At 36.5% G+C, this 250,833-nt stretch overlaps 3 protein-coding genes and 1 pseudogene across 4 annotated transcripts; 1 reads left to right on the forward strand and 3 right to left on the reverse strand.

Moving 5' to 3' along the window:
• The first annotated feature begins 6,636 nt into the window (after positions 1-6,636).
• LOC121312710 (serine/threonine-protein kinase H1-like) lies at positions 6,637-24,514 on the forward strand. Its single transcript, XM_041244410.1, has 3 exons — positions 6,637-6,998; positions 8,295-8,961; positions 22,848-24,514. The coding sequence occupies exons 1-3, from the start codon at positions 6,721-6,723 to the stop codon at positions 23,148-23,150; spliced, it is 1,248 nt and encodes a 415-aa protein (XP_041100344.1). The 5' UTR covers positions 6,637-6,720; the 3' UTR covers positions 23,151-24,514.
• A 15,274-nt stretch (positions 24,515-39,788) lies between these two features.
• Positions 39,789-46,138, reverse strand: LOC121312711 (transcription factor E2F5-like). The gene is made up of 9 exons (XM_041244411.1): positions 45,805-46,138; positions 43,777-43,886; positions 43,458-43,619; positions 43,067-43,110; positions 42,690-42,754; positions 42,054-42,315; positions 40,898-41,098; positions 40,682-40,726; positions 39,789-40,181 (listed from the first exon to the last, which is right to left on the reverse strand). Exons 1-9 carry the CDS (start codon positions 45,943-45,945, stop codon positions 40,072-40,074), a joined length of 1,140 nt encoding a protein of 379 aa, XP_041100345.1. The 5' UTR covers positions 45,946-46,138; the 3' UTR covers positions 39,789-40,071.
• A 2,946-nt stretch (positions 46,139-49,084) lies between these two features.
• Positions 49,085-67,220, reverse strand: LOC121307755 (annotated as a pseudogene).
• An 18,364-nt stretch (positions 67,221-85,584) lies between these two features.
• Positions 85,585-233,608, reverse strand: LOC121312712 (RNA-binding Raly-like protein). Of its 2 annotated transcripts, XM_041244412.1 has the most exons (10): positions 233,405-233,608; positions 171,916-172,189; positions 159,996-160,061; positions 104,726-104,801; positions 100,528-100,575; positions 97,114-97,274; positions 91,886-91,999; positions 90,732-90,901; positions 89,946-89,998; positions 85,585-86,707 (listed from the first exon to the last, which is right to left on the reverse strand). In XM_041244412.1, exons 2-9 carry the CDS (start codon positions 172,169-172,171, stop codon positions 89,957-89,959), a joined length of 933 nt encoding a protein of 310 aa, XP_041100346.1. In that variant the 5' UTR covers positions 172,172-172,189; positions 233,405-233,608; the 3' UTR covers positions 85,585-86,707; positions 89,946-89,956. The 2 variants fall into 2 exon arrangements, with proteins under 2 accessions (XP_041100346.1, XP_041100347.1); XM_041244413.1 differs by lacking the exons at positions 159,996-160,061; positions 171,916-172,189; positions 233,405-233,608 and adding an exon at positions 121,343-121,449.
• Positions 233,609-250,833: the final 17,225 nt, after the last annotated feature.

The raw sequence follows: 250,833 nt of genomic DNA on the forward strand, positions 1-250,833 counted from the left end.
GTAACAGTGTATGTTTTATAATCCCTCCTTTGTAGATCTCATCTAAAAAAGCAATCGCTGAGAATAAGTACATTTTTAAGACATCAAGGGGTTGATGTAAGGATACGTGAAAAGTGATTTTCGGCTGCAAAACACTCATATTGAGGCCAAAATCGACATTTTGCATGTGCCACTAAAATGGCCACTGCAAATGCGGGGTATGTAAAGAATGTTTTTCACCTGGTGTTCTGCACCTTTTTTTTTTTTTTTTTTTTAATATTTATTTGTTTTTTTGCTTCCTCTATGACAAAAATACAATGATTTTAAATCCAAGTGTCAGAAAAAAATCTGGTCTAGGTAATTAAACTTCAGCAGTCTTCAGGTTTGTTAGGAGTGCCATCTTGTGGAATCTTTAAACTTTCTTTAACCTCATAACACAATGCTGTATGAAAGTTATATATTTATTTAATTTTTATAAATATATGTCATTGGGATATTGCTGTCTAGAATATGTGTTATACACATCGATATATATATATATATATATATATATATATATATATATATATATATATATATATAGTACTGTTATTTTTTTAATTCAAAATTGAAAACATAGCAACAATGTTAACAGTTAAAAATGATGACCACAGACTATGAATTGAATTCCCTAGTTAAAACCTCTTTATTGGCATAGTATTGGATCACTTGGTATATGTATCTATCTTTTGTCAATTTGTTTTTTATGGTGCATGCTGTTTTAAATGTACTGGTATTTCTAGTTTAAACTTTACAGTTTAATTTTCTTTAAATGAGTAATAGCCAAGGCTTTAAAATACAAATCTTATCTCTTTAAGATCACAGGCAATGCTATCCTTTTAATGACAGTACTGTATTGGCAAATTGACAGATATTTTAAATGTAAAGCATTATCGCCTCCAGATGTCGCTAGTGACTCAATTCAGAAATGCAACGGTGTTTTGCACACAAAAAAAAACTTACTGTCTTTTTTTTTTTTGTATTTTGAAAATATCTTTTTTTTGTTTATTTGTTTTTTTGTAGTGTAATGATTTCCTGTCTCCACTTTTTGCTAGAATAAAGACATGACATTTAAAGCTGTTGTTGGACCTAATTATATATATTATATATATATATATATATATATATATATATATATATATATTATATACAGCTCTGGAAAAAATTAAGAGACCACTGCAAATTTTTCTTAAATCAGCATCTCTACATGTATGGCAGCCATTCCATTCCAGTGTCTGTTGAATTCCAACACAGGCACACCTCATTCTACTGAATGAGGTACTGATTAGGGGATCACCTGAACCAAATCTTATTTAACGAGGAAAAGTATAAAAACCACTCCTGTGGTCATCACTATACTCTTGCAATAGGACCAGCTGGATGGCAAAACAGTGCTAGTAGTACCTCAAAAGTAATTGGAATCAAAAAATAACTATTGACCATGCCCAAAGAGTTGAAAAGGAAAGTTTTGAGTGAGGAAAAGGGTTCAATTCTGGCTTTACTGGCAGAGGGATACAGTGAGCGTCAGGTTGCTTCCATCCTTAAAATTTCAAAGACTGCGGTTCATAAGAACAAGGTCAAGCAGCACACATTGGGGACAACAAAGCTACAGACAGGCAGAGGGCGAAAACGACTCTCCACTGACCGGGATGACCGCCAACTCATTCGAATGTCACTCAGCAACCGTAGGATGACATCAAGTGACCTACAAAAAGAATGGCAAACGGCAGCTGGGGTGAAGTGCACGGCGAGGACGGTTCAAAACAGGCTCCTAGGGGCAGGGCTGAAGTCGTGCAAAGCTAGAAAAAAGCCCTTCATCAATGAGAAGCAAAGAAGAGCCAGGCTGAGGTTTGCAAAAGACCATAAGGATTGGACCGTAGAGGACTGGAGTAAGGTCATCTTCTCCGATGAGTCCAATTTTCAGCTTTGCCCAGCACCTGGTCGTCTAATGGTTAGACTGAGACCTGGAGAGGCCTACAAGCCACAATGTCTCGCACCCACTGTGAAATGTGGTGGAGGATCGGTGATGATCTGGGGGTGCTTCAGCAAGGCTGGAATCGGGCAGATTTGTCTTTGTGAAGGACGCATGAATCAAGCCAAGTACAGTGTTGTCCTGGAAGAAAACTTGCTTCCTTCTGCTCTGACAATGTTCCCCAACTCTGAGGATTGGTTTTTCCAGCAGGAAAATGCTTCATGCAACACAGCCAGGTCAATCAAGGTGTGGATGGAGGACTACCAGATCAAGATCCTGTCATGGCCAGCCCAATCTCCAGACCTGAACCCCACTAAAAACCTCTGGAATGTGATCAAGAGGAAGATGGATGGTCACAAGCCATCAAACAAAGCCGAGCTGCTTGAATTTTTGCGCCAGGAGTGGCATAAAGTCACCCAACATCAATGTGAAAGACTGGTGGAAAGCATGCCAAGACACATGAAAGCTGTGATTGAAAATCAGGGTTATTCCACCAAATATTGATTTCTGAATTTTTCCTAAGTTAAAACATTAGTATTGTGTTGTTTAAAAATGAATATGAACTTATTTTCTTTGCATTATTCGAGGTCTGACAACACTGCATCTTTTTTGTTGTTTTGACCAGTTGTCATTTTCTGCAAATAAATGCTCTAAATGACAATATTTTTATTTGGAATTTGGGAGAAATGTTGTCAGTAGTTTATAGAATAAAACGAAAATGTTCATTTTACCCAAACACATACCTATAAATAGTAAAACCAGAGAAACTGATAATTTTGCAGTGGTCTCTTAATTTTTTCCAGAGTTGCATGTATACAGTACCAGTCAAAAGTTTTGTCTTTCATGATTATCTATGCTTTTAACTGTATATATTTGTCTATAAACACTTAATATTTCATTATATGGTGCGTGTACTTACATAAGCTGATAATCATAAGCGAATTGCATTCCAAATTTTAATTTTTAAATGAAAATGTAAATCTTGTCAATTTCAATGAAATGGTCACCCAAAGCAAGGGGATTTCAGTCTGAAGCCCAAGTCAGTTAAAAGTCTGAAATGTATATAACACGGTGTTAGAACACTGGCCTAAGTATAAAAGTGTCTTTTTTAGATGTTCTCTGAGTTAACTAGCATGTTACCTAATTAACCTTTTGTCACCAATTCTTGTTAACAGGTGAGGGTCCATATTTCCTATAAATATAGGTAGAATAGGCACAAGTTTGTCATTCCTGAATGTAAGGGAGCAGAAAATGGCAAAATACGCTCAGTTAAGCAAAGAAAAAAGAATGCAATTATTTTCAGAAATGAAGGTCAATCTTTAAGACAAATCGGAAAAACTTTGCAAGTGTCTGTAACTGCTGTGGCCAAGACCACCAAATGATTTGAAGAAACTGGCACTCATGAGGACCGAACAGGTCAGGCATGCCAAGGGTGACCTCAGAATCAGAGAACAAGTTCATTCATTCAAGTCACAAAAAACCTAATTTCCAGCAAGTGTACTCAAACTTTTGACTGGTACTATATATATATATATATATATATATATATATATATATATATATATATATATATATATATATATATACACACACACACACACACACACACACACACACACAGTTTATTTTGTCTAATAATAAGTAATCATAAATAACCTCATATGAAGTTAGTTGAGATGCTCAAAAAACATTTTTCCTGTATGAGCCATTTTGCGTTGGCTAAAAGGTATGTAAAACACTCTTCAGCTAGAATGAGGTCTTCAGAAACACTCTTGTTATAAATAACCATCGTAATAGTTTGTGGTTTTGGATAAGAGGAGTGGAGTGACCCTAGCTGCTTGTTGACTGGCTTGTGTCAGTGGTTGGCTGGCCCGTCCTGTGTCCCATATTCAGTATGTCATGTGAAGGCAATGATGCATTTTGTCACTGTCATGTTTGTAATCTCAACGTTTAAATCAGAATTTTTATTACAATTAATATAATGATAGTATTTATAAAGTTCATTTTGTTTGGGGATTGATCACAGACTTTTTTTAGGCTTCCAATCCAAAGCAAACTTCAGATGATGTATAGCTAAGTGACTTGAATGGCACGGGGGGAGCTTTTGCACACTGAATAAGATTAGGTTCACATCTCGGGTGGGGATGTAGTCTAAAACTGCTCAATTATTCAATGAAAGATGTATCTAAATGTATAATTAATAACCAGAGTTGGGGTAACTCGCTACTTAAGTAACACATTACTGTAATACTATTACTTTTGTCTATAACGACAAGTTCAGTTTTTAATGGAAGTAATAATATTACAGTTACTTTCCGCAAAAAAGAAGCGAGTTAGTCTCATTACCTTTTCTCTACTGTACACTTATATTAGTAGTCTTTTCTTTTGTAAACCCCGACAAGCCAATATTGATGCCTTGCTATTTGTGGTTTTATTGACGTTTAACATTTGTATCATTTTCTCTTCATACTGCAAAATGATTGAAAGTCAGGAAATATACAGTACATTATGTTTATATGCCGGAAATTAAATGTATACATTTTAAAAACCTGTTTGACACAGTTAATAAGTGAATTACCAGATGGATGTATGCAATATTGTTTTTGGTTTAGTTTTTATGATTTAAGAATGATTTTAATTCTATTGGAAAGGCTCCTTTGCACTAGCTTCAATGTCCCCAAAAAGAACAATCGCAATAAACACAAAATAGGCCTGTTCGCAAGGAAAGTTCATAAACTTGGATGGCATTTCTGTTATATATTGATGCATGTGTCAGGCAGGATAGGACAACTGGGCAGGTAATTGCTAATCCACCAACACTATTTCTTTCCACTTTCCATGGTTTTTTATTATGTGGATAGCACCTGTCACATTACTCATTATACATTGCAGTGTTGCAGAACCAAAATGCGATCATAACTTTCTCAGTAAAGCTTTGCACTAAATCGCTGGCATAAACATACAGATTACATATGTACAAAAAGTGAAAAGTATAGGGAGAGAAAAAAAGGAAGGTTGGTTTAATGTGCAGGTAATAATGGTTTTACTGGTTTGTGCAATGATGGTAATCCATGGCTGTATAACTAGTTTCTTCAATTCTCCATGTTACTGTCGGTGGTTTTTAGCACACACAACACCTTTTTATTTTGTCAGAGAAGTGTGATTTCAGATAGTATTTGCTTGTTGTGTAGAAAGCGTATTCACGGAGTGTTGTTTATATTTGGCAGAAGGTAGATAGTTCCCACCAACATCCACTGAACTGCTTGACAAAGTGAAAGTGATACTATCACTTCACACTGAATTACAATGAGGCAGGGTCAACTTTGTATATGACTCAAAGGAAACAGTAACTAGGTGTTCAATGGCCAAACCATGGCAATGACAACATTTCAAATGAAGTGAAAAGGTGTAAAAAAGAAACCGTCCGTAATCCCCAGCAGCAGAAGGGTACCTGTTTGGCTTCAAGGGGGGAGCTTGTGATTCTGCAAGTGCAACTTCCTTTGCAAAATGCAAACAGGAAAGTCAATAACATCTCAGAATGAAGCAGAGTTCACAGAAGGCAAAAATGTGGAAGACTGCAGTGTGTGGGCACAGTGTGTGTGAGTTCTGCTATTCCTTTTTAAAGCTTGCCTTGTATTTTATTGTACTTTGTATTTGGCTCGTCATTACCTGAATATGAGGTGTCATTATGACGTACTACACTTTTAAAAGTGCACACAGTACATCATAGTATTATTATTATTAATTAGTCATTTAGCAGACTTACAGAGACTAGGGGGTGAACTACGCATCACAACTGCTGCTGCAGAGTCACTTACAATAGGACTTTGGTTTTACATCTCATCTGAAGGATGGAGCACAAGGAGGTTAAGTGATTCTCTCAGTCACACACAGTGAGTCGGTGGCTGGGATTGAATTGGCAATCTCCTGGTAACAAGCCCCTTTCTTTAACAGTGTTTTGATCAGTGTAGTAAAGCATAGATTAAAGCATAATGAAAATAACCACAGTAAAACACAGTAATTGAATAACAAAAAAAAAAAACCAAAAAACATGATGAATCACTTGCTGTCAACATACACTATTAGTTCAAACATGTTTTCAAAAAATTAATAAACCCAATAGTTGGTCCACCAGATTAATCGTTAAATCTGTGACCTTCCTATCATGCTCATTCCTCTAGGGAAGTTGCACACAGCTGCTTTAATAAAAGTCCCAAAATCATCCTGATCCCACAGAGGTCTGAGAGGGTGAAGGTTGGGGGAGTGCGGGGCCAATGCTTTACGGTAGGGAGCACTGTACCTTTTCATTCAAGATGGATGTGCTGACTGTTACTGTATCGATGACCTTTCACTGATTTCAGCGGATCACCTTTCTCGTGTATGGAACTGTCATCTCCGTACTTAGAACACAACATCATCTGTGGAGCAGAAGTTACAGCATAGGGCTGCCATTGTCAGCTTGTGCACCATGCAGTCTTTATGGCTTGTTTGTGGAGGGCAAGTCAGTCATTATCCAGTCAGTGGAAGTTCCTTTCACACTAGTGGTACATATTCTCAGTTAAAGAAATATCTGCAGTATCTATATACTGCAGGTTCAGTGCGCGGCTGATAAATTCATGCGCCAGCAGAACAGCAGAGTGCTTAGGTCTGAGTCTCTGTGGTTACACGTAAACGCAGCGGATCTTGCATTCTGATGGCGCTGCAAATTCGCATTTCGATGCGTTTGTGACATGGGCTGCGGGACAAGTAAAGTGCTGCCGGAGCCTCCCAAGAACTGCTACGTGGATTTTGTGAAATCGGTGGTGAAATGTAACAAGAAGCAGAAACTATGCGATGAAGAGCCCCTTAAAACATCTGGGAATAAAACCGATTTCTGGGGCATTTATAACCCTGGGGACTATCAGCAGCAGCAGCAGCAGAAAAACCAGCATTTGCTATGGCAGGAAGGAGTGAAACAGAACAAAGTCACAAAATACAGAGCGAAGTTTGATTCAAGAGTGACATCCAGGTAAAAATAAATTATTTAATTTGTATTCATTGTTTTAATTTTAGGAAAACGTACATTGTAAAACGTTACAAATAACAGACATTAAAGGTGGGTTCAATATAAACATGTTAACATAAGCATTATAATGATTAAAAATAAATAAATAAAAAAACAAAACAACAAAAAAACACACAACACTGATAGCAATACATTTGTTTAGTTATATAGCCTTGTTGGTAGCTTTATTCATTTGTTGTTATATTTTATGACACGTAATTGTTCCTGACATACACCAGGCGTTACAAGGGTCACCTTAAGAAAATGTTGTTAATCACACTTAATTTTTAACATAATCTATCTATCTATCTATCTATCACATAATATGAATAATAGCACATATTCTATGGTCATATACTCAGTTAATATACCTGCTGTTGTATGCATATTAAGGCATGTGTAATAACATATTCAATTGTTGTTTAGGGTATAAAATACAGAAATAAGTTTCTTTTAGCAGATTTATAGAAATAAAATGCATAACATAATTTTCTTTAGAATAATGATATATAATAGTTGTATGTTGGAGTGATTTCCATGCACATTACAATTTCTTTATTTTCAGTTTTTTCTTTGTAATAAGCAAGGATGGTAGCAATACCATGGCTCAAATCACCTCTGTTTCAACAATGGGTATTTGCACTGTGCAGAGTCACCCTGACTAATATAAATGAGGATATTAAAGTAACAAATCCATTCTGTGGGTTTGCATTTTTTTCCAAACTGTGTTTTTGTTATATTAATAACATTTGATATGTATGAAAATCGACAATTTCATGGGTAAACAATCTGTTTAAATGTAATATACTGTATATGGCCAAGTGTTGCATCACCCTGTAGAATTAACAAATTTTGCTTTGTAAAGTCAAATGAACTGCTGAATAATGCTAACATATTGAATTGCATACCACTTTGTAGTTTTCCATATAAATTGAAAAAATGTGAGGTAGAGTTTTCCAATATCATTTTGTAGTTTCTTCGATTACAGATATTAAATGAAAGATCTAAATTATATTCATATCTTTAAAAAAAAAAAAAATATGCCTAAATCTTAAAATTCTAAAAATATTGACCATCGCTGTACAATTTAGTTGAATCATTTTAAGTGATTTTTTTTTAATCCCCCCAGATTTCCAATATCAGAATCAAACCTCAATGTTGTAAAATTACATTTTTGAAAATGAAAATGAACCAGTCGTCCTTGAACACAGCCCTTTCCCCGTTAATATAAACAGCTCCTGTTCTTTCTTTTACTCTAAGGTATGACATCAAGGCTCTCATAGGGAGGGGCAGCTTCAGCAGGGTGGTTAGAGTAGAGCACAGGGCCACCAAGCAACCGTTTGCCATCAAGATGATAGAAACCAAAGCCAAGGAGGGTCGGGAGGTGTGCGAATCCGAACTGAGCGTGCTCAGGAGAGTCAGCCACTGCAATATCATCCAGCTCATCGAGGTGCTGGAGTCCCAGGAGCGCGTCTACATGGTGATGGAGCTGGCCACCGGAGGGGAGCTTTTTGACAGAATCATCGCTAAAGGCTCATTCACTGAACGGGATGCGACGCAGGTCCTGCAGATGGTTTTAGATGGAGTGAAGTACTTGCACAGCTTGGGGATTTCCCATAGGGATTTGAAACCAGAGAACCTGTTGTACTATCATCCAGGTACAGACTCAAAGATCTTGGTAACTGATTTTGGATTGGCTAACTCAGGCAATAAAGACGGAGACTGGTCAATGAGGACGACCTGCGGGACACCAGAGTATATTGCACCAGAGATCCTGTTGAGGAAGCCCTACACCAGTGCAGTGGACATGTGGGCTCTCGGTGTGATCACGTACATTTTGCTGAGTGGATCTATGCCATTTGAAGATGAGAACCGCACAAAGCTTTACAGAATGATCCTGAAGGGAAAGTACAGCTTTGTTGGTGATGTAAGTGTAGACACACACAAACTACTTGCTTTAAAATATGTGCTCTTGTGTTGCAGAATGTTTTGTTTTTAAAACATAGCAAGGATAGTTTACAGATGTATGTTGTAAACACCTTATCCTCGCAGCAAGAATGACGAATTCCCAGCAATAAGCTCTCAAAGCCGCAGAATTATCACTCTTTCTTCCCTGTTTAAAGGTTGGCGTTTAGATCAGCATATTGTCCGGATCCCTTCCACCTTTTTTGTGGGGACATGGTCACCTGGGTCCCATTTGTTTTTAATGGGGAACACATTTGCAGTCATGATTAAAAACGGCTATGTAAAGAATAACAACATATATTGCTCTTTTGAACAGAAGAATAGCACATATGTGAAACAATGTAAAGGCACTATGTTTTGCAGAAAGCTGAATAACTATCTTTAATTGTTTAGTGTTTTCTATTAATATAACAGTTAGATTGGATGCATACAACAATGATATTGAGATTTGACAGTATGTATGTCGGTTTTTCAGTTTTGGCTTACAATAGTTTACTTAGTTAAGACATAATGTAGTAGCCATGCCTCAAGGCTATAATTGATCTATCGTGTCCATAAAGCAGTAATTTATATCCTGTAGTAGTACAGAAAATTGCTATAGCATTTCCTGTCAGCAAACTTCTGGCTTGGTGCCTTGAGGTACAAGCAATCGTGGCAACAAGGTAGAAACTAAATTAAGCAGTGAGGTGAAGACCCGAGGAAGCAGCCTTAGTGGACACTCATTTCTGTTGGAAAATTCAGATAGAATCTTTTGTTTTAAAGCTTGTGCATGTGCAGGTTTATTTCAGTCTTCCAGAGCTCCGCATTTTCTAACATTATCCTCAAAAATCAGTGAAATTCCATGTTGGATGTATTTTCTTTTTGTGTTTTTGTTCAGCAGAGATGGAAAACAATGTGGATTATTTAGGTGTGTATGCCGAGGTTCTGTGTGACCAGACCTGGTTTACTGTAGTACAACAAACTCATCCCTTTGGTTGCTAAGCATTGCTGTATCAAGGTTTGCTATATAAACCGCTCTGTCCAATGCTTTTGAAAGAAAGAATGGTAGACTGTAAGTCTTTATTTGCTTACCTCTCAAGCAACATTCCTGTATCCATCATATAGTTTAGTATTTGCAAAATAAAACAGTCTGCACAAAATGAATCAGCACAGGATTTTGCTGCAACTCTTCCAGTATTTTTTTTTTTATGATTTTCTGTAAATTACATTTCTAGCAAAGATTGGATAAACGCTTTACATTGTTGTAATACATAACATTATACTTACAGCATTGACTTGATTTAAATAAGATTCCCCAGAAGAGGGATCATAAAGCAGCATAACATTATGACATTCATAGTATGATTGCCTTTTATTTCATAATTAAAAAAAAAAAAAAAAAAAAAAAAACTTTTTTTTTTTTACTTTTTATCTGTCATCCTCTTCCATTCACTAGGTCTCACTGAAGCAGTTTTGAAAGAATCACAGCTTGTAAAAATGATACTGGTACCAATGTAGGTCAAAAAAGAACTTAGTTTGCATGCTTAACGGGCAGGTGTAACAAACTACCTGAAAGTAAGACATGCAATCTGAGCAAGGAAATACTTATTTACTGCTGCATTGAAACAGAGTGAAAAGCATTAGACACACAGAGGCATTCGCTGGGAAACATCACTGTGGCATTGTAGCTTCTCATGATTCACCATTGGAGGCCTGGTTTGTTTTCACTATAGGACACAAATGAAGGTCAGGATTAAGCTGCTCTTGCAGAGGTTAATCTCACTATAGCCAATTCAGTTGTATACATTTATATGAGCACTAAATTCAGTTTAAAAACAGAAAAATAATTACTACTTGCCTTAAAGATAACCAGGGGTGTTTTTTAGTGTAGGTTAGTGGAATCAAAATGCTTTTGAATTTGCAATGCAAAGCGTTATTAATATATTTCACAAAATCTCTAAGAAAAGTTAATAATATTAATACATTACTTAAATTAGACATTGTGGCAGGGTGGCAGTGTACCATTTGGAGTTTGATGTTGGTAAAACATGGTAACATGTCAATCATAAAAATGTGTTGCATGTAAAGCATGAGTCACACGGGACTAAAAATCTGGAGTCCTCAGAGTTGGTCAGAAGCAAAGGATGTCTACTAACCTCCCAGACGCGGACTAGTTTTCATCAAGGAAAGTCAGTAAATTCAAAATGAAATGCAACGTTGTGTACAGAGAAGATGGTTTTATGCAGTGAACCAGGTGCAAATAACATGTGCAAGACAGAGGAAGAACGAAGCGTAACAACTGAACATTTTTTTTCATTTCATTATAGCCTATATCGACCTTGACCATGTCGAAAAACAGCTTTGTCCCTGAGGGATATGCAATTCCATACATATCTCCAAATGCTTTGTTCAAGTCATCCACTTTTTAAAGAGTTGCCAGTTATGTTTTGTATTTTCTCCTTTCCCCAGTTTGGTTACACCCAATCCCACCATATTACTGAACTGTAACAGGACAGAATGTACCAGTTTTAATATTCCATTGTGGTTTATTGTAAAGGTTGGTTCACTGGACGCGGGCGAGGGCTGCGGGAAGAAAGAAACCTCAGGATATGATAATAAGAGAGATGTGCTTTGTGACTTAGAGATGAGTAAATAAATCCCCCTTGGCTCGCAGAGAGACGCCCTCGCGGAAGTGAGACCAAACTGATCAGTCTCGAAACCTGGGAAGCAACCACTACCTCCCCCAAGGGGAACCCAGAGGGGAAACAGTTAGATTTGGCCAGGGGTCCCCCTTGTCTCGCTGAAAACAAAACAAAAAAAAAACACAAGACAGAGAGCAAGCGCATGGCTTGGGATTTAAATAGGAGTTTACCAGATGTTATTGGCAGGAAAGAAATGGGTGGGGGACGGACGGACGGACCCTCACTCATGTCCCCTGAACAGCATCACAAGGTTAGAATATTGCTTTGAGGTGAATACCCTGGAAATGCCTATATCAATTCAAACATAATGCTGATATGGTTGCTTCACACAGGGCTAAAAAGACACAGGATTCTTGAGTTTTAAATTTAACAGGAGGTACCGATGTCCTGTAAAGATTCAGAAGTCACCTATTTATATGGTGATTTTTAGTCCTGTGCAAATCAGGCTTAAGGATAACATACTTTGTTTGCTGGGAAGGACACTTGAGGTCTGGTAATTGCTTGGTGAAAGCATGTAGGAACGTGCAAAGCTTGAGCTCCAGTTGAAATGTATTAACTGTTCTCTTCCACTCCACTTGCTCAGGGGAATCTTGATGAAGAGCATGAAGTCTGCTTCAGGCATTGTCAGTCCTTATTGGACAAGCCTGACCTTAGAACAAGCATGTGTCATGAAGAATAAATTACTGACAGACTGTGATTATTTGTAGTTTACTGTTTAACTTGGTTTGTAAAACTTTGTTTGCAAAATGAACTTTCTTGCATGTTTTTATTTGGGAAACATATGCCAGGGGAAAGTGCTGAAGGAAACTGAACGGCCAGGGGAAAGTGCTGAAAGTAATCAAACGCAAAATTTGTATTTTATAACTACAGCATTCAAGAGTAAAATAGGCACCTGACAAATCCTCATCCTGTTTTTATTATTCAGAGGTTGACTAATGTGGAATCCAGGTTTAATTTGCTCAAAAGGCGGCAAGAGTGAAATGCATTACTTTAGTTCTGCCAACCTCTGCCACAAAGGATTGTGGGTTATCTGTCCCGATTGAAATTTCAGTTTTGAAATGTGCACATTGTTTGATGTCTTGCTATCCTCCTATCACAAAACCCTGACAATCTACTGTGAGAGAGTTTCGGCAGAGTCTTGATTGACAGATGTATGTCAAACCAGGGGAATACTTTGCTCGTCCTGCAGGCTGTTTGCAGTAATGCAATACAGTCAAATTGATTCTCTTGATTAAACGTTTCAGGAGTCTATATACCATGAGCATTTTTTAATGTTTATTTTAAAAGCAGGTCAAATTGAATGCAGTTCATTAATTACTCAAAAACACTCAATCAAGATTCTGCAAAAGCCACAGATGGATTTATTTTTAAATTTCCCTGCGTCAAGGAGACAATGATTGTTATGTGATGAGAGAGAGAGAGTGATGTAGAATACTAGAACCAATATCATTGACTGTAGGTGGGAGCATATGACATGTGTGCATCAGAAAATGTATGGTCTTCTGTGGTCACAAAAATTGAGGCCAAACGTCTCTAATCCAATTTAAAAAAAAAAACCTTAGCTTGTTGATGAACATTTAAGGCAAACTGCTGCACCTATAGTGCTAAAATACCACCTACTGTACATAAGTGTTTCAGGATTTTTTTTAGAGCATGTAGATGGTGTAAAAGTCTCCAACGTTGTCATAAAACTGCATTTTATATTTAAAAAAATGAGATACAACAATGTAGCACTTTTAAACAAATATGTCAGTAATATACATGCCCAGCCAGGACCGTGAGTTATAAATTAGAGCTATCAGTATAATAATGTTGATGACCACGACATATATCAACAGTACTACAGAATAGTGTAGAATAAAAACTAGCAGTGAGCTAAAATCACATTGTGAAAAGCAGCTCTCCATGTTAATGCAAAAAAGTGTGACATTCAGACAGATGGATGAATGGACATACAGGTACCCCCTGTATCTACATAATCTCTTACTTTTAATAGCTTAAACTAATAATATTAATACCAAGTTTCAAGACAAACGGATAAGCGGTTCTCCCCTTGTGGGGGTCATAAAAGAGCTTACCGTTCTACGTTTTATTTCATGAAAGAGCTTGTTGGTTTTCTGCTGATAAGAATCAGTACAGCTGTCGTTGGCAGAACAGATATTAATCAAACTTCAACGCATGCTGGGCCTCGGTGAGCCGCTCGCAGATCAGTGAAGCTCAGCTGCCTGTGGAAAATCCAAATCCAAACCGTGTAGCATTGTTGCTGAGACAACCAGTAAGGGTTAAATATAGCCTATTTTGCCCTTTGTGAAAATGTTTGCAGTGGTGGAATTTGTGCGATTTTGTAGTGGGGTGAAAAAAAACCACAAAAAGCCTTTACTATGTAGTGCCTTCGTATTCACAATGTGAAAAAAACATATTTTCAAGTGGTCTATAAAATCCAAGTTAGGCAGGTTCCTTAATCGATTCAATTATTGAAAATCCTGTAGTGAAATCAAGACACACTGCCTCTGCAGCCCAGTTATAAATAGTTTTTATGGTGTTTTAATGGTTACATTTGGGAAAGGGCAATTTATCAATGACTGTAATTGTGTTGTTTGGCAGAGTTGTGCATCCAAAAGAATTGAATCCAGATCTGTATATCTATATGATGTGATAGGTGTTACTGAAACTTGGTTGTCTGAGAGTGATGGGGACGAATATAATATTTGTGGGTATACACTGTATAGGAAAGACAGGCAGGACAGAAGAGGAGGAGGGGTAGCATAAGAAACAGTCTTGAAGCCCAGGGGTTAAACCTGGACAAAGAAAATAAAGCCGAATCAATATGGGTTAGAATAACGGACAAAAATTCAAAGGGCATAATAATAGGAGCATGCTATAGACCTCCAGATTCAGACAGTGAGCAAAATAATCTGTTATACAATGACATTAGAAATGTGTGTAGCAAAGGAGAAGCCATACTAATGGGGGATTTCAACTTCCCCCATATAAAATGGGAAAACCCGGTGGGTAGCACGAAGGATGAAATTGAAATGGTGGAAATGACAAATGACTACTTCCTAACACAATTTGTCAAGGCACCGACTAGATTGGAGGCATGCCTTGATTTAGTATTTTCAAATAACGAAGACAGAATAACTAGAACAGAGGTCAGAGAACCACTGGCAAACTCAGACCACAACATGGTCTCATTTGAAGTGTTTTTTAAAACCCCAAAAGTAAAGACTAAAGCTAAGGTTTACAATTTTAGAAAAGCAAACTATGAAGGTATGAAACAGAGAGTAACAGAAGTAGATTGGATTAAAATAGAGAAAACACCCACAGAAGAAGGATGGTTGTTCTTCAAAAATGTAGTACTAGAGGCGCAAAACAATTACATCCCTAAAGTAGACAAATCTAAATGTAAAACTAAATTGCCAAAATGGTTTAATAGATCAATTAAAAAAAATATTCAGTGAAAAAAGACACTTTACAGAGCATTAAAAAAGGACCAAAAAGAAAGTACAGAGAAAGAGTACACGGAACTGCAAACGCAAGCCAAAAAGGAAGTTAGAAAGGCCAAGAGAGAAATAGAAATGAACATTGCTAAGGGAGGTAAAACCAATTACAAAATGTTTTTCCAATATTACAACAGCAAGAGAACATTCAAAGAGGAGATTAGATGTTTAAGAGATACAAATGGCAAAATCATAGATGAAGAAAAAAAAAAATAGCAAATATATTAAATGATTACTTTTCACAAGTTTTTACAAAGGAAGATACGGACAACATGCCCCACATGTCATCCAGTTCCTATCCAGTTTTAAATAACTTTAGCATAACCGAGGCAGAAGTGTTAAAGGGACTAGGAGCTCTTAAAATAAACAAATCCCCTGGGCCAGGTGAGATCCTCCCAATAGTACTCAAAGAAGTGAAAGAAGTAATTTACAAACCGCTAACCAAGATCATGCAGCAGTCTCTTGATACAGGGGTTGTACCGACAGACTGGAAAATTGCAAACGTAATACCGATCCACAAAAAGGGAAACAAAACTGAACCAGGTAACTACAGACCAGTAAGCCTGACTTCTATTATATGCAAACTTATGGAAACTATAATAAGATCCAAAATGGAAAATTACCTATATGGTAACAGGGTCCTGGGAGACAGTCAACATGGTTTTAGGAAAGGGAGATCGTGTCTAACTAACTTGCTTGATTTTTTTGAGGATGCAACATCGATAATGGATAACTGCAAAGCATATGACATGGTTTATTTAGATTTCCAGAAAGCTTTTGACAAAGTCCCGCACAAAAGATTAATTCTCAAACTGAACGCAGTTGGGATTCAAGGAAACACATGTACATGGATTAGGGAGTGGTTAACATGTAGAAAACAGAAAGTACTGATTAGAGGAAAAACCTCAGAATGGAGTGTGGTAACCAGTGGTTTACCACAGGGATCAGTATTAGGTCCTCTGCTATTCCTAATCTACATTAATGATTTAGATTCTGGTATAGTAAGCAAACTTGTTAAATTTGCAGATGAAACAAAAATAGGAGGAGAGGCAAACACTGTTGCAGCAGCAAAGGTCATTCAAAATGATCTAGACAAGATTCAGAACTGGGCAGACACATGGCAAATGAGAATTTCTCTCAACCATGTCGATCCAAGGGACTTTTTCGACCTGAAAAAAGAACCAAGGACCACAGGTTACAAATGGAGATTAAACAAAGGGGCATTCAGAACAGAAAATAGGAGGCACTTTTTTACACAGAGAATTGTGAGGGTCTGGAATCAACTCCCCAGTAATGTTGTTGAAGCTGACACCCTGGGATCCTTGATGAGATTCTGGGATCAATAAGCTACTAACAACCAAACGAGCAAGATGGGCCGAATGGCCTCCTCTCGTTTGTAAACTTTCTTATGTTCTTATATGATTTTAAACTAAGTGAGTTGCCGTGCTGAAAACCTCATGAAAACATTGAAGGGCTGGGGATTGATACCGTGTCATACAGCATTAAAGGCAGCAATGCCAAGTTGTGTTTTCAAGATAGTTGTGTACAGTGGGCGTAAGACTAAAACTTCAATGATTAACTTGTAGCTTGCTATGAAAGCTTAAAAAAAAAAAAAAAAAAAAACTCCCCCTGTTGTTAAATATGTTATTAATGAGATTAAAACATGTTCAGGCCTGTGCTGAACCATTTGACTTTTGAATCACCAGATTACATAAAATTGTGCTTTAAATGATATACTGTACACTGTTAAAAATAGTTACCATTGCATTAGAGCTGAACACAATAAAATCAACAAAGCATTTTCTGAAAAAGAACCCACGATTTACCAGTAGAACCTGTGTAACAATACTGCAAGCCAGTGGCACTGGAGCGATTTTTATAGTGGGGGTACTGAAAGTCATTGAGCAAAACTGTAACCCCTGTATATGATGGAAACAGGTGCACAGCACTTCAATCCAGGGGGTGCTCCCACACCCACAGCACCCCTAGTTCCAGGCGTACTCTATATTGTAATACTGTATAACAAAACCTTTAATTCTATAATTTACAAAACACTGGCAACAAGTTACACTGATGATGTGTAATATATGTATTAAGAGCTTAAGATATACAGTATCTAGATAACCATTTATCTGTTTTGATAGTATCATTATGTGGGTTATATGTAGGGGCTATTTGCCTGTTTGTCTGTCACATCTTTAGCAGTGAATGCATGCACAAAGCAACCCTTAGAGAAAAGATCAATCTCATTGGGATGTCGTAAATCAGCACTGCACAGTGGCCCTGTGACATTAACAACATAAGTTTACCTGAAATGTATAAAAGAATTATACAATTTTTTTTTTTTTTCTGATTATGTTTCACAGTGCACTGTGGGGCAGGATGTAAGGTGAGTGAGAGCACTCTTTTTGGGATTGACTCGCCCTGCTGGAGTGCAGGTTATAGATGTACATACAGGAGCCCCATGTGATGCTATCTGCAATGGTAACCCCCATGGGACATGCGGTCCGGTGTACAAAAGGCAAAATAAACACTGTACAAAAACTACAAATAAAAGGTGCCGTGATGACAACTCGCGCTGCTCCGCTAACAAATGGAGGATCCGCTTCCACACCTCCCTGCTATATTGGGTGGGATCTACTATCCCGCAACTAACTCCCTGTCCCTCAGGCAGTTAACCCAACTGCAACCTCATATACACACGCTTGTTGGCGCGTTGCAGCTTCTGTTTCCCGGAACAAATCCCCAACCACCTCCCGAACTCGAAGTCCATATATTTTAATATTGTTATTCTTGGCTGATCTTTCAGCAAATCAGAAAGTAGTAAAAATTACAAAATAGCAATACATAATAATAATAATAATAATAATAATAATAATAATAATAATAATAATAATAATAATAATTCATGCTGAACATCTGGGGGATTTGGGAATCAATTCCTCAAACAGGGAGCTTCAATCCGATTAGATTGTGTATAAAGTCCAATTCAAATGTAAGCTCTAAGTAGGCAGTGTGCAGAGGAGATAATGTGGGTGGATGATATAATGTGTATAATACAGTCACCTTAACTGTTTTGTTCTACATTTCTAATAAAGGTTTGTCTACTTAGTTTTACCTTGTTCAGCGTTTCCCATTACCACAAGACCTACAGTCATGTGCCTCATGTTGAATGATCTGTTTTTCTGCATGTGCTGATGTTTTCTGATGCTCACTTTACCTGTAGTAAACAATATTTTTAGCATACCTAAGATTGGTTTTATGTGCAAGTCCAGATATCCCAGCTGTTCATTCTAATCCACTAGACTACACTGTTGAAATGCTTTACAACTACTGTATAATAATAAATCTGTTGATTCTCATACGTGAATGCGTTTCAGCCTGACACTTATTACATTATTAATAATGTACACCAAAGAGTGTGCTGGTAACAGCTGCTGACTTATCTTGCCTCAGCTGTATAAGCAAACACTAGCACCTCCTTGTGAAGCCCACAGACTTAATCTCCCTGTCACTGAAGCCTGTCTCCCTGTCCCGAAGCTGCATACCTTGTCATGTATAAGCTGACAAACAGGCAGGAGCTCTTTTCACTGAAACAGTTTGCTGCACAAAAGGGGCAACACTTGTCACACTCACCTCGGGCATTACATTCCTTTTCCAAAGTGGGTATTATGTGAACTTTTCAAGCCATTTACATTGCGTTATTTCATTAACTTGATTTATTTTAAGTACCCATTGGTTAACTAAATATTGGCATAGCAATAAAAAAAAAGGTAGTTCAGAATTCATTATTCATTAGACTACATGCTGTAATAGGTAATAGACTACTTTTATATTGCCATTTTTAACTATATGCTATTTATGTACATGCAATGTTTGGACTGCCCCTCTTGTGACTGTGGGAGCTGTTGGTTCTGGTTAAATTTGCCATGTGTTGTTGCTGTTGCTTGATTTTGGAAAGACGCAGTGTCAGATGATTGGCGGTTTAGGGGTTGAACAATATATTTTTTGTATAGGTTCAATTCTATCTTTAAGTCATGAATGTCAGCCGATTGCGTGCAGTGTCAGATTGTACAGTGTATATTTCATGCACTCCCAGGCTACTGTAATTGTGGCCTCCAGCGATTCCTTTGCTCTTCATAATTATTGCTTGTCAGATTAAGTGGTGAAGAATGACCTGGTACAAAAGAAAACAGTGAGTATTCATTGTAAATGCAGGGTTTCTCTCATAATAAGGAGCAGGGCTCATAATGAATATCCTTTTTTTTAAATTCCTTTTAATTATATTAATATGATTTACTCAGCACAAAGAGTATAATAAACTTTTGTACAGTGTGTGTGCTGTTTGGTCTTTCTTTGTATTAACCTTTGGAACATTCCTTGCAGGAATGGTCAATAAAATCCATTGGTCAATACTTGAGTCCCTCTCAAATGTATTTTAAGAAGAAACCATTTGAACAACCGCTCAATTCCTTGTGTACCTTAATGGGTTAAAACAAAAATCTGCTTGGCAAGAAGCATACATGGTTTTGTCATTAAAAGCCTTGCAAAGTGGACTGATTAATTGTGTTACATGAACCATTAACTGCAATTCAGAAATCACTATTAGATTCTTAAAGCCTTTTACTGGAATTCGTTGTTGGCATGATTATTTTTATGAAAGGAAAAAAAAAAAAAAACGGCAATTATAATTCTAAAACTAGCACAAAATAATTTAGCATTCAATACAAACCTTTAAATTTCCCCAGGGTTGTTTTTTATCTCTGTTTTTTTTTAACTTGTGCTAATGACCATTAGGTGCAAAAGCTTTAAAAATCTTGCTCCATATGATTTAATCATGATTAGGGCTGTATTTATTTCACGGTAGAAAAATGGCTTATTTCCCAGCATTTTGAGTCCTAAAAATAGATATTTCAAGATATTCCACAATTAAACATAATATTTACTAAAGCAGAAAAAAATTGATAATTTTCTCATGTTATTATACAGTAAATGTTCCTAAATATTTAAATGCTTGCCTGAAAATTAGTAAATGCTCAATTGTAGAATATTTAATTTGTTATGTCCACCTTTTAAACACCTTCTATTTTCATCATCAGGGAATTTATTGAACTAACTAAAAACATACATGTAAAAATACCTATAAAGACAGGTGGAGTTTCGTGCGCTTAGTGATCTTTAGCAGAAATATTTCTGATCTTTGATGCAACTGGTGAGTTTTTCGTTTCAGACATTTTTAAGTAATTGTGCAGCTCTATGCTGTGTGTTTAATTATTAACCAGATGCAAACTAAACCGGTTGGTAGGTTACCAATACAGTGTAACAGGTAGTGTGCCAATAAGGCAAACATTTGCTATATTTATTTTTGCGATACAAATATGTATGTTGATGTTATTCTTTCAGAAACTGGTACATTTCATGGAAATTGTGAAATCCACGATAACTGTGAAAGTAGTTTTGTGGCTTTCCATATCAAAAAAAGTTGAATTCCAAAACTTTTTGTTAAGCATTTAGACTACATTTAGTTAAGCATCCCTTCTGTAAATCTGCCACATTTAAAACAAAGCATATCTCACAGAATTGATATTTGTATGGCAATATGCATATTATTTTGTGACTTGACTTCTAACTGTAATAAGGCTAATATGGCTCTATTTTGGCAATGCAGCTGCCAGGGGTGACCAAAGCTCCAGCCCAGGTTTTTATTCCAAACTATACTGAACAATTCAAAGAGATTTAATTTAAAGAAAGCTCTGCCCACCATTGCCATTACTGCCTATATGGTATGTGACATCTTCCAGGTTTTATTTGGTCTCATCAGTAATCATTACTTTTTGCACCTTTTTTTTACTTGTTTCATAGACAGGAACATATACTGATTGCGTGATCTGTTCCACAAAAGGATAGCAATACAAATCACAGTATTCCGTGTCTTTCCCCATTAACTTGGTATAATATGGCCATGCCATTCCTAAGGGTTCAGAGCCTTCTTTTGAATGGTCTGTTTACACTGTAATGTATGGTCTGTGGTATTATTATATATATACATCAGGTGCAGCTATTTAGTTATAGTTGATATAGTCATACTTTTTTCTTGTTAATTGTTATTTTTATGGGATTCCAGTTTTTCAAACTTCTTTTAAACTGGTACTGGGATGACATTGGCATTTGATTTATGTAGTCATGTTTATCTTTTGCCTTTCTAAAACACATCATCATCAGGACAGAATGTTGGCTCTACTCCAGCATAAAGGACCATGAGTCATTTCCACTCTGGAAGCTTGCATGCATCTTTGTAATTGCATGTGGAATCAGTGTTGCATGAAACATTCAAGTGTTTCACACAAACAATCAGAAAACATAACTGCAGCACACCTGTTTGTGAAGTTGGGCACTAGAAGTCACTAAGAGTCAGCAATTCAATTGGGTTTGTACGTTCTACGTTTCTATAAGTTACCACCATCATTCATTGCTTGATGGCATTGATCCAGCAGACCCGTAAGTTATCATTAACGTCGTTGGACAATTTTAATATAATCCTCAATGTAAAGACCTGAGCGTTCATTTTTACATTTCAATCAGTTGAAACTCTGCACCAGAAAAGTACAGTGATCGTTTAGGAGCAGCTACATTTACCAGGGTTACATAACCACAGCTTTAGTCACGTCACTGTACACCCAATCAGGATTTCTCTCTTTACGATTAAATACTTCATACGTGGTATTAATTTTACCATTATTTCAAAGTGAGTCATATTTGAGACTCTTTCCTTTTTGTCATTAGGGGCTTGGGTTAAAACATATATATTTCTTAACATTTTAAAACATATATAAAATGATAGTTATTTGCTGCACTCATTACACTCAGTTTGTAAAACCCCAGCAAGACTGTATCCTTATTTGCCGTGGAGAGATGTTAAGGTTATGATAAGAAAGGTATTGTCTTGTTCACCCTCTTGTCTATCATATCTCTCTCTCTCTCTGTCTCTCTCTCTCTCTGCTTCATATCCTTTTTTCTGTTTGCGTGCAGAGAGAGTGGCACCTGCACTTACTTCTCACTTCAGGAAATATTCTTGCAATTGTAAATTTCATGCCTGATGGGTTTTAATTGTTAGGTGAGAAACATGATCTTAAAGTAAATAGAAGGCTGCAGCCTATAGAGGTGGGATTAGTTTATACAAGTGAGGAATAAGGAACAGGAAGACCACAAAGGCTGAATTCTGAAAGAGTTTCTGTAAGCCTTTGTTTAGATAATTAGTTTTTTATTTAAACATGACCCAGCAGAATTCAATCCCATAATTCAAATGAATTGTTAACAGGTTATTCAGTGCCACACAGAGAATATGAATGAGAAGAATTGAACTAAACCTGGGAGTTTTTCCAAAGACAGAGACAGCATCCAAGGCTCATATCAAAATCCTAAAAATGAAATAATCACAGATTAAGCCAGAAGGATATCTGGTAATTTAATTTATCATATTGTTTGTTTAGCCATCTAGAGTGAAAAGAAAAACTCTTATGGCTTAGGCTTGAGGAATTAGCTGTTAGAGACGAACAGGTTTGATACTTTTACACATTAATATAATTTGTTTTCACATATATAGGAGTATTGCTGTATTTGTGCACCTTTTCACTTGTTTTTTTTTTATTTTTGTTTTTGCTTTATAGCCATGGCCCAACGTTTCCAACCTGGCTAAGGACTACATCAACAGGCTGTTGACAGTTGACCCAAGCGAACGCATGACTGCGACCCAGGCACTGAAGCACCCGTGGATCGTTACCATGGCAGCCTCATCCTCCATGAAGAACCTCCACCGCTCTATCTCCCAGAACCTGATGCGCCGGGCGTCCTCCCACTGCCAGAGCTCCAAGTCGGGACAGTCCAGTCGCTCTAGCCGGTCTCGACGCATTTGGGAGAAGGAAATCCTGGAGCGCAACTTGAAATACCAGCCCCACTATGAGCAACAATGATTCCACGAGGGGGGCTGTTTAAAGACATGACTTTCAAAGTCAAACAGTGTGTTTAGACTTACAACTCGGACCTGAACTGGCTCAGAGTCAGTTCAGATCCGAGTTCTACTCAGATTAGAAGATTCTTATAATTTGACCCACTCATTTACACATGAGCATAGTATGTGAGCGCACAGCCTGTGAACTGTAGCGCGTACCCGAGGGCGTCATATTAACCACCTTGTTAAGCATGAAGCCAGTTCCCATCCCCAAAGCACAGAGGAAGTGTTTAAATGAGCAAGCCTATCATGTGTGTCACTTGTGTGTTTCTACTTCAAGGTGGTCATTCCAGATTAAATTTTACCATTAGAAATGGACCGATGCATTGAGAACTTGCATATCAGACATTAAAAGAAAGCGGTGTTATTACACATCAGTCTGACATCTCTTCTTATATGGGAATGTAAACAATAACTCCTGTTTATTCTCTTACCCATGAAAAATATGAATTTTTGCTATTCAACAAAATCAAAACTCATTCATTTAATAGCTAAAAAGAAACATCTGCAACTATCAATTGTTTTCTCTTCTCCACCCAGAACTCAAGTTTATATACCAGATACTAACAACGCATCACGGTAATATCATAAAAGCCTTACATAAAATAAAAATAGCTCTTTCTAGGGGGCAAATGCAGGCCTTTGATTAAAAGTAATGTGTTTTTAACATTACTCTACCAGTATAAATAACAGAATCGGAATTTTGAATTGTGTGTATTTACTGCAGATCTAACAACTTGCTGTCTTCTTTCTATTGTCATCTAATCAAAACATATTACATGTACATAATCATATTAGAAAACATAGATCCACTATTCCCATTTAAACACGTGACACACATAATCAGAATTATTACATTCATAATGTATAAGATTGTTTATTTTATTTTAAATGACGCTAACACATGCAAAAAATGAAAGCTGAAAATTGGGACTGTCTGGTAACCCTATTCACATCACGGCACTTCGATGATACCCTTTGATAAAGCCTATAAATTTACGTTGATTAAACTTCTTCACACATGCAGCTTTATTTTTAAAATTGTATATTTGCTAGTGTGGTGATGCATATAATTAAACAAGTGCTGTGAAGGTCTAAAAGCATGTTACTTTTATATAAATGACTGTATTCGCTCCGTGAAGGAAACTTCTTTTTCATAGCGACTTCACTGTAATGGTTTGTTTAATTCTCGATAGAGGTACCGACAAATCTAAACGTTTCCTAATATTGATATGTATCAAAATACGATCACAGGTTACGTTTGTAGATATGTGTGAAAAATAATATTTTTGCCAATAAAGTTTCATGACAACTAGGCTGGTTTTACATTTATCCCACATGAATTATTAAAGGTCTTTCCACATTATAGCACAAATATGAAAGTATGTTTGTATTTTGGAATCCTCTGCCATTCTCAGAGTTCTGTCAAATTTATTTTTTGGTTCTGCTGTCATAGTAACAATCACAACTTCCTATTGCTATTGTCTGTGCCTGTTTGATGCTGACAGTGGGGCCATTACCCAGCAAAAAACAGACCAAAGCAAGCCACTTTTAGGACGGCTGGACCGAGGACGGCTGGGTTTACACACAAAAAAAAGACCTAAGAAGTCTCAGAGAATTCACTGTAGATACAGAAAGTAAATTAACATTGTTTTTGTTTTTCTTGGACCAGAAGCTCTTGAATCAGTGACACACCAACATGGATAACTGACAAATTTTACTTTTCCAAAAAAGACTTAAGGACTTTCCATTCTATTCAAGCTATCCTCAGCACTGTTTGTAGAGTTTAAACTGTTACTGTGATTTGTTTTAAAATGGTGGATATTTATATGGTACTTTCCTGTAGTAATTTACAGCGCAGTCCGACACATTTATTCTTCTTTGTGTGGTTGTTCAGAGACGGCATGCAGCACACCTTCATGTCAGTCCACTCAAATCAAGCTTACTGCTTTCACACAATACCTTTTAACTCCCAAACTCGTAATTCGGTAATCTCTTCTGGAATGTGAAGTCACTTACTCTCAACAAAACATGTGCAGAGGTGGTGTGAAGACAAACAGAAGCAAGTTTATTCCACGAATAATAAATGAAAATATGAGGCTTTAAGCCAGAATGGGAGGAAGAGTTTGCGTTCACAGAAAACAGTGGCAAGCCTGTTTCTCATCTGCAACAAATCGCTTACACACTGTAGTTTATGCAAGACGAGCAACCTCAAACATCATTATGAAACAAATCACAACACATTTTCATCAGAATATCCTCCTGGATCAGATTTCAGGACAAACAAGATAAGCTCTTTAAAAGCACATCTCCTCAGTCAGCAGATGCTCTTTTGGGTTTCAGTAAAGAAGCTGATGTAACGACTCAAGCCAGTTTTGTATGGCATGGATAGGGCTCTTCGTTTTCGGTTTTTAGTTTTTGTCATGTAATGTCCTTGTGGGAGGGTAGTGGGTGGAGCTTTTGGGAAGGACCAGAAATGACAGCACACAGGAGCCGGAAATGGAGTTTAGTCCTTAGAGCCCTGTACCATCAATGGTATCAGGGCAGGGTTTTATTTTACAAAAATAATAAAAATAGAACAGTCCAGTACTGCAAGAAATAAACAAGAAAACCACCTGGAATACCAGCAATGGTAAACTCAGGTTTGAAATAAAAAGAGTAAACAAAAAATGTCACGGTTATAAAATAAATAACAACAAAGGAAGCACTGGGTTTCTTTGTGGTACTGCGGTGGGTTTCCTCTCACCGCTTCTTAGCTCCCTTCCACAGATTAATGTCCAGTCCTAGGTTCCTCACTCCGGTAATCCAACACATCCAGCAATCCTGTTGAAGGATCATTGATAAGGTTGTGAATCTGAAGGAAAATGAAGACCAAAGAGCATTCTACAGAAGTTAGAGATAAAGTAATACAAATGCATAGATTAGGGAAAGGGTACAAAATAATATCCAAGTGTTTAGCTATCCCAGTGAGCACAGTTGAATCAATAATCAGGAAGTGGAAGCTGCATCACACCACCCAGGCACTGCCAAGAAAAGGCCGTCCCTCAAAACTCAGCGCTCAAACAAGAAGGAAACTTGTGAGAGAAGCCACAGAGAGACCAACTATCACTTTGAAGGAGCTACAGAGTTCAGTGGCTGGGAGTGGAGTAATGGTGTACCAGTCAACCATATCAAGAGCTCTGCATAACACTGGCCTGTATGGGAGGGTGGCAAGAAAGAAGCAGTTACTCAAAAAGTACCATCTGAAAGCACGTCTGGAGTTTGCCAGAAAGCATAAGAGTGACCCAGCTGCGATGTGGGAAAAGGTTTTCTGGTCAAATGAGACCAAGATAGAGCTTTTTGGCCAAAACTCAAAGCGCTATCTGTGGCGCAAACCTAACACTGCCCATGCCTCAAGACACACCATCCCTACAGTGAAGTATGGTGGTGGCAGCATCATGCTGTGGGGATGCTTCTCATCAGCAGGGACTGGGCATCTTGTTGCAATTGAAGGAAGAATGGATGGAGCAAAATACAGGAAAATACTGCAAGAGAATCTGCTTCAGTCCACTAAAAAACTGAAGCTTGGGAGGAAATTCACCTTTCAGCAGGACAATGATCCCAAGCACAAGGCCAAAGCAACATTGGAGTGGCTCAAGAACAAAAAGGTGAATGTCCTACAGTGGCCCAGTCAAAGTCCTGATCTCAATCCCATTGAGAATCTGTGGCACTATTTGAAAACTGCGGTCCACAAGAGTCGTCCAACCAACCTGAACAACCTGGAGCAAATCTGCCAAGAAGAATGGGCCAAAATCACTCCGACACTGTGTGCAAAGCTGGTACATACTTACCACAAAATACTTAAAGCTGTTATTGCAGCGAAAGGTGGCTCTACCAAATATTAATGTGTGGGGGTTGAATACTTATGCAAGCAAGATATTTCAGTTTTATATTTTTCTTAAAAATATTTCCCAACATAAAACCAATGTCACCTTACAACAATTGATTTTGAGTTTCAGCGTTTTAAACTAAAATATCGAACAGAACGAAAAGAGATCCATGAAGTTCGCTATCCCAAGAATTTGGCGGGAACCCACTGACCACTCTACTGCTACTTCTGCATGGTGCACCCTTCCAAACGTCAGACTGGCAAGAATGCACCTGCTATCACGTATCCGGACCTTCCTTCATCCATCGCCCCAGTGCCACACTGCCATGAGCTCCCCGTACCCACTCCTCCGGAGCGAGAGCAGCCATCTTTAGAAGACAGCAGCAAGCCAGAGAGCGAGGAAGACGTTGTAGATCCAGATGACAATTTCAGAGGTGGAGCTGAGGAGAGAAACCCATACTACCCCAACCAAAAAGACCTCAACGACTTGATTAGAGATCTTGGTCTCACCAAGTCCAATGCCGAGCTTTTGACGTCTAGGCTCAAGCAGTGGAACTTGTTGGATGAAAGTGTGCAAGTCGCAGATCAGAGGAAGCGTCTCCAACCTTTTTCCAGCTTCTTCACCTGTTGAGATGGGCTCTGCTTCTGCCACAATGTGACCAGTCTGTTCGAGGCAATCGAAATCGCCTGTAACCAGAATGTGTTGCGCCTCTTCATTGACAGCTCATCCAGGAGCCTCAAAGTCATGCTGCTCCATAATGGTAATTATGTAATTATGTAAATTGTGTTACATAGTGTTATGCAATGAATAAAGCTAGTTCCCAGTTTCTCTTGAGTTTTAATAGTGACTATTTTGAAGGCAAGCTAATCTGGTTAAACAATTGCTGAGCAGTAGTCAATGTGACACAGTATGAACAGACTATGGTTTCTGTTCCTTAGGCAAAACTGTTACAGACATGTGAAAAGCATCTGTAACGTTTCGTTTAAACTATTTGACCCTTCAAAAAGCAATAAAACATATCTCCTGTGGGAAATGTCAGTAGGCCAACATATTAGTGCCATTTTGACTACATTAATGTATGGAATTTAATGTGTAATTTATTTATTTATAATTTTTTTAAAATATTTTTATGTGGATATAATATTGTTTAGATTGTGACAATATCGTTCACGGGGGTGGGTATAAACATATTGTTTTGGCTGTACTGTTCACTACTCTCAGACATTAAGAAAACAGCAGGTACCTTACGTTTTGTTGATGCAGCCAACACTTTCCCACAATAAAGCATGTTTACTTTAATAACTAAGATTAACAGGGGTTCTTTTTAACAATGTATTATTTAATGGAATCAATACATTTGATGCTGATATTCATTGGGATATATTACAAAATACACAGATATATAGCACAATATAATGCAATGTGTTTTAGATAAAAATGAAAAATATAATGTGTGTGTTTGTGTGCAGCAAAACAATTAAATCAATTTCATTTTACTGTGCCTGGATGAGTGATGAAAAACAAAGTGGGGGAAATAAATTCCTGCCAAGGAATTAAATGTACCCAGATACACTCTTTGAAATAAATTTAGTAATTTATGCAATTGTTTCTTTTTAGTACAACAGCCAGTACTGGTGTGTGTTGTGTGTGTATGACATGACAACATGTGCTGAAAACTAGCTATGAAATAAACAGAATTAGTGCCCTCTTGGCTTGTCCAAATTCTCTGCATTCCAGGTCAATACGTAATTACCACATGGCCATTTGTTTCATTGTTCTACGGTTACCCCTCAGAATAATGTAAACACCCTGGCAAGTTGCTTAAACAGTACTGACACCACACTGACAAGGTTATTGCAGATGTTTGCATATGATTAAGCTATTTTTGCTCCATGACATAGGAACTCTGGATTACTAAGGATTATAGTGTTTAAATTCTGGTAGATTTAAACTGAAATCGCTGTGATTGTGTTAATCTGTTAGCACAGATGTTTTATAGTCAAACACTTCAGTAGTATATTGAGCATACAGCAAAAACGCAACCACTGTGTTTTGAGTGAAAACACAACAGGTAGTAAATCACGTAATAGTATTAGTTTTGTCACAGTGTGGTATTTGCTGTCACCATGTGGGCAAGAATTGTAATAACAGTTAAAATGTTAATTAGAATGCCTGTGAATCAGCTTTGAAGACTGTATTTTAACAACTCAGTAAATATTCAGTACTGGGGAAAAAAAAAAAAAAAAAAACAGTACTTTCTACTGTTTTTTTGGAATATTAAGCACTCCCACAAATGCAGATTATATAAGTGATAGCAGTAGAATTACTTAATTAAAATACAATTGATAGAATAGATATGTGCCAAGATCTTTTCAACCTGAAAGGAGCCATCCTCCTTATGATATGGGCAAGGGCGTAGGTTTGGTCTGAACATTGGTGGGGACACAATATTTTAGTCGCGGTTGCTCGGGGGGTCCAGGGGCGTGCCCCCCTGGGAAGAAATTTTTTAGGAGATAGCTGTTAAATGGTCACTTCTGGTGGCTTGAAATGAATGCTGGACATGAATCGAGGACAATTTTACTGACATGAAGTTGGCTGGTATACACTCAAAACACATACACACTCACTGCCACTCTCACTGTCACTGTCGCTGTCTATATCCTTCCTAGCATGCAACCCTATTGCTCTGCCTACCTGTCCTGTGTTTGTGCTGCTGCTCGTACCTGGTTCATTCACCCAATAAAATAATAAATTGATGCATGCCATATAAACAGAAAATATATGGCTATGCTAACTTTATTTGCTGAGTATTATTATACAGCTTTAGCCTACTATCATATCACAATGTGCCTCAAACATTAACATATCTCAAAACTGAGTCTAAGACTTTCACTGTTATAATCACTAAGCCATTACAGACCTCACCTGCGACCCTGTTGCTCCACCTGCCTCTGTACTGCTTTTACCAGGTTGCACTGCTTCATTCGCCTGATAAAATGATAAACTGATGCATGCTGTTTAGAGAAAGTATGACTGCTAATTTCAATAGTAAATTATTTTTAAATTTGCTATGAGAATCATTATCAATTGTGTTTATTACTTTAACGACATCTTCCATCCTACTTACACTAAAAAACGTCCTTATGTCCATCTTTCTTTTTTTGGCTGCCATTCTGCTTTAGTCACCTAAAGCCAAATTGAAGTGATTAGCTAATCTTGAAAAAAAAAAGGTCGCGCACACGCTTTATGATTTATCTGTGAAACAAGCTAGCAAGCCACCAAAGACGTGGGGTTAGCAGCTATCAATGGGTCATTAACGTAATAAACCTATCGACCTACCCATTAGGTGGGCCGGTAGGTTTATTCACTCAAACTATGCTGCTGACGACCTGACAATATCTTCAGCCCAGACACCTGGCTTTCATTCAGTCAGTGGCTCACACTCATATCAAACTGACCGGCAAGCGGCAACTTCAGATGAGCGTTTTTCCAGAGTCCAGCCTAACGAGCGGTTCTCAACCTTTTTTTACTCACGCCCCACTGAAATTTATTTTTTTATATATATATATATATATATATATATATATATATATTGATATATATATATATATATATATATTATATATATATATATATATTTTTATATAATGATATATATTATATACTAATAAGCATCGGATAAACATATACTTATCTTTAGCCTAATTTTCCCCTGTATATATGTTCAATTTTCCGCTCTTTACAAACTTCAAGCAATAGAAGTTTTAGTTCATAAGGGCGGAATCTGGGGATCGATTGAATACGTGATAACCGCATTACACCAATGTGAAATCCCAGATAAATCTGTTCGTGTTCGCTTTTTACAAACATCAAGCAAGGAGTAAGTTAGTTACAAAGGGAGGAAGGAGGAGGATAGAAATAATATGACAACGCATTAACCAACAAACACAAACTAAATATCGAATTAAACTGATTATATTTAATCATAATTTTTTAAGTAAATGTGAAAATTGTGGCACAATATACACCGTTTAAGAACATAAGAAGAACATAAGAAAAGTTTACAAACGAGAGGAGGCCATTCGGCCCATCTTGCTCGTTCGGTTGTTAGTAGCTTATTGATCCCAAAATCTCATCAAGCAGCTTCTTGAAGGATCCCAGGGTGTCAGCTTCAACAACATTACTGGGGAGTTGATTCCAGACCCTCACAATTCTCTGTGTAAAAAAAGTGTCTCCTATTTTCTGTTCTGAATGCCCCTTTTTCTAAACTCCATTTGTGACCCCTGGTCCTTGTTTCTTTTTTCAGGCTGAAAAAGTCCTTTGCGTCGACACTGTCAATACCTTTTAGAATTTTGAATGCTTGAATTAGGTCGCCACGTAGTCTTCTTTGTTCAAGACTGAACAGATTCAATTCTTTTAGCCTGTCTGCATACGACATGCCTTTTAAGCCCGGAATAATTCTGGTCGCTCTTCTTTGCACTCTTTCTAGAGCAGCAATATCTTTTTTTATAGCGAGGTGACCAGAACTGCACACAATATTCAAGATGAGGTCTTACTAGTGCATTGTACAGTTTTAACATTACTTCCCTTGATTTAAATTCAACACTTTTCACAATGTATCCGAGTATCTTATTAGCCTTTTTTACAGCTTCCCCACATTGCCTAGATGAAGACATTTCTGAGTCAACAAAAACTCCTAGGTCTTTTTCATAGATTCCTTCTCCAATTTCAATATCTCCCATATGATATTTATAATGTACATTTTTATTTCCTGCGTGCAGTACCTTACACTTTTCTCTATTAAATGTCATTTGCCATGTATCTGCCCAGTTCTGAATCTGTCTAGATCATTTTGAATGACCTTTGCTGCTGCAACAGTGTTTGCCACTCCTCCTACTTTTGTGTCGTCTGCAAATTTAACAAGTTTGCTTACTATACCAGAATCTAAATCATTAATGTAGATTAGGAATAGCAGAGGACCTAATACTGATCCCTGTGGTACACCACTGGTTACCACACTCCATTCTGAGGTTTTCCTCTAATCAGTACTTTCTGTTTTCTACATGTTAACCACTCCCTAATCCTTGAATGTACATTTCAGGAAAATTTCCTTGAATCCCAACTGCGTTCAGTTTGACCATGTCTGAACTCACTCCCTAATCCATGAATTGTTTTCCTTGAATCCCTACTTTTGTGCGGGACTTTGTCAAAAGCTTTCTGGAAATCTAAATAAACCATGTCATATGCTTTGCAATTATCCATTATCGATGTTGCATCCTCAAAAAAATCAAGCAAGTTAGTTAGGCACGATCTCCCTTTCCTAAAACCATGTTGACTGTCTCCCAGTACCCTGTTACCATATAGGTAATTTTCCATTTTGGATCTTATTATAGTTTCCATAAGTTTGCATATAATAGAAGTCAGGCTTACTGGTCTGTAGTTACCTGGTTCAGTTTTGTTTCCCTTTTTGTGGATCGGTATTACGTTTGCAATTTTCCATATGACAACGCATTAACCAACAAACACAAACTAAATATCGAATTAAACTGATTATATTTTGAGTACTCTGGGAGGATCTCATTTTTTTAGTAAATGTGAAAATTGTGGCACAATATACACCGTTTAAGAATGACTAGAATTATTTTATTTTAAACCGGGAGAATTACCTTTCATTCCCGAGTCCTTGTGCACTTTCCCGCCTCAATAAAACAACACAGACGCTGCTTGGTCCCTGACGTCAGCCGCGCACTGAGTCCGTGTTACAGTGGTGCATTATGGTATTTGTAGTTTTCTTGTTTGCTGATTGCACCCCCCAAAAACCCCACTAAACACCTATAAATCTAAGGGTGCCATTCTTTTTAAAGCTACAGGTATCTATTTTTCTTTCTTTAATAACTCGCTGTACTCAAAGGACGAAATAGGGAGTATCGTTTGGCACGTCACTGTTATTATTACTAGAACGTTATTATTCAAGCGTTCACCGCTCCCCCAGGAAGGTTTCAAACGCCTCCCCCAATGTGAGAATTTAGGGCTTTTTTTTGGAGACGGAAGGAGCAACGAGTGGATCTTGAGAGAGTTAAACCTTTGTGGAGCGGATAAAATGACTTGACGAAAGACGTTTAAGATTTATCAAAATTGTTGGTAGGGACAATTCAACGGTCCCTTGACATTGGTAGGGTCATGTCGATACCGTCCCTAGCTAAATCTACGCCGGTACTCGAAGTTACAGGACTAAGTAAAAAATCAAACAATACAATTCAGTTTGTGTTTTTCTTGGTAAAAAAGAATAAGGAGCGTGCCATCAATAATATAGACATCATTTTAAAACACACCTTGAGAAAAGAAAAACAAGTAAAAACTTTTCAGCAATTTTCTTTTTGGAGATCCATAATTTCACAAGTGAACAACCATCTCCCTAACCAAAGATTACAACCTATTTTTACTATGACTAACCTATAATGTCATTTTTTGCTTGGATCATATCCACATTGCACAGTAAAAACCAAAATTCTCAGATAAAGAAATCAATAACACAAAAGGGCTTCTGACAGAGGAGCAGAAAAGTTGTATTCAGTTTGATTTTGAGCAGTCGTCAATTGCTATACACCATTGGAAGGCTCACTTGCTGCCTGTAGTCAATCAGGAGTTTGCAAAACAAGTTGTGCTAGAGCAGCTTAACCATTCTGTTCTGTGCCTTGTCCATGTGTTCAACAACTGCAAGCAAGACTGGTTCTACGTTGCCTCTGTTCTAGAGCATGTGCTGTCAAATATCAAGGCTGAGAATCCCTCAATATCTACAACATTCTTACGGTCAGACAATGCTGGCTGTCATCACAGTGCTTCATTACTGTTATCCTTGCCATCTATGGGTGAAAGGACGGGCATATCCATTTAATGTTATGATTTCTCAGACCCTCAAGCTGGAAAGGACATTTGTGACAGAAAGATTGCATCCATGAAAATGCACATTAGACGTATGTGAATGAGAAATGGACATGAAAGAAGCCCTAGAATCGCACAGTGGTATTAAAGGCTGCAGAATAGCTGTTGTGGAGGTGATGGCAGGCAAAGTGCATAGAAAGCAGAGGTTCGAGGGAATCAGGGCATTGAATAGCTTACTGTTTGAAGTAGAAGGTGTGAGGGCATGGAAAGGCTACAACATTGGCAAAGGGGGGTTATTCCTCTACCAGAGATTCCCACGGATGTCACAGGAGGCCACATCGCTAACTGTATGTGAACCGTTTGGTCCTTCCCATTCTTTTCAAGGACAAATGTCATCCAAAAGACTGGGTACAAAAACAATATTTCAGTGTCCTGAAACTGGGTGTGTGTCAGGCTTTGCAATAAGTGAAGAGCAGGAAGAGCACATGGATGTTGGACAACATTGTCGAGAAACAGAGAGGGAGTCCACTTATGATAAAATTTTAAAGAAGTGGGCTCAAGCTATATTCGGAATTTCTCAGTTTGGAGCAGAGAAACTCAGTTTTGTCAATTGGACAATTGTCAGTAGGACAATCCACCGTCCCAAGCAAATCCAAAGAGGAAGACTGGGCTATATGCTTAACTATGAAGGGTCTGAAAATGTCAGAAAATATTAAAAAGTATCTGTTTGACATTTTCAATCATGGGGCCAAAACTGGCCAAAAGGCAGATCCAACACAAGTTTCTAGGGACATGAAACATACCAGAAATGACAAAGGACAACTGCTTTTCAATACAGGAGTGGAGAACAGCCAGCTATTTTTCACAACTAGCTGCTGCACAGAGGCCAGAGGCATTGGGAGAGGACGAGGATTGGCATATGCACAAGGCAGTCTATGACCAAATTGACATTAGTCACCATCTCATGTATGGTCAAACCAATCTCTACCACTTAGCCAAGATAAAAGGTCTAACAACTCTAAAAACAGAAGAGGTTAAAGGTCATTGCAGACCATTATCATCTCCCAATTTCAGGAGCTTAAACAAGAAATACTTACATTCCTTGGGCACTCTTGTTAGCACATGTTCATGTGTGGACTGGATTTGCATACCTCTGTTGTCTGTGGTTGATAAACAGATGGACCACCATTTCTGTTATTTACTAGTTTGTTCAATTTTAAAGATTGATGTTCAAGGGTACAAAGGTTTTATTAATAAAAAATAACAAAACAAACAAAAAAAAAAAAAAACAAGAAGCAAACATTCAACAAATCATGTCATCATAATTCCAGTGACTGTAAATGTTATAGACTCCAGTTTAGTGTGTTGCTACCCATGATGGGTTGAGAATTATTATAATATGAAAAATGTGATGTGGGGTGCCTTTGAGATTATTAAAAAGTCCAGCTTTGGTTATGTTAAGGTGTAATGACATTTGGATACAGAATTACTGTTGTAGCACCCTGGTACGCAGCTATCACAGCATTCTTGAAACCACTATGAAGATTCCAAAGCTGTTAATTTGATATTTCTAAATAAAGGTCGACCACAAGTGATTTTAATTTGAATTGTAAGATATTTACCCACAACACACCCAGTTTTAGCCTTTGAATCAGATATGTGTATTCTTCCCAAAATCAAAGTGACAACAAAGAGCCCCCTGTAAAGCCCTCACTGTATTAACATCTCATGTATGTTAAGGTTTCTATTAAAAGAGGGCACATGCCTTTATTTGAAATTGCCAAGCTTTTTTCTTGGAGTTGTTGTGAGTGAGCACCCAGCCAATACTACCACCATAACGTAATGACCAGGGCTGTAAATGTTCATGGTTGGAGATCTCCTTTGATACTAACATTAAAAGCAGGAGCTGAAGTCATACCACAACAGTAGTATGAAATCAGTCAATTTTAAGACCTGAAAATATATATTTTGGATGGCCACTAGGGGGGCTCCCCGATCTCAGAAACTAGAAACATCTGAAATCTTATGTGCTTAATCATAGCTCCCCATATCAAATATGGAGGGATTTGGCTGACCCCCATGTTCCTGATTTTCCAGATTTTGCCTGGTTCTCTCATGCAATGACACTTAAACACTGTGCTGTTTGTTATTGCGCTTATATGAATGTGTGTATACGTTTATCAAGACTTTGTGTACCAGTTTACACTTAAACATAGTAATATAGAATAATATGAATTTTCATGAAATGTAATATTTATAGTTGTGTATGTAATTGTATATTTATGACTGTACTTTATGTAATAAGACAATATAAACTACATTAATGGCACAGTGCAATAAAAAGCCTACTATTTGGAAGTGACCATTTTGACTTTTCAATATCTTTCTTCAATCAGGTAAAGCTGGCTAAAAACAGATCAAAAGGACAGAAGCAGAAAAATGTCTTTCAAGTAGCCAATAAAAACTCTAAACCAAAAAAAAAATCAAATTGTGCTTTTCAACAATTAAAAAAGTTATTGCAAACTTGGAAGAAATGCATTTAGACATGTCACTATTTTGTGGTAATATTTAAATAAAGCATCTCTTTCACAAAAAGTATTTAATAATAAATCAAAGTATAAGATTACTGGTGTATGTTAATGCTTAAAATATCATGCATACAATCACTGTTGACAGTGTTTCTCCAGTATTGCAAAAATGCAGCAGGCTCTACTTGTTTGTTTCTTTTTTTATTTTGCAACAGGAAAGATCCTCCTTGTTTTAAACAAATCTATTTTGGTGATTTCCCCAAATCTTGCAACTACCTAAATTAATTTATACCATTTTTTCAATGATATCAGCAAAATGTGGTTTAAGACGTCTGGGAATTTAAAGCATGTCACCGTTTTGTCTTTAACCAAATGATCGCTTTTATTCATTTGTTGCATAGTTTTTTTTTTTTTTTTTTTTTGCCAGCAAGTCTTAGGAACTCCTACTGCCATTAACAAAACACACTTTTAATTTAGTTTTACTCTTCACTGGATCACAATTGCAGCTCTAATGTATTTGCCAAATTTGAACAAAAAACAACTGTTTTGGGCTAGTGGACCATTATGAATTCACATGGAGTTCAGCTTGGTCTATTTTCCAAAGCTACAATTTAGGAAGATCTGAAATAGTGTACTTTGAGCCAGACACATACTAAACACACTTTTGAGATTGAAAATAGTGCTGAATAGATTTATTTAATTTTAATTCAAACTTTTATTCAGTCATGAAAGTCTTCTAAAATGTATTTAAGGAACTTTAATTGTGCTATGTTTAAGTATACGGTTGTGTCTGTTGTAGTGGATTGTAATTGTTTGTATGCTCTACTTCTGACTAATGCTACACCTTTAATGTGTCACTCATTAATCATTTTATAATAACTGTTTCAAGGTCCTGTGCAGAGGTGGGAACGCTTAAGGACTAAATCGATGGTTGTCTGAATGATTCTATTGGTGTGTGCTAAAAATCTTCGTGTCCAAGCTATATCGCTGAGCTTTGTAATTATATGAAGCTTGGTTTAATTAGTCGATTTTCATGAAATGAGCATCTGAGATTTTTCGCACATACATAGAAACTTCAGACCCCATCCCACAAAGCTTTTCAGATTGAGGGAAAACATATTAATGAAAAACAGAGGATGTATGAATAAATCAATTGGATTGATTGAATTAGCACACACATGAAGAGGTAACATTTCTTCCTGTGTACTTTTAAACATTCACCATGTACTGTAAACTAATAATTTGTATGCTACTGGTTTGAATACTCTAAATAGACCTCCTGTATAAGGGATTTAAGTAAATGTATCAAATATGTACAAGATCACATATTAGACCACACAAAAAATATACTTGCCATACATTTTATTTTTTATTTTTTTTGTGTTTAAACATGAAAAGCTCCACGAGGAAAATAAACAGAAGTAGCAAATTAGGATTACAGCTTACACTGAATGTTATGATTGCAGCAGTGCTACTTTCTTATTAGATGTTTTGTTTTCTATAATTTTGCTTTGTAAGCTTTCTATAGTGTATTTTGTTGCTTTTTAAAATTAATGTACACCTAATGTAGGCTGGTAACAATAAGTGTTTGTTCTTTATTAAGATAAAAGTTGGCAATAGTGATAAGGTCGGCAACATGAATAAAATATTTACAGAAGTACAAAAGGAAGTCAAAAGCACATCGAAATGCACAGCCCGGGAACCAAGACAGCAACTTCAGGTAAACCCCTACTCCTTTCAGAAAAGAATCCAAAATGTCAAAATAATATGCAACAGAGACATTCCCTTTTTGGCAAAGACCCAGAAAACCACTAACTTTTTTTTTTATTATTATTGAATATAATTTTAAAAAGCAAACTAAATTGAAGCAAAACAAAAAAAAAGTTTTGCTGCTTCAGTATTTAGTCGTCGTTTAAGGGGTCTTCTAAATTTGTCCTGCAGTCTTTTTGAACCCATAGCCTAAAATTGGGTAATTAACTAAATCAAGAGACACATATTTTAGAGCTCAATGAGCCACATGTTTTAACAGCTCTGACCTAGCAGATTATTCTCTCTAGTGGGCAGTAGGACAGAGTGGACGAATTGATAACAGATTTGTTGGTTCAATTACTGTTGATCCTATCTCATTATTTAAGGAGGCCTTTATTTTGACAATCTCAAAAACTGATAAAAACTATTTGTATCACAATGAACATAACCCACATATGCAAGTCTTAAAAACTATTTGTTTGATTCCACATTATAATGAGATTATTCCCCCAGGATTCTGTTTTTGTATCGGGTTATGATTTGGTTAAAGCGCTATTAATAAATAAATTATCAATCACTGAACTCCAATTTATAGAATAGTTTGGTAAAAACACAGATGAAAATGAGAACTGGATCACTGTGATTCCCAAAGATGGTATTGTTAATGTTACTGTACTAAATGGAGAAACGTTCAGAAGTTTTGAAAAATATTTTTCAAACAATAAAGTCGTATTGTGACAGACAGTCAAAGTACTGGACTAGACCCAGTGAATCATAGAATGCCACTAAGTACTGCATTTGAAGTAAATTCTTTAAGATGGTAATCATCCTCAGAAGCCAGAAATACTTCCAGCCAAAACACAAACATAACATTACCAACATCTACAGTGTCTTATAGGGGGCACCAATACATATGCTAGCAGTAACCCCAAGGAGAACTTCCTTCCATGGTATGCCACTTTGTCAGTTTCTTTGATTTGTGACATTTCGTTTTTTCTCTCCCTTCACGGTCAGCACCTGTCGAAATCTTCAACATGGATGCAACTGCCCAGCCCAGCTCAGTTAAAGCAAAACTTAGAGTAATACATTTAGACAAGTGTTGATTCTCAGACACATAGGATGTATTTTACGCACCTTTGTGTCAAACTTTGGTCCAATTAAAAAAAAAAAAAGTGCAAAAAAGAAAGTCAAAGTTGTTTTCAGTATGTACAAAGAAACAAAACAAACTACAAATAAGTCTTTGTAAGCCTTTCCACCAGTCTAGGAAAATTTAAAAAGTGCTGTGACAAAAGTCACCTCACTAAAATGTTATTATATATACACATACACCCACTCACACACACAAAGAAAAAAAAAAACACTCTTTAGGGAATAGCAGTAACAAAAACTACATTCAACAAGAACCTGAAACACTAAAATGTTGTTCCTTGGCAGTAACATTTTTTTTTTGTTCCAATAAAGAACATGCATGCAACTTCATATACAAAATAATTTGAACAAAATATCTATTCATGCTATTCTGGTATAATGCCCATTTAAAAAAAAAAAAAAAAAAAAAAAAAAAAAAAAAAAAAAAAACATTTCTGTACTTTGGAGTGAGCACCACCAAATATGAATATAATGCATCACTGAAAAGTATTTAACTGAAATAATTTCAATATAAATCTGTTAACTAAATGAGATTACTCTTAAATTTCATGTCTGGCAAAAACAAAATACACCATAAACCCATATACATAGCAATTATAACTGAAAAACAAACATCATCCTTACATTAGATTAGTCTAGTATAGTTCAGACTCAAGGTATGATTGCAGGAGGTAGTCATGATCATTCAAACATGTTGCAACATCAACTAATAATTTAGAATTTGTACATCGAAGAGATCACAGACTCCTTCATTGTCATCCAGATTGAAGTTGTAATCAACACCAGGTGTTGGGGACAATCGAAGCAAGGGGAAAACTGTAAAGGAGGAACATGAGGGTTAAACTTCACAGACACAAAATGCATTCATTTTATATAACTACTTTATTTTTTAAGGGGAAAAAAGTTAACTCTTGCTCCCTTTTTAAAAAACAAAACAAAAAAAACAATAACTAAGGTGTTTTTTAAAAAAAAAAAAAAAAAAACAAAAAAAAACCATGAAGCATCAGCACACAAATGTACAGTGAACTTTCTGGTATGCAGACCCTTGAACTACTAGGTCAGTGTGCACATAACATTTACAAACTACTACAAAAAACAGGTATCATCATGATCGTGGCAAGATTAAAGTATCTAACCCATAAAACCCATAAAATGTTTTAGTTAAGGAGTTACTGCAAGTAGACACAAATTTTACAGTAATTTTAGGATAAAAGAAATACTCTACATGAAGATACAGTAGGATAAAACAATCCAATAATATTTTGGATGTTCATATTGTCTTTAAATGTTGGATCCCCCCCTCCCCCAAAACTTACCATCAGAAGACATCAATTCATCCATCAAATCTGCAACAATAGGTCCTAGATTAAGACAAAAGGATACATCAGTGATTTACTTGTCATGCCATGCAACTTTTACAAGCTGAATACACTACACATTTTAAATGAGGAGTTTGAGAATGTTCTGTGTTCACACCCACTCTATTAAAACAACAGACCAACGCTGACAAATTCACCAAATTTTATCCTTACCTTCAGATTCTTCCTTTATCTCATCAGTAGTGTTCAGTTTAAGAATGCTGTTAACATCCAGGGGAAGCAGAGACTGAAAACCGTGGGCATCGTTGATTGAGTGATTATTATTTTCCATTTCAATGCCTGTGCCAGTCAAGAGGTCCGGGTCCTCTGAATATTGAGTAGTTTGAAGAGTACTGGACTGTAATAAGCCGCAGTCTAAAAATAATAATAATAATAATAATAATAATAATAATAATAGGATAAATATTTTATTAAAAAAAAAAAAATGCTAATTTCACACACTTGCGAACTCTAGAAATGTATTATACCTGCTTATTTAAAAATGAACCCCTTAACATTATAAACCACCATGTTCGTGACATTCAAAAATAACCACTGCTTACATCCACAGAATGCACATATAACAATGCAAGTGTGACACACACACACACACAAATACATACAGACTGCATTAGAGATCGTAAGGATATGTACTAGTTCACCCATTTTGTATATAACCTTAGCTACTGAGTGTAGGGTGACTGAAGAAATGCAGGGTAAACCAGAAGGGACCCTCAGTGAATTACATTAGAGGGAGTTACTGCCACATTTAACATTGGTATTTTAACCAAATTGCTAAATACTACATTTAGTAATTAGAACAAATAACAATATTCTTTTTAAAAAAAGCACTGCAGGTGTCATGTAGGCTAGTAACAATGGACATGTGTTTAATCCTCTTCATGCTCATCAGTTGCACTTGACTTAACCACCAAGTCCGCAGCATTTCCTTCCTTCTGAAACTTTCTACAAATCAGATCAGTTACACAACACTGGTGTCCCAAGAGAAAGATAAAACATGCCTAGGAATGCTGTAGCAAGTCTTCACAGCTGCTCTGTTATTCATAACAGAGACAACCACGGCTATCCCTTTAAAAACTTGACAAACATAAGCTGTTGCCTTAGCCTTGAGTACAGTGGTGTGCAAATTTATTAGGATGTCCCTTGCTTCTGTCAATGAAACTGCAATATTGGACAGCTATTTAACAGTTTATAATATTCTTTATTAAAAAAAATGGTAAGGCATCAATGTGGGTGTACATAAGTTTAATTCTGAACTAATGTAAAAGGTGTAAATGTGTGAAATGGATTTGCCTTTAGTAGTACATACCAGACTGCACCTCTGCTACGGATGTCTGTGGTATGTGTGGTTCCAACAAGGAGGCGTGCTCTGGCAGATGCTGAGCTGGAGGTGACTTCTGGGGAGTTGCAGGGGTGGCTGGTGGAGTAGGCATTACCGACAGGTCATCAGGTGGTGGAACTGAGAATACCACCGGCTTCGATGAACTGGACTCTCGGTTCATTAAAAGCACTTGGATAGGTCCAGAGTGGCTTCTTAAATTCACCTGATACTTCTTCTGTCCATTTTGCCCCTTTCAACAGGTAAAAAAAAAAAATCCAGTGAGAGATACCATAAAAATGATAACGTAAGACAAATGTTATTACAGTAAACTACCTGTATACACAACTTTATCCTTTCACTTAACTCTTAAGTCAAAAGATGCTTATACAACACAAGGCCATTTTTGTCAATAGCTAAGTCATGCAGAATGGAAAGTAACATCAGGCATAAATCCTGAAATACAGCATTTGGCTACATACAGGTAAATCCATGCAAATGTCCTCATGGATCCTATAGTGTTACTTCTGAGAATTATTTCTCAGGTCTAAGTTTTGGTGCAAATGCATTCATTAAAAAAAAAAAAAAAAAAAAAAAAAAACCCACAGAAACACAGCCTTTACATACCATTTCGGGTACTGGTACCTCTAACTGTGTACCGGATGGAGCCAGAACTGCCAGGAGAGTATCACCTATGGGAAAACCAATATAGAAAAAGTTCAAACAAAATGCATAAACATTCAAGACAACCTACATCTGTAATTACTTAAACAGCATCAGAGTCTTAGTGGCCATAATTATACAAGGGCAAACCCAAGACCAGGCCTGGTTAACTGGTCAGTTTAATGGAGTATTGATGGGCCCCCTCCCCCACAGACCTCTTAACTTTAACACTGCTGATGTGTAAATAGGATTTTACTACAATCAGTGTATTTTATATTGCAAAATATTTAGAAACCTTCTAACAACTCAAGTTCTTAAAAAGGAAGAAAAAATACACTTACCACTGAAGCAATTGCAAATATCATCATGTGTAACATATGCAAACGTAATAAAAAGTTAAGGAAATATTGTAAAATAAAAAGCAGACATTTTAAATGACATGATGGTGAAATGCAATATTTGGGTTAACCTACTAGAAATAGTTTATTTTAAATGTAGTAATATCAAAATATCTACTATAACTATGGTTGGAGTTGCATCAACAAAATAAATAAAATACATACATGGTTGAATAGTTTGAGCTAATTCATCCTGCAGTAAAGCATTATGAGGGAACAGCTGAATTATGTGGATTCTGGCATTTGGTCTGAGGGGCAACACATTTTTTTGTAGTTTAATCCCCCCATACTGTATATTGCAACAAGACACCTCTTATTTATTTATAAAGGATATCTGCTGTTTGTGGGGTCATCAGACACGTTCTTTATACTTTGTTGAAGCCATATTTTCTGCTGATCCAAATCTTTCTCCTTCATCTCCAACTCTTCAATCTGTGCTTTTAAATGTTCGAGTTGGTCTAAAACTTCTTTGGTATTGCAGCCTACACTCACACCACTGAATAAAAAAAAAAAAAAACATATTTAGAAACTCAGACCTGTTGACATCTTGAAGCAAACACAATATAACAAGAAGCCTGCACACTTTAAAATGAATAAAGGGAGGCAATGGCATACAAGTACCGCTAAACAATCCCTTCAATGCCACTACTTACTTCCATTGAATGCTGTTCTTCGTTTTCTTCTCAATTAAGCCGATTCCCTCAAGCACATTGGTAATGTCATATATTCTTCTTTTCTGTCTGACAGCAAGACTGTCAGCTGCCTGTTAAAAGGATAAGAACTCTCATCACCAGTCTGAATTTAGCAGAGAAAAAAAAAGTGTTGACTTCAATGGTCCTTGAAAATCTGTCTGTTTGCTGTTTGTACATTAAACAATGTTTACAGTATGTGTGGTCTTGAACAACAAATTAGAGCCAACACAAGTGGCAAGCTGAAGTCATTTACAGTTCAGCAGTGAATTACACAGACGACTGTGTACTGTGCAGTGATAATGATGTGTACTTTGCATTAAGAACTCCCAAGATAAAAAGAAGCACCTGTTCAAACATTAATGCATACATGTGGTTAACTGGGCTACAAAACATACCCTACTGTACTGTAATTAACTGAATCAAAACAAAATCTGTTAAGATCATACTATATGAATTTACAGTACAGAGTTTACCTGTTTTTCTTTGGACAATTATTCAGCACCTTTATTTTTTAAAGATTTTGAATAACTACGGTAAAATCTACTAACTGAAGACAAAGATCCCCCCCCCCCCCCAAAAAAAAAAAAAAAAAAATGTTGACCTGCAGCCTTTACTTTGTGGGTGTAAGTTGAAGCCATGAAAAGAAGATAAACAGCAATGCTACAAGCTTGCCAGTAACTGAATAGAACAAATAGCTTCCTCAACACTACTGTGCCAAGAAGCTTTGGCGCGAAAGAGAGGAGGGAGATGGGTCTATGAATAAACACCTTGTGAAAAACTGTTGTTAATAAAAGGTGTTTAGTCTTAGTTTCTGTAAAAAGAAACGCTTACCATTGTTCTTTTTTGTATTGTTATTGGATGGACGTTTCTTTGAGAACAGTTAAAGGGTAAAACAATAACACATTCATAGAGTTGTACATTTTATTACACGTGATGATGGCTTAATGCCAAAAACACAGATTGAAGTCTGGCCATACTGTACTGTATGTTAATTGACTATGCATGCAGTACAAAAAAAAATAATCAACACGTTCAGCAGACACCTGAGGAATGAATGCAAACACCTATGGGCATTTGTGACGCATTAACTTAAATTCAATTAAAATTATAAATTTTAATAACGCAACCATACTTCTAGATATTAATAGATACCTACTAGGCATACATGAATTAGAGAGAAATGTTTTTACACCTTACTAAGTTAGTTAATTACGTGTTTACTCTTCCCTGGGTCATTGAGCTTGGCCAGCAGTAAAAGGCAATGTCAACATAAAAAAAATAAAAATAAAAAATAAATAAAAAAAAAAAAAAAAAAAAAAACGCAGAAATGTGTGTAAACATAGAAGTACATTTAACTATTTATTCAATTTACTGGTCGAAGTTAAAATGCCAGTATCTACGCTGTAGTTGGCTTGTCAAGGAGGTGTGTCCAACATTGCTACAATTGTAATAAGACCAAATTAAACAAAAAGAGAACGGTATTTTATTAGTACAATTTATGTAGGATAACGACATTTAATTATAACTTGAGACATGTAATCACTGACATTTTTAATAATGCAAAAATAAAAGTATTAAGAGAAATGTTGTCATAACCGTACACCTGCCGAGAGATGCTTTGGCCTGCCGTATTGACACGAAGATGAAGGAGTACAGCAGGCCATGGACGACTACGACTGTCCTGGCAGTAGTGTGTGAATGGACTCAGGTGTACCAAAACAATACGCACTAGTTTACTAAGCACGTCCATAAACAGGGCATATTATGATGGTCGGAAAAAAAAAAAAAGTTTAAAACTATCTAGAATCATGTTAAACTACAAATTGTACAGGGAAAAAAAATACTTATGAGAAGTAATTAACTAAACCTTTGAAGTTAAATGTGTTCAGTGAGATGAGAATCACGTTTTCTTTTGTTTGTCTTTGCAATGCAAGACCATACTGACGTTAGCATGGTCTGTTAACTACTGTACAATACATCAAAACTGACCAGTTTAAGATCGAGCACTCCATCCTTTGCCTCTTGCAATAATGTTACAAACTTGGTCGTGAGGAGCCCCAAACTTTTCTCGTGTCGACTCGGGGTACTCGGGGTACAGTTCTGCTGGCTCGAGTTCACCGACTCAGCCATGACCTCCAGGCAGTGTTGTGTCCAAGATCACGCTACACGCGTAAACGCCAAATAAAAACCTGTATCGCAGCGAGACTGTAATCCAAGCGGTTCCAATTTATTTTGTTAGTTGTTTATAACATGCCGATAATATCTCGCACGCTTCACCGTTAAAGAACAGGGTCAGTTTTAAACTGGAGGAACTGACGTCAGCTCAGTGTTCCCCCGGCAACTGGAACAAAAATTACCCGACCCCCCCTTTTTAGTAGGGAAGTGGACAAAATTAAAGATTCGTTTTGCAGCAGAAGTCTGATTTTTCAAGAACATTGTTTTTGGCACACTTCCAGTTTCTAACTTTAATTACATTTTATTAGGACAATGCTTTTATAAGTTTACTCGTGTATTTTGTATTTTTTCGGAGGAGCTGAGGGACTGAATACACAACCCTCGCCATGCGGCTTTGCATTTAGTACCACCACCCTTCGCCACGCCCCCGTTTACGCCCACGCCCCCTATTGTAACTAACTACCCGAGTACAAGGATTTTGCAATGACTGCTCGTGGGGGTGAACATTGAGATTGGTTTTGTGTTTTATTTATTAAAAAAGTTAAGGCTGAGGAACGGGGTGTGTTCTCATGATGTATTAACGATGTTAACTTTTTGATATTGACTTGTCACTGACTTTTTTTATTTGTTTATTGGATAGATTAACGCGCAGTACTGGGATGAAAAACATGTACTTCGACATTTTCTCTGTCCTTTGTTTTTGAAGTAGTTTTAATAAAACCTGCAACGACTTCATATCTGCTAAGACAGAGACGGTTCTGGGAGTCCTGCACTGGTGGTCATTTATTGTGACACCTTGCCAGGGAGGGCTTATTGGAGAACTTGTTGTAAATTCTGCCTTCACGGGAGTGATCTAGTGCATCCTGCAACCAGTTACAATAGATGTAGGTTGTGAACAATGTACATTTAAGACCAGTCTCAGCCCTGCGCCTTGAAGGGCGGATCTAGCCTTGCAGCTTGACTGGTTCACTAAATTCTTGTGATCCCTCCCCACCTCAACACATCTATAACATACTTTGAGGAAATGTTTCTTTCAGTGCAGTATGGAGCACATTTGCAAGTAAACTTAAGTAACATACCAAGAGTAAAACTATAAGAAGTAATACTTGGAGAAATTGTGAAAATAGTTTTTAAAAATGTAGAAGCTTCTGCCGCCCACTTTTCTCTATAAACTGAATCAACTGCTGATGTACAGGTGTTTTAGTTTGTAGCATCACAGACACAAAATCATTGCCAAATATTACAAGAATGAATAATAAACTCTAATTTTTCTTCATATTCTTGTTTCAGTTTTGTAACTACTGAACACCAGATTTTTAAAGGACTTGCGTATAGCCTGTCAACTCTATCTTTTGTAACAATGTAACTTGGTAGAAATTAACAGATGTATATCCATTATAAAAGGTTTATAATGGATATGGTCATACAGAACTAGTGCTGGGACAAATATCCAAATATTGGAACAAATATTTTTTGACATGTATTCGGATACAAAAATCAGATATTCATATTCTCTATAAATGACAAAAATCCTTTCACTTTATTTATGTATCACCTCACCACAAGTTGCGCGATTTTCAAAAATGACAATTGAAAAAGAGCTCCGTGTGATATGTGAGATTAATATATATTTAAAAAACAAACAAAACAAAACAAACAAAAAAAAAAAAAAAAAAACACCCACAGGATCAACACAGCAGCTCCTGAGCTCTATTTAGAAGTTTTAGACAGTAAAATAAATAAACCAGATTATCCTCGCGCACGCATATTGATCTCTGTGAAAGTCCATCGGGGTTCAAAACACTTGCTGCTTTAAAGCAAATCAGAATCTTATGGGACAGAAAAACAGGTAAGCGCATCATTCGAATGCCTCTCTTAAACAGTGCCCAACTTGTTGGAAAGTTGTGTAGTGATTTTAGAGATTTGATTTTTTTTTTTTTTTGTTGCGACATTCTTTTATGTGGAATAAACGAGTGGGTTTTCACAACATAATTTACAAGTTTGTTTTATTTGAAGTGTTTCAAGTTAACTTCAAGTTTTTGTTTGCTGGTTTAGCTACAAAAAGGCTGAAGTAAACCTCATGTTATTACTTTATGGAAACGTGCCTACGTGGTCACTGTTTACTGCGAAGAAATGGCAAGGGCATGTACTATTTATTTTGGGAATAAAATAAACAACATTCAGCTTGAACTATTTGCATGCATTCTTTTGTAGAATTCACTGGGGTAAAATAAGTCCTGCACAAACTCCTGGGATATTTTTATAATTTAACGTGTTACATATTTTAACGTCTTGCTGTAAAGTAAAGGCACACACAGAGTGCACGCCTTGATTTCGGACCAATATAATGGCTTTTATTACTTTTAGAAAATGAAATAATATGTACATTATGAGCGGTTATCCAAACATGAAAATCCCGTGTTCGTCGCAGCACTATACAGTACATACTGGGTGATGTACAGTACTTCAGCCTTTCCTGTAAAACCTATTTTCAACATGGAATCTGCTTCAATTGAAGACGTACTTTCTACCAGGGATTGCTTTTGCTGTTATGGACGTACTCCTGAGGTAACCCAGCCTCCCGATCCCTCTTCATTGCGAATTATATGGTGGTGGTTGTAATAAAGCATTAAATCAAGTGGGGTCTTGACTTTTTCTGTTGTCTAATTGTGCAAGTGACCATTTTACATCTATATTAATCTTGTGTGACCTGCTTATTAACATTTCCGGTTGATAACGAGCTGTGGTGATTAAAATGTCAGGTACCAAAGCAGGATCTACTGCTTATATATTACTGTGGAGCTTGCTTGTACCTCCCCAAAGTCAGTGCACAGGAGCTTCATGAATATACATACCAATACAAATATGATCACTACATGAACCCAGCTTGCTTCTTTAAAACAAAAAAAGTTAACACATTTAACAATTAACACATTTACAAGAGCTGTACATTTTTAAAAATAAATGTATAGTATATTTATATTTCAAAAATGTATTAAAATCTGCAATCTACAACATCTACATTATTAATGTAATAAAGGCAACACTGTTCTGTTACAAATATAGTACATAAGGATACATAATGGAGCTCAGTGATGCATCTGATTTTCCATCAAGTGAAAGAATGCTCAATACCTTCAAAAAACACCTTCTGAATTTATATATCTATAAAAACAAATGAAGAACACATATTACTGGGTCATTAAAGGGTGTGAGGCAGGCATGTATGCACATTTGCAGCTATAAAGTATTTTTTCTCCTTTAAAAAAAGCAACTTAGACAAGTTGAGCCTAAATCAACTAAGGGCAGAATTGTGTAAAAATGCTTCACAATGTCAACTGAAATGTGAACTAAAAAATAATATAACAGTCAATTAAAAAATAACCTGGATAAATGTTGCCACATCACTGGCTGTATGAGGTCACTCACTGCTAGCAATATCACTATGTCTATCTGAATTCTCAGTACAGCATTCAATTTGTTAAAAGAATGCAAACATATATTTAACATAATTGCAATTTGTCCTAAACACAATCAATCATGCATTAGTGTATGAACAGAATACTGAATGGTTTAATGACGGTTAGTTATCAGGTTCTACTTTTGGACCACTTAGACCCATTATGTATCATCAGTACCTCTTCTCACAGCACAGGCACATAAATAATAAGATATTCAGGCAGACAGTACACATACAAAATATCATACAAGGATTACAATGACTAAAGTACACTCTTAAAACACAGTTTATAAGGGGGTGACTAACATGACCCGGTTGTGTGTACATAGTATGTAAACACTGCAGTAATATGGTTCTGCCGCAGTGTGGTGAAGTTACAAGGTTAATCCCATGCATTTATTTAATCTATTTTAAGAACAGATACATGCAGCCTTCTCATCTTCACCCAGTATATTCTTTTTCAGCTAATGAAATTCTTTCAGGACACTAGTGAGTCTTCTAATCTTTTCTTCCATCATCTTTTTACTGCTTGCTGTTTCTTACAGAAGTTGCCTCATTTCTTCTTCAACCTGATACACCTGAAACAAGAATTCAGGACAAAATCCTTGATTTAATTTATGTAAATGTTGTAGGTTTTCAGAATGCACTTAAAACTGAGAAATGCTTTCTAATTCTGATTTGATCATTTTTCCAAATTAATTTTTAAATACACAAGCAAGCAGCTGATATGTGACCCACCCGTACAAAATCAGTTACAAATTAGCATAATAGACATCACTGGAGAGAACTATTTATCTGTGTTAAAACAAAAGATAAAAACTGTAACTGGTTATAATGAAGAAAAAAAAAATAATGTTGTGAAAATAATAATATAAACTGTAACCAGTAGTCTTTCACATATCACTCACTGTCATACAGTAAACTAATGATCTGTCCCACTGTCTAACATCTGATCAGAAAACAATCCTATCGATGCTAGATCAGTTGTTCCCAGGGCTAACATTTTCATCTTAGGACTCTGCAGACTAGTGACAGACAACATCATGATTTTTTAAAACAACATTATAGGAACCTTACTACAGATCAATTATATATATATATATATATATATATATATATATATATATATATATATATATATATATATATATATATATATATATGTAGTGCCTTGCAAAAGTATTCAGACCCCTGACCAATTCTCTCATATTACCGAATTACAAATGGTACATTGAAATTTCGTTCTGTTTGATATTTTATTTTTAAACACTGAAACTCAGAATCAATTATTGTAAGGTGACATTGGTTTTATGTTGGGAAATATTTTTAAGAAAAATAAAAAAACTGAAATATCTTGCTTGCATAAGTATTCAACCCCTGTGCTGTGGAAGCTCCCAGTTTGCACTGATGAAAGAAATTGCCCTAACGAGGACACAATTACCTTACCATTGGCCTCCACCTGTGAACCATTAAAGTTGCTGTCACATTTTCTGGATAAAAACCCCACTGTTGAAGGATCATTGGTAAGGCTGTGAATCTGAAGGAAAATGAAGACCAAAGACCATTCTACAGAAGTTAGAGATAAAGTAATACAAATGCATAGATTAGAGAAAGGGTACAAAATAATATCCAAGTGTTTGGATATCCCAGTGAGCACAGTTGGATCAATAATCAGGAAGTGGAAGCTGCATCACACCACCCAGGCACTGCCAAGAAAAAGCCGTCCCTCAAAACTCAGCTCTCAAACAAGAAGGAGACTTGTGAGAGAAGCCACAGAGAGGCCAACAATCACTTTGAAGGAGCTACAGAGTTCAGTGGCTGGGAGTGGCGTAATGGTGCACCAGTCAACCATATCAAGAGCTCTGCATAACACTGGCCTGTATGGGAGGGTGGATAGAATGAAGCCGTTACTCAAAAAGTACCATCTGAAAGCATGTCTGGAGTTTGCCAGAAAGCATGACAGTGACCCAGCTGCGATGTGGAAAAAGGTTTTGTGGTCAGATGAGACAAAGATAGAGCTTTTTGGCCAAAACTCAAAGCGCTATGTGTGGCGCAAACCTAACACTGCCCATGGCTCAAGACACACCATCCCTACAATGAAGTATGGTGGTGGCAGCATCATGCTGTGGGGATGCTTCTCATCAGCAGGGCATCTTGTTACAATTGAAAGAAGAATGGATGGAGCAAAATACAGTAAAATACTGCAAGAGAATCTGCTTCAGTCCGCTAAAAAACTGAAGCTTAGGAGGAAATTTACCTTTCAGCAGGGCAATGATCCCAAGCACAAGGCCAAAGCAACATTGGAGTGGCTCAAGAACAAAAAGGTGAATGTCCTACAGTGGCCCAGTCAAAGTCCTGATCTCAATCCCATTGAGAATCTGTGGCACTATTTAAAAATTGCAGTCCACAAGCGTCGTCCAACCAACCTGGAGCAAATCTGCCAAGAAGAATGGGCCAAAATCACTCCGACACTGTGTGCAAAGCTGGTACATACTTACCCCAAAAGACTTAAAGCTGTTATTGCAGCAAAAGGTGGCTCTACCAGATATTAATGTGTGGGGGTTGAATACTTATGCAAGCAAGATATAGCTAAGAAGCTAAGAGGTATGAAAGAAATGTTTAACACCATGCTTACCCTTTCATTCGCTGCTTCTATTTGCTTTTGTTTTTCTGTTGCAAGTTGAAGTAGATCAGCTTGATGTGCTGCTTGCACTGAATCAAGCTGCCTCCAAAATGCATCATCAAGCGAGTGAAACTTCTCCACTGCAGCTCTGAAATTGTTAAAAAAAAGAAAAAAGGACTTGTCTGTATTTACTTGCACATCACAACATCAACTACAGCGCTCCTTCAATTCTGCTATTTGACTTACACATCAGGAGATATTAGTGAAACAGTGAATTATAGAAGGGTACTTACACAATACAATTTAGTACACATACAATAACAGTAAAGTAACCAAATTCTAATTGTGAAATATCGAGGGAGCACAGTATAACACAAATGTCCAAATTATTAGTGTCCTGTTTAGATTGCAAAATTACCCAGAGAGTAGTCTCCTATATAGTACACAAGCAAATGCATCATGGAATAAAAGGGACATTTGTTGCATTCCAAAAAGCCAGCTTACAGTTCACATTTTTCTAAAACAAATAAACAAAAGGAAATACTAACTAAATAAGGTATTTACCCAGATTTTATTTAAATTACAACTGGAAACTGTGAAAGCTTTATAATTATTTCAATCTAGTACTTAACCCAGGACCAGAATTAGACAATGCATTACGGATTGACAGATTAGCTGATATTCAGTCATTCTTACTTTTGGCTTTGAAGGGACTTCTCTTTCTCTTCCACAAGATTCTTTTCCTTAGCATCAAAAATGTCTTTCATATGTTTGACCTGGGCTTCCAGTTGTGTCAGGAGTTCTGCTTGGTCTTGCCATTTGTTATTCATAGCACTGCATTTGATTAAAAAATAATGAAATAAAGTAAAACTAATTGATTGATTGATTGATTCAATATACAAGTTAAAATGTTATGCACCTGTAGGCTTTCTTTACACCCTCCAGTTCTGTCTTTCTCTTCCAGCTGCTGTTTTGATTGTTCTTTTCTCTTAGTGAGTCTTTCGACCTTCTCTTTTAGCTCATGCAATGGTGCAGTTTCATATTCAAGCTGCTCTTGAAAGGACTTTTGAGTCTGAAGGTTTTCATCTTGCTGTTTTCTTATTTGTTCATCCCTTTCTTGTAGGCCCTTTAAAAAAAAAAAAAATAAATAAAAAAAAATAATTCAAAGGATGGGGGTAATTATGGCCACTGCAAACATGGTATGTTATATAGCAGCTACTAAAATGAGTCTTCAAGTTATGTATGAATAACAAAAACTAGTTATTTTTAAGTGAAGCAATTATAAATAAAGAGACATGGTTCATCGGTGAAGATTTTTACCAAACACTGCTTCTGTAATACTTAGATGGGATAATTGCAAATTGCAAGGATACATATTGTTAGTATTTCTGCAACAATATCTCAATATGGGCTAAAGATGAAAAGCAGCCAATTTCAACAACCTGAGCCCCACCCTTCTTTCTGACCTTAACATAACATGCTTCTCCATAAATAAAAGGCCTCTCGGACATACATAACAATAATTGACAATGACACATCAAGGATTTGTAAAATATTTAAAACTATTTAGCTATTAAATATAAAATCAGGTTAAAAACTGTACTGTTGTACCATTTATTTGGTAGGCATAACCCTTTTGTGTTTGCTCAGTTGAATGCTAAGCACTCAGGGTGAAGTTATGAGTCAACATGAACTAACATACAATTTGGCGGTTTATTATCTCTTTTAGCAGAGGGTACAATGTCCCGGTCTATTTCAGAATAGAACCACTCCGCACCAGACGCTCGGCTCCATGCTCGGAAAAATACAGCCAGATTTGTCAAAGGTAAAAATTACATCACATTTTATTACAGGCGAGTTGTAGTGCTGGGGATTCAAAAATTGGCCAAATGCTAGCTTGTTGTAGAAAAAAAAAAAATGCTTTTTGGAAAATGGAATGTCAGCTGGCAAATCACTATTGCCAATAAGAGGAATACACTCAACCAACAGTACACATTGTTTTTTCTGGTTATACCAAGTGAAATTCACATCACATGCCAACTCTACAGATTCAGGAGGGACAGTAATAATTGGTAATCTACTCGGTAGGCTACCAATTTTCAGTACTGAAGCTCTATGACCATTCACTTCTCATACTGCCACATACAAATGTTTACACTTATGCAGGCAAAGCAATTGGCATTCCTAGGTTGTTGCCCTTCTGATGTATTTGTGCACTTGGGTAAGAGATAAAAGTACAGTCAGTACAGTGCAACCAAGCACAGGGTTAAGGAAACAAGGCATGCGCTTCAGCATAATAGCAATTGGGAGTGAGATTTTGTGTAACTTGACGAAAAAAAGCCAGATGTTCTGTGGTATCTAAATGTACAAATATGCTTTCTAGGTTGCACCTACTTTCACCTGTCAAATGTTGGAGTGCATGTATCTTGTACTACTTTAGGTTAAAGGAAACCATCCGTTTCTATGTCTTACTCTGGTTATCTGTTTGCACTTGTACTCCATGGGTCATTTCACCTCAGCAGTGTTTTCTGGGTCAAAGCGTGTTACTGGTTAAAAGCATGTCAATCAGTAGGTGAAGTAGCTGATTGGTTGTTAACAGGAAAGAAGCCAGCAAAGGGGTGGGTACAATTTCACTCTCCAGGTGAATGACCCACAAAGAGTCAAAAAGCATGGCTTCCAAACAGTTTCTTGAACCTAGTGTAGTATCATATATCATGTTTTGAAATTAAAATTAATAAAAATACATGTTTGCTATAACATGTTATTTATTTATTTTTAATACCACACATTTGAGACCTATAAAATGTGCATGGTGGATACACGTTACACAACTTTTTCTGTTAGCTACAATTACTTTAAGCAAAACAGGATCTGTATCTAAATTGTAATTGTTAGTTAAAAATAAAGCTAATTGTAATAAAGCTATAGGTAGTCCAACATGCTATAACCCAGAATGCCACAGGGTGGTGCTCAAGTTAAATTTGCATGACAACATAAGTTTTAGTACAAGCGGCTACAAGAAATTAAGAACACAGTTAGAAAGAAAAAAACACATAGCTCAGTTAAAATGTCTTTCTATTCTGTTTTGAGTTCTAAATTAAAATAATGTTTAATGCAATGAAAAAATGGGTTACCATGACCTACATCAACTCAAACTGCATTTCATAACAAACACCCACACAGTTTCACCAATGCAGTCAAATTGTAGAGGGTGTATTAAGGAACTGCTCAAGGTGATGATTTTCAGCAAGCACCTGTTAGAAATCGAGGGCTGTTCTTGCTAATGCATTAGTCATCTTGATTGACGATTGAGTTGCTGTTTGCAGGATGGCAAGAATCTCTCACACGGTCTGGGATGACCCACCTGCAAAGAAATATAATTAACTGCACACGTTTGTTTCACCTGAGAGTGGATGATTCTGGATGATTCTGATTGTACCTGGAATGTAGATCACCAATAGCAGCAGAAAAAATAATAAAGACTGCCAAGGCAGCATTTTAAACCAATAAACTACTTTTCAGTATACTCATTATTAACTTTAAAGGCGCTGTATATTATTTACTTTCATATTGTTATTGTCAAACTACTATATACCCACTTGATTTCTAGCTTCATGTAAATACTGTGCAAGAAATGTACTCAGTTGCCAATGTATTTTTCAACACAACAGAAGAAGACAGAAAAAATAAACACACAAAGCTTTTACCTTTTGGAAAGTTATTGCTTTATGTCTCACAGCACAACTAGACTTATTTGAAAAATAGAAAAACATCAATTGAATGTTTAAATCATAAATTATTTGCAGTAGCCTAACTTCTTCAAAACTCTACCTTTAAAATATGCATACATTATTAATCAAATGATGGCCTTGTGTGGGTGAGCCCCTCACTGTAATATTGAAATGCATGTTACTGTGTTCATGATTGTGATTGTTATTCTACTGATGACAGAGCCATGGTTTATTATGTATTGTGCATGTTGTTGGGAAAATCTATTTGATATATGATAGTGTATTGATGTATTTAGATTAGGGTGCTTCCCTTAATGAAGTTGCCATAGCTATACATGTGGAACAAGGGTTTTGTTGCCATGTGTTGGGTAATCTTCCAAGAGAAGGGGTAATGCTAATGTTCAGGATGCCTGGTAGAATAGAATGGTTGTCCTTTGAGCTTTATGGAATTTTGCTTTTGTGGATTCTACTGTGTGCCTTTTGGATCTTTGTTCTTTTAGACATAAAAAAAAAAAAAAGTTTGTGGCTTTCAGTGTAGGTTTCTTATTGCTATTTTTTTAATGACTAAATTAAAAAAAATGAATGACAGTGTACCAGAACATTAAGATTTTGTACTTCATTGGGGACCCCAACATTCATTTTTTTTTCTGTTGAGTGTCCTGAACCCTCAATGGGAAATCGTTACATCTTCTTACTTTTGTATACATAAATGCGATTTCACTTTATGAAGCATTTGCAGTGAAACAGTTCAAGTGCATTCTGATACTGTAAATGGACAACCCTCTAGACGAGGAAACGGTAGTTTAAATCAGCATAGTACAAATGAAAGGTTCAGGTGTTCTATCCCTCAAAATTCACAACACTGCAACATTTTTAAAGAAACTACATCCACTGTTTACCGTATTACAATTTGTGTAAACTTAACAATTTAAGGTTTCTCATTCCACAATGGTTAAAATTACTCAATAGTTTAGTGCCAGTGTTCAAATATTGAGTTTTATTGGTGACCCCCATTTGTTAACATAAGAAAACTGTTATGTGTTTCTTCAGGCCAGTGTCCAAAGCAAGGACATTTCCACTGCACCCCCTGGCTCCTTCAATTGTACAGCTTTCAGTTATTATAACAATACAATCCAATTAAATAGAATTTTCTACCTTGGTGTGCTAGCTCTTGTCCCCATATCCTTCTTTCTGCTCTGAGACCATCAATTACAGACTCCTGGGCAGTTAGCTGTGAAATAAGCTTTGATTTATCCTGCTTCAGCAACTCAATCTGAACATGTCTTCTTTTGTCCTCTTCCACCACTGCTTCCAGTGATCTGATTCCACTCTGAAAACAAACAAACAAACACATACAATTAATAAGGATAAACCCTGTATTTAATTTGACGACAGTAACTTTGCGTTGCCTGGTGCAAAATCAACGAGCTATTAGGAACAGGATGAGCACAGACAGACCTAATGTCCTCCTCTCCTTCGCAGCTTTTCTTATGTTCTTAAGAACAAACAATACCTAGGGTCCTGGCAGGACAATCTTAATAGACATGAAAAGTAGAGAGCACAACTTAAACATTGCTTTCTGGGTAAACCTGTTGGGTGTTTAACATGTTGTATGAATTTGTAATTTACAAAAACATTTTTAAAAGAAAGTTCCATTTTGGGGATTTCTTTTGAAACACAGGCTGTAAATGTCAAATTTTGAATCACTGGATATTTTTGTATTTGATAATTTAAATCTGAAAACGTGGATCCCTTAGTATACATGCACGTGGAAGAAGACTACTTCTCTCTGCATTAAATACCGTAAAGGAAAATTTATTATGATTACTAATTTTTATTTTATTTATTTATTAAATCGCTAGAGAATGGGTTTTCAATCAGGGGTACTTCAAAGTGTCATATTTGATACGCAGGACAACTAAGAATAAAATGTATTTTATTTTTTTTTAACGGTATTATAAATTCTCTCTAAACCTCTGTGCATAAATGTTACATTTGTGTTTAGCAACTCAAAGGTTTGAACAGTACAGGTTCAAAATGATCATTCACTTGTACGCATGTGTGACTTCGATTGCACGGAGTATTAGGGTGGCTGAGGCACTCCGAGCGTTCTGCGCTGCTCATGAACTTTGCAGTGGTATAATTGAATACTACATCGGTGAAGCAAAGTATAAAAGTTTTAATTATTGTTTGGTATTTTGTCCTAAAGCAGCAGTTTGTCAGTCTCAAACAGTGCCTTCAATTGTATATTAAATAAACAGGGTGTGACAGGAGCGGCGTCCCTCACTGAAACTTCTCTAAGGGATATGGACTTTTAAAACAAACTGTCTAACAAATATAAATGCTGTGCAATTGCACTGTAATAATGAAACCAACTTACCTGTTGTCTGTAAGGGGGATCCATTTCTCAGGGTATAAGCGGTAAACAAAAGTTAATGCTACATAATGTGTTGGTCAGAAGTACTATCATCATAATAAGTATAAAAGAAAATGCTAATTTTATCGTAAGGCTCAAGCTTCAGATAAATTAATAATTACCTGAGCCAGAGCGGCTGTGCTAGGTTGTTTGTTCCTGGGAAGCCATTTTGGGCTCAAGCCCTTAATACCTACCTTAGGATCAGTCATGCCTGGCAGTCTACCAAAATCGCGATTTTGTGGAAATAGAGAAATTGTGGAGTCACCGCGAAAATCACCAGTTTTAGGGGCAAATGCATTCCAGACTAGTATGGGGAGGAAAAAAAAATAAAACCTTGTGTAAATGAACTACTGCACAATGAAAGCGACGCAAACTACGTATCTTACTTCTGTAGATTTTTTTTTATTCCTTCGCTGTCCTGTGTGCATTAAACTTAGGCAAAAAAAAAAACAAACAAACAAAAAAACCCACATCCTTAAACAAATAACATGTAAAAAAAAAATAATACTCCAAAGCAGTTAACTTTCTTGTTTACTGTTCAAATGACAATAATGTTTTAATCAGACTATCAGTGAGTCTGTACTGGCTTTTCTGTGACCTGTACTGTACAGACAGTAGGGGGTGGGACAAAGTCAGTGCTGCATTGTTTTGATTTAGGTTGCTAAAATCTAGTTTTCAGCATTGGAGGTAAAATACCAAAAATGGATGACAAAGCAAAAAAAGCAAAGTATATTTTGGCTGATGATCGTGTCAAGACATTTCCCAAAGAAACTATACATACAGATGGAGGTAATTGTTTTGGACATCTTGTAATGTGACTTTGGAGACAATACAATAGCTTCAGAATCACACATTAAACGGAATACCACTACAGAGGCTGCTAAACAGAATGTAAAACAAACAACAGCTTTCAGAAAACAAACTTTAAAGTCAGCGCAGACCATAAGTATTCCTGTTAGTTGTAGCCAAGTTAAATCAGTACTACAGGTACGATCTAGCACAGCCACCTCAGTTCAAACAACCTGCTGCTTACTTTTTAAAACGCAGTTAGAATTTTAGACCTGGATAGGCACATTTTCTTTGTTTTGACTCGGTACTAATAAAATAAATTCCTGGATGGGACAAATAACATGACAACGAACGTGCTGCCTATATTGCCTTTATTAAAGTATGCCAGATGCCCTTGGGTAACTGAGTTTTGGGACAGTTTCTAATCAATTTCCACATTTGAATAGCTTGGCAAAGCTTTGCCTGATACTTCCAACCAATTCAGTGGATGCAGACCTGCAGTCTCAAAGTATTGGCAAGTCCACACCAGACAGAGAATGTCAGCAGTAACTGCGGGGGATGTGCATGCTTGACCTTACAAATGACAGCACTCTGTTTTAGTAAGAAGCACGTACCACTATTTTTAAGCTTTTCTAGTGCTCTGAAATATTATCTAGGTGTATTTAATGTTTAAACAGGTCCGGGAAATGTCAGCAAAATCCTAATTTTATTCCATAACCTACCAGTGAAAAATATGTAAATTTATTGCAATTTAAGTTGACTCCTAGTCATGCTTATAGGAATGTACCATGGAGTAACAGGGGGATTCTATAAGTTTGACTGATGGTGTTGCTTGCTGTAAGGTAAACAAAAAATGTAAAGAATGTTTATAATGTTTATACATATATAAAAGACTTGGTGATATGAGGAATGTAAATTTATTTATTGAATTATAAGCACAGTGTAAAAATGCTTGGATTTTGAATTCACCCATCCACCTGAGCTAGTCAGGATGTGGGGTTACCTGTTGGGTATAAATAAGGCATTTTCCCGTCAGAGTCTGGGATGTTACTGTGACTTGAATGTGGTGAGAATAGGATGAGGGATAGCATTAATGGCCTGTGTAAGCCTGCTAAAAAGAAACTAACAAGCATAGACCTGTATTTAGGATTTTTGTTATTTTGTTTTATTTGTTTGATTGATTGATTTATTTTTATTTCGTGTACAAAGTTAAACCTGTTCCAGTGTGTGTAGAGTTCTTGTTCGCTTGGTTCTGAAAAATACATTTTTCTGGTTGTAAACCTCAAACCTCCTGCCTTTGCCTGCTTTCCTGCCAGAACAACATTGCAGACCACTTGACCAATCACACACGGGGGGAAAAAAAGAATTTCAAAAGGTTGAAAACCACTGATCTTGCCTAATTAACATTTCATATGTGCTTTAATGTCTAAATTCCACAAACAGTTGAGCATTGACAGAAATATTGAACACATCTGATGATCGATTCATGCAGCACCTGTTTCACTCTAACACATTTAATCTAAAAATGACATGGTGCGACTCAATTTGCCATGCATGATGAAATAATGGGATTTTTCCTGAGGGAGATGGAAATTAGTTTTCCTTACAGCCTCAGTATAATTTATCTACTTTTGCAGAGATGTCTGAAAGCTGTAAAGGCATTAGGGACTTGCAAATGAAGGCAACTACATCCTCTTCAACTGCACAGTTTTTAGGGCATGGGATAACCAATAAGGTCCTCTTAATTTCTAAAGCCAAATGATAGTCAAGCCTTTGGTTACAAACCAGTGATAGTGCTGTAGAATATCTAACCAGAAAAACCAAAGTGAATATTACCAACAGGCCAGATGTATTTTTGGTGAGACCTCATTAGAAATTCCACATTTTCCTGTTGACTTTTAACAACCAAAAGAGGATCACTTTTACAGTAAGAGATCTGGTATTTTACTGGGATCAGGACATGATTTGGTATATAATTTCAGTAACAGTAAACCCATACTTTCAGTTCTTTTGTTGACCCTTGTTTTGACTTTATTAATTCAGCTATTCTTGCCTACTGCTCTTTCACCATGGCTGTAAGCTCCTGAATCAAGCTTGCAGACTGGTTCTCCTTTTGCTGAGATTTAGCCAGAGCTTTCTTATGTTCTGTGAACTCTTGACGTAATCTGTTCAAACCCATCTTTCACCTTGAAAAAAAAAGAAAAAGCTTTTATATTCAAATACAGCGATGATTTTACTCAAAAGATTTTAAACAAAAAAGTAGTCTAGACTAAAAGTATTAGTAAATTAAACACCCACCCACACACATACAAAAGATTAGAGACTGCGTAAATGCAGTTCTGATTTCTACTATTTTTACATTACCTCTTTAAATCGTGTTGCTTCAATGGTCAGAGCCATATGGAATTCATCCTCCAACTCCATATACTGCTGCTTTATAACTCTAATTTTCTCCTGAGATTCCTTTGTTTGTTGTAAACGTCTCTGCTCTGTTGCAGCCATCTCTTTAGTGAAAGCATTTTGAAATTCTGGTCCTGTTATTGTTACTCTGGATTCCAATTCTGTCCTTAAACCAAAACACCCCACACTAATTTCACATGTGCCAAGATGGAAATCACAAATAGACATATATTTAGAAGTTAAAGTGGAAAACAAAAGAAGACACAATGAATACATGTGCATGAATAAAACGATGAGAACAAGACCTGCATGTGTATGTCATTGTATATTAGTGATAATGAAGCCAAGACCCCATTGTTCAATGTAGTGTGTCATTTTTTATTTGAATTTCTCCGCATTCTTAGATTTTTGTTAACATTTCAGTTATTGCCATATACATTTTAGAAACACAGATGCTTTATTAAAATGCTATGAACCAACACTTTTGCCTGCAATTGTGGAACCCTGCAGTTCTTACCCTTTGATCTGGGAATATCAAATATATACAAATGCATCTTGCTCAATTTGAACAGTAAATGATTATAACACAGTAACCAACTACCTCCTTATTGCTATATTTTAGGATAATATGCATTTGCATTTCGCAAAGAATAAATTGCATTATCCAATATGCAAGTATCTTGAACACCAATCCTATTAAGAAATACTGTAAACCCATTGTCCTCCATAAAGCATTTTAAACGCCATTAAAAATAAAGTACCACCATGCTTTTTATTTTAGCTCATGCTTTTTTTTTAGGTTTTACTTTTTTAGTTTGTTCGTCCTTTGCAATTTCACATTCCTTTACAGACACCATGCCATCAGAATTATTTCTCCACCTGCCAGATTAAGTGCCTGGAGACGGGCCCTATAAACTAACACCTGGATCAGCAGTCTTTCCTAAAACACTAGAAATGTCAGTAGTTACCAAGGGTAATACACTGAATATTTAACACTGCCTGTTACAGTCAGTAACCCAACGTTAAAGGAAAATGTAAAATGTTTTTTGTTTTGATAAATTACCTTTTCAAAACAAGTAGGTAAGATACTGTTTTTAAAACACAGAGCACAATCTTTACAAGATTTACTGCACTATTTGTTTTACAAAATAGGAAAATATAAACATGTTGCTACTGTTACCTGTGTACTTGCTCCCTGGAAGCTAGAAGCTCATGCAGCTGTTGCACTTTGTCCTTCTGCTGTAGGACAAACACTCTCAGTATTTCCACTTCCCTTTGGGATGCTGCAACCTTTAGCGCCATTTCTTGTATTCTTTTCATCTGTAAATATTATTATTATTATTATTGTTATTATTATTATTATTATTATTATTATTATTATTATTAATAATAATAATAATAATAATAATAATAATAATAATAATAATAATAATAATAAACAACAATAACAATAATAATAACAATACACATGTTTTATTCAGGAATTGGAAAGTAATCAACAGGTATTTACCAATTCTTTATAACAATAAAAGCAAGGTAGTGGCCCCTACATATTGATACTGTCACCCCTACTGAAATGATGGCACATGTCCATGATCTGTGTTTAAAAAAGCTCAAGTTTTAGGGATGGAGATAACAGTTTATTACAGAAGAGAAAAGTTTATTCAAATCACATTTATTACTGCCATCGATATTCCTTAGAGCAAATGTTTCATAATTCAATTCATGGCAACATACTTTTACATAGATTCTGGATTTCAACTGAATAAATGAAGGTAGACTTTTGTTACAAGAAGTTACTCCAGTTACTTGGAATGTGCATGCTGCTGACACCCAATTGAGTTATTGATGGTTAGATTGCTGGTAGCCTCCCAGGAATTTCAGCTAAACTATGCATGGACCTTTATTATAATATCCTAATTTACATTCTGTGTCTATCACGATGACCTACTCTTTATACAGCACTGACACCTGTTGTGTGTTCTTTAAGGCATTAATCATGTTTACTAAACACTTAATTACAAGTCCTACAAATCCATCACTGTACCTCTGCAGCCTGCTGATGTAATCTTTGGGTTTCTATCTTTGACATGTTTTCTTCCAAGCACTCTAATGCCCTCCGCTGAGGTTCCTCAGCACTCCTTGCATATCTCAACTCATTAGAAAGAGACTCTGTGTTTTCTTTTAACTCATGAACACTGGCCTGGAGCTTACTTTTCTCAGCTTTCTGTTTTAAAAGCAATTCCTTTAACCTGAAGAAACAAATAACATGGATTTAAGGGGTAATGTTTCTGGCCGTGTGAAAGAAACACTACAACTTGGATACAGATCACTGCATAAGCATTTTCAGAAACGCTGTCCCAGTGGAATCCTTCCATTTTTGGCCCTGCAGATCCTTTTTTGGATACACTTCTTGAAACAGGAGAATCTAAGGGGGATTCATAAATCTCTTGCCTCGCACTTTTTTTTTTTTTTAATTCTCCATGATCGCTTTGATGGAATCATACAGAGCAATACACTCCCTGACACTTTCTCTCTATGTAGCATCTAGCATTAAAGTTACTGTAGCTAACAAAATAACAGCATACTTCCATTAGCTACATGCGTCTTAAATGTGCAGTTTTAAAAGAAACACATGTTCTAGAACACAAGCCTTTACATTTTTAAACATAATATAGGGTATTAGTTTAGGTTAAAGGAAATTCTCAGTTTCTATGCCATTTTCTTTGGTATCTGTTTGCACTTGTACTCCCTGGGTTACTTTACCTCAGCAGTGTCTTCTGAGTCAAAGCATGTTACTGACATGTCAGTCAATTGGGGTGGTAGCTGATTGGTTGTTGGCAGGAATGAAGCAAGTGAGTACAAGACCGTCTAAAAACATGACGTTTTCTGTGTCCTAGTGTAGTACCATATATCATGTTTTGCTAGAACTTCTTTCAAAACTGCACATCTGAGACCTATAAAATGAATATGTGCATGGCAGAAATATTTTATGGAACTAATTTTGTTAGTTACAATTACTTTAAGATACTACAGTAAACTTAAGATATATTTTTTAGAAACAATCTAAAGTAATTATTGAAGTCATCAAATCACATAATAGCAAGACTTATCAATAAATGTCTAACTGTGCAGCCGTCATCAGTAATGCTAGCAGAAATTGTTAATATATTTTATTGTCTTATTTTAATATATAAAAGTTATTTTACCAGGCAAGTGTTTTTGTAAAAAACATCTCATTTATAACTTGATTTGGTGCAAGAAGTTCATAAAAAGGTAAAATACCCTGACAAATGTTTAAGATTTTTCTAATAAAAAAAATGTATGTGTTTAGGTAGAGACTTTTTATTCAAGTGCTTCCTCTCCCTGACAATATTTTCATGATTTATTTAGCGAGATAGTCTACAAAAAGCTATGAATAATTCAGCAAGGGTTGAAATCCCAGTATCAAGTTAATTAAGGCGTGTTTACACACTGTCTGTGGTGGCACTGATGCGGTATCACTAAGTGTAAATGGGAAATGCTGGTAAAATGCAGCCACACTTTATTCTGCCACTGAACCACCTCTGAGGTGCAGGTACTGAAGCGCATTACTTTCAATGTAAACTGCAATGCCTTCACAGCCACAGCATTTTGCATTCAAGGTGGATTTATTTTTCCAAGTAAATGCAATTTCCTGTTCCGCCACATGTAGATTGAAGAAATAAATCCAACAAAGTGACCCAGGCAGTAATTGGTCTGAAAAAGAAGGGAGCTTTTGACCATCACAGCAAAGGAAGAGATAAATGCCTAACTTGATGAAACCGTGTGAGATGCTAATGTGTATTCCACAATAATAGAAAAGTTAATGACATGTGTTGTGTGTAATAAATAGCAAATGAGGGCTAAATTCTCTCTGTACGTCTTCCAGTCTTTTCATTAGTCTATTGTGATATTCAGAAAGTAGTAAAAAATATCACGAATACCACGACAGGTACCAAAGGCATCATTGTTTTTATCACCAAATTGGCTATATTGTTGGGTGTAAAAGGTGTATTTATAAAACAAAATGCGTAATCAGTGCAGGCACTGATCCTGCATTTTCTGTGGGAATATGGTTTTAGACTAACTTACCCTTCCTCACTTTTTTTTGTTTTATGTTGATAACTAGTTTCTGTTCTATATCACATATTGCAAGGCAGATCCCTTTATGCTATGTTTGGTCAGATGTTATTAAAGTAAACTGCTTTACTCCATATATAGGTTCTTCATTTGTGTTTGTTTGCTTGGTTCGGGTGGAATCCTTCTTCGTTCTTGGTCCTGCAGATGCTTTTTTGGACAGATTTCTCAGAACATCCAACTCAGTAGACCATGTATTACTGGTGGATTCCTCTCCTTGACTTGGAGAAATCAAATGTTTTTTTGCAGTAGGCATTGCTTGGTCACTCGAAAAATAGAAATGTATTTTAAGTAAACTGACAAACATGAAATAAGAAAATGAAAAACTTTTTAAAAAGAGAACATTTAGGGATATAAAACTTTTTTTTTTTCTGAAAACTTGAAATATTTTTTATAAATTAAACAAGCACTAGATCATTTTTGAGGTTACTTGAATTTGTTTTGTTTTCTACCATGACATAAATTATTCTATGTTGCTATCACTGTTGCCATCACAAAGAGAAAACTGAACAATCTGGATGGCAAGACATATGCAGAACTATATAAAAAAATAAAAAAATAAATACTCTTAGCAGTAAGGCCTTCCCTCACAGGAGAATTCAACTAAGAGAGGCCTGTGCCATTATCTTAAGCTGCTGTGGAGGAAAACAAACAAACAAAAAAAAAAAACAATCCTGTCCCTGAAATCCAGTGGAAATGTGATTTTAAAAGTACACCTAGCCAAGTTCTTCAGAGTCCAACTATCTGATTGGGATCATTGATCAGGTCCTCTGCGACTGTAATAAATGACTTTTTGCACCTGGAAAACAAGAAGCTATTTCAAAGTGCCTGTGGCTAATCTTGAGATCAGAAATGGAATATGGGCTGAAGACAAGAGGGATTATTATCCACCAAATGCAGACTTACCTTCTAGACAAGTTCGTGGGAATCAATAACCAATCGTGCGACAATTCTAAAAGAAGCCAGAGTTATTATTTTTTGTTTTATTGTCAAAAGGAAAATTTGGCTCAGGATTTGTGGATGGGTAGAAAGAACAAAGACACATAAAACATTTTGGACTGCAATAAACCATCTCTTATTTTAGATAAATCATACATTCCATTATCAAAACATGACTTCACTGCAGGCTACTACTGTATTTCGTCCACCAGTATGTTCATCTAAGTTTGGTCACTTTAAAAGACAAATTATACCTTTTGAATAAATGCTAAAATAACTATTTATTATCCAAATACTTCTCATAAACAAAGGGACTATAACTAAAACTACCATGAATTTTACAATGTTTGTAACAGTGTTTACATTTATAAGCCCACTTACTGTACCGATAAACAGGACATTTTTCAGCACACAAGGGTAAACATCATTAGTTGACTCTTATCTGTGCCCCTGTAGTCTGAAATGACATAAAATTTGAACCAGGCTACAAACATAATGAAATGCATGCTAAAAGCAGTATTAGAAACTGCATTTCAACACATTAAGCTATTTATACAGACATACAAACAACACACAAGACATTGTAAAATGAGTGACACAGTGGAATGATTTCAAGGATAGCCTTTATTAGTCCAACTAATCACCAAGACCTACAGTCTCGTACTTTCTGTCTTCTGCAAATGACCGTCCACATTGGTCCATCACAGACGACATAATGTACAAATGCGTCCTCTGTATCACTGTCAGATATGTACGCCTATGGGTGATGTTTAGTTAAAATAAGAGAAATAAATAAACAAAAACTAAAACGTTTGTACTGTTCATTGTTTGTGAAAAACACATGAAAGATGAGCTCTTTTATGATCCAAGTTTTGTTTTGTAAGGGGGCTTTCACCAAACTTATACCTGTCTGTCAGACTATTTTCCTTTCGCTTCTTTGATGGTATGCCGTCTGATGACCGCAGTGGTTCTTCTGTAACTGGGAATTTTGGATCTTCTTGAACCCTTTCTGCGATTCTCTTTGCCACTTTCACAGTCACTTTCAGATGTATGATCTATGTCTCTTTTTGATTTCTGCATGGTTGATGGAGTTGAACTTGAACACGCAGGAGTCTAAATTAATAACAAACAAGCATGTGAGGAATAGACATCCACTGCCATGTCTGTCAATTCCTATGAAAAAATACGTGTGTGACATACAGATGACCAAATTTAGACAGACACCAGAAGCTAATACTCACAATAGCATAGGCTAAATAATGTTAATATCAAGTTTAATTAAAACCGGTTTAATTAATACACAGTTTTCCATATCTTGTAAACCTGTAAAGCGTGTCATATGTATATCCGCATTTAGTATATCCCGGTCACCTTAGATTTTATCCCAAAGTCTGAAGCATGGAGAAAAGAATGGATGGGATGCTTCAAGGATTGGATTAATCAAATTCTGTATGATCTTTAAGAGTGAATGAATAAGTATGGGTGGAGAGTGTTATTATCTGTTAAATAATTTATGCATGTTCCCTAGCATTCTCTATAAACCCTTACCATGCTTACCAAGTATTCCAGGAAAAATACTTAGTAGGCACAGCAAACAATTTACCAAGCAAAATGCACTATAAAGAATATAATACTGAGAACACACATAGGATACTAAACAGGTGAGACATGATATTAACTGCTTTTACAGCAAAGCAGTTATAGCATACTAAACATGCTAACTGTTTCTCACAGAATGTTGATAAACCATTTACTTAATTACCAACAGCTTTTTATGTAGCGATGTGACAAAGTGCCCACCCCTGTGTATATTTTCTGTTATATGTTGCATGTGGTGTGTTAAATGTTGGTGTATAGGCATTGGTACACGGGATATAAACGGGTCTGTGTTTCACGTGTGTTTAGAAATGTATAATTGTATTTAGGCACGGAATTGTACATCACTTCACGTGCATTTAAAGTAGTTAATATGTGAGCACGAGGTTGTGAGCATGAGCGATTATTCCTCAACGCTAAACAATATGTAATATCCAATTTTGTTTTAAATGTCAGAAAGTTTTTTTTTGTATAGAAAACAAAGTAAAGCATCCCTATAAAGCATGTTTAACTAAAAACCTTTCCTAAGCAAGCCCATTTCATATTTGATAAGACTCTACTCTTTAGTGTATAGTTGCAGTTTCTGACAATGTCTTACTATTCTGCAGCCTCCAATTATCAGGTTGTAACAGCAGACTTCACACAATATAAAAGCCATCTATTTAAAAAAAAAAAAAAAAAGGAAAAGGATAAGGATTGAATTAAATTCTTCAGAACGAAGTTGTTACAAACAAAACTTACCTGTTCAAACAGCTGAGTAATTTGATGCTCAAGTTCTTTTATTCTAAGTTCGTTATTCAAATTTTTATTGGTCAAGTTATTTTTCTCCACTTCTGAAGAGCTATCCTGTGTGCCCAAGGCTCCATTGATTTCTGTATCTGTACGTTGTCGACACTTAACATAAGAACATAAGAACATAAGAAAGTTTACAAACGAGAGGAGGCCATTCGGCCCATCTTGCTCGTTTGGTTGTTAGTAGCTTATTGATCCCAAAATCTCATCAAGCAGCTTCTTGAAGGATCCCAGGGTGTCAGCTTCAACAACATTACTAGGGAGTTGATTCCAGACCCTCACAATTCTCTGTGTAAAAAAGTGTCTCCTATTTTCTGTTCTGAATGCCCCTTTTTCTAAACTCCATTTGTGACCCCTGGTCCTTGTTTCTTTTTTCAGGCTGAAAAAGTCCCTTGGGTCGACACTGTCAATACCTTTTAGAATTTTGAATGCTTGAATTAGGTTGCCACGTAGTCTTCTTTGTTCAAGACTGAATAGATTCAATTCTTTTAGCCTGTCTGCATATGACATGCCTTTTAAACCCGGAATAATTCTGGTCGCTCTTCTTTGCACTCTTTCTAGAGCAGCAATATATTTTTTATAGCGAGGTGACCAGAACTGAACACAATATTCAAGATGAGGTCTTACTAATGCATTGTACAGTTTTAACATTACTTCCCTTGATTTAAATTCAACACTTTTCACAATGTATCCGAGCATCTTGTTAGCCTTTTTTATAGCTTCCCCACATTGTCTAGATGAAGACATTTCTGAGTCAACAAAAACTCCTAGGTCTTTTTCATAGATTCCTTCTCCAATTTCAATATCTCCCATATGATATTTATAATGTACATTTTTATTTCCTGCGTGCAGTACCTTACACTTTTCTCTATTAAATGTCATTTGCCATGTGTCTGCCCAGTTCTGAATCTTGTCTAGATCATTTTGAATGACCTTTGCTGCTGCAACAGTGTTTGCCACTCCTCCTACTTTTGTGTCGTCTGCAAATTTAACAAGTTTGCTTACTATACCAGAATCTAAATCATTAATGTAGATTAGGAATAGCAGAGGACCTAATACTGATCCCTGTGGTACACCGCTGGTTACCACACTCCATTCTGAGGTTTTTCCTCTAATCAGTACTTTCTGTTTTCTACATGTTAACCACTCCCTAATCCATGTACATGTGTTTCCTTGAATCCCAACTGCATTCAGTTTGAGAATTAATCTTTTGTGCGGGACTTTGTCAAAAGCTTTCTGGAAATCTAAATAAACCATGTCATATGCTTTGCAATTATCCATTATCGATGTTGCATCCTCAAAAAAATCAAGCAAGTTAGTTAGGCACGATCTCCCTTTCCTAAAACCATGTTGACTGTCTCCCAGTACCCTGTTACCATATAGGTAATTTTCCATTTTGGATCTTATTATAGTTTCCATAAGTTTGCATATAATAGAAGTCAGGCTTACTGGTCTGTAGTTACCTGGTTCAGTTTTGTTTCCCTTTTTGTGGATCGGTATTACGTTTGCAATTTTCCAGTCTGTCGGTACCACCCCTGTGTCAAGAGACTGCTGCATGATCTTGGTTAGCGGTTTGTAAATTACTTCTTTCATTTCTTTGAGTACTACTGGGAGGATCTCATCCGGCCCAGGGGATTTGTTTATTTTAAGAGCTCCTAGTCCCTTTAACACTTCTGCCTCAGTTATGCTAAAGTTATTTAAAACTGGACAGGAACTGGATGACATGTGGGGCATGTTGTCAGTATCTTCCTTTGTAAAAACTTGTGAAAAGTAATCATTTAACATATTTGCTATTTTTTTTCTTCATCTACGATTTTGCCATTTGTATCTCTTAAACATTTAATCTCCTCTTTGAATGTTCTCTTGCTGTTGTAATATTGGAAAAACATTTTGGAATTGGTTTTAGCTCCCTTAGCAATGTTTATTTCTATTTCTCTCTTGGCCTTTCTAACTTCCTTTTTGACTTGACTTTGACTTAGTGAGCACTTCATCAATTCTAGGGGTAACTAATGGCAGCCCAGCATTACCTTAGAAAGCAAAATAAAATGTCAGCCACATCTACCATTTGTACAAAAACAAACCATTTAAACCTGCTTGAACATCATATTTATATTTGTCAAAAGGGTTAATACCAATATGGTCTTAAACAGGATTATATATAATATCAATCAAAGAAAATCTCAAAATTTTACAAAAAGATAACCATGATGGAGCTGACCCCAGAACAGGCTAGTTCCACTCAGGAAACACAGTGTTCCAGGTTCAGCAGCTACATTAACACTCCATTTTATACCATCATGATCATATAATATATTAGTGACTTAATATCCTCATATGGTGTTTTGGACCAATCTGCAAGAGATTTCATTTCCCAAGTTGCCCTTATTGTACCTTGTAAGTCATACATTCAAGTGTTCAATACATTTCCTCCAATGTCAAGCTGAAATATACTTTACAAAATGCAAAAGAGAAATGATTTACAAACACACCAACCTTTTCTACATTTATGCTAGCGTCCAAAGAAACCCAGTATTCCATAAAATCTTCCAAACCAGTTAAATCTACTGGACTCTCTTCTACCGAGTTGACACTTTCACCATAACTATTCATACCATCCAATGCAATCAACTGAGGTATAGACTGCAAGATTATTTCTCTATACCCTTTAAAAGAATTAGAATGAAAGAATATCAATATTTGGTTATGCCATGATTTACGCAATACTGAGAATCATGGCAATTTATTTATTTATTTGTTTGTTAACAGTGGGATTTCTAAAAAGATTGCGCCATATTTGGCGTTATATAGATATATTAACACACTGTGTGTGTGTGTGTATATATATATATATATATATATATATATATATATATATATAGTAAATCCGTTGCTTAAAATCATTACATTTTAAATACCTGGCACCATACAGACTGGGTTGCCTTTGCCATCCTTATCCAAAGTTAGATCAGTCAAGCACTGCAATCCCAATAGGCACTGCAATACATGGCTTACACTGCCAACACAGTTACTATGGAGATAAATGCAGCTCAGTTTGTGGCTGGTTCCATGAAGTTGCAAAAATCCTGCAGATTTCAAACCATAGTATTGGTTAAAAAAGAATACGCCTATTTTACAATAAATTTGTGTTAATCATGACTTTAAAATACCATCAGTGTTGTTACTATACACACACACACAGTATCAGTCAAAAGTTTGAGTACACCTGCTTGAAACCAGGTTTTTCATGATTATCTATGCTTTTAACTGTATAAACTTGTCTAGTAACACTTAATAGTTCATTATATGATACATATACTTATATAAGCTGATAATCTTAAGTGAATTGAATTCAAAATTTAATTTTTAAATGAAAATGTAAATCTTGTCAATTTCAATTTCAATGGTCACCCAAAGCAAGGGGATTTCAGTCTGAAGCCCAAGTCAGTTAAAAGTCTGAAATGTGTATAACACGATGTTAGAACACTGGCCTAAGTATAAAAGTGTTTTTGTTAGATGTTCTCTGAGATAACTAGCATGTTAACTAATTAACCTTTTGTCACCAATTATTGTTAACAGGCAAGGGCCCATGATTACTATAAATATAGGTAGCATAGGCACAAGTTTGTCATTCCTGAATGTAAGGAAGCAGAAAATGGAAAAATATGCTCAGTTAAGCAAAGAAAAAGCAAAGAAAAAAGACATTTCTATAAAAGTCTTTAATTACTTTAAGAAATGAAAGTCAATCTTTAAGATGAATCGCAAGAACTTTGCAAGTGTCTGTAACTGCTGTGGCCAAGACCATCAAACGATTTGAAGAAACTGGCACTCATGGTGACCGAACAAGGTCAGGCAGGCCAAGGGTGACCTCAGAATCACAGAACAAGTTCATTCGAGTCACAAGTCTGCGAAACCAGCGATTAACTGCCCCTGAAATACAAAGCTCAGCTAAATGCTACTAGAAGTACAGATGTTTCAGCATCAACTGTTCAGAGGAGATTGTGTGAAACTGGCCTAACTTGAAGAATTGCTGCAAAGAAACCATTGTTAAGACTGCAGAATAAGAGGAAGAGACTTGCCTGGGCCAAAAAACACAGAAACTGGACGTTTGAGGAGTGGAAGTCGGTCTTATGAACCGATGAGTCAAAACTTGAAATATCTGGGTCCAGCCACCAAGTATTTGTAAGACGCAGAGAGGGTGAGCGCATTTGTGGTTCCCACTGTCAAGCATGGATGAGGCAGTGTCATGGTCTGGGGTTGCTTTGCTGGTGACAGAGTTGGTGATCTTTACCAAGTCCATGGCAAGCTCAACCAGCATGGCTTTCATAGAATACTTCAGAGGCATGCCATTCCATCAGGATTATGGCTAGTTGGGCAGATCTTCATTCTTCAGCAAGATAATGAAATACACCTCAAAATATGTGCAAGAACTATCAGGCAAAGAAGGAAAGTGAAGTAGAACTCAATCCAATGACCTGGCCTGCCCAGTCTCCAGACCTCAATCCCATAGAACTTATATGGGACGAACTGGACAGAAGAGTCACAGCAAAGCTACCCACAAGTGCCTTCATCTCTGGGAATTGCTGCAAAAGACATGTTGGGTGATTTCCAGCTGAAATTTGTTAACCGAATGACTCGTGTTTGTGAGGCTGTTATTAAGGCAAAGGGTGGCTATTTTGAGGAATCCAAGATTTAGAGACAATTTTAAATTTTATTGAACATTGCTTTGATACTCCTTATGTTTTGTATATTGTAACAAGTGTTTTCATTTCCAAGTATTTACAGAAAAGTATACAACGTAATTATGAAAAAAACCTAGTTTCCAGCAAGTGTACTCAAACTTTTGACTGGTACTATATATATATATATATATATTTATCAATTAACTAAATGCAAAGTGAGTGAACAGAAGAAAAACCTAAATCAAATCCATATTTGGTGTGACCACCATTTGCCTTCAAAACAGCATCAATTCTTCTAGGTACACTGCAAAAAGTCAGGGATTTTGTAGGCATATAGTCAGGTGTATGATTAAACAATTATACCAAACAGGTGCTAATGATCATCAATTCAATATTAGGTTGAAACACAATCATTAACTGAAACAGAAACAGCTGTGTAGGAGGAATAAAACTGGGTGAGAAACAGCCAAACTCAGCTAATAAGGTGAGGTTTCTGAAGACAGTTTACTGTCAAAAGTCATACACCATGGCAAGACTGAGCACTGCAACAAGACACAAGGTAGTTATACTGCATCAGTAAGGTCTCTCCCAGGCAGAAATTTCAAGGCAGACAAGGGTTTCCAGATGTGCTGTACAAGCTCTTTTGAAGAAGCACAAAGAAATGGGCAACGTTGAGGACCGTAGATGCAGTGGTTGGCCAAGGAAACTTACTGCAGCAAATGAAAGACACATCTTGCTTACTTCCCTTCATAATCGAAAGATGTCCAGCAATGCCATCAGCTCAGAATTGGCAGAAAACAGACTTGTGGCCAAAAAGCCATACCTCCGACGTGGAAACAAGGCCAAGTGACTCAACTATGCACGAAAACACAGGAACTGGGGTGCAGAAAAATGGCAGCAGGTGCTCTGGACTGATGAGTCAAAATTTGAAATATTTGGCTGTAGCAGAAGGCAGTTTGTTCATCGAAGGGCTGGAGAGCGGTACACAAATGTCTGCAGGCAACAATGAAGCATGGTGGAGGTTCCTTGCAAGTTTGGGGCTGCATTTCTGCAAATGGAGTTGCGGATTTGGTCAAAATTAATGGTCTCCTCAATGCTGAGAAGTACAGGCAGATACTTATCCATCATGTAATACCATCAGGGAGGCATCCGATTGGCCCCAAATTTATTCTGCAGCATGACAACGACCCCAAAAATACAGCGAAAGTCATTAAGAACTATCTTCAGCGTAAAGAAGAACAAGGAGTCCTGGAAGTGAAGGTATGGCCCCCACAGAGCCCTGATCTCAACATCATCGAGTCTGTCTGGAATTACATGAAGAGAGAGAAGCAACTGAGGCTGCCTAAATCCACAGAAGAACTGTGGTTAGTTCTCCAAGATGTTTGGGCCAATCTACCTGCTGAGTTCCTTCAAAAACTGTGTGCAAGTGTACCTAGAAGAATTGATGCTGTTTTGAAGGCAAAGGGTGGTCACACTAAGTATTGATTTGATGTAGATTTTTCTTCTGTTCACTCACTTTGCATTTTGTTAATTGATAAATATAAACTATTAACATGTCATTAGATGAGAGGTCCAAGTGTCGCAAATGCCATGCTCGACCAAGGCCTTCAATCTTGGAGATTCTGTTGCAGTGGAGATTCAGGGACTTAAGCTTTTCATTTAAAGGTATTTCTGAAAAACTGGATAAAGGCAGAAAATTATGAATGAACCATTTTTTACAACCCAATGAAACGGGTCTGTAAAGTGATGCTGTAATGAAAGTATAAATAATTTTAAGATTGGCCAATATACTGATGTTACTTACCTTGTAATGTGTTTATCAGTCAGACAGAGCTCCCTGTAATTGTTTATTTTCTGTCATTGTTTAAACTGTATAATATGTAGAAAAAAACTAAAATTTAAAAAGGCAATGCAATGAATGTCACATTTAATTTTTTGTTTAGACAGTACTTCTGTTCACACCAATCATATCAATAAATATACGTGGCACTTGTAAGAAGTGCATACCTGCTACAATTAGTGGTAACGGGCCTGGCCTTTATTTAACGCAAATTGACTGGAGATTCCAGTGTTATCGTTATAGCCTCTCTTCCACAATATAATTAATCTTATCAGTGATACCAAACCAATAAAGAATCTAAGGGAAAAGGAAGATATACCGATCTCTCCTGAAAGCATGATCTTCTGTAACTTGAAATAAGGTTGTTTTGCTAATGAGAGGTTTTGTTATTATCACAGGTACCACATTTACAATAATAATAATCACGCGCATGTATTATATAAACGTAGATTACATACAGATACACAATTAGTCACGCCACCTTACACCGCTCCAGTGAACTACATTTTATTTGATGCAAACATAAATACAGCCTGTATAATTATAACTCATGGAAACGACAATGAGTGGGAGAAGTACAGGCATGGAAAATACAGAGCAGTTTAGAAGCAGTTGGAAAGCAGGCTGACAGCTGCAGAAGAAACTAAACTTCAAAAAAAAAAAAAAAAAAAACCTCAACATGGTCTTCAAGCCAGTAATCTGTGACACCTGCTTGATGTGGGAAATCCGAGAAAACCCAGCGGAGCTGAACCAAGTGTGCGTAAAGTGCCGCGCGATCCAGGACTTGCATAAACTAGTAAGTATGCTAGAAATGGAGCTGGAAGAAGTGCGGCAGCAACAGGATCTTGAGGAACTGGCACACCCACAATTCATGGAAGTCTGCATCACCCCTAACAGACTGAAAACCACCAGGGAGATAGAAGGTCAGAACAGCTGGGTTCAGGTAGGCAGAAGCATGGAAAAAAAAGAAACTTCATCAAACACAACCGCCAGAAATCAAAACAACCAACAAATTTGAGTCACTTCAGAATTTTGATGAGCAGAACCAACAACAAGAGAACGAAAGGAACAACATCCAGGACCCTATTGACAGTGGTGACCAGACAGCAAAAAGAAGGGAGGTCATGATTGTTGGGGACTCCATATTGAGAAACACAGCAAGTTCAATTTCCAGTTTGGACCCCCTTACTACAACAGTGTGCTGCCTTCCGGGAGCCTCGGTCAAGCACATCACTGAGAACGTGAACAGGCTCCTAGAACGAACAGGAGACAACCCGGTAGTAGTCGTCCACATTGGTACAAACAACATTGGAAGAGACAGACCAAAATCCCTGCAAAACAAATTCAGAGAGCTAGGAAGGAAATTAAAAGAGAAAACCAAAACTGTGGTATTTTCTGGTATACTACCGGCACCTTGCAAAGGACCATATGGACAGCTGGAAATAATTAATCAAAACGCATGGCTGAAGACGTGGTGCACACGGGAAGGCTTCACCTATCTTGATCATTGGACCACATTCTACAACGAGGACTATATGTATAGACGGGACGGACTGCACTTAAATAACAAGGGAACCAGTCTACTTGGAGAAAAGATCCTCAAGCAGGTTCAGAAGCATTTAAACTAGAAAGGAAGGGGGGAGAAATCAACAAAAAAACAGAAGGGAGACCGCATCAAAACAAGGACAACAACTCAGGTAAGACAACCATTAAATGTATTTATCTAAATGCTAGAAGTATCAGAAACAAAATTCTAGAACTTGAAGCTACTGCACTAACAAGTAACTATGATGTGATAGGTGTTACAGAAACGTGGTTGTCTGAGAGTGATGGGGACGAATATAATATTTGTGGGTATACACTGTATAGGAAAGACAGGCAGGACAGAAGAGGAGGAGGGGTAGCGCTATACATAAGAAACAGTCTTGAAGCCCAGGTGTTAAACCTGGACAAAGAAAATAAAACCGAATCAATATGGGTCAGAATAACGGACAAAAATTCAAAGGGCATAATAATAGGAGCATGCTATAGACCGTCAGATTCAGATGGTGAGCAAAATAATCTGTTATACAATGACATTAGAAATGCATGTAGCAAAGGAGAAGCCATACTAATGGGGGATTTCAACTTCCCCCATATAAAATGGGAAAACCCGGTGGGTAGCACGAAGGATGAAATTGAAATGGTGGAAATGACAAATGACTGCTTCCTAACACAATTTGTCAAGGCACCGACTAGAGGGGAGGCATGCCTTGATTTAGTCTTTGCAAATAAGGAAGACAGAATAACTAAAACAGAGGTCAGAGAACCACTGGCAAACTCAGACCACAACATGGTCTCATTTGAAGTGTTTTTTAAAACCCCAAAAGTAATGACTAAAGCTAAGGTTTACAATTTTAGAAAAGCAAACTATGAAGGTATGAAACAGAGAGTAACAGAAGTAGATTGGATTAAAATAGAGAAAACACCCACAGAAGAAGGATGGTTGTTCTTCAAAAATGTAGTACTAGAGGCGCAAAACAATTACATCCCTAAAGTAGACAAATCTAAATGTAAAACTAAATTGCCAAAATAGTTTAATAGATCAATTAAAAAAAATATTCAGTGAAAAAAGACACTTTACAGAGCATTAAAAAAGGACCAAAAAGAAAGTACAGAGAAAGAGTACACGGAACTGCAAACGCAAGTCAAAAAGGAAGTTAGAAAGGCCAAGAGAGAAATAGAAATGAACATTGCTAAGGGAGGTAAAACCAATTACAAAATGTTTTTCCAATATTACAACAGCAAGAAAACATTCAAAGAGGAGATTAAATGTTTAAGAGATACAAATGGCAAAATCGTAGATGAAGAAAAAAAAATAGCAAATATATTAAATGATTACTTTTCACAAGTTTTTACAAAGGAAGATACTGACAACATGCCCCACATGTCATCCAGTTCCTATCCAGTTTTAAATAACTTTAGCATAACTGAGGCAGAAGTGTTAAAGGGACTAGGAGCTCTTAAAATAAACAAATCCCCTGGGCCGGATGAGATCCTCCCAGTAGTACTCAAAGAAATGAAAGAAGTCATTTACAAACCGCTAACCAAGATCATGCAGCAGTCTCTTGATACAGGGGTTGTACCGATAGACTGGAAAATTGCAAACGTAATACCGATCCACAAAAAGGGAAACAAAACTGAACCAGGTAACTACAGCCCAGTAAGCCTGACTTATAATAAAACTATAATAAAATCCAAAATGGAAAATTACCTATATGGTGACAGGGTACTGGGAGACAGTCAACATGGTTTTAGGAAAGGGAGATCGTGTCTAACTAACTTGCTTGATTTTTTTGAGGATGCAACATCGATAATGGATAATTGCAAAGCATATGACATGATTTATTTAGATTTCCAGAAAGCTTTTGACAAAGTTCCGCACAAAAGATTAATTCTCAAACTGAACGCAGTTGGGATTCAAGGAAACACATGTACATGGATTAGGGAGTGGTTAACATGTAGAAAACAGAAAGTACTGATTAGAGGAAAAACCTCAGAATGGAGTGTGGTAACCAGCGGTGTACCACAGGGATCAGTATTAGGTCCTCTGCTATTCCTAATCTACATTAATGATTTAGATTCTGGTATAGTAAGCAAACTTGTTAAATTTGCAGACGACACAAAAGTAGGAGGAGTGGCAAACACTGTTGCAGCAGCAAAGGTCATTCAAAATGATCTAGACAAGATTCAGAACTGGGCAGAGAAAAGTGTAAGGTACTGCACGCAGGAAATAAAAATGTACATTATAAATATCATATGGGAGATACTGAAATTGGAGAAGGAATCTATGAAAAAGACCTAGGAGTTTTTGTTGACTCAGAAATGTCTTCATCTAGACAATGTGGGGAAGCTATAAAAAAGGCTAACAGGATGCTCAGATACATTGTGAAAAGTGTTGAATTTAAATCAAGGGAAGTAATGTTAAAACTGTACAATGCACTAGTAAGACCTCATCTTGAATATTGTGTTCAGTTCTGGTCACCTCGCTATAAAAAAGATATTGCTGCTGTAGAAAGGGTGCAAAGAAGAGCGACCAGAATTATTCCGAGCTTAAAAGGCATGTCATATGCAGACAGGCTAAAAGAATTGAATCTGTTCACTCTTGAACAAAGAAGACTACGTGGCGACCTAATTCAAGCATTCAAAATTCTAAAAGGTATTGACAGTGTCGACCCAAGGGACTTTTTCAGCCTGAAAAAAGAAACAAGGACCAGGGGTCACAAATGAAGATTAGACAAAGGGGCATTCAGAACAGAAAATAGGAGGCACTTTTTTACACAGAGAATTGTGAGGGTCTGGAATCAACTCCCCAGTAATGTTGTTGAAGCTGACACCCTGGGATCCTTCAAGAAGCTGCTTGATGAGATTCTGGGATCAATAAGCTACTAACAACCAAACGAGCAAGATGGGCCGAATGGCCTCCTCTCGTTTGTAAACTTTCTTATGTTCTTATGTTCTTATGTATTGCCGAACTCAAGAAATACAAATGCAATATTGAATGGTTAAGATATTAACTTACCCCTCATTTTACAGTTGCAAAAAAATACAGTTGACATTTCCACACAATTACAAGGTTAGCTGTGTTGTTGCAAAGAAACAACTTTTCTTGTGAAGTCTGAATGGGAAATGAAATAAGAGGCACTACAAAAAAGTATGACCATCATTCTAATTATTGTGAAATTAAAAAAAAAAATACTAAAATAAATGATATATCTATCTCCAGCTTTCTACCTGTTTGTTTGGTGTCTGTGATTACCGTTGAAACCCTTAAACTCGCCGCTCTGAAGGTATACTTCCTGTTTACGTTATATTCGATCTGACTGCTTCCTTTTGACTAAGTTGGGGAGGGATTTGCGCCATGCTGCTGCTTACCAATTGTGAAATGGCACATGGTGGTGGAGAGCTAGTTACTCCTTACTCCTTTTTTAAAGTTAAAAGTAAGTTAGTGATGTAAATGGTGTGCAGGCATTTACACACCAGCGGAGGGGAAGGAAAAAGGTGATGGATTTAGAAAAGAAGCACAAATATTATTAGAAAAAAGGCAAAGTTGCCCAGTTAAATATCAAAGTATGGTCAGTTTATATGTTCTTTTCTTGGCCCAATACATGTACTGTATTTGTACATTGTATATGTTCGTGATACAGGCATCGTTCTTTAGAATATTTTTATTTAATAAAGTTGTCACTTCCTGAGCTGTAGTGAGGCTCAATTGTCTCAAATATCAGTGATGCAATTGTGGTATAAAACCTCAGCTCTTTTACAAATGCACACGGCTTCTATGCTGCTGATGATGGATGTTGTTTTAGTTGCTATTTTGTATGTGTTGTATCAGCAACCAACCTGCCAACATAAATCTTACACAGACAACATCTAAATTAATAGCAATGTCATAACCACGGGGAGACACATCTGTCTCCCAATGGGGAACATTTTTTATAACTTACATTGAGGTGTTAAAAGCAGGTTGGACAGCATTAGTAAAATACAAGTAAGATTATTGGTGTTTCGGGTAATACAATGATTAGAATGTGTGTACAACAAACATACTGATCCAATACAGAGACTGAAATGTGTGCAAAATCAGAATGTTATTGGTATTTAAAAAAAAAAAAAAAAACTGGGGTTGGACATTGTTATGGTAGTTTAGGGGTTAATAACATTTTAACTAGCTGGTTCCAATGGTGTGCTGAACTACTCACAATTATTATCATATAGTGGACAGATAGTGCTGTCTTCTGGTGCACATGCAGTGCTGGGTACCTGATTGCTACCTGAGAACTGTGCTACCCCTCACTCCTGCTAGCATGTGGAGTAGCAATACAATTGCTCCTGAAATTCTTTCACTGTACAGCAACTAGTATTGTCTTTTGCCATCTGAATGTTATTTATTTTGTATTTAAATTTGCATTCTGGGATATGCGCCTTCAGAGCAAAAGCAAGCCATATCTTTTATAATTTGAGCAGCAGTAGCATTTCAATCTGCCACTGTTAAGACACATGGTGTATGCAATGTAATAGAGAAGTGCACAATGTTTTTTTTTTTTTTTTTTTTTTTTTTTTGCATTGGTAACACGAGGAGCCAGGAAAGACATAAAAACATACAGTGACAGTCCCGAGTTGTTTTATGTCTTTACTCAGAAATTTCTAATTTGAGTAGCCCATGAAGAACTTTTTATGTTTTCCTTTTATACCACACATAATTTAACATTTACTTACTATTATAGACTTAACTGAAAGGGGAAAAAGCCACCAGTTACAATTCTATAACAAATACGCACAAATTAAGACTACTTCCGAGTTCCAAAAATTAAAAGCCAGATTTGTTTATTTGTGATTTGTAAAGAGCTTTGGAAATGTAATCTAAAGTTTTTATTTTTATTTTTTTAAAACAAGATTCCAAAGGAAAACATGGAGGGCTTTCAGTATATAACTACAAAATCCAACTCTGCACTGCAGCACTTGTATTTGATAGGTTTTGAACTAAATCATTATATCAGTGGACACCATTAAATAAGATTCCTAAAGTACTGACATGGTTGTTTTCTGTTCACATTTATTTGGATTGATGGATACCTGTCAAAAGAGGTGCCTTTCAAGACCAGACCAGAATACTTTGAGCTTCTACCTACATCCTTGTTTCAGACTCAGTTTAACATTTCTACCCTTGCTATCGAGAAAGAGCTATTTTGATTACCCTTGAGTATCCTGTAAAATTCATCTGTCTCAGACTATAAGGTTGATGTGGAAGCAACGAGTTTCTGCTAGACTAGTTGTTGTGTTAACATGTCTATTTTTAACTGGTTTTATACAGCACACATTTTCACTCAGTCCTCCAGGAGCCTTCTGTCTACTGTATATCTAAATTGATATGGGTTTGAAAGGTACCAGTGACCTAATAGCAAAGGCTTTATATGCCATTGTTATTGCGCTGATGCACCTGGCCTGGAGATTAACATAATTCAGTACCTGCGCACATCATGATATCAGTAAGGCACGTAGAGGATTAAGAACATTTTCTAACCTACTGTATTTGAAGGGCGTTCATACCATCTACATTTTCTCAAAATTGAATTTTGTACCTGATAAATATACTATTTTGAGTATGTTGCCGTTTTACCAGGATTAGTGCTGTATTTAATGCCCCTTTTCAGCTATGAAGGCTACTTCTGAAGACTTAAAAAATCAGCTCTTTATACAAATAACGTAACAAATGAATATTGAGGGGCTGCCATGTAGGTGTCTGTTCATGGTCACAGGTACCAGAGCTGCTGTTTCAATGTGAGGCAAAGCAGTGAATTATCCCTCCACTACCGGCACTTCTTTATCTCCTGTAACCCTGTTTTGAAGTGTTAATAAATGCTTATCGCACAACTTCAGAACAAAGAATGCAAGGGCCAATGAAACTCCAACGAAAGAGCACAGAGCTGCATCAGTGTAATTCTCCACAGTTTCCAACAGTATTTTGCTATGAATTTTTATGAATAATCCCAAAGCAGGTTAAACTATTGCTACTGTACATTTTTCATACGTATAAATTATAAATGCAATATGTAGATTCTTACAGTAGCCATGCGTTTGTTCTTATTGAAAACTTGTAATTTATGTTACAAATCATCGTGTTAGCACTGTGGTTCATGAACTATTATAAATAAAATATAAATACAATAAAACTAGTAAGTCACAGCCTAAGAGTCCTGCAGCCCATATCAACAGTTAATTATGAGTGTTAACACAAGTGATACAACGCTGATTAAATAAGATCAAGCCTCAAACACGTAGCATGTAACCGTGCTCATTAACCTTGTGATATGCAATTTTTTGTTTAGAAAATCCTGCCCAGAATTGATGAATGGAAATGGCATTGAACAACACATGGTTTGAAACCCCTGAACAGTGAAACAAAGGGGTGCTTTAATATTTACAAAAATAACCCTTTACTTGGCCCTAAGCACTACATCAGAGGTGGCCAAAGTTGGCCCTTCCACTCCTGGTCTTTGTTCCAACCCTATTCTAAAAGGTTTAATTGGGCTAATTAAACCTCCATCCACACCCTGAAGTAGTTCATTATTTCATTTTACTTGTTAAACCTGCAGTGGGCTGCAGTTGGCCACCCTTACAATCGAGTGTGTGTTATTTGAATTCATTGGATCGATTTTTCCGCACGTCATATGCAGTATTATTACCTTATATAAGGCTACATTAGGTAGTCCAAGATTGTTGCTACTGAAACTATCCATTAACATTTTCCAAACATTATCCTTACATCAGGAATGTACTTCAGATTTAATTTAAACAGACAGATACTAAATACAAAACAATATAGAAATTAGGTCATCAGATAAAACATTTATTTACATACATGTAAAAATTATGTTACATCATTAAAAATAAATTATAGAACAGACTTGCAAGAACATCAAAACAGATAAGGATGGGAATTAACTGTTCACTACTGTATGCTGTCTGACTGTCACATGTTAATTATAAAGTAAGTCACTTTAGCGTGTTAAAGTAGCTAGCGTATTGATCATGTGAAGGCTCAACTTGCAAGACACAATGAAGACAAAATAAGAAGTGAAATCCCATAGGTGGTTACTGGGGGCACCAAAGTGTTCATGTCAGGATGGAACGGTCCCCATTCTGATGATGGAAGACTGGAATGTAAAGAATGCCACATCATTTTGGCAACATCCCTTGAACTACACTCTCCCATTGATGATTCCTGTTGACTGTGCTGCAGCATGCTATGAATTTCTGCCACCTCTTCCACTGGTGGACTGAAACTTCCACATTAGAAATCCTTCCCATCCTGGTCATGGGGTGTTCTGCTGTGTTGGTGGCACCAGCTATGGGGTTTCACTTCCTGAAAGTCCTACGATCACATGATTCAATATTAGCAGTGACATGTGAAAGTATCCTGCGGCTAACAAAATAGTCCCATGCTTATCCATTCATTATATACTCGGATGTGCAGCTATGAAAGAAATCGGCAGGCAACTTTTAATGGCACATTTGAAAATATGAACTCATATTTGTAATATTCCATGTTTCTATTGAAACTGCACACCGGAGACCCATACAGTGAATAGAAGTGCAGCTCCAACCACTTTAATAAATCAGCCAGGACATTAGGAGGAGTCATGTGTGTTTCACACAAAACACAAAAAATATTTTCCTTTTTTTTTTTTTTTTGTTTAGTTTATGTTACATATACACAGAACAAGTGACTAACAAATAAAATATTTAGGAGCTAAAGTAAGCAGTCACCCCCTAATACCCCTGATATTAAAGTGTGATAGTTCATGCAATGAAGGGCAACAGATATTGAAAGCTCAGGTTATATCTGGTGACACTGTGTTGATTTAAATATGCTCTGTTACTGAGGTAGATCTGAACATTGTATATTTCCTACCTGCTGTTTGTATTCTTCTAACAGGCTCTTTTACTGCCCTACACTAAAAATCAAAAACATTTTAAATTCCCAACCCTGTACACACGCTTAAAGTTGTTTTAACTTCTAAACAACTTCCCTTCTAATTGAGCAGTACAAAGTTGTTGCGTAATGGAATAAACAAACAAGACATTTGGGGTATCTTTTTTTTTTTTTAAGAATCCTTTTGCGTTAAATTATTCACTAGTGCCGGTGAGATAGAATTGGGGTGTCAAGGCTTCCTGCTGCTGACACGTAACGAAGAAGCAGGGCTGCTTTTACACGGTGACAAAGTTCTAACCGCACTTGACTTGAGACTAAATGTGTTATTAAAGGTTTTGACATAAGGATTAACATTTTATTAGAATAGATTTTCAGTGGCACAAAGTAATTAAAAGGTTTCTTTTAATTCCTTATGTACATGTTATTATAGCACTGTATTGTTATAATCTGTTAGTAATAACTGGCTAATTTTATAAAACAACCCTTGCATTATATTATTTGTTTACCACAGATCCTTAAACGTGTTACCAGTTATATTTCAGTATGTGAAGTTATGCTATTGGATTGTTCGTATACTATAAGGATATGTCTGGATAATAACCGTTGCATAACTATATATAATATATATATATATATATATATATATATATATATATATATATATATATATATATATATATATATACAGTACTGTGCAAAAGTTTTATGCAGGTGTGAAAAACCAGGTCTCCAGTGGAAAAAAACGGTCTGGATAATTCTTTTTGTTCAAAGAAATGCTATGAAAACCAACCGATTAGTTAAAACAAAAGGCATTTTCTAGACATCCCAGGGAACAAAATTAATTCAGGTTCTCTAACTCTTTTTTGACAACAAGCCCTATTTGTGGAAGTTTCACTTTTTGATTCAATATACATTACACCACTTTCTACTAAAAATGTATATATTCATGTTTATGCCAGGGAATCGACTGGTACTTTTTGTTGTCAGCGTTCCATGGTTTATATTGGATAGTACTCTTGATAACATGTAACACACTGCACCCAATACACCAGTAACACAAATTCTACTGAATGCAGTATTAAACTGCTTTGTGAATCTGTTGTGTGTTACTCAACAAAAGCCGAAGCCACACAATCATCAACCTGAAATAAAGATCAACAACAAAACATGCCGGTCATAAAAATAGCTTTACAATTATTTTACATTTCTATAAAATGCTGTCAGAATTTCAACATAAATCACCATGTCATTTCATTGGACTTTTACCGGCCCAAGTGTTTTACAAATGTACTATTACATAACAACCTCATAAAACATCACAGGATGGGCAACAGAAGAAAAAAAAACAAGGATTGATAAATGTGGTATTATCTTCCAACTGCATTTTTAATTCTCTGTGCTAATTGTCATATTTCTTACCTTTCTTGTGTACAGTATTATACAGAAACAACTAACAAAACCAATTATAGCTTTCTACTGACTACTGCATGGAAAATGCAGACAAACATTTTGGTTCCAGTAATCCAGGACAAAGAAACAGTAGTGACAATATCAGATGTAGATCACGTCCAAGTGACTGTATTAGTGATAACTACAAATTCTGAATTTTATTATTCACATTTAGTCTGCTATTTGAAGAAGCTCTTTTTAGGCGGATATTATTTGTGTGAAAGAATTACCACATCTTTCAGAATACTGGTATTAGATTTGCAGATTTCCTCATTTCTCGCGTAGGAAGTTGGGTCACTTTCTTCGTGTACATTCACATTGTGTCTCTGAAGCTGATTCTGGGGTGTTCGGCATCTTCTGCTTGTTTTACCTGAACATGAACAAGGAAAAGTTAATTCCACACAATCTACAGTCCATCTCCTTTTTTTTTTTTTTTTAAATATAGAATTTGAAAATGTTATCATCTTTGGTTCAGTTTTATTGGAGAGATCGACATAGCTGTTTAATCTTTGGTGGTAATGCCTCCCGTTTCCTTATTTATTTATTTTTTTTTTCATCGTTGTAAAAGATTATAAGAGACTCTAATTTATAATCTGTTGTAATACAATCAATTGTGTTTTACTCCATACAGCAGGGGGAAATTAAATCCCTTTGACTAATATAGTTTAGAAACTTTAGTACTTTGACATTTTTTAATATAAATAGGGTCCAAAAATGAAAGTGTTTTTATTCTTTACATTTCTTCAATAAGAAAATGTAATGTTTAAAAACTGTACTTTAAGTTCTTTAACTTTGTAAAAAGGCATGGAATAGTTTAAACGTACAGGACTCTATTCACAAAGTCTGTCACCATGAAGCACCATTGCTGTGCATTTGATTCTTAGCAAATAAAGGAAGGTCAGTAAAAATGGCAAAAGAAGTGATGTGAATGATCATTGCAAAGGTCACATTGACTGCACATAACAACATATGAAACAGGTTTAGTTCCTCACTGACAGCCAACCATGATTTCACTATGCTTTATTATACTTTACTATACTTTTTACTATGATAAACCTTTATAAGGGCTGCTACGTTCTCTAAATGTAAAAGCACAAATCTCAAGTTGTATTTGGAGTGCTTCTCTATTTAGCATGTTGAAAATAAATCAGCATTTGGTACAGTAGTTCACCTGCCATTAAATTCACTGTTGCCATAAGGCAGGTATATTTACGTATCTAAATATTTAAAAACACACTGCTACTTTTTTAGATTTGTTTCAGCTGACACATGTGAAAGGTAAGGTACAATAAGCAAGCTTTTAAAACATGTTGTGGTAAAAAAAGTTGTGGTGGGGGCTGCTTTACAAAAACTAAATCCTGTGCGAACACCTATGATCAAACTTGACCCAGGGAATCAAAGAATACACACATCAAGTGTACCAAGTATCAAGTCACATGACCCTAATACAGTACGGTGGCCATCTTAGGTCACAGGTCGAAGTTAAGGATGTCGTTAGATTTTAAACATACTTTATGAATATGCGACTAAAAATAACCACAGGTTTTAAACACAGCAAAACATTTTATACACATCTGAGATGCTTTATGAATACGGCCCAGTATTCTCATGTAAAAATGTGTTCAAACCAAGCTACTGTAATGTACACCCACTTACCAAGATTTGAACCATGCCTATGTTTTATTATTCTGCTTTACTTCTCTGTTTTACAAGAGGTAAGCATTATATAAGAGCCACACGTTACACAAGGAGCGAACGTTATACAAGACATGTTAAATGAAACTGCTCAGTCACATACACAATCCATGGCATTTTCTCAATAAACGGCATGCACATTATATTCTGAAAATTATGGTAGATGTCACTGTTGATAATTTGTTGCATGAACTATTTAAAATATCTGAAGGTTTTAAAACCTGGTGCCTGCTTTGAAAACAATACATTGCATCTCAATAAACACATAGATTTTCTTGCTAAGTAGGTTCCAGTTAGAACAGGTTTCAGCATGGTAGGTGCATTGTTGTTTTAATCAGACTTGATGGGACCTTTAAAGATTCCCTAGGAGTGGTGGCTGTACTAGGATGAAGAAAAGACAAACAACTAATTTTTAAAATGGATGGCCAAGGTGATGGCAGTACAAACAGAATCACAAGCAATCCAAATAAAAACACCTTAATTAGAATCCATCACTCACAGAGTGAAAACTATTATTGCCTGCCTTGTAATGTGTATTTTAATCAAAATCATTTTATGCTCTGAAACATGGTTGTATTTGATTGCTTTTGAACTAAGAGTCCATTAAAGTTTTAACGCTACTATATACATCCATAAGGACCGCTTTTAGAATTTTTACCTTTTGCCTGTTTTGTGCTCTGACAAGCAGGTTATAAATCATTTGCTTTACAAGAATGAAGCATTTCCATGAACACAATACAGGGAGAACTTGGAATAGGACAGTGAGAGCTAAAGCATAGTCGTATATGTTTTTAGCTTTACCAAGTTGTGTAGCCAATCAATAATACAAAGATGATTGCTTTTGCCGGAGAGAAAATAACTCATTTTGAAATGGCCTCTCACAGGCCAAAATAAAAACACACTTGGTCAATTTGTCATGAAATGCATGCTAAAAAAACATAATATTAATCATCCAAGATGCCAACAGATGCCACAAAAATCTGTTTGTACTTGTGTAGATTAAACATCTTATAGGGAGCTGTACAATATAAGCTGTTCAGTCCTCAAAGTCAAAGCGACCTGAGTGGGTGAAAATAAGCAAGATAAACAAATAAATATATAAATAAATAAACAGTCTATAATTGTGTAGATATCTGATACAAGCTATCAGATAAAAATTATATATATTAATGTATGTAATGTATGTACCTCTGGCTGAGCAGGCTCTCGAAAAACATTTCAACGGCCTAGCATTTTTATTTACAATATTTACAAACAGTTAGCAGGTGTTTTGTCACCAACAATTTCCCAAAAAAACCCACAAATAAACACACATTTATAAGGGTCATAGACTCACTTATTAAACACAGTTAATAAACTGAATTCCCTATTTAACAGGTATAGGCTACTCCTGTTTACCCTGACAAGGCAAAAGTCCTTGCTTTCATTAGTGGTGTTTGTTTGTTTTTATTTAGTTTTTTACCTTCATGTTTCTGTGACACTGAGACACACACACACACACACACACACACACACACACACACACACACACACACACACACACACACACACACACACACAACCCTCTTCTATTAGAAGACTGAAGCCATTTTATACCTTGTAGAATCAGGTGCTGCTGATTAATATTCAAAATCAAGGTGAGAAAGGATCATTAATTCACATTAAATCACCTGTTGCCTTACCTTCACTTGGAAAAGCACCCTATGGCTTCACTTGCCCTTACTAAAGATGGAGTGCCTGTTCACTGTTCCCCAGGTCCTGGTGCCTCCAAATAAAAAACATGCACTCCATCACAATATTTATTACAGATATTGCAGATGGCAACAACAGATATTGAAGATGGATACATTGTTTTCACTGGAAATAGTTTAGTAATTGTACAGCAGAAAGTTAATAAAAGAAAAACAACTTACCGTACTTTGTATCAATTGCTGGTGTCTTCTATGTCTGATAAATGGTTCTCTATCTAAATAAACAAAACATATTTAGTAGATTCTAAAATTACTCTAACTGTTTTACTGTGTATTAAAATACTGTTTATCAAAATACATATTGTTGAGATTTTAAATTCTACAATCTAGAACGACAAGTTTCCTACACACTATTCATGTTATATCCCACAATGTTGCTGTGTGCATTTACTGCAAGTGTTATCTAGAGAGATAACGTTCACAGTGTACGTGTTTGTTTGTTTGTTTGTTTGTTTTATATAGAGACATTAAATGAATATGTTTCTGGTTAAAGAACACACCACAATTAAATGCAATGTACAGATTTATTTTTATTTTTTTATTAGCATTTTCAATATTACTGCTTTATTTATAAAAACAAACAAACTAAAAAAACTGAGAACAGCTACTGACTGTTAACCTTTCAAAATATAATTAAACAAATTGCATATGATCCACATAAACTGGCCCATTCTAGAATGTTTTGGAGATACACAACCCATTCTATTATTATGTTTGAACCAGTACATAATGGGAGATGTTGTGTGTGTGTGTGTGTGTGTGTGTGTGTGTGTATATATATATATATATATATATATATATATATATATATATATATATATATATATATATATATTTAGTGATTAAAAAAAAAAAGTCGAGAGCCATGATATCATTTCCTTTCCTTTGTAATTTGTGCATTTAAGAATGTTAATAATTCACATCACAATGTACAGTCTAGCAACCTACCAGATCATTACTGCCTTCTTCATCATAATCCTCCTCTATCCCATCAGTCATTTCGTCCCCGTCAGCATCAGGACCTCCTTCACCTGGCTCCTCTGTAGAGTTGTCTGCATTCTCAGATATGGATTCTTCATGAAGAGACCCTGTGGTAACTTCATATTTTCTTTGAACATCTTTGAGAATAAGATGAAATACTAAACATAAGTGGATTAAGCAGTCCAACTATTAGCATTATAAAAGAGCAAAATGCTTTTGACCAGTCTTGAAAAAAAAAAATAAAAAGATCACTAAGTCATGGAGTGGATATCAGGTTTGTATTATACAACACCCTTATAGGACATTATCTCTCTTTTACTATTAATATTGGTGTTCAACATTTTGGAAACAATAATTGATTTACAGCAGGCTCCCTATCTCCAGTTGTACTACTTTCTTACAAAAACATTTCGGGGTACCATTCTACTTTTTAGAGGTCTTGCTCATTCAGATATTTAGCATATTTTTTAAAGAGGAGAGGATTATTTAGTAAGTAACGGGTCTGAATGAAAATTGACACTATCACTGCCCGTTGTCTTGCTGTAAATCGTGTGTTCTTTCCAAACCTTTGAACACAGAGACAGAGAGAGAGAGAGAGAGAGAGAGAGAGAGAGAGAGAGAGAGAGAGAGAATTTCATATAGGGTTATGTATGACACATGCATGGTATCCGCTCACCTGAATCATACACAGCACATTTTTTATAATATATAGTAAAAATAAAAATAATTAAACTGTAATTTTAATGTAACTTCATTTCTATAAGATACAAGGCATTTTATGACAAAACAGTACATTTAATACTTTGTCATAATGGAGCACGAAAGTGACATCCGAGGTCACAGAAGTGATTATAACGCCTAAAATCGATATGGTAAAAGAGAGACATGCAGTTTTCCTGCTAAACACTATGTATTGAAATACAATTACTTTTTTATGAGTAATGTCTACTGAAGTCTCTATATACCCTCCACATTAGTCTGGATTACCATTAACGTACTCATGTGAGGATGTTATATGATCAAGCATTCCTGTTGCCTATCCTTGTCGGAATGACAGATAACTGCATTGTTTTAATTTACTTCCTGGTGGGTTGTCTCCGATTAAATATAATTTTACCCACCAGTTTCTGCTCTCTGCTGCTTCTCAATCTTATCCAGTCTGCCCAGCAGGGAATCAATTTTTGTTTTAATTTGTGTCAGTTCCTTTTTGATTGTCTGGAGCTCATCCGATTTTACTGTTGAGACAAAGAAAAAGAAAATGATTGCAAGAACAGCAACACCACATCCCTGTCGGTTTTTCTCCTTTCAGAACCCAATCTGTACTATTTGAAATTCATACAATCGTGTGCAGCAGCAGGGTTCAAAAGCACCCAGCAGCATTTCTTTCTCGTTGAAGACATTATAAAGAAATCAGGCAGCTCATTGCAGTGTGTTCAATCATTTACAGGAAGCAAACTAAACTGGCTGCCAGGTTCCTAAATGCAGTGTAACAGGTAGTACATCAATAAGGCAAATGTTTGCTGTATTTATTTTTAAGTGATTAAAAATACATATATTTACAATGGGAATGACATATTACATAGTAATGGGTGCATTTCAAGGAAATCGTGAAATCTGCGATAACCATGAAAATAAAATACAGCCTTAATTATAAGACATGTCAGAGATCCTGGGAGTCTGTCTGCAGCAGTCTCTCAAAGTCCAGTCATGGCTTCACATCCCAAGCTTGTGGGGACACTGTAGGATAAGGGGCCATGTTTACACAGTGGCTTACACACTTACAGCAAATTGATGGTAAGCAAGACAGAGTGCTAGACCAAAGCTTATACCAATCGCGCCCTACAGGAGTCATGGCCCAGCCAGCAATGGCGCTTGGTGCTAAACCCACCTCAGCATCCCATTTGGTAAAAGACAGGTCATATTTTTGAAAATGTTTTGAACCAGTTAACAAGACAAAACATTACACTGACGTGAAATTTTATTTTCATTCAGTTTTGTGATGCCTTTTCTGTGTTTTTTTTATTTTCAATATCTTGTACTTTCCATCAACTTCACATTGCATTTAATCAGTGGTTTTGTTTTTAGGATAGCTTCTGAAATTATGTTTCTATGGTTACTGGGAGACACCCCACTGTTCTGAACTAAGTACCTCCGTTCTTATTCTGGTTGTTAGAACAAAAAAAAAAAAATTAAAAAGAAAAATGATAAAAAACATTAAATTGTCAGGGATTAAAACAAAGGAATGCTTGATGCGACTGTCATGAAAATTACAGCAAGTGTGCTGTAAACGGTTGCATTTTTAAATTAACATATTTAGAAATACATTTTCTTTGTAGAGAGTCTATGTCAAAACATGTACTTTTTTTTTCCATTCAAAGTATTTTTAAAAGTATCGTTTAAGAGCCCTGACTCATACAGATAGTGCCATCTGCATGGACATGGAAATGAGTTGCAAATGTAAATCAAAATAATTTATCTACAAAACAATATCTTCATGTTTACTGTACAGTACATGTGTTTTAAAGGACACCAGCACAGCTGAAGGGTAGCTTATTAGTGCTGTTTTCTGGAATGATAGGAGATTTTATAGGTATTTATAAAATAATTAAATCAACCGAAAAATAGAAAAATGAGTTTAGGCCAGTTAGTGACATTTACATTATGTAAAAATGCAATCATCTTTTTCTATCAATATTTCTAACATGAGTTAAGTTTCTTCCAGTAATATGCATGCGACTGTGAAATTTCTGGCCTTGCAAGAATTAAACAAGTCTATCACTTTAAACAAGTCCATACAGACAACCAAATATATCGTTAAAATGAATCTGATAGGAAAAAATAAAAAATAGAAATATATAATATATTAAGAACAATTGACAAACGTTCATGGAGTACTGTATCCACCTCTGAGGATGTAAATGTAACCAGTTTTCTAGTGCTGAATAACTTTTTATATAGTGTTTGTTTGTTTCAGTCATTTGTGGTTTATTGATGTATGAAGTACTCGTGGCACCCATGCAGTACGTGTCTGTGTGTGTATATATATATATATATATATATCTATATATAATATATATATATATATACATATATATATATATACAAATATATATATATAATATATATATATAGTGGGGCATATATCAGGGTATATATATATATATATATATTCCATATACACATACAGATGTGGCAGGACTAAATAGGGCTGTCTGGCAGGGATGGGATTGAATCTGCCCCTTTCAACTATCACCGTTGTGGCTATTCCCCAATTAGGTAATTGAAGAATGACCACCCGTATAAAAGGGGAGAATGCCTTTGCTTGTACAGAAGGGGTGTGGGTGTGGGTGTGACCTGTGTTTTGACAAACCTCTAGTGAAGGGGAATGTCCAGCGTCAAAGGTTCAATCGTTTGTTCGAATCTTTATTTTGGCTCTCGTGCCCTGTTTGTATGTTGTTTGTGTTTAATAAACATGCGCTTTAAATTGCAGCTTCTGTCTCGGAGTCTCTCCTTCCTGCCGGTAACAGCTTGGGCAATGATGCTATCCTGCCGGTAACAGTATACTACATTCCTGTCAGATATATTAAATACAGTTGTTTGATTTCTGTTTGTGACTACCGTAATGAGGACTACATATTCCAACACACCAGCTTTCATCCTTTTCTATAGATATGATATGAAAATATAATTTAAGTAGGAGGATCATGGCCTCCTCAATAAACTGAAAATAGGCTTTTCCCACTGTATCGAAACAACATCATCCTGCCCTGAGAATATGGGTTGCTAAGGTACATACCAGTATAGCAATTCCAGTGCCACGAATAGCTTTTTGGCCTGGAAAAATATTGTTGAAAAACAGGCTATAGCAAAATGCAAAGATAAGAACTGGTATTAGGTTCTTTAAAGTAGGATACATTAAAATAAAGGTTATGTAGCAAATCAATTATGCTTTTATGTTGTGCCAAGCATCAATTCATTGGATGCAATGCAACTCAAAATGGTTGCATAGTTCTTTTTGAAGGCTAACAATCCATTACAATTGAAGAGCACAACTAATACATAGACGCTTTTCAGTTCATCTCAATATGCAATGGAATATCAGAATAGACTTATTATTTCTTTGTTATATGCTATTTTGCTAATTAACATGCTGCCACTCTCAATTTATAGGAGATAAATGCTGGTTTGCATGTGATGTCTATGTCTACTCAAATACATCTAGATAATGACATTCCAACATTTGGAATAGTTCTGGAAATACTTTCCCAAAAGTTTGGTCTTGTATGGAATCATTATATTTTGTCACCTTGATTCAAGATCTTCTGTGCCTGGATTCAAAATTAAAGTTAAAGAAATAAACTATAAAGATTAGAAACAACCCACACTTCCTGTGTCACATGAAAAGCTGAGAAGTGCAACTGTAACAGACTACCTGAAAGTAAGAAATCATTTTTAAAAAATGAAAATACATATTTGCTACAACTTGGAATGGAAGTGAATGGCGGGTAAGATTTATAAGATCATTTTACAAACATGTTTTTTTTTTTTTTTTTCGGAAACTCTTCAGTTTTGTATAGGAGCAAAAACAAATGTGTTTTTATTCCCCCTGTATTTAAAATGGGTTGAATAAACACTGTGACACTCCTCTCTTTTGACAATGGTGTCAGTCCTCAGGAGGAGCCTCATATATCTGTTCTTCTTTTGACTTTAATCTCATTTCATTTCAACCACAGTCAACAGCAGCTCATATCAGCTGCCATATGATGGGGTTCCACACCAATCCCTCTGCCGAGACCAAAACAAGAAAAGTAATTGCAGGGGGATGTCAAGCATGAAAACGCTTCACCTCAGTGCTTTCACACCTTTATTTTCTCCTTATATTCAATATATAAATAGAGGATTTACTGTTGCAACTCTCTTCTGGCCCGAGGCAAGATGCATATGCTTTATAATATTAATAATAATAAAAAAGTTTGATATTCCTGTTCACTAATGTCCTTTTTTACTAGACTGTTTATGTAAAATAAATAAATAAAATAAATAAATAAATAATATTTTCAATTTTTAGATAGTACTCTTTTTTATAATCATGCTGCAGTTCTAAATATTGCTTTTATAGATACACCTGCCCCAGGGTGAAGTTTTGATTTTATATGAGTGCAGAAGCCAGCATCTGTGTTACAACACTTCACACATGATGTGTCTCTGAACCTGAAATGCATCCTGAACATTTGAGTTAAAATATATGAGTTCTAGTCACTATTGCAGAATGTCTTTTTGGTGGTGAAATGCAGTCATTCTTCTGCATTGGTAGTAACTGAAAAGCATTGCTGTGCCACTGCATTTAAGAAATGTCTTGTTTATTAAAATGTTTTACCTACTTTCGAAGTGGGGATGATCATCTATTCAGGTATACCAAGACCATTATATACATTGTTCAGTTTTACTAGGAGACTGATCAGTCAATACCCACATATGTTAGTTAGTACATTTGAATAGACATCACTATAGTTCTGCAAATCAAGCTGTAACATAAATGTAAAGCCAGATTCGGCCATGCAATTTGTCAACCTTAATGTACTGTATTGCTGTTTGTGATAAACTTTAACAAACTTGGAATAAAAAACACAAATTAATCAATTGGCTTGTTTTAGCACTTTCGCTGTCTAATTTTCCACTACTTCAGATGGTAATCTTTGTAAGCTGACAAGAAAATTATACGCAATGTGGTTTTGAGATAGGAGTCATTCTGCTTTTAATCGTTTTCAATTGGACTTTCTAAATACATTAGAGAACAATGATGTGACTATCGAGCATTGTAAGTGTCTCATTTAAACAGGTCTGCTATTATTTTTAATCAATAATTTATCACATTTGAAACACAAAGAATAAAATAGGTCTCCTCTGTATTGATTAGCTGAAAAGCTGTTTGGGCATTGGTTTCTCATCTCAATAGTGATTACAAAACAACCATAAAGCTGACAATACCATTCATTTAAGTCTTATTGATTCCAATGTCAGTCAGCCCTTAATGCCAATATTCCAGTATACAGGACCCAATCTTAAATTGTTAATCAGTTATAACACACAAGAAGCATGGAGAACGCCTTGGTTTTCCATGACAAGAAAAGCTCACTTCATGTTTGAGTAATGATAAATACCGGTATATAAGCAATGCAACTCAAATTAATCAAATCTACACTAAAGTAAGTCAATTAGATGCCACAGATATAGTGTTCTCGTGAAATTATTTGGAAACAGGTTTGTAAATATTTAATTTCCCCTCCTTTTTTAAAAGGAATTATGTGAACGAAGATATTACATTGGCATTCCTAGTTGTAAAACCTACATTTGGGTCCTGAAGATGAGGAGCCTGTCATTGATCTTGACACTCCTTTTATGGGGAAGGTGCTTTTGCCTCTGCGTGTGGAGGGCACTGTCACCCGAGCCCGCTTCAATGGGATCACCGCTCGGGGAGGAGCCGGCACACGGCCGTGGTAATCAAATAGCCTGAAGGAAAAAAAATGGAAAGAATTTTTAAAAACATTTTTTTTTTATTCTTTTAAACCCTTACTGTGCTACCAAAACTTAGCTGCATTAATTACAGTATAATTAGAAACAAAAACTGTAGTCACATTTAGCAGGTTGTGGCCAGGTACAAAATAGGAACCATGCACTCTCCAAGCAAGAGACTTTAGCTAACAAAATGATTGAATAATGATTTAACAAACACATGTTTTCATTTTAAGACATGACCTCTACTAGTACTAAACTATGTTAGGAAATATGTGTCTACAAGGAAGCTCGTGTTTATTTCCTTGGTCATCTCACTTGGAGAAATAATTTCTCCCCAACCTTTCTCAATGCCTTTCCTGTCATTAACCAACCAGCTGCTTGCCCCATTGACTGACATCCTTTGCAGCCAGTAACAAGCTTTCACCCAGGTGCCATTACCGAGGTGAAACTGAAAACGGTCTTCAACCAAATGTAATGTCATATATCACGTTTTAAAATAAAAAATACAGTACTTCTGCAACTGAACATTTGAGACCAAGGTAGCAAAACGAATGGCACAAGAGTTAAAGTTGATGGAATTGTTTTGTTAGCTTCAACCACTTTAACCTATACATAATAACCCATACTCAAAAAGACAAGGCCAGGAGACAATGTGTACAACAATTAAACACCTGTGTGGAAGCTTTTGGGACAGAAAGACATAGCTCAAAATTGGTAGAACAGTAGTTAAAAATACATAAAAAATCCACGTATTTAGAAATTTAACTACTTCAAACCCAAACAATATTAAACGTGATCAGTTGTATGTATGTTTATCTAATTTATTTTAGTTAATGGAGTTTCATTTCACAGGTTTATACATCTTATGTATCTCATTCATTTATACAAAAAGATTAATACTGCGACAAATGATTGCATTGCAAGAGAAGACATGGATATAGTGTAGTATTCCCCACTATTGAATAGTCAGATATATACAATTGGCTGGACTCAACAATGTTGTCAGCAGTATTTTCCAAATGTCATATGAGATAGATGTAGACAGTGTATTTTAGTGTCAAATATTACAAAATCATCCCTTTTTCATTTACTCAGAATCATACACTACGAAAAGCAAAGCAGGCAATATCATACATTTTGATAAATGTAATTTCAGAAGCAGTAAGCTAAAGGTAGATGCATTCTACTCGACAGCTACAGCTTATCATGTTTTCAAATTATTCTAGAAGTTAGACAGCTATTATAAAGAAATGTTGACAGCTATAATATGCTCTCAATTTTCTTCCAGACGATCGGTCAGATCTGTTGACGTGAGCTGAATGGAGTGAAATGTTTGGCAATTTATTCGAAAAAATAGTCCAGGCAATTGTGGAAGAGTGACCTCTATAGTCATCATTATATCCAATTGAGAGTCTCAACCATCCAGCCTGCCAGGATCACTGACACAAACAACTTCAGGTGGATCCGACCCATGAAAAGGATGCCACTGAATCTGTAGACGGGAGTCCAGGGATACCTGGGTCACATTTTCAGTCACAGTGTGTTCTAGGAGCTGAATTTATAACCTGTTCTAAAGCGCCAGGATTCAGTACTATAGACTAGAGACACCAATTTTCACTGCTATTACTCATGGTTGACCACCTTGAATTATACAGCCAATGTTGAGGGATGCAGAATCTAAAAAAGATTTTCATTTTCCATGCTGCAGAGCGGAATACATTTTTCGCTGGATCTCATTTTATAATTTTTCTTGCACTCATTCTAACTCAATGACAAACTGTCCTTGTGAATTGAATAGTTCCAAATTACACTGTGTCGCGAAGCTCCATCTAAGGAAAGTACGCAAGCTTTTACTATACATTTACACATAACATTGTCCTGGTCTGAAGCAAGTTCTGGACAAGTAAGTACCACAGGAATAGTTGACATGATTATGTATTGCTTGAAAAATATGCATGAATATTCAATTTTATCTACAAACATAAACAACTTTAAATTATTTAGCAATTACTTTATTATTTCTACATATATAACATTTGTGTGTTAGATTAAGCTTTTACACAGAGCACCTATTCCATTGTTTTTTTAAAAAACATGTATATTTTATCTCCAATAACCATAGAACTGCTGATTATAGCACTATTCTATTACTACTGGTTCTTTTAACAGGCACCCCTCTCCCTGCTGTTCCCAGGGACTCATTATAATATCCAGAAAGTAGTCTCAAAGGAATGGTAAAGGCTTACAGTACAAAATCCTTATGTAACAGAGGCCCTTCACAAAAAAATATGATTTGGCGTTTTTTTTAAACAGCTCTTGTCATTTAGTTTGATATGTGCTTGTTATAACCTTAATATCACAGACATGATGCTTCCACAGTCTCAGTGGAAAACTAGGTTATAGAAATATAGATTTGTCATCACTTTCCCTTCTGGCAACCAAGACACGATGTGAAACTAAACAAAGCAAGTGAAGTATTTAATAAGAAACTAGTTTACAGCCTGCAGCATGAGGATTGAACTTCCAAAAAGTACCTAACAAACATACACACACTCAAAAAAACATTTTACATTATGCTGTTTCTGCAATACTAGAACATCTCGTCACTCAAATTAGCTTTCCAGCACTGGATGTGAAATGATGAAAAGTATTTTTTTTAAAGCAGGTGAAATTAATATAAGGCAGTTTCCATTGCCACCTCTTTGTCTCCTGTCTGCTCGTGTTGTTTACAATAAAGTCAGCTCTATTTGTATTGGCTGTAGTCTTCTAAAAGTTTATCATGGGAGGTGTCTGACTACTACCAAATCAGTGTGTGACTTGTAAAGCAATACAAAAACGAACCAGAGCAATTGTTTCACAATTGACCGCTGCTCAATATTAGTTTATAGTTGATCAATTTTAGAACTGTATTACCAATAAACTGAGACCTTTACACATTTTATTTCTACACACAAATTGATATGAAAACCCAGCTAAAACAACGACAATAAACAATACCATAAATATTTTGGTACAATCAGTTCAGTAAATGTAGCAATTTTAACATGCAGTAATTCAGTTTGAGTGATAATTCTTCCAGCTGTTTTAAAAAAAACCAAACAATTGTGTAGATGCAGAGTTACATATTTAGTTTCTGAATGCAGATATATAACACACACACACACACACACACACACACACACACACACACACACACACACACAAAAGCAGTATGTTAAGATAAAAAATTAGTTAAGATAATACATACCGATTGTAGAAATCATCTCTGTAGTAGTCATAATCAAATTCATAACCACTGTAGAAACAAGAGAAAAAAAAAAGACTAAATTAGTTATTTTTATAACTATGACTGAGTTCTATACCAAATCACCTTTGCATTACTTTTTCCTTAAACCCTTTTGGAGGAGATTCCTGGAATCTACTGGAGCGCATATCACTATGTGTCTTTTGGTCATTAATAAGTGAAATAGGTACAGCACTGCTGTCATAGAAACGAGCACTTATTCTAGACATCACAGAAGGGATAGTGTGTCATTACATGCAAGTCGTGTATTCACATAACACAGTCAACATTTTAAGAACTACATAAAAATTATACAGCTGGGTAATTTTCTTCCAAAATGCACCATGCCTATGTTACCCTGCAGGCTAACTAGTGCTTTACCCATAATACACATTGAATAATAATGTGGCAACACAATTTCAGAGCCATTTAGAAAGTCAAAGCCCCAGTTCCAGAGGACTCCTTATAATATTGTGCAGAAACAGTAGTCTCAAAAGGATGGCAACAATTCCATCAATTATTATTTTATATACAATGCCTTGCAAAAGTATTCAGACCCCTGACCAATTCTCTCGTATTACTGAATTACAAATGGTACATTGAAATTTCGTTCTGTTCGATATTTTATTTTAAAGCACTTAAACTCAAAATCAGTTATTGTAAGGTGACATTGGTTTTATGCTGGGAAATATTTTTAAGAAAAATAAAAAACTGAAATATCTAAGTATTCAACCCCCACACATTAATATTTGGTAGAGCCACCTTTTGCTGCAATAACACCTTTAAGTCTTTTGGCATAAGTATGTGCCAGCTTTGCACAGTGTCGGAGTGATTTTGTCCCATTCTTCTTGGCAGATTTGCTCCAGGTTGTTCAGGTTGCTTGGACGACGCTTGTGGACCGCAATTTTCAAATAATGCCACAGTTTCTCAATGGGATTGAGATCAGGACTTTGACTGGGCCACTACAGGAAATTCACCTTTTTGTTCTTGAGCCATTCCAATGTTGCTTTGGCCTTGTGCTTGGGATCATTGTCCTGCTGAAAGGTGAATTTCCTTCCAAGCTTCAGTTTTTTAGCGGATTGAAGCAGATTCTCTTGCAGTATTTTCCTGTATTTTGCTCCATCCATTCTTCCTTCAATTGTAACAAGATGCCCAGTCCCTGCTGATGAGAAGCATCCCCACAGCATGATGCTGCCACCACCATACTTCATTGTAGGGATGGTGTGTCTTGAGGCATGGGCAGTGTTAGGTTTGCTCCACACATAGCACTTTGAGTTTTGGCCAAAAAGCTCTATCTTGGTCTCATCTGATCACAAAACCTTTTCCCACATCGCAGCTGGGTCACTCTCATGCTTTCTGGCAAACTCCAGACGTGCTTTCATATGGTACTTTTTGAGTAACGGCTTCTTTCTTGCCACCCTCCCATACAGGCCAGTGTTATACAGATCTCTTGATATGGTTGACTGGTGCACCATTACTCCACTCCCAGCCACTGAACTCTGTAGCTCCTTCAAAGTGATTGTTGGTCTTTCTGTGGCTTCTCTCATAAGTCTCCTTCTTGTTTGTGCGCTGAGTTTTGAGGGACGGCCTTTTCTTGGCAGTGCCTGGGTGGTGTGATGCAGCTTCCACTTCCTGATTATTGATCCAACTGTGCTCACTGGGATATCCAAACACTTGGATTATTATATTGTACCCTTTCCCTAATCTATGCATTTGTATGCATCTCTAACTTCTGTAGAATGCTCTTTGGTCTTCATTTTCCTTCAGATTCACAGCCTAACCAATGATCCTTCAATAGTGGGGTTTTTATCCAGAAAATGTGACAGGAACTTTAATGATTCACAGGTGGAGGCCAATGGTAAGGTAATCGTTAGAGCAATTTCTTTCATCGGTGCAAACTGGGAGCTTCCACGGCACATAAATCCAATGTCACCTTACAATAATTGATTCCGAGTTGCAGTGTTTAAAAATAAAATATCAAACAGAACAAAATTTCAGTGTACCATTTGTAATTCAGTAATATGAGAGAATTGGTCAGGGGTCTGGATTCTTTTGCAAGGCACTGTGTGTGTGTGTGTGTGTGTGTGTGTGTGTGTGTGTGTGTGTGTGTATATATATATATATATATATATATATATATATATATATATATATATATATATATATATATATATATATATATATATATATATATATATATATATATATATATATATATTACTTTATAGTCAGATACAATACATCCTAATTCTTCTAGTTATGTAGTTAACGGATTTAGTAATTTGAATTTTGTGTTTTTCTTGCTTCGAAAGACTTTATTTCCAGTCGTAAAGCTTCTGACTATAACCTACTCTGTACCTTAGCACTATATAACACTGGCATCATGAGATCTTTATTCTTGTTATGTAAAATAATCTGAATTTAAAATGTCAGTTCCTAAAGAAGATAATGCTTTTCCCTCTTAACATTCCTATTACGTCTTTGGAAAACATACTTTCATTTTGGTGGACTGAAATAATCATAAAAAACACAGTTGCAATAAGCCTTTAAAAAAATGTTAAGTGGAAAGCCCAATCTTAGCAAGCAGAGTCTTTAACGTTCACTGGTGATGGATGATCCTTTTAACAGCCAATGCAACTGGTGGAAATAATCTGCAGATTAAATGGATTTGTCATAAATTCTGATCACTGTGCTGCAATGCACTTTGCAGTAAAAAGCTTTCATGGAGCTACTGACGTTCATTTTGAGAAACGTTGATAATATACAATTGCATTAAGCATTTCTAACTGGAATGCATGCATTCTTCAAACAAATTATAGTACAACAATTGCCTAAAGGCCTTTGTATATATTGTTGATGATGAAAACTCTAGTTAGGTTGGTATAGCCTCATTTATCATAGACTGTCAAGATAATATATAAATTACAGTACTACCTTTTCCCATAGACAGAAACATAGACTTCAAAGTGAAACATAAGGAAGGCCTCCGATGCAGAATCACATTATTAATTATTATTTCCCATACCAGGACCTCAGATTTCAGATTGTAGTTTTAGTTTGCATTTTATTATAAGAAAATCAATTTGAATTGATGTCTGTACGCAATCACTCATGAACACACACAGTAAGTGTACTCTTCTGTCCTGTTCAGGTAGGGTACATGAGGATGACTCATAGACCTGGAACTGGAATATAAGTTCAGCAATGTCATGATCGGTTAACATTTAACATTTAAAGCTTTCTAAACAGGGAACCTTTTGTATATTTTTTACATTGCATAGTAACATATAATACCATTTGAAAGTTTTTATGATTTGTCTTTATATATTTGTGTCTTATTTATTGTGTTATATAAGAGTGGCTTTGAGATGATCTGCATTACTATTGCATAACAGTTTAATAACATTTCATAAAAAGCCATTTATAAAATTGCAAAACCGTTCATTACTAAACAGATAATCAGTATAGGAGTAATGATTTGTATAAAAACAAACAGCTGGGTGTATTTATATTGTGCTGTCTTACACACACACTTGCATATTGAAATGTGTCAATATTTATAGGATAAATTGCCTGTAGTAATGGTTCACCTCAACAGTGAACAAAGAAGAGAACTACTGAATGCACACTAACACTGAATTTCAATTTGATTTGAAATTTCAATTTAAATGTCGCCTCATTGCTGCATGCCACTTACAGAAGCAGAGGACTGGAGATCAATGTGCGATCAATGTGTTCAGCCAATTACTTCATTTCATCCACCAAACAAAAGCATCCAATGTTACCAAACTACAAGGACCCAGCCTGGGAGGTTGTCATTTGAAATGATTGGGCACTTGACCAGTAGTTAACCAGCTCCCTCCAAGCCTGTGCAAGCAGATTACCCAATGCATTGACCCCTGTGCCCTGCCAAGACCGCCAGCTTGGTGCTAGCAGCCAGTCCTTTATGAGGCCATCCACTGGAGGCCCCTGTGCACGTTAACACTTTCAGATTTGAAGCTACACTTTAGATTAGCTGTGATAAGATCATAAACATTCCTCAATCTGACTGGAAAATCATTCAACAGAAACTATCTCATTTGATGTGGCTGCATTTGTCTAAGTTCAGCCAGATGCTTGGCCACATCTGAAACAAGTCTGGTTATGTGTAACTACATCTCACCTATAAAGGGCAGAGAGAGGTCTCTTGGATCCAGCTTTTGGTCTGTAGGGTTTTGGTTCACCAGCCATATTGATATCTGTGGGAGAAAGATACAAATACAATGTAATGATTTACATTACAGTAATGATATTTCTGTTTTCAAGAGATAATCGTTAAGTTAAAATATTATTATTATTATTATTATTATTATTATTATTATTATTATTATTATTATTTTTTACTATTATTATTATTGTTATTATAACACCACAAATAATATCTAGTGGGGAAACTCGGCGAGTAGGGTAGCCTGATTTACTACCAAGATTTTAAAAACTGTACTTAATATTTTGACTGGATGTCTTTTATATAATTAACCTATTTTAGCTCCACTCATAGACTATAAGGATCAGCTTTCCTGAAACTACAGTTCTGAAGGAAAACTTGTATATTATATATGCACATGTGTATATATCCTTCAGATAAGATGTCTGACTGGAGCAGCAGTTGAATAGTTCACCCCTATTCTCTGTCGCTTTGGATAAAAATGTCTGCTAAAAAAAAAAAAAAAAAAATAATAATAATAATAATAATAATAATAATAATAATAATAATAATAACAACTTATGCAATAGGTTTATAATAAATATATATGAAGTCAGAAATGTTTAGCAGATAAAACAAAAATAGTACACAGAGCTTTCTTATGGAATGTTGTTTTTTTTTTTTTTATTATTATTTGTGTATTGCTGTCCGTTTATTTATTTTTGTGTGCTTTTTTATTTAAAGATATGGTGGCCAAATGAGGTTGTCTGCTTGCAGTGCTTTAACAAATCCTAAAAAGTTTGTGGAAATCCAGTTTAAGAAAGCTGCACGATATCAGTCATTGTGCAAGGCCACATTTAAGTCAGACAGAAACATTTAAATATACTCTCCTGTATTTCAATATTAATTAGGTTATTTGCATTTGAAAGGAGAATTTCTCTGGCTAAAAGAAAACTACATGGAAACCTATGCTACCTGAAAGTACTACCAAAATAGAGTGAGAAAAAGGTGAGACCTATTTTTCTTTTTCCATGGAAATAGTTTGGTAATATGCAATCTTGTAGAGGCTTGTTCAGGGGTTATAAACTCCTGAAGTAAAACAGCAGCTGCCGTTGTTAAGACTGATTTGCTGCATTACTGAGTTGTGTAAAAAATGAGTAGAGGTTACAGAGAGGACGCCACTTTCTCAAACTGATTGATAGCTGCTACTTCACTTGTATCTTGAAATCAAAGAAGATTGATTGTATCTGCGCCTGCTTTCCTTTTTACATCCTCTGTGCTAATCTTTAAACAATTTTCAAGGTCAATCTTTTGTCCTCTGTTACTATAGCCAGCATAGAGGCAAAAATTTACTTTATCTACATTCAATAATTTAATTATCTGTTCCATATCTATATGGTCGCAGGACTGCTTTACGTGCACATTAAGTAGCAAGCCTAACATACACCAACAATCTACATTTACACTGAGGAGAACGCTTGGCTTCTGGAAAGCGACTACCACCAATTCGAGCATACATGGATGACATGGCAACAATGACTACAACAGTAACCTGCACTAATCGGTTATTGGGCAAATTAGCCAATAAAATTAAATGGGCACGAATGCAATTCAAGCCCACGAAATCAAGGAGCATCTCTATAATTAAAGGTAAAGTAGTAGATAAAAGGTTCCACATCAATGGTGATGCAATACCAACAGTGTCCGAGAAGCCAGTGAAAAGTCTAGGGAGATGGTATGACAGGGATCTAAAGGACACAGTTCGTGTGGGAGAAGTCAGACAACAAGCAGTGCAAGGGTTGAAGAGCATAGACAGCAGCGCTTTACCAGGCAAAGTGAAACTCTGGTGCTTTCAGTTTGGTATATTGCCAAGACTGCTGTGGCCACTGACTGTGTACGAGGTTTCCTTGACAACAGTTGAGAAGCTGGAAGCTTTAATCAGTTCATACGTCAGGAAATGGTTGGGAGTTCCATACTGCCTCAGCAGAGTGGGACTTTATGATAAAGGAATACTGCAGCTACCAATCTCTGCTCTAACCGAGGAGTTTAAGTGCGCCAAAGTCCGACTGGAAATGACATTAGTAGATTCATGCTACAAATGCGTAAGGGAGGCAGCACCTGTGTTGAAAACTGGAATAAAATGGACGGCAAAGAAAGCTGTGGAAGATGTTAAGGCTGCCCTTCGAATCGGAGATATTATGGGGCAAGTTCAGCATGGAAAAGGAGGTTTTGGTCTCAGTTCAGCTCCTCCTACATGGCACCCCAGCTCAACAGAGGAAGCTCATAGTCAATGAGGTGCAAAAGCAGGAGGAGAGGATGAAGTGTGTAAAGACCATTTCCCAGGCCAAGTCGGGAGAATGGATGAGATGGGAGAGTGTGGAATAATGCATGATCGACTGGCAAGACCTATGGACAATGGAACAGAGCAGGATCAGTTTCATCAGATCAACAAATAAGAACATATAAGAACATAAGAAAGTTTACAAACGAGAGGAAGCCATTCAGCCCATCTTGCTCGTTTGGTTGTTAGTAGCTTATTGATCCCAGAATCTCATCAAGCAGCTTCTTGAAGGATCCCAGGGTGTCAGCTTCAACGACATTACTGGGGAGTTGATTCCAGACCCTCACAATTCTCAGTGTAAAAAAGTGCCTCCTATTTTCTGTTCTGAATGCCCCATTGTCTAATCTCCATTTGTGACCCTTGGTCCTTGTTTCTTTTTTCAGGTCAAAAAAGTCCCTTGGGTCGACATTGTCAATACCTTTTAGAATTTTGAATGCTTGAATTAGGTCGCCGCGTAGTCTTCTTTGTTCAAGACTGAACAGATTCAATTCTTTTAGCCTGTCTGCATATGACATGCCTTTTAAGCCCGGAATAATTCTGGTCGCTCTTCTTTGCACTCTTTCTAGAGCAGCAATATCTTTTTTATAGCGAGGTGACCAGAACTGAACACAATATTCAAGGTGAGGTCTTACTAGTGCATTGTACCGTTTTAACATTACTTCCCTTGATTTAAATTCAACACTTTTCACAATGTATCTGAGCATCTTGTTAGCCTTTTTTATAGCTTCCCCACATTGTCTAGATGAAGACATTTCTGAGTCAACAAAAACTCCTAGGTCTTTTTCATAGATTCCTTCTCCAATTTCAGTATCTCCCATATGATATTTATAATGTACATTTTTATTTCCTGTGTGCAGTACCTTACACTTTTCTCTATTAAATGTCATTTGCCATGTGTCTGCCCAGTTCTGAATCTTGTCTAGATCATTTTGAATGACCTTTGCTGCTGCAACAGTGTTTGCCACTCCTCCTACTTTTGTGTCGTCTGCAAATTTAACAAGTTTGCTTACTATACCAGAATCTAAATCATTAATGTAGATTAGGAATAGCAGAGGACCTAATACTGATCCCTGTGGTACACCGCTGGTTACCACACTCCATTCTGAGGTTTTTCCTCTAATCAGTACTTTCTGTTTTCTACATGTTAACCACTCCCTAATCCATGTACATGCGTTTCCTTGAATCCCAACTGCGTTCAGTTTGAGAATTAATCTTTTGTGCGGGACTTTGTCAAAAGCTTTCTGGAAATCTAAATAAACCATGTCATATGCTTTGCAATTATCCATTATCAATGTTGCATCCTCAAAAAAATCAAGCAAGTTAGTTAGACACGATCTCCCTTTCCTAAAACCATGTTGACTGTCTCCCAGGACCCTGTTACCATATAGGTAATTTTCCATTTTGGATCTTATTATAGTTTCCATAAGTTTGCATATAATAGAAGTCTGTCGGTACCACCCCTGTGTCAAGAGACTGCTGCATGATCTTGGTTAGCGGTTTGTAAATAACTTCTTTCATTTCTTTGAGTACTATTGGGAGGATCTCATCCGGCCCAGGAGATTTGTTTATTTTAAGAGCTCCTAGTCCCTTTAACACTTCTGCCTCGGTTATGCTAAAGTTATTTAAAACTGGATAGGAACTGGATGACATGTGGGGCATGTTGTCCATATCTTCCTTTGTAAAAACTTGTGAAATGTAATCATTTAATATATTTGCTATTTTTTTTTCTTCATCTACGATTTTGCCATTTGTATCTCTTAAACATTTAACTTCCTCTTTGAATGTTCTCTTGCTGTTATAATATTGTAAAAACATTTTGGAATTGGTTTTAGCCGCCTTAGCAATGTTCATTTCTATTTCTCTCTTGGCCTTTCTAACTTCCTTTTTGACTTGCGTTTGCAGGTCTGTGTACTCTTTCTGTGTACTTTCTTTTTGGTCCTTTTTTAATGCTCTGTAAATTGCCTTTTTTCGCTGAATAACTTCTGCAGCTGTCAACCTGCTTTCAAACTGCTTCTAAACTGCTCTGCACTTTTCCACGCCTGTACTTCTTCCACACTGTCTCTTCCACTCGATGTCGCTGGGAAGACTGCCTCATTTAACTGCGTTGTTCTGCTGTGCTGTTGGCTCCTCCCCTCACCCGTGTCTCAGAACGGCGCTGAATTTGAATCAGCTGCTCCGAGTTTCAGCTTGTTTGTTATCAGAAAAACACACGCGGCTGTTTGACTTTGAGCTGCTGTGTTTCCCCAGTGTCCTGTGTTTTCTGATTAAAGCAATTAAAGATGCAATTTCTCCTTACTGCTTCTAAACTGCTCTGCACTTTTCCACGCCTGTACTTCTTCCACTCACTGTCGCTTCCACTCGCTGTCGCTGGGAAGAAAAATGATGTTCTCCCATCACCACAGAACCTAAACCTATGGGTGGGTGGGTGAGGATCCCTCATGTCCTTTGTGTTCATCATCTGCAACATTAAGGCACATTTGGATATAAGGTGGGTCTTATCCAAGGACGGTTTACTTGGAGCCATGACCAGGTGCTGCAATGTTTGGCCTTAGCATTGGAAGACAAGTGTAACCTGACCAATAAGTTGCCACCAGCTCCATCAAAGCATTACACACAAAAGACAATATTCCTCCGTCCAGGAGAGCAACCAAGAAAAGGTGTTGTAATAAAAAAAAAAAGTGTGTTCTAGAAAGTTCTAGAAATGCGTTCGAGTTCATCTTTGCCCTTGCCCTATAATAACCCCATATCTTATATAACTTGTTTTTGTCACGTTTATATAACTTGTTTTGGTTAGAATGTTCTAGGGAAAGGAATGGTTTATTCAGAGGGCCGAGCCTCGAGGGAGTGATCTGGCCAATTACTCTCTCACATGCAAAAGCCTAACTTGGTAAGTTATAAAGGACGGGGGTTCTCCTCTGCTCTGATGAGAGTCAGCCGTGAGGATTAGCGCGCAGTCCTGCTCGGTAATTTCTTGGAGACAGCTGCTTTCTCTTACCAGGGTCGAAGGGCTCTCCCGATCCGCTTGGAAGGGTAAGAATTAGTTCAGTTGCGTCTCATGGATTGTATTGATCTGTGATTAATATAATCTTTGTATGTAACCTTGTTGGGTTGTGTCCCGTTAGGGATATCGTTATTCGCAGTATAGCATCTGTGTATGTAACTGCGTGTGTGTGTGTGTGTGTGTGAAATAATAAAGGACCTTTTAAAATTACTCTGTGAAGTAATTGTCTTATTTACTTCCACATCAACTTCCTTTTAAATTTAAAGTAATTAAATTTCACACAACAGGTGTTAAAACCAAGCCTCGCCCAGGACAACTGGAAGCTGCTAGAGACTGGAAGATGCTGGCAGATGTTGGTCAACGGCTTATTTTTCCTCCTGAGATTGCCACCACTAACCTTCGACCAGGCATTGTCTTGTGGTCTGGATCAGCACGCCTTGTTCATCTGGTAGAGTTAACAGTGCCATGAGAGGAAGAAACTTCGGTATGCTCAACTAGCTGCTGAAGCGGAACAGCGAGGATGGAGAGTACGAGTTATCCCAGTGGAGGTGGGTTGTTGAGGATTTGTGGCACACTCTACAACCTGGTTTCTCAGAGACGTCGGGTTCAGTGGCCAAGAGTTGCATTGCACAGTGAAGAACTTATCTGAAGCAGCAGAGGGAGCAGCAACTGGCTGTGGTTGAGGCGGAAAGATTCTGGATGGGGATCTCAAGCACAATAGAAAGAAAGCAACGCTGATGTACAGGTAAGTAAGTTGGGCTGAGCTGAGTGGGGGATGGATGGGGGTGATGCTGGGACACCAGAATCACTGTTGAGCCCTCTTGAGGTGTCGTGGGCTAGTCAACAAAACACAGAGGATGGAAGGTGCCCACTTGAAGACCCCAGAGATGTACACTACTTGGCTCAATCTGAAAAATGGGAGGGAGCATCACTGAGACAAGGCTGGGGTCTGGTGGGAGAGTGCTTGAATGGTAACAAACACCAGTCAAAGGGAGCTGGAAGGGAGTTGGAACACAGTGTAACCGAGAGGGTGAGGTTACTGGGCCATCTAGGGCAGATGCTACTCCAGCCCCTCTCAATATACTAGACATGTGGTACTCAAGTGAGGACATAGTGTAGGGCCAACATATTGATCCGTCACTAGTGCACACTTGGGGGCATGTCTGGTCTATTGAAGGTAAGGATGTTGATGATGCTGGGGTGCTAGTATATCCACATTTCAGTATCAAGGGGCAATTACTGTATAGGGTAAATGTAACTGCGGGCACAAGACAGCCTGTAACACAATTATCGGTTCCCCCGTCTTGTCGGACTGAGGTCAACGTGTACTCTATGCCTTGGGTCGATAGACAGACTGGGAAAGGCAAAGTTTATCTCGATCCTGGACCTGACAAAGGGATACTGGCAGATCCCCTTAACCAGTAGTCCTAGAGAAAAAACCGCATCTTCAACCACAATGTTGCATTTCAAAACCATGCCGTTTAGGCTACATGGTGCGTCCGCTGTCTTTCAGAGATTGATGGACCAGGTTTTACGTCCACATCATGAATATACAGCAGCGTATATTGATGACACTATGTAACACAATTTTTGTTCCTGGGTAGTAAGTACTCAGTACTCAAAAGTATAGAAAATGGCTATTATTCCCCACAAACTTTGCTTTTGTGACCAGTATTTACAGTATAATTGTAAATCTCGAAAAACTACTCACTTCTAAATCTTTTGTAATCATCTTTGTATTACTTTAGTATAAATACATATTAATTTGGATTCATATGTTGTTTTTTTCTGACTTTATGTGAACGAAAAGACACACATTTGCCCATTTTCCCATTGGAAATAGTGATATTTTGAAATATCACTGTCCTGGTCACAAAATAATAGCCATTTTCTATACTTTTGAGGCATAAACAATTAGGAAATAACACTTACTACCCAGGAAAATTATTATTTTTTTTTTTGTTCAACAGTGTGATGTGGTTATCCACAGCTCCACCTGGCAAGAGCATTTAGCTAGGATTACAACCGTCCTTCAGTCTCTAAGGGCAGCCCGGCTAACAGCCAACTTGAGAAAATGTGCATTTGCCAAAACAGAGACACAATTTGGGATTTTTAATGGGAAATGGAAGGGTGAGACTTTGATCAACGCGGCGATCCCCAAGACCAAGACTCTGGTGAGATCACTACGGGGATTAGCCGGTTAATCCTGCTGCTTTAACCCTGGGTATGCCACAGTGGTTAACCCTTTAGTCAAACTCATCAAAAAGAGTGCTCCAAATTTGATTAAATGGTCATCTGAATGTCAGCGGGCGTTTGATACTATTAAGCATAAACTGTGCCAGGCCCCCACTCTTATCACACTTGATTTCACCAAGAGATTCATCCTCCACACCAATGTATCGATATGAGTTTGGGTGCAGTCTGTCCCAAAAGTTGGGTAGAGTAGAACACCCGATACTGTATCTCAGTAAAAAAACGCAAATCGGGAGCACAATTACTCCATAGTCGAAAATGAGTGTTTGGTCATTAAATGGGCTACTCACTCTTTATCATACCACCTGCTGGGGCATTCATTTGGTCTTGTCAAGGACCACGCCCCACTCAAGTAGTTAAGCACAATGAAGGATAGCAATACCTGGATAATTTGGTGGTATCTGGCATTGCAACCCTTCGTGTACCATATGGCACACCATGCGGGGAAAGACCATCACAATGCAAATTATTTTTCCTGGGAGGGGGGAGTAATGGGAAAGATAGATTCACTCTGAGTGGTGGGATATGTGACAGAAATATAATGAACCTTGGTTGTAAATCTCCCTCCCGACCTGTGAGGGCGTTAAGCCGTGAAAGTAGAGCACTTTGGACGGGCTGGCCTGACAGTTCTTTCCTAGGTTCGGAAAGCCGGTCACTCTGGAAGAAGGTGAGACTCTGTTGCAAGTATGTATTGACCTGGAAGGGAAACAACATAGCAGCTGCAGATTGGAGAGACAGCTGCACTCATTTACCAAGGGGTCGTGCACGACAGCATAAAAGGGGCCAGAGAATCACAGTCTACATCTCTTGGTTCGTACTTGAACTTGAAAGACTGTGAGAGACACAGTAACCACTGTTTAAAGAGAGAATATTCGTGAGTGCTTTGTTTGTTTGTGCTTGTTAGTAACTGTCTGTGCTTGTAAACCACCAGATGGCTAACACATATCTGGAGCTGTCGCCTTGGGCCAGCACAGAGCAGGAAGAACACTACACCATAGTCACAAATAACCTGTTATCACCCACCATGAGCACTACTGCACGCACCTAGGACTGGTGATTGTGTTTTTAGTATTATTGTGGGGTGGATAAAGTGTTTATTGTTTGGGCTGAAACCTGTTGTTATTAATAGCTCCATGCATTACACATTGGTGTGCATTGCTGGGGCTTATTCTTTTGGTCACCAGACCCGGATTAAAAATATAAATAATTGCCCTTTTCCAAAACCAGATTACAGTTGTCTGTCTGTGATTATTCCTGCACTGCTCATGTCTCAAGTGTATCCTTGTGGCAAAGTGGCTGCTCTTCACAATCAGCAGCCACTTTAACACAAGGATACACTTGAGACATGTACTTTAAAACAAAATGTAATTATTTTGAAAATAACTTTGCTAAGTACATGTTGCTAATACATACAGAATTTATTTTGAAGGGTACCCAGAAAATCTATTGGCTGCATGTTCAAAGCTAAAATGGATTATGTTTTATTTTATTTAAATAATTATCAATTCACAATCAATACATGTAAACAACTACTAATTCTAAATTCATACCTTATTTATTTCAAATGAACTAAGCATCCATTAACGTTACACTCAACAGTATCATCATATAATAATGTAATGGTAATGTTTCCACTCTTGCTAAATTGATGCCAGGTAATAACTGAACAAATATCAAGAGTTAATGGCACAAGAAAGCAACTATTTCTGTTGTGAGAGATTAATGGCACAAGAAAGCAACTATTTCTGTTGTGAGAGATATTAATACTTTGCATATGTGTAAACTTGCAATTTAAAATATGAATATGGCAGGGTGGTCTGGGATGTCTGTCTTCCACAGAATTCTCATTTCATGAATGTTTCCTGTGAGTCGACCATCTCCCATCAGTAGTCACCCTGCAGGCTCTCAAGCGTCTTCTTATAAAGGGTGAACATTGACCTGATTTCTCTTCATAATAAAACAATTTGCACTGGAAAATCCATCAGTTCTCCAAATGTCAGAAGCAGCTGAACACAATGGGCTAAGAGCCATTCGGGTCCCAAGACTTTCACGTTAAGAAACACATCTCTGTGGATCCCTGCAGGATTGGGGGGCATTTGTCTTGAGCTCCCCTAGGTATTACGTGAAGCTTGTCACAGTTTTCTATTCCTATGCATGGCATCACATTGAGTATAACCTCTAATTCTATGGAAGGAGGTGGAGCATCACATCAGAATAGAAAAAAGAAAAAAAGAGGTTTTATAATTACATGAATTCATCCAACAGTAAATCTGGATTTGACATTTTTGCTCTGCCCAGGCTCTAGCTCCAGCTTCACTGCACAAGGCAGTTCATTCCTGTTCACTACATGCACTTTTAAATCTCATCTTGTATGTGCTAGCTTGATAAAGACCTATTACATGAAAGAATTAGCTGTGCGAACGGTAAGCTCCAACGCATCATTCAGATGAGCTGACACAAGAAACTAGTGTTATCTGACTACAGAGCCGGTTTCAGCAAGCAACCCATAATTTCAAAAAAGGGACAGTTCCTAAGATTACCTCCATACACAACTGAATATTTTCTTTTACAGACAAGAAAGAGCGAGCATTGTTCCAGTGTTTGAATGCAATTTTTTTGGTATTAATTTGAATAATTAAATGTGTTGACACATGATCTGAGTAAATGTATCTTAACTGTCACTGTCATGGCCTTCCTAATTGATTCAGTGGTGTAGTAATGACTTAAATGTGTAGTAATGATATATTCCTGATAGTTTTTATTTATTTTTTTATTTTATTCAAACACGATAGGTAAATAAACTACATTTTTCCACTTTCACTCCAAAGTGTTTGCCGGGAGAAATAGATTTTTTCTTCTTGACATCGCAGTGCATCCAGTTCATGCTCTCTCCTGGAACAATGCTGGTGCTCAAATTGAAATGAGTAGAGTATTGTGGGATTAGAAAACCAGCAATGCTGCAGGAGGGAGCATGATCAATGGACACTGTGATCCTTAGAAACAATTTATTCCCTGGTGAACTCTCCCTCTTTCTCTCTCTCTCTCTCATAAGTGTTTGAGAAATGTACTCCCTGGTTGATTTATAACCCTTGTTGTGCAATTAAAAATGTAAAAAGAGTTGTCAATAAGTTAAAAAATATAACGCTGCAAAGATGATGTAACGTGCTGCTTGTAAACTTCAGAAGGTGTTCTGTAACACTTTGATAATCGATTTATGATGCTCTTCACTATTGTCTACAGGGTGAATCAGCAAAGTGTCTGTACTCAGTTGAGGTAAGGGTTTCGCTACAGCATGTATCATAATATAACCTAGAGGCTGAACTTGACCCCCTCCCTACCACATTCATTTGACTGATAGCATGAGGATGAACTTCTTGTAAAAAAAAAAAATCAAATCAAGCGTAAATTAGAGACAGGATGGTACAGTAAATGGCAGAAGGCTTGCCATTGTTGTAGGGGTTAGGCTACAGCCCCTTAAGCTTATATTATCATTAGTTTGACATCATTTTTTAGCATGGTGCTTGCCTTTCTCAAAATGTCTTGACATAGTTTTCTTCTCCATCACCCTGCAACTCCCTTGCAACTTTATCTTCCATTGGCTCACTGAACCTTGTTTGATCTTTGACCGCTTTCATTCTCATCATGTTCAAGGGAAGATCCCACTAGAAGAAGAGGAACCTTGCTTGCATTGTTGTAAGATTTGTCTCAAAATACTAGAATGTATAGGTAAAATCCTATATAATATATATATATATATATATATATATATATATATATATATATATATATTTCAAAAGTGAATGTCAAAAATTCATGTCATTTACAAAAATACTAATTATGACTAGCTACTCGCTTTATGTTCGACTTCAAAAAAAAAAAAAAAAGCTGACTTTTTTTTTTTTTTTTTAACATGTAAGTTTGCAACTTTTTAAAATGAAACAGTTGTTATTAATTTACATAGACATACAATGTATTTTTTTAATAAGACACTATTTTAAATAAATAAGGCATAAACAATGGATCATAAATACAAGCTTAATTAATAGTAGGCCTAATCCGCTATCAAAAAAGTTGAAAAACTGAGTTGCTGCCAATCTCGTTCACCCTCGTTTGCTGCCTATCCCATCCCTGACAACCAAGCCAAAGATGAAACCATGCTCCTGTCTTGTTTGCTGATGAATATGAGAGCTGGCAATTTCGGACAGCACTTCAGCGATAAAGAGCTCATCAGGCCAAGTGAATACATTGATGGTAGAAATAATATCATTCATGTGTTAAGGAGGGGTGTCTCTAAACAAATCCAGGTGAATCTTGCTAAAAAAAAATGCAATTGTTTTCAAAAGAGAAAGCTTTGAATAGGAAATGAAGCAGACTTTACATTATAGAGATAGGATAAAAGTCATCACCAGAACTCTTTGGATTCCCGTAATGCACTGCATCGGCACACCGATGCGTCATCGTGGGTTTGGGTGTAGTCTGTCCCAAAAGGTAGGCGGAGAACAACCGATACTGTATCTCAGTAAAAAGATGCTACCTCGGGAGCACAACTACTCCGTAGTTGAAAAGGAGTGTTTGGCAATTAAATGGGCTACTCACTCTTTATCATACCACCTGCTGGGGCATTCATTTGGTCTTGTCAAGGACCACGCCCCACTCAAGTGGTTAAGCACAATGAAGGATACCAATACCCGGATAATTTGGTGGTATCTGGCATTGCAACCATTCATGCACCATATGGTACACTGTGCAGGGAAAGACCATCAAAATGCAGATTATTTTTCCTGGGAGGGGGGAAGTAATGGCAAGATAGATTCAGCCAAGTGTTCCTTCGGTTCCACTCTGAGTGATGGGATATGTGACAGAAATATAATGAACCTTGGTCGTAAATCTCCCTCCTGACCTGTGAGAGCGCTAAGCTGTGAAAGTAGAGAACTTTGGATGGGCTGGCCTGACAGTTCTTTCCCAGGGTCGTGAAGTCGGTCAGTCTGGAAGAAGGCGAGACTACAAGAATATATTGACCTGGAAGGGAAACGACGTAGCAGCTGCAGTTAATTCTCAGCACTGAACTAAGTCGATTCCCCACCTGGGTTGTTAGGGCTGAGCCACCATCTGAAAGCTTTGGTATTATTCTCTAAAAGGCCTCCTGATGAGATAACAGCCCCCCAGCCTATTACATTATATTGATGGCTTCTGGTTTTTGGATTTAACCAATGACCAACGATAAAATACAAATACAAAAGAAAAAATTTAATCAGTATATATTCAATAAGCACTGCAAAAACACTGGACATGGTTACTGTATTCACATTGCTTGACCCCTTTTCCTGTGAAAAAAATTAATAAAATATCCTACAAAAAAAAAACTTTCCCAGTGCAGCCGGGCAATGTCCTTCCTTCATGTCTCTTACATTGATTCATTCTGAATACTTTAAACCCTGCAACTACTGACTGGCAGCAAATTCCAACATTTATTTTGGATTGCAAGATGCTTGCAAGATTGGAAACTAAGAATTCTTCTTGCTCTCGAGATTTAAAGCTATAGTACAGTTCCAGAGAGAGAGAATATTTACATGCTCGTGGAATTTAAAACAGAACTGCAAATTGTGGCGAAATATACAAAAATGCTAAAACCCCTCAAAATCCTGGAACAATATTCTTGTGACCATAAGGATGTTGTTGTGAAAGACAGCAAAGGAAAGAAGGTACAATTGAATTACTGCTGAGTTACTATACATATTGTGATAGAGAAAACCACCCAAGAATTGTTCAAAGTAACCGAAAATAATAATTTCATACAGTACATAAAAAGCGAAAGCCCCCCCCCCCAAAAAGATTTACTTAAAACTCAAAAATAGCTAAAATAAGCAACAAAAAATGAAATTAATAAAAACAGAAGCATTACATTTAAGATGAAATACAGAAGCTGAGTAAGTTTATGCCTTGAAAATGTTAAAACTGAGTAGTTTTGACAACTACTGCCTAAATGTTCATTTTATCTATGCATTGTTTTCCTTTTCACATAAAACAGCCCCTAAAGCCAACCTCTGAGACTTTAAACAGTGTGTAGCTGCGATGATGATGATGATGATGATGATGATGATGATGATGATGATGATGATGATGATGCATTGGTTGAAACACAACTTGGACTGTGAAGGATACTTGAGGGCTACTGATTTAATTAAAATAATTAGACCTATGGATGTTAATAATTGTAGGCTACGACTTTCATCATTTTGGAAAGGCAACACCTGGGCTATTCAATGTGTTTATAATATAATATAATACAATAGAATATAATATAGCATAATATAATACAATATAAAGAAGTATTTTCAAAGTCTAAACCTAGGAAATATCTGCCTGGACAATGGAACTAAGCACAGCCATTTTGTTCCTCACCAACTTGCGGGCTCATCACGAGACTCACCCTGCACTCATGCAGTAGTGCATGTACACAATGGGACACTGAAGACCTGAATGTTTTCTGATAACATTTCAACACTTACAGTAATATGTATAAAATGAATGTTATTCACTATCCCTAGATGTCGTTATTGAATCTGGCTGGCCACTGACAAAGGCGTCAATGAAGCCCGGTGAAACCTACAACCTGGGTTGAGAGAAGCTTGTGTTGGACAAACAAACAGAAAACATTTGGTTATTAGGGCAAGATTAACTTATTCAAGGAAAAAAAAAAGTAATTTAACAACATCAATATGTATTATAAACCTGTAATATACAAACACATTCACTTCCGCTTACTTAATACAGTAAATGTGAGTTTTATCAAATTCAGACAAGCTGCATTGAAGATATTGTCTTCATTATGTAAGCTAATCAGAGGCTAAACAACACATCTCCATGACCTAGATTCTGATACTCAAGAAAAGCTACAGAATGTTTGCAGCAAGTTCCATCGCAGTTAAATAAGCAGCACTTGCATGTAAAAATGTGTGACATACATAAGTACACATGCCAAAGCCAATGCAGGGGGTATGCATTTCTCATGGGGAATAATAGGAATCGGCAGCCTTGTGCATTAGTGCTGTTCATCTATTGAATTCCCTGAAATAAATGGATGCTGTTGAAGTCATTTGGCACAGTTGCACAGTCAGTCATGTAATCGTAGTCTACAGCCTCTAAATCCTCTTAATGAAAGTTTTCCTATTTTATTCAGACGAAAAGAATAATAGAAGCTCCATTCTTAACTCACAATTTCCTCAGTCTTTACAGTAATGTCACATCTGCTGCTACTCCCAGACCGCCCTTAACACAGCCCTGAAGCAAACTTCTCCTCACTTCTCAAATAAAACATAACCCTAACAAAGTCCATTTTTGATGTAAAGGTATTTACAATATAGATATTGTGTGCTAACATGGCAGATTTATTATTATTTCAAGCAGTCCTTGGCATATTTTTCCATAATTTGATGGGAGAAAAAAAAATCCTAAAAGCAAAGTGTATTTTTCATTATTCTTCAGCTGATGGAAAGCTGTAGTGAAGAGCCTCTCTGTTTTACACGTTTTATGTATTTATTTGGTAGACCCATGTACAATATTTGTATTTATAAAATTAAAATAAATCAAATAAACCAAAAACCCTAAAAGTATTTTTAGGCAGAGTATACAAGCTTGTATACAGTTGGTCATGTCTCTCCAGTTTTCTCACTAGGGCTTATGCTGTAGGGTCCTTTGATTTTCAACAAGAGGGCTGGGTGGGGTCATATTTGAAAATCCCTGGGATGGTACAAAAGGGAGAGTGGAAAAATTGTTCCCCAAGTGCATACATTTTATTTTTAATAATTAAACAGCTGCCCCAGTAAAAACACACATTGTATCTGTGTGTGCAATGTAACATATGTTTTCCAATCAATATGAGAAGCCCAAGAGTTGACAGCATAACTCAGGTATCCATTTGAAAATAATAACCAGTGTAAACAAATGAAATAAAAAAAAAACCTATGTAGACAATACACACTCGCTTTTTCTAGCATTAATTCTAAACAAAGCTTATGTGTATTAAACAAGTCCAAAACATACATGCACAGAATACCTTGTTCTCATTGAAAAAAAAAATGTAATTGAAATTGGAGTCCCTAGCTGAGGACATCCAACAAAAGACAAGGTCAGTTATCTTGCGGGAATAGCCTTGCAGGGTATTCTAATTCTAAAGCTCTGTAAGATCATGACTACTACACTGAAAGCCTAATTGGCTGGTCTGGGAGGTTTATAATACATTTGAAATATATCACACTGAATACTGAAGACCAAAGACACACACTCAAAGTTAGAACCACAGAGACAATACATACATACATCATTTACAATTCACTGTTTTGTTTGTACCATCTAAACTATTTCAATATCTAACCTTTACATGCTAAAAGCAACAGTATATGCCAGGCAGAATAGCTCTTGCCAGCAAAACGTTTTTTCACTGACAGCTGTTTATAAACTCTACAGTACTTATTTATTTAAAAAAAAAAAGAAAAAAAAAGACTTTTGATAGAGGCTTGATAAATGATGCATATTAAATAAAGAGCCCATGCATTTCATCACAGTAGGGTTTTCTTTTTTTCTTTCTGGAAGCACTATAATAATTGAGTGCTCCTAATAGCATGTCCCTTTTACAGTAGGTTGATACGACACATTCTATGATTATATTATTGCCGCTAAAGACTGTATATATTATTGCCACTAAAGACTGCAGCCATAACAGTGTGTGCATATTTTTCAGCACACAGATGAGCATATTAACAAGTACAGATAAAACAGCTTACATTAGAATTAATTAGTTTGCTTTCAGTTTTCCAAAGAATGCTACAATGCTTAAAATAAAAGCCTTCTTTACTTGTATACCTACATTTTTAAGGTCTAGTAAAAACTAAAAATAAGTTTACCAAGAGTACTTTTATCAACAACACTGCTTATCATGTCTGAGTAATATGATAAACTAGATTTCTATTGGCTTTTTGCACCTTATAAATCTACTTACACCTTTGGTTTCGACGTTTTCCCTTGTACATGGTCATTGTAGATGTTCCCTGCAAAAATAGATGTCTTCACACAGCAAGAAAAAAAGCAAATGATGTGGTCTCTTGCTTTGCAGAGGCAGATTCTCAGTGACAAAAGGTAAGCAGCAGACTCCCTGAGGTAGATGGGGTTATACCATTCACAACAGAAGGGGGGTTACTATTTGCCCTGACAGTAGCACAGTATTAGGCACAACATTTCTACAGTATCTAGTCTAGACTTAGATAAACCAGCAGCCTGTCCTTGAACCATAACAAAGAGGCCTGTTTTTCAGTAGACTCAAATCAAACATGAAACTAATAGTACTGTGATTGGGGTTTAGAGTTAAGAAGATGACGAACTTTATGTACATTTAAATGTAACTGCTTCACTGTAAATAACACACAGAAGTGTTGCAGTAAACAATGAGGGGCGTCCATGGTCTAACAGTTTTGTAAGCACAAGAACCAAAGGTTTTTAAGGGATGAGGAGAAGGCTTAGATGTAGAAGTGTTAGAATTTTCACCTGTCAGCAAATCAGTACAATAGTAACACTTTACAGTATATTGCTGTGGCATTTTAAAAACAGTTTATTAAATGAAAGTATTCAACAAAACATAATATACAGTAATACAAAAAACATTACTAATACAAGAGCTTCTTGTACAATTAACAAATAACATAATCTATTAAAATATTTAGTGTATACAGCAAATAATTTAGAAACCTGCACATACATACAGTATACTGCATACTCACCTAACAGTATGCACACTACAGTCCTATCTCTACTTTTCTTTTTCTCCCCACACTGTTTTCAATTAGGTTTTACTTTCTTGCACCACAGCTACTGCAGTACAGGGCAGGTGAGAAGAAAAATGCCCAGCAGGCACTGGAAAATGGCAGCAGTGTACAGAATACAAATGAAGCATAACCCTACAGTATACTGTCAAACATGGGCTTCAGGGTCCGTCCTATTACAGTATGTTACTGTGCCCAGTATGCTGGTTTCTGAATCTAATGGTAATTTAACTGCAGAGTAATCTGTGCTTGTTATATTAACTATAAAATAAAACATTAAAACATTGTAATTTGCCAGTCACCTGCAGATACAATGTATGTTTTGATGGCAAGAACCAGATAGCAGCAAAGTGCACAGAACAGTACACACATTCAGAATTCTGTCTCACTCATTTAAAAAAAAAAGGAAACCGAGTCTCTTGCCTGATACTTTCCCGTTGATTGTTCAGTCATTATTTTATTTCAGTTTTACAGTATTAACCTTGCAGGCGTCCACATCTCGGCAGGATCCAGCAATGATGTTTGTGCTGGACACTGTCATTTTGTGAGCTAGTGCAGTATTTCAATCTGTGCCATTCACTTGTCTCCCACTTTCAGTGAAGCAGGATGTCATAACAAATGTGGAGTTCAAACTGAAAAATTCTGTCTGTATAGCATCAGATGCTTGTGGGTGCGATGGAAGAATGGGTGTTTTTTAGTGGTGCTATCGGCAACCTGATTTCTTATCTGATTATCGTACAGGCATTTATCAACTATCACCGTGTAACAAATAATTATTATTTTTTTTGTTCCTGGGTAGTAAGTGTTATTTCCTAATTGCTTATGCCTCAAAAGTATAGAAAATGGCTATTATTCCCCACAAACTTTGCTTTTGTGATCAGGACAGTGATATTTCAAAATATCACTATTTCCAATGGGAAAACGGGCAAATGTGTGTCTTTTCGTTCACATAAAGTCAGAAAAAAACAACATATGAATCCAAATTAACATGTATTTATACTAAAGTAATACAAAAATGACTACAAAAGATTTAGAAGTGAGTAGTTTTTCGAGATTTACGATTATTTACAGTATATTATTTTAATTCCCCCAAATGACAGGTAGCTGTATTATAAGGGGTATAAAGCACTTCGGGGCCTTTGCGGTTCCGATGATATATTCCACTTCTGGAGTGGAATACATCTGGGAACCACACAACCCGTCATGGTTTATACCTTACTGTGACAAAGATCGAATGATTCCATCCAACGAAGTCCTCAAATGTGACCGAGTTGAAGCAGTTCTGTAAGGAGGAATGGGCCAAAATTCCTCAAAACCGATGTGAGAGACAGGAAACGCTTAGTTGAAGTCATTGCTGCTCAAGGGGCATCAATCATGTTTTTGTGGCATTTGTTTAATCAGGTTATCTTTATCTATTATTAGGACTTAGATTAAGATCTAATAGCATTTTAGGTTTGAAATATGTTAAAATCCTAAGTTTACAAACTTTCTCTGCACTGATTATACACACACACACACATATATATATATATATATATATATATATATATATATATATATATATATATATATATATATAGTGTGTGCCAAGTGGCCAAAGATGGTATTGCAGGGAAGCACACAGACAAATCAACGTGTGTCTGTTGCAAAAGTAAACGTTTAGGAACGGGGGGGGTCAAAACAAAATCATAACAAAATAATTAAGAAAATTCACAAAAACTTTTTACAAAACAAACAAACAAAAAATCCTAAGTGTAGAATGATTCAACTTTTTTTGGCAGGGAAACAGTAAAAAGTATATCTATTCTTTGCTATGTCTAGCCAGGACACTCATACAGCACCCATCTCTCCAAACCCTCCTCCTTTTCCTCTCTCACAGCCTCCCTTTTATACCCAGGCTGAAATCAATACTCTCCTTGGGAGAAACCAACAATCAAACAATTAACTTTAAAATCTATTTACATACAGTTGGCAAATATTATATAAATATCAAAGTTACATAAAATCACTAAGTTTTATATTACAATTCTACCTAGAATCATTTTCAATAAATGTGCAAATTTTTTTTTTTTTTTTTTTTTTTTTTACAAATCACAACACTCCTTTACTTTAATAACCGCATGGTCTGCCCTTCAGTTACACACGGGTAACAATTAATTTTGTTTGCGCATTGCAAACAGGCTTTACGGTACAACCGAGGCGATATCTGCCCCTCACAAACATGGCACCGCCCATGCACCACACTGATGCTAACAAACCAGTAAGTATTTGCTTCTAATCTCTATTTTAATTTAGTTTTACTTGTATGGACAGTTAAGGTTACTGAATAACAAACTACGTACTTCCCTGCGAATGTGCCCCTTTACAGGGGAACACGCACTGAGCATTCAGCACCGCTCCAATACTGATTATTCTGTTTGCCTTCCTTTTTTCCTGTCCTGACATCCACCCGCAGCCTCCTCCAACCCCACAGGTAAAATGTAATACTCTGTTATCTATCTACCTTGTGCAATTGTTAAATTAAAAATAATTCATATACATTTAAATAAACACAGTATACAGTGTTATTGTTTTCTTTGCAGTTGTTAATAAGAAACAGTCCCGCCTTATTCCAGGATTCCTTTAAAACACGTCAGCTTGTTAAAAGTTACTGTTATTTTATAAGGGATGGGACGTGAACCAACACACACACACACACACACACACACACACATACATACATATATAATCCAAACAGAACATACTTTGAAACAAACGATGGTAACTGATAGATTTACTATTGGCATTCATTTGAAATGACTGTGCATCAAAAGGTATATATCGTCACTTTTTAGTGCAAAAAAATAAAAAAAGGACTCTCACCAGTAAAGCAACTCAACTTATTTTACACGGGTATATCCAACATGAATGTAGCGGCTTGAAGTGCGTATCCTAGCAATGCGTTGGTTGTTTATCTACCGTAATAGCACTAAAAGCAGCATACTGAAGGTTTTAATGCAAACCGGCAACAGATGACTTCAAACTGGGTTCTATTTTGATGCATCGGTTCACCAATATGTAATCGAAGCTCTGGAAATTTGTCAGATGATCAATAATTGATGCATCGATTAATTGTTGCACCACTAGTGTTTTTATTCTCTTTTCATTGTGGTAATGCACTATATCAGTAGTATGATATGAAAAGTTCAACTGTGCAGTGATAAGGGGGAGCTAACAGGTTTTTTTTAAATCTAGTAATACTTCTTTAATAAAAATCTAGACAGACAGTAAAACAGATTGTAAGCATCATCCCTTGGTTCTCAATTTTATTGTTACAGTATGGAACATGGAAGACGACATGCCAGCGTCTTTATATTGCACCATAATCAAAGGCACAGCTGGAGCCTGCATACAGAATTGATATTTTCAAAGACAGTAATCTATTCTATTTAAAGACAATGATCCGGATCCAAATGCTGTAGGATAGGGTGGCACGTTTTGGCGTCCTGACATTTTTGCCCAAACCTTAAATAAGATTCCTGTTTACAATGGAGGTAGATAACATTCCTTGAGTTAATTACATAAATCAGCAATCATTGTAATGGTTCCAGAATAATATTTATGCCCTTCAATTTACTATGCTAAATTAAATAGATGCAAAATGATAGAAAATAAGGGTTCAAATCGTACCACATATGGTTAGGACTATACTGAGATAAGAAACATTCTTTAAAAATGTATCGTTTGAAAACTTTTAAATTTGTATTTTAAACTGAGGGCCTTTAATTACCTCCACATGGAGTCAAGAAAATCATACTGACAACATAAATGTTGTGACCAAGTCATGCATTATGTAAAAGCAAGGTAATTGCATTTGTATGCATGGGCTCAAGACCAGAGATACAAAGTGTTCACTTTAATTTCCAGCTGGGCTGTTAGATAATTAAGTTGGGTTTATTTCTGTGCAGAACAGTTTAGAAGGTGACGTGCCCAGCATCACTTTGCTTTGTAAGGTTCAGAGGGCTTTTACTGCCAGCAGCATTCTTCTCCTCACTATTATCAATTGGGCCAAGTAGAAAACCTACATAATCTTTCATCTTTTTAAATGTTCCACAGCTTTCACACTTACTGCACACCTAAAAAAGATGACTTTTCTCTTCAAATAAACTTCATGGAACAGTCGTTCACTAGTAATGCGACTAGAGGTGGAGAAAATATTGTGAGAAACGCTGCAAGGTTTGCTCAAACTGTTTGTAAAGTTTAAAGATAGAAATATAGGTTTGCATCACCTGATGCATGTAGATCACAAAAAATAATCTTAGTGCAAGGAATAAAGGAGGGACAACACACTTCTGATTCTTATAATCTTAGTAAATATACATACTGTAGCCAAATTGTAACAAATATGATAATTATGGCATTTGTCAACTTGTGGAGCAAAACTGGGAACTGCATATACAATCGTAATTACATTAATCAGTAGTGCAATTGTTTACTTTAAAGATGTTTTTACAAGGATGTGCTTTAAGCAACAGCAGGGGGCTGGCAACATTTTCCTATATATTACATTCACTACTGCACTCGAAGGATGCACCAGCTTGATGGAAATAATTACATTTTGTGCTTCTTTTTTTGACCTTTGACCTTGTGCTGTCAATACACATACCTCCTTTTGAATTAGATAATCAGATAAGGTATTGACGTCTACAGATTAAGGTAGGATTATGTGTTCACTGTTTTATTTGATTTTATTTTTTTTTTTTGTAAATGACAGCGAGTTGTTATGCTAATTATTTGTCTCTGCTTCACTCTTGGTTACACCTTGTACATAATTATTTCATTGTGATCATTTATAACTTATCCTAAATCTTAAAACACAAGGGATCAAAACTTTTTTGAAAAAAGAATCAAGCAAGATGCCTAATTTCCTTTGCTGCTCACGTATGAATGCAATTATCACATTAATGAGCTGGTACTACATGCTGACACATTCTTCTAACTGTAATTTAACTTCAAACACCCATGGGAAATATCAAGTCTCTCCCTAAATCACTTTTGATAACTGTGTGAAATAACTTACAATTTCATACACAAGATCGTTTTATACTGGACTATCCATATCTAATAATAAATTGTATTATGACAGAAGTTAAAATGATAGATTTATGACATCCATTATTTTTCTGCAAACAGACTTTGTTAAATTATTTCAGAAGACACAGCTCCACAAACAAGGCCCACCAGTAACCATTATCCTGGACTTTCTCTGGGTGACTTCTACAGCAAATATGGTAAATGGTTACACTCTAGCGTAGGGCTTCTCAAACTCGTTCCTGGGGACCCCCTGTGGCTGCTGGTTTTCACTCCAACAGAGCTCTCAATTACTTAACTAGACCCTTAATTGAACTGATAATTTGCTTAATTAGACGTTTGTAATTGTTTTCAGCTCTTGAACAGTTGCATGTTTCAAGTTAGCTATAATATTTTATAAGTAACTTGAACTGCAACGGTTTCAGAGCTGAAAACTAGTAAAATGGTCTAATTAAGCAAATTATTACTTCAATTAAGGGTCTAGTTAAGTAATTGAGAGCTCGGTTGGAATGAAAACCAGCAGACACAAGGGGTCCCCAGGACCGAGTTTGAGAAGCCCTGCTCTAGTGTATCTTAGAGACTTTAGACATGCTTCTGAGAGTTCAATTGAGGGCAGAGGGGTGCTTTAAACGTCCTTGCTTTTAGTTAACTGAGATTCCATACCCATTCCAAACTGCTCTACAAGGTATCCCTAATTGTTCTTTGTATGTTTTAATACCGGCACCAATTTAGCACTTTGCAGTAAAGTTATTTATTAAAGTTATATAAATGTTAAAACATTTAAACCAATTAATAATGTCATTTTAAATTATTATTATTATTATTATTATTATTATTATTATTATTATTATTATTATTTTAAATGACTTGCATTCAGTCAACTATCCTAAAGCAATATTCTTGGGAACACTTCCAGGTACTGTAAGACATGTCTTGTGAAGCTGGCTTGGATCTGGACAAACCTGTAGAGGTGTGATATATAGCTTTCTGTTGTGTACTGTATTTCCCCCTTGCAGTGTGTAGATATGGACTATACAAGCAGCTGCGTCTGCCAACAGAGGGACTATTTGTATGTGGCCAGCATTAGTAAACACAAGGGGAGGCTAAGGGAATTAATATCTGACATTCCCAGGTGATGCTGCTCGATTAGTGCTCTTATGTGAAATGTTCAATATTCAAAGTTTACAGTTCCTTCTATCTGAGCACCTTACATGGTTTGGGGTGGATTTCTGTGCTCCCATTGAGCACTGTATAATTGTGGGATTAACCCACGACTCCTAAATGCACAGATTTACATTTTAAAACAGGATGTTGCTCAGGTTGCTTTGTAAATTCCTGGTTACTAAAGTGTCCAATTAGCAGCAATGGCTACAATCTTTAAGAAACGTAATTCATTTATCACAAGGTCAAACACAAAAATGCTAAATTTGAACAAACAACATACAGTATAATGATGTAAAAAATTATAACAGCAAATATGAGGGCCATAGTGTTTGAATGAAAAGCTGTTGTATGCCAAATATAAAAAGCAAAAACAGAAAAATAAGCAAATCAGAGATTCCATTAAAAGAAGTAACAGAGTTATTGATTTATTGATAAACTGGGCAGGATTGTGGGACATACTGTAGACTTTATATTATTTGCACAATCCTGCAGAAAATAGAGGTATATCAAGTAAAATAAGGTTAGTGAGTCATTCAAATGAACATGAGTGAGATATGTGAATACTGCATTAAAATACAATGTGATTTTCATTATTTTTGGATGAGACTGCTTAGACCAAAGATTAAACCTGACATGTGTAATGATGATCCTTTACTAACTGGATTACAGTGCCTTGATATGTTTTTAGTGCCACGTACTGGATTGCTAAAGATCGTTCAATTGCAAGTAGGGCAGAGAGCTGTATAGGTATGCCTTGGATGTATCTGGAGTAAAGTGGGTTAACTAGTTGGCTATATGATGGTGGTACCTGACTCTGAGACATGTATTTTATAATGTAAAAATGGAACTAGGCTATGTTTGCTCTGAAGCATTTTACTACTAAAATAAATGTACTCTTGCTTGTACCTGCAATCTGTCTCTGAACTTTGCTTTCTGTCCTGGATAAACACAAATATAAATCGCAGATTACTGGTGAACAAAGTAGTCATCTCAATAACCTACATCCACTACAAGTACAATATGCTATCAAAACACATGCTCTGTATGCAGCAGTCTAACCAAAAAGCAGACAAGGGCTTCCCAAAATATACCATTCCATACGAATGCTAACTGAGGAGTTATTGAGATGAGGGCTGTTTTATAATTTTCACCTCAGGAAATTAAAAGCAGTTTCTTAACTTGAAGTGTGAAAGTATTTAACAAAGAAGCAGTTATCAAGAACTAAAGTGTAAGTGACTTGTGTAACTAACGATGTATTTTTTTCAGTTATCATAGATTTCAATGAAATGTCCCAGTTGCCGTGTAATATGTAGTTCCCTTTGGAAATTCTCAATTCTGAAAGAATAATGTCAATATACATATTTGTATTACTTAAAAGTAAATACAACAAACATTTGCTTTATTGCATTTAGAAACCTGCTGTTTAATTTGCTTCCGGTAAATGATTGAACACATTGCATAGAGCTGCAAGAGTTCTTTAAAATGTTTAATTTAAAATCTTCAATGAAAAAAAGACACAAGCTGCATCAAAGATTGGAAATATTTCTGCTTAAGCTCGTTCTGTCCAGTACATGAAGGGGACCTTTCAAGTGTTGTCTGTTATTGTTACATTTATTTATGCTTTATATTTTGTTTGAGAATTCACTGATGGTGAAAATAGAATGTCTTTTAACAGTGGACATAAAAAAGGAAATCTACAATTCGCTGTTTTTCAGGTAAGCATTTAAATATTGAGGAAGTTAGTAGAGTGTATGAAATTGAAAACCATTTTATGAAAAATGTAGCATAAGAGTTTGTATGTGTAGGTATTTTATTTTATAGCTCTTCAAATATCTACAATATAAATACGGGTTGCATAGAAAGGAAACGAGGTTGCTTTGGAGACTGCTCATATAGTGGCGAATTTGTTGTTCGTGTGTTATAGCATGTGTGTGAGATATATATTTAGAAGTAAATAGAACTTTGTGGGAGTATCTTTGAAAACTTCCTGGGGTACTACCATTTGAGATTATACTCATCTGGCTAAATTGAGTTACTTACATGTTATGACATGAAAAGATAGTGACTGGATCTTTTTTTTTGCATTGTGACATACTGCAATGCAAATATATTCCATTACTGAGCATACTGTGTAGCACTTAAAACGATGTATTTTCAAAATGACGATTTCCACAAAATACCAAATATTTTAAGATGGAAGAAAACTTTTATCGTTGTGTTAACTTATAATTAAAATAGCATGCTTATCAGCTGTAACCAAATAGTGCATCCAGCGAGTGGTGCAGAAAGCACACTAATGTTTTGATGACTTATTTGTGTTTTATTTGTGCTTGCTTGCTGAATAACATCTGTGAAGTGCAGTTTTAATTGGCTCTTGTGGACAAAACATTTCTCTCAGGCTTACACATACCTCTACTGTTACTCAATCAGTATCCTGGCGCTACTGGAATTGCAGTTAAACACAGCGTTGAACACTTTCATTATTTTTAAGCAAAATAATATTCAAACCATACAAACAAAATTGCCTAAACATAGGCCTCTTAAAGGCTCTCGGTGGCTGACAAATGTCAAATGTAACAAATGACACCATTAGTTCTCTTAAACTTTGAAGACAGATACCCACTTAAAACATAAGTATAACAGGATGTCTAAACATTCAGATACTTTTTATATAACACATCAGATCTGTTTTTAGCCTTAAAAACAAAACAAGGTCACCACAGTACAAGTTTTATCTTTATTTTTATAAAACCTTATTATATTCATGAAAAAAAGGGAAATAACACTTGATAGTAACATGGTAAAGCAGGTTATACTCGGGCATCTGCAAGCAAACAAAACCCACCACCTGATGGTAAATATATATATATTTTGATCAATTGAAAATTTGATTGTGATTTGTAATGTTTTTTGGGGGGTTTTTCTGCTTTGGTAAACTCTCTTTTTTTTTTTTTTTTCCTTCAGGTGACATTAAGGAGATCTTTAGCTTTTATCCCTGAATATCTGCACACAACTCCTATCACACAGCTTAAAAAGGGTTTTATTTGCATTTATGTCCACTGTGCGTACTGGTATAATCTGTTTAATCCACAAACAAATAGCTATACATTTGTTGGCAGACTTGTTTTCATATAATATGTTACTGTACTTTATTACAAAGTTTTATTTTAAAGCTTACATTCCAAGTTGCAAAACACATCTTGTTTTCCATGAACTAAAAAAAAAAGTAGAACCTACAAATTAATATTTCCTCAGTAAACTCTGTCAGAGAGAATACTGAGATTAGACTGCAGGACACATCATTTACATCATGTTTAGTTCAAATGCAGCTCTTAAACCTTAGGATCCCTGTGACAGAGACAGCATGACTCTTGGTGATAAATCTCTCTCCCGACCTGTGCGGGCGCTGTGTAAAGGGAACAGAGTGCCCTGGACTGGATGGCCAGAGAATTCATTCCCAGGGTTAGAAGGAAGTCAGTCATCTAGAAAGGGGGCGGAGCACTAAATGATCGACCCGGAAGGGAAACGACGTGGCAGCTGCAGATTTGAGGAGCGGTTGCACTAGTTAATCAAGGGGTCCTCATTGACGGTACAAAAGGGGGCATGGCGAAGTGATCTGATCCTTGTTACGGTTAAATGCTAAACCGGAAGGAGACCTGTATTGTAGTCATGAGTGTTTTGTTTGTCATGGCTAAAAACTTTTTGTTATTAGACAGCTAACACAATCCGGAGCTGTCGCTAAAGGCCAGCACCAAACCCAGACAACACTGCACTTTGTTCACGAATAAACTATTTACACCAGGAGCACTATAGCACTCACTGTGGACTTGTGTTTGTGTTTTGTGTTGCGTGTGGGTGTTTAGGAACGTGACTGTTATTATTTCGGGACCAACCCGCTGGATTAAAACAGCAATACACGCCACTGGATTAAAACTGAACAATACATGCCGCTGTATTGCCTGTTCTCGTTGTTATTGTTTGCTGTATTTGCCTCATCAGACCATTGGATTTACAAATAAAATATCATTGCACCTGGATTATCATTGTCTGTCTGTTCATTGATCACTGCTTCATTGGTGCACCTGCACACTGTTAATCACTTTGCTACAACCCCCTATAGATAAGTTAGACTTACTAATTTTACACTAAGATGTTTATAAAAAAATGTCCTACATGCTGGTGACAATTTTAGTGATGGGGAAAACTGACTACACTGAAACATGATGGTTTTCCTTCGAAAGTCATCACTCTATCTCCACAGTCAGTATTTATGTGATGTAGCACGATAGTAAGTGCGAGTCTAAAACATTGTACGTAAATCATCTTCTCACGCTAAAAAGCTATACAATTGACCAAAAAAACGTTTTTTTTTTTTTTTTTTTTTTTTTTGCATTGAAACATGTCCAGAAATCATACTATAGTGAACCGTGCATCTATGTAATTGTGTCTTGTGTACTGAACTGTAATTCCTGTTGTATTGTATTCTGTATTCCCCTGTTGCAGGTCGACTGTCTGTATCTGTATAAATGTAGCCTGCGTGAGCCAGGGACCTCGCACTAAAGCATAGCACCGATTATTCATAGTAGCTGAATAAATGGTGTCACCTAAAAAAACAACAACAAAAAAAAAAACAATGAATGAAGAGGTCTTTAAACTCCTCATTGTATGCTTTTTTCCTCATATTTGGTCAAAGAAGCATGCCAATAAAGGACTGCTTAGCATGGCCTTCAGTTAATGTAGAAATTTGCACTAGGTTGTGTGACAAATGGGATTTGCACTCATGAAGTCTCTTAAGTGTAATGTATGGTAGCGTTTCACAAGCAGATAGAAAGGCAATAGGTGTGACTCAAGTTCAATTGCTTTAATTACTCAGAAGACACTGCTCTGTCTGCTTCACTGTAATCCCAGAAGAGTAACCAGCTTTCACAACACACATAATTGGCAGCACAGTGCCATTTTATAATGTAGCTCCACCCCTTTATTATACTCTTGTACCGGGGCTTACACAAATCCCATTGGTCCTCAGCCGCACACCAAGACCAATGGGCACAAACAACAACCAATTACAGGGGGACACAGAAAGCGCCAGACGCGCACGCCCTCCGTCTGTGTGTGGATTGCCTCACTCTATGTGATGCGACAGCTTATTTTCAGAATATTTTACTCGCAGTGTGTGTGTGTGTGTGTGTGTGTGTGTGTGTGTGTGTGTGTGTGTGTGTGTGTGTGTGTATATATATATATATATATATATATATATATATATATATATATATATATATATATCAGTAGTAAGCGCGCCTGAAATTCAAGCATGAATATCGGTGTACATTATCGGCTAAAATAACAAAAACTGTCGATAAACGATTGTGTTTTTTTCCCGTTATATTGTTGCCATAACGATAGGCTACCGATTATCGGTTCAACCCTACTGGAGACTGACAATAAATTTCTCTAAAAAGAAAAAAAAAAGAAAAATTCACGTCGAACAAGACAAAATGAGAAGTCCACCGCAAGTTAAACGAGTAAAAAAAAAAAAGTATTGTGATTCCCATTAATATGCATTCTTAGACCTTTGTAAAGAGATATCTTGCAATTTATTATTTATCACTTCACATTTTCCTTCTTAAGAAGTTTCTGTTTCAAACTACACAGTGCCTACATTTTTGAAAAAAAAAAGACAATTAACAATTTAATGCTTGATGCAGAAACATTCAACTGACATTTTACAACGATTGATGCATTAAAATTAAACTGTAATTGACATTTGAACTAGACAATGTATTCATGATTTTACTTTCATTAATGGCACATCTATACCCCAATGCATTCCTGAAATCTATTCTCTTTCATTAGTGAGGAAGCAAACAGAGCAGGCCAGGTGTCTGGGAACTGTGTTTGTCAACATTATGGAGAACACAAGCAAACAGGTGCTTGAACACCTGGGCAATTACAGTTGTTAGTAATGATACAATGGAAGCATGATTTACACATTGTAATCATAACTCTGCATATAACTAAGCGTTATTATACTGCAATCTATTTGGAAGAAAATTAAAACAACTGAACTTGCAATTTCAAAAAAAAAAAAAAAAAAAAAAAAAGAAGAAAATAAAAGATGTCTATGTTGCCAGGAGTAGAGGGGGGAGAAAGCATTGCTAAAATCAGCTCACGCACTCCATCTAGTGGCCAGAACACAAGGGTGCACCAAGCACAGCAAGTAACGAAAATGCATTCTATTATGCCTTTTAAATTCTTTCTGCTCTTAGTATATTAATTTACCATTTTTTTGTTTACAATGATTTACATACACTGGTGCCTAAACACATGTATTCCATAGTTTATAAATGGTATGCGGTCACATTGAAAGTGATGCGCTGTCAGATTTTGGTACAGGTGCAATCAATTATGATCTGATGGGTGTTTTCCTACTGTCATACACAGGTACATTTTTAATTCTGCATTTTTTATTTTTGCAAACTTTAACTGATAGTACACAGTGCTTTTATTATTATTATTATTATTATTATTATTATTATTATTATTATTATTATTATTATTATTATTATTTGTGTAACACTATGACTGCTTTTTTTTCCCCTGTGCTTTTTTTTTATTACATTTTGTTGGTGTCCAAATGAGGCAGGCTGTACTTTCAGTGTTTTAACACCTAAAAACATCGTAGAAACCCAATTTAAGAAAACGGTACACTATCAGTAAGTTGTGCATGGCCAAATTGGATCTCAGACACAAACATTTAAATATATCCTCCGGTATTTTAATATTAATAAGGTTTTTTTTTGCATTTTGAACTACAATTTTGCTTGCAAAAAAAAAAAAAAAAAGAAAAATCATGGAAACACACACAATCCGAAAGTACTACTAAAACAAAGTGAGAAAAAGGTGCATCTTATATTTTTTTACTTGGAAATTGCTCCCCTGCAGCATGCCTGTTGCTAGTCACAACACATGGCAATCATTTGCAGACTAGATCAATCATGACCCATCAGAGACAGAGGAATGTTACCCAGTAGTGGTTTTTGAAGACCAGTTTCTAATCAGGTTTATGCCCTTCTGTTTATTTTTAGTATAGCCTATATGAAATGCATGATACAGGTCAAATGCCTGTATAGTTACATTGGTTCTTCATTGCAATAATGTTTTCCCTGGTGTCTGCCATTAACACTTAAATCTGGAAAAATCTATTTCTGTTGCCTTCAGCATACCCTTTATCATCAGGAATCATCTAAAATGTACTGTATATCCTATTAAAACACAAACCTATTGGTACTGTCACGAACCTGTACGAATGTACTTTGCACATCATGCAGATTCTAACATTTATTGTTGTAATATTGTAGTTGAGATCATGAGAAATTAAAATAAAAAGGTATGATGTTATTTAGAAACATATTTTTTTCAACAAATGGTTACTCTGGAATAGTAAATAACTAGTTTTATCTTGTGATACGTTTTCACACAAATGAAGGAACCTGCTCATCTTTATCAGGACAAGCTGCAAACCACGATTGATTCTGAAATAAGTTCTGTGAAATCAAATATGCAGGAATTCTTAAAATGACTGAGATAATTACTGCTTTGATTCACTTGGCCTTCCTGGGCTTTATAGACTAGATTGCTCTCCAAGACTTGTTAAAATATTGATTAAGTTTGAAATTGTGCAATTACCTTCATTTTATATTACCTTGTTACTGAAGACAAAAGCTATTGGATTAAAATGTTAATATAAAACACATCTAATCTGAGAATATCCCCTTGCTTCAGTTACAGGTTCACAGCACCCAACCGTTCTCAACTGTAAATGACCAATCGAAATGCCATCTCAGCACAGTCACCTCTGTTTCCACTGTCTAGCCAATCAACTCATTTTATAGGGAGAGCCTGAGCAGACCACTCCTCCCTGGAGATGAGACTCCAGCCTAGTCTTGTGTGGTACGTTAACAGTGCTGGACCAAACCCAGCCAGGTTTCCTCCCGGCCTGTGCAGCGCTCCCTATGGGTCCCAAAAATCATCAGGATTTGATCCAGCAAGCACCTGATAGTCTGCCTCCCCCAGCACTCCACACAGACATGCCTTTATTAGGTGAGCCATCGAGGACCCCTGTATGAAGCAGTACCTGTACTATATTAGAAACCCTTAAGATTCCCCATTAATATTCACTCTTAGACCTTTGTGAAGAGATTTCTTGCAATTTATTTTTATCACTTCACATTTTTCTTTCACAATTTACAATCTCATGCTTGACGCAGAAACATTCAACTCTCATTTTACAGCGATTGATGCATTAAAATCTAATTAAACTGTAATTAACATTTGAACTAGTCCATGTCTTCATGATTTTACTTTCATTATGGGCACATCTATACCGCAATGCATTCCTGAAATCTATTCTCCTTCATTAGTGAGGAAGCAAACAGAGCAGGCCAGGTGTCTGGGAACTGTGTTTGTCAACATTGTGGAGAACACAAGCAAACAGGTGCTTGAACACCTGGGCAATTACAGTTGTTAGTAATGATACAATGGAAGCATGATTTAGACATTGTAATCATAACTCTGCATATAACTAAACGTTAGTATATGGCAATCTATTTGTAAGGAAATTAAAACAACTGAACTTGCAATTTCAAAAAAAAGAAAAAAAAAGAAAGAATTGATGCTTATGTTGTTTTAACAGTATAACACAGGAGTAGAGAGGGAGCAAGCATTGCTGAAATTAGCTCATGACCTCCATCTGTTGGCCAGAAGATAAGGGTGCACCAATCACACTAAATAACGACAACACATTATTTTAAATTCTTTCTGCTCTTAGTATATTAATTTACCTTGTTCTTTTTGTTTACAATGATTTATACACACTGTGGCCTAAACAAATGTATTCCACAGTTTATATATTTGTAACTGGTCTTCTATTTTAATTCTTTGAATTTGAATAGATTTATTTTAATGACATTTTTATTGTACAACTGCATTTTATGAAACACTTTAATTATAATGTTAATGGATTAAACTTGAGGTTAATTAAACATAGTGCTGTGACAAAATATATTAGAAATTATACTGTCTCATTTTCAAATAAAAATATAAAAAATCTAATACAAAAAAAATCTAACTGTCTATAGTCCAAATAGAATTGTTTTTAACTCTGGTCCTGGTGACCCACGGTGTCTGCTGGTTTTCATTCCAACTAAGCTCTCAATTACTTAACTAGGGCCTTAACTGAAATGATAATTTGCTTAATTAGATCTTTTTAATTGTTTTCAACTCTTAGTTACTTATAATGTTATAGCTAACTTAAAATCTGCAACTGTTTAAGAGCTGACAACAACTAAAAAGGTCTAATTAAGCAAGTTATCATTTCACTGGTTTAAAGGATTTAAATAGAGCTGTCTGGATTGCAATTGAAGAAACTGAAATTAACAAGAATTAAGTAACAGACTCGTCTATCAGACTGGGAAAGGATAGTTCTACAGGAAAAAGCCAGCTCTCCAGCAACTAGGATTCTTTGCATGGAAAAAGCCTGATAAACAGACCACTCCCTCATCCTCAACTGAGTATTCCCAATTAAACTAATGCATAGTGCAGCTGTGACCTCAGAGGGATGATAAAACCTTTGTTTCTGCCTAATAAGCTGTTTTGAGCCTATGTACAAACCATAATCAAACCAATTAAAACTGGTTCTAAAACCATTTACTTTTATTCAATTGATTACTTTAGGTATGTGTCACGGAACGTGTAATAACACACTATACATTGGAACACGTAGGCTTTTTCTGATAAACACGCATCTTGTGTGGGGCAGTGTGCACATTGTTCCAGTTAAATGGCACAAGCTCTTATTGTTTCATCAGCCTTTGTTCCTTTCCATTATGCCACCTGTTGCTTATGTTTAAATGGTAAAGAAATCATTGTAACTGTCTGTAAACATTGTGTGATTTTCCTGTCTTTAATGTAAGCTCTGAATCAATGCAGGGTTAACAAACTCTTAAATTCAAGCTGCACATAGCTGGTGTACATCAGCAGTTTGCAATCACCAGCCTTGTCATTCGATCTTGTGATGCATGGGTATAGCGCTGAGAATTGAGCAAAACTCATAGCATTGTTCTCAAATGTAACTTCTTGTTATCTGGGTTTCTGCTGACATTGGTGAAGTGAAGAAGAAACACAGAACTATTTGTCTCACACCATGCTTCATTCTAGGGAAATAAGACCACATTTGGAAATGACATAAGCTAGCTGTATATCTGTGCTGTACAAAGTAATTGCTAAGCTGGGCTCAGCAGTAAATAAGATTGATACTGATGCCAGATCAGAACACCATCAATTTGTGTGTGAGGTCACTGATGTATTGCATTTGATTTGCTTTGTTCCTGTTTGCATTTTGATTCCTGAATAAACTATTTTTCAAGATTCATTATTTTTGAGAAGTCAAACCTCTTTCATTTGGTGAGCTGAGCCAGGTGCCTGAAGTCTGACCAAGGCACCTTGGAGGAGTTCACATGGGATCCTGAAGTGACTTGTACCAGCTTCTTAAAACCTTGTGAGTATACTGGTTAATTACTAATAACACTATAGACTGGTGGATGGGGTACATGTAAGGAGTTCCTATTTGTTGTGCTACTTCCCTTGCGAAGAGCGAACATTACGGTTCAGAAATCTTTATTGCTGTCAATCGCTCAGGTTATGTACTTGTTTGTGACAATTGATACATGAAATAATACACTGGAGAACTTCCACAGAGCCAGGTTATGTATAGACGTATGACACATGGAATATATCTGTTGAATCTGGGTACATTGCTCAGCTTGTGTATTTGTGCAGCATTTGGCATATGAAATATTACTCTGCAGAATCTCCATAACGGGATTAGGTACTACTGAAACTGTAAATTGTACTTGTCCCACTGGGCATCTTGGCGCCACACATTAGACATTGTTTAACTTGACTTTCTTAAAGCAATTGGAATATAATTAAACATTCATATCAACTTGACTGTATGAGGAGAGATTGAGTGATAAACTCCACTTGTGGCCCTTTAGTGCGTGTACAAATGTTTAAATATTTCATCATTCAAAAAAGACAAAACCACAAAGTATATGCTTTCTGTTGCCTTCAAACCCATCTTGGAAAGATATCCAGGGAAAAAGAAAATCAAGCCAACCAAAGGAAATTAGTTGCTTTTGTATAAAGAATACAAATTGTTGTGAAAGGAAGGGAGTACTTGCCTGAATTAAACAAATAACTTGTTGAATTAAAAAGTTAGGTGCTAATTTCTAATGGAGTTTTGTTCAGGACTATGTTGATAAATATGGGGCACATTGTGTCTTTTTGATATGTTACAGGCTATGGTAAAATACAGAATACAGGGGCTATTTTCTGATAGAAGAACAATGCTTTGCAGAATACTGCTACAGAGATGGGTGGAGGCAGCACGCAACAGGCTGGAGAGACAGAGTGAGAGAGTTTATTTTTCAAGTATGGGTGATGTACTCAGAGATGGCTGTTTGTGGTTAAGAAAAAAGGAGAACTCACCCTTCCTCAACAGCGACCTTGCAAATTAATAGCCTCATATGGGTTACACAGATCACTGAGTTGAGCAGTGAGCCTTCTTTTACTGCTGCAAACCGCAACCTGAGAGCATGCAGTCCCAGTTGAGAAAAGAGAGTCAAGGAGAGAAAGCCTTGATCAGCATAATAGAATTGGTAATGTAACTAACATGGGCATGTTAAAAGGAAATGGGTTAGTGAAGTTTAGTAAACCCTTCACAAGAACAGTATACAAAGATAGTATTTGGAGGAGTGTTATTAGTGAGGAAGGATGGGTGAGAAGGGTGGGAATAAACTTGTGGTATGAATGAGGAGAAGGTTGAAGGAGGGGGGTATACTAACATACAACCTATGGGATATAATACGTTTTGCATTTACCTAGTGAAGAAAAAAAAAAGATTAAATATTTCAGGATGATAATTATGAAATAGAAAATAATTACTTTTAAAATGGTATAGCTAACTTCAAATACTCAACTGTTAAGAGCTGAAAACAACTAAAAAGGTCTAATTAAGCAAATTATCAATACAGTTAAGGATCTTGATAAGTAATTGAGATCTCAGTTGGAATGAAAACCAGCAGACACAGTGGGTCCGGTCTGGGAACCAGTGGTCCAGACTCTAAGCACCTAAAGTGCAATATATTTAAAAGACACTAGGGGGACTCTAACAACAGTAGTGTCACTGCTGAGCGTAGAACCTGTTCCTGGTGTTCACCTGATAGGTCTGTGTCAGTTAATGAACCCATAATACATCGCCAACCTTACCTGACTAAGAAGGGAGTAGCAGGTATATACAAAGGTGAATAGGTTCAAGAGATTAATTTAATATTCAATCACAGCTACTGATTGACTGTGATTGAAGTTTACAGTAAAATGACTTTAAATTGACTGTTTTTGTTCTTGGACTAGCTTAACCAGCTTGTCATCTAGCACTTCATCTCTGCTGAGTGTGATTTAACTGTTCTGTCTTAGGACTGATTTGCTTCTGGACAGTTTATATTGTTGGGATTCCGAAAGTGAGGATTCAGACAACATACCAGGCCACAAAGATTACTCAGTTTTACTGCAGCTCTACACTAATGATGGTGTTGTCTTTCTTCAGTGTTTAGAAAGGGAAACATTAATCATACTAACCCTTAATATATTCTCAAGAGACAACCACAGTCTCATTAATCAGGATGCTAACAATTTTTCTTGTTGTTTCAAAACTTTCATATACAGGTATTGCTCATGCGTCTTTTTGCCATAAAGAACATATTAAAACCTAAATTCTTGCAACTAATGAATTGCATCAGATGTCATTCTTCCATGTCTACTGATCATGTAACACTTCACCTGAAAACACAGATTACAGGAACTTTCACTATACAGAGGACAGTGAGATTTGATTAAATTCGATTTTTTTTGGTTTTTACAGTTCCATCTGGCAAGGCCATTTCCTTTCAAATGTATTATGCTTGGCTAGGGCATTGGAATTAGATTTATGTCTAGTTAGGTCATAAGCATGATAATATGTTTCTAAAGAAAATTGTATTGATTATACTGTATGTAATTGCATGTGCTGGAACATTTAACACATTTGACTAAGCCTTGATTTTTATTTATTACTAATGCTTCTAATACTACTTGTTATTAATTTGTGATAAGACAGGTTTTTGTTTTCGAGTAACCAGACTTACTGCAATTATTATTATTATTATTATTATTATTATTATTATTATTATTATTATTGCATATTAAATGCAATTGAACTGCAATTCCAATGTATTCCACAGTGTGGTGGTAAAAGATTACAAATTCATGTATTGCTCTAGTTAATGTACAGTAGAATAAAATACTCACATTTTTATATTCTTTTTAGTTCTGACATCACAATTCAGCTATTAAAATACGTTCTAATGCTAGTAACATCAAAATATCGCATTCTTTTAGGAGAAAAACCTACATACATTGCCACAACAGATCATAATTATAACTGTACTGCTCTCCGTTCTGAAAATAAAAGCAACTGTTACAATACTATTAAATTGCAGTTCATCTACCCTCTTCTGCAGCTACAGTACAGCCGTGTGACGTTAAAGTTGTTTATTCATTACAGTGCCTGTGTATATGCCTGTCATTCTATCCCTTTCTGTGCAAATTAAAAAAAAAAAAAAAAAATTCAGGTAACTATGTAGGTCGATGGGATATCTTAGTCATGGATAAAGTAAGCTATTTGTTATTATTTATATAATTACAAAAACTGCTCTTAAAAAAATCTGAATGATTATTTTGTCTTGCAGATAAACTGGAGATTTTTTTTTTAAATCCTAGCATTGAATTCAAATGATTGTGGAAGTGATGGAATCTTTTAGCATTACAGGTGATATAGAAAGGCAAAAAATTCAAATATGTTTTAAATTATATACGAGAATGTTGTGAAATCCCCTTAAGTGTACTGTGTGGTAACTGGACAACATGTATCTATAATTTTAAAGTTACTACGTACAATAAATATTCTCAACGATGATGATGACAGGAAATTTGTCAAAACTTGATGATGCAATGTTTCCAATGCGAAAAACCCCCGCCCCCAAAACAAACATAGCCTGGGTGCCAAGGCTAAATGTTTTGCAGGCTGCTGATTCAGAGCATGGCACTGATCATTTAGATTTCTTGTTGTTTCAGACAACAATTTTGGTCTGAGTCATCAGTTAAAGATCATAACTTTATCTCCTTCTCTCTGTCGCTCCTATCCCTTCCTACTCTGCTGACCACCTCTGTCGCCTTCTGTCGAAACCTCTGTTCCCTCTCCCCAACTGTATTCTCCTCTGCTGCTCTCTCGCACCTCCCCTCTATAAACTCCTTCTCCCAACTCTCTGTAGACTCAGCTACCTCCACCATCTTCTCCTGCCTCAACTCCCTATGCCCTCTCACCCCTCGACCTGCCCACCTCTCCCTGCCCCAACCCTGGCTCTCCTCTGTGCTCCACTCGGTTCATACTGAACTGCGCTCTGATGAAAAGAAATGGAAGAAAACTAGTCTCCCTAGGCTCTCTATCACTAGCTCTTCTCTTTCTTCTCTTCTACAGTCTCCTCTGCCAAACTATCTATCATTCAGTCTTCCACTAACAATCCCCGTAAACTTTATTCCACCTTACTTGGCTAATGAGTTTACCTCCATCTTCGAAAATCATAGACATCTAGCTCTCTGCTTTCCTGTCAACAATCTCTGTTCGACCTCCTCCAAACTGATTTTCACCCTGCACACTCCACTGAAACTGCATTTCTCTCTGTCACTAACTTTTTTCTCTCAACCTGTGCCACCTCCCTTTCCTCTGTCCTAATTCTCCTCAACCTCTCTGCAGCTTTGGACCCAGTCAACCACTCTGTTCTCCTGTCCTCCCTAACTGACCTGGGACTCTCCGACAATGCTCTTGCCTGGTTCTCCTCCTACCTTGCTGATCGCACTTGCCGGGTGTCCTGCCATGGTTCACCGTCTGCCTCTTTCTCTCTTTCGACAGGTGTTCCCCAAGGCTCAGTCCTGGGACCCCTCCTCTTTTCTCTCTACACCTGCTCCCTGGGTCCCCTGAATACCAAACTCGGAACTGAAGCTAAGCAGGGTTTACTACAGAAAATCTCACTGTCATTGGTTTTGTTCTGTAAAATGTTTTTTTTTTTTTTTTTTTTTTTTTTTTCTGTAAATATATCTCCAATACAAATTAATAAATATAACAAACTGCATATCTGTTCAATATTGTTTTTTTACAGCACCTTTCACAAACACAAGCTTATTGTGACACACTGAAGCCCTCAGATGATGTTTCTGGCATTTATTTTCTTTCAGTCACATCACTTTGAATTCTTGTATACATTCTCCATTCACTTTTATCCTCACTCGAGTGAACCTTTGCCAGCATTAGGAGCATGAACATTCTAAACTATTGCAAGGCATTGCTGCTTATCACTATCACTGGCAGATTTAAAACCTTTTCATCCTCATTCAGTCTCCATGAACTTGTTACATTCCTTCTTGCAAATCAGGGGTTCTGTACTTGCATCAGTTACCACTATGTCATTCTATTGCATTACCATTATGATTAAAATATTCTTTGTCAATACATTTGCTAACATTTACAGAACGTGTCAACAAATATCGGCTGGCAAGACTTATGGACAATGGAACAGAGCAGGATCAGTTTCCCCATCAGATCAGCATATGATGTTCTCCTATCACCACAGAACCTAAACCTCTGGGTCGGTGAGATCCCTCATGTCCTTTGTGATCATCACCTGCAACATTAAGGCACATTTTGACAGGATGTAAGGTGGGTCTTAGCCAAGGACGGTTTACTTGCACTTTGACCAGGTGCTGTGATGTTTGGCCTTAGCATTGGAAGACAAGTGTAAAATGACAAATAAGTTGCCACCAATTCCATCAAAAAATTACGCACAAAAGACAACATTCCTTTGCCCAGGAGAGCAACTGCTAAGAAAAAGTAATAAAAACAAGTCTCACTCAGGATAACTAGAATCTGCTAAAGACTGAAAAATGCTGGCAGATGTCGGTAAACAGTTCCGACCAGATATTGTCTTGTGGTCTGCATCAGCACGCTATTTCACCTGGTAGAGTTAACAGTGCCATGGGAGAATGCTGTAGATGAGGCGTATGAGAGAAAGAAACTGATGTATGCTCAACTAGCCGCTGAAGTCGAACAGCGAGGATGGAGTATCCAGGTTTACGTTGATTACCGCCATGGGAGGACTGCTTGTCACTCCCACCTCCACCAGCAGATGGAGCATACTTGCTGGTTCCGCCTCCACTGCCGTGGGAGGACTGCTTGTCACTCCCACCTCCACCAGCAGAGGGAGAAAACCTGCTGGTTCCGCCTCCACCGCCGTGGGAGGACTGCTTGTCACTCCCACCTCCACCAGCAGAGGGAGAAAACATGCTGGTTCCGCCTCCACCACCGTGGGAGGACTATGTGCCACTCCCACCTCCACCAGCGGAGGGAGTATGCCTGCTGGTTTCCCCACTGCAGCCAGAAGTGGAGGAGCCCCTGTCGCCTTCGCTATCAGAAGTGGAGGAGCCCCGGGCGCCTTCACTGCCAGAGGGGGAGGAGGCCCTGCCGCCTTCGCCAGGAGCAGGGCAGCAGGAGCTGCCTCTGTCTCTACCACCACCAGGATCAGAGCAGCAGGAGCTGTCTTTGTCTCCAACCCTGCTAGAGGGAGAGAAGCAGGAGCTGCTTCTCCCTTCAGCATGGGAGGGACCAGGGCAGGATGCTGCCGGACCTCCGCAGCCCCTGCATAGGTTGCTGAGGGGATCAGGGGGGAAAAACGCCCGGCCACAGTGGCTGCGAAGAAGGCCAAACCCCGCACCACAGCTAGGCCTGGCTCTCCTCCCGCCGTCGCCTCCCAAGGGTCCACTGCTGCCCTGCCTCGCACCGCCCAAGGATGCCACGTCCGCACCGCCCAAGGATGCTATGTCTGCATCGCCTGGGGCTGCCTGTCGCTCCGCATCGCCCGGGGCTGCCTGTCCCTCCGCTTCGCCTGGGGCTGCTTCTCTCTCTCTTTTATCCCCTAGGGTCGCTGAGGGTCCCGCTTCGCCTGGGGTTGCCTGTCTCTCCTCTGCTTCGCCTGGGGCCGCTGCCGACTCTGCTTCGCCTGGGGCCGGTACTAGTCCTGAAGGACCGCAGGAAGCACCAGGGCCGGAGCCTCAGAAAAGGGGGCCGTCAGCTACATAGAAGGGGGGGAGGTCAGAAGACCAGCTCCCCCAACCGCACTTTCGCAGCATGTATGGTGGCTGGAGCCCCTCAAAGGGGAGTGCTGGCCATGAAGAAGGGGGGGGAGGTCAGAAAACCAGTTGCCCCTGCTACAGTTCGGCTGGAGCCCCGGAAGAGGGAGCTACCAGCCAGGAAGACATGGGGGGAGGAGGACCTCCCACCATGGCCACCCCCATGGATTACTCCAGACCCCTCTTCCAGGACATGGAGACTGAGGGGGGAGGCGGCCGTTGGGGCCATGTGTGCTTTGCACAAGGAGGGGGATATGTAGCAGGGCAGAAGGAAAGCCCTGCTGTTTAATCATATTGTTTGTTTATTTTTAGAACGGGGTCTCCCCCTCCGCCCCTGTGTTATTTTGTATTTGTTTATTGTATTGTGTTTTATTTTGTTTGTAGATGATGGCAAACCACAGTGTGTTTTGTTTGTTTATTATTTATTGTATGATGGCGTAGCTGTGTTTAGTTTTGTTATTGTTTTGCAGCGTGGATGGGAAGCCCCGTCCACATTATAAAACCTGTGCTGAAGGTGTCCATCTCCCGAATTAATTAAGTGATTAATTTGATGCTAATCGGGAGATGGTCACCTGTATAAATACCTGCAGCTCTCTGCACTCCGGGTGGGTGTTTGGAAATGGGGAACGGGATAGTAAGAGGAGAGATTCATTTAAAAACATCAGATATACGAACAGTGAAGGCGATCACCCAGCCTGACCTATATATGTATTTTGTGATCGTGATTTATTTTTGCTTAAACATTTTATTTTTGTGCTCTGTGAGCAGTGTTGTTTTTGTTTAAATATTTTATTTAGTTTTGTGTTGTTATTTAATAAAATGGCGCACACCGCGTCTCTTTTTGAAACTGCAGGTACCTTGGTTGTTGTGCTTCCTTCTTCTGGTCTGAATCACGACAAAGCCATTTTCTTCCACAATCACATTAGTTTACTTTAAAGCTACGTCTTAGTTGGTGCTTATCGTAGTGAGAGCTGAGTTCAAATCAGCATGAAGTTTAACATCTACTATCATGTAATGGAAATCAGTTTCACATACATAGTTTTTACATATTTTTACGAAATAATAAGTCTCTATTTTTTTCATGCTACAATACTACGAAGGTTGTAATTGTAGCATACCTTTTTTCTCCTGTTTTTTATACTGCAAACAAATGATCTAATTATGGTGAAGATGATAAGACTAAATTTCATTTTAATACAGAATTTTCTAAAACCCTAAGTAAAAGCTAGCATGAACTAGGAATAAATGTGCATTTATTTGATTTAGTCTGACTGATGAAAAATTGAAAGCAATTTGGTGCACATTAAGATTGTGCTTTTAACTCATGCAGCCTGCTTTCTGTGATCTGTCTTCTATTTATTTTGAATATAATCCTCTTTAAGATTAAAAGTAGATTTTGCGCATGCCCTCGGAAATAAGGATTTGTATAAATATATCAGGGAATAAAAGTGATTCCAATGTCATAGGATACTGAACAGTATCAAGGCAGGGTTGCCCTGGTGCTATAATTAGGATTGGAAGAGAAACCTTTATAACCATCCACAAGGTGTAGATAACAACCAATCTAATAGCAGAGCTGGAGCCCATGTAACTTTACTTCTTTAGCTGTCGCTGGCATTAAACAAGCATGCCAGTGACATTCATCCCCCGCCATGACTGTAAATATAACATGACCTACATCCACTCTTAAGCAAATAGAGAAATATGCGTGACAGGCAGGCAGGCAGCCAGGCAGAAATACTGATAAACAAAGTAGGGTTTACATCGTTTTTATCCATAAGAGCTCTAATCATTCACTTTACAAAATAAAACTACCGAGCAGGAGTCAGTTATCCAAAGTAAAACTTTGTAAGGATCCATCCAGTAGATGGTAGGGGTGTGTAGGATTTCCAAAAAAAAATGTGATTCATTGCTACTGTAAAGCTGTAGCACATGCCTTTTCACAACTTCCCGTTGTGATCCTGTCCACTTAAGGGTTAGGGCCGGCCATTTCAAATATAACCCATATATATCGTTTTCTATTTTACTTTTATTTTAAGACAGGTCAGTGTTATTTTTCATTGAGACTATATATAAAGAAATCTCAGAACTACACACAGTAGCTAATAAGTCTTAACAGGAGTTATTAACTAAGGTCAGGAATATTGTTTAAATTGTTGGCTAGCTTTCTGGAGTTAATTTGCTAAGCAAATTACTACTCAGCATCTTTGCCCTCTAGACATACAGGTATATAGAATGGATATATATATATATATATATATATATATATATATATATATATATATATATATATATATATATATATATATATATATATATATATATATATATATTAAGCCAAACAGTTAAATGAAACTTAATACAGAAGTCAGTCTAGTTTACTTTGAGTGATGCATTGGTAAGAATGGACTTAATTTAGTTTTAAGGGCAACCTACTTGCATACATAAAGTATTGCAGTAATACATATTATTGTAATCAAGATAATTAGCTATCCAGCTGATATGTTATATGTTACTTCTGAATATGCTTCTGCATTTAATTAATGTAATTCCAACACTTTGGCTTACACGTTAGGTTACTCTGTCATTAATAAAAGGCTTTAGCAGTAATTCATTGACATCCTTGCCCACAGACTTCAAATAAAATATTTCACATCAACGGTAATCCAGTTACACAAACAAAAAGTGTTTAATTTGCAGCCACAGAGGGAAGGATGCAGGGGAGAAAAGGGCACAGACAGGGAGGAGTGTTTGAGCTAGGGTTTTAATAGCAGGCTGATTGAAGAAACTGTTGGACTGGGAGAGTCCTGTGCTCCTTCCCCTTGAACCACACACATAGTTATAATAAAAAAAACATTCATGCAACTATAAACAATGTCAACGCATTCTCAAGACCGTTCTCCCAAATGAAATCAGATGAATTGAAATTCTTTATCATAGGAGTTGGGAAGTTAACTAGTGTGGTGAATTAAGTTATTTTCATATATTTGTATGAGAACATTCCTTCAATAAACAGTGTTGTTTACATTGTAATGTTATTCTGGGTTATTAAGCTACAGAATTGTTACTAAAACTGTAGATCTTCCAGAAACTCTTAGAAGTCTGTAAGCTTTTACTTTATTTGGACACTTTATGATGTATTTTGTAGCACGTGTCAAAACCTGGAAATCCACCGGTAAGGTATATAAAGACAACAGTGTGTCTGAGTATGTAAGAGAGTAAGTAGCATGGTTCCTGAAAAATATAACGTTACACGTCCCCATGTGTTGCTACAACTGTTTAAATAACATACCTGTAATTTTTGTTTTTATTGTTAACATCTTGACAATTTTTACACTTATAACTTTAAAGTCTGTTTCAAACCTTTATTCAAAATGGCTGCTTTAATGCATTGGGGTTTGAGATCTGTCCTCTAAATCATTGCAGGAAGAGCGATTAAAAAAAAAAAAACATAACAAGTGCTCTGGCTTTTCTGTTCCGTACCACATCATGGTTATTGCTGTGTTACCTGTTTGACAGTGTGGGCAATAATCCTTACACTATCAGTGTACTAGAGCGGACATTATGAAAAGAGCTTTGAAACAGACTTTAAAGTTATAAGTGTAAAAGGTTGTCAGGATGTTAACAATGAAAAGATAAATGACAGGTACATTATCTGAACGGCTGTAGAAACACGTGGGGACGTGTAACGCTATATTTTTCGTAACTCGTTACTTACTCTTTAATAAAGGGTAGTCAACGTGAGGACAGGGGCACACCAGAGGGGTTCATTTGAAGCCAGGTAAAAACTAGATGTGATCCAGAGCAAGATGCTTTAAAAGACTAAAAATAAACATCAAACTGGTGACATAAACTACAAGTCTTGCTAGAGGTGTAAACATTATATAAAAGCTGAGGCATGAACAGAGAAAAAACACAAGTACAAAGACACCTTTAAAAATGATAGATCAATTTGATATTTTTTTTAACGTAATTGCTAAAAATTTCAATTTCAAATATTTTAATGAATGTGCCAATAAATAAATAAATAAATAAAACAGAAAACATATCATTTGAGTACAGGCAGTCCTCGCACTTATGACTCAATTGGTTCCTGAAAGTCGCGTTGTAAGTCAAAGCACATTTTCCCATAGGAACAATGTTACAAACTGGGGTTACGTTCCTGACTCTGGCCGGATAATACAGTTTTACAAATATGATCAGTTATATTGTACTCATGCAAATATTTAAATATTTCAGCCTGGTGGTTACACATATATTACACAGACACCTACCTGGCTTGTTTAAAAGTACAAACTAGGGGCTTTCCAATGACGCATTCAGTGTGTGTACGTGGTACTCCTAGCTTAGGTTTAATTTTGAGTCCATTGCTCTTAATATACATCGATAAAGGCAAATACATTCTAAAGACAAAAAAAAATGCGTAAATGCCGTGTCATAAATGCCATATCGATATCATAAAGTCAAAGCAGGGTAATAATGCAAAAGAGTCGTAAGTGCCATGCGCAGTGCAATGCATGCGTCAAAGAAAGCATGATCTGTGAGTGTAAATCCTTTGAAAACTGCCCTATTTAACTGTTAAAAACTAACATAGCTATAAAACAAAAGATACAGTATAGACAATGAGCTATGAATTACTGTGGATTCATTGACACCTTGTATGCTCATGGAAAGTGTTATTATTCAATCAGTGACCTTTGTGACATTAACAGTTAATTAAGATAAACACCACTGCTTCACTCACTTCAGTGAATACATAGACAACCAGAAATAATATATTCATACACATACTTTGCAATAATCAATGTCATTTCATTATATAGAAAGAACTGTCTGATTTTAAACTAAGAAATGTGGCGCCATTAAAACTTTTCGAATGCCTCCATTATATTTTGCTCAGAGGAGATTCAAGTAATGCACTGTACCTGTAAACCTTGTCATGCCTTTAGAGGTCAGACCCACAAGGACAAGGTCAGAAACCTTGAAAGCCGTGTTTATCCTGTTTGTGCAATTCAGTCATTCTTGTATAGGCACTAAACATGTCTATACAATCCAATAAAAAACCTGTCAAGGGCTTCATGAATGAGAAAGAGTTTGCCATAGTATTTTGATGCCTATGGGTTGGGCATGTATTTATTTTATCCTACATAGGCCCCTGACTCACTAAACATATTGGTATCCCTGTATAGCTAATCATCTTTACTTTAAATATTTGAATGATTTTGAATGAAAGCCATCTCACAAGTGCAGTTGTGACATTCGAAAAGGAACTAGACTAACAGCATGGTGTAACGTGGCAAACATGATAACTGTCCTGATAAATGATATATTAGAAGAATGTAGCTCTTTTTTAACCTTTCAGGTACTGTCCGATCATAAGGACCTCCTGAATGTGCCTGCACTGGTTTGGAATAGAGGGCCATACTCTCCACAATGTGCACTGCTTTCCATGTGTCAACTGTAAACTATTTTAGTGAAGTACTGGTACAGTGAATGAAATGCATTAATGCAGCTTTTATGAACCCCTAAATAGAATAAATTATTATTATTATTTTTTTTTTTTTACATAGCTCTCAACCACCGTGGCAACCACTTTAATCCAGCTTTTATGAAATTTCCAAATAAAGGCACAAACATCAAGGGAAGGCATTTGTACAATTTCTAAATCTACCTTTGGCACTTCTATATTTTGTTTTATTATTACATTTTTCTTCTGGACACAGTTGGCTTTACTCAGTCAGGGAGTCCTCTTCTGACTGTGTTCTATCGCTGTCACAGCAGAATCTGTTGCAGCTTTATTTATTTAAAGCAATACTCTCTAACACGTAGACACTGCTGTGTTCTGACACTGCTTTACATGCATTTCTTATCTTTTCCAGAAAGGCATGTTCAATGTTGCAATGTATAATATGCTATTGTGTTTCAGACACTGAAATCCTACAAAGAGTTACTGTACAATGCCACTCCAAGTCACAATAGTATGTACCATTACAATGAAAAATAGAATGACACAGATAAGATTGGAACATCTTGCTTTTACACTATCCGGAGGCACTAGATTTAATGTGTGAAGAAAACAAAGGCATTGCATGAAATTTTCAATTGATGGAATTGCATTTCTATATGTTTCTGTACCGGCCTAATCTATACATCTAAAATCCCTGACAAATCATTAATAAAAGCAGAGTTAAACACAAATATTAAACTATAATATGAATTATTTCTGGAAAATGTAAAAGGTTATATATTTTTTACAAATTAGTACCAGTAATACCGATGTAATATATATATCCCTCAGCGCAGCAGTTCCCTGGGGGAGTGGCAGAACCTGTGTGGGCCTTCACTCCGGACTCTCCTGCACAGCACACGGTCGTGCCTTACCAGGCGGGACCCCGAACAATGGGACCCCAAGAATATTTTTTCTAAGCAAGCATGACTAACATTTTAAAATACCAACTAGTTTAAAAAAAAAAAAACGGAGATGTCTCAGTTGGTTTTATGTAAAATAAATAAATAAATTAACAATACCAGTAAATGCTGCCACAATTTGATTTGCAAATGGGAAGCAGTTTAAAACACCTCAAGCAAAACACGTCAGTGACTTGAATGATCAATAAACAGGAAGGTCAATGGGGCAAGAGATAACTGTGTACTTGATTTCATTAATTTGTTAATCAATAACAACAAAAGAACGAAGAACGCACAGTACAACTGACTGACAGCATAAGTGTATAAAGACTGTGTCTCAGCCACCACACAGCAATGATTAAACATAGGGAATCAGAATACTTTATTTATTTATTTATTTTTTAAATGTCTTAAACATATTAGTAATAACATTGTACTCCCTCCTAATTACAAGGTAATAGCATTATATCACCTCCTAATTACAGGGGTAATAACATTGTATAACCTCCTAATTACAAGGTAATACCATTGTATTACCTCCTAATTACAGAGGTAATAGCATTGTACTATATCCTAATTAGAGGGGCTTCTACAACTACTTTGACTCCACGTCATTCAGTCTTAATTTTTAAATTTTAATTGTACATAATTCTCACACTATATTTCAAATGTTTGTATCAATATATCGTGTTATTAAGGGTGGGGGTGGGGGTAAATCTCATTATAGTGCTTACTGACAATGAAAGAAAAACAACGGAGGGTTCTGACTGGGGGAAATGTTGTTCAGGACAATACACTGAGGGTGTGGCAGGAAATTAAAAGGTACCATGACAGGGTGGGATTTGGTCAACTGTTAACTTCTGTGTAAGCCGGGTCTCCAAGATGATGCTTTTAGGCTTTGCAATAAACATGGTATAAATCAATATGTGATCTATGGGAGAATAATGGCTTGAAATCTTTCGCCCAACTCTGGGAGCAATTTAGTATCCAACAGATTTTTTTTTTTTTTATATTTACAAACCAAACATTTTCTATGTTCCAATCTTATGAGGGAGGCTGAAAATTACATTCTTACATATATAGAAAAAATGTTAGCCACAAACAAGGATGCAAGGTCATTTACATCAAAGTTTTGTGGTGCTCTTTATTCAGTGACCACCTTTGACTGCAGGGTGAGTAGGTTGCAAAATTGCAATCCCCAAAAGTCACAGATGAAAAAAGGCAGTTGGGACATGGGAACATTGCATCTGGTGCTGTTCTCATATAAAATGCTTTCGGCATAGAATTGTAGAGAAATTAAAGCTATATGTGGCTTACAATTTGAACATGACTCCCCTGTGCTTATCTTAGGAGCTCCAATGAATGCACAGTGTGAAATGCATAAACTCATAAGAGGTCTTCTTGCAATGGCTAGAAACAAATTGGATTTTGGACAGAACACCTAAGAATTTTCTGTAATGGTATAAGGCTATTTACAGTGTACTCCCTCTGGAAAGGTTAAGTTATATTGAGGATAAAAAATGAGGACAATTCCATAGGATTTGGGATCCTTAGATATAGGACCTGCTCTCTCAGATTTAATATTGAAGGGATGCACGTCAAGACTGAGGAGAAAGCATTTATTTTATTTTCCATTTCTATCACTGTATTTGTAATGATAATTTATGCAATGTATACCACACCAAAAATAAACAAATAATAATAAAAAAGACTTATTGTATACTCACAAAGCAGCTGCCAGTATTTGAGTTATTTCTTGAAACAAAGATATAAACATATATTTTCTTAAGCATGCTTTGATACACCTTAGTGTCAGAATATGCTCAATATTTTAAGATGAACTGTGCACTAACAACTGGTATCTAATACGAGGGCATGTTTGTTAATTATTACACACCACTTTCACTCATTAATACAATTTCAATGACGTAAGTTTTTAATTTTAGGTCTAAATAACTACATATATTTGTAGCATTTTAAAATAATGGCTGCAAATTCATATAATGTAGACTTCAATATAGTTAGGATTGCAGGGGAGTAACATCTGAATGAAAAATGTTTTTTTTGTGTGTTATTTTGTTTTTACTAGTGAAGAATTGTCTTTATAAAAATGTCCACAAATGAATAATGAATTCAAGGTGAAAAGCACTGGTACAGTACGCAGTGCATGCATTGAAATTCATCGTAATCTGTGTCTTTTTTTTTTTTTTTTTTTACTGTAACTCATAGCACTATCAACATGTTAAGAGAATTATAAATATATTTGATGATATTTGCAGTAATTCTGGATGTTTCTAAATTATTTTAATGACTAAACAAACAGAAATAGGGGTTTCGAAGGGTTTATAAATGTTAGGGCAACTTTATTAGATCTTCACTGATCCGAGTCTCTGGCATAGCCACACAATGCTCGTTATAAATCCAATATTATTATCAGCTTGCATAGTTCTTATCGAGGCTACTCGCTGCTAGATGCTGTAATTATTATTTCCTAATACCTCATTGAATTTTTATGCCACAAACTGCAGTGTCTATTGAGAATAGGTTAGAAATATCAATAAAAATCATATACACATTGTTTTGAAATTAGTAGCCAAGTAGCCTAAAGAGACAGTGTGGTCCAGTGGTTAAAGTCCAGGGGCTTGTAACCAGCAGGTTACTGGTTCAAATCCCACCACTGCCACTGACTGACTCATTGTATGACCCTGAGCAACGCACTTAACCTCCTTTTGCACAGATCACAGCATACCTCTGCAAAGAGCTTGTATATAGTGATACAGATAGTAAACAGCAGTTTCTGTAACATGATCTGTTTTGCATTTTATTGAAACAGTAAGTCCTTAGAATGCTATACTGGAATGCTTGTATTCTGTAAGTTAGTAGTTAGCAAGCATATCAATTCTAATAATGACTGGGTCAGGGTTAGTTATTGATATTCTATACGGATTCCACACGTCACAATTAGACATGTCCGCCAGCATTTGATTTGAACACTGTGTGACCCCTCGCCCCGATAGCATCATTACATAAAGGTTTCTGCTTATTTCTAATGTTAATTATTAATAGAGCAACTTTCCATTATCAGAATCAGTTTAATATGAAGCCCAGTTTACTGCAAAACGTCTCTCTGCTGAGAGTGCACTCTGCATTAGCTAGCTCTCGTAAATAATACAGCAGCATTTACATAAGAGAGTGCTGTTAGGATGATTCAGATCATCTTCTCTGGTGCTACTTTTTATTATTTCATTCATGACTTGATTAAAAAAAAAACTACATTGCTTCCATGATCCATATCATCTTGCTCTGTTTCTCATCAAAAACAATACCCTTTTAATTTCTTTATGTAATTGAGAGAATTAGTTGGATCAAAGGCCACTCATTAAAACAGCAATTATGTAAAACAATTGGCAAATGTCAAACTGATTAGTTCAGAGACGATGGATTATGTTGCGCCAACATGACTAACAAAGACACAGTAGAGGAATGCCTGCATTAAAGTACAGTGCAGAGCTTCAAATGCCATTTACATGGCTTTTAACTAGAACTGGTATCAAAAAAGTCCTCCAAGTTCACATTGGCCAGCGAGATCAATTATAAAAAATACTTAAAAAAATAAATAATAATAATAAATCGGGGCTCATCAGTTACAAATGACTTTCACAACTCAAACACAAAATATGTTATCCAAATGCACTGTTCACACGTATTTGAACAGCATGCTGTGACTCAACTCTTAAACCCTTGTCTTCTGAATGCTTCTATATTATTTTCCTCTAATATTAAGGTGTTGTTTACAATTGTTTTGTATTGCTCATCTTTTTGAAGGTTTATATGGTATGCTATCCTGGTTATGGGAATGCATGTGTTTTTGTGACTATTTTAACTATTTTGAATCAACCTGTTTCATGGTAAAAAATAGAAATTGATTTGTAGACTAAAAATAATTTAAACTGCATAAAGAATTTTATAGAAAATGGACAAGTTGAAAACTCTCACTATTTTTTTTTTTTTAAAAAACACAATTTGCAAAAGCAAGCTATTGAATAATATTAAAATGTTAGAATGTGTGTACTGTAACAGTGTGTCAACAATTTTACAAACAAAATAAGGTAAACTTTTACACTTTTGACTCCTTTACATTCTACCTTCTTAGAAAGACATTAGTAATGAGGCATATTCTGTAGCACTGAAAGCCTTTTCTTGAGATAGGGTTACATTATACTCATCATCACATGAAAATGTCTGAAGCTAATCAGGTTATGAAGGCATTGTCATTTTAAATAAATGTGAAGATGCATCTGCAGTGTCTGATGAAGAAATAATTATCCCTCTGTGCCTTTTTTATACTCAGCAGGAAATCTGTCTGCATTTGGCAATGATAATAACTATGGTATGCCTTTTTCCATTCTATGAATACAGTCTTTCAACCCAGTCTATAATGAATGCATTTCAAATTGTTACTCCAGACAAGTTTCACTCTGTTTAGTTTTCTGTTTTCTGTTAATGCTTTGAATATTGTATATCCATGCAGAACAGATAATAGAAAAGGTACAAAATAACTAACACAAGTATATAACATAAAACACTGCCAAAAAACGAAAGAACATAAATAACATCAGAAAATCCTTCATTTCCAAACCATGTTATCACGTGACAGGTCATGTGATCCACGGCCTAAATAAGCTGTGTGCTAGCCATGTGAAACTATTCAACAAAAATCATGGCAAAGTAGAAGAATCAAGGCTTGATAGTGGGTCCCATGCAGCTGGCTCAACCCTCAACTATTTTCACTCAAACAGTGCTCCGGGGAGTCTGGGACCTACACAATCCTACTATTAAGGACATTGTCTCTGTGTGGTAACAAACAACAATCAACAGATGACATCAATAGTGGAAAGCCACTGCTTATCATGAAAGATGAGCCACTTCTCCTTCTGTAACGCATAAACACTATGGTTCATACTGCACAATTCATTTTCACAACACCAACAAAAGCCAAGTGTATAAAATCAGCACAATTAGCACAATACATGTGAATAGATAAAGATAATCAGCCTAGCCATCTTGGAAGATGTGAAAAAATGATTATGAAAATCTGTTCCCCTTCTACTAGGCAACTTGCCAGAATGTCTGAAAAAAAATCAAGTGCATTTTGGGGGAAATGAAAAGTTGTGATCATTTTTTAATTTTTAAAAAAAATGAAAACAAACATATCTGATTGAGACAATGAACAGGAAAAGACAAGGACCTGGTTGTGATTTTGATTTGCTATTAATGCAATGACGCTTTGCTGTTGACATGTGATGGTAGTCCTAGAATCTTTCTGTCCATTATTTGGCTCCTGTCAAGTTTCTTTGCTCCTGCAGTCATTGTATTTTCCACATCAGCAGCACATATTGGCAACTGACTTCATAATCACCCTGTGTGTCTGTGCAGATAAGTTCCTCATTGTAAACGGTTTTGATCAGTTTTCTAATAACTTTGCCTTGAATCTCTCATGCAGAAATTAATATGATTAAATACTATGAAGAAATTGTCTGCTTCCATTTCATTAATTCAGTAACTTAAATGGAAGGATTATGGTTAATGATCAGTCATACTTAATTTACCAGTTAATTTTGGATAACAAAAGGCTAACTCAAGTGAAGAATGAAAATCATTCTAAGCATTTTGCTATCGCTGATGAAATCAGAACTAAAGTGAAGTGCATTTATGGAAGTATATTGTATGAAATCTTCCATGTAGAAATTTCTGGTCTTAACTGCAAGCAGAAGAAATAAGGCAGCCTCAGAGGAACAAGTAAAGTAAATGATCATCTTATGTGTTAAGATAAATAATCATTTGAAAAATAAAGGGGATAATTTGAACCACAGCCTGCTTGGGCTCTGTAAAAACACTGCTATTGAATTATCATGCCCAGCAGCTCATTCAACTGCAAACACCTCTTCCATTAGATTTGGATTACGAGTGTAGTAATAGAGCAGTTCTGCATGTGTGTTTACCTTGTGTGAGCATTAGCAGTGATCCAATCTCAAATCTAGTTGCTCTCCTCTCAAGACCTGTTTTAGAGCAGTCTTATTAGCATATAACAGGCGTTTGATCGATGGCTTTTCCCTTGACAAAAATCAATCAACTCTATTTTTAAACCAAGGGCCTTGCCTTTTAGCTAGGGCAAACTAAACAGACACAGGCCCTGCCTTATGGATAACTGGTTTATGTGTTTGGAAAACTCAACTTTTAATTCAGAGTAAATCCATCGTGATCGACTCTCAGATCCTGAAACTGCTACAAATTTATTGTGAGCAGGATGTGTAGGGAGTTGTCGGATTTCAGACTGGTCTTGAGCCACCTCAAGAATCTCTGCAGCAGAGCTTGACATCTAAATGAATTCTCCATAACCACCATCTTACCTGATGCCTTATGTTAGCCTGATCTTCTTTGGTGCTCAGAGACTGCATCTAATTTAGACCTGTATGCAGTGAAGTTGTACAAACCACTAATGTAAGAACTGCCCACAAATATAATATCTCCCACAAATGTAATAATCACCTGTTCACATATATAATGTCTCCCACAAATGTTGCATCCATGTTAATGCCCATGAATTACTTAGTACATATTTATTTGTGTAGTTAAATAATAATTTAACTTATAATTAATAATATCCATTAGTGGATATAAAGATTTTTTAAAAAGCCATTCCATACCCCCAATAATGACTGCCCAATGGTTATATACTCTTCTAGTTAATTATGACAAACATGTTTTTTTTTTGGGGGGGGGGGGGGGGGGGGGGGGGGGTTTTGTTTGTTTTTATTAACTGAAAGTTGGTAGATGGGTATAACATTTTTGGGAGAGATTATTACATTTGTGGGTGACATTACATTTGTGGGCAGGACGTTATTACATTTGTGGGAAATATTGCATTTGTGGTTTGTACAAAGTGTGAATGCTTATAAATTAGGGAAAGCACAGGGAACAGTGAAGTTAATTTGGAGACTCATTTTTGGGGTTAGTTAGAAGAAGTGCAGGGAAAACTGCATCAATACATTTCCTAAGGATTATTTATTAATAGTTAGGAGAACATATTTAATATATTGCAACAATTCCCTTAGTTTACTGCATTTTATATTGATTAAAAACAAAAAAAAAGCATAGAAAGGCATCGGCAAGCATGGTAAATAACAAAGTACAGTAAAAAATGGTTAAAAAAAAAAACACGGTAAACACATTAAACTATAGTAAAATTTCAGTATAGGCATTACTAATCTTGTATATTTGATTCTTTATTTTATTTTTAAAAATCCCTCTCAAGTGCTAATAAACCCTGCATTTCATGAATCAATGTTGTCAAATACCTATGATTCAATACTAGGTCAGCTCAGTTGAAAGTTGCATACGTAGTGTGCATAAAATGTACATTCTAATTGAATTACTGACATTTCAAATATCAGGTTCTGACTAAAATGATAAAATTGCTTCTAGTTTTTAATTTGCACCAAAACTATTTGCATATGTCCTGTTGTAAGTGACTCTGCATATAATGTACAGTTCACAGCCTACCTCTGTAAAGCACTTTGTGCTGGTGGTCCACTATGAAAGGCACTATATAAAAACAAAGATATTATTATTATTATTATTATTATTATTATTATTATTATTATTATTATTATTATTAATAATCTATTTTTTGTGGTTTACTAAATATATTTAACAAGGCTTTGTATTGTTTTTGCCTCTAAAGGACATCTTAACACTGTAACAGTATATATTTGTCTTGATGGCTGCTCTTCTAGTTAAATCATATGACAGAAAATCTGTTTTACTTACAGTCTATTATTGTTAATAGGTTAGACTTACCTTTAAAAAAGCATGCATTCCTAGGGGTATCAGAGACTCTCAAAGCGGGGACAGGTAAGGATGTGTCTGAAACAAGCGCACATTAATAAGCAAATTACTAATAATGCGCTACCTTTGCACTTCTGAAAGCACTACAGTAGGGGAGACAAATTAGTGCTGACATCTTCTTACAACATTTACAGTTTTAATATACTGTGAAGAAGATGCATCAACTGCACACAGGTATAGGCTGCTATAAATAAATAAAAAAAAGCAGGTTAAAGTAAAAATTAATCCTTAATGGGAAATAAAAATGCACAATAACATCAATATTGTTTGTTGCCAGTTTGTCAAGAATCAGTTATTTACAATAAATGCATAATGAACACATCTAAAACCTTTTCCCCATGTAGAATGTTCCCATACATTTGCTGTAAAAAAAAAAAAAAAAAAAAAAAAAAAAAAAAAAAAAAAGCAATGCTATAGTTTGTTTAATCTATGGAAAATGTATATTCCCTATTCCCTATTTGAAGCAATTGCAAAGCCAAAGGCAAATTGTCAGCGAAGAATGAAATACTTATAGTGGTACAAGAGGAAACAAGGAATTACAACAAATAATAACTGCCTTTGCTAGTTTTATAATAGTCATTCTGTTCCTCTCAGAAAATGTATCATTGCATTGCCTTAAAATTGGGCCCACTGGTGTGTTAAATCATTTTTTACTTTTAGTAACACTGTATTTGGAAAGTGATGAATACAGCAAAGAACAATGAAATCAACAAATCGCTATTTAACAACTTGTATTATTTAAGTGTCACATTTCTGTAACCCGACCAAATTATTTTCAAAATGCAAAACAAACAACAAGCAATACACATGACAAATATATATATTAGATATGGTTTGCAGAAGTATTCACCCCCTACCAATAATGTCACGTTTTGTTGAATTATAAATAATGTATGCACAGTTTTAACTTCCTCCTCATATAACAATGTTCAGTGGTTAAATTGAAAACTGTTATATGAGGAGGAAGTTAAATGTCAGCAAAACTTGCAATGAAAATGTAAAAAAAATATACATGTTGTATAAGTATTCAGCCCCAGTCAGTACTTGGTAGAAGCACCTTTTGCAGCAATTTCTTTTTGCACAGTAGGATGTGTGGCAAAGTGCCCGCCCCTGTGTGTATTTTGTGTTATCTGTTGTGTGTTAATGTTGGTGTATAGTCATTGGTACACGGGATATAAACGGATCTGTGTAACACAAGTGTTTAAAATGTATATTTGTATTTAGGCACGAGGATTGCACAGCACTTCACGCGCAAGTAAAAAGTAATAATAAGTGAGAACGGGGAATTGCACTTTATTAATTCACGTGCAGTTGTACCGCGACTCCAATTGAATGATTAATTAGCAATCAAGTCTCGGTACAGCTGCATAAAAGCAACATGTTTTCACCCACTCGGGGTTGTGTGTTCGGTGAGTGGAGAACTGGATTGGAGACGGAGATAAAGATAATAAGAATAGTTAAAAAGTATTAGTAGTAAAATATCTGCTCACCGTGTTTTGTTTAGTCTGTTTTGTTTGTCTGGTTATTTTGGCGAATGTGCCGTGTCGTGTTTTTGTATTGTTACAACCGTTTATTTTCTGTCTGTTTGTTTATTTATTAAATGCTGAGCGAAAGCATTCGCTCACCTCCACCAAATTCCACATCTCTGTCATTTATTTGCCGGCTCTGGTCTAACTCCACCCACTCCGTCCGTCTTTGTGACACGTGGGGTCATCGTGGGACTACCAGCACCACCTAGATGCGGACCAGAGCAGGAACCGCAATTTGTTGTTTTTAAAAAAAAAACAACAACAACAAATAAATAAATAAATAAATAAATAAATAAAAAAAAACCTTCCGACCTTGACCTCTCTCGACGACGTCCTAGACCTCCTGGAGGAGCAACCAGATGTACTCGTCCGACCACGGAACGGACACCCCTCAAGCCCCGTGGGCCACCACGCGACCGGGGATGGTTTTCCCTCTCCTCCTTGACCGGTCCTATCCTCTCCTTCCACTCCTCTCCGTTTCCCTCCCCTTTCCTCTTCTCCTTCCGTCTCCTCGCAGGTGGGTGAGAGTAGAGGTACATCTCCATCAGCAGAGGAAGAATGCCTGCTGGTTTTACCTCCAGAGCCAGAGGGAGAGCCGCACCAGTCCCCTGAAACAAGGGTAGACTACTGTATTTACAGTATAATCGTAAATCTCGAAAGACTACTCACTTCTAAATCTTTTGTAGTCACTTTTGTATTACTTTAGTATAAATACATGTTAATTTGGATTCATATGTTGTTTTTTTCTGACTTTATGTGAACGAAAAGACACACATTTGCCTGTTTTCCCATTGGAAATAGTGATATTTTGAAATATCACTATCCTGGTCACAAAAGCAAAGTTTGTGGGGTATAATACCCATTTTCTATACTTTTGAGGCATAAGCAATTAGGAAATAACACTTACTACCCAGGAACAAAAAAAAATAAAATAAATTGTTACACTATGTTATTGCAGGTTATGTCATAAACAAGTTTGATGCCCTCCCACATTTATATTTTATGATTGGAGAGATTTATTTGGTATTGAAAAGGTACATATGTACCTCGCTGATCGCAGCTACTGGGTGTCCTGGCCTGGCTCACCCTCTGTCTCTTGCTCTGTTTCGACAGGTGTCCCCCAAGGTTCAGTCCTGGGACCCATCCTGTTTTCTCTACACCCGCTCCCTGGGTCTCCTCATCTCCTCCCATGGCTTCTCATGTCATTTCTATGCTGATGTTGCCCAGATTTTCCTCTCCTCCCCTCTGACTCCAACATGTCCTCCCGTATCTCGACCTGCCTCTCGGCCATCTCCTCCTGGAGGCACTTGCATCATCTCAAAGTCAGACCTCCTTTCACCCCCCCCCCCCCCCCCCCCCCCCCCCCCCCCCCCCACCGCTGATCTCTCTATCTCTATTCCTTTTGAATCCACAGCCATCTCTCCTTCCTCATCCACCAAGTATCTTGGTGCTACCCTCGACCTTTTCATCCCGTACTCTCAGCACATTTTGACTCTGACATGCTCCTGTTGCTTTTTCCTCAGCAACATACACAGAATTTGCCCCTTCCTCACCAACTACTCCATGCAGCTTCCAGTTCAGGCCCTGTTACTGTCCCACCTTGACTACTACAACTCCCTCCTGTCGGGCCTCCCTGCCTCTGCCATCCGTCTGCTCCAGGTCATCAAAAACTCTGCTGCTCGCCTTGTCTGTTCCCTTCCTCGTTTCTCCCATGCTACACCGCTGCTCCACTCTCCGCACTGGCTCCCTATTGTATCTCGCATCCAATTCAAAACTCCTGTACACACCCATCACTGTCTTAACCTTTCTGCTCCCTCCTATCTCCAGACTATCATAGTTTTCACGTAAGTTAACTGCTCTTAGTCGAACCCGCTCTTACATGCAATTATTACTGTATTCTCTATTTTTTCCATTTTATCTTTTGCTACTGATTGTATTGTACTTTACAACTGCTCTTACCTGTAATGTGATATTATGAAATGCGATACTTTACAGTATGTTATTTTGTAATGTGATACTTTGTACTGTGATATTTTGTAACAATTGTAAGTCACCATGACTAAGGGCATCTGCTAAAAAATAAATAATAATAATAATAATAAATAATAATAATAATAATAATAATAATAATAATAAATAATAATAATAATAATAATAATAATAATAATATATCTCTACTATCTCTACTATTATTTTACCACTTTACAGGTCTAAAGAGTCCAACAAGGGAATGGGTGGAGTTGACCTATTTGATCAGAATCATGGAACGGACCGCATAAATAGTTGTTAATGGTTCTGTTCAATTGTCCACCTCTGCCTGAATGGTGCTGTTGTAAATGCGTTTCGGTTGAATCAACTGGTTGAAACTATACCCTTGCTACAATTTACAAGTCCATTGTTCTTTCAATTGTGGCTGCTCATCAGATTACAAGAGCCAGACCTGTTTGTCCCGACGAGGAAGTCAGGTGCTCAACGAAGTCCATACAGATGGAAAGTAACTCTGGTGGGGTGAAACCAGAACCAGTATTGATGTGCCAACTGTAGCATTTATCTGCCTGACATGCCAAGCTGGTCTTTACACGCTTTGTGGTACCACAAAGTTCACCACTGCTTAACACAATACCAGGTGAAGGTTTAACACAAAATAGATGTTTTACAATCTATTTGACTTTCATATTCTAAACATATTCACCCATTATTATTCATATGTCCCCAGACTAATAATTTACAAAGTGATTTTCCAAATACATGTAACAATGCAAGTGTGACTGTAGCAGAAGAGCCCTGCATGTAGATAGGTGGCAGGGCAGAAGGGCCCTGCTGATAAATGCATTGTTGGGGTTAAAATCACGGGTGAATGTATTATTGTTTAGTTTAAATGTGGTCTGGTAGGGCCGATGTTAGCAGCCCGCCTCTGTCTGAAATCATGTGAGAATGCCTGGTCGGCAGCAAATGATTACTGACAAATCAGCTGTCGAGAACACAGGTTAAAAACTTGTGTAGAATGTGTACTCTTGTGTAGAAGGGAGGTAGCACCTGTGTTGAAAACTGGAAGAAAATGGACAGCAAAGAAAACTGTGGAAGATGCTAAGACTGCCCTTCGAATCTGAGATATTATGGGGCAAGTTCAGCATAGAAAAGGAGGTTTTTCATCACAGCCATTGTGTGTGCTGATGCACTGGGGAGGCAAAATGAGCTGATCCCTGGAGCCAGCATTACACTTCAGCAATCAACACCAGACAGAAGGATATCCACATCATCAGATCGAAAACAACGCAAACGGATGTAGATGCAGATGGATCACATTAGGTTACTGCAAAGCTACGTCTTACTTGGTGCTTATCTTGGCGAGAGCCGAGTTAAAATCAGCATGAATTTCAACATCTACACTCACGTAATGGAAATCATATGGCCATCTCCAGATTGATTCATTTATTACCCATGTGTTGTGTCAGGAAATGTAAATGAAAACCAAATACGAAGGATGAAAAAATTCAACATTTATTTTTTAAAGTCGTATCATCCTCAAAGACTCATACCAAAAGGAAATACATTGTTTCCGAATCTCATTTGCTAGTTTATTTGATACATGTCCATTCTGCAGACATTCCAAATCAGCTAGAGCTATATCTAAGACTTTGGGAACGTATATTGAAGTAATACAGCACTGCTATAATTGTGGGCAGGTCCCTTCATTAGTTGGAAATGAGAACAACTCCGTCTTGGTTTTTCTTTTCCCCGCAGCCACTTACACAGCACAGATGTTTTTGTTTGTTTGTTTTTTGTTTTTTTAATTGAATGCAACATTAATAATAATATTACATCAAAATACAACATGAGAAGGAAACATTACAATGTGAAAGATTACTACACAAAACGAAAGCAGGTACAAGTTTCTTCCTTATGGAAAGTTAGTCAGACCATGTTTGTCACACAGACTAGTGTGTTTCCACGCAGAGGTAATATAGCTTACACAGCGCTTCATTCGGCATTCACCAGTACACCTGACAGTACAAGCGGAAGTCACGTTTTTTGGCTCAGAAGAGATGCTCCAGAAGAATACAGATTATTATATAATGACCAAATACATTCGGAACAGTAAGATGGGATAGCTTATGTTTTATTTTTCATGTAGTGCTGATGTACCCTTTAACAACTTATACAATGTCCTTAACCATTTGCTGGTCAAGAAACATACACCATCATCACAACTGTTAAATATGAAATTAGACAATTGAGTATCTTGAAAAAGTAGATGACTACAACCTCTGCACACAGCAAGTACAAAGATGGATTTGTTCAAATATCAGCAGGCTCATGTGACTTCTAAATTTAAAGAATGTCCTTCACAAGTTTCATCACAATTGGATAAGTGGTTTTCCAGATATATGTAAAAGAGGCATGCATGTACCTCCACTATATTCCTGTCACTAGAGGTTCCACCCCATATCATTTAAATCATTAATGTATGTACTGTGTTTAAGTTACACTGGTAAAAAAATACTCTTTAAATAAATCACAGAAATTAGTAATCATTGCTGAAAGTTCAGGTAGTCTTAAAAATACATTTTAAACACAACCAGAATAACGAGTTTTATCTGCTTTCACACCAGTGAGGCACAATTCCTTCAGGAACCTACTTCTGCATTGAAATGTGTTGCTACAAGCACAGAGAAGGCATCACCTGACACTGTATCTTTTATAATTTGCATTGGCTTGCTCACAGCAAATTAATGTAAAACTGCTCATGGAATACAGTAAATGATATAGTAATGCAATACCATTAGCATAGTGTATAGAATGTACAGTTCATAAAAATATACAATATATTTCACCCAACAGCTATGGCTACAAGAAAAGATCTACATTAAGCATCTGTAAGTGTCAGAAGACTGTAATGTTACGCTACATTCTGCAGGAACTTATTTATTTGTGAAAATACAATAGGAATTTGCACCATAAATACCGACTAAGGTGCATGTACTGTTAGTGTATTGTACTGTTAGTTACTTACTGTCTAGTCATAAAGGCGTAATTGCATGTATTGATCAACATCCAAAGGTATATTTAAATCAAATGGGAAATCAAGATGAATTGGTTTAAAATCAGGAAACTGACCCTCAAAGGGTCACTGGAGCATAGCAGCAGGCACCCTATCACATATAGAGCGATTGGGCTCATCTTCTGTGGTAGCATGTCTGATAAGGGAGGTGAGCTCCTCAGACATGTCCAGACTAATTCTTGGGTGTCCATGTCCACAGATGCAGCAAGGGACAAGGTGTCCTTCTGCGTTGGTTGTGGGTCAGGCAATGGTGCCTGAGCTGTGGGGACTGAGATAACGGGGCAGGGGTAGGCTCGTAGCAGTTCCGTCAGAAGGGACTGCTGCTGGTTCATAGCTTCAAAAAGCTTTCCCATTTGCCCCACAACCCAATCAGTACTGCCAGAGCACCTGCTACGTTGGCTTCTGGCCCTTTCCTTGACAAAGAGGCGGAGCTCTCCAAGCCAGAAGATGAAGACGAGGATTTAGAAGAGTGCAGACTCTTAGTCCTGCTCCTACCTCTGGAGGGTCGCTTCCTAGCTCCCAGTGTACAGGGAGTGGGAACTCTGTTGACCGCACTGCAGGGGATGAAAGGGGCAAGTCTGGATGCTGCGCCTTCATCACGATGCAGAGCGGTCACCGGAACAGCAGGCCAACCTGCTTTGTCTTGTCCTCTTAGAAAAATGAGCATTATCGGTTGACAGTTCTGTTTAAAATAATAATAATAACAATAATCATTCTTTGTTATCCAAGGTAGTGACAGGAGGCATCCATACCAGATTTGAGCTACCGCTTCACAGTGGTGATTTTGTTTATATTGCCTACATAACAAAGCGCATATATGCAACCAAAGCTATGCACTTATAGTCAGACATACTATAATTGTTTACACAGTTTACAAAGTCAATCGTTTACAAAGTCAGATTTGTGTATATGCAGGTATACCATGTACATACAAAACTGTACAACTGAAACGATGTAAATAAGTATTGAAAAAGTTTGAAATAAATGGGTTTATATTGCTTACATAACAAAGCACATATATGCAACTGAGGCAGTGCGTTTATACACAGGCAGACGATAATCCAAATTACATGAGTAATTAAACATTTGTACAGAATAGACTTCATTTACAATAATTTACAAAGTCTAAGTGCTAGCACAAATCATACATATCCTGTGCTTTTCAAAATATGCAGTGCAGTTACCGCAGACTTTGTACATTTGGCACATCTATCAACTGTAACCCAGGATTCTGGCACCAAATGCTCCATGGGCATATACCAGTGCAATGAAAGCTTCTACTTCCTCCAAGGGCACTGACCAGGGATCATCTTGTAGTTGTTAGTGTGCTTCTGCTTCAGTGCAATGTTGTATGTGGTGAAGCATATGTTATGTCAATCAACAGGTGAAAAGCACTCAATGTGCTCTCATCAATGTTGTGTTTCCATATGCCGTGGACCCTGGAACTTCCCTCAAAATATTATGAACTCTGCTTCTAACTGCAGCTTCAACACCAGGATTTATAGTGTTTGTGACGGGGGTGCAATGGGTCGGAGCTGTGGTCGATCCTCCCGATCGCTGGTGGCGTTGCGCAAAACGGGACAAGACCGGCGGAAAGGCAAAGGTCGAGCCTCCTGGGAATCCCGGAAAGATCACCTGCCCCGTCCGAATGCGGAAGTCCGCGGCCGCCGCGCCACATACCCCAGTCAGGGTTACTATGTGCGCCGATTGGGTACAGCGGTGACCAGGGCCGAGGCCAAGGGCGGGGTCGGGCAGTACTTAAGGGACGGTACGACCTGTGCTCGCTTGCTCAGTCCTGGGGTAACAGTAAAAGGAGACGTGCTGTTGAATTTGCTTGCATGTGAAAGTGTGTTGTGTTCACAGAGACCGGAGGCAGCTGTTCAGTTTACTTCCTGGAAGAACAACCGGGGACACGATATTAAACCCTGGAGCCCCCTAGAGGCCAGCACAGGAGCACCAGAGAAATATTTGTCTTTATTTATAGTTTATGCTTTAGTGTGAGTGCGGGACTTTTGTTAGTTTCACCTTTTTATTTTCACCTCCTCCTTTACCATCGTTGGTACTGGTGGGGACTTATTTTAATTTTTCTTTTTTGTTCATTTTGGTGGAATATTGGTTGGCGGCCATCTACAGCCAGACAAATAAAAACCCCTGCTGCGGGGAAAACCCTAACAAGCCTCTTGAGTGTCTTTTGCCGGTGCCACCACCACCTAACTCAGCCCACCAACCTCCCACAGTGTTCCAAACAGTGCCATCATTACTAGCCTCTTAAGTGTCAGGTGGTGCTGGTGCTGCCACTGGAGAAGTGGCTGCCTCAGGTAAAGTAATGGCTGGATCAGATACAGGGGCTGATGCAGGTGAAGTGGCTGGCATCCTTGCAGGGGCTGCCACAGGATTGCTTCTTTTCTCAAGGGATCTCCTGCACCCTTGGTGTCACTGCTGCTGGAAGATTCATCTTGGCAAACCCAGTCTGCTTCAGAGCCAGACTCATCATTGTCTGTCTCTGCTGCATCAGAATCTCTGTTTGGTAAAATTTGCAGTAATTCCAAACATTGCTTTGGTGTCCTGCTTCTTCTGCAATCCATTTTCAATGTATATTGGGATAACAATGAATTTTTTTGAAAAATGAGTGACTTGTATAGTAACCAGAGTGCAGACAGACAAACTGGCGTCGTGAACTGTCAAGGCTGATTGATGGGCTATCAAGAGGCTCATTGAAACAACAGAAATGTCAGAAGATCACTCACTTGAAGAATGCAGATTGACATAATCAAACTTCAATACATGGCAAGAAGTCCTGCCTGATAAACACAAATAATACCACAACATTTAATTGTTATAATATGTTTTACACAGTGTCGAGAAAAAGTTTGTGAACCCCATTGGTAAATATGGAAATTCCATAGCTTTACCATGATGCCTTCTTGAATCAAAACCAGTCTTTTCTTAAATATCCAATAGGGTTTATATTAACCAATTCCATGTCTTTTGAAACAAAATGATGTATGAATTAGACATCAGGTGTTTAAATAATTAGGTAAATCTTCAGGAGTGAGTTTGGGAGGCCCCACCCTATATAAAGATCAGAAACTTTGTGAGTTTGGTCTTCACCATACAGGTGTGTGGAAACACATCATGCCACGATCAAAAGAAATCTCTGACGACCTCAGAAAAACAGTTATTGATGCTCATCAGTCTAGAAAGGGTTACAAAACCATTTCTAATGATTTGTGGCACCACCAATCCACTATCAGACAGATAGTCTACAAATGGAGAAAGTTCAAGACCACAGTCACTCTACCCAGGAGTGGTCGTCCGACCAAAATCTCTCCAAGAACAAACTGGAAAATCATCAAGGAAGTCACAAAGAACCCCAGAGTAACATCCAAGGATCTGCAGGACACTCTTGCCTTGGCTAATATGAGTGTTCATGGCTCAACTATCAGAAAAAGACTGAACAAGAATGGTTTTGATGGAAGGGTATCCAGGAGGAAACCACTGCTCTCTAAAAAGAACATTGCTACCTGTCTGAAATTCGGCAAAGAGCACACAGATGATCTACAAGACTTCTGGAACAATGTTCTCTGGGCAGATGCGTCAAAGGTAGAACTTTTTGGCCCTAATGAAAAACGTTATGTTTGGCAAAAACCAAACACTGAGTTCGAACAGAAGAACCTCATCCCAACTGTCAAGCATGGTGGTGGGAGTGTGATGGTTTGGAGCTGTTTTGCTGCCTCAAGGTGCTGGACAGCTTGCTGTCATTGACACAACCATGAATTCTGCATTTTATCAGAAGATTCTAGAGGAGAATGTCAGGCCATCCATCTGTGAGCTGAAGCTGAAACTAAAGTGGGTCATGCTTCAAGACAATGTAGTTTAATGTAGTTTTTTTAATGTATCTGATGTTATTAAGAATTGCTGATGTACTTTAAGCTATGCACATCACTTTGAGATGTTCTACAGGAAAAGCACTATATAAAAATAAAATTGATTGATTGATTGACTGATTGAGATGTAACCGACCAGAGATGAACAGACAGAAACAGGGGCAGCGGCAACAAAACATCCATTTAACCTCCACAGTCTCTTTTAAGAGTGACCCAAATCTTTAAAAAAAAAAAAAACTGAAAGTTTAAGATTTTTTTTTTTTAAACTATTTAACAGTTTAGTTCAGGGAGAAGCAGCAGAGCGATCAGAATTGTTTTGAACCAATTTGAAAATTTACTTTTTTTTTTTTCACTAATTAATCATTAGTGTCCAAGTCAGACTCATTCAATATCTACTTTCACTTCAGTTTCCCAAAAGATCAACATTTATATAAATCTTGTTAGTTATGTTTATTGTGATAAATTCCAATATGTCTGTATTTTTTAAAGGCTAGTGGCGTATGGATCTCTAATAGTGATTCCCCCCTTTTTGAAAAGAAGTGCTAATCCATGGTGATATGCTGAAATATCAACACCCCCATGTGACCTATTTTGACCAATCACAATAGAGTATTTAAAATACCTCAGACCTTCAATAACACCTTTGTTAATGCTGACTGGCAGTGTCTGACTACGTTACCTGGTATTCCTGCAGGACATGATATCACATTGGGTTTTATTTCAGGGTGCATGGACACATTAGGCTTTGCAAATTGAGCCCTAATAACATTGTGTTCTAAAGTGCATTTAACATTACACACGTTCACTTTACTCTTCTGTATAGCCTTTTGTGAAGTTCATTTGACTATTCTACATCCCTAATTTATTATTACATTTTGTACTTGTCACTTCATTGTATTCATCAGCACAGCTTTCACAAAAGAGACAATTAACTGCCATGAAAGTTCTAAAAAAAACAGCCACTGACAAAAATACATTTAGGCAATGTAACTAGTTTTCTCAAATCTTTGTCTAATATTGTTACAGTGTTAAAAAAAAATACATAGCAATACATATATGACACAATATGGCAAGTTAAACTAATTAGTACACCCGGGAGTATACTGCAATTAGCTAGCTGCTTAAAAAAAGATAACACCAAGAGTGAGAGAATGGCTATTTAAATAATTATTAAATAGCCTACGGTATATTTAACTGGTTTAATTAGACTCTACATTTATTTAACAATGTGCCCCGGTTTTGAGCTTTGAAAATGCAGTTCATTTATACTCTCCTTATGTATTCTTGTATGGTACACCCATTTATGTAAGTCTATGTAAGTTCATGACAATGACTTACATCATTATTTCCAGAGTCTAGCAACCCAAAGAGACACATTAAAAACAGTAGCTTACCGAGTGGCTGTCCTGCAATAATTCTTGCATTCTCCCCTGCAACCGCAGCCCGTGCATTTCTTTCACTCATGTACTGAACAAATGCATATCCTTTGTGTACCGAGCAGCCAACTATTCTCCCATACTTGGCAAAGATAGCTTCAATGTCAGCTTTTTTTACTATCGCTGTGTTGAGATTGCCAATGAAAACCCTGGAGTTGATGGATCTGGGGTCATTCTTGTTGGTGACATTGCTGGTCTGAGTCTTGCCAGTCATTGTCCTTCACGTGTTTTCCTAAAGAACAAAAGAAAAAAACAACAATATATATATATATATATATATATATATATATATATATATATATATATATATATATATATATATATATATATATATTTCCCCTGAAGTTTTATATTATCTTTTAGCTGGATACTAATGCATGTAATGGACATTAGCCTCTTCAGTGCATTCTTTTTAAGGATCTGTTTCAGAATATGTTTGTATCAGTGTGGCTAGGAATACCAGAACTCATGCAAGCTACAGGTTAATTTAGTAAGATAGGTGAGGGTTCTAGGTGGTTTGAGCCAATAAAGTTTGAATTGTATTGATGTGCATAAATATCTATTTAATTTACTTGTTAACAAACTGTCAGACTATGGCTACAGTGAAATCATTTTTTTCCCCCCATGCTCTGATTGCCTATCACAGATTTTGACTTACTTTGAAATACTAATCCCCACAAAGGGATCATTTCCTTTTGAAATATTGCACATCTCACTTCAGAAGATGCTGAACACCATAAATACCCTTTTTTTTTAAACCTCACTTCAAGCTGAAGTCGAGGATAACTGCTGACAAAAAATACATTGGTATATATTTTTATAAGAAGTGTTAAATAAATTAGCCCAAAACCCAGGAAGGGGGCAAGACAGAAAGGTTGATAGTGAATATTTCAGCAGCTCAAAAGTCTCTTTGAGCAAGGTCACGGAATAAATTAGTGTGTGCCATAAACTAATCATGTATAGTTAATATTGCTACATTTCCACCTGCAGCATGAAACCAATCTGTAAATCTCAGAAATATCATAAATCATATTTCCCTTCTAGCAACATCTCCCTCCCCACCTCCCCCGCTCGCTCCATTTCCAGATTTAACACTCTAACACCCATTGCTTAGCCTCACTCACAATGGCACACTTTGTAACTTCCTCCATTAGAATGGGTTAGAGAACAATTCCCCTCAATCCTAACTGGGGCGGATTCAATATAGCTCTGCCAGTGGAAAGGATCAAGATTGATTTCATAGTGCTTTAAAATGATATAAACATAACCCTATTAAAAATAAATAATAATAATAATAATAAAAGCATATTTGATCTCTAGTCCTGGAAAAATATATATATATATATCTAATATATATATATATATATATATATATATATATATATATATATATATATATGATTCCTATCAGAGCTTTGCCTGAATCTGAAACTCAGCCAAATGAGCTAGAAAATAGGTGTGTTGATGAATAAATCATCGGTTAAGTTCTATTTAAAGTAATGCCATATTAGGAAACAATATGTAAATAATAAGCAAATGTAACTAGAACAAATATAATGCAAAAACCTTCATGTAATTAGGACTGTACTTGTGAATGATTTAATTAGTGCAGCAGTAGAGGAAGTTGTCGAAAAATAATGATTACGACACTAAAACAAAACAAAACATGCAGTCTTACCTTCCCAGTTCCAGTATGTGACAGACTAGCAGGCCTTCTACTCGAACACTGAGGGGAAATTAACTTGTATATTAAAGAATTAATATTGTAATACCTGTAACTTAAACTGGAGTCACATTCACTGTACAACAAGCTCTCTCTTTTTGACAGGCTTGAACCGAGTCATAAATATCTCATTTCCTTGCACAGTGTTCGATTAGAAAGCCTATCTGTCATGCTGGCACCGGAAAAATACAATTAAATAGCTATTATTACTTATGAATTCAGATTTTAACATTGTGTATAGAGCCCCAAATTTATTTTAGATTCCAGCACCAGGTTGATTTTAAAAAAATCCATAGCTTGTTATACCCCATAATCTAAAAGAAGAGGGCACTTGGGCCTATTTCAATGTTAGCAAAATATAACAGTGACTTGAATATTATAGTCATGGTACCTCACTGTTGTAAGCGTGCTAGTGTTTATCTTAACCATTGTCTTAACCATCTGATCTGTTTTTGTTTTATCTTACAGTGAACAAAAGTAGGTTTATTTGAAAATAAAAAAGCTGCAAAAGTTCAGGCATTTAAACTTCATCCAAACAACTTACAAATATGACCTAACTATAAACATGCTAACTGTTCTTTATCTGTGGGTAATGGACTACTAAAGGCAAAGGCAACTAAAATGAGCTGGTTCCAGCCACGCTGGTTGAGCACAAGAATATATTACAGTACTGTAACTACCAAATCCCATAATTAATACTAATGTTCATTCTCAAACAATAAATTGTGTAGGCTACGACCGTCTTAGTGAGCCATGCGTTCTTCCATGTATGTAAAATGAATGTACTTTTTAAAAGCAGCCTTGACAGGCATTTATAACCCCTCTATATAAGTAAAGTCTCAGTTCTACTGTATATTGTGCCCATCGCATACAACAGATTTGATTCAGTTGTGCTTGTTGGTGAATAATAGAGGCTTGACTCATCTATGACTTCCAGAGTGGTACTTTAAACAGCCTTACCTTGACCTAAACCTAACCCTGTGTGCCATTTATAATAATGGAGCCGAACAACATTGCACTGTAATCAGCAGCCTGCCAGTAAATACAGGTTTATTATGTATACTGTTATTAGCAGCACTGTAAGAGGAAGATATTGTGACCTTTGAAGAACAAGTCATATCCATTTAGTGTGCAACTACATCGTTTTATTCTGGGGGTAAATAACTTCTTAGGCCCTGACTTATTGCTTGGATTGAATCAATAACTGAAATGAATCAAGTAGTCAGACATATAATGTAATTTGCCAGTCCCTTTTGCTTACGGTGTGTTTTAGAATGTGTTTTTATTGAATACTGCTTTTAATTAAGCTTCATTAAATTGATCATTGCAGAACACATATATGATATTAAGTTCTGCCATGTTTTCTATAATGTGTTTGTGAGGTTTAGGTTTGTACTGCTGTTGTACTGGTATCCTGTGTGCTTGTGCACTGCTACATATCTTCTTTTGTGTACAGTGGTAGTAGATTTCGCTTTAGTTCCTCCACAGCTGTATTCATACTTTTGATTAGTCATTGCTCAAGGTTTAGCGGTTCATAATTCATCAACAGTAGGTCTTACCATTTCTGATTATTTTTGTATTCTTTTTGAGGCTGCATTGCCTAGTATTAAAACTATCACCACTTATCACTACCCACTCTCGTCTACTGATGAGTTAGTTGACAGATATAGTTGCCTTTTAATGTACTTTTGAAATTGTGGCCCCAGTCAAAACTTGACAGCCTTTTCTAAGCAAACTGCACTATGGGCTAACAGTACCCTATACAAAATGAAGAGGGAATGCTGCAAACTAGAACACAGATGGAGGGTTACTAAATTGCACATTCACTATGATATTTGAAAACAATATCTATTAAAGTGAATAAAGCTCTGAGGACAGCCAGATGTTGCTCTTTTGCAAACCTTACTGATGTTAATAAAAATAACTTGTGTTTTTGTTTTTTTTTAACTATTGACATATTAGTAAATCCATCACCTGCTGCACCTCGTTATACTGAAGCCTCTCCCACTAAGTGAAGAATTTCTTAACTGTTTTCAAAATAACATTGTTACTATTAGGGATCAAATTCCTTGGGATGGTTCCTTTATGAATGTGCCCACTAGACAGATCGGCTCTGTTATGGAATCGTTTTCTTTGTTTAAGGATTTGAATATGTTAGTTATGCAGATTAAATCTTCCACCTGTTCCTTAGATCCAATACCAAATTGATTCCTTAAGGATACTTTGTTATTTGTGTATTGATGTTCTTACTATATAATAATGATCTCTGTCAACTGGAAAAAAAGTCCAGTTGCCTTAAAAACGGCTTTGGTTAAGCCTCTATTCAAAAAAATATAACAGATTGTACTATTTTGAGTAATTTTAAACCCATTTTCAACTTGTCATTCTTAGCTAAGGTTCTTGAAAAGGAAGCAGTCAAACAAATTCACATATTTCTGGATGTCAGCAATGTCCTTGAAATGTTTCATTCAGGGTTTTGATTTGCTCATAATACAGAGACTGCCATTGTCAGAGTAGTAAATGACTAACTGATGAGTGCCAACTCTAACTCTTCTTTTAGACCTTCGCACTGAATTTGATACTGTGGATCGTACCATTTAAATTGATTGTCACAAAAGCTGGTTTGGCCTGACTGGAACTGTTCTAAACTGGTTTAAGTCGTATCTAACTAACAGACAGTACTTTGTTTCTTTAGAGGAGTCTATCAGGATTATCTACTAGTATTTGTGGTGTCCCCCAGGGCTCTTTTCTTGGTCCCTGTAGCCAGGGAGATCTATGCTGACTCTGCTGGCGTGTTCACAGGGCTGCAGGAAGAGGGCGGCAGTTGTCCAACAACCTCCTTGAGTCGTGGCAGTGACACGGGGAGGTGGGAAAGTGGGTGTGTGGACTTTCCCCCTCTCTGAATAGCTGAGAGGCGAGTCTTGGGAGATTGTTAGCCCTATAAATTAACGCTCTGTTGTTTCCTCAGGTCTGCCCTGTTAAACGCGTCGAGAGTGCAGAAGTGCTGGTCCACGACCGAGAACCAATGGGAGAAAAAGAAACGAAGGTTCAGAGCAAGACATTGAGGGCAGGGAACCCTTGGGCAGACCCCTGATTAGTATATCAGAGCAGGCTAGTGAGCCGGCAGTGTAGGACGGTGATCCGGGTTGCACGGGCAGCGGAAACCGGAATATCGCTGCAAAGTGCAGCACCTTTTCTTTGTAGTTTTGTTACTGTTTTATTTTCCCTGTTTCTTTGTGCCTTCTGTTTTGAATTATTGTTTCAAAGCACCTGCAAGGGCTCTGGTATTGTGTACCATCGCTTGGTATGCCCGTGGTTCTGTTTACCATCATTGGCAAATCAGACCACGGACCCACAGCGCCATCTGTGGGATTAAAGAAAAAATAGCACCCTGAAATAAAACTGGGCACCTGTGCGGTGTTGCCAAATTCACCTGTCTGTCTCCTGTGTCAGTGAATTACCCACTACCCTTCCACAGTCCCTTATTATTATTTTTATACATATGGTACCACTGGGTGATATTATTCATAAACAGTGTTCATTTTCACTGTTATGCTGAGAACACAACTTTCTGTGAAACCTGGTAACATCACTACTATTCTGGCCTTAACCGTTTACGGTCCTATATTGGACTAGGTCCAACATTACAATTTTGCCTTTCCAGTCCAATGTCGGACCCTGTCCGACATCATCAAAAAGACGTAAAGAACAGCTCCCTAGTAATTTTTTCTCCGGAAAAAGCTGAGAAAACCTTTCAATGGCCGAGTGAGACAGATAGGAGCCGAATGAAGCCGAAAAAAGGCGACTCTCATAGCCACATGTACCATAGAGTTAACACAGACATAAACAAAAGAGATAGCTGCTTCTGCATCCAGTGCTCAAAGAATATCTCTGACATTTACAGAGTAATAAAATAGTAATAAATAATGACCTGGATTGCGTTATTGAGGAGTTTGGTGATAAAACAAGTGATCAGGAGAGTATTTATCAGTATGCATATCTATAAAGAGGCATGTGAAAAATACAGTGACCAAGGGGTGGGGTTTGGCTAGAGATGCAGTACTGAGTGCCCTTTTGTGATTCAGTGCCTATTAAACCTATTTTACTCTGAAAAAAAAAAAACATTTAAACAGCGCGTGTAAAAGAATCAACGCGTGTGAAAATAAATTGGACCTGACATGCCTGACAAACGCTGAACGAATGGATCGCTAAGGGTTAATAGTGTCTTCCTGATATCAAAAGTTGGATGTCTGAAAATGGCTTACAATTGAACTCAGAAAAGATAGAAGTTTTGCTGTTAGGTTATATTTGATTCTAAGTTGAGTATTGAGGCTCACATTTGAAAAATTAAGTCTCATATAACTCAGGTGTTGGCCTCAGTGTACTGGCTTCCAGTGTGTTTTAGAATTGATTAAAATATCTTACTATTGACATATAAAACACTAAATGACTTGAAACCCAATCCAGAGACTTAACAGTAATCAAGTAATGAAGACAGCAATACAGCTCTAGAATGCAGCTGGTTTTGTACAGTACACAATGTGCAGATGTCAAATAGAAATACTGTTAAACTACTTATAACGTTGACCATGTGTGTTAATTAAAATAATGTTGAAAACGACAGAAATAAATCATAAACTCAGGCATCTTTGTCTCTTTAAGGACCGAGCGACGCTGACCTCCACATGACAAAGACTTGAGGAAAAAACAAGTACACACCAGTTTGTAGAAAAAAGGTGAAAGGGAAACTTTATTTGCAGGAAGCTCCACAGTGCATATGAATGCCCACCACACTTTAAACAGCAGCACAACACACAGTCCCTTATTCAGTACACTAGATCAGCATGCAGAAACCAACAGCTCAGGGCACTAAACCCATCTCTCTTTCTTAGGATGCCATATTGCCTTCCTTTTAAAAGCACCAACTTATAAATGTATCTTTTATATTTTCCCATGGGAATCCTTGAATTGTAGGTGAAACCCAACACACACACTTTCACTTGCAGCATTTTCTCTTTAGACAGATCTACAATATACAGTGACCGCTCACCATCACAATCTTCACTACTGCAATACTTTACTGACTGCTATAAACACAAGGTAGGTGTTTAATTCCCCTGGAGAGCATCACACTTGGTATTTAGTTTCCCTTTATAGTTACACATACACACACACACACACACGCACACACACACACACACACACACACACACACACACACACACACACACACACACACACACATTGCTAAGGGCACTTTATAAGTGAAGCCACTCTCACACTGCTATAAACTTGTACTAGTGATGTTAAAAAGTGCGTCAATCAAGGATCCATCTTGGACAAGCCAGCAGAATAGAATTAAAGGAGGGCGCTATTTCATGATTATTTCAGATCATTAAAAATATACTGAATCAATTACATTTAATGACCTTTTTTCCTGCTAGAAACTTAAAACACAAATACATAGACAGTTTTCCTTTTACTTTAGGGGAGGGATCTTTTGCTTTTTAAAATATTGAGTAATATTTAGTGATTAAAAGTATACTCTCCTTTAGAGGATGTATGTTTACATGTTACCTCTGCACTTGTACAAGCTCTTCACAAGGATATCATTGCCTAGTATTTGAGTTCCCAGTCCATCTTGATAAAAATCCTAGATTAGCATTGGCCAAATATATACTTGGACACATTTGGTACTGTTTATCAAGGGGGTTACGTGAAAGAACATGTTCCACCAACTGTCAGTTTTACAGAACTTGTGGAGTAATTCCTGTCTGTAGAAAAAGTAAAAGTAGACTACAGACTATAAATGTGGTCCACTGTTTTTAGTAAGTGGCTCATTAAGTTAAGCACAGAATGAGTAAGAAAACTTGAAGGTACCATGCAGTCTTTATGTCAAGTAATATTTTATTTTCTGGTAACAACAAAAGTCAAGTGAATTGGAATACGTTTTAATCAAGCATTTTAACTATCCAAGATGGACATGGTCAACAACAAAACACAAACCACAAGTACTGTTTTTGGGCAATCCATTTATGAGTTTAAATAAGTTATCTATTTTAGTTTTTATTATTTATTAAGCACGACAGGCCAACATATTAAACTGTATTTGTAGGAATAATATTTGAAAAAGCAGACTGAATTGCTGAATAATAATACAATATAATAAAATAGGGAGACACCCTTTATAAAAGAACCGCACTGCCACCTACTCCTGGAAGGAATTTAATATAGAGGATAATTAGGCAGGTTAGTTAATTGATAGTTTACGGATGAAAGAGAACCATTGCTGTGAATCACAGACTCAGAGAAAAAGACATTGATTGACTGTCTGCTTCTCCCTTCAGAGGAGTCCGGGGTCTCCTTTATCCAATCCTACATATAACTTGCCAAAGAGCAAACTGCTTGGGGACTGGGAAATTGGTTGGATCACATTGCTTTTTGAAATTTCTATCACAGTGTATTGCTGATCATGTACAGTTGGTCCACCTTTGTGTTGTTTTTGTATAATTTATACCCTATTCCTGACAGTATCTGAACATAGTATAGCAACAATGGTGCTTCCTCATGTTAGTATTCAGAGGCTGTACAGTAAGTGTACATTTTTGGAGGCTGTTTTAAAAGAAACAAAATAATTAAGCCATTGGCAGATCTGTTTTTTTTTCTTTTTTTTTAAATACAAACAATAAAATTATAATTTAAATTATCTTTAACTTCAACTTTCAACTAGAGGGGGCGTTAGTCTTCCACTTTACCCAAAATATCCAGTATAAACCAATATGTTTATTAAACCCTTAAAGACAGCTTTATCTCCATTTGGTTTATAGCAGAGTTGTACTCTTGCAGAAGGAGGGTCTGGTCTTGTGGCTCGTATGTCTCCGAGGCTTCTAGTCTTTATTTTTAGAGAAGTTTTATTACAGCTTTTTTAGTTTTCATTTAAAAGTTGTTGAAGCTTATCTTCAGAAAGCAAAAAAGGGCTTAGTTATTGCTATGAATATGTTCCAAAGGTTGCTATGTATATGTACCATTGCTACATTGTTGCTATGAATATGCTCCAATGGTTGCTATGTATATGTACCATTGCTACATTGTTGCTATGAATATGTTCCAATGGTTGCTATGCATATGTACCATTGCTCCATTGTTGCTATGAATATGTTCCAATGGTTGCTATGCATATGTACCATTGTTCCATTGTTGCTATGAATATGTACCCTTGTTATGGGCTTCTGAGGCTATTGAGCAAACTATAACATATCCTGTGATGGCGTTTTTTGCAGGCAGATTTTAAAATCTAATAAAATGTAGGTGGAATATAGTTTAATAAACTATATTATACTATATTATTTTTTGTATTTCAGTAATTCAGAGTACTTTTCATGTGAACTCTTGTTTGACTTTCTTTTTGTAAAGCTGTAATATATACTGTGTTATTATGTGCAGTAGTTCCCATCTTTAATGGTTTCATATTGTATTGTTATTCATTTACATTTTAGTGATATTACAATAAGTGTGACCCTGCAAAAGATCACAGTCCCATAAACCAAAAAAGAATCAAGCCACTTTGGCGCATCCCACTATTTGGGACAGTCAGAGTGATCATTTATAGAAAACATTCTCAATAGTAGAACAATAATATTGGTTGAAGTGTCACCTATGTGGCCAAAAGCTTAATGTGAACTCAGGCAATCTATAGTAATAAATAGGCATGAGAAATAAGTCTGACTGGTGTTCAGGTGCAAAGATCTGGCAGACTAGTTGAGAATATTTGAATAGGATTTGCACATGGTCAATGACAGCATGGTGTTTTAAACAAAGACGCTGTGAAAGCATTTATATTAAAAAAAATATCAGTGTCTTTAATTGTCAAAAGTAATCTAAAAAAGGATGGCATTCAAACCAGCTTAAGTTAAAAGAACAGACAGATCAGATGAAATTGTGTTGGGATGCAGGAGATGTGAATGATTTTAGGAACATTGCTTCCCTTGCAGGCTACATACATCTTCGTAAGCAAAGAACTGAGTACAGAAAAAAAAAAAAAAAACAGCAAGGTCCAAATGTGTCAAAAAGATTACGCTATGGAAGTACAAAAGGATTTAAACAATGATAGTACTGTATGTACTGCTTGTGTCTTCAGTTTCATTTCTGTCAATAATTTAATAGGCTGGATTCCTAGAGTGAGTTGAATGTTCTCCATATGTAAATGCATAAAGAAGTAGTCTGTGAATAGCAGATATTAAACCTGAACCACAGCCCCTATTTGTCAACTGTCTGATATTACATTGACATCAAGAAAAGATAATGTAGTAACAACTGAATTTTACGATATATCAATGTGCATACATATGGCAACTTATATCAAACTGTACTTTTGTACTTTCACAGATTCTTGATGCCGCTTCTGAAAACAATAACCTTTTTTTGGAGTGATGAGCATGAAACTACAGAAATAACCAAGATGCCCCCACTTCTAACATACAATTCCCCAATGTGCTAACCTTCCTCTGTCGAGGTTCTTATCAACTAACTACAGCTCATTTCACTATGAAATGGGCCTTTTATGCAGCTTGTGCTTCTATTACTAAATTCTATGGTTATTGTAGCACACTGAGCAGTAATCCAATTAGCTAGGAAGTGAATAGAGCCATCCTTCATTCTGCTTAAGTCACTCACAATAAAGCACAGCTCACTGATACCATCCTTGTTGTATCAGAACCTTTAATTGCCTGAAAAAGGTTAGACGTCTGTAAAGACAGAAACACACATTTACTGTGACAAGATCCAACTGTCTTTCATTTTGCAAGCCTCCATTCCTTTACATTAATCTTCCTGCTTAAGAAGAAAGCTCAAGTCTCTTTTGGCTGGTTTGCATAATGTGTCAGCTTCTGTTGGCTACTTTATCAGCATTAAAAACAAACAGACAGCAAAACGTAATTAACTGCATTGCTGTTTATTGAAAGCTCCTCAAAAATTGTATACATGATATGCGACTATGGGTGTGCAGAGAACCCATTACTCACACTCGCAATCGTACTCAGAAACCAATAATCATACTAGGATGTACTCTGAAGATGTCACTGGGAACCGGGAGGGAATAGAATCGGAAGTGATGTTAACACTGGAACCGCTGAGATTTCAGACTGCATATAACCTCCGCACTCGCAAAATGTGCGGCTCCATTTTAAAACAGCTCCGAAATGAAAATGAAAAACAAACAATCAGATACAACTTCATATTTTTATTTATGAACATCATACATAACATTCTCATAGCAGAAACACCGTATTTACATTGAAATTTTTTCTTTTTTTCAAAAAGAACACATATACATAAACATGAAAAACTGCAATAAACGTCTGTGTAAACAGGTGTAGAAAGCTGTATGCACATATAAAATTATAAAACATAAATAACTAGTTGTAAAAATAGCATAAAACAAAAATATAACATAACTTATGCAACGTGAAAGCGCTTTGAGTGAAACAGTTCAAAGGTTCTGTCTGTCTGTTCACAGTTCTATTACAGCTTTCTAAGTACAAGCTATGCAGAAAACATGCATCAAAAGTTCTGTTTTTATTGCATTTAGCAACCTGGCATTGTCTTTTATTCTGTGTGCCAGTGGGCATAGCACTGGCTGAAAGTTGAGGGGTATTGGTCAGTCAGCTTTTGTGTGGCTGAAAGTTGAGGGGTATTTGCCAGTCAGCTTTCGTGTCTCTTATCAAAATGTTTCTACCGTAGCTCCAGGGCTAGCTTCAAAATGAAGTCCCTCAGAGTGTTGCCGGTGTTCTCCTTGTACAAAACCAAAGGGTTGATGGCCGCCAGGTCCAAAACATTATAAAAAACAGCCACAGGCCACCTGCAAATAATACCTTTGACAGAATACAGCCGTGTTATTTGAGCCAGTATATCCACACCGTATTTCATTGCGTTCTTAAATGCAACAGTCTCTGGCTTTTGTTTAGCATCAGTCCCGACGGTCAATAATTTGTGCAGAGCTTAGAATCCGTGCATTTTTATATTTTTACAGCTATACACACTCAGGATGGCACAGTTGTTCTGCTTGAAGAGTGTAGTGGAGTGCAGGGGGGCGTGCTCGTCTTGCCTTGTTCACATACCCTACCAAGGTGGGGTTTTTTTCCTTCAACTCCCTGCCGAAATGGAGAGAAGTACTGTACATGTGCTGTGTCCAGCAACAACGTGGGAAACAGCTGCTCATCCAGGGTGATGTTAGGTCCACGCGTACAGCAGGCAATGCTATTTGTAATGAAGCTGTCCCAAACCTCTGATGCCATGATAAATTTGTTTGTAATAAGTCGGGCTGCTCTTGTTCTCAAATCAAAACGTATGAATCTCAGGATTTCCCGAAAGCAATTCTGTGACACTGTTTCCTTGAAGAAGGGAAGACCCAGTGGCACTGGAACGATTTTAAAGTGGGGGTGCTGAAAGCCATTGAACAAAACTGTAACCCTTTTATATGATGGAAGCCATGCAAAGCCAAGGGGGTGCTGCCACACCTCCAGCACCCCTAGTTCCAGTGTCCTTGGGAAGTCCCCACACTTGTGACCAGTAACTCTCTACATAAGTTTTTTTGCCACCGTATGTGCCACTCACATACAGGATTGCAATGAAAGCTTGTATTTCCTCCAGAGATAGTTCCCAGGGGTCAACATTCAATACCCGTTGTGCCTCTGCCACGGTACAGCACTGAATGTGAAGTAGCAGTTGCACAGAGATAAACAACAGAGTGGGGTGTCTATGTTCCGTTTTGCATGTGGCGTTGGGCCTGAAGCTTGTCAAAGCCCCATCACTGGGATGTATAAATTTTCAAACTGTGTCATCTTTATCTGTTTCCTGAATTACTCTTGGAGAAGCTCCTGCAGCAGGTGTAGTTGTCCTTAGTGCTGGTGGTGCTGAAGCGGCAGATGCAGGAGGAGCCACAGGGACAACAGCTGTTTCTCAGGTACTGGATCTGGATCTGACCTCTCCCTTTCCCCCTGGGTGGCACTTGTTGTGTTTGACCTGCTGGTAAATCCGGCTTGGTGTCCTCAATTTCACTGTCTCAACTGCTGGTATCGACAGCCCAGGATGTGTGGCTGAATTGGAGTGCCCACAGCAGAGTCTAATAAATGCTAACAACAGCCAGCCTGTCACCAGCCCTACACCTAATACAAAAGAATTAGCATACGTGATCAAGAGATGACTGATCAAGGCATTGATCACAACACTTGGGTTTATAACACTGGGTTTGTAACGTTCACAAGTTTGAATTACAAAGGACAGTTATAAACTTGCTGAGCTGATTTAGAGGACAGGCAGACGAGAAAAAAGTAGCGTAGCTATATCACACTCTACTGTGATTCAATGAGTATATTTTGTGACAACTGCTAATAATAAATAATAATAATAATAATAATAATAATAATAATAATAATAATAATAATAAGATAGGAGTATATAATATGTTCTTTCACAATGACTGAAATTTTTTTACAAAGCCCATGCTAAATTATCGGCTATATTGTACTGATTTCAATATGCCACATAAACTGCAGGTCTGGCGGTTGCAGAAGCAAGTGCTTATAACTTATTCATTTTTATGATTCTGCAGTTGAAACACTGTATGAGTATTGAATTCAAATATTTAGTAACACTTAAGACGGACATGCATGAGATATTCACATAGGCACAGATATTTAACACAAGTACCCTTATGTATGCAAAAATATTACTATCTCAGGTTTATTTGGTAATATTTTTTTGGACAAAAGTATTAGTTTTTGGCTTTAAGCATCATAATTATAAAAAATTGATGAGGGAAAATGCATATATGTCTACTAAATTTAAATGTTAGTGAACTTTTTAATAGTTATAGCCTTTCTCTTTTTGTAGTGATAAATTTGGCCATGCAGTTCAATCACGTTGTGGAAGAATGTAAGCTAGACACCCTGAGAGAAGAGTTCACTGATTACAAATTCACAGACCCTGACGATCTCCCAACTGAAGAGAAGCTGGACAAGTACTGGGGAAAGATTGCACACATGACAAGTGGATTTCAGATAAGATTCCCTACTCTGTTCAAAATAGAATTATACAGACTCTGCTTGTCATTCCACATTCAAATGCCAGCAGTGAGAGAACATTCTCTATGGTTTGGAAAACTGACACAGAATCCAGGGCTGATTTGGGAAAATACACTATTCAAAGCCTGCTTTCTTACAAACTGAACAGTGACAGCTGCGGTCATAATTCCACCATCAATGGCAAAGTCTTAAGAGACTGGAAATCTGCCACTTGGGAGTACAACTAGAAGCAATAGGTTGTCACCTAAAGGGCCTTTTCTTTGCCACTTTTACAGTGAGGGTTAAACTAAATGATGCAATGAGCATATTGTCATGCTCTCTTTGGTGTTTTTTGTTGTGTCCCATGAAATATACTTTTACCATCTAAGGATACACTAAATGATTATTACGTTGTATTCTAGTTTAGTTTCTGAGCATCTATATATTTTTTAAAAAAAAATCAGACCTCTCCTGCAGGGAACGAAGTATTTAAAATATAGCAGATGCTCAAAAACTAAACTAAAATACAACATACTAGTTATTTAGTGTTGACTTAAAGAGTCTTAATTGACTAATTACTGTTATCAGTTTTAAAATTCAGTGTGTGTCTACAGGCTCAAACGTATTAAGCTGATCACAAATCCTGAAAAAGGAATTGGCCTCAGAATGATGTGCTCCTTATTTCACCAGATGTTGCCTCGGTATTAAAATTAATAACCTAGTTCTTCTTGATTGATTTTAGAATGTGACAGGGCACCACAAGACTTATTGGCAGAGTTTTGTTTTTGTTTTATTTTTCACTAGATGAGCCACTCAGGGACCCTATTGTTTTACCAAAGAAGCAGTAACAGTTTTCTGGAGAGAAGGAACTTAGAATGTGAATTATTCCTAATTAGCATGTTACTTACAGCCTAATCAGATGTCATTACTTTTGGATAGATAGATAACACAACAAAGCGAAAAGAATGATCACCCAGAGCCTCTATGTTTTCTTTGACATTGTGACAGGGAGGACCCTGTCGCTGGGACACGTAACAAGAGAAGCGTTGCTAGGCAACCAATTGAGCAGGAAGGCTCGCCCAGCGCTGAGCTGATCGGGAGGTTCTGTTTGGCTAGAGGGTGTGCCTGGGGAGCCTGCACACAGCTCAGAAAGTGTCTGTGCCACAGCTCGAGGTGACTGCCATGGTTACACTGATGGGCACTGAGCTAAAACTTGGTTTGTTTACATCAAGTCTGCTCCTGAGAAAAACGATACCCTTGCAGGAGGTTAGTTTCAAGGTTTTGTTCCCAATCCTGTATAGTAAGGGTTAGTTCATGTAGTAGGTTACATGAATGGGATGTCTCTTTTAGTGGAGCTAGCATGTGCCATGTGTGGCAAACTTTTATTTTTAGCGTTGTTTTGTTTTTTTATTCAATCTGACACTAGGGCTGCCTTTGCTGGTACCCTAGTGATACCTGTGTTGTTTATTAAATCTGCATGCCTGTGTGGCATGTCAACAACCACTGTTCTGTGTCTGACTCATTATTATTCAGTGAAGGCCCACTCAGGTAACATCACCCAGTTACAGATATAAAAGCATTTTGAAGGTTAGGTACTGATATCATTGTTATTCTGAACAAAAAAATAATACTTAAAAAAATACTTATAGAAACTTTTGAAAACAGATATGTACCGTAAAAAACAAAGTTTCCTCAATATGTAGTAACAGCTTTAATAGTGAAATTAGCATTTTTGTCATATACAAATGACAGCTATAAATTGTCCACAGTGAGTCAGAGAAAGCTGTCAGCCACAAGCAGGGATGAAGAACAAAATGTGTAAAGCAGTTGTTCAAACCAAAGCCAGAAATGTTAAAAGCAGCCAAAGACACATTGCCACAAGGACCTTGACATTTTACTTACATTGTAAACGGATGAAGCCATCGGCTTAACAGCTGTTGAAAACTTTTTGCCTGAGAGTTTAGAAAACAAATGCCTGTCAGGTTTGAACACAAAAAGTGGCCACAGCACTGTTCCTTTTTAAACACATGACGCTGACAATGCTGAAAGGAACAGAACTGTCAGGGTTGCCCTTTAGAGTATTGATCTCATGCTGATATCTATTTTATGGTGTAGGATGCCAGTAGATTAGCTGGTAGTCTTATACAAATTAAAGCTGCCAAGAATGTGATTAGATTTTCCAATATGAAAAAAAAAAAGATTTTAGTGTATTTCTCCTTCATTAAATTTGACAGTACATGTATTTAGTTAAAACATAAAAGGTGAGTACCATGCAATATTTACTATAACGATGCAAATTCATTTTATTTTTGCATTTGAGTGTGCATCAAGTCATCCTGCTTACCCCCTATGACCATTAGAAGTACCCCCAGGGGTATGTGGATATTGCTGCTCTAGAAAGAGTGCAAAGAAGAGCGACCAGAGTTATTCTGGGTTTAAAAGGCATGTCAAATGCAGACAGGCTAAAATAATTTGAATCTATTCAGTCTTGAACAAAGAAGACTATGCGGTGACCTGATTCAAGCGTTCAAAATTCTAAAAGGTATTGACAACGTTGACCCAAGGGACTTTTTCGACCTGAAAAAAAAAAAACAAGGACCAGGGGTCACAAATGGAAATTAGACAATGGGGCATTCAGAACAGAAAATAGGGGGCTCTTTTTTACACAGAGAATTGTGAAGGTCTGGAACCAACTCCTTAGTAATGTTGTTGAAGCTGACACCTTGGGATCCTTAATAAGCTACTTGATAAGCTACTAAGAACCAAATGAGCAAGATGGGCTGAATGGCCTCATCTCATTGGTAAACTTTCTTATGTTCTTATGTGTACCCCAGGTTGAAAATCGCTGTTTTCAAAATACTAACGGCAGTAGGTGCATCTGCAGATTTTCAAATTCATATAAGCTCTCCTCACTGGGATTCTTAATACAAACAAATCATTTAGAAATACAAGAAGAGGCATGTCATTGACAGGAATGTTAAAAGAAAAAAAAAAAAAAAAAAAACTCTGTCCATTTTAATTGTATCCGCAAAAGTTATCTTTCTTTCCCCTTGAACACAAATATGACTGCTCTTTAAAAAGATTTCCTTATCTGTTATTTGTCTGAAGCTTGTTGTTTGGGAGTTCTCCTTGCTGTTTGGCTGAATGCCATGTCTGTATTTTGAATATATTTCCTTTCTGTACTGTGCTTGTATTGAGAAAGATAAAAATGGTGCTGGTTTGTTTCACTAATGAAGCTGCTCATAGGGAGTTGTATTTTACTGGAATTTTTAAAAATATGAACATACAGCACACAAGAATACATTTTTTCAGTATAACTAGGGCTTCTAATTTTCAGTTTTAACTGATAAAACAAGATAAAACAACTCCGATAGAAGAAAAATAAAACTGGTGTATATCCAATAAACATCAGAAAAACAATGGATTGTTCTAGCTCACAAGATTTATAGCTATATTACAATTTGAGAGAGAGCATTTACACATGCATTTAATTTATTACCATAAAGATTTAGTAACTGTAAACAATAATTTCATAGTATATAAAAAGCAAAAGCCCTGAAAAAAAACGATTAACATAAACCTTGAAAATAGCTAAAAAATAGTCACCGAAAAATGAAATAAATAAAAACAGAATAACAAAATCCCTAAATATAACGTGCGGGTGCGGGTGCGGGTGTGGGTGCAGGTGTGTGTGTATAGCAGAGCATAGCGTGTACTGGGGAACAGCGGTATCAGCCCTATGCTTTAGTGCGAGAGGTCCTGGGTTCGTGCCCGCCCTTTGCCTGTGTGTGGATTGCCTCACCCTGTGTGTCTAACCTAGATCACTAATATATATATGTATATATACATAGGCTAATTTCACTATAACGAACTTGTCGTTTTTAATAATCCCAAAAGCAAGAACCAATTTTTTTAAAATTAGCCCTATTAGAACAATCACGTAAAGGATGGACCCAGATATAATGATCTCAGTACTGACTGACACTGAACTCTCTCCAGTGTCAAGTGTGTTATTCTCTCAGTGAAAACAAAGATCATAAGGAGCAATCTACGCTGGATAGCTTTTTCAAGAGAAAGGGAAATTAGCGTTGGTGTAATTTGTATGTGCTTTTGGAGTTATGTTTGATCAAATGATTGTTTACAGATGGGCGCTCGACTGAGACTTTCTGCCTACCTGTGTCCTGTATTGTTTCCATCGTTGCTACAATCGTTTGTAGCGTCACATGACCCGTTTGTCTACTTTCTGTTTTGTGTTTAATAAAATCGTGCACCAACTCCCATGTATCTCTGTCTTGCAATGTGGTTACCCAATCATGTGACATGAGTACCTTGTCACAATAACATTTAAATGCTGATCAATGTGAAGGAATCTTCATAAAAGTACTATACATGTTCAATTCAAATTTGCCATTTTTGTCATTATCCTGATACAGAAACATGCCAAACCGTATTATAGTGAACACCATAATAAACATGCTCTTACAGCATGTCCTCCAATTCCCTATACTAGTGATTCATGTAATATTTCTACAGTAAATATAGTACGGGTGTTGTTGAAACTGTAAACAACTTCTCTGTCTAACTTCCATTTCTGTCTCTCCCTTTTGATACAGTATCTGAACTGAAGAAAGCTGCGTTGGCACTTTATAACACAGACATCTTATTCAGCATTCGTTTTATAACTAAATAAATTATGTTTCCTAATGTATTTACTTTTTTGCTGCGAGAGGAGCTGCAGCTTTTTTCTGGAGACAGGACTCTTCAGCTTCACTTCAGCCCCGCTTTGCCAGCCGAACCTCTGGCGAGCCCATTCCCTCTTCTCCTCTCCCAACCCGCTCTCCTTCTCGCATTTGTCGCTTGAAACTATACTCCCAATCGTCGTTTAACCAGGATATTTATAGTTTAAAAACTGCTAATTAAAATGATCCGCGAGTGAGAATGTTACCTTTTTTTTTTTTTTTTTTTTTTGTAAAAAATATAGCGTTAATTACACTGCGCTTTATGCATGGTTAATTCACGGAATGTTACATTTTTGTTTCACTATATGTGCATTATAGAGAGGGAGTTATTTTATTTTGTATTTTAGTCAGATTGTGTAACTCCCCAGTTTATAAAGCTCTTCAGTTATAATGTTTATATTGGTGTCCCCCGAGAACCGTGTTATAGTGAGGGAGCACTGTAGTATATAAAACATTTAGATATAACATAGGTATATTAAAGTGTTTACCATATATAGTATAATAAACACAGAAATTGGTAACTATAGTGTTAACAAAAATAGCAGTAATGAAAATTATTATTTGCAATTATGTTTTTTTTTTTGTAAGGAAAACAGTGGTTTGTGCTGCAACCGTATATTACTAAACTAATTATCTAGCAGCAGACATAGCTGAATCATTCAGAGAAGGTAATTAGCAATCAGACATAATGATACTGCCTCCATTACTTGTCATTCTGTATTTAGCTCTGTGCAGCCTAGAGGAACTCAATCTTTTCCTGGCCTGCTCTTAGGGCTGCTATATTGAGTGCATCAGCCCATTTTATTACTCCCAGTAGTTAAATTTTTCATTGGACTGAAAAATCCAGTCCCCTGCATCGATTTAGACTAACAGCATCTATCAGACTGCATGACAGTGCTTTATATTTAGATGATAAGTAGTTGGATTTTTGTCTTTTCTTGCTGTTTCTACTGTAGGATCTACGTATGTGTAACAGCGCATAGGCTGGGCTTGAACTGGTGTCCCTGCGCATGACAAACGAGTATTAAAACTGCAGTGCCAAAGAGACAGGATGTTGCATGGTGTTAGAGCTTTTTAACCTCATCTCATTTCATAGACAGGGGGCAGGACAGAATCTGTAACGGCACTATATGACACAACAATGCCCGTTACATACAGTAGTGCCTTCTCAGAGATTAAGTGAAAGACACATTCATCAAAATAGAACAAATATTTGCAATGTGTTAATCCTTTTGCTGAATATTGCAGTACCCCAGTCACAGAAGTGCCACACATTTCATCACTTTTATCAAGTCATGTACTGCTCTTACAAAGGCAAAGTGTGTTGTTTTATCTGAAAAGTAAGAGGGGCTGGATACAATCCAATGCAAAGTGGTTGAAATAAATACCTTAATTAAAACTCCTGCCATAAAGGGGCGTGGATTTAATGTGACGTGTCTCATGCAAGTCTTTTCCTTTGTTCAGCCTTGACTCAAACAGCTTGTCCTGGTTCAAGGAGCCTTCCTGAATATTGCTAATAAATCCTTAGGAATCTGACATCCACGGTTTCTTTTGCACTTTCTTTGTGAAACATTTGTGCTGTATTGCATATGAAAGCATGTGCCAATCAAGTTGGAAACAAATTGGAAACCATTCAAAAAAACTGCAAGGGTTAATACATTTTTACAGCTGTTCTTACTAAATATTCAACACATGAAGACTGCAATGGTAAAACATATCTAATCCATTATTGTTTTTCCTCCATATACAAAAGCGACTCATAGTAACAAGATTCTAGCCTGGAGAAAGCCACTGTAATTATACAACACCACTATTATAAATTCTTAAGAAAAAAAGTGTTTTCCTTGTGCTATCCCTGAGATATTATGACATTTTCTCCTTACCAGTAATGGCTTGAAACCTGGTCTATATCAATTAGATTAGACACAGGATGCATTTGACTCACTAAAACAGGTCAATATTGAGCTTTAAGGTAAAGGAACTTATATGCACATTTATGGACCAACTAATAATCTACATTTTACAAATATATTCTCCCTTTAACATTTAATTTGTTTGCATAATTGGTCTTGGTTTATGAAGCTCCAACATTGGCTTTTCATAATTTTGACTATGGGTGTCTCTCTATCTAGCATTTACCTAAATTCTAGCATTTAAATATGTCCCCTCAACATGCAGGCTTACTAATTACATCTTAAAATTACATGATTACTTAAAAATGTACAGCCCAGGTGCTTTGGGTCATCTTGCTTTATCATCTGGTCTGAACATTGTTAGGGTATCATATCATTTTATAAAGCAATTAGTAGGCAAGTAATATTTCCTAATATAAGCAGGTTTTTATAAATAACATCTGACCTACTGAGATCAGACCCCCTGGGTAGTATACAGCTGTTACACCAGATGAGACAGCAATTCTGGAATGGCCCTAGTCAATTTCTTCCTGTTCTTCTGAGTATAATGCATAAACAAGGTCATTAGATATGAGAGAGAGAGAGAGAGAGAGAGAGAGAGAGAGAGAGAGAGAGAGAGAGAGAGAGAGAGAGAGATTTAACATGTTTTTTAATTTAGTGCAATTACATTTTATTTTTTGTTCTTTTTATGTAGTTGGTACCAGCTTTGGTATATGTTTTTATACTAAACACTATTTTAGAAAATATGGCAGAGAAAGGGTTACCTTGTACCTTGTTGAGAAAAAATGTGGATTTGCTAAATTTGAGCTAAAAATATCTTTTTATGTGGCAGGAGAGGGGGATGGTTATGTAACAAAGTAATTCTCATACAGTGATTACATTTTGAACAGTCAGATTATTTGTTCCATAGTAACATCAAAATATGATACAAGGCAGTTAAAATGGAAATCGTGGACTAAGTAAGGTTCAAATTGGCCAGTGTCTTCAAACAAGTAAAGATCCCTGACAGGACCAGATCTGCAGCCCAGTGATCAAGGCTGTAGATAAAAGCAAGACATGTTAGATGAAGCACCAGAGGTGTCAGATGTTTAACTATAGTAATTAAAGATGCACTAGGAAGCTCTTAATGAGCACAGACTGTAAGACACTGTGTGAAAAATTGCAGATAACAACACAGGCGGATACAATGCAGAAGATATCAAGCTGAATTTCTTTTTTCTGTCACATAGACACTACTCATAAATACTTTTAACTTGAACCACATCATGGTCTTCGTTGTTAATGTTAATATCGTAATGGTAGAATACAAATTGATTACGTAAAAGTTATGAATTGTAACCAAGTATTACAAATCATGCATTCGTCACGTGTCAACCAGAGCGCTGTATATCCTGTATGGAAAGATTAATTCCTCTTGACAACATCTGTATGTATAAACTTGTAATGTTATTAAGATTGTATTCAGCTGCCATGGAGAAACAAGACATTGCTAAACACATGGCATATTTCTATTTTCCCATTTTTTTAAATAATAGTGAAGAAAATGTACCGCTCCCTGCAGAAGCTTCAATGTTCCTGTGATAGGAACATGTCAATCACAGGAAAAGCAGCCACTGCTGCTCAAAGGAAAACCAATACATGAAACCTGGGGGAGTCTGAGTTCTCCTCTTTTTTTTTTTTCAGAAGTATATAGTACAGAAAAAGATATGTGCAGTTTGTAGTTCCATTTTGGCCTTTCCATTTTGTATTCATGTCGTGTGTGTTCTAGATATATTCTATTTTGTTTCTTCATAGATCACTTTCCAGTTTACTAACTAGTCCAGCAAAAAATGTCCCTTTTTCACCACTGGGTCTGCTTCTAAAAGCTGAATTTCTGAAGTAAGGTGGTTTGATAGATGAGCAACAGAGGTGCAAGGCTGTCATTTATGTTAAACCCTTGAATGGAATTATTCATTTAAAAAAGTTTTCTAGAAGAAACATACTCATTTAACAACTCTAGTCAGCTTTTAATATGACACGGGTATTATACACAATAGGGGTGTGCCGATTCATCAATTCACACGGTGAACCGTGATATTTTTCTTGGTGATACAATTATTGATACAGTGAACCCTGTGTCAGTACACTGCAATACTTTAAACTTGATACTGCATGCAATTAAATGCGATGGTCTGCCAACAGTGATGTTCATGCATAGATTTATTTTTAGTGTCTGTATTGAAAATCCGAGAATCTCATTTGTTAGCAAATTCTCTAGCAGTCTTGCCCCAACTTTTCAATCACTTGTATGTAAAGGATGTTTTTTTCAAGCCAGCCGAAAGCAAACCGGACAGCTAAGCATCGGTGGGTTAAGTCAGCAATAAGGCATGACAGGGTGTGTGATATACTGTAAGATCACCAGGTGCTTTGCAAGATACGAAGCGAAGCCGAGTGGCTTCAACCATGCAGGGCGTGGTGATACTACAGTATATCACACACTCTGAAGTGGCCTATTGCACATATAAAATGGGTTAGCTAACAAAATTGTTCTTTGAACTTTTTTTTTTTTTAAATATGACCAACAATGCATTATTAGTATTATGATGATGATGATGATGATGATGATGATGATGATGATGATTATTATTATGATTATTATTATTATTATTATTATTATTATTATTATTATTATTATTATTAGTGGCGTTTAGTGGCGTATGGATATCTACCAGTGCCTTTTTGAAAAGCAGTGCTGACCCAATAATTTACTGCAATATCAACACCCCCATGTGACTTGTTTTGACCAACGAGGATAGAGCATTTAAAATACCCATTTTCTAAGTAGGGCTTCTGTTGTTTGGTTTTTATTCATTTAATTTTTCGGTGCTTATTTTTTTGTTATTTTTTCCTGGAGCTTTCACTTTTTATATACTGTATGAAATTATTGTTTTCAGTTACTTTCAAAAATGCTTGGGCATTTTTTTCTCACAATATGACTCGTAACTCAACAGTACTTGCACACATAACTTGTACCTTAAAGGGCATATCTGATGGCGCCATGCACCACAGAGATAATATGGACATAAACAAAGGAGGTAGCTGCTTCTGCATCCAGTGCTCAAAGAATATCACTGACATTTGCAGGGCTTTTATTTGATGTTATATTAATAAAATAATGACTTGGATTGCATTATTGAGGAGTTTGGTGATAAAACGAGTGATGTCATGCAGAGGGTAGCATTCACCTACAGTATTTGGTTTAAAATGAATCTCCATTTAGAGAACTATTTTCTAAACCTGTCAAAACTGATATAAAATCCTTTATTTTCCCCTAAAACATGTTTCCAAAAAATGTGCAGTTGTATAGATTTTTAATAGCCATGTGGGTCTGAAGTGGCCCTTTAGTATAAAAACACAACAAGATTATAACTTCCATTGTCATTCTGTTTGAAATGCTTCTGCAATGCTGCCCACATTGTTGCTAATATGTTCCCATTAAATGATATGAGTTGCCAACCTTAACATGTAATCTGTTTTATTTGAAATTACTATTTATTTTACCAAAGCTACTATGCCTTAGGGAAAAAAAAAAATATATGGTAGAAAAGTAAGATCCTTATATTTTTCATATATAGAAATGGGCCCCTTTTTTATATATTTAAAATATGTGGGATATATTTACAATATATTATAGTCTGTAATCCTTATATTAATTTCATAAGGGATTATCTCATTCATGAATCATTACATTACATTTAAATCCTCTAAATGAGTTTTTAGCCTAGTAAATGGCAGTGAGGTCTTAAAGCATACAAGCCAAAAAAAAAAAAAAAAAAGAAAACTTTTGCTTTTCAAGGGAAAATAGCATACTTGGTTTTCAGATGAACAAGGTTTTATTGTGCGGTTTATTGTAGGCCTCTGCCGAGCAATGGGTACAGATGCACATCAGTAATGATTATAGCAATTTTTCGGAGTACGGGCAATATTGCAATTATTCATATCCGCAAAGGAAAAAATAAATCTTTGTAAAAAGAAATATGGGTGCAGCAGTCTTTGATCTACCTATCAAAACATCATTCATCCATTGCTGTTTCAGAGGACGGCAGTCACAGCAGTCATCACATTGTTGCACACACCCACTTTGAAAAAAAAAAGTTTTTCCTAAGGATATACTTTCTAAAAACAATGTACAGTATTTAAAAAGAAATATATATTTTTAGTTCATGTTAGGTTTGTTTGGTGCCTTAATTTCAAGGGTATTCATACATTTCGAGTTGCTTTTGACGTTAAATAGAATCCTCTGACGTTTTATCTTAAAATGCAGTCTCCCCTTCCTGGGTTCAGTTAAACCACAATAATGTTTAGTGTTAGAAAAATAAGACCTGTTTTCACGGGGGCATTTCTTTCATTGTCCTTAGGGCTTATTTTGAGTTCAGGTGTATGATGTTGTATTAGTCACACTGGTATATACATAGTCAAAAATAAGCTACATGACTGTAAAACAATAAATCAGCTTTTAATGTACTTTGTATACATACGCCTTTGTTTGCTTTCTCGAAAGGCATTAGCGTTTAATAAGCCTGTTTCCCTTGTGGGTTTTTTCTTTCCAGCGAGTTGTGTGCGCTGCTTATCCAAGTCTTTTGCATTTTTTAAGTTGCAGATTCAATAAGCAGCCATTAATCTAATATTGAAAAATAATTAAAAAAAAAAATTCTACACAAACATTTCCAAAACAAAAAATCCACAAATACTCGAACATGACACGGTCTATCTTGCAGATTTGTTGTCTTCTCTTATTACTCTCACCATAATTAAGAAATCTCACCCTACTTTATTACATAACAGACACAAGCATCTCCCAATCACTATAATCCCAGAAATACTGTATTGTCAAGTGAAAATCAGTCCCAGTGACGTCATCCGAGAATTGGTTTATGAGTAACGGATTCTTGTGGTGTCTTTAGTTCTTCTAGTGAGATGTGCTGTCAGATGTGGTGTCAGACATATTTTTGAGTTGTTTGTGATGTTACACATTTTTTTTGTGTTTTTTTTTGTATTTGTTTTTGTATTTTTTTTTTTTTGTATTTTTTTGTATTTTATTTGTATTTGTTTTGCATTTTTTTTGTATTTTTTTTCTATTTTTTCTATTTTTTGTATTTTTTTTTTTTTATTTTTTTTTTTTTTTTTTTTTTTTTTTTTTTTTTTTTTTTTTTTTTTTTTTTTTTTTTTTTTTTTTTTTTTTTTTTGTATTATTTATTTTTCGTATTTTTTTTTTCTTGTTCCGTCGCTTGTTTTCCTTTTCAAGGAAGTGTTTTTAGCCGGGGTCATGTTTCTTTTTTCCTTGTTATTTTGCTTTTATGATTTAGTGTTGTTCCAGTCATATTGAGTTACACACAGACAACCCTTCATAAGCCCTGAACCTGTAAAATAATGAAGAAGTCTGCTTTTGTACTTTGTACCCACTCGCTATAGTCTGTTCTGTTGAAAAGCATTAACATAGCTTTTAGGACATTTTTATAAGGCAAAGATATGTTCCACAAGTTGAGTGCTTTGTTTTTTTTTCCATGAGTTTTGTACATTGTTTAAAGGGGTTCTCTGCACACACCCTGATGTTAGTTTTTTAAGGGCTCTGCTGCCCCGTCCCTACTCAGGTCATGGCCTTACAGTGAAAACTACACAAGTCTCTTCTGATACCGTACCAGGCCAGCTCAGCTGTACCTCGGCGTGGCTCAGATGTGGAAACGAGTTATAAATTGCCGTGTGCAGACTGGTCCGATCTCAGCTGTATATTGTACGAGTAGATTAGAGTCTAGCCAGAACGCTGCTCTGGTACTTTTTTCTATAGGCAGAACCTTGACTTAAGAATTAACTTAAGAATTTTATGGGGAGGTTAATCAAAGGCAGCAGTGGCAGATCATTTTTTTGGACACGCCCCACCAAAAAAATAGCTATTGTGATTTTTAAACCAGCCAAAAACTGCATTTACATTTAGGATTGAATATATATTACATCATAAATAATTGCTACACATTTATTTACAATAGAAAAATAGAAAACACAACACAGAGTAATGTTAGAAGCATGTTGTTTTTTTCTCACAATGTACAGTATCAGAAACACTGTTTTTTGTTTTTGTTTTGTTTTTTTTCGCTGATGCGATCAAACATGGTTGGTCCATAAAATGTATTATTCAGAATGTAGTGTAAAATTAAATTGTCCAGAACTGTCAGAGGATAATGTCTTTAAAAATGAATTTAAAAACAATTCTAGTTGTACTGATACAGTTCTTAAATTGGTGATGAACAAAAAATAACTGAACATGTATGCTGTATGCTGAAGGCTTTTACCCTCTTTCACAATCTGCTTTTAGTAAATGTAATGAAGTTAAAAAATAAATCTTCTAAAAAAAATGCATTAACTACAGTTAAAAGTACTAAACTGATTGGACTGTTACACAGAAAATGTGCTGAAGAAACAAGGTCATAAAAATAAGAGATTACAAATCCATAAAACACAAGGCAGGCACGGGAACGTACTTTGTATTAATACACAGCAGTTGCTCCAGTGGATACTGCTCCCTACATGCTATAGTGGCTGCCTGTTTCAGAATGCAAAGATACCAGGAGCAGTAATCTTAATGGCAGCCCTGAAGCAATAACAAGGTCTCCTATCTGAGTAGCCAAGCTGCTGCACTTCTCGTCGCTTAAAATTCAAAGAGTTTAATACTTCTAGTTGCATCTAAATCCAGATACAAAACCTGTCAAATCAAACTATTTACCTCAAGTGAAATCTCTCTTGAATAATTCAATAGAAGCAGGAAAGCTGAAAGTGGAAACAAGGAGTAGCATTGGAATGAGCTGTACAGTTTCATACCGATGCTACTACACAGTATGTCTAGGGCAGTATAAACATTTCTTTAATAAAGAAAAAAAAAATGAATTTGACAATACAGCTTTGAATATTCATCTATCAACAGGGGTCGGAGGCATCTAACATATGCAGCATACACTAGTAACTTCTGACAATTCATTTGTTATGCAAATTATCTCCCTAATATTAATACTCCATTTCTCTGTTAGCCTCAGCTGGCAAGACTTTTTTTGGAGAGGTCTGACCAGCACTCTGTTGGCAAGTGTTGTTGTATCCAAGACTGCATAAATGATACAGTCAATATTTATAGGGGATGAGGCTGGAGTGATTTGTTTTGTTTTTAATACCATGATCTAAGGTGTAAAAAAGTGTCAAGTTTAAAAGCATTATTTGATAGTCACTCCTGAGACGCAAAGAGATATGCATTGATAAATTGAAAAATTGAGCAGAAGAGCTTAACTATTTGATAAATGTGTACTTAAAGAAATTAAAAAAACGATTACTAAAAGTCCAGCATTTGTTTATTGTAGCTTATTCTGCCACATCACGCTGTATATGCCATACCATGGGGCAAGCTGCAGTTGGAAGAGTTTGCACACTGATTTCATCATTTGTTTCGAGGTACCCTTTATTAGCAAAGAGTGTCTAAGTGCATCCTTATCTTTTCAAAACAAAACGCCATGAAATAAGTGATGTATTCTTTGGCTCTGACTGCTCTCTACCTCAATGTGTTTTAAAGGTTGTTGCTTCATTTAAAATACTGTAATTGTAAATGCAGAGCCTACCTGTGCTAACACGGGTGCTACCTCGAGAACTACATTGTGTTATCTATCAGCACGTGTACATTTTGGGTCACTGAGTCGAATCAACCTGTTTGTGCCAGTTATCCACTGTCTAAGTACAACCATCACCACTAATGGATATTCTCTTCAGAGGTCAGTGGTTGGATGGAACAGAGACTGAACCCCTCACCTAGAGAGAGGGCTTTCTATCCAGCTGAAGCGCTCGGGTTAAAGAGCTGACATTTCTCAAGGTGTAAGCTCACTCCATCAACACAGAACATTTTTCCATTCCCATGGTTACCCATTCCTAAGAAATTAAAATAGCCTCAACATATATGATCTTGGTTATAGGGATATATTTAAAATATCTATATAATATGTACTGTATAGGTATTTTAAAACTCTTTTATATGGTTAACTTGAGAACTGTCACTTTGCAAGCTCTAGCATATTGTGATATTTTTCTTAATGCTGCATTGCATTATAAAAAATGTTGCACTTCATTATCATGTTTGAGAAGATGAATGCTGCCACATTGCAATCTGTGGCAATCTGATGGTATGGTTGGTTGTTATGGCAACATCCTGTGTTCCTGCTGCATGGATATAGACAGCCAAACCATGTATTCAAGAAATAAGTACATCTCAAGACAGATTTTTTTGCTTCATGTCTCTAGAGCTCAAAATTATTGCAGTATGATTTTACTCACAATGAAGTAAGAAAGAGAAATTCCTTAGATAATACAACCCACCGTGAGATGGAGGGCCAGTCATTTCAGCTCATCTAGTCTAACCACCTGCAAATTCTTGGGATTTTGGGCAGACATAGTATACAAGGGGCTTGGACCGGTGCCCAAAAGTTTAGGTTTGTCTAATCTAGCTAACACAAAATGATGGGCATAGTGGTGAGTCCCAGATCTGGATCTTTCACAGTGTGTAGAGGGTGGAGGGTCAGGGGCTGACCCCAATTCATTATAAAAGGAAATGCATTTCAAAGGGCTTAACCTGATCCCAACCAGTTGATGAAAAGTGATATTTCATTTTTGTAAATGTTATCCAGGGAATATGGATTATAACATATTATAACATTTTAAAGTCACAAAGCTGATAAAGTGAGTGATGTCAAAACTTGCCTCATCGCTTTCTATCTCTGGATCTTACACTTTTTTTTTTTGTAGCTTTATTATTATTATTATTATTATTATTATTATTATTATTATTATTATTATTATAGCAAGATTAAAATCCCCTGTGTAGATAATCTTTTAAAACTCAAAAATGTACTTTGGTGTGTTGACTATGCTGTCAATCTTTGGAATGTGTAATCTGTTTAAGAGCAGTCTGTTTTGATTTCCAGTCAGATAAAACACAGAATTCATAATACAGCACTTTCAACAACTGTATACAGAAGAAAAGGTACACATGTTAATGTGGACTATTGGGCAGTATTTCCTTGTTTTCTTTAAATAAATCATATTATTGTGATTTTATATCATAGTTCATCTAATAAACAGTATCACATCTTCAAATATATTACTATTACATTGATTAACACGACGACTACAAATCTCTTTAAAAAAAATCATACAAACCAACCAATCCCTTTAGCAAAACCTCATTAGTTCCAATGGGATCAACATTTTGAAGACCATCACACAGACTAATGCTGTTCATCAATCAGATGGCTAGGATCACAGCCATTCACTCACAGCTTGCCCTTTCTTGTTTTCTCCTCTGATTTTTCTTCAAGTTAGAGAATACATGACTGCAAAATACCATCCAGAGCCAGTATAATTTTAATACTGTATTTCCGTTTTTCTTTTACATTTTGAAGAATTCTGAAGTTCCATATAGTCACCAGGAAAACTCAATAGAACAGATATTGTTTAATAAACTTAGGACATCCGATATATTACTTTTTTTTGTATTTATCAGGCAGCATATGCTAAAAGCAATACAAAGGGAGAGAAAGCCAAAGCCACAACAGACATTTCAAATTTCACAATACAAATGAAAGTCAGTGATAATGACAATTAATTCTTTTGCTTTTGGTATATACTGTAGAATGGCTCTAAATGATCAATAATTCTTCATTTTCTATGATCCAAATAATTTAAATTAAAACAGTATTTGTGTAACAGCACATACTGAACTGTATATATAAACTGCTACAATTGTGCCTATATTTGTCAAACCTTTTACCTTGTATATGTTAAAATTAAAAGGTATAGATGGACACAGGTGCCTGGAACTTGTACTGCCCCAGCTTGGAAATGCAGAGATGCATGGTGATGAAAAGCTGAAGGATGTTATCTATAATCCACAGGGGCCTGTGGCTGCCAGAATATTCTGGACAGTATAGACCACTGACTTCTGGATCAGCTGGAGCTTTGATAAGATCTTTTTTGTGGTTTCTGCCACTAAAGTATTGCAGTAATCCTGTTTTTATATAACAATTGCCAGGTTTACACGCAGCTTAGAAAGTAGATACTATCTTCATGAATTATGCACGCACATTCAACACGCTATAGTAACTGTGCAGGGTGGATAAATCGCCTTCTCATGATAAAACCTTTTTTTTTTTTGCATGGAAAAATGTCCGGAAACAGTACCTTATGCTTATGAGACTTGTGTGCAGTAAAAATCCCGTTTGTGATGTAACCTTGTGGAACTTTCTTGTAAAAGCCGTACCAAGCAATCCTTTATTATCTGAGATCTGCTGGAAGTAGTCATGGCAAGGTTCTTTGGCCAAATAGGAAAAAAAATAAACATACTGTATGAAGAGTTAAAAGACCTTCATTCAGTGTGTGTGTGTATATATGTATATATATATATATATATATATATATATATATATATATATATATATATATATATATATAGTAATGGAGTACCTCCCCCAATAGGGGGTTAAAATCCTTCCCTGCCTAAAATATGTGAGAATGTACATTTGGGTGTTTAATGGTTTTATTGTTTAATTATTAGTTAACCCCTGCACCTGGTGTGTATTGTAAATTAAAGCCAGGTGCAGGGCATTTAAAGAGAGCAGCCAGTCTGCTCAGGGCTGCAGGTGTGTGAGGAGCCTGATTGAACGTGTGCTCAATTGTAGTAAAAAAAAAGGTAGTGTGAGAAAGCCTTTTTGTGTGTGTTGTTTTGTCAATGTGTGTTACAGGGAAACAGCTTAGCTGTCCTGTGTTAGTTAGGTTCCTGTGTGTAGTAGTTAGTGATCAAGAAAGAGCTAGGTGTTTGTTTTGTTTATTTCTATTTGTGTTTATTAAAAGTGCGCATAAGCACTAGAAAAATCAATTTCTGTGCCCTGGGTCCTGAATTAAAGGGGCAACGAACCTTGAGAGTTGGAGGATCTATTACTATATATATATATATATATATATATATATATATATATATATATATATATATATATATATATACTAAATAAATTAGGGATGACATAGGGTACTCAGGTATCTGAATTACCCGGTTCTCGATATTACGGAAATCCATATTCAGGATTCGTTTCCTCTTCTAATCCTTTTTTGCTGAAATCGAACGTCTCAGTTTTCCAAGCGACCTGTTGTAGTGGAGCCACTTGACTTGACTGGCTAGACCAGTGGTTTTCAACCTGTGGTATGCGTACCTTTACTGGTATGCGACAGACTTGCCAATGCTCTGTCAATCGCACCACCGAGTATCAATCTTTTTGTACCACTGAAGCACAGAGAAATTAGAAAATAAAATGCAGAGCTCCAGACTGTGATTCAAATGGTTAGAAATGCAAGAGCAAAAAAAAAAAAAAAAAAACATTTTCACAACTTTTTCAGGGGTTAGGCACAAAAATGTTGCATCTGCCTTTAAAAGCAAGTGTCAATATTTACGAATGTGAGATGACATCAGTCTGATTATATATATATATATATATATATATATATATATATATATATATATATATATATATATATATATATATATAATGCATACAAACATACACACACACAATTAAAGTCCCTACAGCAGCGGATACTCGAGCGCTCCTCAGGGGGTACACGAGAAAAATCCTGTAATGGCCGACAATGGATGTTTATTTATCTATTTATTTATTTTACCACAATGTAGTACTGTGGGACATAGTAATCGAATTAACAATGTTGAATCTCCTTTCAAATAAAACCACAACCTACTGGTGTACGTTTCCTTTCTGTTGGGCGACGTTAACTATAAACATCCAAGTGGCTGCTGACAGTGAGTGAGCGTTGAGCGCATACATGGCTAAATTACATTTAAATAGCATGGCGGTGGTCTGCAGTCTGTAGGCTAAAAAGAAGAAAACAAAAAAATCATTGTATGATGTTGCTTCTTTTAAAAATGTGTAGTGTTTACTAGACACGTTTGCTTTCTGGAGTTTAAATGTTCAGTGTTTGTAGTTTAGTTTAATCAGTTCAGTGTATTTTATCTAACTTTTAACGTTTAGCAGCCAGCTGTGTCGACCTACTCAGACAGTGAAATCATTGCGCTGGAGCGTAAACGACTGTGTTATCTTTACTTGCAATGCTTTATGTGTTTTTTGACTAATTCGTTGAAGAACTCCTTTGTCGAGTAATTGCATTAGCCTGCGCATGTACGCTGCTAATTATTAGGCTAATAAAAGCAAAAGCACGGTATTATTATTATTACAAAAATGGAACCGCAGATTTAAAAATAAATCAATCAATCAATCCCAAACTCCTGGATTAGGAGGTGTCTGAAATTGGATTCCCTACTCCAGACCTATTGAGTGTGTTCATATCATATAGCGAATGCCCATCAACAAGCTGTCTGGCAGCTGATTAACACAGAACAGAGAACTGCCCTAAACACTAACACTTCTCAACCAGTCTCCAGGAACATTCACGCTTCCAGAATCAACCTACATGTAAACCTATTATAAACCTTAATTAACAGTTTAACACTAAACCCGTAAAGTCACTATCAGAATGCTGCATTGATATCACCGTGTAACAATTTTTTTTTTTTTTTTTGTTCCTGGGTAGTAAGTTTTATTTCCTAATTGCTTATGCCTCAAAAGTATAGAAAATGGCTATTATTCCCCACAAACTTTGCTTTTGTGACCAGGACAGGTACATTTCAAAATATCACTATGTCCAATGACAAAACGGGCGAATTTGTGTCTTTTCGTTCACATAAAGTCAGAAAAAAACAACATATGTCCAAATTAACATGTATTTATACTAAAGTAATACAAAAACGACTACAAAAGATTTAGAAGTGAGTAGTTTTTCGAGATTTACGATTATACTGTATTTATTTTGTGGGGAATAATAGCCATTTTCTATACTTTTGAGGCATAAGCAATTAGGAAATAACACTTACTACCCAGGAACAAAAATTTTGTTACATAGTGTATTCATTCCCCCAGCGGAATGATTGGAATGTTACCCCTAGAACATTTAGGACTGCAAGAATTGACAACCTGTAACTATTGCACTTATGCAATCTTACAATAATAACACAGTGTCACAAGAAAAGTAAAACAGGTGTCATTTTAACAAAGTGCAGATCAGTCAGAACTCATTAATACTGCAAAGAGAGTCAATTTTCTGCGTTGAGGCCAACAGCTAAAATATTCACAATCACCAGCTGTTTAGAATTCATCTTATATACTTGAGACCGAAGCATGTCACACTTAATTTATTAAATGCTAAGACACACATTTTATTTGTTCAGTGCACTGAAAAGCTACAAACCTGAACAAAGAATATCCAAGTAGATAAAGGAGTTGAAGTATTCTTTCAGGGACAATAATGACAGCTGTACAGTGCCTAGAGTAAGTATTCACCCCCCTTGGACATATTCACAGTTTGTTGTGTTATAACCTGAAATCTTGATGAAATCTTTTTTCTTTTGATTTACACAACCTACTCAACACTTTGAAGAGGCAAGAGAATTTTTATTGTGAAACAACAGTTAATGAAAAAAAAAAAAAAAAACTGAAATGTCTTGGTTAGATAACTATTCTGCCCCGAGTCATTACTGTACTTGGTAGAACTACCTTTGGCAGCAATTACATATGTGAGTCTTTTGGAGTAAGTCTGTAAGAACATAAGAACATAAGAAAGTTTACAAACGAGAGGAGGCCATTCGGCCCATCTTGCTCGTTTGGTTGTTAGTAGCTTATTGATCCCAGAATCTCATCAAGCAGCTTCTTGAAGGATCCCAGGGTGTCAGCTTCAACAACATTACTGGGGAGTTGATTCCAGACCCTCACAATTCTCTGTGTAAAAAAGTGTCTCCTATTTTCTGTTCTGAATGCCCCTTTGTCTAATCTCCATTTGTGACCCCTGGTCCTTGTTTCTTTTTTCAGGTCGAAAAAGTCCCTTGGGTTGACATTGTCAATACATTTTAGAATTTTGAATGCTTGAGTTAGGTCGTCGCGTAGTCTTCCTTGTTCAAGACTGAACAGATTCAATTCTTTTAGCCTGTCTGCATATGACATGCCTTTTAAGCCCGGAATAATTCTGGTCGCTCTTCCTTGCACTCTTTCTACAGCAGCAATACCTTTTTTATAGCGAAGTGACCAGAACTGAACACAATATTCAAGATGAGGTCTTACTAGTGCATTGTACAGTTTTAACATTACTTACCTTGATTTAAATTCAACACTTTTCACAATGTATCCGAGCATCTTGTTAGCCTTTTTTATAGCTTCCCCACATTGTCTAGATGAAGACATTTCTGAGTCAACAAAAACTCCTAGGTCTTTTTCATAGATTCCTTCTCCAATTTCAGTATCTCCCATATGATATTTATAATGTATATTTTTATTTCCTGCGTGCAGTACCTTACACTTTTCTCTATTAAATGTCATTTGCCATGTGTCTGCCCAGTTCTGAATCTTGTCTAGATCATTTTGAATGACCTTTGCTGCTGCAACAGTGTTTGCCACTCCTCCTACTTTTGTGTCGTCTGCAAATTTAACAAGTTTGCTTACTATACCAGAATCTAAATCATTAATGTAGATTAGGAATAGCAGAGGACCTAATACTGATCCCTGTGGTACACCACTGGTTACCACACTCCATTCTGAGGTTTTTCCTCTAATCAGTACTTTCTGTTTTCTACATGTTAACCACTCCCTAATCCTTGTACATGTGTTTCCTTGAATCCCAACTGCGTTCAGTTTGAGAATTAATCTTTTGTGCGGGACTTGGTTTATTTAGATTTCCAGAAAGCTTTTGACATATTTTGTCATATGCTTTGCAATTATCCATTATCGATGTTGCATCCTCAAAAAAATCAAGCAAGTTAGTTAGGCACGATCTCCCTTTCCTAAAACCATGTTGACTGTCTCCCAGGACCCTGTTACCATATAGGTAATTTTCCATTTTGGATCTTATTATAGTTTCCATAAGTTTGCATATAATAGAAGTCAGGCTTACTGGTCTGTAGTTACCTGGTTCAGTTTTGTTTCCCTTTTTGTGGATCGGTATTACGTTTGCAATTTTCCAGTCTGTCGGTACCACCCCTGTGTCAAGAGACTGCTGCATGATCTTGGTTAGCGGTTTGTAAATAACTTCTTTCATTTCTTTGAGTACTACTGGGAGGATCTCATCCGGCCCAGGGGATTTGTTTATTTTAAGAGCTCCTAGTCCCTTTAACACTTCTGCCTCGGTTATGCTAAAGTTATTTAAAACTGGATAGGAACTGGATGACATGTGGGGCATGTTGTCCGTATCTTCCTTTGTAAAAACTTGTGAAAAGTAATCATTTAATATATTTGCTATTTTTTTGTCTTCATCTACGATTTTGCCATTTGTATCTCTTAAACATTTAACCTCCTCTTTGAATGTTCTCTTGCTGTTTTAATATTGGAAAAACATTTTGGAATTGGTTTTAGCCCCCTTAGCAATGTTCATTTCTATTTCTGTCTTGGCCTTTCTAACTTCGTTTTTGACTTGCGTTTGCAGTTCTGTGTACTCTTTCTGTGTACTTTCTTTCTGGTCCTTTTTTAATGCTCTGTAAAGTGTCTTTTTTTGCTGAATATTTTTTTTTAATTGATCTATTAAACCATTTTGGCAATTTAGTTTTACATTTAGATTTGTCTACCTTAGGGATGTAATTGTTTTGTGCCTCTAGTACTACATTTTTGAAGAACAACCATCCTTCTTCTGTGGGTGTTTTCTCTATTTTATTCCAATCTACTTCTGTTAGTCTCTGTTTCATACCTTCATAGTTTGCTTTTCTAAAATTGTAAACCTTAGCTTTAGTCTTTACTTTTGGGGTTTTAAAAAACACTTCAAATGAGACCATGTTGTGGTCTGAGTTTGCCAGTGGTTCTCTGACCTCTGTTTTAGTTATTCTGTCTTCCTTATTTGCAAAGACTAAATCAAGGCATGCCTCCCCTCTAGTCGGTGCCTTGACAAATTGTGTTAGGAAGCAGTCATTTGTCACTTCCACCATTTCAATTTCATCCTTCGTGCTACCCACCGGGTTTTCCCATTTTATGTGGGGGAAGTTGAAATCCCCCATTAGTATGGCTTCTCCTTTGCTACACGCATTTCTAATGTCATTGTATAACAGATTATTTTGCTCACCGTCTGAATCTGGCGGTCTATAGCATGCTCCTATTATTATGCCCTTTGAATTTTTGTCTGTTATTCTGACCCATATTGATTCGGCTTTATTTTCATTGTCCAGGTTTAACCCCTGGGCTTCAAGACTGTTTCTTATGTATAGCGCTACCCCTCCTCCTCTTCTGTCCTGCCTTTCTTTCCTATACAGTGTATACCCACAAATATATTCGTCCCCATCACTCTCAGACAACCAAGTTTTAGTAACACCTATCACATCATAGTTACCTGTTAGTGCAGTAGCTTCAAGTTCTAGAATTTTGTTTCTGATACTTCTAGCATTTAGATAAATACATTTAATGGTTGTCTTACCTGAGTTGTTGTCCTTGTTTTGATGCGGTCTCCCTTCTGGTTTTTTGTTGATTTCTCCCCCCTTCCTTTCTAGTTTAAATGCTTCTGAACCTGCTCAAGGATCTTTTCTCCAAGTAGACTGGTTCCCTTGTTATTTAAGTGCAATCCGTCCCGTCTATACAGATAGTCCTCGTTGTAGAATGTGGTCCAATGATCAAGATAGGTGAAGCCTTCCCGTGTGCACCATATCTTCAGCCATGCGTTTTGATTAATTATTTCCAGCTGTCCATATGGTCCTTTGTAAGGTGCCGGTAGTATACCAGAAAATACCACAGTTTTGGTTTTCTCTTTTAATTTCCTTCCTAGCTCTCTGAATTAGTTTTGCAGGGATTTTGGTCTGTCTCTTCCAATGTTGTTTGTACCGATGTGGACGACTACTACCGGGTCGTCTCCTGTTCGTTTTAGGAGCCTGTCCACGTTCTCAGTGATGTGCTTGACTGAGGCTCCCGGAAGGCAGCACACTGTTGTAGTAAGGGGGTCCAAACTGCGAATTGAACTTGCTGTGTTTGTCAATATGGAGTCCCCAACAATCATGACCTCCCTTCTTTTTGCTGTCTGGTCACCACTGTTAGTAGGGTCCTAGATGTTGTTCCTTTCGTTCTTTTGTTGTTGGTTCTGCTCATCAAAATTCTGAAGTGACTCAAATTTATTGGTTGTTTTGATTTCTGGTGGTTTTAAGTGTTGAGTAGGTGGTGTAAATCAAAGGAAAAAAACGCCATTTAAATGCATCAATATTTCAGGTTGTAACACAACAAAACTGTGAAAACGTCCAAGGGCAAGTTAATTGAACTTGACCAAGAGATATTAGAATAGGAGGTGTACTGAGCTGAGGTGTGCCAGTACAGTGTTTTCTCTCTTATTTAATAACTGGTCCATCTTCATGCAATATTGCCTACCTGGAAGCCTGATCTCCTGCACCAAAGTACATTAAGACCACCCCATTTGCAGACAAGGTGATGTCGATGTATTGTAAATCATCTTCAACAGGTATGTAATACATTCCATTCACAAAACTACTTTCAAGGTTATGACTCCAATAAAGTATATTGGCAAAACAGGTTTGGGGTTTTAAAGTCGCCATGCCGAATATGATGACTGAAACAGATAAGGCTGTACAAAGTGAATTAAAAACACAAGGATACATTTGTGGAGATAATTCTGATATTTCAAGCCCGTACCAAGTTGCTCTTCAAGTTGTGTTACACTTGTTTTAAATGGCAGATAGGTGGAATGAGAAGAAAGATGAATTACACCTCAACCCCTTTGCCCTTGGTCATGCTGTAAGATAGGATTTATGGCTTGGTTCAGCTATGGCTTGGCAATAAGAACCTGAAGTGATTTATTGGGTCCTGAGGGCTCCAAGCCCTTGCAGTTCAGATATGTCAGTGGCGAATGTATACAAGCTGGTTTTCTGAGAGAAAAATATGCCACTTAATGTACACTAGAAATAAAGCACCTTTCATTTCTTGCACTTTAAATATCACCTTATGCAATCATGTTTTTCAGCAGTGATCATTATTGCTGGTTTAGAAAAAGACTTATTCTTCTAGTGAAACTGGCCAGAACAAAAAATAAAAAATAAATAAAAATTACCTCTGTGGCGCTAATGAGCTTCTGTAAAAAGCTTACAAATATTTTAGGTAACTGTCAAAAATTAACAACTAAATCATGTCTTTACAATTTTTGTGTTTAACTCAATGGAACTGCTAAACTTCCATTTTGATAGTGCACAGCATTGCACCATATGTTTTAAATAGGTATGTTTTTAACATACTTCCCTGCCACTGCTTTAAATATAAAACTACAACCAGGAGTTTTATTATAATTTATTCAATGCCACTTTATTCATGGTCATTTATTAAATACCATTTTATTCACAATACACATTTCTGATTAATGTAGTTGATTTGGCAGTCAGCTTGATTCACTATCAGAATGTGATTATTTATTTTTTCACCACATGCGGTTGTAAAAAAATAACATGCACATACTGTACTTGGTTCACGTTACACTAACTCTTCATGCTGTCACATTAATCAGCCTGAAAAACTTTAAATAAAAACACCTTGCAGTAATCACTTGGTCTGTAACATCTAATAGCTTCTGAGGGTTGCTCCTTGTCTTCCAATTTTACTTCTGTCTGCAAGTTCCAATGTAACTATCTTCCACTCTATATGAAGAAACGATTTGTTTTCACATGGTTAACCATGCTGCTGACATTTGTTTGTCTGCTTATCTAGAAATGGATAATGTTATTAAAACAGGATCTGCTGCTATGTGTCCCATCTGTAGCGACAGCTGTTTAGTCTTGTTAAAGAAAAATTAAAAAGAGCCCCAGAATTCACTAGAATATACAGTAAAGCATGAATTTTAATGATCTAAAAAAACTCCTCCTTTCACCCGATTCATGGATTACGGTAGAGAATAAAGAATCAGCGATAATTTCTGTGATAATATGACGGGTACTACTTTTAAAATTCAAATAGCAGATGAATTGACCAGCTGAGACATCTGGCAAAATATATTAAGAATGCTTGCAGTATAGCTTTCATTCCAAGTAGTTGAAAAGCCAAATTATTACCAGAAACCCAAAGGACATGGTTTTATATGCATCTTGATGTTTTTCCAAAATCAATAGGTGCAGTATATAACTGAGGATTAACAATGCAGACTATTTAAACCATTAAAAACCTACTGCAGAAAAGATGCATAATGGCTATTTATTTAATTAAAAGCCCAGAAATAATAACTGATTTAAATTGTTAAACCTCATACAGCTAGCTTGCAACAAAATACTGCTAAATAGTGACATCTCAGCAGGATTAGCTATCTCTGGAACCAAATTATAGGATCAATAAACAGAGCGGTCCTCTGTCAGCTGAATAATAGCCTACGTAAACAGTTGAAGTTGAAAAACTAGATCTGCAGTTGCCGTTTTTTTTAAATACCTAAATCATACAACTTCTAAAAGCCTGTATATTGTATCCCATTTAAGAACCCCTACTTTTTAACAATTGCTTGTTATCCAAGACAATACAGCATTTAATCAATTATTGTAAAATTACAAATGTTCAGATCAGATATACCAGTTTATGGCAAGGTAAAATGATGTATTTTTCTCCCTGTGGAACTCAATTCCAAGACATATCAGGGACAGAAATTTATTTCAGTCCTTCTAAATGAACCCCTTTGCCGCCTCCATCGGCCATGTTTGATTCCCATAGTTGTCATTGCCTATGATCCCTTTTTACGCTGGGTAACCATGGTAACCCATCATCAAAAAAACACCAGATTTAGCATGGAGACAGTCAAGCCCTTCGATTAGCAGACAGACTTGTCTCCGTCTACATACTTGAGTTGATTGACAGGCAATCACCTTTGAAAATGACGATTTGATCAGTCTCTTCAACGCCGACTGGCTTCGACTGGTTAGAAGACGACATAAGAGAGTGAGCGAGGAGCGTCTAGTTATTGCAGAGGGGTTTTTTCGGCCAAGCAAACAGCATCTATTCTTCCATTTTGGATTTCAACGAGAAATCGACAACATCTGCTGTATTAAATTTAAATAATTACTTTTATGATATTATGAAGCTTAAGAAATGTGTTTATTTGAAACTAAATGCATGTATACTGTTATATGTTATTTTCTATAACCATTGAGAATAATAATAACTTTTTTTTGTTTTATACCTGTCTTATTCTTCATTATGCAGGAATAATGATGAAATTGACAGTTTATACCAACATACAATATAGGCTATACTGCAAATAGATAATAAGAACTTGGAAGCAACATTGTGTTATGCATCATTTGTTATTCTAAATTGTTATTATATCTAAATAGATATTTTCTATTTTATATAACCATAAAAATAAAAGTGACTGCCTTTGTTTTATACTGGGTTTTTCTTTTATTATGTTAGTGAAATGATGAAATTGAACAGAGTTTAGTAGAAAATAGGATGAGATGCTGTTTTATATTCATCATTCTAAATATGTATTATGAATGGATATATAAAGTAATAATCAAATGTAGGAGGTAAGGGGGGGGGTGACTCTTTATGTCTGTATATGTGTGTTTATTTATTCATATTTATTTTATTGTACTTAATGGTAATTACTACAGCAAGGCTCTTGTATGCTGATGAGGAAGTAGGGGGTTACCCTAATCTGCTAATGTTGTATCTGTATTGTGGACGAACTGTAATAACACCATGTAACAATTTAGTTATTTTTTTTGTTCCTGGGTAGTAAGTATTATTTCCTAATTGCTTATGCCTCAAAAGTATAGAAAATGGCTATTATTCCCCACAAACTTTGCTTTTGTGACCAGGACAGGTACATTTCAAAATATCACTATTTCCAATGAGAAAACGGGCGAATTTGTGTCTTTTCGTTCACATAAAGTCAGAAAAAAACAACATATGATCCAAATTAACATGTATTCATACTAAATTTACAGTATAATCGTAAATCTCGAAAAACTACTCACTTCTAAATCTTTTGTAGTCATTTTTGTATTACTTTAGTATAAATACATGTTAATTTGGATCATATGTTGTTTTTTTCTGACTTTATGTGAACGAAAAGACACAAATTCACCCGTTTTGTCATTGGAAATAGTGATATTTTGAAATTTATCTGTCCTGGTCACAAAAGCAAAGTTTGTGGGGAATAATAGCCATTTTCTATACTTTTGAGGCATAAGCAATTAGGAAATAAAACTTACTACCCAGGAACAAAAATTGTGTTACATAGTGTAATCAAATGTAGGAAGCACTGAAGGGGGTGACCCTGCTTTTTATTATTATTATTATTATTATTATTATTATTATTATTATTATTATTATTATTATTATTATTATTATTGTAGTATTGTAGCTCTGATAACTATGGTCAGGTGCTTTCTAAGTGATAAAAAATTAGGAATGCTTATTATTTATACACTGTATATGCATGCATTCATTTATTACTTCTATATCTCCATCATAACCATGACAAGCATTTTCTAAGGGATGAGGAAGTGCTGCACAAGTTGTTCAGCTCAGATTCTGGGGAATCTCAAGCCCCCAGCAGTGACCCAGATTGTATTCAGGAAGGAATGGAAAGTTCCACTTCTGGCCCCAGTGCTGAAGGGAGCTCTCCAAGTACTAGCAGTGAAGAGGACACAACCAGAGCAGATAGAGGCAGGGGGAGAGGCAGAGGCAGGATAGCTTCAACACAGAAAGCACCTTGGACTGAAGAATCCATTGATGATGCACAACAGCAAGTCCCCATGTTTTCACAGACAGTCATGGCATGACCTTTGTCAGGTAGCAAACAAAAACTCAACACTTATATTTTTGTCTGTTCTTCACAGACCATAAAAAGACCTGTCAGGGCACTGCACTTAATGAACTGTGGTGATTGTAATTATGAAGACTGCATCCGCTACCTAGTGATCTCCATGACCCAATAAACTAATTAACTTCATCCCAGTGGACCTAGACTGTATTGACGACCAGTGATCAGGGAGATACAGATTATATAATTGTCATACCTGAATTTCATGGCAAGGACTGAAGAGGCTAGGTACTGCCAACATGGCACAGTCTATACCAAACATCAATAAATAGTGACCAGTGCCTGGTTTGAAATGCTCCACCTTGCTTTGCCTGTCCACTTATATCATCTCCAGATGACCCTTTCTTCAAATCAAATGTATATGTATTAGTTTTAACAAATATATAAATACATATAGCTATTAGCATGGTAGTGCACTATCCTAAGGCTTAGTAAAAAATTAAGCATTTTCCTACTGAACAAGATGTTTCTTTAGTGAAATGAAGTGTATTGCTAAAACTAAAGCTTCTGTCAGTATGTGATCAGTACTCTAGTATTTAAAAAAAAAAAAAATCTAGTTATATGGGCCCAATTTTTATGTCATTTGAGTCTATTCAAGCATAAATAGCTTTTTTTTTTTTTTTTTTTTTAAATCTGACTTTGCCATAATCTTTTTTTTTTTGTTTGTTATCTGTAAAAGTTGCATGTTGCCTTGACAGCTGTTCATTGTACTGAACTATCTCAGGTACTTATCTGCTAAATTCATCCGTATTAGAGTGAATACATACTTGTATACAGCCTCACAATAAGGTCAGTAAATTTCATATTATAACAGCCTTGCTGTACTGCATGACTAAATAAACTAATTTTCATTTGATTTGATAACACATAAATTATACTTAAAAAACATCAAAGCATCCAAGTAAGACAGACAATTTGAAAATTATCTACTATGGCGTGATTAATCTGTTTTTAAAATGTCTCATTCCATCAGGAAAAATAACTCAGTAACTAAAAACAACAAACTTCAAAACTCCAGTCAACCTAACAAACCAGTTCATCGGTCTTGGATTTGACATTTACAGCAAATTCCATACAAGACTATATGATGCGATGATGTGTTTTATATACATATTATATAATCTGGATAATATAAGCCAACTGCTGAGGCATTTATTATATTTCTACTGAATGTCATTTTCAGCCAAAGAGAAGAAAATGTTAAGAAAACAAAAAATAAAGAACAAAAAATAAAAAAAAAAATTTCTAGCAAGTCATGATGTTAACAAAAGTGATCAAAGACCTTTCCCCGGAGATATCATCACATAAGCCCCACTAGTTTAACTGACAATGCAGAAAATCATTTCACGGTAGCCTTTTGATTATGTTGCCTGCAAAGTCATTATAAATATGTTGATGAATATGAACATGCATCAAGGTATGCACTAAATAAACCTAGTTGTATAAAGATAGTCTTTCAACACCTGCCTTGAGAGATTAATACATTATGGAAGAGTAGCATTGCGGTCAAGGCTAGCGGAGAGAATAGCAGAGGCAGAAACAGGAGATTGTTATTTATCAAGCAATTGTTGCACTATTTTATTAAACTATGAAGTATCCCACCAAGCAAAGGCTATCGAGGAACAGGAACCATAGCCTGCTGTTCCAATGCTTTCCCAAACTAACTCACTCCCAAAACAAAAGGGCTCTTTAATACCATGTAGCCATGTCTAATTGACACTGTCAATCACTCCCTGGCCTCAAATCCTGTCAGATCAGACAGCCCAGCCACCTTCTCACCTGACTGACTTGTCTGCCTGCTAGAGGGGAACACAGACATCACGCCGGGGTTCAAAATAACCCATGATTTTTAAATACAAACATTTACAGTAATTACATAAACACTATATATACACATGTACTTGTGTAGGGCCCCTGCCACACCACACAACAGCAACACAGTAAAAGTAAGTGTATTTGTTAATGAATCAGCGACATGGATTAAATAATCTCTGTATTAAAATGAAATACTACTCTGTTGCATAACAAACCACATAGGCCTACATAGTACAATATCAAACTATTATTGTATATATACTAGTAATACATATGCAAAACCCTTTTTAATGTTGTGTCAGAGTTTACATTTTATTTTATTTTACAGCCTGGGATTGTACAGTACTACAATATCTAAAACATAAAGCCAAAGTTAAACTCATCTGAAATGGGCTACTCATACACAGGTAGGAAAAAGAGGGGAATTAAAAATAATATAATAAACATTTTTTTATGCATAATTAATATTGTATTTATTTAGTCTCCCTGTTTGCTATATTTTCTAGCATGCTTTTTCCTGATACAAGAACAAATGAAATGAATGCAATCTTGGCGTCTGGTGTTTATTTCAGTCTCATTAATGTCATGTCAATTGTCCAGACATATACACAGCACACCGACAACACTTATAATATTCCTTATAAGCTGGGCTGTATTTTTATAGTAAAATGTGTTTGTTTCACTAAATTTCATGGTTAAATATAATATTTACTAATATTGTTATACACAACAAATGTTCCTAAATATGTATGCTTAGTTGAAAAGGAGTACATGTTAAATTGTAGAATATTTCATTTTTTATGGCCACCTTTTTTAGGGCATTCTATATTCACTATCAGTGAATTATAAAACAAAATAAAAAAACATAAATAGATATGAAAATAACAACAGACACGTGAAATATCCCTTTCTTGTACTGAATAACACAACCTTTAGCAGAAATATTTCAGATCTTTGATACAGCTGATGTCTTTTTCGTTGAAGGCGTTCTAAAGAAACTATGCACCTCTGTGCAGTGTATTCAATCATTTACCAGAAGCAAACTAAACTGGCTGCCAGGTTCCTAAATGCAGTGTAACAGGTAGTGTGTCAATAAAGTAAATGTTTGCTGTATTTATTTTTAAGTTGTATAAGTTATAGAAATGGGAATTCTCACAGGGATCGAATGAACTAATCTACTGTACAGAGAAGTCCTGGCCTACATTGTTGTTTTTATATTTTAATGCAAAGCATTAAATACAATTTCCATTTTCTTATCATTTTTGTAAAAATATATCTATTTTTTTTTATCTTAGTAGTCTATGAAGGAAAAACTTCTGATAAAATACTACTGCTGGTAATTTATAGTTGAACTATTTACATGTTAACAATTTATTTTAGAAATATAAACATACAGTACAGTATGTCCACCACATGCAGCATCAAACATACAAGCTGAATTACCCAAGTGGACAGCAAGTGAAAGATTTGCACACACCACTTATCGGTTGTCATAAAGAGATCACTGACTTGCCTATAAGGATGTCTGAACAGTGATACAAATGAAAAGGGAAAACTTGTTCCACAAAGTACTGCACATGGGGCACGGTAGTGCTACTATATTTTTCATATTTCCCATTTGACTGTCCTTCTTTTATGCAAACACAAAAAATGACACTCACATGCCTATCTAAACAGTGGTGGCACTAAGCAAAGCTGCAAGCATGTGAGCAGTCCACTGAGCTGATGGCTCTATAAGAAAATAAATATGCAATTGTAGTGAATGATTGCCAGTTAATGGCACAGCTGACTGAATTTAAGGGCACAAATGACTGGATTTAAGATAATTTGCAACCAATTGTCTGCATTACACAGCTCTCAACCTGTAGGGCATTATATAAGCACTGACGCGAACCTAGTGTGCCAGTTCACCAAAGGGCCAGTAGTCTAAACTGTGATAGCTGAAAACATGAAAGCTTTTTTTTTTTAACTTATTTATTCATAAAACAATTAAAAACCAATTTGTGTTAATAGTTGCCAAGATGTGGCTATGTTTCTATTCAACCCTTACTAATCAGGCTATGCAATTAATTAAAACTTAATGGTCTGCTTCCTTATTTCATTAGCAACATGTGTTTTTTTTTTTGTTTGTTTTTTAATTACAAAGGAATTTAAATAAACTAGCCAATATTAATTCCTAAGGCAGGGAGTATAGGGAAATCAAAGCCATAGCAGAATATGGACCAACAGAAAAAACAAAGACTGATTTCCATTAAAAATATTAAACCTCCTTCACCACTAGAGAAACCAATTTAACTATCCCGATATCTAAATTACTAATTTAAGTAACTAAGTACTGAAAAAAAAAAAAACTGATTCAAGACTGTTTAGCAAAACAAAATGTGCTCTAATTAAAAATAAACATAAAAAATAACATCTGTTAATTCCTGCCTGGTTTCATAGTTTAAAATATTTGGTAAGACTTGACTGAATGGAATTAAAGTCAACATGAATCAAGCTTTTTATGCATAGCCCCCTGCTGTATAACAAAGTATGCTGTCTCCATAATGCAGAAACCTACAAAATCACATCCGGTCAGAGGTATGCACCATGCACGTATTTAGTCACTCCCTCAAAATATAATAAGATTTACAACTAAATTAAAGAGAGCACACAGATAATGCTGGAGAACAGCATAAAAAGAAAACCTGTTGTTAAGCCATCAGGGGGCAATATGTTCAATGAGGTTGTGAATTATTGTTGAAAGGGATTTAGAACTGGTTTGTTGTGCCTACTGAAATATGTGACTTTGTGACAGGATGGGTGGACTGAAAGAAATGGAAAAATAACCAACTAGTAAAATTATTTATGTGTGTTACTTCTTGATATGGCATACTTCTCTGTTTTAACCAACATTTAAATAAAATAAATTGAGAAAATACGGAAACACCACACAGTCTCAGAGGAAAACTGAACCGCAATAAGTTAGGTAAGAATAGACGATTGATCGCCATAAACTACTTGAGTTAACTAATGTGCAATAAACTGTTTTTTATCTTACATATTTAAGAGAAAACAACATGCATATAGGAAAGTGAGACTCCTCCTGTAGCAGTAGATACATATTTAACAGCCTTTTCTTCATCCTGATTATTTACTTTTCATCAGTCTGCCACATCAGCGTTATTCAGCTTGGCATTGACAACACTATCATTTATACAAGCTCCAAGCATGCAACCTATCTTTAGACTTAAATAGGCTTCAGAAATGGTTTGACATGAATTCCCTTATAATATATTCTAACAAGGGTTCTGTTTTCTATGGGGGTTAAGAAAGTTCTAAGCCTGGTGTCTTTCTTTTGCAGATAAGATGCTGAAATGCTGTCACAATCCATGCAGAGTATATGCAACATTTAGAGGGAATCGTTCTGAAAATTTCAGACTGCATTTGGTGAGAATGAAATAAATACAACTGCAGTACTTATCTTGCTTGAAATACAAGATATAAAAATGAAACTACACATACAAAAAATGAATAAAAGGAAAAAAGACATGAATATCTGGCAATAAATATTAATGTAAAAATACCAGGGAGAGAGAACCATTGACAAAATACTGTTATTATCAAAAATACAATAGTACCCTAGCGACCGAATGCACTGTAACATTTCATCTAGTTGGGAAATACAGTTCCACCTGTATCAGTTCAAAACTGCAGAAATTCAGGTATTTCAATTCTGAATAGCTCTGTGTAATTTCAAATACAGAAGTAATCATTCTGCAACGTCTACAGTAGCAACGCTGCAGGAAGGCTAGCAATTGACGGACCGATCGCTCTGTAAGTAAATAATATTTCACTTGTAAAGTGAATGATTGCCAGTTGAGGTTGTAACATGAGTGAGTAGTGTTGGTGTAACAATCTAGCAACTCGCACAGGGCACAGCTGACTGGAATACTTTGCAACTAATTGTCTACAGCACCCAGCTCTCAACCTTCAGGGCATTATACAAGAACTAACGCAAACTTAGTGCGCCAGCTCACTGAAGTTCCTCATCACCAAAGGGCCGGTAGTCTACACTGTGGTCGTTCACATGAGGACAGGCCAACGTGGACCGGCTGCAAAAACTTCTATCCAAGCATCAAACTGAAGGTTCCAACTCCAGACCAGGTTTGCATACATTTCTTTTTATTTTTCTTTCTCTTTTATTTAACGCTCTTGCTCCTCCTGTGCTTTCGTCTCCCTCTCGGCACCACCCTATCTGTACCCATTTCTACTTCCTTTCTTCTACTGCTCCCTACCATTACTAACTTTAATATCCCCGTAATCCTATCATTCCTGTCCTGTCTCCTCCCTGCCACCACAAATCTAACTCCACTAACCTCATCTCCCTGCCTCTCCCTCTTTCCTCTGCTTTGGAGCCCCCTGGAATTGTCGCTCGGCTTCCAACAAAGCTGACTTCACCTGTGCCTTCGCATTTCACCTCTCTTGACTTCCTGGCTCTCTCCTGATAACACTTATCACTCAGGCCACCCTTTCCTCTCTCTGTCCTCTCCCACTCTCCTCGGATGGGGTGGGGGAACAGGACTTCGGCTCTTTCCCTCCCAGCTCTTTTTGCCCCGGTTGGGCGAGGGGGGGGGGGGGGCGAGAGAGACAGTGTTAGTACCTTTGAGTTTAACGACGTTGAAATCACCTTGTCGACTCCTCCTCAATGTTCTTTGCCTCTGCTTCATTGTTCTCTGCCTCCCTCCTGGACCCCTTACTCACTTTCTTGATGAGCTCAACTAATTCCTCTACTCTCTCTCCTCTCGCTCGACCCGTTGTTCTATTAGGTGACTTCAACACCCACCTCTACAACCCTAACCACTCTGCTGGATTTGTTCCCCTTCTAAACTCCTTCGCCTTCTGTCTCTTTTTGTCCGCAACTCACACAGCAGGCCATCAACTGGACCTTGTCTTCACCAGAGACTGCTTGCCCCACGCTCTCTTGGTCACTCCTCTCGACACCTCTGACCGCTACTTTATCTCCCATTCCTTCATGTAATATTTTCTATTGTCACACTTTCTGACTGAAGATCTGCTAAGCATTAACTCAAAATGTTTTTTCAAGCTTTAAGCAAGTCAGTTCAAGATTTAATTGATTCCAGTAAATAGTCAATTCCCCACGTAAGGATACGTTTTTGTCACAGTGATTTTTAGTACATTTCACAGGAAAGGTGGGGGTTGATATTTTTACATTAGCTGTGTGTAAAGTACTCGTGCTATTTTTGAAGATTGCTAGTATAATTTTGTGAAATTGTGGTTTCCGTGTGCAGAGAACTGGTACACGAGTGAATCTAAGCTGTTGTAATAAAGTAAAATACCTCGTGCCTGGCTGGTTAATAATGTGTTTTACTACTCTTGCCAAAATAGTTTTTCAAATGTCATTAGTAGTGAATACTGTTTCAACTAATGTATCCTACGACTCATTAATTAAAAATAAACTCAGAGGTATGAAATGAATCTGACCAACAAGTACTGCAGATCACCATGGCTGAAATGTGTATATATATATATATATATATATATATATATATATATATATATATATATATATCCCTTTCATTCAGGCAATACAGCATATAGGGTATCAGGTGATGCTGCGTATACTACCTTTGCTTAGAAGCCCTACCTGTACAGGTGGCTGATAGCTGCTGAGGAGGCATTCAATACCACGCTTGGGCAAATACGAATAGTGGGCACTTGAAAGGGAGGTGGAAGATATTGATGAAACAGACTGAAGTGCATTAATTCATTCCCAAAATTGCCACTGCCTGCTATATCCTGTACAAACTCTTGTCAACAACAAAATGAGGTGTTCAGGAATCAGTGGCTGCCTGTGAGACAGAAGGGGAAGGTTACAGTCTCCCGAGAAAAAACAACAAGCCCAAAACAACCACAACCCATGTTAGAGTTAATGCAAATTAAAGCGACTCTCAAAAACAAGCCCAATTCCACTTGTCAGCTGCCAGTTTCAATTGGACAGCCAATCTGAGGAGGCTTGTGCTGTCAGAGATTCTTTCCTTTCTTTTAAGTTGTGTTAGATTTACCATTGTGTTAATGATGCAAACAAATAAAACACAATCAATACATTCATTTGCAGTTTTATTTGGTAAGTTCTGAGAGGGTATCAACAACTTGTTGGATGTTGTTGCGCTGTTTTGGGTGATCGAGCTGGCTCATGACATCCAGTTCACCAACTACATTTACTAACATGGAGGGCAGACACGCACTGTCTTTGTACATAGCTGGGATCAAAAGAAAAGACAGGAATTAAGACATGGATCAAGCTGTAATAAGATTAAATCAAATTCCTTTTCTGATCAAATGAAATGCTGTCACTTCTATACTTACAAAAGGAATGATATTTAATCTTCCTTAATATAAGCATAAGCATTAGCCTATGTAAAATGCACAGATAAGTTTTCTGATTGTCAGGAGATGCTTACTCATTATCATTGACTGGTACTGAAAAACTGTGGCAACGTGGTTTGCAGTGCACAGGTGTAGAGGTGATGCAGTGCTCAGGAATAGCAGACACAAGACAGGTGAAAAACAGCTGTTTTATTCGGCTGTATTGTGTGCTCGCAAGTCTTAAATAATGATAACTGGCTCTACACACCAATGTGTATCACTCAGTTAAACCACAAGGCTCAGTCACAAAATAATAAGACACTAAACAAGACACACACAAACACAACACGGTCACAAGTCCAGAGTGAGTGCTCCTTATGAAAGTGATTTACATGTTTAAACGTGCACAATGGTGAGTGTAGTGCAGGTTTGTTTGCTGGCCCAAAACATTTATGTTTTTTTTTTTTTTTTTACATATACAGATTTGCGCCTAAACTGGAACACATTTCACTCACTGACATTGGAACCGAGGCATGTAAAATCAAATTGTTCTGACAGGTGTTATGCAGATTTCTGTACTCTATAGAATTCTGTATGCCCACATGATTCCCAATCTTTGCAGATACAGTTTTTCAAAGATCGCTGGACGCTCAATATTTCTGAGCCTTGCTGTGTTCTCAAGCACTACCATTTAGTTCTGCTACAGACTGCAACAAATATTGTAAACAAGACAAAACTAATTCTGTGGCAAAATAAAACAGCACATTTAACACCACTGGTTGTCTAGATACCCTTGATTAAAGTAACCTTATAAAACATAATTATTCTTTTAAAACACATTTTCATTTTTTAGTTAATTCAAAAACATCAAGCGTTCATGTCCAGCGATCTTTGACAAAATGCATGGAATCAAGGGTACAGAATTCTATAATGTACAGAAATCTACCCTATGTAACACATGAAGTTGTATGCCAAAACATTGTAGATTTCTCTACTCTTCTGGAGAAAATGGCATTTCATTTAATGAAGTGAGTCAAAACCCACCAGATGAACAACAATGAAGCAAGGAAACAAGGATTTGCATGCTAAACTGTAACATATTTGACTACACAACAATATATAGGTATGTTTGTTTTTTACTATATATTTTCATGGACTATTATGGAGCTACTGTTAGTGAATAAAAGTTTGAGCATCCTTCTATATATTAACTTTTTCAACTTCATATGGTGTTCCTCATTTGTTTGAACAGTTGCCTTTTTATTCACTAAATCAGGAAACGTCATTATTGAGCTGTGATACATGATTTAACGTAATTTCAGTTTTTTCTGGTTTTATTCTAAAATGTATTTAGCATATCCCCTACAGTTAAATTTCCTGTCAGATTCATTCATTCGCTTATAATAATACTGACAGTTATACCTGTTGTAAAAGGGTGGAGCTAGGGTTGCCACCTGTCCAGGTTTGACCCAGACAGTCCGGGAATTAGCATCTGTGTCCGGGTGGCAGGAAGTAACAAGTCTGGTGCCTCAACTCAGTGACATTTGTGGGTTTTTGAGCATAAACTGCTCGTTTCAGGTCTTGCCATAACATCTCAATAGGGTTTAGGTCTGGACTTTGACTAGGCCATTCCAAAACTTTAAATTTCTTGCTCTTCAACCATTCTGATATAGACTTGCTTGTGTGTTTCGGATCATTGTCTTGCTACATGACCCAGCTGCACTTCGGCTTCAGCTGATGGATGGATAGCCTGACATTCTCCTGTTGAATTCTCTGATACAGAGCAGAATTCATGGTTCCTTCAATGATGGCAAGTCGTCCAGGTCCTGATGCAGCAAAGCATCCCCAAATCATGACACTACCACTATCATGCTTGAGTGTTGGGATGAGATTCTTACTGTGGAATGCAGTGTTTGGTTTTCGCCAGACATAACAGGGCCCATGTTGGCTAAAAAGTTTGACTTTTGACTCATCTGTCCATAGAACATTGTTCCAGAACTCTTGAGGATCATCCAGGTGCTTTATGGAAAACTTGAGACGAGCATTCATGTTCTTCTTAGTGAGCAGTGGTTTCCACCTAGCTACTCTGCCATGAAACCCATTTTTGCCCAGTGTCTTTCTGATGGTGGAGTCTCGTGAACACTGACCTTAGCTGAGGCGAAAGAGGCCTGCAGATCCCTGGATGTTGTTCTAGGGTTCTTTGTGACTTCCTAGATAATTTTATGCCTTGCTCTTGGAGAGAATTTGGCAGGATGCCCACTCATGGGAAGATTCACTACTGTCCCAAACTTTCTCTATTTGGACAATATTGCTCTGACTGTAGTTTGGTGGAGCCCCAGAGCCTTAGAAATGGCTTTGTAACCCTTTCCAACTTTTTTCAGGTCTTTTTTTCAGGAATTTCTTTTGATCGTGGCATGATGTGCCTCTAGAACCTGTGTGCTGACAACTTCACTCTGATGGTAAGGGCCAAAGTTAGTCAGATTTATATTGGGCAGGGCTGGCCCAAATCAGGCCTGATTGTTAACCAAAGTATTCAAACAGCTGACCCTAACTATCCCTTTAATTGGGTTGAGTTAACTAGGGGGGGGCAATAACTTTTTCACACCTGAAGACTGCATGTTTGATTACCTTGCACACCAAACAATGAAAGAAGCACCAAACTTTGTTTTCATTTTTTCTCTCAGACTCCCTCTAATTACTACTACAGCCCACAAAAAGATCTGACCAAATTCAATGTGAAAAATGTGCAAAAATGCAGAAAATCAGACAGGGGGCAAACACTTTTTCATATCACTGTACATTAGTTGCTTAAAGATTAGATAGCTCATCCTCCAGTTAAGATCGGGCCGGCATTATTGCAGTATGTAAACTGCCAAAGACTCTGATTTACCTAATGTTCATCATTGCAACATAAACTCGAATTCTGTGAAAAAAAAACATGCACTGTCGTAAAAAACGGTATGCTTGGATGCAGTGTTTGCTCTAAATTAACTATGCTGGGAGCAGAAAAAAGCACTGACATGAAAATTTACATGCAGTGGTCATAATGCAATATTTCCCCCTATGGAGACACCAAAAACAAACAACAAATATCGCTACAAAAAAAAAAAAATGAACATAGGGATTCTAGTGGACACAAGGCTGCGTTTTAAATAAATGAAACTGCACTAAAAGACACAATAGCAACAGGCTTCGCAAAAGCAGCCGCTCATGATGTTGAAACTACAAGCAAAGTTTTCAGAACAGCATGTAAGCAGGTGAAGCTGAACCAGACATGAAATAGATGTTTGACTTGACATGGGATGTATTTTGCACTCCAATGTTGCATTGTATTGTTAATGACATTTCTAAGGAAATGAAAACTAAACTACTGCGTAACATAATTGAAGCCAATGCTAAATTTGCTATAAGGATTGACAAGTCCAGTGCTCTTAGTCAAGCTTCAACGTTGACAGCATATATCTGTGTGATCTTTGATGCTACGGAACACCCGACAAATTTATTTCTTGATTTGATAGAGCTGACTGACACGACTGCTACAGGCATAACTAGTTCTTTGCTAAGTACATTATATGCTTTGGGATTCACTGAGAATTACTTAGAAGATCACCGAGTTGCATTGGCTTGTGATGGGGCTGCGGTCATGCTGGGCAAAAAAAGCGGCGCAGCAAAATTACTGAAAGAAAAACATCTGGCATTGTTCCACTCATAAATTGGGACTTGCACTTCATGACACAACTACCAAAGTATCCGGTATGAACCACTTCAAGGTTTTTATGGATAAACTTTACATACTGCCAGCTTGTTTTCAAGGAAACCTCATATGCAGTGAGTGGCCGCAGAAGTATTTGCAGTAGACCAAACTCAAAGCACCTGAGTTCAAGTTTGCCCGGTAAAGCACTGCTCTTCAACTCTTGCACTGCTTGTTGACTCACTTCTCCAACACAAACTGTGTCCTTTGCGTCTCTGTCATACCATCTCCCAAGACTTTTCACAGACTTCTCAAACACTGTTGGTATTGCCTCACTGTTAATTTAGAACCTCTTATCCACTACCTTACCTTTAATTATAGAGATGATCCTTGACTTAGTGGGTTTGAATTGCATTTGTGCCCATTTAATGTTATTGATTAGTTTGCCCAATAACCGATTAGTGCAGGGTACAGTCATCCCTGTCATGTCATCAGTGTATGCTCTAATTGGTAGTCAAATTCCAGAAGCCAACTGTTCTCCTCCCACTACCCATTTTGATGCCCTAATAAGTAGTTCCACTGCCATGGTAAAAGCCAGTGGAGAAATGGTGCATCCTGACATTATTCCAATTTCTAGACATTGCCATGTAGTGATGAATTCTGAAGTTAAAAAACAAGATTGCAAATCTACAAAGTAGGCTTTCCTAAGTTTGTTATTGTCCTCGGTACACTGAAAAAATCAAAGGCTGCCCAAAGAAGTTCATGTGGTACTGAACCGTATGCATTAGCTAAATCCAGGAATGTCACATGGAGCTCCTTCACCTCCTTTTTAGCTGTTTGAATTTGCTGCCTGATCACACTGATGTACTCTTAGAATCCTGGGAAACCTAGAATACCGGCTTTCTGTACTGAAGTGTCAATGAAGCCGTTCTTCAATAGGTAAGCTGACAATCCCTGAGCAACAATGCTGAAGAACATCTTGCCTTCCACGTTTAACAGGGAAATAGGGTGAAACTGACTGATACTCGTAGAATCTTTTTCTTTGAGTATAAATACCCCACTTGGTCGGTGCCATGCTCTTGGTACAACCTGTTTTTCCCATGCTACTTTCATCAATTTCTACAGGATTTGTAGAACACCAGGGGCACTCTTGTACACTCTCTACAGAACTCCATTAGGCCCAGGAGATGATGATGCCCTTGCCTTTTTTCATAGCTTGCTCTACTTCTTTCCACTTAGCACTAGACATCAAGCCAAGCAAACAGAGGCCAGATCAGGCTTGGGAATGGGAAATGTTAAATGTAGGTACTGTACTCTGAAAGTCCACCACATTTTAGCATTCGCTCCTGGTATAATTTGTTTCAAGATTCATGCTTGGTACAATTTTGTGGTTTGTTTAGTGGCGTGAACGTGCTCTGCTATCAGAACCAGTAACTCATATGTTGTCGGCAACAGCACCAGCAGTATTTGTGGTCATTGCCCAGATTACCGAGGCTGACACGTGAAATAATTTTGAAATGCATGCCCACATTGAATATTAGGGAAAATATATTTTTATGTTCAAATGAGTAAGCCATTAAACTCGATAATTTAAGTGATGTATAATTAGAATGCTCTGATATAGTATAACTGACATCTAAGATACTTTAACCTCCTAGTCCTCAAATGTAGGTTTAATTGTCCAGATGATCATTGTTTAACTATAAGATCCTGCATTTATCAAATTAACAGCTCAGCAAGGGAACCATAAGCACTTAGTGCCTATTAAAACTGAACGATCAATGCCAAAGGTAAGAGGTTTATACACTCAAAAGAACAATAGTGGATTTTAAGGCCTACTTCAAAAATAGGAAAGATTTTCAATTAAAACCCTACAATCTGAAAGACATGAAAAGTGAAAAATAATGTTGGTGCCTTCACATTTCTAATAGTCATTTAGAAAACAATAAAGAAACAATACAATGTTGATTCTTATTTCTGTGACTGAGCTTGACTGTGAAATGTATACTGACTTAGAACATTGATTGGGTGGTTGCAGATCTTCATGTCACATGTCACTAAGTGACAGTGAACAGTTTTGAAATTTGCCAAGATTTTGAAAAAATTGTCTTGTGAAAGCATTTGGAGCAAATGCAAACATGGTTACAATCATGCTTGAGCCAAGTTACTGATTTTGCCTGGATTTTCATTTAAGCATCTGACAAATTATTCAGTACTTATTATATACTTAATGAAAATTCTACCGATCATATTACCAGAAAATATGAACAATCACATTAGTTAATTTTATTGAGACACAATATTACATATTGGAATGACAGCCTAGAAAACAGATGCTATATATCTAAAGCCAACTGATCTATTTTCAGTCTTAGTCATCAGTTCTGTACATTACACTCATTCAAGCATCTCTGGCAGACCTGTCCTTAACCACATGGTTTATCTGTGCTCCAATAATCTCTATGGTCCGCACCGCACGCTCTCAACCGATTGTTGTGAGCAAGCAAGCAGTCATGATACTGCCATGATAATCCGTTTTGGTTATTTTTTTTCTGTTTTAATTCTAAAATTGCGACTACAAGCTTGAACATTGCAACAAGGTAAATGGGGCATAGTAAACAAAACCTAGGTAAGCTTCAGTGAAATAAAATAACCTGCTAAATCCAGGATACTGGCCTTACAAGCCTATTCTATATAATACAAAGAATATCTCCCATTTAAAGTACACTACATTGTATTTAAATGTTACTGTAAATATAACACTTTTTGACTGCTGATTTTGCTATAGTCCAGCCAGGAAAATTATTAAAATATTAAATTTTAATGCGTTGTAACTCCTGGTGAAAAGTGATGTGCATACCCCGGGCAATATTGCACAGCAGTGCTGTACCTTTCTCAAACCAGACATCCTGCTAAATCAAATAACAAACTTAGGCTGTATTCTCTGCAGGCAAAAATGACAAGATTGAGCCATTTACGCCACCAAGTATGTGGTCTAATTATATCTGAAATTGTATCTGAAATTCTGCTACGAATAGCGAAAGCCAGCAAAACAGCAAAAAATATACATAGTCTTATGTTTAAAATGAGATTTTATGAGAATGATATTGCTCCTGCAATTGACTTCTGTATCCATTATACATTTTCTAGATTTCTTCCTTTACACATTTCCTTGTAAATGGCAAGCATATCTTCAATGATTTAGTTTTAGAATTCACAGTAAGGTCCAATGGTACTTTACACAAACATGTTTTGTCTTTAAAAAAAAAATTCTGTTACTTATTTATATTGAGGAACTATGAACTACATTTAAACCGTATAACTGTAATCTAACCAAAAACATTTTACTCAGATAATACTGGATAAAAACAGTGGTTAACCATGTTTACCAGTAGAACCCAGGGCAGAGTATAGAGTGCAGACCTAAAGCTAAAGTTAATACCCTTTTACTACACATGTACTCATGGTATATTTTGGACAAATGGTGAAATAATAATAATAATAATAATAATAATAATAATAATAATAATAATAATAATAATAATAATAATAATACGCTAGGCTGGAGCAATGGCTGTGGGAGGTGTCCAGAGTGTAGTAGGGTTTGGTTGTGGGGCCTGCTGTCCCAATGACAGCACCCATGAGGAGTTCAGTCCAGAACAGCCAGACCTCAAAGGCAGGTGGTAAGCTTCGCCTGCTCCCAGTTGGCAACACCATCGCAGAGGTGGCAGAGACAAACACGGTCAAAACTGGGTATAAATAGGGGCGCCCATTCATTTACTACACAGGGGACATCACTTCGTCAACTGGACCACGTCAAGGCTACAATAATAATCTAAATAATTACTGAACTGATTCAGACAACACTGCCACTGTTAGGGAATCGCTGAATTTTTAACATTCCCGTCTACATCACATTTAATGTATTAAAATGTGATACTGTAAGCATTTGTTACTGCTAAATAGTACTGCAATGTAATATAAAACCATCAACATACTCATAAACAGTTGAAAAATAATTCAGTATTACAGACCGGAATGTCCAGCACAACTAACAGAAAAGTTATCGTAAGTTGAAGGTACACTAATTATAATGGATTCCATGTAACTGAAAGCAAATGTTCTTTTTATATTCATAAAATGTCATGTCATTTCTACAGTAATGACCTGTGATGCCCGAACATTGTTGTTTATCAGGGTGCAATCGTACTTTGTATTATTTTGAAGTATACATTATCACTCATGAGTTAGAGGACAGTGGATTGGATCTAAGCAATCCACCAACTGTACATATATCTAGTTTGCAATACTCCAAGACAGCATTTCTAGCTAAAATTAGAGTTACCTAGTAAGTATAATAAAATAATGTGATATTCGTCCTTTACAAAGTTCCTCTGAAGAGCATATGGGATCTCTGTGGTCTGTTGGACAGCATTGCTGTCAGCTTAGCTCTTTGTACTTCTCAGAGAATTAATGTTGATGTTAATGTTAACCTTTAGAGTCAATGAGCAGCCAAATGCTGTTTTATAGACTTACAACTTTCTATTACATGGAATTTAATTTTTTTTTTTTTTAAATACATTTTATATGGGCTAATAGGGAGGACATAATACATTTCTTTTTTTCAATGTCGGCAGTATCTCCCTTTTTGATGCTTCACATAGATATGTGCAAACTGGTTCAAAGTATTACTCTTTGTACAAATTAATTGGAAAAATAAGTACTGTACTGTGACAAAGATATCTCCTTATAGATGCTTGATACAGTTTGCAGACATGTACACACCAGTGAGGCTGTAATGTCAGCTGCCATGCCCATACACTGTTCTATATCTATAACTGCTTTCACTATCAATACCCCCATGACCACTTTGAACTATCGTACCCAGTGTGTGTTTATGTTTATCTTAAATTATACCTTAGAATGTAAAGAAAAAGAAATACATGAAAGTGAATGTAAATTATGAATCGTCATCAACAGAACATGTTTATTGTGTACAGCTGTAGCCTACATGTATTTATCTACAAAAACACTTTACATGTCAAAACAAAAATGTTGCGTCAAATTAATTTATTATTTTTATTGCACTATATCAGATGGGGTAGCTGCAGTCAATACCTGCTGGCAATTATAAAAACGAACCTATTTTTTTAAAACACAGATCATACGACCATATACTGAAGTAAGGTGTGAGAGATAATACCGTAACTGTAAATGTAATCTTTAATGCTACAGTGATGATTCGGTTGTAAAGCCAAATATAATTTAGTTCAGTAACAAGCATGGACATGCTGAATAAAAAATAAATTAAAACATCAATAAATGTGTATGCATACAGGAGGCAGTCCGTTATTTATTTGTGGTATAAAAATAAAACTCGTCCTACAGCAGCACTTTCAAACTGGACACCCTTAACTGTAACAATATGAAACTACAGCAATGATACTATGCACTAGTCGTTATTTCTAGACAAATAACTGGTAAACCATATGAAAATAAATAACCATTCTCAGGTCGATGTTTAGTTTTACGTATATTCTCTACAACTGTAACATAAATATTGCAAAGCACAGTATGTGATCAGCAACACAGTCTACACTTTTGCCGCAGACTAAATTATTGTTAAAAGAGCAGCGGACGTATTTTCCATAAATGTGATGGATGTGTAACAAACAAAACAACAATTTCTCCTGGCTCTCTCGTGCCGAGGAGCCATGTACTGTACCAGCTATGCGAGACAACACACCACCGAATCCTCGTAGCATACAGTCTGCCACATTTCTGCTCTGCTATCAGGCTATCACGAATATCTGACAGCTCATGCTATGGTTTGGTATTTTGGATTTGAAAATGTTTAGGTTTAAGGGCTCGTGTATGTTAGGTACACATTAAAAAAGCATGCATATATATATATATATATATATATATATATATATATATATATATATATATATATATATATATATATATATATATATATATATATATATATATTAATGAAAGACTGCTTTTTTCAATAAGGTAAAAATAATTCCATCTTGCATTTAGCAAAGAACGTGTTTAAAGTTTCATAGCTGTTTAACATCATACAGAACATCTGTTGTAAGCCGAATGTCATTCGGCTACATGCAAGGATGAACGTTAAGACTAACCCTGGTCCCCTGGGGGACGTATGTGTATATATATATATATATATATATATATATATATATATATATATATATATATATATATATATATATATATATATATATATATATAAGACTACAGTACACACGCACTTGCATTGTCTGAGCTGATTAATAAAATAGATGAACGTACAAAACCCTCTTTAAATGTATTTACTACTAGGCTTGTTCCTGAAAATGTGACTGATTGTGAAACAATAAACCACAAAAATATCATGTAGGGTTTTCTCGCTTTTATTGCAAAAATTAAATGAAGTATATACTTCAAATGCACACAATTCAGATGAAATACCTGCGACGGGGCTCAGCTGTTCATTTCGTCTTCGCTGACAAGGAAACCAAAAAAAAAAAAAAAAAAACAACAACAACAAAAAAAAAAACGCACTTCTTCCCACCCCCACCCCTCAAGAACCTTCCACAGCCACTAATGCAAAAATGTGCATCTTCAAAAACCTTCTCAAATATGCAAAAGTACTAAGAATTCAAAAATGAAAAGAAAAAAAAAACCTGTGATCAATAAGCTGCAAGAAAAGTTTCAACGTTAAAATATCAGCAGGTTAAAAATAATGCTCAAAGCAAAGCAGGAATGAAATAAAAGCAGATGCTTGCTCCAATGACTCGCACTGAGCTCGCAAAATCCCAAAACTCCGTGAAACAAACACAGCAAATACAGCAAATCACAGCTACAGCAAAAGTCAGAACACGAAAAAGAAAAATCTTTAAAAAACACAAGTAGACATGCTTTAAAAAATAAAACTGCCACCCGCTTGTTTAAAAAACCAGTTGCATATTTTTAAGGACTGCAAGCATTTTTCAGACTGTCGCCACTGAGTCACACAGACACTGTGAAAACCATGATCCAGAATCACTGCCTGCTGAAAACTTGGATCCTGTAAGAAAAATGCTCACAACCATACTTCAATTCTCATTTTTAACACCAGCAAAAGAAGAAAAAATAAAAAGACAAAAATGTTTTAAAAATGTCATTGAAAATGTACTCACCGAGCGGGAGTAAAATGTTGGAATAAAAATGAGATTTAGTATAAAATACAGTATGGCGGTGGAAGAAGGAATGAAGCGCTTTTCTCTCAATCTCTGCCTCGGGCAACTGTCACGTGACTCGGATTCAGCCTGACTCGCAGGCAGTGAACAGACAGGGCAACCCCACTAAGTACTACATCTGATCAAGCGGCTCTCCAAAAGTAAGACTGCTAGTCTTTGTCTTTTCACAATTTTGTCTGAGCGAGTTGTGTGTTTTTCTTGAGAATTTTAAAGATGCCGCGCCCCTTTTTATTTATCAGCATCTGAAATATTAGTCAAAAGTTACATATTTATTTAGTTTGTGTTGCAATGGTTAAGTGTTACAGCATGCAGGCACAATAAACAATCGACCCCTTTTATTTTTACCCACTCTCCGTACAGTATTGTATGCAAACGCAGTACCCATAGCCAATATTATATAGGCAACAATACAGTAGTATCACTGAGGCGATGCAGGGTGGCACAAATGTGTCTATGTTTACAGCAAAAAGAGGCAGTATGCTATGAACAGTTGCAGCGCTATTCCCAAGGAAGGGGCTATGTTAACATATTGTAGTGGCATCGTTGCGTGTCTGCTGGACTTGTATGTGGTCCTGTTTATATACCCGGTCTGTCTTGTCTGGTATATTGTAAGGGTGCAACGACGCCACCTAGAGTGGGAGAAGAGCAGGGATAGACCCCGTTGGTCAGTCTGGGTGAGGGGGCGGGACCAGTGAAAGGGGTATAAGTATCGCTTGCGCGGGAATGTGATGGAGATGGGTTAATTACAGAGAGAAAGAGGGCCTGCAAGAGAGTATGAGAGAGTGTGTGTGGCCGAAGCCTGGAAGCCTGTGTGAGAGACAAAGAGAACCAGAGAAAGGGAAAGTGTAGGGTAGTGATAGAAAGAGATCATTTATTTAATTGTTTTTGTGGTGTGGTCTTGACCCAAACAGGGACCATGTTCATTTCTACCAATAAATTGTACCTGGCATAGTCTCTGTCTTCTGCTTCATCTTCAAGGGCATGGGTCATTACAGTATTATAAGAACCATGCAATTAATTAAACTTGCATTGCATTAAAACAATCCCAGGTGGAATTTTGCAATTTTCTAATTAGGTAATTGAGTGCTAATTGGAGAATGGCATATAAAGGAAGAGAAAACACCTTTGTTTGGGTGGTGTTTGAAGGTTAGGGACCTTAGACCAATATTGGTCCTTTCGGCATAACATAACCATCACAAGGAACAGATCACAACACTACGTCCCCTTTATATACTGTCAACCATGACCCCTTAACAAGTAGAACTGCTCCTCCAATCGTAACACCGTTATCCTTCCGGGTCAATGATTTACTGTACCATAGCTCCGCCCCCTTTCTAACTGGCCTCTAAAGTCTAAACATTTGTTGGTATAAAAGTAGTAATACATAATAAAGCTTATAATTTTTGGGAAATATATGATATTCTGTTGGAAGTAATGGGTTTTAAATAAAGCCTCGGCACTTACAACAAAACCAAACAGGTAAAATAGTTTCACAAAGATAACACATGAAGGTGAAACAACAGTGCCAACTCATTCTTTACATAACAAAGGACGGTAGGCTGCAGTCTTCCCTGAAGTTATGCAGAACTGATCATACTGTATCATATCCTCTCACTAAGTACTGCAAAATTGCAAAATAACTAAGTGTACATTAGAAATGTCTGCTACATTACCGGGAACAGGACCTTAAACTGATTAACTGATCTAATACACTTCTATAGATTTTTAGACACACATACCCTAGTGTATTAAATGATAGGAATTACATGATATTGTTGCTGTAGATTGGGTTAGTTGTGATCATTAAGAACAACCATCTGAATAATCCACTTTCAACTGCATACGTGATGAAAGCATAGAGTCTGAGCTTTCACAGAGATCTCTTCTACAGGTGGAAACTGTAAAAAGAGACTTGAAACAACTGATACGCAATTAGCTGATACTATTAAAAGGTACAACCAACAAAAACCCTTACTTCTTGTATATGAACCAGCATGGCTTTTCCTATTCTTCTCTTTACACTGAAACATTATAAGTATTGCTGCAGCTCCATCTAAAAGTGGAAATACTTCTGCTAAAGATCACTTTGTCCAGTACACGGAGGGGACTTTCCATTTGTCTGCTGTAATTTTTTTTACATTTTACATTTTCTTTTTAATAGTTCACTGATTGCGAAAATAGAACGTCTTTAAAAGTTGGGCATAAAAAATGAAATCTTCTACAATTGAAATATTTAGAAACATGTATTGTACAATAACTAGAGAAAATTATACATTTTGAAAGTGACAACGCAATTTATTTTTGCTTTTACTCATTTTTATTTTTAACCGTATAATATATTGAAATGCATATTTTTAGACTGTGAAATAAAGCCCTTTTTTACAGTTTAAAAAATACAGCCCAAACTATGATATAGAATGGAAGTATAATACTATACAACAAGTTCTAAAGTAAAACTAAAACTTTATTGTAATGAACAATACTTAAATGTGTGATGACCAAGGTTTTAAAATACAAATCCATTAGCTGTATTATCAAGAGCTGAATTTCATTATTTCACTGACTAGTCTGACTTGTTAAAATGTAACCACGAATGATTGAAGGAAATACAGCTGCCTTGGTTTTATAAGTCACTAATAATAATAATAATAATAATAATAATAATAATAATAATAATAATAAATAATAATAATAAAAAACATGACGGCATTATGTACAGAGTGGAACAGCCTTCACTGTTCCACTGATTCATCAGTCAAACCAACCGAAGTGTGACCTACAGACCACAAAAACTAAACCCAACAATGGGTTAATTTAGCAAAGGGTCCTGCCAATGAGAATTGAATACTGCTTGTGGAATTGTAGCATGGCACACTAACAATACCTATGCGCCCTTTAAAAAAAAAACAACAACAAAAAAAAAAAAAAAGACAGAAGACAGACAGACAGCAATTCTCACAAAGCTTGTGTTAAATTAATGTTTAAAAGATGCCCGGGTATTTTCTTAAAATGTTGCATATGTTTAGTTAATTTAATAACTTGAAATCTGTAAGCACAAGACCAGGATGTATACATTAGAATTTGTGGTACAATAAGCCTAAAGGAATTTTGCATATTTGTAATTGCAAACATGTAAAATGTAATTATTGAACGATCAAGCAGAGAGCTTACCAGTCGTGTCAGGGTGCCACAGTCAAACAGAACCCCTTCCTTAATATTTGTATTATCACTTACTCATGCCAGAGGTTACAAATTAATAGCCCCTTTTTGAATCCTGCACCTCAACACTTTTAAGGCTAGGTTTGCCTAGAACAAATTACCATACTTCTAAAAGGGGAATTTAATTGTGTGAACTTGAGTATTTTAGGTCTCCAGCTTATCCCATGCTACTTAGAAGTGATCATTTCCCAAGGGAAGCTATTCTGTTCCTTTTTCATCCTGTAGATTAACTGCTATAATTCTAATTAAAATGCAATAGGGACCTATAACAGGATGGTGTGTGTGGTGACGTCAGACCAGAAATGAACACACACAGCACTGCAAGGGGATATGGTGAGTGAAATGAAGGGACTGCTGCACGGTTTATTAAATATGGAAAAATAAAAAGTTTGAACAAAAAAACTTTGTAAAATAAAATGGCACAGTAGCCAAAATGAACAGACAATAAACAGACAGATAAACGAGTGGATGAACAGACACACACAAGTACCGTGCTGGTTCTCCATCATGTAGTAGCAATTGTTATTTACTTTGTTTCTTTTAGTTTTTACCTCCTCTCCACACCCGTTCTGCACTCACCGAACACACAACCCTGAGTGAATGAAAACATGTGGCTTTTATACAGCTGTCCCGAGACTCAATTGCTAATCAATCATTCAATTGGAGTCTCGGTACAACCATGTGAATTTACTTAGTGCAATTCCCCATGCTCACATACTATTACATTTTACCTGCACGTGAAATGCTGTGCAATCCTCTTGTCTAAATACACTTGTGTGCATAACCCATATTATATCCTGTGTACCAACTACAATACACCAACATTAACACATCACACGCAACATATAACACAGAAATACACACACGGGTGGGGCAACATTGCCACAGGACCCTACTTTTATTAGTCTTTAAAACAGACATAGCTTCATTCTGCTGTTATAGAAAATGTGACTGAATATCATTTCTAACATTTCACTTCTGTATATATGGTCTGTATTTGTTGGGAACCAGTAAGTAAAAACACAAATTATTAAAATATCAAGTATAATCTCACCCTACATTACACTAACATATATTTTTTTTATAATTACAGTATTTGTGTATGGCAGTATTTATCTTCACCTAGGGGACCTACATTGTGTTTCACAAGCACAATGAATATAGAGTGGCAACCTGTTGAGTTACCTTTTACTTACAATAGGATTCATAGATATGTGAAGTTGTATCACATTTATTTGCGAAAACAAACTGAAATGTACACTTTGCAAAAATGTATTTGTCTGAGACACAATCATAACGGTAAAAAAAAAAAAAAGCTCAAACAGAATCACAGAAAATGCGAACAAAAATACAGATCAAGGAATCATGACAAGTTTTCAGTATGAAAAATGACACACTGTCAAAATGAAAAGATTACAAAGTTACTATCAGGTATGACCTCCCTGAGTATTAACACAATCCTGGCAGCGTTGACACATAGACCTGATCAGCCTCTGGATAGACTGCTGTGGGATGTTCCTCTACTCTTCCTGTGCAGCTGCAGCCAGCTGGCGAAGGTTGGCTGGTCACAGTTGTCTCCTGTGGATGGTACTGGCGATTTGGTCCCACAGATGTTCTATTGGATATATATATATATATATATATATATATATATATATATATATATATATATATATATATATATATATATATATTCGTATGAGCTTAACATGCAGAAGTTACATAGTTATATTGTCACAGTCAGGTGCCTCAGCCAGTCGCGGCTGGCATCATCCAAGTCGATGAAGTTGCTGGGGCACCTGAAGCGAGGGCAGGAGTATAGAATGTGGTCTGCTCCTTACCATCGCCGCATTTGCAAATTGGGTCATCAGTGAGACCCCACTTTTATAGGGTGGCCGTGAAACGGCCATGTCCAGTTCTTAGTCAGTTCAGTTTGACCAAGGCTTGTCTGGATAGGTAATTTCCACCGGGTTTGTTAGATACTTTGTCGATAAACTGTTTCAGTCTGTGGTTGTTATTATTCCATGCGTCTTGTCACTTTTTGTTAGCCCAGTTGGTGCCATTGTCGTTGTTTGCTTCTTTCATAAGGCGCCTCATTGTGTTAGAAGGTGGGTGCCAGTTTTCTAGGCGGAGGATCGTGGTGTTCCGGTTGCAGAAGGCATCGTGCAGCAGGTGGTTGGAGTCATCCGAGGCTTTCAGTGCAAGGTTGATGCAACTTGCTTCTCTGCGAAGATTTGGTGGAGAGATGCCACTGAGAATCTGTAGCAGTTCCGTGGGCGTAGGTGTAATGCACACCGGTAATAATGCACATGCTGTTGTTCAGGGCTGTGTCTACCTTCTTCATGTATATAAAGATAGTCATTTGTGCACTGCAATACTTAACGCATTAATGTGAACCTGATGAAGACACGTTAGTGTTGAAACACATTGTTTGTCTGTGTTACGACCATGTTTTTAAACAAATAGAGATGTTTTTGATTAATACAAATGAGCAAGTATTGAATCCTTCTAAAGTTCTATATACAAGGTTTATGTAAAAAACTATATATATATATCTATATATATATATATATATATATATATATATATATTATATATATATATATATATATATATATATATTTGTTTTTCTTCTTGAGAAGATCCCACCCATCATTTAAACATTGACATAGTTTAAGGAGCAATCAGTAAGGTATGTGTGGTAGCAATTCATTTTGTCTAATTGATTATAATAATTATTCAGAATTAATCAGTTCTCTGTTTTTGACTGTGACTTATTGATCTGGGGATCATCTTCAGCTCTGTACTATCTTAGTATCAATTGAAACAAAAAATACAGGGAACAAAGTTGAGAGTCAGCATATCCCAAAAGCTGTAAGCTCAGGTTTGACCATAACCAATCAAATAACATGCATGTAACTCATCATTACAGGGTTGTGAATGAGGAGCTACACTGGAATGCATGCTGGAAAATATTATTTATTAAAACTGTTCTAGACTTACTTATTGCATAAAAAACAGATGATAAAAAAGCCCATTGTGCTTCTGTTTACATGTTAATAATCTATGTTAAACATACTTTGAATTCATTGAAAATTTAAGTGGGAATCAAAGCATTTTAAAGGTGAGATAAGTACCTATCATGAATTTGCATAAAGGGGCATTGTTAAAAAAAAAAAAAAAGAATGTCATCTCATTGCTTGTAGATGGATCATAGAGTATGAATGAATCACAGTATGTTTCATAAAGCAGAGACATTTTTTTAATACATAACGTGGAGGTTCTTGCTCATATTACAGTAAGCAGTAAATGAAGCTAGTTTGCACCATAAATCATGAACGCTTAACCGCCAGAAACTACCTTAGAACGTGCAATGAAATGGAAAACTCTGAAATACCCATAGGGTGGCTCAAGTGAATTTGGCATGCAAGGGTAGACTGTACGCTTAATTACTGTTTATACGCAATGGTATTCAGACATATCCGTGTAGTATATGAAACAATGTCAGTATGCAGATGGCCTGGGGATTATTAGACCTAGGGAGTGCATTTCCACAGTTTTTTATTTTACTGGTGTTTTAGGTTCACAATTTCTCATTAACATGGATGAATGAAGATAAATAAAACACCAAATATATATATATATATATATATATATATATATATATATATATATATATATATATATATATATATATATATATATATATCAAAATCTCTATATTCTCCCAAAATGGTGTTGTGAACGACCACATGTTTTGCTATTTCAAGTTCAATACATGGTTTTTCTGGGAGAAACAAGTAGAGGAGGTCTTTGTTCATCTCTCACAGAATGACTTCTTACAAATTTTACCATAAATTGTGGATACAATGTAATTTACATGTAAATATGAATGGGCATAGTGGTGTACATATTAGTAATACAAATCAGTAATGCCACCCACTACAATACTGACAATTCTCAGTGGCTAGAGTCTATATTCCGTGGAGGAATGCATAGACTGAACATTAAGGCTTTCAGTTTAAGTTAATAATGGCAAAGGATTGTTAAGCTTTTTAAGTCATGTACATCTTATAGGATGTCAGGGGCACACAGGAAGTTTTTCCTACTATGTGACCTGGTTAAGGGTTTTTTTTTTTTTTTTTTTTTTTTTTTTAACTTAGTAGCTTGACAGAAGTAACACAAGTAGGTTTCTGTCATTGAACTGACAACTATAAAAGGTTAAACTATTTACCAAAAGGATTACCATTATAGCTCACATCTTAACTATCATGATCCAGTTGAGGTGATCAGCTCGGGTTTTCCTATGTAGCCATATGGTGATCCAATTATGAGGATGATCAGAGTTGAGTAACCATGAGCTCGTACAAGTAGGTTTCTTGAAGGGCAGACAATACAACTATAGAGCCCCAAAGGATAAACTATACCAAAGGTTACCATAATAGCTCAACAATGGTCTTAACCCTATCATGATCCAGTGAGGATGATCAGAAGTTGATGATATGAGCCAAAGATTGCAATTTAATCCCAAAATAGATTTAGAACATTCCTCCATATAAGTTGTATTGATTTATTTATTTGACGAGGACACACTCTTAATAGTAACTGACAGGCATTACAAAATTGAACTTTACTGTTCATATACTTCATCCTTCTGTCATTAGCCCTTAGGGTTAACCATAAACTGCAGGTCAGAATTCAACATTGAAATACAGGTGCAGGTCAGACTTCATTTATCTCTAGTCTTCAAGAAATAACCTCTTTATATAACTGCCCTTGTCCCAGTGGATGCAAATTGATGAGATGTGTTTATCTCAGAGTATCCAAGCATATTCAACATCTGCCTGCAGCACTCACTATATATGACAACCATGTAACCTTGGCTGCAAACTCCAACACTGTACTAGAGACCCAATTTATAAGACAGATTCTCAAAGCTCTTTACTCCAAATCATCAATAGCTGATTTAAAAAAAAAAAAAAAAAAAAAAAAAAACACCTAATAAACTTACCAAATGATAAATAAACAACTTAAATTAAAATTAAAATTAGGGGCTTGTTAACTATCCCATGTTGTTTTTATTTAATTTGTTTTGTAATTGTAATTAGGGTTTTTAACATTCAGAATTTCTTTTAGATAATTGAGCTCGGTGAAAGATTGAATGAGCAACAACTCTAAATAGCGCTTTTAGAAAGAATCTCTGTTACCCAAGGGGATTTTACACATTCATGTTGATCCCAAGCTTTTAAAAATGCACTGAAAAGAAATGTAAGCTTTAAAAAGGTATGGCATAAGATGCTATTGTGTTAATCAGTTCCTGATATTTTTTTTCCCATTAGGGTCTCTTGTGTTACATGCTTATGCATATTGCGACATAAGGAATTGTAAGCAAAATCAATAAAGTGTTTAACCTTCATTGGTTTCAAACCTTTTCAAAGCATTGACTCTAAATGGAGGTACACTTTTTTTAAAGCAAAATTGTTTTGCCAATAATGGTCATTTTGTGAAGCTTGCTAAACAGATATCATAATATGTACTGACAACTGCATGGTCTTTTTTTTAGAACAAACCAACACAAAAACAATATCCCTTTTAAAAAGGTTGTTGTTTGCAGGTATACTTTGCTTAAACTGATGACTTTTGACTTCTGTTGACAAACCCATAAACCACCAGCATAAACCACAGACTGCAACAGTTGGGTTCAATGTGCTCTTTTGGGTTTTTTTTGTAAACAAAAGATGACCAAGCCTGCTTAGTTTGTGTAGACATGTTCCGGTGTGATAGATTGGCATTTCAGCCCAGGGAGCTGAACGCAAAGGCAAGGACTGGACACAAACCATAACTCAATGGTTCAAAAAATGCACATCTTACCATTCACCCAAAGAGCAAGCTTTGTATTCAAGAGATAAATATGTCTTTTGCGGATGACAGTAGTACTATCTCATGAGCAGCTAGAAGGAGATCCATTACACCGGCAAGTGCTGAAATCAGGAAGATCAGGAAATGAAAAGTAATCACATTATCTCCAAAAGGCTTCGCTTCCCAGGAAATAATCCCCTTAAATTCCTGGCTTTAAATTGAAACAGCCCATCTTCACCTGCACAGTTTTAGAACCTAAAGCATGAGTATGGCTTGGTGGGAAGCCAAAAAAACTGGCTAATGTTAACAAGTAACAAAGGGGAATTACTATTTCATTTTACTAGATAAATGGTCAAATTAGTTGTGATGTTGAACTAGCAAATGATATGCTTGCAATGAATCTGTTACTCACATAACCTAATAAATTACATCATGTGAAAAAAAAAAAACTATAAAGCAATTATTTAATTAACACATAGGTAATCGGGAACTCCAGCAAATTTTTCTAAGTCCTTTAGCACTGCATAAACTAAATAAAAGGTCCCCAGTTTCATGTTTTATTAATTGGTCAGTTGGAGTTCTATTAAAACTGATGGGTTACATTTTGAAATGCCAGCAGTTAGTCTCAGGTGTCTGAAACCAGGTCAAGAAATGTCAGCAGCCCATTAGCTTTAAAAACTTTTCCTTCCATCATAACTTCTGTGTAACAGGCTATAAATCAATGTGTAGAAGGATAATTAAGAGAAATATTATTTGACAATTGTGAAGTAGAGTACTAACACTATTAGACTGAAGTTTCAAGCATGTCTGGTCTTCTTGTTTTAACATTGATAATGCTACGTTTATTATGTCACTGCCAGGTTAGTGGATCAGATAAGAATAAGGCAATTTTACTTCAAAAGTGCTAGTGCAATTAGTCAATGCTAATGCAGACTGTAAACGGTGTCAAGAGCTTTTGGCCAAAGTTTAATGAAACTTTATCAACATATTCAATCATTCATTTTAAAAAGGGGCAGTACTTTTTGTATTTGAGATTGCCTACAAAGGAGGCTGGGGCATATTCATTTTTATTTTATTTGATTATATGCAGGGCTCAATGGCTTCCAGCACCCCCACTATAAAAAATGTCCAGCGCCACTGGCTGTACAACTGGAGTTTCAAATTGGATACAGAAGAACACATTATTTTGAATGCCAGTTACTCATTTCTATTCTACATTTAGAAGTGCTTGAACGTCAGCTCTCTCTCTCTCTCTCTCTCTCTCTCTCTCTCTCTCTCTCTCTCTCTCTCTCTCTCTCTCTCTCTCTCTCTCTCTCTCTCTCTCTCTCTCTCTCTCTCTCTCTCTCTATATATATCTATATATATATATATTGGAGGAGGGGGGCATATATATATATATGAGTATAATATATATATATATATATATATATATATATATATATATATATATATAATTGTTCTATCTAGATATATATTTGAATGACAGGAAGTTATAGTGATTCCATCTGTTTTTATTGCTTTGCATTATAGGGTATTCTAATTCAGCACCATTAGCTCGTGAGTATTTAATATAATGTAAAGCTGTGGTTTAATTCACTAATATATGTTACTGCTGTTTTAGGTTCTGTGGTGTTTTTGAAGAGGAAAAGTAATAAAATATTTACAAAACTGACACATTGCAGAGTGCTGTAACACCAGTGAAATGTCTTATAGCACAAGCTAGAGCGAATTAATTTCACGTATTTATTTTACATGCCAGCCTTGTTCTATGTCTCAAATGGAGTAAAAACAAACATGCATACTCTATCAATTACTTCTATTCCAGCAAAAATAATTGGTTTTAGTTTTTACAAATATACAATTGAAGTCTGAGAAAAATAAAAAATGTATTTGTTATTACACGACAAGTGGAATCTCTGCCATATCAAAAAAAGCAAAAAAAAAAACATGAAAGACTTTGTAAATCACCCCCATTGCTTTTAAGGTAAATACACAGGTAATCTGAGAAAAAAAAAAAATTGTGGGGTCTGACCTTTTTAGTCTGATTCAAAAATAGAAAATTTAAAGTGTATTTGAGTTGCTTTAATTACTAAGTAATGTCCCGTTTATTAATTAATGAATACTGGGGGAGAATGTAGTATGGTGACAGCAATAGTAAGTCAATTCAGATTGAAAAATAAAATACCAAAATATAGAACTTGTCACTGTATTGCAGTTCCAGTTGATTTTATCTCCTTTGTGTTGTTTGAATGTACTGTGTGATTGTACTGTAAGTCAAGAGTAATCCCTGGTCAGCTATGAATAAGAGACTCCAAGAAAGAAAACCAAGCCCTATGAAAAGAATGGGCTTGCCTACTGTAGTTACAATAAGGTAAAATGCAGATTGGGAAGGAAAACAACATCTAGTCACTTAAGATCTATGTACAAGTTTTTCCCAATCAGCAGTCTTAATATTAATATCAATATTGTCAGTAACTCTGAGTAAATACAACCTGTACACATTTAACCTTGTATCTCTACAGGGCAGGAACAATAGAAACAGCTCCAGGTTATCACACACTGCCCTGTTACTCACCTAAATGCAGAACTGATTGGGACTACACTCTTCTTGACAAGAGAGATATTCAGTCTCCATTGTTATTCACTCAGGGTTTCTTCTGATCAGTACTGCCATTGCATTCAATTATGCTGTATCATGTGTTGGGATTTGTGACATGTACAAAAGTCTGCTACTACACAGGCTCTAAGAATTCGTATCATGTGTGGCCTGTGGCAGATTCTTAAGGTAAAAAAATATATATTTTGAAGGCAAATAATAGTCTGTATTGCTTTATCCCATATGTTATCAAGCTTAATGAGTATATTGGTGTTATTATACAGTGCATATCTTTTTTTTTTTTTTTTTTAATCAATTAATTTATTTATTTTTGTAATAAAAATGCAGTGTCAAATTATTATTTTTTCCCAATTTGGATGCCCAATCGCTTTTCTCCTCACCACATCAATTCCCCACTCGAAGGTTTAGTGAGCGTCCTGGAATCCCACGACCAAGCCAGCTTCCTTTTTCACCCAGGAACTCGAGAGAGGATGTCAGCTACCGACATTTGGAAGACAAACACCAGCTTGCATGTCTCTGCTTTTGCTCACTGGGCACCTGGCCAGCAGGGTTTGCTGTAGCGTGATGAGGAGAAAGTCCCTTCGGAGTCCCTAGCAAAGACTGGCCTACTTTCCAAAGCCAGGGTGCAAACCTGTGCTGTATGACTCACTCTGCACACAACGCTGTGCTTCTACCAGGTGAGCCACTCAGGGGCCCAACATATATATATGTGTGTGTGTGTGTGTGTGTGTGTGTGTGTGTGTATCTATCAGCATATTTTTCAAGAACATACTGTGTAAGAGGGATTTAAATCAGCATTCTGATCTTACATATCATATATAAATTCTTCATACCAACAACCTCATGTTAATACAATACTTGTTATTCTGTATTTGTGTCTTCTATTTAGATCAAATTAAATAAAGTACAATGTACCTTTCCTTCATCTCTTAATTTCTTTGCAGGTTTCCATGGAAACTCAGTTAAAGTTAAGGTGAAGGAAAAGGTGAAGGAAAAATTAAATCATTTGATTTTGGTGATTTGTAGAAATTTCATTTTTGTAAATTACTTGACATTATCACTTAAAAACTGACAGTTTAAAATTTGAATTCCATATCAACTGACACCTCAGGGGTGCTGTAATTGAGTTTGCATTATGGAGTTGACAATTCACTGGCTGTCAACTTTTCTATTAATTTTCTAAAAAGAGGGAAAATTGTTAGTGTACAAGGTATATATTGAGTTACACTGATTGAGAGGCACTGTATAAAGGTATTTCAGTCCGGACAATATTGCATTAAATAACCACATTTACTATAATAGACTATCTTACAGATTTCCAAAAACAATGAACCCAAAATAGTTGAAGCATAGCCTGATCCTTCGGAGCATTATGATGCTGGTAATTGTCTTGTAGATGTGACCAATTAATGAATGTGATGCTCCAGGAGCTTTTACTAATGGTACGATAGCTTTCCTGCCTGAAAAATAGAGCCTGTCTCTTTTAAAGCACTGAATCTGATGGACCAGGATCCTATCCTATCCCTGACATGGGGGAATTCATTACAATAGATACATCTATAGCACAGAATAAATGCATTACCATGTGTACATATTTAACAGATTAATACTGTATAAGCAAGCAGCTTACATATGAATTCCCCATAGTGCTGGAGATGCCGCTCTAAGCGAACCTGTAAGGCACAGACAAGTCTCTCTGAGGATTGATCTGGGTACAAAGGTGCTGCAAGCAGCAGGCTTGGGAAGGGGGGTGGAAATTGTAGAGGAAAGGAGGACTTCACTGGAAAACGTCCTTGTTATATAGAGCAGGAACACTTCCAAATGTACAGGCAGTTTTTCCTAAAGGTAATCCATATGGGTAAAAGTGATACATGGACGTTTAGTTTTAAAAAGTAGGGGGAAAAAAACTAAACATCGAGAAACAATGACCATAAAGACAATTGATGCTTTAATTTATTGATTTATGGACAGCAGTTGAAGCTAATAAAAAAAAACAAAAACAAAAAAACTGTTATTCAAAAGTTTAAGAAAGAGTGATGCGGCAATTAAATGGGAAGTCAGTTTGCTGTGCAACTGTCCAAATAAAACGATTGGGTAATGCGGCTATATGAAGCCTTTCATTGTGTAATACAGTAGTCTCTTCACTTAAAGAACATCTTCTTGACACCGACAGCGATTCGTTCACAATGGATACAGTACTATTTTTTAAAAAAGCAACTTGTCATCATGAGAGCGTCTTGAGGGACACTGATTGGTTTGTTAAATCTTTCCAGAACCGTCGTCATGTCATAGGATTGTTTTGAATACTGATTTCCATGAGTGCACCTTATCACTACAAAATGGCATTTAACCAAACGACAAAATGCGCCACTGTTTCACTCATTACACAAAGTTTGCATATTGTTGCTGCATTTTGTAACATGTGTAGGGGGGCTGTGTTCATTTAGTTTGACAGTTAGTTTATTAACTTTACGTTAACCCTAAGCAACGGCCATTATTTTTGCCTCTGCCATTGTGATAGCCCGAAACACACCAGGCAGCTAATTTCTAGTACATAGCGATGTAAGCTTTTTGACCATGTTCGTTTGCTTTAGTTTTATTAATGATAGTTTGTCTGTTTCTTCATTATTATAGTTTATTAACATACACGTGCCTATTGTTTTACTTTTACTTATTCAGTTAATTTCATATGTTGATGCATGTGTGTCATGACAAGTAATACATATTTATTTATTTATTTATTTATTTGTTTATTGATTGATTCATGTTGTGTCTGGTGGCTAGCTCCATCTATAGAGAACACTTTGGCTTGTTTCCTGGTTTGTGTTCTCCTAGCCGGAGAGCACTATATCCTTGTGATGCGGTCAGGTCCAAGCTGAGGCAAAGAGTGATAGACACAGAGTGACAGCATGACCTTCCCATTACCTTTTTGTAATAGGAAAGTGATCTAATCATTTTGTTAAAAATTAATTTAAGAAGGCTGTTGTAAGAAGTAAAACCACTCTGTTCTTCTAAAAGCTTTGCCAATATCACTGTTGACTATTGAAGAGAAAGTTGGTGCTTCAATGTCCTTGATGCCCTCAGTGAACATGCCCTCGATCCTTTGGTGCCTTTGGTGCCTCAGAGCCTTGGTGCTTCTGTGCCCTCGGTGCTTGGATGCTCCATGCCTTGGTGCCCTCAGTGCATGCGCCCTCGGTGCACCACCTTCACTGCTTCATTGCTTTCGTTGTATCACAGCCTCAGTGCCTCGGTGCTTAGACACTCGATGCTTCAGCACCCCTCATGGCCTCGGTGCACATGCCCTTGGTACATCACAGTCTTGGTGCCTTGGTGTTTCGGTGCTCTCAGTGTATAGACGCTCCGTGCCTTGGTGCCCTCAATGCTTCAGCGCCCCCTGGTTTCTCTAGTGCACACGTCATCGTGCCTCAGAGCATCTGTGCCTCGATGCTTAGATGCTCCTATCCCCAGCACGTCGACATCATCTGCTTCACACCTCTGGAGTTCTCAATGTAAATAAAAAACATCAAACATTGCTAAATTCCACTCTTGCACGTTCTGCAAGGCGATGCTCCCTTCAGAGGATAAGCTCCTCCTCTGTGTTCGATACCTGGGCATGCAACACGCCTCCTACACCCTTGGAGAGGAGATGTTCTGCTTTATTTGTGCAGCGTTCCAGCCACGGGTGCTACGCAGGAGGCTCCATGAGTTTATGGGTGCAACGTCCCCTGTTAGCACAACATTGAAAACAGGAACATGTCTGTTTCAATGTTATTTATTTTATGTTATAGGCTACAAATACTGTTTGTTTGCCTATTATGCTGAAACACAAATATTTTATATCCAGTATTTGTGGTGGTCAATGTTTTTAGATACAAGATTTGGAGCTTACAATCTATACTTCCTCAAATGTATTTTTGTGATTCACTGCTATTCAAAATACATACTGTATGTTTTCTTTTAATAACTACAGTATATCACCAAAATCAATAGCAGTAAAAGATTGTATGTGGATGGGACTGAACCACATATTGTCATCCCCAGGAGATGATATGAGACATCATTCCCATAATGACTGGTTAGATTAAATAAAGTCATGGATGAGGTCTAATTGTATCAAATTAGATTAATCATAAAGTAAAGCTATTACTTGTGGATTGTCAAAGCCCTAATGAAAGTTAAACATATACAGTATTTCATTAATATTGATGGCATTTCCATTCATCCAAAACTAACAGTTAAGAACCATTCAGTGTGAATTTTAAAAGTGGTTAGCTGTCTTAGAAATATTCTACCTCCAGTGTTTTCTAGTCTATTGATATTACCAGGACTCAATACCATTTTATAATATTGCATCACATATAGGTTGGTCAATTGAAATTGTGTTTATCTCAAATGCATGGGCTCTCAGTCTTTAAAATCCTTAATATATGAAATATTTATTACAACCAGTATTTGAGAGAAACTAAGTACAATCTTGAAAAAAAAAAAATGAGAAAGACTTCTAGTTTATCATTGCATTTATTACATTAGTATGTCTGAAACTTCCACATAATCAGGTATAAGCCTAGAGTCCCAGTCTGCTGCTTGGTCCAGTAGCATCATATTGTCATACATTGGTATCTAACTACTAGCATGCAATTTGTTTGTTAATTTATCAATTAAAAACACATATGTTTAAAACCATGCTTTTAAGTGTTTACAGTTCAACATTGCAAATCCTGGGACAGTAGTTCAAAATGCAATCATCTGTGTTTGAAAATTAATCTCAAAAAGTATAAAATGTTAATTTAATGAAAAACTCACACATATCTCTAAAAATGTTATTGTTTGGAAATGCAAAGCAGACCTGATGAGAGAAAAGCACAGTCAAACCTCACAAGACAGTGTGGTCTTTTTATTTAAGCCACTGCTGGTACGTTGAAGTTGAAATTGACTTTTGACACCTTGTGGTTTTAACTGAGCCACAAGACTTTTCAGGTTTAAATGGAATGTTGCAATGGACCCTTTAGTCTACATTGACCCACTTTTCCATTGTGTGTAAATTAGACTGCTACGTTGAGTGTAGGCTCATTATTATTTTTAGAGTGACACAATGTTCCCCATAGCACCTGGTTGTAGTTATAGTCTGGGATAAAGACGATCCAACTATTGGGCACCCACTATCATGCCCCACTTCTAATCTCTGATACAAACTAAAATAATTCACAATTGATGACAATTTCATGCATCTAATTTTATTACGTTTTAGTACAGCAGCAATTCAAAATATCTCTCATTATGAGTAAATGTGTTATGTTGCATTGGGCTAATTCTGTGATTAAAATAAAATTTTAAGTGAATCTGTTCTAGTTTTTTATTTTTCATCCATAATGACATCAACCAGTAAAATGCATAACCCAATTTCCAGTGGCATGTATACACCTCCTACAGTTTAATTAACCTTCCAAACAGGAATATGCTTGTATGAAAAATCTATTAAGATCAGTTATAGTTAAGCTCAATTATGATAAATTTCTTAAGAAAATACTGGGCTAAAGCCAAAGTGTGATGTTGAGAAACACAAGTAATTGGATGATGACATAGTGCCAACATCAGCTTCTACTGAGGAAGAATGGAATTGAACTTAACTTTATTGCATACAGCACCTGTTAATGTTAACCATAGCTTATTGATA

The sequence above is a fragment of the Polyodon spathula genome, chromosome 3 (genome assembly GCF_017654505.1).
Source record: "Polyodon spathula isolate WHYD16114869_AA chromosome 3, ASM1765450v1, whole genome shotgun sequence".
NCBI lineage: Eukaryota > Metazoa > Chordata > Actinopteri > Acipenseriformes > Polyodontidae > Polyodon > Polyodon spathula.

Bases quoted from the DNA above. Each gene is read 5' to 3' on its own strand.
- LOC121312710 (XM_041244410.1), top strand. From the start codon at position 6,721: ATGGGCTGCGGGACAAGTAAAGTGCTGCCGGAGCCTCCCAAGAACTGC. The intron at 6,999-8,294 runs GTAAAAATAAAT...TTTTACTCTAAG, and splicing joins GATTCAAGAGTGACATCCAG to GTATGACATCAAGGCTCTCA. The intron at 8,962-22,847 runs GTAAGTGTAGAC...TTTGCTTTATAG, and splicing joins AGTACAGCTTTGTTGGTGAT to CCATGGCCCAACGTTTCCAA.
- LOC121312711 (XM_041244411.1), bottom strand. From the start codon at position 45,945: ATGGCTGAGTCGGTGAACTCGAGCCAGCAGAACTGTACCCCGAGTACC. The intron at 42,755-43,066 runs GTAAGTGTATTT...GTTTTCCCATAG, and splicing joins TATTTGCAATTGCTTCAGTG to GTGATACTCTCCTGGCAGTT. The intron at 40,727-40,897 runs GTAAGGATAAAA...GTCTTAATCTAG, and splicing joins GATAAAGGAAGAATCTGAAG to GACCTATTGTTGCAGATTTG.
- LOC121312712 (XM_041244412.1), bottom strand. From the start codon at position 172,171: ATGACTGGCAAGACTCAGACCAGCAATGTCACCAACAAGAATGACCCC. The intron at 97,275-100,527 runs GTATGTATTATC...TTTTTCCTTCAG, and splicing joins AGAGATGATTTCTACAATCG to GCTATTTGATTACCACGGCC. The intron at 92,000-97,113 runs GTAGGTTTTACA...TTGTCTCAACAG, and splicing joins CTCATCTTCAGGACCCAAAT to TAAAATCGGATGAGCTCCAG.